This window comes from Chiloscyllium plagiosum, unplaced genomic scaffold (genome assembly GCF_037043375.1).
Source record: "Chiloscyllium plagiosum isolate Xiang-an unplaced genomic scaffold, Cpla_swu_hap1 HiC_scaffold_8, whole genome shotgun sequence".
Taxonomy (NCBI): domain Eukaryota; kingdom Metazoa; phylum Chordata; class Chondrichthyes; order Orectolobiformes; family Hemiscylliidae; genus Chiloscyllium; species Chiloscyllium plagiosum.
In genome coordinates this window covers 69499210-69787567 of record NW_028270146.1, presented here as the reverse complement: position 1 = coordinate 69787567, position 288358 = coordinate 69499210, and the positions used below count along the sequence as shown (strand labels likewise).

The 288358-nt window shown below is 42.3% G+C and overlaps 2 protein-coding genes and 1 long non-coding RNA gene across 8 annotated transcripts; all 3 read right to left on the bottom strand.

The window, feature by feature from the left end:
- Positions 1–78805: 78805 nt before the first annotated feature.
- LOC122553696 (uncharacterized) lies at positions 78806–196317 on the bottom strand. The gene is made up of 5 exons (XR_006312792.2): positions 195703–196317; positions 193998–194109; positions 122493–122651; positions 120179–120281; positions 78806–79057 (listed from the first exon to the last, which is right to left on the bottom strand). It is a non-coding gene; the product is annotated as an uncharacterized LOC122553696 (long non-coding RNA).
- A 4704-nt stretch (positions 196318–201021) lies between these two features.
- On the bottom strand, positions 201022–226403 carry sptssa (serine palmitoyltransferase, small subunit A). Of its 4 annotated transcripts, none has more exons than XM_043697877.2 (4): positions 226249–226393; positions 212837–212973; positions 205937–206076; positions 201022–201762 (listed from the first exon to the last, which is right to left on the bottom strand). In XM_043697877.2, the coding sequence occupies exons 3-4, from the start codon at positions 206037–206039 to the stop codon at positions 201659–201661; spliced, it is 207 nt and encodes a 68-aa protein (XP_043553812.1). In that variant the 5' UTR covers positions 206040–206076; positions 212837–212973; positions 226249–226393; the 3' UTR covers positions 201022–201658. The 4 variants fall into 4 exon arrangements, with proteins under 4 accessions (XP_043553812.1, XP_043553815.1, XP_043553811.1 ...); XM_043697880.2 differs by lacking the exon at positions 212837–212973 and adding an exon at positions 216202–216331 and having other exon boundaries at positions 226249–226265; XM_043697876.2 differs by lacking the exon at positions 212837–212973 and having other exon boundaries at positions 226249–226403.
- An 8750-nt stretch (positions 226404–235153) lies between these two features.
- Positions 235154–286777, bottom strand: snx6 (sorting nexin 6). 3 transcript variants are annotated; one of them, XM_043697873.2, is made up of 14 exons: positions 286751–286777; positions 286574–286624; positions 281576–281680; positions 278488–278598; positions 270124–270245; positions 269910–270033; positions 263905–264000; positions 260579–260684; positions 259917–259992; positions 251016–251055; positions 246917–247003; positions 241010–241169; positions 238462–238547; positions 235154–235760 (listed from the first exon to the last, which is right to left on the bottom strand). In XM_043697873.2, exons 1-14 carry the CDS (start codon positions 286754–286756, stop codon positions 235707–235709), a joined length of 1224 nt encoding a protein of 407 aa, XP_043553808.1. In that variant the 5' UTR covers positions 286757–286777; the 3' UTR covers positions 235154–235706. The 3 variants fall into 3 exon arrangements, with proteins under 3 accessions (XP_043553808.1, XP_043553809.1, XP_043553810.1); XM_043697874.2 differs by having other exon boundaries at positions 286574–286621; XM_043697875.2 differs by lacking the exons at positions 251016–251055; positions 259917–259992; positions 260579–260684.
- Positions 286778–288358: the final 1581 nt, after the last annotated feature.

Below are 288358 nucleotides of genomic sequence, written 5' to 3'. Positions count from 1 at the left end.
TAATTTATACTCGCCATTTCTGGTCATTATTTTCACCACTCACCGAGTCCGGTCGTTATTTTCACAACTCATTGATTCCGGTTGTTATTTTCACCACCCACCGATTCCGGTCATTATTTCCACCAGTCACCGATTCCAGTCATTATTTTCACCACTCACTGAATCCGGTCGTTATTCTCGCCACTCACTGATTCCAGTCATTATTCTTGCCACACACTGATTCCGGTCATTATTTTCACCACTCACCGATTCCGGTTTTTATTTTCACCACTCACCAATTCGGGTCATTATTCTCACTACTCACCATTTCCATTCATTATTTTCACTACTCTGCGATTCCGGTCGTTATTTTCTCCACTCACCGATTCCGGTCATTATTCTGGCCACACTGATTCCGGTCTATATTTTCTCCACTCACCGATTCCAGTCATTATTCTTGCCACTCACTGATTCTAGTCGTTATTTTCACCACTCTCCGATTCCGGTCATTATTCTCTCCACTCACCGATTCCGGTCGTTATTTTCACAACTCACTGAATCCGGTCGCTATTTTCGCCACTCAGCAATTCGGCTCATTATTTTCACCACTCACTGATTCCTGTCGTTATTCTCGCCACTCACTGATTCCGGTCATTATAATTACCACTCACCATTTCCGGTTGTTATTTTCACCACTCATCGATTCCTGTCGTTATTTTCACCACTCACCGATTCCGGTTATTGTAATTTATACTCGACATTTCTGGTCATTATTTTCACCACTCACTGATTCCGTTGTTATTTTCACAACTCACTGATTCCGGTCGTTATTTTCACCACTCACCGATTCCGGTCATTATTTCCACCAGTCACCGATTCCATTCATTATTTTCACCACTCACTGATTCCGGTCGTTATTCTCGCCACTCACTGATTCCAGTCATTATTCTTGCCACACACTGATTCCGGTCATTATTTTCACCACTCACCGATTCCGGTCGTTGTTTTCACCACTCACTGATTCCGTTCGATATTTTCACTACTCACTGATTCCGGTCGTTATTCTCGCCACTCACTGATTCCACTCATTATTCTTGCCACTCACAAATTCCGGTCATTATTTTCACCACTTACCGATTCCGGTCATTATTTTCACCACTCACCAATTCCAGTCATTATTCTCGCTACTCACCATTTCCGTTCATTATTTTCACTACTCAGCGATTCCGGTCGTTATTTTCGCCACTCACCGATTCCGGTCTTTATTTTCACCACTCACTGATTCCATTAATTATTTGCACCACTCACCGATTCCAGTCATTATTTTCATCACTCACCGATGCTAATCGTTATTTTCATCACTCACCTATTCCAGTCGTTATTTTCACCACTCACCGATTCCGATCATTATTTTTACCACTCACCATTTCCAGTCATTATTCTCGTCACTCACCGATTACGTTCATTATTTTCACCACTCACTGATTCTGGTCATTATTCTCGCCACACACTGATTCCGGTCATTATAATTGCCACTCACTGATTACGGTCGTTATTCTCGCCACTCACTGATTCCAGTCATTATATTTGCCACTCACCATTTCCGGTTGTTATTTTCACCACTCACCGATTCCAGTCGTTATTTTCACCACTCACCGATTCTGGTTATTGTAATTTATTCTCGCCATTTCTGGTCATTATTTTCACCACTCACCAAGTCTGGTCGTTCTTTTCACAACTCACTGATTCCGGTCGTTATTTTCACCACTCACCGATTCCGGTCATTATTTCCACCAGTCACCAATTCCATTCATTATTTTCACCACTCACTGATTCCGGTCGTTATTCTCGCCACTCACTGATTCCAGTCATTATTCTTGCCACACACTTATCCGGTCATTATTTTCACCACTCACCGATTCCGGTCGTTGATTTCACCACTCACTGATTCCGTTCGTTATTTTCACTACTCACTGACTCCAGTCATTATTCTTGCCACTCACCGATTCCGGTCATTATTTTCACCACTCACCGATTCCGGTCATTATTTTCACCACTCACCGATTCCGGTCATTATTTCCACCAGTCACCGATTCCATTCATTATTTTCACCACTCACTGATTCCGGTCGTTATTCTCGCCACTCACTGATTCCAGTCATTATTCTTGCCACACACTGATTCCGGTCATTATTTTCACCACTCACCGATTCCGGTCGTTGTTTTCACCACTCACTGATTCCGTTCGATATTTTCACTACTCACTGATTCCGGTCGTTATTCTCGCCACTCACTGATTCCACTCATTATTCTTGCCACACACAAATTCCGGTCATTATTTTCACCACTTACCGATTCCGGTCATTATTTTCACCACTCACCAATTCCGGTCATTATTCTCGCTACTCACCATTTCCGTTCATTATTTTCACTACTCAGCGATTCCGGTCGTTATTTTCGCCACTCACTGATTCCGGTCTTTATTTTCACCACTCACTGATTCCATTAATTATTTGCACCACTCACCGATTCCAGTCATTATTTTCATCACTCACCGATGCTAATCGTTATTTTCATCACTCACCTATTCCAGTCGTTATTTTCACCACTCACCGATTCCGATCATTATTTTTACCACTCACCATTTCCAGTCATTATTCTCGTCACTCACCGATTACGTTCATTATTTTCACCACTCACTGATTCTGGTCATTATTCTCGCCACACACTGATTCCGGTCATTATAATTGCCACTCACTGATTCCGGTCGTTATTCTCGCCACTCACTGATTCCGGTCATTATATTTGCCACTCACCATTTCCGGTTGTTATTTTCACCACTCACCGATTCCAGTCGTTATTTTCACCACTCACCGATTCTGGTTATTGTAATTTATACTCGCCATTTCTGGTCATTATTTTCACCACTCACCAAGTCTGGTCGTTCTTTTCACAACTCACTGATTCCGGTCGTTATTTTCACCACTCACCGATTCTGGTCATTATTTCCACCAGTCACCAATTCCATTCATTATTTTCACCACTCACTGATTCCGGTCGTTATTCTCGCCACTCACTGATTCCAGTCATTATTCTTGCCACACACTGATTCCGGTCATTATTTTCACCACTCACCGATTCCGGTCGTTGATTTCACCACTCACTGATTCCGTTCGTTATTTTCACTACTCACTGACTCCAGTCATTATTCTTGCCACTCACCGATTCCGGTCATTATTTTCACCACTCACCAATTCCGGTCATTATTCTCGCTACTCACCATTTCCATTCATTATTTTCACTACTCAGCGATTCCGGTCTTTATTTTCACCACTCACTGATTCCAGTAATTATTTGCACCACTCACCGATTCCGGTCATTATTTTCATCACTCACCAATGCTAGTCGTTATTTTCATCACTCACCTATTACAGTCGTTATTTTTACCACTCACCGATTCCGATCATTATTTTTACCACTCACCATTTCCAGTCATTATTCTCGTCAGTCACCGATTCCGTTCATTATTTTTACCACTCACTGACTCTGGTCATTATTCTCGCCACACACTGATTCCGGTCGCTATTCTCACCACTCCTCGATTCCGGTCATTATTCTCGCCACTCACCAATTCCAGTCGTTATTATCACTACTCACCGATTCCGGTCGTTATTTTCGCCACTCACCAATTCCGGTCATTATTTTCACCACTCACCGATTCCGGTCGTTATTCTCGCCACTCACCGATTCCGGTCATTATTTTCGCTACTCACCGATTCCAGTCGTTATTATCACCACTTACCGATTCCGGTCGTTATTTTCCCAACTCACTGATTCTGGTCATTATTTTCGCCACTCGCAGATTCCAGTCGGTATTATCACCACTCACCAATTCCGGTCATTATTTTCACCACTCACCGATTCCGGTCGTTATTCTCGCCACTCACCGATTCCGGTCATTATTTTCGCTACTCACCAATTCCGGTCGTTATTCTCGCCACTCACCGATTCCAGTCGTTATTATCACCACTCACTGATTCTGGTCATTATTTTCACCACTCACTGATTCCGGTCATTATATTTCCCACTCACCAATTCCTGTCATTATTCTCGCCACTCACTGAGTCTTGTCGTTACTTTCATCACTCACCAATTCTGGTCGTTATTTTCACCACTCACTGATTCCGGTCATTATATTTACCACTCATCAATTCCTGTCATTATTCTCATCACTCACCGATTCCAGTCATTATTGTCGCCACACACTGATTCCGGTCATTATTCTCCCCACTCACCGATTCCGGTCATTATTTTCACCACTCACCGATTCCGGTCATTATTCTCACCACTCACTGATTCTGGTTATTATTTTCACCACTCACTGATTCCGGTCATTATTCTCACCACTCACTGATTTTGGTCATTATTTTCACCACTCACCAATTCTGGTCATTATTCTCGCCACTCACTGATTCTGATCGTTATTTTCACCTCTCAACGATTCCGGTAATTATTTTCACTACTCACCAATGTCGATCGTTATTTTTACCACTCACTGATTTTGGTCATTATTTTTGCCACTCACCGATTCTGGTCATTATTCTCGCCATTTACCGAATCCGGTCGCTATTCTCGCCACTCACTGATTCCGGTCGTTACGCTCGCCACTCACTGATTCCTGTCATTATTTTCACCACCTACCAATTCCGGTCATTATTTTCACCACTCACTGATTCCGGTCATTATTCTTGCCACGCACTGATTTCAGTCGTTATTTTCACCACTCACCGATTCTGGTCAATAATCTCGCCACTCACCGATCCCGGTCATTATTTTCACCACTCACTGATTCCGGTTGTTATTCTCGCCACTCACCGATTCCTGTCATTATTTTCACCACCTACCGATTCCGGTCATTATTTTCACCACTCACTGATTCCGGTCCTTATTCTTGCCACGTACTGATTCCAGTCGTTATTTTCACCACTCACCGATTCTGGTCAATAAGCTCGCCACTCACCGATTCCAGTCATTATTTTACCACTCACTGATTACGGTCATTATTCTGACCACACACTGATTCCGGTCATTATTTTCACCACTCACCGATTCCGGTCATTATTCTCTCCACTCACCGATTCGGGTCATTATTTTCACCACTCACTGATTCCGGTCATTATTCTCGCCGCTCACTGAGTCTGGTGGTTATTTTCGCCACTCACTAATTCCACTCATTATTTTCACCACTCACTGATTCCGGTCATTACTCTCGCCACTCACTGATTCCGGTCATTATTTTCACCACTCACTGATTCCGGTCATTATTCTCGCCACACATTGATTCCGGTCATTATTTTCACCACTCACTGATTCCGGTCATTATTCTCACCACTCACCAATTCTGGTCATTATTCTCACCACTCACTGATTCCTGTCATTATTCTGGCCACACACTGATTCTGGTTATTTTCACCACTCACCGATTCCAGTCATTATTCTTGCCACTCACTGATTCTAGTCGTTATTTTCACCACTCACCGTTTCTGGTCATTAATCTCACCACTCACCGATTCAGGTCATTATTCTCGCCACTTACCGATTCTGGTCATTATTTTCACCACTCACCGATTCTGGTCATTATTCTCACCACTCACCGATCTGGTCATTATTTTCACCACTCACCGATTCCAGTTGTTATTCTCACCACTCACTGATTCTGATCGTTATTTTCGCCACTCACTGATTCTGGGCATTATTTTCACCACTCACCGATTCCGGTTGTTATTCTTGCCACTCACTGATTCCAGTTGTCATTTTCACCACTCACCGATTCTGGTCATTAATCTCACCACTCACCGATTCTGGTCATTATTTTCTCCACTCACTGATTCCTGTCATTATTTTGGCCACACACTGATTCCGGTCATTATTTTCACCACTCACCGATTCCAGTCATTATTGTTGCCACTCACTGATTCCTGTCATTATTTTCATCACTCACTGATTCTGGTCATTATTTTCACCACTCACTGATTCCAGTCATTATTTTCACCACTCACTGATTCCGGTCGTTATTCTCGTCACTCACTGATTCCAATAATTATTTTCGCCACTCACCGATTCCGGTCCTTATTTTCACCACTCACTGATTCCGGTCGTTATTCTCGTCACTCACTGATTCCAATAATTATTTTCGCCACTCACCGATTCCGGTCCTTATTTTCACCACTCACCGATTCCGGTCATTGTTTTCACCACTCACCGATTCCGGTCATTATTTTCACCACTCACCGATTCCTGTTGTTATTTTCACCACTCACCGATTCCGATCATTCTTTTCAGCACTCACCATTTCCAGTCATTATTTTTGCCACTCGCCGATTCCGGTCATTATTCTCGCCACTCACTGATTCCGGTCATTATTTTTGCCACTCACCGATTCCGGTCGTTATTCTCGCCACTCACCATTTCCGGTTGTTATTTTCACCACTCACCGATTCCAGTCGTTATTTTCACCACTCACCAATTCCGGTCATTGTAATTGCCACTCGCTGCTTCTGGTCATTATTTTCACTACTCACCAATTCCAGTCCTTATTCTTGCCACACACCGATTCCGTTCATTATTTTCACCACACACTGATTCCGGTCATTATTCTTGCCACTCTCCGATTCCGGTCGTTATTTTCACCACTCACTGATTCCAGTCATTGTTTTCACCACTCACTGATTTTGTTTGTTATTTTCACCACTCACTGATTCCGGTTGTTATTTTCCCCACTCACTGATTCCGGTCATTATTCTTGCCACACACTGATTCCAGTCGTTATTTTCACCACTCACCGATTCTGGTCAATAATCTCGCCACTCACCGATTCCGGTCATTATTTTCGCGACTCACTGATTCCGGTCGTTATTCTCGCCACTCACCGATTCCGGTCGTTATTCTCCCCTCTCACCATTACTGGTCGTTATTTTCACCACTCACAGATTCTGCTCATTATTCTCGCCACACATTGATTCCGGTCATTATTTTCACAACTCACTGATTCCGGTCATTATTCTTGCCACTCACCAATTCCATTCATTATTTTCACCACTCACCGATTCCGGTCACTATAATCCCCACTCACTGTTTCTGGTCATTATTTTCACCACTCACTGTTTCCGGTCGTTATTCTCGTCACTCACTGATTCCAATCATTATTTTCACCACTCACCGATTCCAGTCATTATTTTCACCACTCACCATTTCTGGTCATTATTTTCACTACTCACTGATTCCGGTCATTATTTTCACCACTCACCGATTCCGGTCATTGTTTTCACCACTCACCGATTCCGGTAATTGTTTTCAGCACTCACCGTTTCCGGTCGTTATTTTCACCACTCACTGATTCTGGTCATTATTCTCGCCACACACTGATTCCGGTCATTATAATTGCCACTCACTGATTACGGTCGTTATTCTCGCCACTCACTGATTCCAGTCATTATATTTGCCACTCACCATTTCCGGTTGTTATTTTCACCACTCACCGATTCCAGTCGTTATTTTCACCACTCACCGATTCTGGTTATTGTAATTTATTCTCGCCATTTCTGGTCATTATTTTCACCACTCACCAAGTCTGGTCGTTCTTTTCACAACTCACTGATTCCGGTCGTTATTTTCACCACTCACCGATTCCGGTCATTATTTCCACCAGTCACCAATTCCATTCATTATTTTCACCACTCACTGATTCCGGTCGTTATTCTCGCCACTCACTGATTCCAGTCATTATTCTTGCCACACACTGATTCCGGTCATTATTTTCACCACTCACCGATTCCGGTCGTTGATTTCACCACTCACTGATTCCGTTCGTTATTTTCACTACTCACTGACTCCAGTCATTATTCTTGCCACTCACCGATTCCGGTCATTATTTTCACCACTCACCGATTCCGGTCATTATTTTCACCACTCACCGATTCCGGTCATTATTTCCACCAGTCACCGATTCCATTCATTATTTTCACCACTCACTGATTCCGGTCGTTATTCTCGCCACTCACTGATTCCAGTCATTATTCTTGCCACACACTGATTCCGGTCATTATTTTCACCACTCACCGATTCCGGTCGTTGTTTTCACCACTCACTGATTCCGTTCGATATTTTCACTACTCACTGATTCCGGTCGTTATTCTCGCCACTCACTGATTCCACTCATTATTCTTGCCACACACAAATTCCGGTCATTATTTTCACCACTTACCGATTCCGGTCATTATTTTCACCACTCACCAATTCCGGTCATTATTCTCGCTACTCACCATTTCCGTTCATTATTTTCACTACTCAGCGATTCCGGTCGTTATTTTCGCCACTCACTGATTCCGGTCTTTATTTTCACCACTCACTGATTCCATTAATTATTTGCACCACTCACCGATTCCAGTCATTATTTTCATCACTCACCGATGCTAATCGTTATTTTCATCACTCACCTATTCCAGTCGTTATTTTCACCACTCACCGATTCCGATCATTATTTTTACCACTCACCATTTCCAGTCATTATTCTCGTCACTCACCGATTACGTTCATTATTTTCACCACTCACTGATTCTGGTCATTATTCTCGCCACACACTGATTCCGGTCATTATAATTGCCACTCACTGATTCCGGTCGTTATTCTCGCCACTCACTGATTCCGGTCATTATATTTGCCACTCACCATTTCCGGTTGTTATTTTCACCACTCACCGATTCCAGTCGTTATTTTCACCACTCACCGATTCTGGTTATTGTAATTTATACTCGCCATTTCTGGTCATTATTTTCACCACTCACCAAGTCTGGTCGTTCTTTTCACAACTCACTGATTCCGGTCGTTATTTTCACCACTCACCGATTCTGGTCATTATTTCCACCAGTCACCAATTCCATTCATTATTTTCACCACTCACTGATTCCGGTCGTTATTCTCGCCACTCACTGATTCCAGTCATTATTCTTGCCACACACTGATTCCGGTCATTATTTTCACCACTCACCGATTCCGGTCGTTGATTTCACCACTCACTGATTCCGTTCGTTATTTTCACTACTCACTGACTCCAGTCATTATTCTTGCCACTCACCGATTCCGGTCATTATTTTCACCACTCACCAATTCCGGTCATTATTCTCGCTACTCACCATTTCCATTCATTATTTTCACTACTCAGCGATTCCGGTCTTTATTTTCACCACTCACTGATTCCAGTAATTATTTGCACCACTCACCGATTCCGGTCATTATTTTCATCACTCACCAATGCTAGTCGTTATTTTCATCACTCACCTATTACAGTCGTTATTTTTACCACTCACCGATTCCGATCATTATTTTTACCACTCACCATTTCCAGTCATTATTCTCGTCAGTCACCGATTCCGTTCATTATTTTTACCACTCACTGACTCTGGTCATTATTCTCGCCACACACTGATTCCGGTCGCTATTCTCACCACTCCTCGATTCCGGTCATTATTCTCGCCACTCACCAATTCCAGTCGTTATTATCACTACTCACCGATTCCGGTCGTTATTTTCGCCACTCACCAATTCCGGTCATTATTTTCACCACTCACCGATTCCGGTCGTTATTCTCGCCACTCACCGATTCCGGTCATTATTTTCGCTACTCACCGATTCCAGTCGTTATTATCACCACTTACCGATTCCGGTCGTTATTTTCCCAACTCACTGATTCTGGTCATTATTTTCGCCACTCGCAGATTCCAGTCGGTATTATCACCACTCACCAATTCCGGTCATTATTTTCACCACTCACCGATTCCGGTCGTTATTCTCGCCACTCACCGATTCCGGTCATTATTTTCGCTACTCACCAATTCCGGTCGTTATTCTCGCCACTCACCGATTCCAGTCGTTATTATCACCACTCACTGATTCTGGTCATTATTTTCACCACTCACTGATTCCGGTCATTATATTTCCCACTCACCAATTCCTGTCATTATTCTCGCCACTCACTGAGTCTTGTCGTTACTTTCATCACTCACCAATTCTGGTCGTTATTTTCACCACTCACTGATTCCGGTCATTATATTTACCACTCATCAATTCCTGTCATTATTCTCATCACTCACCGATTCCAGTCATTATTGTCGCCACACACTGATTCCGGTCATTATTCTCCCCACTCACCGATTCCGGTCATTATTTTCACCACTCACCGATTCCGGTCATTATTCTCACCACTCACTGATTCTGGTTATTATTTTCACCACTCACCGATTCCGGTCATTATTCTCACCACTCACTGATTTTGGTCATTATTTTCACCACTCACCAATTCTGGTCATTATTCTCGCCACTCACTGATTCTGATCGTTATTTTCACCTCTCAACGATTCCGGTAATTATTTTCACTACTCACCAATGTCGATCGTTATTTTTACCACTCACTGATTTTGGTCATTATTTTTGCCACTCACCGATTCTGGTCATTATTCTCGCCATTTACCGAATCCGGTCGCTATTCTCGCCACTCACTGATTCCGGTCGTTACGCTCGCCACTCACTGATTCCTGTCATTATTTTCACCACCTACCAATTCCGGTCATTATTTTCACCACTCACTGATTCCGGTCATTATTCTTGCCACGCACTGATTTCAGTCGTTATTTTCACCACTCACCGATTCTGGTCAATAATCTCGCCACTCACCGATCCCGGTCATTATTTTCACCACTCACTGATTCCGGTTGTTATTCTCGCCACTCACCGATTCCTGTCATTATTTTCACCACCTACCGATTCCGGTCATTATTTTCACCACTCACTGATTCCGGTCCTTATTCTTGCCACGTACTGATTCCAGTCGTTATTTTCACCACTCACCGATTCTGGTCAATAAGCTCGCCACTCACCGATTCCAGTCATTATTTTACCACTCACTGATTACGGTCATTATTCTGACCACACACTGATTCCGGTCATTATTTTCACCACTCACCGATTCCGGTCATTATTCTCTCCACTCACCGATTCGGGTCATTATTTTCACCACTCACTGATTCCGGTCATTATTCTCGCCGCTCACTGAGTCTGGTGGTTATTTTCGCCACTCACTAATTCCACTCATTATTTTCACCACTCACTGATTCCGGTCATTACTCTCGCCACTCACTGATTCCGGTCATTATTTTCACCACTCACTGATTCCGGTCATTATTCTCGCCACACATTGATTCCGGTCATTATTTTCACCACTCACTGATTCCGGTCATTATTCTCACCACTCACCAATTCTGGTCATTATTCTCACCACTCACTGATTCCTGTCATTATTCTGGCCACACACTGATTCTGGTTATTTTCACCACTCACCGATTCCAGTCATTATTCTTGCCACTCACTGATTCTAGTCGTTATTTTCACCACTCACCGTTTCTGGTCATTAATCTCACCACTCACCGATTCAGGTCATTATTCTCGCCACTTACCGATTCTGGTCATTATTTTCACCACTCACCGATTCTGGTCATTATTCTCACCACTCACCGATCTGGTCATTATTTTCACCACTCACCGATTCCAGTTGTTATTCTCACCACTCACTGATTCTGATCGTTATTTTCGCCACTCACTGATTCTGGGCATTATTTTCACCACTCACCGATTCCGGTTGTTATTCTTGCCACTCACTGATTCCAGTTGTCATTTTCACCACTCACCGATTCTGGTCATTAATCTCACCACTCACCGATTCTGGTCATTATTTTCTCCACTCACTGATTCCTGTCATTATTTTGGCCACACACTGATTCCGGTCATTATTTTCACCACTCACCGATTCCAGTCATTATTGTTGCCACTCACTGATTCCTGTCATTATTTTCATCACTCACTGATTCTGGTCATTATTTTCACCACTCACTGATTCCAGTCATTATTTTCACCACTCACTGATTCCGGTCGTTATTCTCGTCACTCACTGATTCCAATAATTATTTTCGCCACTCACCGATTCCGGTCCTTATTTTCACCACTCACTGATTCCGGTCGTTATTCTCGTCACTCACTGATTCCAATAATTATTTTCGCCACTCACCGATTCCGGTCCTTATTTTCACCACTCACCGATTCCGGTCATTGTTTTCACCACTCACCGATTCCGGTCATTATTTTCACCACTCACCGATTCCTGTTGTTATTTTCACCACTCACCGATTCCGATCATTCTTTTCAGCACTCACCATTTCCAGTCATTATTTTTGCCACTCGCCGATTCCGGTCATTATTCTCGCCACTCACTGATTCCGGTCATTATTTTTGCCACTCACCGATTCCGGTCGTTATTCTCGCCACTCACCATTTCCGGTTGTTATTTTCACCACTCACCGATTCCAGTCGTTATTTTCACCACTCACCAATTCCGGTCATTGTAATTGCCACTCGCTGCTTCTGGTCATTATTTTCACTACTCACCAATTCCAGTCCTTATTCTTGCCACACACCGATTCCGTTCATTATTTTCACCACACACTGATTCCGGTCATTATTCTTGCCACTCTCCGATTCCGGTCGTTATTTTCACCACTCACTGATTCCAGTCATTGTTTTCACCACTCACTGATTTTGTTTGTTATTTTCACCACTCACTGATTCCGGTTGTTATTTTCCCCACTCACTGATTCCGGTCATTATTCTTGCCACACACTGATTCCAGTCGTTATTTTCACCACTCACCGATTCTGGTCAATAATCTCGCCACTCACCGATTCCGGTCATTATTTTCGCGACTCACTGATTCCGGTCGTTATTCTCGCCACTCACCGATTCCGGTCGTTATTCTCCCCTCTCACCATTACTGGTCGTTATTTTCACCACTCACAGATTCTGCTCATTATTCTCGCCACACATTGATTCCGGTCATTATTTTCACAACTCACTGATTCCGGTCATTATTCTTGCCACTCACCAATTCCATTCATTATTTTCACCACTCACCGATTCCGGTCACTATAATCCCCACTCACTGTTTCTGGTCATTATTTTCACCACTCACTGTTTCCGGTCGTTATTCTCGTCACTCACTGATTCCAATCATTATTTTCACCACTCACCGATTCCAGTCATTATTTTCATCACTCACCGATGCTAATCGTTATTTTCATCACTCACCTATTCCAGTCGTTATTTTCACCACTCACCGATTCCGGTCATTGTTTTCACCACTCACCGATTCCGGTAATTGTTTTCAGCACTCACCGTTTCCGGTCGTTATTTTCACCACTCACTGATTCTGGTCATTATTCTCGCCACACACTGATTCCGGTCATTATAATTGCCACTCACTGATTACGGTCGTTATTCTCGCCACTCACTGATTCCAGTCATTATATTTGCCACTCACCATTTCCGGTTGTTATTTTCACCACTCACCGATTCCAGTCGTTATTTTCACCACTCACCGATTCTGGTTATTGTAATTTATTCTCGCCATTTCTGGTCATTATTTTCACCACTCACCAAGTCTGGTCGTTCTTTTCACAACTCACTGATTCCGGTCGTTATTTTCACCACTCACCGATTCCGGTCATTATTTCCACCAGTCACCAATTCCATTCATTATTTTCACCACTCACTGATTCCGGTCGTTATTCTCGCCACTCACTGATTCCAGTCATTATTCTTGCCACACACTGATTCCGGTCATTATTTTCACCACTCACCGATTCCGGTCGTTGATTTCACCACTCACTGATTCCGTTCGTTATTTTCACTACTCACTGACTCCAGTCATTATTCTTGCCACTCACCGATTCCGGTCATTATTTTCACCACTCACCGATTCCGGTCATTATTTTCACCACTCACCGATTCCGGTCATTATTTCCACCAGTCACCGATTCCATTCATTATTTTCACCACTCACTGATTCCGGTCGTTATTCTCGCCACTCACTGATTCCAGTCATTATTCTTGCCACACACTGATTCCGGTCATTATTTTCACCACTCACCGATTCCGGTCGTTGTTTTCACCACTCACTGATTCCGTTCGATATTTTCACTACTCACTGATTCCGGTCGTTATTCTCGCCACTCACTGATTCCACTCATTATTCTTGCCACACACAAATTCCGGTCATTATTTTCACCACTTACCGATTCCGGTCATTATTTTCACCACTCACCAATTCCGGTCATTATTCTCGCTACTCACCATTTCCGTTCATTATTTTCACTACTCAGCGATTCCGGTCGTTATTTTCGCCACTCACTGATTCCGGTCTTTATTTTCACCACTCACTGATTCCATTAATTATTTGCACCACTCACCGATTCCAGTCATTATTTTCATCACTCACCGATGCTAATCGTTATTTTCATCACTCACCTATTCCAGTCGTTATTTTCACCACTCACCGATTCCGATCATTATTTTTACCACTCACCATTTCCAGTCATTATTCTCGTCACTCACCGATTACGTTCATTATTTTCACCACTCACTGATTCTGGTCATTATTCTCGCCACACACTGATTCCGGTCATTATAATTGCCACTCACTGATTCCGGTCGTTATTCTCGCCACTCACTGATTCCGGTCATTATATTTGCCACTCACCATTTCCGGTTGTTATTTTCACCACTCACCGATTCCAGTCGTTATTTTCACCACTCACCGATTCTGGTTATTGTAATTTATACTCGCCATTTCTGGTCATTATTTTCACCACTCACCAAGTCTGGTCGTTCTTTTCACAACTCACTGATTCCGGTCGTTATTTTCACCACTCACCGATTCTGGTCATTATTTCCACCAGTCACCAATTCCATTCATTATTTTCACCACTCACTGATTCCGGTCGTTATTCTCGCCACTCACTGATTCCAGTCATTATTCTTGCCACACACTGATTCCGGTCATTATTTTCACCACTCACCGATTCCGGTCGTTGATTTCACCACTCACTGATTCCGTTCGTTATTTTCACTACTCACTGACTCCAGTCATTATTCTTGCCACTCACCGATTCCGGTCATTATTTTCACCACTCACCAATTCCGGTCATTATTCTCGCTACTCACCATTTCCATTCATTATTTTCACTACTCAGCGATTCCGGTCTTTATTTTCACCACTCACTGATTCCAGTAATTATTTGCACCACTCACCGATTCCGGTCATTATTTTCATCACTCACCAATGCTAGTCGTTATTTTCATCACTCACCTATTACAGTCGTTATTTTTACCACTCACCGATTCCGATCATTATTTTTACCACTCACCATTTCCAGTCATTATTCTCGTCAGTCACCGATTCCGTTCATTATTTTTACCACTCACTGACTCTGGTCATTATTCTCGCCACACACTGATTCCGGTCGCTATTCTCACCACTCCTCGATTCCGGTCATTATTCTCGCCACTCACCAATTCCAGTCGTTATTATCACTACTCACCGATTCCGGTCGTTATTTTCGCCACTCACCAATTCCGGTCATTATTTTCACCACTCACCGATTCCGGTCGTTATTCTCGCCACTCACCGATTCCGGTCATTATTTTCGCTACTCACCGATTCCAGTCGTTATTATCACCACTTACCGATTCCGGTCGTTATTTTCCCAACTCACTGATTCTGGTCATTATTTTCGCCACTCGCAGATTCCAGTCGGTATTATCACCACTCACCAATTCCGGTCATTATTTTCACCACTCACCGATTCCGGTCGTTATTCTCGCCACTCACCGATTCCGGTCATTATTTTCGCTACTCACCAATTCCGGTCGTTATTCTCGCCACTCACCGATTCCAGTCGTTATTATCACCACTCACTGATTCTGGTCATTATTTTCACCACTCACTGATTCCGGTCATTATATTTCCCACTCACCAATTCCTGTCATTATTCTCGCCACTCACTGAGTCTTGTCGTTACTTTCATCACTCACCAATTCTGGTCGTTATTTTCACCACTCACTGATTCCGGTCATTATATTTACCACTCATCAATTCCTGTCATTATTCTCATCACTCACCGATTCCAGTCATTATTGTCGCCACACACTGATTCCGGTCATTATTCTCCCCACTCACCGATTCCGGTCATTATTTTCACCACTCACCGATTCCGGTCATTATTCTCACCACTCACTGATTCTGGTTATTATTTTCACCACTCACCGATTCCGGTCATTATTCTCACCACTCACTGATTTTGGTCATTATTTTCACCACTCACCAATTCTGGTCATTATTCTCGCCACTCACTGATTCTGATCGTTATTTTCACCTCTCAACGATTCCGGTAATTATTTTCACTACTCACCAATGTCGATCGTTATTTTTACCACTCACTGATTTTGGTCATTATTTTTGCCACTCACCGATTCTGGTCATTATTCTCGCCATTTACCGAATCCGGTCGCTATTCTCGCCACTCACTGATTCCGGTCGTTACGCTCGCCACTCACTGATTCCTGTCATTATTTTCACCACCTACCAATTCCGGTCATTATTTTCACCACTCACTGATTCCGGTCATTATTCTTGCCACGCACTGATTTCAGTCGTTATTTTCACCACTCACCGATTCTGGTCAATAATCTCGCCACTCACCGATCCCGGTCATTATTTTCACCACTCACTGATTCCGGTTGTTATTCTCGCCACTCACCGATTCCTGTCATTATTTTCACCACCTACCGATTCCGGTCATTATTTTCATCACTCACCAATGCTAGTCGTTATTTTCATCACTCACCTATTACAGTCGTTATTTTTACCACTCACCGATTCCGTTCATTATTTTTACCACTCACTGACTCTGGTCATTATTCTCGCCACACACTGATTCCGGTCGCTATTCTCACCACTCCTCGATTCCGGTCATTATTCTCGCCACTCACCAATTCCAGTCGTTATTATCACTACTCACCGATTCCGGTCGTTATTTTCGCCACTCACCAATTCCGGTCATTATTTTCACCACTCACCGATTCCGGTCGTTATTCTCGCCACTCACCGATTCCGGTCATTATTTTCGCTACTCACCGATTCCAGTCGTTATTATCACCACTTACCGATTCCGGTCGTTATTTTCCCAACTCACTGATTCTGGTCATTATTTTCGCCACTCGCAGATTCCAGTCGGTATTATCACCACTCACCAATTCCGGTCATTATTTTCACCACTCACCGATTCCGGTCGTTATTCTCGCCACTCACCGATTCCGGTCATTATTTTCGCTACTCACCAATTCCGGTCGTTATTCTCGCCACTCACCGATTCCAGTCGTTATTATCACCACTCACTGATTCTGGTCATTATTTTCACCACTCACTGATTCCGGTCATTATATTTCCCACTCACCAATTCCTGTCATTATTCTCGCCACTCACTGAGTCTTGTCGTTACTTTCATCACTCACCAATTCTGGTCGTTATTTTCACCACTCACTGATTCCGGTCATTATATTTACCACTCATCAATTCCTGTCATTATTCTCATCACTCACCGATTCCAGTCATTATTGTCGCCACACACTGATTCCGGTCATTATTCTCCCCACTCACCGATTCCGGTCATTATTTTCACCACTCACCGATTCCGGTCATTATTCTCACCACTCACTGATTCTGGTTATTATTTTCACCACTCACCGATTCCGGTCATTATTCTCACCACTCACTGATTTTGGTCATTATTTTCACCACTCACCAATTCTGGTCATTATTCTCGCCACTCACTGATTCTGATCGTTATTTTCACCTCTCAACGATTCCGGTAATTATTTTCACTACTCACCAATGTCGATCGTTATTTTTACCACTCACTGATTTTGGTCATTATTTTTGCCACTCACCGATTCTGGTCATTATTCTCGCCATTTACCGAATCCGGTCGCTATTCTCGCCACTCACTGATTCCGGTCGTTACGCTCGCCACTCACTGATTCCTGTCATTATTTTCACCACCTACCAATTCCGGTCATTATTTTCACCACTCACTGATTCCGGTCATTATTCTTGCCACGCACTGATTTCAGTCGTTATTTTCACCACTCACCGATTCTGGTCAATAATCTCGCCACTCACCGATCCCGGTCATTATTTTCACCACTCACTGATTCCGGTTGTTATTCTCGCCACTCACCGATTCCTGTCATTATTTTCACCACCTACCGATTCCGGTCATTATTTTCACCACTCACTGATTCCGGTCCTTATTCTTGCCACGTACTGATTCCAGTCGTTATTTTCACCACTCACCGATTCTGGTCAATAAGCTCGCCACTCACCGATTCCAGTCATTATTTTACCACTCACTGATTACGGTCATTATTCTGACCACACACTGATTCCGGTCATTATTTTCACCACTCACCGATTCCGGTCATTATTCTCTCCACTCACCGATTCGGGTCATTATTTTCACCACTCACTGATTCCGGTCATTATTCTCGCCGCTCACTGAGTCTGGTGGTTATTTTCGCCACTCACTAATTCCACTCATTATTTTCACCACTCACTGATTCCGGTCATTACTCTCGCCACTCACTGATTCCGGTCATTATTTTCACCACTCACTGATTCCGGTCATTATTCTCGCCACACATTGATTCCGGTCATTATTTTCACCACTCACTGATTCCGGTCATTATTCTCACCACTCACCAATTCTGGTCATTATTCTCACCACTCACTGATTCCTGTCATTATTCTGGCCACACACTGATTCTGGTTATTTTCACCACTCACCGATTCCAGTCATTATTCTTGCCACTCACTGATTCTAGTCGTTATTTTCACCACTCACCGTTTCTGGTCATTAATCTCACCACTCACCGATTCAGGTCATTATTCTCGCCACTTACCGATTCTGGTCATTATTTTCACCACTCACCGATTCTGGTCATTATTCTCACCACTCACCGATCTGGTCATTATTTTCACCACTCACCGATTCCAGTTGTTATTCTCACCACTCACTGATTCTGATCGTTATTTTCGCCACTCACTGATTCTGGGCATTATTTTCACCACTCACCGATTCCGGTTGTTATTCTTGCCACTCACTGATTCCAGTTGTCATTTTCACCACTCACCGATTCTGGTCATTAATCTCACCACTCACCGATTCTGGTCATTATTTTCTCCACTCACTGATTCCTGTCATTATTTTGGCCACACACTGATTCCGGTCATTATTTTCACCACTCACCGATTCCAGTCATTATTGTTGCCACTCACTGATTCCTGTCATTATTTTCATCACTCACTGATTCTGGTCATTATTTTCACCACTCACTGATTCCAGTCATTATTTTCACCACTCACTGATTCCGGTCGTTATTCTCGTCACTCACTGATTCCAATAATTATTTTCGCCACTCACCGATTCCGGTCCTTATTTTCACCACTCACTGATTCCGGTCGTTATTCTCGTCACTCACTGATTCCAATAATTATTTTCGCCACTCACCGATTCCGGTCCTTATTTTCACCACTCACCGATTCCGGTCATTGTTTTCACCACTCACCGATTCCGGTCATTATTTTCACCACTCACCGATTCCTGTTGTTATTTTCACCACTCACCGATTCCGATCATTCTTTTCAGCACTCACCATTTCCAGTCATTATTTTTGCCACTCGCCGATTCCGGTCATTATTCTCGCCACTCACTGATTCCGGTCATTATTTTTGCCACTCACCGATTCCGGTCGTTATTCTCGCCACTCACCATTTCCGGTTGTTATTTTCACCACTCACCGATTCCAGTCGTTATTTTCACCACTCACCAATTCCGGTCATTGTAATTGCCACTCGCTGCTTCTGGTCATTATTTTCACTACTCACCAATTCCAGTCCTTATTCTTGCCACACACCGATTCCGTTCATTATTTTCACCACACACTGATTCCGGTCATTATTCTTGCCACTCTCCGATTCCGGTCGTTATTTTCACCACTCACTGATTCCAGTCATTGTTTTCACCACTCACTGATTTTGTTTGTTATTTTCACCACTCACTGATTCCGGTTGTTATTTTCCCCACTCACTGATTCCGGTCATTATTCTTGCCACACACTGATTCCAGTCGTTATTTTCACCACTCACCGATTCTGGTCAATAATCTCGCCACTCACCGATTCCGGTCATTATTTTCGCGACTCACTGATTCCGGTCGTTATTCTCGCCACTCACCGATTCCGGTCGTTATTCTCCCCTCTCACCATTACTGGTCGTTATTTTCACCACTCACAGATTCTGCTCATTATTCTCGCCACACATTGATTCCGGTCATTATTTTCACAACTCACTGATTCCGGTCATTATTCTTGCCACTCACCAATTCCATTCATTATTTTCACCACTCACCGATTCCGGTCACTATAATCCCCACTCACTGTTTCTGGTCATTATTTTCACCACTCACTGTTTCCGGTCGTTATTCTCGTCACTCACTGATTCCAATCATTATTTTCACCACTCACCGATTCCAGTCATTATTTTCACCACTCACCATTTCTGGTCATTATTTTCACTACTCACTGATTCCGGTCATTATTTTCACCACTCACCGATTCCGGTCATTGTTTTCACCACTCACCGATTCCGGTAATTGTTTTCAGCACTCACCGTTTCCGGTCGTTATTTTCACCACTCACTGATTCTGGTCATTATTCTCGCCACACACTGATTCCGGTCATTATAATTGCCACTCACTGATTACGGTCGTTATTCTCGCCACTCACTGATTCCAGTCATTATATTTGCCACTCACCATTTCCGGTTGTTATTTTCACCACTCACCGATTCCAGTCGTTATTTTCACCACTCACCGATTCTGGTTATTGTAATTTATTCTCGCCATTTCTGGTCATTATTTTCACCACTCACCAAGTCTGGTCGTTCTTTTCACAACTCACTGATTCCGGTCGTTATTTTCACCACTCACCGATTCCGGTCATTATTTCCACCAGTCACCAATTCCATTCATTATTTTCACCACTCACTGATTCCGGTCGTTATTCTCGCCACTCACTGATTCCAGTCATTATTCTTGCCACACACTGATTCCGGTCATTATTTTCACCACTCACCGATTCCGGTCGTTGATTTCACCACTCACTGATTCCGTTCGTTATTTTCACTACTCACTGACTCCAGTCATTATTCTTGCCACTCACCGATTCCGGTCATTATTTTCACCACTCACCGATTCCGGTCATTATTTTCACCACTCACCGATTCCGGTCATTATTTCCACCAGTCACCGATTCCATTCATTATTTTCACCACTCACTGATTCCGGTCGTTATTCTCGCCACTCACTGATTCCAGTCATTATTCTTGCCACACACTGATTCCGGTCATTATTTTCACCACTCACCGATTCCGGTCGTTGTTTTCACCACTCACTGATTCCGTTCGATATTTTCACTACTCACTGATTCCGGTCGTTATTCTCGCCACTCACTGATTCCACTCATTATTCTTGCCACACACAAATTCCGGTCATTATTTTCACCACTTACCGATTCCGGTCATTATTTTCACCACTCACCAATTCCGGTCATTATTCTCGCTACTCACCATTTCCGTTCATTATTTTCACTACTCAGCGATTCCGGTCGTTATTTTCGCCACTCACTGATTCCGGTCTTTATTTTCACCACTCACTGATTCCATTAATTATTTGCACCACTCACCGATTCCAGTCATTATTTTCATCACTCACCGATGCTAATCGTTATTTTCATCACTCACCTATTCCAGTCGTTATTTTCACCACTCACCGATTCCGATCATTATTTTTACCACTCACCATTTCCAGTCATTATTCTCGTCACTCACCGATTACGTTCATTATTTTCACCACTCACTGATTCTGGTCATTATTCTCGCCACACACTGATTCCGGTCATTATAATTGCCACTCACTGATTCCGGTCGTTATTCTCGCCACTCACTGATTCTGGTCATTATATTTGCCACTCACCATTTCCGGTTGTTATTTTCACCACTCACCGATTCCAGTCGTTATTTTCACCACTCACCGATTCTGGTTATTGTAATTTATACTCGCCATTTCTGGTCATTATTTTCACCACTCACCAAGTCTGGTCGTTCTTTTCACAACTCACTGATTCCGGTCGTTATTTTCACCACTCACCGATTCTGGTCATTATTTCCACCAGTCACCAATTCCATTCATTATTTTCACCACTCACTGATTCCGGTCGTTATTCTCGCCACTCACTGATTCCAGTCATTATTCTTGCCACACACTGATTCCGGTCATTATTTTCACCACTCACCGATTCCGGTCGTTGTTTTCACCACTCACTGATTCCGTTCGTTATTTTCACTACTCACTGACTCCAGTCATTATTCTTGCCACTCACCGATTCCGGTCATTATTTTCACCACTCACCAATTCCGGTCATTATTCTCGCTACTCACCATTTCCATTCATTATTTTCACTACTCAGCGATTCCGGTCTTTATTTTCACCACTCACTGATTCCAGTAATTATTTGCACCACTCACCGATTCCGGTCATTATTTTCATCACTCACCAATGCTAGTCGTTATTTTCATCACTCACCTATTACAGTCGTTATTTTTACCACTCACCGATTCCGATCATTATTTTTACCACTCACCATTTCCAGTCATTATTCTCGTCAGTCACCGATTCCGTTCATTATTTTTACCACTCACTGACTCTGGTCATTATTCTCGCCACACACTGATTCCGGTCGCTATTCTCACCACTCCTCGATTCCGGTCATTATTCTCGCCACTCACCAATTCCAGTCGTTATTATCACTACTCACCGATTCCGGTCGTTATTTTCGCCACTCACCAATTCCGGTCATTATTTTCACCACTCACCGATTCCGGTCGTTATTCTCGCCACTCACCGATTCCGGTCATTATTTTCGCTACTCACCGATTCCAGTCGTTATTATCACCACTTACCGATTCCGGTCGTTATTTTCCCAACTCACTGATTCTGGTCATTATTTTCGCCACTCGCAGATTCCAGTCGGTATTATCACCACTCACCAATTCCGGTCATTATTTTCACCACTCACCGATTCCGGTCGTTATTCTCGCCACTCACCGATTCCGGTCATTATTTTCGCTACTCACCAATTCCGGTCGTTATTCTCGCCACTCACCGATTCCAGTCGTTATTATCACCACTCACTGATTCTGGTCATTATTTTCACCACTCACTGATTCCGGTCATTATATTTCCCACTCACCAATTCCTGTCATTATTCTCGCCACTCACTGAGTCTTGTCGTTACTTTCATCACTCACCAATTCTGGTCGTTATTTTCACCACTCACTGATTCCGGTCATTATATTTACCACTCATCAATTCCTGTCATTATTCTCATCACTCACCGATTCCAGTCATTATTGTCGCCACACACTGATTCCGGTCATTATTCTCCCCACTCACCGATTCCGGTCATTATTTTCACCACTCACCGATTCCGGTCATTATTCTCACCACTCACTGATTCTGGTTATCATTTTCACCACTCACCGATTCCGGTCATTATTCTCACCACTCACTGATTTTGGTCATTATTTTCACCACTCACCAATTCTGGTCATTATTCTCGCCACTCACTGATTCTGATCGTTATTTTCACCTCTCAACGATTCCGGTAATTATTTTCACTACTCACCAATGTCGATCGTTATTTTTACCACTCACTGATTTTGGTCATTATTTTTGCCACTCACCGATTCTGGTCATTATTCTCGCCATTTACCGAATCCGGTCGCTATTCTCGCCACTCACTGATTCCGGTCGTTACGCTCGCCACTCACTGATTCCTGTCATTATTTTCACCACCTACCAATTCCGGTCATTATTTTCACCACTCACTGATTCCGGTCATTATTCTTGCCACGCACTGATTTCAGTCGTTATTTTCACCACTCACCGATTCTGGTCAATAATCTCGCCACTCACCGATCCCGGTCATTATTTTCACCACTCACTGATTCCGGTTGTTATTCTCGCCACTCACCGATTCCTGTCATTATTTTCACCACCTACCGATTCCGGTCATTATTTTCACCACTCACTGATTCCGGTCCTTATTCTTGCCACGTACTGATTCCAGTCGTTATTTTCACCACTCACCGATTCTGGTCAATAAGCTCGCCACTCACCGATTCCAGTCATTATTTTACCACTCACTGATTACGGTCATTATTCTGACCACACACTGATTCCGGTCATTATTTTCACCACTCACCGATTCCGGTCATTATTCTCTCCACTCACCGATTCGGGTCATTATTTTCACCACTCACTGATTCCGGTCATTATTCTCGCCGCTCACTGAGTCTGGTGGTTATTTTCGCCACTCACTAATTCCACTCATTATTTTCACCACTCACTGATTCCGGTCATTACTCTCGCCACTCACTGATTCCGGTCATTATTTTCACCACTCACTGATTCCGGTCATTATTCTCGCCACACATTGATTCCGGTCATTATTTTCACCACTCACTGATTCCGGTCATTATTCTCACCACTCACCAATTCTGGTCATTATTCTCACCACTCACTGATTCCTGTCATTATTCTGGCCACACACTGATTCTGGTTATTTTCACCACTCACCGATTCCAGTCATTATTCTTGCCACTCACTGATTCTAGTCGTTATTTTCACCACTCACCGTTTCTGGTCATTAATCTCACCACTCACCGATTCAGGTCATTATTCTCGCCACTTACCGATTCTGGTCATTATTTTCACCACTCACCGATTCTGGTCATTATTCTCACCACTCACCGATCTGGTCATTATTTTCACCACTCACCGATTCCAGTTGTTATTCTCACCACTCACTGATTCTGATCGTTATTTTCGCCACTCACTGATTCTGGGCATTATTTTCACCACTCACCGATTCCGGTTGTTATTCTTGCCACTCACTGATTCCAGTTGTCATTTTCACCACTCACCGATTCTGGTCATTAATCTCACCACTCACCGATTCTGGTCATTATTTTCTCCACTCACTGATTCCTGTCATTATTTTGGCCACACACTGATTCCGGTCATTATTTTCACCACTCACCGATTCCAGTCATTATTGTTGCCACTCACTGATTCCTGTCATTATTTTCATCACTCACTGATTCTGGTCATTATTTTCACCACTCACTGATTCCAGTCATTATTTTCACCACTCACTGATTCCGGTCGTTATTCTCGTCACTCACTGATTCCAATAATTATTTTCGCCACTCACCGATTCCGGTCCTTATTTTCACCACTCACTGATTCCGGTCGTTATTCTCGTCACTCACTGATTCCAATAATTATTTTCGCCACTCACCGATTCCGGTCCTTATTTTCACCACTCACCGATTCCGGTCATTGTTTTCACCACTCACCGATTCCGGTCATTATTTTCACCACTCACCGATTCCTGTTGTTATTTTCACCACTCACCGATTCCGATCATTCTTTTCAGCACTCACCATTTCCAGTCATTATTTTTGCCACTCGCCGATTCCGGTCATTATTCTCGCCACTCACTGATTCCGGTCATTATTTTTGCCACTCACCGATTCCGGTCGTTATTCTCGCCACTCACCATTTCCGGTTGTTATTTTCACCACTCACCGATTCCAGTCGTTATTTTCACCACTCACCAATTCCGGTCATTGTAATTGCCACTCGCTGCTTCTGGTCATTATTTTCACTACTCACCAATTCCAGTCCTTATTCTTGCCACACACCGATTCCGTTCATTATTTTCACCACACACTGATTCCGGTCATTATTCTTGCCACTCTCCGATTCCGGTCGTTATTTTCACCACTCACTGATTCCAGTCATTGTTTTCACCACTCACTGATTTTGTTTGTTATTTTCACCACTCACTGATTCCGGTTGTTATTTTCCCCACTCACTGATTCCGGTCATTATTCTTGCCACACACTGATTCCAGTCGTTATTTTCACCACTCACCGATTCTGGTCAATAATCTCGCCACTCACCGATTCCGGTCATTATTTTCGCGACTCACTGATTCCGGTCGTTATTCTCGCCACTCACCGATTCCGGTCGTTATTCTCCCCTCTCACCATTACTGGTCGTTATTTTCACCACTCACAGATTCTGCTCATTATTCTCGCCACACATTGATTCCGGTCATTATTTTCACAACTCACTGATTCCGGTCATTATTCTTGCCACTCACCAATTCCATTCATTATTTTCACCACTCACCGATTCCGGTCACTATAATCCCCACTCACTGTTTCTGGTCATTATTTTCACCACTCACTGTTTCCGGTCGTTATTCTCGTCACTCACTGATTCCAATCATTATTTTCACCACTCACCGATTCCAGTCATTATTTTCACCACTCACCATTTCTGGTCATTATTTTCACTACTCACTGATTCCGGTCATTATTTTCACCACTCACCGATTCCGGTCATTGTTTTCACCACTCACCGATTCCGGTAATTGTTTTCAGCACTCACCGTTTCCGGTCGTTATTTTCACCACTCACTGATTCTGGTCATTATTCTCGCCACACACTGATTCCGGTCATTATAATTGCCACTCACTGATTACGGTCGTTATTCTCGCCACTCACTGATTCCAGTCATTATATTTGCCACTCACCATTTCCGGTTGTTATTTTCACCACTCACCGATTCCAGTCGTTATTTTCACCACTCACCGATTCTGGTTATTGTAATTTATTCTCGCCATTTCTGGTCATTATTTTCACCACTCACCAAGTCTGGTCGTTCTTTTCACAACTCACTGATTCCGGTCGTTATTTTCACCACTCACCGATTCCGGTCATTATTTCCACCAGTCACCAATTCCATTCATTATTTTCACCACTCACTGATTCCGGTCGTTATTCTCGCCACTCACTGATTCCAGTCATTATTCTTGCCACACACTGATTCCGGTCATTATTTTCACCACTCACCGATTCCGGTCGTTGATTTCACCACTCACTGATTCCGTTCGTTATTTTCACTACTCACTGACTCCAGTCATTATTCTTGCCACTCACCGATTCCGGTCATTATTTTCACCACTCACCGATTCCGGTCATTATTTTCACCACTCACCGATTCCGGTCATTATTTCCACCAGTCACCGATTCCATTCATTATTTTCACCACTCACTGATTCCGGTCGTTATTCTCGCCACTCACTGATTCCAGTCATTATTCTTGCCACACACTGATTCCGGTCATTATTTTCACCACTCACCGATTCCGGTCGTTGTTTTCACCACTCACTGATTCCGTTCGATATTTTCACTACTCACTGATTCCGGTCGTTATTCTCGCCACTCACTGATTCCACTCATTATTCTTGCCACACACAAATTCCGGTCATTATTTTCACCACTTACCGATTCCGGTCATTATTTTCACCACTCACCAATTCCGGTCATTATTCTCGCTACTCACCATTTCCGTTCATTATTTTCACTACTCAGCGATTCCGGTCGTTATTTTCGCCACTCACTGATTCCGGTCTTTATTTTCACCACTCACTGATTCCATTAATTATTTGCACCACTCACCGATTCCAGTCATTATTTTCATCACTCACCGATGCTAATCGTTATTTTCATCACTCACCTATTCCAGTCGTTATTTTCACCACTCACCGATTCCGATCATTATTTTTACCACTCACCATTTCCAGTCATTATTCTCGTCACTCACCGATTACGTTCATTATTTTCACCACTCACTGATTCTGGTCATTATTCTCGCCACACACTGATTCCGGTCATTATAATTGCCACTCACTGATTCCGGTCGTTATTCTCGCCACTCACTGATTCCGGTCATTATATTTGCCACTCACCATTTCCGGTTGTTATTTTCACCACTCACCGATTCCAGTCGTTATTTTCACCACTCACCGATTCTGGTTATTGTAATTTATACTCGCCATTTCTGGTCATTATTTTCACCACTCACCAAGTCTGGTCGTTCTTTTCACAACTCACTGATTCCGGTCGTTATTTTCACCACTCACCGATTCTGGTCATTATTTCCACCAGTCACCAATTCCATTCATTATTTTCACCACTCACTGATTCCGGTCGTTATTCTCGCCACTCACTGATTCCAGTCATTATTCTTGCCACACACTGATTCCGGTCATTATTTTCACCACTCACCGATTCCGGTCGTTGATTTCACCACTCACTGATTCCGTTCGTTATTTTCACTACTCACTGACTCCAGTCATTATTCTTGCCACTCACCGATTCCGGTCATTATTTTCACCACTCACCAATTCCGGTCATTATTCTCGCTACTCACCATTTCCATTCATTATTTTCACTACTCAGCGATTCCGGTCTTTATTTTCACCACTCACTGATTCCAGTAATTATTTGCACCACTCACCGATTCCGGTCATTATTTTCATCACTCACCAATGCTAGTCGTTATTTTCATCACTCACCTATTACAGTCGTTATTTTTACCACTCACCGATTCCGATCATTATTTTTACCACTCACCATTTCCAGTCATTATTCTCGTCAGTCACCGATTCCGTTCATTATTTTTACCACTCACTGACTCTGGTCATTATTCTCGCCACACACTGATTCCGGTCGCTATTCTCACCACTCCTCGATTCCGGTCATTATTCTCGCCACTCACCAATTCCAGTCGTTATTATCACTACTCACCGATTCCGGTCGTTATTTTCGCCACTCACCAATTCCGGTCATTATTTTCACCACTCACCGATTCCGGTCGTTATTCTCGCCACTCACCGATTCCGGTCATTATTTTCGCTACTCACCGATTCCAGTCGTTATTATCACCACTTACCGATTCCGGTCGTTATTTTCCCAACTCACTGATTCTGGTCATTATTTTCGCCACTCGCAGATTCCAGTCGGTATTATCACCACTCACCAATTCCGGTCATTATTTTCACCACTCACCGATTCCGGTCGTTATTCTCGCCACTCACCGATTCCGGTCATTATTTTCGCTACTCACCAATTCCGGTCGTTATTCTCGCCACTCACCGATTCCAGTCGTTATTATCACCACTCACTGATTCTGGTCATTATTTTCACCACTCACTGATTCCGGTCATTATATTTCCCACTCACCAATTCCTGTCATTATTCTCGCCACTCACTGAGTCTTGTCGTTACTTTCATCACTCACCAATTCTGGTCGTTATTTTCACCACTCACTGATTCCGGTCATTATATTTACCACTCATCAATTCCTGTCATTATTCTCATCACTCACCGATTCCAGTCATTATTGTCGCCACACACTGATTCCGGTCATTATTCTCCCCACTCACCGATTCCGGTCATTATTTTCACCACTCACCGATTCCGGTCATTATTCTCACCACTCACTGATTCTGGTTATCATTTTCACCACTCACCGATTCCGGTCATTATTCTCACCACTCACTGATTTTGGTCATTATTTTCACCACTCACCAATTCTGGTCATTATTCTCGCCACTCACTGATTCTGATCGTTATTTTCACCTCTCAACGATTCCGGTAATTATTTTCACTACTCACCAATGTCGATCGTTATTTTTACCACTCACTGATTTTGGTCATTATTTTTGCCACTCACCGATTCTGGTCATTATTCTCGCCATTTACCGAATCCGGTCGCTATTCTCGCCACTCACTGATTCCGGTCGTTACGCTCGCCACTCACTGATTCCTGTCATTATTTTCACCACCTACCAATTCCGGTCATTATTTTCACCACTCACTGATTCCGGTCATTATTCTTGCCACGCACTGATTTCAGTCGTTATTTTCACCACTCACCGATTCTGGTCAATAATCTCGCCACTCACCGATCCCGGTCATTATTTTCACCACTCACTGATTCCGGTTGTTATTCTCGCCACTCACCGATTCCTGTCATTATTTTCACCACCTACCGATTCCGGTCATTATTTTCACCACTCACTGATTCCGGTCCTTATTCTTGCCACGTACTGATTCCAGTCGTTATTTTCACCACTCACCGATTCTGGTCAATAAGCTCGCCACTCACCGATTCCAGTCATTATTTTACCACTCACTGATTACGGTCATTATTCTGACCACACACTGATTCCGGTCATTATTTTCACCACTCACCGATTCCGGTCATTATTCTCTCCACTCACCGATTCGGGTCATTATTTTCACCACTCACTGATTCCGGTCATTATTCTCGCCGCTCACTGAGTCTGGTGGTTATTTTCGCCACTCACTAATTCCACTCATTATTTTCACCACTCACTGATTCCGGTCATTACTCTCGCCACTCACTGATTCCGGTCATTATTTTCACCACTCACTGATTCCGGTCATTATTCTCGCCACACATTGATTCCGGTCATTATTTTCACCACTCACTGATTCCGGTCATTATTCTCACCACTCACCAATTCTGGTCATTATTCTCACCACTCACTGATTCCTGTCATTATTCTGGCCACACACTGATTCTGGTTATTTTCACCACTCACCGATTCCAGTCATTATTCTTGCCACTCACTGATTCTAGTCGTTATTTTCACCACTCACCGTTTCTGGTCATTAATCTCACCACTCACCGATTCAGGTCATTATTCTCGCCACTTACCGATTCTGGTCATTATTTTCACCACTCACCGATTCTGGTCATTATTCTCACCACTCACCGATCTGGTCATTATTTTCACCACTCACCGATTCCAGTTGTTATTCTCACCACTCACTGATTCTGATCGTTATTTTCGCCACTCACTGATTCTGGGCATTATTTTCACCACTCACCGATTCCGGTTGTTATTCTTGCCACTCACTGATTCCAGTTGTCATTTTCACCACTCACCGATTCTGGTCATTAATCTCACCACTCACCGATTCTGGTCATTATTTTCTCCACTCACTGATTCCTGTCATTATTTTGGCCACACACTGATTCCGGTCATTATTTTCACCACTCACCGATTCCAGTCATTATTGTTGCCACTCACTGATTCCTGTCATTATTTTCATCACTCACTGATTCTGGTCATTATTTTCACCACTCACTGATTCCAGTCATTATTTTCACCACTCACTGATTCCGGTCGTTATTCTCGTCACTCACTGATTCCAATAATTATTTTCGCCACTCACCGATTCCGGTCCTTATTTTCACCACTCACTGATTCCGGTCGTTATTCTCGTCACTCACTGATTCCAATAATTATTTTCGCCACTCACCGATTCCGGTCCTTATTTTCACCACTCACCGATTCCGGTCATTGTTTTCACCACTCACCGATTCCGGTCATTATTTTCACCACTCACCGATTCCTGTTGTTATTTTCACCACTCACCGATTCCGATCATTCTTTTCAGCACTCACCATTTCCAGTCATTATTTTTGCCACTCGCCGATTCCGGTCATTATTCTCGCCACTCACTGATTCCGGTCATTATTTTTGCCACTCACCGATTCCGGTCGTTATTCTCGCCACTCACCATTTCCGGTTGTTATTTTCACCACTCACCGATTCCAGTCGTTATTTTCACCACTCACCAATTCCGGTCATTGTAATTGCCACTCGCTGCTTCTGGTCATTATTTTCACTACTCACCAATTCCAGTCCTTATTCTTGCCACACACCGATTCCGTTCATTATTTTCACCACACACTGATTCCGGTCATTATTCTTGCCACTCTCCGATTCCGGTCGTTATTTTCACCACTCACTGATTCCAGTCATTGTTTTCACCACTCACTGATTTTGTTTGTTATTTTCACCACTCACTGATTCCGGTTGTTATTTTCCCCACTCACTGATTCCGGTCATTATTCTTGCCACACACTGATTCCAGTCGTTATTTTCACCACTCACCGATTCTGGTCAATAATCTCGCCACTCACCGATTCCGGTCATTATTTTCGCGACTCACTGATTCCGGTCGTTATTCTCGCCACTCACCGATTCCGGTCGTTATTCTCCCCTCTCACCATTACTGGTCGTTATTTTCACCACTCACAGATTCTGCTCATTATTCTCGCCACACATTGATTCCGGTCATTATTTTCACAACTCACTGATTCCGGTCATTATTCTTGCCACTCACCAATTCCATTCATTATTTTCACCACTCACCGATTCCGGTCACTATAATCCCCACTCACTGTTTCTGGTCATTATTTTCACCACTCACTGTTTCCGGTCGTTATTCTCGTCACTCACTGATTCCAATCATTATTTTCACCACTCACCGATTCCAGTCATTATTTTCACCACTCACCATTTCTGGTCATTATTTTCACTACTCACTGATTCCGGTCATTATTTTCACCACTCACCGATTCCGGTCATTGTTTTCACCACTCACCGATTCCGGTAATTGTTTTCAGCACTCACCGTTTCCGGTCGTTATTTTCACCACTCACTGATTCTGGTCGTTATTCTCGCCACTCACAATTTCCGTTCATTATTTTCACTACTTACCGATTCCGGTCGTTATTTTTGCCACGCACCGATTCCGGTATTTATTTTCACCACTCACTGATTCCAGTCATTATTTGCACCACTCACCAATTCCAGGCATTATTTTTACAACTCACCATAACCGGTCATTATTCACATCACTCACCGATTCCGTTCATTATTTTCACCACTCACTGATTCTGGTCATTATTCTCGCCACACACTGATTCCGTTCGCTCTTCTCACCACTCACTGATTCTGGTCATTATTCTCGCCATACACTGATTCCGGTCATTATTTTCACCACTCACCGATTCCGTTCATTATTTTCACCACTCACTGATTCTGGTCATTATTCTCGCCACACACTGATTCTGGTCGCTCTTCTCACCACTCACTGATTCTGGTCATTATTCTCGCCACACACTGATTCAGGTCATTATATTCACCACTCACCGATTCCAGTCATTATTCTTGCCATTCAACGATTCCGGTCATTATTTTCACCACTCACCGATTCCAGTCGTTATTTTAACCACTCACTGATTCCGGTCGTTATTTTCACCACACACTGATTCCGGTCATTATTTTTACCACTCACCGATTCCGGTCATTATTCTCGCCACACACTGATTCAGGTCATTATATTCACCACTCACTGATTCCAGTCATTATTCTTGCCACTCACTGATTCCAGTCGTTATTTTCACCACTCACCAATTCTGGTAGTTATTTTCACCACTCACCGATTCCGGTCATTATTTTCACCACTCACCGATTCCGGTCATTATTCTCGTCACACACTGATTCAGGTCATTATATTCACCACTCACTGATTCCAGTCATTATTCTTGCCACTCACTGATTCCAGTCGTTATTTTCACCACTCACCGATTCTGGTCATTAATCTCACCACTCACCGATTCTGGTCGTTATTTTCACCACTCACTGATTCTGGTTGTTATTTTCACCACTCACCGATTCTGGTCATTAATCTCGCCACTCACCGATTCCGGTCATTATTTTCACCACTCACTGATTCCAGTCATTATTCTGGCCACTCACTGATTCCGGTCATTATTTTCACCACTCACCGATTCCGGTCATTAATCTCACCACTCACCAATTCTGGTCATTATTCTCACCACTCACTGATTCCTGTCATTATTCTGGCCACTCACTATTTCCGGTCGTTATTTTCACCACTTACCGATTCTGGTCATTATTCTTGCCACTCACAGATTCTAGTTATTTTCACCACTCACCGATTCTGGTCATTAATCTCACCACTCACCGATTCCGGTCATTATTCTTGCCACTCACTGATTCCTGTCGTTATTTTCATCACTCACTGATTCTGGTCATTATTTTCACCACTCACTGATTCTGGTCATTATTTTCACCACTCACTGATTCCGGTCATTATTCTCGCCGCTCACTGAGTCTGGTGGTTATTTTCGCCACTCACTAATTCCACTCATTATTCTCACCACTCACTGATTCCGGTCATTACTCTCGCCACTCACTGATTCCGGTCATTATTTTCACCACTCACTGATTCCGGTCATTATTCTCGCCACACATTGATTCCGGTCATTATTTTCACCACTCACTGATTCCGGTCATTATTCTCACCACTCACCAATTCTGGTCATTATTCTCACCACTCACTGATTCCTGTCATTATTTTGGCCACACACTGATTCCGGTTATTATTTTCACCACTCACCGAGTCCAGTCATTATTCTTGCCACTCACTGATTCTAGTCGTTATTTTCACCACTCACCGATTCTGGTCATTAATCTCACCACTCACCAATTCTGGTCATTATTCTCACCACTCACTGATTCCTGTCATTATTCTGGCCACTCACTATTTCCGGTCGTTATTTTCACCACTTACCGATTCTGGTCGTTATTCTTGCCACTCACAGATTCTAGTTATTTTCAACACTCACCGATTCTGGTCATTAATCTCACCACTCACCGATTCCGGTCATTATTCTTGCCACTCACTGATTCCTGTCGTTATTTTCATCACTCACTGATTCTGGTCATTATTTTCACCACTCACTGATTCTGGTCATTATTTTCACCACTCACTGATTCCGGTCATTATTCTCGCCGCTCACTGAGTCTGGTGGTTATTTTCGCCACTCACTAATTCCACTCATTATTTTCACCACTCACTGATTCCGGTCATTACTCTCGCCACTCACTGATTCCGGTCATTATTTTCACCACTCACTGATTCCGGTCATTATTCTCGCCACACATTGATTCCGGTCATTATTTTCACCACTCACTGATTCCGGTCATTATTCTCACCACTCACCAATTCTGGTCATTATTCTCACCACTCACTGATTCCTGTCATTATTTTGGCCACACACTGATTCCGGTTATTATTTTCACCACTCACCGAGTCCAGTCATTATTCTTGCCACTCACTGATTCTAGTCGTTATTTTCACCACTCACCGATTCTGGTCATTAATCTCACCACTCACCGATTCAGGTCATTATTCTCGCCACTTACCGATTCTGGTCATTATTTTCTCCACTCACCGATTCTGGTCATTATTCTCACCACTCACCGATTCTGGTCATTATTTTCACCACTCACCGATTCCAGTTGTTATTCTCACCACTCACTGATTCTGATCGTTATTTTCGCCACTCACTGATTCCGGTTGTTATTTTCACCACTCACCGATTCCGGTCGTTATTCTCGCAAATCACCAAATCCACTCATTACTTTCACCACTCACCGATTCCGATCACTATTCTCCCCACTCACCGTTTCCGGTCGTTATTTTCACCATTCACTGATTACGGTCATTATTTTCACCACTCACTGATTCCGGTCATTATTCTCGCCACACATTGATTCCGGTCATTATTTTCACCACTCACTGATTCCGGTCATTATTCTTGCCACTCACCAATTCCCCTCATTATTTTCACCACTCACCGATTCCGGTCACTATTTTCCCCACTCACCAATTCCGGTCGTTATTTTCACCACTCACCAATTCCAGTTGTTATATTCACCACTCACCGTTTCCGGTCATTATTTTCACCACTCACTGATTCCGGTCGTCATTCTCGTCACTCACTGATTCCAATCATTATTTTCACCACTCACCGATTCTGGTAGTTATTTTCACCACTTACCGATTCCAGTCATTATTTTCACCACTCACCATTTCTTATCATTATTTTCATCACTCACCAATTCTGGTCGTTTTGTTTACCACTCACCAATTCCTGTCATTATTCTCGTCACTCACCGATTCCAGTCATTATTCTCGCCACACACGGATTCCGGTCATTATTCTCACCACTCACTGATTCTGAACGTTATTTTCACCTCCCAACGATTCTGGTGATTATTTTCACTACTCACCGATGCCGATCGTTATTTTCACCACTCACTGATTTTGGTCATTATTCTCGCCACACATTGATTCCGGTCATTATTTTCACCACTCACTGATTCCGGTCATTATTCTCACCACTCACCAATTCTGGTCATTATTCTCACCACTCACTGATTCCTGTCATTATTTTGGCCACACACTGATTCCGGTTATTATTTTCACCACTCACCGAGTCCAGTCATTATTCTTGCCACTCACTGATTCTAGTCGTTATTTTCACCACTCACCGATTCTGGTCATTAATCTCACCACTCACCAATTCTGGTCATTATTCTCACCACTCACTGATTCCTGTCATTATTCTGGCCACTCACTATTTCCGGTCGTTATTTTCACCACTTACCGATTCTGGTCGTTATTCTTGCCACTCACTGATTCTAGTTATTTTCAACACTCACCGATTCTGGTCATTAATCTCACCACTCACCGATTCCGGTCATTATTCTTGCCACTCACTGATTCCTGTCGTAATTTTCATCACTCACTGATTCTGGTCATTATTTTCACCACTCACTGATTCTGGTCATTATTTTCACCACTCACTGATTCCGGTCATTATTCTCGCCGCTCACTGAGTCTGGTGGTTATTTTCGCCACTCACTAATTCCACTCATTATTTTCACCACTCACTGATTCCGGTCATTACTCTCGCCACTCACTGATTCCGGTCATTATTTTCACCACTCACTGATTCCGGTCATTATTCTCGCCACACATTGATTCCGGTCATTATTTTCACCACTCACTGATTCCGGTCATTATTCTCACCACTCACCAATTCTGGTCATTATTCTCACCACTCACTGATTCCTGTCATTATTTTGGCCACACACTGATTCCGGTTATTATTTTCACCACTCACCGAGTCCAGTCATTATTCTTGCCACTCACTGATTCTAGTCGTTATTTTCACCACTCACCGATTCTGGTCATTAATCTCACCACTCACCGATTCAGGTCATTATTCTCGCCACTTACCGATTCTGGTCATTATTTTCTCCACTCACCGATTCTGGTCATTATTCTCACCACTCACCGATTCTGGTCATTATTTTCACCACTCACCGATTCCAGTTGTTATTCTCACCACTCACTGATTCTGATCGTTATTTTCGCCACTCACTGATTCCGGTTGTTATTTTCACCACTCACCGATTCCGGTCGTTATTCTCGCAAATCACCAAATCCACTCATTACTTTCACCACTCACCGATTCCGATCACTATTCTCCCCACTCACCGTTTCCGGTCGTTATTTTCACCATTCACAGATTACGGTCATTATTTTCACCACTCACTGATTCCGGTCATTATTCTCGCCACACATTGATTCCGGTCATTATTTTCACCACTCACTGATTCCGGTCATTATTCTTGCCACTCACCAATTCCCCTCATTATTTTCACCACTCACCGATTCCGGTCACTATTTTCCCCACTCACCAATTCCGGTCGTTATTTTCACCACTCACCAATTCCAGTTGTTATATTCACCACTCACCGTTTCCGGTCATTATTTTCACCACTCACTGATTCCGGTCGTCATTCTCGTCACTCACTGATTCCAATCATTATTTTCACCACTCACCGATTCTGGTAGTTATTTTCACCACTTACCGATTCCAGTCATTATTTTCACCACTCACCATTTCTTATCATTATTTTCATCACTCACCAATTCTGGTCGTTATGTTTACCACTCACCAATTCCTGTCATTATTCTTGTCACTCACCGATTCCAGTCATTATTCTCGCCACACACGGATTCCGGTCATTATTCTCACCACTCACTGATTCTGAACGTTATTTTCACCTCCCAACGATTCTGGTGATTATTTTCACTACTCACCGATGCCGATCGTTATTTTCACCACTCACTGATTTTGGTCATTATTCTCGCCACACATTGATTCCGGTCATTATTTTCACCACTCACTGATTCCGGTCATTATTCTCACCACTCACCAATTCTGGTCATTATTCTCACCACTCACTGATTCCTGTCATTATTTTGGCCACACACTGATTCCGGTTATTATTTTCACCACTCACCGAGTCCAGTCATTATTCTTGCCACTCACTGATTCTAGTCGTTATTTTCACCACTCACCGATTCTGGTCATTAATCTCACCACTCACCAATTCTGGTCATTATTCTCACCACTCACTGATTCCTGTCATTATTCTGGCCACTCACTATTTCCGGTCGTTATTTTCACCACTTACCGATTCTGGTCGTTATTCTTGCCACTCACAGATTCTAGTTATTTTCAACACTCACCGATTCTGGTCATTAATCTCACCACTCACCGATTCCGGTCATTATTCTTGCCACTCACTGATTCCTGTCGTTATTTTCATCACTCACTGATTCTGGTCATTATTTTCACCACTCACTGATTCTGGTCATTATTTTCACCACTCACTGATTCCGGTCATTATTCTCGCCGCTCACTGAGTCTGGTGGTTATTTTCGCCACTCACTAATTCCACTCATTATTTTCACCACTCACTGATTCCGGTCATTACTCTCGCCACTCACTGATTCCGGTCATTATTTTCACCACTCACTGATTCCGGTCATTATTCTCGCCACACATTGATTCCGGTCATTATTTTCACCACTCACTGATTCCGGTCATTATTCTCACCACTCACCAATTCTGGTCATTATTCTCACCACTCACTGATTCCTGTCATTATTTTGGCCACACACTGATTCCGGTTATTATTTTCACCACTCACCGAGTCCAGTCATTATTCTTGCCACTCACTGATTCTAGTCGTTATTTTCACCACTCACCGATTCTGGTCATTAATCTCACCACTCACCGATTCAGGTCATTATTCTCGCAACTTACCGATTCTGGTCATTATTTTCTCCACTCACCGATTCTGGTCATTATTCTCACCACTCACCGATTCTGGTCATTATTTTCACCACTCACCGATTCCAGTTGTTATTCTCACCACTCACTGATTCTGATCGTTATTTTCGCCACTCACTGATTCCGGTTGTTATTTTCACCACTCACCGATTCCGGTCGTTATTCTCGCAAATCACCAAATCCACTCATTACTTTCACCACTCACCGATTCCGATCACTATTCTCCCCACTCACCGTTTCCGGTCGTTATTTTCACCATTCACTGATTACGGTCATTATTTTCACCACTCACTGATTCCGGTCATTATTCTCGCCACACATTGATTCCGGTCATTATTTTCACCACTCACTGATTCCGGTCATTATTCTTGCCACTCACCAATTCCCCTCATTATTTTCACCACTCACCGATTCCGGTCACTATTTTCCCCACTCACCAATTCCGGTCGTTATTTTCACCACTCACCAATTCCAGTTGTTATATTCACCACTCACCGTTTCCGGTCATTATTTTCACCACTCACTGATTCCGGTCGTCATTCTCGTCACTCACTGATTCCAATCATTATTTTCACCACTCACCGATCCTGGTAGTTATTTTCACCACTTACCGATTCCAGTCATTATTTTCACCACTCACCATTTCTTATCATTATTTTCATCACTCACCAATTCTGGTCGTTTTGTTTACCACTCACCAATTCCTGTCATTATTCTCGTCACTCACCGATTCCAGTCATTATTCTCGCCACACACGGATTCCGGTCATTATTCTCACCACTCACTGATTCTGAACGTTATTTTCACCTCCCAACGATTCTGGTGATTATTTTCACTACTCACCGATGCCGATCGTTATTTTCACCACTCACTGATTTTGGTCATTATTCTCGCCACACATTGATTCCGGTCATTATTTTCACCACTCACTGATTCCGGTCATTATTCTCACCACTCACCAATTCTGGTCATTATTCTCACCACTCACTGATTCCTGTCATTATTTTGGCCACACACTGATTCCGGTTATTATTTTCACCACTCACCGAGTCCAGTCATTATTCTTGCCACTCACTGATTCTAGTCGTTATTTTCACCACTCACCGATTCTGGTCATTAATCTCACCACTCACCGATTCCGGTCATTATTCTCGCCACTTACCGATTCTGGTCATTATTTTCTCCACTCACCGATTCTGGTCATTATTCTCACCACTCACCGATTCTGGTCATTATTTTCACCACTCACCGATTCCAGTTGTTATTCTCACCACTCACTGATTCTGATCTTTATTTTCGCCACTCACTGATTCCGGTTGTTATTTTCACCACTCACCGGTTCCGGTCGTTATTCTCGCAAATCACCAAATCCACTCATTACTTTCACCACTCACCGATTCCGATCACTATTCTCCCCACTCACCGTTTCCGGTCGTTATTTTCACCATTCACTGATTACGGTCATTATTTTCACCACTCACTGATTCCGGTCATTATTCTCGCCACACATTGATTCCGGTCATTATTTTCACCACTCACTGATTCCGGTCATTATTCTTGCCACTCACCAATTCCCCTCATTATTTTCACCACTCACCGATTCCGGTCACTATTTTCCCCACTCACCAATTCCGGTCGTTATTTTCACCACTCACCAATTCCAGTTGTTATATTCACCACTCACCGTTTCCGGTCATTATTTTCACCACTCACTGATTCCGGTCGTCATTCTCGTCACTCACTGATTCCAATCATTATTTTCACCACTCACCGATTCTGGTAGTTATTTTCACCACTTACCGATTCCAGTCATTATTTTCACCACTCACCAATTCTGGTCGTTATGTTTACCACTCACCAATTCCTGTCATTATTCTCGTCACTCACCGATTCCAGTCATTATTCTCGCCACACACGGATTCCGGTCATTATTCTCACCACTCACTGATTCTGAACGTTATTTTCACCTCCCAACGATTCTGGTGATTATTTTCACTACTCACCGATGCCGATCGTTATTTTCACCACTCACTGATTTTGGTCATTATTTTTGCCACTCACCGATTCTGGTCATTATTCTCGCCACTTACCGAATCCGGTTGCTATTCTCGCCACTCACTGATTCCGGTCATTATTCTCGCCACTTACTGAATCCGGTTGCTATTCTCGCCACTCACTGATTCCGGTCGTTATTCTCGCCACTCAGCAATTCGGCTCATTATTTTCACCACGCACTGATTCCAGTTGTTATTCTCGCCACTCACTAATTCCTATCATTATTTTCACCACCTACCGATTCCGGTCATTGTTTTCACCACTCACTGATTCCGGTCGTTATTTTCACCACTCACCGATTCTGGTCATTAATCTTGCCACTCACCAATTCTGGTCATTAATCTCGCCACTCACCGATTCCGGTCATTATTTTCACCACTCACCGATTCCGGTCATTATTCTCGCCACACACTGATTCAGGTCATTATATTCACCACTCACCGATTCCGGTCATTATTTTCACCACTCACCGATTCCGGTCGTTGTTTGCACCAGTCACCGATTCCGGTCGTTATTTTCGCCACTCATCAATTCTGGTCATTATTTTCACCACTCACTGATTCCGGTCGTTATTTTCACCACTCACCGATTCTGGTCATTAATCTTGCCACTCACTGATTCTGGTCATTAATCTCGCCACTCACCGATTCCGGTCATTATTTTCACCACTCACCAATTCCGGGAATTATTCTCGCCACACACTGATTCTGGTCGTTATTTTCACCACTCACCGATTCTGGTCATTAATCTCGCCACTCACCGATCCCGGTCATTATTTTCACCACTCACCGATTCCGGACATTATTTTCACCACTCACTGATTCCAGTCATTATTCTGGCCACTCACTGATTCCGGTCGTTATATTTCTGGTCATTATTCTCACCACTCACTGATTCCTGTCATTATTCTGGCCACTCACTGATTCCAGTCGTTATTTTCACCACTCACTGATTCTGTTTGTTATTTTCACCACTCACTGATTCCAGTTGTTATTTTCACCACTCACTGATTCCGGTCATTATTCTTGCCACACACTGATTCCATTCGTTATTTTCACCACTCACTGATTCTGTTTGTTATTTTCACCACTCACTGATTCCAGTTGTTATTTTCACCACTCACCGATTCCGGTCATTATTTTCATCACTCACCGATTCCAGTCGTTATTTTCACCACTCACCAATTCCAGGCATTATTTTTACCACTCACCATATCCGGTCATTATTCTCGTCACTCACCGATTCCATTCATTATTTTCACCACTCACTGATTCTGGTCATTATTCTTGCCACACACTGATTCCGGTCGCTCTTCTCACCACTCACTGATTCTGGTCATTATTCTCGCCACACACTGATTCCGGTCATTATTTTCACCACTCACTGATTCCGGTCATTATTCTCACCACACACTGATTCAGGTCATTACATTCACCACTCACCGATTCCAGTCATTATTCTCGCCATTCAACGATTCCGGTCATTATTTTCACCACTCACCGATTCCAGTCGTTGTTTGCACCACTCACCGATTCCGGTCGTTATTTTCGTCATTCATCAATTCTGGTCATTGTTTTTGTTGAAACTTTATTGCTGGAACAGCACAGCAGGTCAGGCAGCATCCAGGGAACAGGAGATTCGACGTTTCGGGCACAGGCCCTTCTTCAGGAAGAAGGGCCTGTGCCCGAAACGTCGAATCTCCTGTTCCCTGGATGCTGCCTGACCTGCTGTGCTGTTCCAGCAATAAAGTTTCAACTTTGATCTCCAGCATCTGCAGACCTCACTTTCTCCTTGGTCATTGTTTTCACCACTCACTGATTCCGGTCGTTATTTTCACCACTCACCGATTCTGGTCATTAATCTTGCTACTCACCGATTCTGGTCTTTATTTTCACCACTCACCGATTCCGGTCATTATTCTCGCCACTTACCGAATCCCGTCATTATTCTTGACTCTCACCGATTCTGGTCGTTGTTTTCACCACTCACCGATTCCAGTCATTATTTTAACCACTCACTGATTCCGGTCGTTATTTTCACCACACACTGATTCCGGTCATTATTTTCACCACTCACCGATTCCGGTCATTATTCTCGCCGCTTACCGATTCCGGTCGTTGTTTGCACCACTCACCGATTCCGGTCGTTATTTTCGCCACTCATCAATTCTGGTAATTGTTTTCACCACTCACTGATTCCGGTCGTTATTTTCACCACTCACCGATTCTGGTCATTAATCTTGCCACTCACCGATTCTGGTCATTAATCTCGCCACTCACCGATTCCGGTCATTATTTTCACCACTCACTGATTCCGGTCATTATTTTCACCACTCACCGATTCTGGTCATTAATCTCGCCACTCACCGATTCCGGTCATTATTTTCATCACTCACCAATTCCGGTCATTATTCTCGCCACACACTGATTCAGGTCATTATATTCACCACTCACTGATTCCAGTTATTATTCTTGCCGCTCACTGATTCCAGTCGTTATTTTCACCACTCACCGATTCTGGTCATTAATCTCACCACTCACCGATTCCGGACATTATTTTCACCACTCACTGATTCCAGTCATTATTCTCACCACTCACTGATTCCTGTCATTATTCTGGCCACTCACTGATTCTGGTCATTAATCTTGCCACTCACCTATTCTGGTCATTAATCTCGCCACTCACCGATTCCGGTCATTATTTTCACCACTCACCGATTCCGGTCATTATTCTCGCCACACACTGATTCAGGTCATTATTTTCACCACTCACCGATTCCGGTCATTATTCTCGCCACACACTGATTCAGGTCATTATTCTCACCACTCACTGATTCCTGTCATTATTCTGGCCACTCACTGATTCCGGTCGTTATTTTCACCACTCACCGATTCTGGTCGTTATTCTTGCCACTCACTGATTCTAGTTGTTATTTTCACCACTCACCGATTCCGGTCATTATTTTCTCCACTCACTGATTCCGGTCATTATTCTGGCCACACACTCATTCCGGTCATTATTTTCACCACTCACCGATTCCAGTCATTATTCTTGCCACTCACTGATTCCTGTCGTTATTTTCATCACTCACTGATTCTGGTCATTATTTTCACCACTCACTGATTCCGGTCATTATTTTCGCCGCTCACTGAGTCTGGTGGTTATTTTCGCCACTCACTGATTCCAGTCATTATTTTCACCACTCACTGATTCCGGTCATTACTCTCGCCACTCACTGATTCCGGTCATTATTTTCACCACCCACTGATTCCGGTCATTATTCTCGCCACACATTGATTCCGGTCATTATTTTCACCACTCACTGATTCCGGTCATTATTCGCACCACTCACCAATTCTGGTCATTATTCTCACCACACACCGATTCCAGTTGTTATTCTCACCACTCACTGATTCTGATCGTTATTTTTGCCACTCACTGATTCCGGTTGTTATTTTCACCACTCACCGATTCCGGTCGTTATTCTCGCAAATCACCAAATCCACTCATTACTTTCACCACTCACCGATTCCGATCACTATTCTCCCCACTCACCGTTTCCAGTCGTTATTTTCACCATTCACTGATTCCGGTCATTATTTTCACCACTCACTGATTCCGGTCATTATTCTCGCCACACATTGATTCCGGTCATTATTTCCACCACTCACCGATTCCGGTCGCTATTTTCCCCACTCACCGATTCCGGTCGTTATTTTCACCACTCACCAATTCCAGTTGTAATATTCACCACTCACCGTTTACGGTCATTATTTTCACCACTCATTGATTCCGGTCGTTATTTTCGCCACTCATCAATTCTGGTAATTGTTTTCACCACTCACTGATTCCGGTCGTTATTTTCACCACTCACCGATTCTGGTCATTAATCTTGCCACTCACCGATTCTGGTCATTAATCTCGCCACTCACCGATTCCGGTCATTATTTTCACCACTCACCGATTCCGGTCATTATTCTCGCCACACACTGATTCAGGTCATTATATTCACCACTCACCGATTCCGGTCATTATTTTCACCACTCACCGATTCCGGTCGTTGTTTGCACCACTCACCGATTCCGGTCGTTATTTTCGCCACTCATCAATTCTGGTCATTATTTTCACCACTCACTGATTCCGGTCATTATTTTCACCACTCACCGATTCTGGTCATTAATCTCGCCACTCACCGATTCCTGTTATTATTTTCATCACTCACCAATTCCGGTCATTATTCTCGCCACACACTGATTCAGGTCATTATATTCACCACTCACTGATTCCAGTCATTATTCTTGCCACTCACTGATTCCAGTCGTTATTCTCACCACTCACCGATTCTGGTCATTATTTTCACTACTCACCAATTCTAGTCCTTATTCTCGCCACTCACCGATTCCGTTCATTATTTTCCTCACACACTGATTCCGGTCGTTATTCTTGCCACTCTCCGATTCCGGTCGTTATTTTCACCACTCACTGATTCCAGTCGTTGTTTTCACCACTCACTGATTCTGTTTGTTATTTTCACCACTCACTGATTCCGGTTGTTATTTTCACCACTCACCGATTCTGGTCAATCATCTCGCCACTCACTGATTCCGGTCATTATTCTTGCCACACACTGATTCCAGTCGTTTTTTTCACCACTCACCGATTCTGGTCAATAATCTCGCCACTCACCGATTCCGGTCATTATTTTCACCACTCACTTATTCCGGTCATTATTCTCGCCACACATTGATTCCGGTCATTATTTTCACCACTCACTGATTCCGGTCATTATTCTTGCCACTCACCGATTCCCCTCATTATTTTCACCACTCACCGATTCCGGTCATTATATTTCCCACTCACCAATTCCTGTCATTATTCTCGCCACTCACTGAGTCTTGTCGTTATTTTCATCACTCACCAATTCTGGTCGTTATGTTTACCACTCACCAATTCCTGTCATTATTCTCGTCACTCACCGATTCCAGTCATTATTCTCACCACACACGGATTCCGGTCATTATTCTCCCCACTCACCGATTCCGGTCATTATTTTCACCACTCACCGATTCCGGTCATTATTCTCACCACTCACTGATTCTGATCGTTATTTTCACCTCTCAACGATTCTGGTAATTATTTTCACTACTCACCGATGCCGATCGTTATTTTCACCACTCACTGATTTTGGTCATTATTTTTGCCACTCACCGATTCTGGTCATTATTCTCGCCACTTACCGAATCCGGTTGCTATTCTCGCCACTCACTGATTCCGGTCGTTATTCTCGCCACTCAGCAATTCGGCTCATTATTTTCACCACGCACTGATTCCGGTTGTTATTCTCGCCACTCACTAATTCCTGTCATTATTTTCACCACCTACCGATTCCGGTCATTATTTTCACCACTCACTGTTTCCGGTCATTATTCTTGCCACACACTGATTCCAGTCATTATTTTCACCACTCACCAATTCCGGTCATTATTTTCACCACTTACCAATTCCAGTCATTATTTTCACCACTCACCATTTCTGGTCATTATTTTCACCACTCACCGATTCTGGTAGTTATTTTCACCACTCGCCGATTCCGGTCGTTGTTTTCACCACTCATCGATTCCGGTCATTGTTTTCACTACTCACCGATTCCGGTCATTATTTTCACCACTCACCGATTCCGGTAGTTATTTTCACCACACACCGATTCCGGTCGTTGTTTTCACCACTCACCGATTCCGGTCATTGTTTTCACCACTCACCGATTCTGGTAGTTATTTTCACCACTCGCCAATTCCGGTCGTTGTTTTCACCACTCATCGATTCCGGTCATTGTTTTCACTACTCACTGATTCCGGTCATTATTTTCACCACTCACCGATTCTGGTAGTTATTTTCACCACTCGCCGATTCCGGTCGTTGTTTTCACCACTCACCGATTCCGGTCATTGTTTTCAGCACTCACCATTTCCAGTCATTATTTTCGCTACTCGCTGATTCCGGTCGTTATTCTCGCCACTCGCCGATTCCGGTCGTTATTCTCGCCACTCACCGATTCCGGTCATTATTTTCGCCACTCACCGATTCCGGTCGTTATTCGCGCCACTCACCATTTCCGGTTGTTATTTTCACCACTCACCGATTCCAGTCGTTATTTTCACCACTCACCAATTCCGGTCATTGTAATTGCCACTCGCTGCTTCTGGTCATTATTTTCACTACTCACCAATTCCAGTCCTTATTCTCGCCACACACCGATTCCGTTCATTATTTTCGCCACACACTGATTCCGGTGGTTATTCTTGCCACTCTCCGATTCCGGTCGTTACTTTCACCACTCACTGATTCCAGTCGTTGTTTTCACCACTCACTGATTCTGTTTGTTATTTTCACCACTCACCAATTACGGTCATTGTAATTGCCACTCATTGTTTCTGGTCATTATTTTCACCACTCACCGATTCTGGTCATTATTCTCACCACTCACCGATTCTGGTCATTATTTTCACCACTCACCGATTCCAGTTGTTATTCCCACCACTCACTGATTCTGATCGTTATTTTCGCCACTCACTGATTCCGGTTGTTATTTTCACAACTCACCGATTCCGGTCGTTATTCTCGCAAATTACCAAATCCACTCATTACTTTCACCACTCACCGATTCCGATCACTATTCTCCCCACTCACCGTTTCCGGTCATTATTTTCACCATTCACTGATTCCGGTCATTATTTTCACCATTCACTGATTCCGGTCATTATTCTCGCCACACATTGATTCCGGTCATTATTTTCACCACTCACCGATTCCGGTCACTATTTTCCCCACTCACCGAATCCGGTCGTTATTTTCACCACTCACCAATTCCTGTTGTTATATTCACCACTCACCGTTTCCGGTCATTATTTTCACCACTCACTGATTCCGGTCGTCATTCTCGTCACTCACTGATTCCAATCATGATTTTCACCACTCACCGATTCTGGTAGTTATTTTCACCATTTACCGCTTCCAGTCATTATTTTCACCACTCACCATTTCTTATCACTATTTTCACCACTCACTGATTCCGGTCGTTGTTCTCGTCACTCACCGATTCCGGTCCTTATTTTCACCACTCACCGATTCCGGTCGTTGTTTTCACCACTCACCGATTCCGGTCATTATTTTCACCACTCACCGATTCTAGTAGTTATTTTCACCACTCGCCGATTCCGGTCATTGTTTTCAGCACTCACCATTTCCAGCCATTATTTTCGCTACTCGCCGATTTCGGTCGTTATTCTCGCCACTCACCGATTCCGGTCATTATTTTCGCCACTCACCGATTCCGGTCGTTATTCTCGCCACTCACCATTTCCGGTTGTTATTTTCACCACTCACCGATTCCAGTCATTATTTTCACCACTCACCGATTCCAGTCGTTATTTTCACCACTCACCGATTCCGGTCATTGTAATTGACACTCGCTGTTTCTGGTCATTATTTTCACTACTCACCAATTCCAGTCCTTATTCTCGCCACTCACCGATTCCGTTCATTATTTTCCTCACACACTGATTCCGGTCGTTATTCTTGCCACTCTCCGATTCTGGTCGTTGTTTTCACCACTCACTGCTTCTGTTTGTTATTTTCACCACTCACTGATTCCGGTTGTTATTTTCACCACTCACCGATTCTGGTCAATAATCTCGCCACTCACTGATTCCGGTCATTATTCTCGCCACACACTGATTCAGGTCATTATATTTACCACTCACCGATTCCGGTCATTATTTTCGCCACTCACCATTTCCGGTTGTTATTTTCACCACTCACCGATTCCAGTCATTATTTTCACCACTCACTGATTCCAGTCGTTATTTTCACCACTCACCGATTCCGGTCATTGTAATTGACACTCGCTGTTTCTGGTCATTATTTTCACTAATCACCAATTCCAGTCCTTATTCTCGCCACACACCGATTCCGTTCATTATTTTCACCACACACTGATTCCGGTCGTTATTCTTGCCACTCTCCGATTCCAGTCGTTATTTTCACCACTCACCGATTCCAGTCGTTGTTTTCACCACTCACTGATTCTGTTTGTTATTTTCACCACTCACCGATTCCGGTCATTGTAATTGCCACTCGCTGTTTCTGGTCATTATTTTCACCACTCACCGATTCTGGTCAATAATCTCGCCACTCACCGATTCCGTTCATTATTTTCACATAAACACTGATTCCGGTCGTTATTCTTTCCACTCTTCGATTCCGGTCATTATTTTCACCACTCACTGATTCCAGTCATTATTTTCACCACTCACTGATTCTGTTTGTTATTTTGACCACTCACTGATTCCAGTTGTTATTTTCACCACTCACTGATTCCGGTCATTATTCTTGCCACACACTGATTCCAGTCGTTATTTTCACCACTCACCGATTCTGGTCAATAATCTCGCCACTCACCGATTCCGGTCATTATTTTCACCACTCACCGATTCCGGTCATTATTCTCGCCACACACTGATTCAGGTCATTATATTCACCACTCACCGATTCCAGTCATTATTCTCGCCATTCAACGATTCCGGTCATTATTTTCACCACTCACCGATTCCAGTCGTTATTTTAACCACTCACTGATTCCGGTCGTTATTTTCACCACACACTGATTCCGATCATTATTTTCAACACTCACCGATTCCGGTCATTATTCTCGCCACACACTGATTCAGATCATTATATTCACCACTCACTGATTCCAGTCATTATTCTTGCCACTCACTGATTCCAGTCATTATTTTCACCATTCACCGATTCTGGTCGTTATTTTCACCACTCACTGATTCTGGTCGTTATTTTCACCACTCACCGATTCTGGTCATTAATCTCGCCACTCACCGATTCCGGTCATTATTTTCACCACTCACCGATTCCGGTCATTATTTTCACCACTCACTGATTCCAGTCATTATTCTGGCCACTCACTGATTCCGGTCGTTATATTTCTGGTCATTATTCTCACCACTCACTGATTCCTGTCGTTATTCTGGCCACTTACTGATTCTGGTCATTAATCTTGCCACTCACCGATTCTGGTCATTAATCTCACCACTCACCGATTCCGGTCATTATTTTCACCACTCACCAATTCCGGTCATTATTCTCGCCACACACTGATTCAGGTCATTATTTTCACCACTCACCGATTCCAGTCATTATTCTCACCACTCACCAATTCTGGTCATTATTCTCACCACTCACTGATTCCTGTCATTATTCTGGCCACTCACTGATTCCGGTCGTTATTTTCACCACTCACCGATTCTGGTCGTTATTCTTGCCACTCACTGATTCTAGTTGTTATTTTCACCACTCACCGATTCTGGTCATTAATCTCACCACTCACCGATTCCGGTCATTATTTTCTCCACTCACTGATTCCTGTCATTATTCTGGCCACACACTGATTCCGGTCATTATTTTCACCACTCACCGATTCCAGTCATTATTCTTGCCACTCACTGATTCCAGTCGTTATTTTCATCACTCACTGATTCCGGTCATTATTCTCGCCGCTCACTGACTCTGGTGGTTATTTTCGCCACTCACTGATTCCGGTCATTACTCTCGCCACTCACTGATTCCGGTCATTATTTTCACCACTCACTGATTCCGGTCATTATTCTCGCCACACATTGATTCCGGTCATTATTTTCACCACTCACTGATTCCGGTCATTATTCTCACCACTCACCAATTCTGGTCATTATTCTCACCACTCACTGATTCCTGTCATTATTCTGGCCACACACTGATTCCGGTTATTATTTTCACCACTCACCAATTCCAGTCATTATTCTTGCCACTCACTGATTCTAGTCGTTATTTTCACCACTCACCGATTCTGGTCATTAATCTCACCACTCACCGATTCAGGTCATTATTCTCACCACTTACTGATTCTGGTCATTATTTTCACCACTCACCGATTCTGGTCATTATTCTCACCACTCACCGATTCTGGTCATTATTTTCACCACTCACCGATTCCAGTTGTTATTCTCACCACTCACTGATTCTGATCGTTATTTTCGCCACTCACTGATTCCGGTTGTTATTTTCACCACTCACCGATTCCGGTCGTTATTCTCGCAAATCACCAAATCCACTCATTACTTTCACCACTCACCGATTCCGATCACTATTCTCCCCACTCACCGTTTCCAGTCGTTATTTTCACCATTCACTGATTCCGGTCATTATTTTCACCACTCACTGATTCCGGTCATTATTCTCGCCACACATTGATTCCGGTCATTATTTTCACCACTCACCGATTCCGGTCACTATTTTCCCCACTCACCGAATCCGGTCGTTATTTTCACCACTCACCAATTCCTGTTGTTATATTCACCACTCACCGTTTCCGGTCATTATTTTCACCACTCACTGATTCCGGTCGTCATTCTCGTCACTCACTGATTCCAATCATGATTTTCACCACTCACCGATTCTGGTAGTTATTTTCACCATTTACCGCTTCCAGTCATTATTTTCACCACTCACCATTTCTTATCACTATTTTCACCACTCACTGATTCCGGTCGTTGTTCTCGTCACTCACCGATTCCGGTCCTTATTTTCACCACTCACCGATTCCGGTCGTTGTTTTCACCACTCGCCGATTCCGGTCATTGTTTTCAGCACTCACCACTTCCAGCCATTATTTTCGCTACTCGCCGATTCCGGTCGTTATTCTCGCCACTCACCGATTCCGGTCATTATTTTCGCCACTCACCGATTCCGGTCGTTATTCTCGCCACTCACCATTTCCGGTTGTTATTTTCACCACTCACCGATTCCAGTCATTATTTTCACCACTCACCGATTCCAGTCGTTATTTTCACCACTCACCGATTCCGGTCATTGTAATTGACACTCGCTGTTTCTGGTCATTATTTTCACTACTCACCAATTCCAGTCCTTATTCTCGCCACTCACCGATTCCGTTCATTATTTTCCTCACACACTGATTCCGGTCGTTATTCTTGCCACTCTCCGATTCTGGTCGTTGTTTTCACCACTCACTGCTTCTGTTTGTTATTTTCACCACTCACTGATTCCGGTTGTTATTTTCACCACTCACCGATTCTGGTCAATAATCTCGCCACTCACTGATTCCGGTCATTATTCTCGCCACACACTGATTCAGGTCATTATATTTACCACTCACCGATTCCGGTCATTATTTTCGCCACTCACCATTTCCGGTTGTTATTTTCACCACTCACCGATTCCAGTCATTATTTTCACCACTCACTGATTCCAGTCGTTATTTTCACCACTCACCGATTCCGGTCATTGTAATTGACACTCGCTGTTTCTGGTCATTATTTTCACTAATCACCAATTCCAGTCCTTATTCTCGCCACACACCGATTCCGTTCATTATTTTCACCACACACTGATTCCGGTCGTTATTCTTGCCACTCTCCGATTCCGGTCGTTATTTTCACCACTCACCGATTCCAGTCGTTGTTTTCACCACTCACTGATTCTGTTTGTTATTTTCACCACTCACCGATTCCGGTCATTGTAATTGCCACTCGCTGTTTCTGGTCATTATTTTCACCACTCACCGATTCTGGTCAATAATCTCGCCACTCACCGATTCCGTTCATTATTTTCACATAAACACTGATTCCGGTCGTTATTCTTTCCACTCTTCGATTCCGGTCATTATTTTCACCACTCACTGATTCCAGTCGTTATTTTCACCACTCACTGATTCTGTTTGTTATTTTGACCACTCACTGATTCCAGTTGTTATTTTCACCACTCACTGATTCCGGTCATTATTCTTGCCACACACTGATTCCAGTCGTTATTTTCACCACTCACCGATTCTGGTCAATAATCTCGCCACTCACCGATTCCGGTCATTATTTTCACCACTCACCGATTCCGGTCATTATTCTCGCCACACACTGATTCAGGTCATTATATTCACCACTCACCGATTCCAGTCATTATTCTCGCCATTCAACGATTCCGGTCATTATTTTCACCACTCACCGATTCCAGTCGTTATTTTAACCACTCACTGATTCCGGTCGTTATTTTCACCACACACTGATTCCGATCATTATTTTCAACACTCACCGATTCCGGTCATTATTCTCGCCACACACTGATTCAGATCATTATATTCACCACTCACTGATTCCAGTCATTATTCTTGCCACTCACTGATTCCAGTCATTATTTTCACCACTCACCGATTCTGGTCGTTATTTTCACCACTCACTGATTCTGGTCGTTATTTTCACCACTCACCGATTCTGGTCATTAATCTCGCCACTCACCGATTCCGGTCATTATTTTCACCACTCACCGATTCCGGTCATTATTTTCACCACTCACTGATTCCAGTCATTATTCTGGCCACTCACTGATTCCGGTCGTTATATTTCTGGTCATTATTCTCACCACTCACTGATTCCTGTCATTATTCTGGCCACTTACTGATTCTGGTCATTAATCTTGCCACTCACCGATTCTGGTCATTAATCTCGCCACACACTGATTCAGGTCATTATTTTCACCACTCACCGATTCCAGTCATTATTCTCACCACTCACCAATTCTGGTCATTATTCTCACCACTCACTGATTCCTGTCATTATTCTGGCCACTCACTGATTCCGGTCGTTATTTTCACCACTCACCGATTCTGGTCGTTATTCTTGCCACTCACTGATTCTAGTTGTTATTTTCACCACTCACCGATTCTGGTCATTAATCTCACCACTCACCGATTCCGGTCATTATTTTCTCCACTCACTGATTCCTGTCATTATTCTGGCCACACACTGATTCCGGTCATTATTTTCACCACTCACCGATTCCAGTCATTATTCTTGCCACTCACTGATTCCAGTCGTTATTTTCATCACTCACTGATTCCGGTCATTATTCTCGCCGCTCACTGACTCTGGTGGTTATTTTCGCCACTCACTGATTACAGTCATTATTTTCACCACTCACTGATTCCGGTCATTACTCTCGCCACTCACTGATTCCGGTCATTATTTTCACCACTCACTGATTCCGGTCATTATTCTCGCCACACATTGATTCCGGTCATTATTTTCACCACTCACTGATTCCGGTCATTATTCTCACCACTCACCAATTCTGGTCATTATTCTCACCACTCACTGATTCCTGTCATTATTCTGGCCACACACTGATTCCGGTTATTATTTTCACCACTCACCAATTCCAGTCATTATTCTTGCCACTCACTGATTCTAGTCGTTATTTTCACCACTCACCGATTCTGGTCATTAATCTCACCACTCACCGATTCAGGTCATTATTCTCACCACTTACTGATTCTGGTCATTATTTTCACCACTCACCGATTCTGGTCATTATTCTCACCACTCACCGATTCTGGTCATTATTTTCACCACTCACCGATTCCAGTTGTTATTCTCACCACTCACTGATTCTGATCGTTATTTTCGCCACTCACTGATTCCGGTTGTTATTTTCACCACTCACCGATTCCGGTCGTTATTCTCGCAAATCACCAAATCCACTCATTACTTTCACCACTCACCGATTCCGATCACTATTCTCCCCACTCACCGTTTCCGGTCGTTATTCTCGCCACTCACTGATTCCGGTCATTATTCTCGCCACACATTGATTCCGGTCATTATTTTCACCACTCACTGATTCCGGTCATTATTCTTGCCACTCACCAATTCCCCTCATTATTTTCACCACTCACCGATTCCGGTCACTATTTTCCCCACTAACCGATTCCGGTCGTTATTTTCACCACTCACCAATTCCAGTTGTTATATTCACCACTCACCGTTTCCGGTCATTATTTTCACCACTCACTGATTCCGGTCGTCATTCTCGTCACTCACTGATTCCAATCATTATTTTCACCACTTACCGATTCCAGTCATTATTTTCACCACTCTCCATTTCTTATCATTATTTTCACCACTCACTGATTCCGGTCATTATATTTCCCAGTCACCAATTCCTGTCATTATTCTCGCCACTCACTGAGTCTTGTCGTTATTTTCATCACTCACCAATTCTGGTCGTTATGTTTACCACTCACCAATTCCTGTCATTATTCTCGTCACTCACCGATTCCAGTCATTATTCTCGCCACACACGGATTCCGGTCATTATTCTCCCCACTCACCGATTCCGGTCATTATTTTCACCACTCACCGATTCCGGTCATTATTCTCACCACTCACTGATTCTGATCGTTATTTTCACCTCTCAACGATTCTGGTAATTATTTTCACTACTCACCGATGCCGATCGTTATTTTCACCACTCACTGATTTTGGTCATTATTTTTGCCACTCACCGATTCTGGTCATTATTCTCGCCACTTACCGAATCCGGTTGCTATTCTCGCCACTCACAGATTCCGGTCGTTATTCTCGCCACTCAGCAATACGGCTCATTATTTTCACCACGCACTGATTCCGGTTGTTATTCTTGCCACTCACTAATTCTTGTCATTATTTTCACCACCTAACGATTCCGGTCATTATTTTCACCACTCACTGTTTCCGGTCATTATTCTTGCCACACACTGATTCCAGTCGTTATTTTCACCACTCACCGATTCTGGTCATTATTTTCACCACTCACCGATTCCGGTCATTATTTTCACCACTCACCGATTCCGGTCATTATTCTCGCCACACACTGATTCAGGTCATTATATTCACCACTCACCGATTCCAGTCATTATTCTCGCCATTCATCGATTCCGGTCGTTATTTTCACCACTCACCAATTCCAGTCATTATTCTTGCCACTCACTGATTCTAGTCGTTATTTTCACCACTCACCGTTTACGGTCATTATTTTCACCACTCACTGATTCCGGTCGTTATTCTCGTCACTCACTGATTCCAATCATTATTTTCACCACTCACCGATTCCGGTCATTATTTTCACCACTCACTGATTCCGGTCATTGTTTTCACCACTCACCGATTCCGGTCATTATTTTCACCACTCACCGATTCTGGTAGTTATTTTCACCACTCGCCGATTCCGGTCGTTGTTTTCACCATTCATCGATTCCGGTAGTTATTTTCACCACTCGCCGATTCCGGTAGTTATTTTCACCACTCGCCGATTCCGGTCGTTGTTTTCACCACTCACCGATTCCGGTCATTGTTTTCACCACTCTCCGATTCTGGTAGTTATTTTCACCACTCGCCGATTCCGGTCGTTGTTTTCACCACTCATCGAGTCCGGTCATTGTTTTCACTACTCACCGATTCCGGTCATTATTTTCACCACTCACCGATTCTGGTAGTTATTTTCACCACACGCCGATTCCGGTCGTTGTTTTCACCACTCACCGATTCCAGTCATTGTTTTCAGCATCACCATTTCCAGTCATTATTTTCGCCACTCGCCAATTACGGTCGTTATTCTCGCCACTCACCGATTCCGGTCGTTATTCTCGCCACTCACCGATTCCGGTCATTATTTTCGCCACTCACCGATTCCGGTCGTTATTCTCGCCACTCACCATTTCCGGTTGTTATTTTCACCACTCACCAATTTCAGTCATTATTTTCACCACTCACCGATTCCGGTCATTATTTTCACCACTTACCGATTCCAGTCATTATTTTCACCACTCACCATTTCTGGTCATTATTTTTACCACTCACTGATTCCGGTCATTGTTTTCACCACTCACCGATTCCGGTAGTTATTTTCACCAAACGCCGATTCCGGTCGTTGTTTTCACCACTCACCGATTCAGGTCACTGTTTTCACCACTCACCGATTCTGGTAGTTATTTTCACCACTCGCTGATTCCGGTCGTTGTTTTCACCACTCATCGATTCCGGTCATTGTTTTCACTACTCACCGATTCCAGTCATTATTTTCACCACTCACCGATTCTGGTAGTTATTTTCACCACTCGCCGATTCCGGTCGTTGTTTTCACCACTCACCGATTCCGCTCATTGTTTTCAGCACTCACCATTTCCAGTCATTATTTTCGCCACTCGCCGATTCCGGTCGTTATTCTCGCCACTCGCCGATTCCGGTCGTTATTCTCGCCACTCACCGATTCCGGTCATTATTTTCGCCACTCACCGATTCCGGTCGTTATTCTCGCCACACACCGATTCCGGTCATTATTTTCGCCACTCACCGATTCCGGTCGTTATTCTCGCCACTCACCATTTCCGGTTGTTATTTTCACCACTCACCGATTCCAGTCATTATTTTCACCACTCACCGATTCCAGTCGTTATTTTCACCACTCACCGATTCCGGTCATTGTAATTGACACTCGCTGTTTCTGGTCATTATTTTCACTACTCACCAATTCCAGTCCTTATTCTCGCCACTCTCCGATTCCGTTCATTATTTTCACATAAACACTGATTCCGGTCGTTATTCTTGCCACTCTTCGATTCCGGTCATTATTTTCACCACTCACTGATTCCAGTCGTTATTTTCACCACTCACTGATTCTGTTTGTTATTTTCACCACTCACTGATTCCAGTTGTTACTTTCACTACTCACTGATTCCGGTCATTATTCTTGCCACACACTGATTCCAGTCGTTATTTTCACCACTCACCGATTCTGGTCAATAATCTCGCCACTCACCGATTCCAGTCATTATTTTCACCACTCACTGATTCCAGTCATTATTTGCACCACTCACCGATTCCGGTCATTATTTTCACCACTCACCGATTCCGGTCGTTGTTTTCACCACTCACCGATTCCGGTCATTATTTTCACCACTCACCGATTCCGGTCGTTGTATGCACCACTCACCGATTCCGGTCGTTATTTTCGCCACTCATCAATTCTGGTCATTGTTTTCACCACTCACTGATTCCGGTCGTTATTTTCACCACTCACCGATCATGGTCATTAATCTCGCCACTCACCGATTCCGGTCATTATTTTCACCACTCACCAGTTCCGATCATTATTCTCGCCACACACTGATTCCGGTCATTATATTCACCACTCACCGATTCCGGTCATTATTTTCACCACTCACTGATTCCGGTCGTTGTTTACACGACTCACCGATTCCGGTCGTTATTTTCGCCACTCATCAATTCTGGTCATTGTTTTCACCACTCACTGATTCCGGTCGTTATTTTCACCACTCACTGATTCTGGTCATTAATCTTGCCACTCACTGATTCTGGTCATTAATCTCGCCACTCACCGATTCCGGTCATTATTTTCACCACTCACCGATTCCGGTCATTATTCTCGCCACACACTGATTCAGGTCATTATTTTCACCACTCACTGATTCCAGTCATTATTCTTGCCACTCACTGATTCCAGTCGTTATTTTCACCACTCAACGATTCCGGTCATTATTTTCACCACTCACCGATTCCGGTCATTATTTTCACCACTCACTGATTCCAGTCATTATTCTGGCCACTCACTGATTCCGGTCGTTATATTTCTGGTCATTATTCTCACCACTCACTGATTCCTGTCATTATTCTGGCCACTCACTGATTCTGGTCATTAATCTTGCCACTCACCGATTCTGGTCATTAATCTTGCCACTCACCGATTCCGGTCATTATTTTCACCACTCACCGATTCCGGTCATTATTCTCGCCACACACTGATTCAGGTCATTATTTTCACCACTCACCGATTCCGGGCATTATTCTCACCACTCACCGATTCCGGTCATTATTCTCGCCACACACTGATTCAGGTCATTATATTCACCTCTCACTGATTCCAGTCATTATTCTTGCCACTCACTGATTCCAGTCGTTATATTCACCACTCACCGATTCCAGTCATTATTTTCACCACTCACCATTTCTTATCATTATTTTCACCACTCACTGATTCCGGTCGTTATTCTCGTCACTCACCGATTCCGGTCCTTATTTTCACCACTCACCGTTTCCGGTCGTTGTTTTCACCACTCACCGATTCCGGTCATTATTTTCACCACTCACCGATTCTGGTAGTTATTTTCACCACTCGCCGATTCCGGTCGTTGTTTTCACCACTCACCGATTCCGGTCATTGTTTTCAGCACTCACCATTTCCAGTCATTATTTTCGCTACTCGCCGATTCCGGTCGTTATTCGCGCCACTCACCGATTCCGGTCATTATTTTCGCCACTCACCGATTCTGGTCGTTATTCTCGCCACTCACCATTTCCGGTTGTTATTTTCCCCACTCACCAATTCCAGTTGTTATATTCACCACTCACCGATTCCAGTCATTATTTTCACAACTCACCATTTCTTATCATTATTTTCACCACTCACTGATTCCGGTCGTTATTCTCGTCACTCACCGATTCCGGTCCTTATTTTCACCACTCACCGATTCCGGTCGTTGTTTTCACCACTCACCGATTCCGGTCATTATTTTCACCACTCACCGATTCTGGTAGTTATTTTCACCACTCGCCGATTCCGGTCATTGTTTTCACCACTCACCGATTCCAGTCATTATTTTCACCACTCACCGATTCCAGTCGTTATTTTCACCACTCACCGATTCCGGTCATTGTAATTGACACTCGCTGTTTCTGGTCACTATTTTCACTACTCACCAATTCCAGTCCTTATTCTCGCCACTCACCGATTCCGTTCATTATTTTCCTCACACACTGATTCCGGTCGTTATTCTTGCCACTCTCCGATTCCGGTTGTTATTTTCACGACTCCCTGTTCCAGTCGTTGTTTTCACCACTCACTGATTCTGTTTGTTATTTTGACCACTCACTGATTCCAGTTGTTATTTTCACCACTCACCGATTCTGGTCAATAATCTCGCCACTCACTGATTCCGGTCATTATTCTTGCCACACACTGATTCCAGTCGTTTTTTTCACCACTCACCGATTCTGGTCAATAATCTCGCCACTCACCGATTCCGGTCATTATTTACACCACTCACTGATTCCGGTCATTATTCTCGCCACACATTGATTCCGCTCATTATTTTCACCACTCACTGATTCCGGTCATTATTCTTGCCACTCACCGATTCCCCTCATTATTTTCACCACTCACCGATTCCGGTCATTATATTTCCCACTCACCAATTCCTGTCATTATTCTCGCCACTCACTGAGTCTTGTCGTTATTTTCATCACTCACCAATTCTGGTCGTTATGTTTACCACTCACCAATTCCTGTCATTATTCTCGTCACTCACCGATTCCAGTCATTATTCTCACCACACACGGATTCCGGTCATTATTCTCCCCACTCACCGATTCCGGTCATTATTTTCACCACTCACCGATTCCGGTCATTATTCTCACCACTCACTGATTCTGATCGTTATTTTCACCTCTCAACGATTCTGGTAATTATTTTCACTACTCACCGATGCCGATCGTTATTTTCTCCACTCACTGATTTTGGTCATTATTTTTGCCACTCACCGATTCTGGTCATTATTCTCGCCACTTACCGAATCCGGTTGCTATTCTCGCCACTCACTGATTCCGGTCGTTATTCTCGCCACTCAGCAATACGGCTCATTATTTTCACCACGCACTGATACCGGTTGTTATTCTCGCCACTCACTAATTCCTGTCATTATTTTCACCACTCACCGATTCCGGTCATTAATTTCACCACACACTGTTTCCGGTCATTATTCTTGCCACACACTGATTCCAGTCATTATTTTCACCACTCACCGATTCCGGTCATTATTTTCACCACTTACCGATTCCAGTCATTATTTTCACCACTCACCATTTCTGGTCATTATTTTCACCACTCACTGATTCCGGTCATTGTTTTCACCACTCACGGATTCCGGTCATTATTTTCACCACTCACCGATTCTGGTAGTTATTTTCACCACTCGCCGATTCCGGTCGTTGTTTTCACCACTCATCGATTCCGGTCATTGTTTTCAGCACTCACCATTTCCAGTCATTATTTTCGCCACTCGCCGATTCCAGTTGTTATTCTCGCCACTCGCCGATTCCGGTCGTTATTCTCGCCACTCACCGATTCCGGTCATTATTTTCGCCACTCACCGATTCCGGTCGTTATTCTCGCCACTCACCATTTCCGGTTGTTATTTTCACCACTCACCGATTCCAGTCATTATTTTCACCGCTCACCGATTCCAGTCGTTATTTTCACCACTCACCGATTCTGGTCATTAATCTTGCCACTCACCGATTCTGGTCATTAATCTCGCCACTCACCGATTCTAGTCATTATTTTCACCACTCACCGATTCCGGTCATTATTCTCGCCACACACTGATTCAGGACATTATATTCACCACTCACCAATTCCGGTCATTATTTTCACCACTCACTGATTCTGTTTGTTATTTTCACCACTCACCGATTCCAGTCATTATTTTCACCACTCACTGATTCCAGTCGTTATTTTCACCACTCACCGATTCCGGTCATTGTAATTGCCACTCGCTGTTTCTGGTCATTATTTTCACTACTCACCAATTCCAGTCCTTATTCTCGCCACTCACCGATTCCGTTCATTATTTTCACATAAACACTGATTCCGGTCATTATTCTTTCCACTCTTCGATTCCGGTCATTATTTTCACCACTCACTGATTCCAATCGTTATTTTCACCACTCACTGATTCTGTTTGTTATTTTGACCACTCACTGATTCCAGTTGTTATTTTCACCACTCACTGATTCTGGTCATTATTCTTGCCACACACTGATTCCAGTCGTTATTTTCACCACTCACCGATTCTGGTCAATAATCTCGCCACTCACCGATTCCGGTCATTATTTTCGCCACTCACCGATTCCGGTCTTTATTTTCACCACTCACTGATTCCAGTCATTATTTGCACCACTCACCGATTCCGGTCATTATTTTCATCACTCACCGATTCCAGTCGTTATTTTCACCACTCACCAATTCCAGGCATTATTTTTACCACTCACCATATCCGGTCATTATTCTCGTCACTCACCGATTCCATTCATTATTTTCACCACTCACTGAATCTGGTCATTATTCTCGCCACACACTGATTCCGGTCGCTCTTCTCACCACTCACTGATTCTGGTCATTATTTTCACCACTCACTGATTCCGGTCATTATTCTCGCCACGCACTGATTCAGGTCATTATATTCACCACTCACCGATTCCAGTCATTATTCTCGCCATTCAACGATTCCGGTCATTATTTTCACTATTCACCGATTCCGGTTGTTGTTTGCACCACTCACCGATTCCGGTCGTTATTTTCGCCACTCATCAATTCTGGTCATTGTTTTCACCACTCACTGATTCCGGTCATTATTTTCACCACTCACCGATTCTAGTCATTATTCTTGCCACTCACTGATTCCAGTCGTTATTTTCACCACTCACTGATTCTGGTCATTAATCTCACGACTCACTGATTCTGGTCGTTATTTTCACCACTCACTGATTTTGGTCATTATTCTCGCCATTCACCGATTCCGGTCGTTATTTTCACCACTCACTGATTCCGGTCATTATTTTCACCACTCACCGATTCCGGTCGTTATTTTCACACTCACTGATTCAGGTCATTATTTTCACCACTTTCCGATTCCAGTTGTTATTTTCACCATTCACTGATTCCGGTCATTATTTTCACCACTCACCGATTCCAGTTGTTATTTTCACCATTCACTGATTCCGGTTGTTATTTTCACCACTCACTGATTCCGGTCATTATTTTCACTACTCACCGATTCCGGTCATTATTCTCGCCAATCATCGATTCCGGTCGTTGTTTACACCATTCACCGATTCCGGTCATTATTTTCACCACTCACCAATTCCGGTCATTACTTTCAACACTCACCGATTCCGGTCGTTATTTTCGCCACTCACCGATTCTGTTTGTTGTTTTCACCACACACTGATTCCGGTCAATATTTTCACCACTCACCGATTCCAGTCATTATTCTTGCCACTCACTGATTCCAGTCGTTATTTTCACCACTCACCGATTCTGGTCATTAATCTCGCCACTCACCGGTTCCGGTCATTATTTTCACCACTCACTGATTCCAGTCATTAATCTCCCCATTCATCGATTCCGGTCATCATTTTCACCATTCACCGATTCCAGTCATTATTCTCGCCATTCTCCGATTCTGGGCATTATTTTCACCACTCACCGATTCTGATCATTATTCTTGACACTCACCGATTTTGGTCATTATTTTCACTACTCACTGATGCCAATCGTTATTTTCATCACTCACTGATTTTGGTCATTATTTTTGCCACTCACCGATTCTGGTCAATATTCTAGTCACTCACCGATTCCGGTCATTATTCTTGCCACACACTGTTTACAGTCTTATTTTTGCCACTCACGGATTCCGGTCATTGCTTTTACCACTCACCGATTCCGGTCGTTATTTTCACCACTCACTAATTTTGGTCAATATTTTTGCCACTCACCGATTCCAGTCGTTATTTTCACCACTCACTGAATCCGGTCATTAAAATCACCACACACCAATTCCGGTCGTTATTTTCACCACTCACCGATTCCGATCATTATTTTCACCACTCACCGATTCCAGTCGTTATTTTCACCACTCACCGATTCCAATCGTTATTTTAACCACTCTTGTCATTATTTTCACTACTTTCCACTGCCGATCGTTATTTTCTCCACTCACTGATTCCGATCATTATTCTCGCCACTCACCGATTCCACATGGCAAGTGACGGTGGGAAAATTTGTGCCTTTTCACTTTTCTTTTAATGAATGCAATTTTGATCCTTATTTTCAGAGAGGGATGGCTGAACTTATTGAAGGAACACAATGTTAATGTCCAGTCAATAAAAACATAAATTATGGAATAGAATCCCTACAGTGTGGAAGCAGGCCATTCAGCCTATTGTGTCCACAACAACCCTCTAATAGCACCCCACCCCCACTCCCCTATCCCTGTTAACCTGCATACACCATGACAAATCAACCTAACCTAAACATCCCTGGACACTATTTGCAATTTAGCATGTCCAAACCACCTAACCTACATATCTTTGGACTGTGGGAGGAAACACAGACAAGGGGAGAATGTGCAAACTCTGCTGACAGTCACCTTAGGGTGCCATCGAACTCAGGTCTCTGATGCTGTGAGACAGCAGTGTGAACCACTGAGCCACCATATCGCCCTAAATGGTATGGTGGTAGCTTTACTGCAAGGGGTTGGAATTTAAGAACAAAAAAATTGTTACATTTCCATTAGATTTTGATGCTATCATGTCTGGAGTACAATGCACAATTTTAGACACTTAATCCTAAGAAGAATTTACTTGCTTCAAAGGAACTACAGTAAAAGTTCAATAGATTGTTTCCTAAATTGTAAGGATGGATCATGTTGCAGCTGTACAGGACATCGGTTTGGCCACTTTTGGAATATTGTGTTCAATTCTGCTTTCCTTGCTATAGGAAAGATGTAGAGTTGAGGGATTTTAGCTTTAGGGAGAGGCTGAATAGGCTGGGACTATTTTCCCTGGAGCATCAGATGCTGAGGGGTGACCTTATAGAGGTTTATAAAATCTTGGATGGGATGAATAGTCAAGGTCTTGTTCCCCAGGGTGGGAAAGTTCAAAACTATAGAGGGCCTAGGTTTAAGATGAGAAGAAACATTTCAATATGACCTAATGAGCTGCCAGAGGAAGTGGTGGAGACTGATACAATCACAACATCTAACATGCATCTGGATGGGTATTTGAATAGGAAGGGTTTAGAGGGATATGAGCTAAAAATGCTAGTAAACTGGACTAGATTTATTTAGGATACCTCGTTGGAATGAACAAGCAGGATTGAAGGGTCTGTTTCTGTGCTGTACATCACTATGACTCAATGGCTTTATGATTGTCTTTAAATTGGGCAAATTGGGTCTTGACTCTCAGTAGTTTTGAAGAATGAGATATGATCTCAATAAGGCATACAGGATTCTGAAAGGGCTTGACAGGATAAACCCTGGGAATTGCTGGACCACAGTCTCCAGATAAGTGGTTGATTATTTAGCACTGAGATGAGGAGAATTTTTTTCACTTAGAGGGCTGTGAGTCTTTGCAATTGTCTCACCATTCTATCATTGAAAATATTCATGACTGACTGAAAAGATTTTTAATCTCTCATGGAAATAAGGGACATGAGGTGCACCAAGTATATGAAATTTGGGCAGAAGATCAACCTTAATTATACTGAATAGCAGAGCAGAGTCACCTTCTACTAATACTTGCATTCTTAGGCTTTTCTGTTCTTATTTGTTGTCAAGGTTTGATCAGAATTGAACATTTCCAGCTGGAGATATGGTGAAATACGTTGCCATAGAAATCAAAAAGGCTGCATGCACCATATCACCTTTGACAATAACATGTCTCATTCTAGCTGAATACGCCATAGTGCTTACAACACAAAGTCATAAAGAATTCTACAGTATGGATTGAAAAGATAACCCAGTCCACCTCATCCTTTGGGAGAAATAACTGCAAAATCATAAAGATACCAGTGCATTTAGAGAGGGAGCAAAATAGTTTTGTTAGTGTTCATTTTGAGTACATCACAGCACCATCTTCAGGTACTATCTTGCACATGCTTCAATGGCATTTGTTTTTTCATGATCCACGCAACGTGTTTTTTTGTATGAATAGATTGTTTTAACTTAACCAAATATACTAATGAAGAGCTGACCTTAGATAATGTGGAAAAGGTTGTTACATCGATTTCCTGTTTTGCAATAAATAAGCTATTTTTTTCATAATGTGTATTTTGAAAATATATTGTAAAATAGCCAAGTATTGTTAGAGAACAAAAAGCAGACTTGTTAAAGTCATGTTATTTTCTCATACCATTTGGACATGTAAAGGTTCATACAATTGTGATTTGAATCAAAGGTATACTTCTCATGGATGTTTTCTGACAGTCACATGTTTATGCTTCAAAGAAATTGTCAGGTTTACTAAGTGATATGCCATCATTGATAATTCAAACATTTACATAATAGGATCTAAATGCAATTGATGATCCAGCATTACTCAGTTAGAAATGTAAATATGTGAATTTTAACTGGTCGAGTGAACAGCTTGGGTGAAATTGCTTACTTCTGTGTTGAAGAAAGGCTGAACCATATATCATTGCAACTTCCACTGATGCAACGTGCAAGTCTGCAAAAGTATAATGCATGCTACTATTAAATTGTAGATAATGTACGGTGCTGCCAATGCAAAGACACTTCTTGAAAATGTATTATTGGTGAACTACCTCAACTTTCCAAACAATTGCCATGGAAGAGGCTATAATACGTGAAACCAAATCTTTCAAAATAACTTTCTGTTAGTCGACTCTTGACATATAGCTAAATAACCACAGCAAAAATATTTTATAGAGTCATACAGCATGGAAAGAGACCCTTCAGTCTAAATTGTCCATGCCGACCAAGTTTCCCAAATGAAATTAATTCCATTTGTCTATACTTGGCTCATATCCTTCTAAACCTTTCCTATTCATCTACCTTCCAAATGTCTCCTAAATGTTGCAGCTGTATCTGCATCTACCACTTCCTCTGGCAGTTAATTCCACAAACAAATATTTTAAATCTTTCTCTTCTCACCTTAAAATTGTGCCCTCTCATTTGAAATCCCAAAACCTAGGGAAAAAGACCTTTGCAGTTCACCTTAGAGAACATAGAACATTGGACAATACAGCGCTGTACAGGCCCTTTGGCCCTTGATGTTGCACTGCCCTGTGGAAACAATCTGAAGCCCATCTGATATACACTATTCCATTCTCATCCATATGTCTATCCAATGGTCATTTAAATGCCCTTAAAGTTAATGAGTCTACTACTGTTGCAGGCAGTGTGTTCCACTCCCCTACTACTCTCTGAATAAAGAAACTACCTTTGACATCAGTCCTATATCTATCACCCCTCAATGTAAAGCAATGTCTCCATGCGAAAAATGCTTTCACTATCCAACCTATCTAACCCTCAGATTATCTTATATGTCTCAATTAAGTCACCTCTCAACCTTCTTCTGTCTAACGAAAATAGCTTCAAGTCCCTCAGCCTTTCCTCGTAAGACCTTCCCTCCATATCAGGCAACATTCTAGTAAATCTTTTCTGAACCCTTTCCAAAGCTTCCACATCCTTCCTATAATATGGTGACCAGAACTGTCCGCAGTACTCCAAATGTGGCCGCATCAGAGTTTTGTACAGCTGCTGCATGATCTCATGGTTCCAAATCTCAATCCCTCTACCAATAAAAGCTAACATACCATATCCACATGCCTTCTTAACAACACTGGATAGGGGCTGCAGTCAGGGATGTCCTCTTTTGCCATTGCTATTTACGCTAATAATTGAGCCACTAGCAGAAGCTATTCGGGCTGACCCTAATATAACAGCCCCGAGGATTGGTACAGGGAAACATAAAATTACCCTGTATGCAGATGATGTTCTTCTATTCCTCAGTAATCCTCTGATGTCCATACCTCGCTTAATCCAAGTTATTAATACATTTAGTGCATTCTCAGGCTATAAAATTAATTTCTCAAAATCGGAGGCTATGCCAATGGGTGGCCTTGCTATAATACCCCACTTATTGGACGGATCACACTTTCCCTTTCGGCGGTCGCTGGAGGGTTTCTTATATTTAGGCATTTTTATTACCCCAGTATTTGGTCAGTTACACAAGGCTAACTTTGTGCATTTACTGGAAAGGATAAAGCAGGACCTCCAGCAATGGGGAGACCTTCCAATTTCCTGGCTAAGGTAGAATAGCACTAATTAAAATGAATGTCCTGCCCCGACTCCTATACCCTATGAGAATGCTTCCAGTGATGCTGCCGAAGCTGGCACTACATAAATTATATGGCTGGTTGGGTTCCTTTATCTGGAATCATAGACGGCCCCTCATTAAGCTGAAGAAGCTACAGCTTCCACAGGCAAGGGGAGGATTGGACTTCCCAGATTTTAGGAAATATCAGTTAAGTTCCCTATTAAGTTACATAGCCGATCAGGTCTTGTCTGACCCGCAATCAATCTGGCTGGACATCGAAGCTTCTCAAGTAAAATGTCCACTTATTAACCTTTTATTTTCAGACAAGAGGAAAATCATTATGGATCACTGTAAAAACCCTATAATACTAAACACAATTAAAGCTTGGAATATAATGCGGCAAAATGAGGGCAGCTCACATAAAACATCCCCCTATGCGCCGATAGTGGGAGCATGGGGATTTCAACCGGGGTTTACAGATGCCACCTTCAAACTCTGGAGATCCAGGGGTATCTCTTGTTTAGGGGATCTGTTTAAAGAAGGGGTCCTGATGTCTTTTGAACAGCTGCGTCAGAAATTCGGATTACTTAATGGAGACCTCTTTCGATACTTCCAAATTCAAGATTACATACAGAAGAAGACTATGTTATTAGATAGTCTTTATAAATCAGATAGAGAATGTAGAGTGCTATGGCCAATTGGGATATCTTCCGTCAGGGAGAAAGTGAGGACTGCAGATGCTGGAGATCAGAGCTGAAAATGTGTTACTGGAAAAGCGCAGCAGGTCAGGCAGCATCCAAGGAACAGGAGAATCGACGTTTCGGGCATAAGCCCTTCTTCCGTCAGCACTATTTATCATTTATTACATGATGAAGTATTGGGAGATATGGACAATCTGCTTAAAACATGGGATCAGGATTTGGGACTAGAAATCTCTATAGAAACGTGGAATGACATTTGGGAAAATGCCAGAAAAATCTCCATCTGCAACAGAACTCAGGCCATTCAGTTGAAGATACTCATAGGGCCCATATAGCACTGAATCGATTGGCAAAGTTTAAGGCAGGAGCATCTCCAATGTGTCCGAAATGTAAAATAGAGGTGGGCACTCTTATACATTGCCTATGGACCTGTCATAAGATCCGTAGATATTGGACTAAAGTAGCTAGTGCTCTGACAGAAATCTTAGGAACAGAAATTAGAGTGGACCCTGTATATCTCCTTTTGGGCTTTTCGAACTTTCCCTCCCTGGACATGCACGGGAAGAGACTATTTTCTATTCTCTCTTTCTGTGCAAAGAAACATATTTTGGTAAACTGGGTGGCTGAGGGCCCCCCTGGACTTTCAAATTGGCACAGATTAATCATGGAATGTATTCCTCTTGACTTCCTTACAAATAAGGTGCACCAAAAGACCGAATTATTCCATAAAATATGGCAGCCCTTCTTGAATTATATAAATACAGATATTTCGGCTCTCCTAACAAGGGCTTTTATTTAATTGAGATGGTGAATCTGGCTGGTCTGGGGGCCCTTGGGAGAGGAATCCCACACGAATACGGGTTTTGTTACGATTTGATGTTAATACATTCCGAGCATGTTATTTCACTACCCAATTTCTGTGTTATCCGTCAGTTCTTTTCTCTCTCTTATTTGAATAATGTAAGAGACTTAATTATACACTCTGGTTAGTTGTAGGTTAGATTAGTAGTTAGTTGAGTTTTTTTTCTCGGTATTTTTCTTTTGTTAAATTTTGGTTATTATTTATTTAAGATTTAATTGTATATCAATGTTTATACTTGGTTTTTTTTTTATTTTTTGTAAACTTGTAAAAATGTTAAATTTTCAATAAAAATATCTATAAAAAAAGATACAAAAACACCAAAACATCAGATGACAGAAAAAAACATGACTTCTCTTTAAGCCCTTGATGCTAGAACACATTGTTTCCAAATGTGGAATTGAAAAAAAACTATCACACATACAAAAAAAAAATGCCCATTTCATCACATCTATGCAAATTCTGTAAGGAAGTAAAACATTTCCAGAGAATGTGCAAATGTCAAAAGCATCCATTGACCACAGAACAAATAATGCCTAATTGCACAAGGAGGTAAAGACCTTGCAACAAGCATCATTGCAAGAAAACTGAGAATACCAAAATATACCTTCTTTTGACCACCCATATCATATGATGAAACACCATTTTTGGAAAGATGAAAATCAAACTTTTCCGGGGACTCATCTGAACTGAATACGACAGAGGTCACACAAGATAATGGTCATCTAATTAATTTTACATTGGTCTTTTAGTAAATGTTACTCTTTTATCTGTAAAATTCCCTTGCTTGAGGAGAATGAAATTACAACTGTCTGTCAGAGAACTGCATGGTGCTGGGGGTTCAATTAGCTCAGTTGGCTAGATGACTGGTTTGTGATGTAGAGTGATGCCAACAGCGTGGATTCAATTGCTGTCCTGTTATTGTTCAACCAATTGCTGCAGTTCCTTTCTCAAAATAACCACGTCTCAGATGCTGATTGTGTCTTCTTAAAACAGCAATGCTCTTAAAGTGGCAAATTTAACTTCAAAAAATGATTTATCCTTGTCCTGGGGAATTTTCCCCTCATAGTAGGGATCACTGTAAGGAATGTGAATCTGCACCACTGTTACCATGTGGTATTTCCCATAATTGCCCCTCTAAGCACCTTATGTTATCTTGCCAATTCTGTCAGTTTAGTGGCACAGGGTAAGGATTGGTTGAAGTAGTTTGATGCCACCAATCTTCCTTTGTGTATGCTGTATCTGGAGACTTGTAACTATCAATGGCAGACGATGGGTCACTCGAGTCTTTACAGAACAGATACCCATCCTAATTAACAAGATGGTTTATTGCATGACAATAATAAGTACAGTTTACATTATTAGTCAGGCCTAATTTCTAAGGATTATGTTTAGGATTAAGAATTATATCACTAAGGATTATATTAAGCATAATTACAAATGGCTCTCGGGAGCTACACAGAATATGTCCGCTCCTTTTGAAGTCTCGTGTTAAACTCTTGACTCCACCCAGATACTGCATGACATCATCATATTGGGTGAAGCTGATGCAATGTCAAGATTAGCTCTTTCAGAACAGTACTTTGTATAGCACTAACTAGCTTGCATTTTTGAACTCTAAATCTAAATGATAGCCAGACAAAAAAAAAGAGAAATCGCAGCGAAATGCTCTCATTTAGAAGATGTGCCTTGTTTAAAGCTCCTCATCATCTGCACTCTGAGCTCCTACCCTACTTTGCCACAATTAGCAGCACTAGCGTTTCCCAGCTCAGTGCTGATGCCTCTGAATACTGCCATAGAAACCATCTGCTTTGGTGAATCTTGGACCTTATGGAGACAGTGACTCTTCCTCATACAGCATGATCACTGTTACAGAGAACTACAAAGTCAAAGAGTACAAAAGCAATGAGTGAAAAAGAGAAAATGAAGATTAAAAATAAAGGGGTGAAAGTTATGACCCCCTTGGCTAATGTATTGGAAGGTGGGGGATGGGTGGTCACATAAAGTAAAGCATCAGTCTACTCACACCACATTTGTCCCCCATATCACAGGGGACAGTAAAGCATCAAGCACCATCTACCCTTGGGCCTACTGAGATGTTTAAGTCAGCAATTCATTGTTACTAAATGCTCTCATTCTGCCTCCTTCGAAATGTTTCAGTATGAAACCAAGGTGGGAACATGGTGACAGCCCAGGAGTTTTCACTGCAGGGCTGCTGGCAGTGCAAAAAAAGAGGGGTATTTCTCTCAGGGATAAATCTAGTGTACTGTCTCTAAGTTGGTACCATGCTTCTGTCACACGCCTCTCTAACTCAGCCCTTCAGCCCAACTCCCCATCACTGAAATTACACAATCCTGCCTAACCCCTACCCCAAATTTCCTGGACTTTCTTGTAGTCTGGTAGAAATCTTCACTCTATCTGTGAAGTTGGTTGTGTCCCAGCAACAGCCATTACTACCTTCTGACTCTGGCTGATAGTCCTAGCAATCAGATTGGCCTGCTCTCCAGGGTAGGACTTCCTATCCCTGCCGTGGTGGTGGTTGTGGGTTTGTTTGGGTGGGGCATTGCGGATTTCCCGTCTGATCCAATTAATGTCACTTTTAGCATATTAACATTGCAATACAGTCAGAGGTGTGTGTGTGATAGTGAGTGAGAGAGAGAAAGAGAGAGAGAGTTTATCCATCTCCCCATAAATTCCATCCTGAAGACTCCATTCAAGAATTAAAACTTGTCTTTTGTGTGTGCACAGACTGACAGGTGTGAAAGTGGGTACAGAAGCAAGAAGGAACTGCCAAGAAAGTATCAAATATAAATAGCAGGCAATTACAACTTCACATGCTGTGGAAACATATGGTAAAGTAATAGGACAGTGCTGAGGTACAAATGAGCAGGGTGTGAGATGAATACTACACATATGGCAGGCTTATCTGAAGTTGCAGACATGACATTGGAAAAATAAAAATCAAAAAAAGATCATTCAGCCTATCATTGACTTTCCCTCTGAAAACTTAACTCCTGTCATGACACCAAACTGAACTTTAAATGCCAGGGAAGATTGAATTTAATGTTATAAAAATACATTATATATTGCAACTTTGTCAGCAAATTTTATTTATTCTATTTTATTGCATTTTGTTCACCTTCCATAAACATTGTTTTTTTGATGTAGTAGAAAATATTGCTAAAGTGGAATTAATTAAAATAAGATAATCAACCATACTGCTAATTCATTACCTTTGGATTCATCCCAATAACATTTAATCTTATGACATATGGAATTACTCACAATTACCCTCCAACTTTAATAAATAAATAAATAATGTGTATGTTTGAGTCATATAAGATTCCAGTGATGTCAATAACAATCTTAAGGAAAAGCCACAGCACTGTAGACCAGTGAGCCTGACATCTGTTGTGGGCAATTTGTTGGAAGGAATCCTGAGGGACAGGATGTACATGTATTTGGAAAGGCAAGGACTGATTGGGGTAGTCAGTATGGCTTTGCGCGTGGGAAATCATGTCTCACAAACTTGATTGAGATTTTTGAAGAAGTAACAAAGAGAATTGATGAGGACAGAACGGTAGATGCGATTTGTATGGGCATCAGTAAGGCATTCAACAAGGTTCCTCATGGGAGACTGGTTAACAAGGTTAGATCTCATGGAATACAAGGAGAACTAGACATTTGGATACACAACTGACTCAAAGGTAAAAGACAGACGGCGGTGGTGGAGGGTTGTTTTTCAGACCGGAGACCTGTGACCAATGGAGTGGTACAAGGATCGGTGCTGGGTCCACCACTTTTCATCATTTACATAAATGATTTGGATATGAATATAGAAGGTACAGTTAGTAAGTTTGCAGATGACACCAAAATTGGATGCGTAGTGGACAGTGAAGAGGGTTACCTCAGATTACAATGGGATCTGGACCAGATGGACCAATGGGCTGAGGACTGGCAGATGGAGTTTAATTCAGATAAATGTGAGGTGCTGCATTTTGGAAATGCAAATTAAAGCAGGATTTATACACTTAATGGTAAGGTCCTAGGGAGTATTGCTGAACAAAGAGATCTTGGAGTGCAGGTTCATAGTTCCTTGAAAGTAGAGTCGCAGGTAGATAGGAGAGTGAAGAATGCATTTGGTATGCTTTCCTTTACTGGTCAGAGCATTTAGTATAGGAGTTGGGAGGTCATGTTGCAGCTGTACGGGACATTGGTTAGGCTGCTTTTGGAATATTGCGGACAATTCTGGTCTCCTTCCTATCAAAAGGATGTTGTGAAACTTGAAAGGGTTCAGAAAAGATTTACAAGGATGTTGCTAGGGTTGGAGGATTTGAGCTATAGGGAGAGACTGAATAGTCTGAGGGTGTTTTCCCTGGAGCGTCAGAGGCTGAGGGGTGACCTTATAGAGGTTTATAAAATCATGAGGGGTGTGGATAGGATAAAGTGAGGACTGCAGATGCTGGAGATGAGAGCTGAACAATCTGTTGCTGGAAAAGCACAGCAGGTCAGGCAGCATCCAAGGAGCAGGAGAATTGACGTTTTGGGCATAAGCCCTTCTTCAGGAATGAGGAGGGTGTGCCAAGCAGGCTAAGATAAAAGGTAGGGAGGAGGGACTTGGGGGAGGGACGTTGGGAATGCAATAGGTGGAAGGAGGTTAAGGTGAGGGTGATAAGCCGGAGAGGGGGTGGGGGCAGAGAGGTCAGGAAGAAGATTGCAGGTCAAGAAGGCGATGCTGAGTCCGAGGGTTGGGACTGAGAAAAGGTGGGGGGAAAGGAAATGAGGAAGCTGGAGAAATCTGCATTCATCCCTTGTGGTTGGAAGGTTCCTAGGCGGAAGATGAGGTGCTCTTCCTCCAGGCGTCGTGTTGCCATGCTCTGGCGATGGAGGAGGCCAAGGACCTGCATGTCCTTGGTGGAGTGGGAGGGGGAGTTAAAGTGTTCAGCCACGGGGCGGTTGGGTTGGTTGGTGTGGGTGTCCCAGAGGTGTTCTCTGAAACGTTCCGCAAGTAGGCGGCCTGTCTCTCCAATGTATAGAAGGCCACATCGGGTGCAGCGGATGCAGTAAATGATGTGTGTGGAGGTGCAGGTGAATTTGTGACGGATATGGAAGGATCCCTTGGGGCCTTGGAGGGAAGTGAGGGGGGAGGTGTGGGCGCAAGTCTTGCATTTCTTGCGGTTGCAGGGGAAGGTGCCAGGAGTGGAGGTTGGGTTGGTGGGGGGTGTGGACCTGACAAGGGAGTCGCGGAGGGAGTGGTCTTTCCGGAACGCTGATAGGGGAGGGTAGGGAAATATATCCTTGGTGGTGGGGTCTGTTTGGAGGTGGCGGAAATAAACAAAACCTTTTCCCGGGGTGGGTAAGTCCCGAACTAGAGGGCATAGGTTTAGGGTGAAGGGGGAAAGATTTAAAAGGGACCTCTTCGTGCAGAGGTTGGTAAATGAATGGAATGAGCTGCCAGAGGAAATGGTGGAGGCAGGTACAATTACAATATTTAGAAGGCATCTGGATGAGTGTATGAATAGAAAGAGTTTGGAGGGATTGCGCCGGTTGCCGGCAGGTGGAACTAGATTGGATTTAGATATCTGGTTGGCATGGACTAGTTGGACCGAAAGGTCTGTTTCCGTGCTGTACTTCTCTATGACTCTATGATTCTATATGTGTCAGTGGAGAAAGAATAGGTGCAGAAATAAAAAGAAAACATAGGAGAACAACCACAGACATGGAAGAGAATGACAGAAGGCAACCAATATTTCTCATGCATATGTTGACTCCACAGATTACACATCTACCCAGAATGTTAATGCAGCCAAATGATTACTCACAAAAAGAATCAGGAGACTGCTACTTTGTAGTTTTGCAAACCAGTCTGCGCTTACTGCCCTGCATGGAAACTTGTAACACAAACTCATGCTCCACGTATTGCTACAGTTCAAATGTTCAACTTTAATTGGAAGATTGTACGTGTTGTTTTAATAATACAATGATTTTTAAAGTCTACCTAAAGAAGTTGCAGCTTAGATGCTCTTTGTCTGTGGCTAATTTTGTTTTTTTTCTAAGTGCCTAAATGATGAGGAGCCTGTACTAGCAACATTAAAAAAAACTTTTTTAATTGGTAACTATTTCACAAATTAAAGTTGCCTGCCTTATAATTATTGACATAAAAAGTCTTCTGAAAGTAAAATGTGCCTCTGCTGCATTATGTTTGAAATCAGAACTGGTGATGAACAATTTAATTAAAGGAGGAACAAAAGCAGTACTGGAAAGATTCAGCAGAAATGGGTGGCATGGTGGCTCAGTGGTTAGCACTGCTGCCTCACAGCACCAGGGACCTCTTCGTGCAGAGGTTGGTAAATGAATGGAATGAGCTGCCAGAGGAAGTGGTGGAGGCAGGTACAATTACAATATTTAGAAGGCATCTGGATGAGTGTATGAATAGAAAGAGTTTGGAGGGATTGCGCCGGTTCAATTCCTGCCTTGGGCAATTGTCTGTGTGGAGTTTGCACATTTCCCCCACGTCTGCATGGGTTTCCTCTGGTTTCCTCCCACAATCCAAAGATGTGCAGAATATGTGAATTGGCCATGCTAAATTTCCTGTAGGTGCAGGGCTAAATGTAGGGGAATGGGTCTGGGTGGGTTGCTGTTCCGAGGGTCGGTGTGGACTTGTTGGGCCGAAGGGCCTGTTTCCACACTGTAGGAAATCTAATCTAATCTGGCAGCACCTGTGGAGAGAAACCAGAATTAACTGAGTTCTGAAGAAGGGTTACTGGACCTTAAACATTAATCCTGCTTTTTCTTCACAGATGCTGCCAGATCTGTTGAGATTTTCCAACAATTTTTGTTTGTATTTCCAGTATCTGCAGTTATTTGGTATTAAGGTGGTTGAAAAAGTGATTTAAAAAACACAAATATAGATTAAAAACCTCACTTGAAGTTCAGCAGCAAGTTGGTCATAAGCAGGGGAAAAAAACAATTTTGAGCTTGCAAACAGGCTGGTAAAGAGATCATATCAATGAGGAAATTACAATAAAGCTAAAGATGAAAAATCTGGGAAACAGAAGGAGACAGGGGACAACAGATGGAGAAGGACACCATTGCAAACTAGTTGCTATTCTACTATTGTAAAAAAGTTATAACGTTAGATTTACAGGATGCTGGACAAACTCAACAGATCTGGCAACATCCAAGAAGATGGAAACAGAATTAACATTTTGAGATTAATGCCCTTTTTTGGAAGTCTGACTCTTCTGAAGAGTTATATCAGACTTGAAACGCCAACTGCATTTCTCTTTCCAAATGCTACCAGGCCAGCTGAGTTTCTGCAGCACATTGTATTTTATTTCAAACCTTCAACATCTATGATATTTAGCTTTTATATATTGGTATCTTGTACATGTTGCCTCATGTTATTAATATATTGCACATTGCAAGTACATTTCCTTCAATGTGCCTGAGGTATACTGAGTGTTAAACATTACAATAGGTAAATGGGACAGAAAGGAAAATAAAAAATTTGCATTTATATAATATTGCTCACGACCTCAGAATATCCCAAAGTGCTTTAAGACTAACTAGGTACTTTTAAAAATGTATGTAATTATTGGAAATTAAGAAATAACGCTGCCAATTTGTCCACAACAAACTCTAGCAAGCAACAATGAGTAGATCGTCTGTTTATGGGATATTAGTTGAAGGGTAAATGTTGGCCAGGAAACGGGGTGGATGCTCCTTTTTTCTCCAAGAAGCATAACAGAATCTTTTATCTAAGATTGGGAAGCATGACATCTCCCAGTGGTGGGCACCCTATTCGCAATGCTGCATTCCCTCAGTACTTGAACGGCATTAACAGCTGAGAATATAAAGCTTGTCTCTGAAGTCAGACTCAAATTCATAACTGACATTCTCAAAGGCAAGTACACCAACCCTGAGCCAAAGCTAATATCTAGACACTCATTTTATCAATACTGTCCCTCATTGAGCTAGTTAGGGGATTTCTTGGACTTTAGAAAGTTGGTGTTAGTGGTCTTGTCCTTCACTTGTCATAAGTAGATGATAAATACGAGGGTAATAATATGTCAGAGATGGGAGCTCTCAGCTCTTCATTTTCTTCTCAATGCATCTAGAGAGCGCCTAAAACTGGGAGGAAGATTTGCACAGGAACTGGAGCGCAAAGTTGGCATAAGGTATCTTTATTTCCTTCAGTGATTTTGCACAAACAGTGTTTTTTGTTCCAGAAGCTTGGTGGTTGCCACCAGGAATGTAGCAAAATATTTTGTAGGCCTGCAGCTACGCACCTGTTTCCATGCCCCAATCCTCGTACATGGCTATGTCAGGAGGTAGCCCATGTGGGCTCCCAAGGCAGAAACCTGAATGGATTTATCCACTCACAGATGTAGACAATGCTGCCTGCTACTGCACAGCAGTTGTGACGCTCCCAGTGGCAATCACTTCCCAGATAAAGCTCACACATTATACACGCTGTGAATTGTGAAAGCATAAGTCTGACATTGTCTTGTGATCAAACCATGAGTTGGCATGTTTGCCAATGCCTGACTGGGCATGCCAGCAGAAAATGGCTATGTTCCTTCAAAACTATTTAAAATAGCTGTAGTATGTCCCTTTTCTAAATGCAATGCTCAAAACATTTTGTGGCACTTTTAAAACATTGCTGAAAAAATTAGCAATTCTCATGCTGACATGAGAAAATTAAAACAGTCAGACCCACTTGGCACTATTTCTTCTTGCAGCTGGGAAACAATATATAGATCTAAGCAGAAGAAGGCTTAACAAATTCACCAATTTCAAGAAATCCTATCATTGTATACGTCCATCATTTTTAGAAATTTATTAAGGGTATATTTTAAACCAAGACATTTAATCTTTGATGAAATTACATAAAATTGCAAATGATGTTCCTTAAGTTAACAGACTCCAAATTAACTACAATGCCATATAACCATTATATAATCAAATATTTAGAAGATTGTGAATAGTTATTTCAGGTAGTGCATTTGATGATGTATCACTGAATCTTACTTGGAATAAAACATTGTTTACACTTTTCACCCGACTCCACTCTCAGCCTCCTCACTCCCTACTCCTTTTCTCCTCCGGTAACCCTGGTCGGGAGCTGTTGAACAATCAATAGATCTGCACTTGGAATGTTACGTATTAATGCAAAAACTTTCCTAACAGGATGTTTCATTTAGCTACTTCATTGTTTTATGCAGGTGCTTAATCTAAATGCCTAAGTGCACTTAGAAATAATTTGTTTAGCGGAACATGGGGTGAGGTCATATTTGGCTATTCACATGTCCACCACACAAAAATCACATGGTATTGTTTACTATTTTGGTGTTAAAATTCCAGTGAATGCTCTAGACTAACGGATTCCTGGAAATAACATTGAAACCTTTTCATATGACGAGGATATTGCAAGATAGAAGAAATAACTATACTTCAATAAATTGCCTCATAGAACTTTCTGTTTCTTTAATAACACTTGGCTTCAAAAGCTCACAGAGACTCAAAACGATTTGCACACACTTGTTCTTTTTTATGAAGGGTTTTAAAACAAGTTTCTGCTTTGGTGGGATTGATTGCTCAGTGCATAAGCCGATTGAATTTGGATTTGAGCCAGATTCTTCCCCAGCACAGGCTGTTTCACGGGTCACTTGGTGTGAGCTGGTTTCTTACTCGTTGTGAAATGTGAGAAGAATAGAGCAAATACCACCTGTGAATACAAAATGCACAATACTAATTAAAAGCTAAATGGTAAAAGCACTTCATTAGACAATAGGACTAGTTGGCGAAAATAATTTGGAGCATGCATCATCTCATAATAATTTGGTTAACTGTTTAGAGCCTGGATTTGATTTCATGTCATTAATTGATCTCATCAGCTATCTAATGTTCATATACCACTGATTTTATATTTTCTGCCTTTCACAACTGATGACTGTGGACAAATCATTGGGTGCCAGTATTGATGCTGAGTGGTCAATGGGAATGTCAATGAGCAGTGTGCCTAAAATCTCAGCACACCCAATCATTTCCCTTAATCATGCTGATTGTTCTCTGATTTTCCATCCAGGTACAAGTCTTAATTCAAGGATTAGTTAAAATTTAAAAGACTGCAAATAAAAGAGAGAGAAGTTATCTAACGGGACAGTTAGTTGGGGTTGTACCTGTGAATAGTGAGCACGGCAAACTGTTTGAGTGGTCAACCAAAAGAATGTTGTTAGTTATATTTCCTTTGAGAAACTGGATGGTTTTGATGGAAACTTGTGTTGTTGTGCGTTACTTTGATGCATTAACTTGTCTATTCCCTGCCTAAACTATTGAGTGTTTCCAGAATTTTCTGCTTTCACTTTAGAGCTCTGTCAACTGCATATTGAAAATAATATTTTTATGATTACTCAGGCTGATTGTGCAGTTTACCCACCAAACACCAAACACCAATTCATCAAACCTTTTTTCTGATAGTGGACAGCTGAATTTCACAGGTTGTTCGAGCAGCATAGTCTTAGGCATTATCTGGGCTGGTATATCTCTTTGCTAGGACATTAACCCTTTGAAGAATTTTAGCAGCATTTATCCCCATATAGCTTAAGACTAAACAACCATACATATAATCGTCAACATCCATAACGTTTGTCATATAGCTTGCTTCATTTTTGTAAATTATCTGTTCCAGAATTATCTGCCATTAAAAATCTTCTCTAATGATTTTTGTTTTCTATTTGTCCAGCATTCATAAATAATTTTAAGTCATTCTTTAACAGTTTTCCTGATCTTGATACAGTATCATAAATCTGATATGGTCCTTACAGCAGTATACACCTGTATTGGGCTAATAGCTATATGCTAATATCTAGACTGCTTCATCATTAATGTCAGATGACATCAGATGACATGGACCCAGGGGCTAATCGAAGAAGTTTCCAGTGAAATCCTGCTGAATGATACCTCCATCCATAGTGTAAATTGTTACATGCAAATTTATGAATTAAGGGCAGGTTTTAGCCAAATCAACACCAAACCTGTTCCACCACCAATAAGATCATGCTGATCTGATTGTAGCTTCAATTCTACTTTCCTGTACTCCCAACCTTTCAGTTAGTTAGTAAAGATTCATTCATTTACACTACTATGCTGTTCAGTCGTCAGCTACCTAACGCTCTCAGAACCACATTGTAGTATATATACACAACAAAGAAAATTAGGAGGAGAACATGAGAATTTGAGTCAATTGTCTTTCTCTTAATGAGGAGAAAGTGAGGTCTGCAGATGCTGGAGATCAGAGCTGAAAATGTGTTGCTGGAGAAGCGCAGCAGGTCAGGCAGCATCCAGGGAACAGGAGAATCGACGTTTCGGGCATGAGCCCTTCTTCAGGAATGAGGAAAGTTTGTCCAGCAGGCTAAGATAAAAGGTAGGGAGGAGGGACTTGGGGGAGGGGCGTCGGAAATGTGATAGGTGGAAAGAGGTCAAGGTGACTGCCCCGGCCAACCCATTGTCTCCGCCTGCTCCTGCCCCACCGAACTCATCTCCGCATACCTTGACACCGTCCTGTCCCCCTTAGTCCAAGAACTCCCCACCTACGTTCGGGACACCACCCATGCCCTCCACTTGCTCTATGATTTTCGCTTCACCGGTCCCCAACGCCTTATTTTCACCATGGACATCCAGTCCCTGTACACCTCCATCCCCCATCACGAAGGACTCAAAGTCCTCCGCTTCTTCCTTTCCCACCGTACCGACCAGTACCCTTCCACTGACAACCTCCTTCGACTGACTGAACTAGTCCTCACCCTGAACAACTTCTCTTTCCAATTCTCCCACTTCCTCCAAACGAAAGGAGTAGCCATGGGCACCCGCATGGGCCCCAGCTATGCCTGCCTCTTCGTAGGATATGTGGAACAGTCCATCTTGCGCAACTACACTGGCCGCACCCCCCACCTTTTCCTCCGCTACATCGATGACTGTATCGGCGCCGCCTCATGCTCCCACGAGGAGGTTGAACAGTTCATCCACTTCACCAACACCTTCCACCCCGACCTCAAATTCACCTGGACAGTCTCAGATTCCTCCCTCCCCTTCCTCGACCTCTCTATTTCTATCTCAGTCAACCGAATCAACACAGACATCTACTACAAACCGACCGACTCCCACAGCTACCTGGACTACACCTCCTCCCACCCTGCCCCCTGTAAAAACGCCATCCCATTGTCCCAATTCCTTCGACTCTGCCGCATCTGCTCCCAGGAGGACCAGTTCCAAAAACGTACAACCCAGATGGCCTCCTTCTTCAAGGACCGCAATTTCCCCCCCGACGTGGTCGACGATGCCCTCCACCGCATCTCCTCCACTTCACGCTCCTCCGCCCTTGAGCCCCGCCCCTCCAACCGCCACCAGGACAGAACCCCACTGGTCCTCACCTACCACCCCACCAATCTCCATGTACAGCGCATCATCCGCCGTCATTTCCGCCACCTCCAAACGGACACCACCACCAAGGATATATTTCCCTCCCCTCACCTATCAGCATTCTGTAAAGACCACTCCCTCCGTGACTCCCTCGTCAGATCCACACACCCCCACCAACCCAACCTCCACTCCCGGCACCTTCCCCTACAACCGCAGGAGGTGCAAGACTTGCGCCCACACCTCCCCCCTCACCTCCCTCCAAGGCCTCAAAGGAAATTTCCATATCCGCCACAGATTCACCTGCACCTCCACACACATCATCTATTGCATCCTCTGCACCCGATGTGGCCTCCTCTATATTGGGGAGACAGGCCGCCTACTTGCGGAGCATTTCAGAGAACACCTCTGGGGCACCCGGACCAACCAACCCAACCACCCTGTGGCTCAACACTTCAACTCCCCCTCCCACTCCACCAAGGATATGCAGGTCTTTGGACTCCTCCATCGCCAGGCCACAACAACACGACGGTTGGAGGAAGAGCGCCTCATCTTCCGCCTAGGAACCCTCCAACCACAAGGGATGAACTCGGATTTCACCAGTTTCCTCATTTCCCCTCCCCCCACCTTGTCTCAGTCAAATCCATCGAATTCAGCACCGCCTTCCTAACCTGCAATCTTCTTCCTGACCTCTCCGCCCCCACCCCAGTCTGACCTATCACCCTCACCTTGACCTCTTTCCACCTATCACATTTCCGACGCCCCTCCCCCAAGTCCCTCCTCCCTACCTTTTATCTTAGCCTGCTGGACAAACTTTCCTCATTCCTGAAGAAGGGCTTATACCCAAAACGTCGATTCTCCTGTTCCCTGGATGCTGCCTGACCTGCTGCGCTTCTCCAGCTCTTTCTCTTAATGAGGTCTTGGTGGTTCACGTCCTCAAAATTGGACTCCACAATCGATCCTTCTTTAGACAGTTTTTGATGATTTTTTGTTTAGTTCATCTTCAGTGTCACAGCCAGATACCAACTATTATGAGAAGGTGACATTCAACTTTGCAAACATGTTTGCCTTCCAAGGAGAAGATAATGCTGCATATGCACCTCTCACTTCTTCAAACCAACCAGAGAACACCCTTGGAAATTGATATATTTGGCAGAATAGACTTGTTGGGGGGGGGGGGGGTGTAGGGTGTAGCAGAATGAGGACGCAAATCCAGTTAGATTATGATGTAAACTGTTTATGAACAGACAAAAGTTTGGGTGAGGGGTTTTGTGGAATATGTAGGGTTAATAGCTATATCCCAGTTGCTACACTCTATCGTTCGTGATGTCAGATCACATAGGAATGTGTGAAGAATTGCTGAACTTTGCCTCTGAACATTGTGTAAATTAATAAACATTCATCAGATTTCATTATTGTAGTGTCCAATCCTTGACATCCCATAGTTCTGACAACCTGTTCCTGATAGTTATATAGTTGAATTGCCAACAGTGTGGGGGACATACAATTTTAGTAAGCACTAATCTTCAGTCAAAACAATGGAGTGGTGATTTTGGCTGCTACCATTTTGTAAGCAAGCACTATCATTATAATGGTAGTGATTTGTTTTATTCTTTAATATTGTGAAATAACTGAATTCTGAAGTTCTCAACTGAATCAAGACATCATACTTAATCTCTGATTTTTGTAAAGCATTTTCCATAGAAATTTCTTTGCCAAAGATCAAAAAAACAATTTCTTTCAAAATAATCTGTTAAATAGACTTCAAAACTATTGAAATATGTGCAAAATGAGTCAAACATAAATGTGTTACATTTTACCCAAAATGTCGATTTGACCTACCACCACGACTGTGTAGACAGGCCTAGGCTATTGTAGCTGTTTCGCCTTCTAACAGGTTTAAGAAATGCTTTTTGAGCACTATTCGCTTTTACAATTCCAGTTTGACTATGCAAACTTTAATTATGAGTATTTCAGACACTTTTTCAAAATAAGCTTCGATTTTAAGAATGTATGTTATAAATTAATTGTGTTTAATTGTGTGCAGGTGATAGGAATTAATTGGGGTTTCATTTGACCCCGATAAATAAATACTGCATAAAATTGCAGCTGTTGGGTTAGGAGCTGTTTATCTGCAATACATATCTCTTTAAATAATATAGAAATGTATAAAGGCAGCTTCCATTTCCATCTTTCTCCAACTGATTTTCTGGAATAGAACAACAGAATAGCTTGAAAGTGCAAACTGATGGTAATTAAATGATCAACGTACACAAGGAAATGTTTTCCACTTTAAAAATTGGAGAAATTTATAGAGAGGAGCAATTAACAGCAGTTAACTAGGCAACACGTATGTTTCTGTTTTGAAATTGCATTGTAAGTTTATTAAACCATCTTTCTTGCATTGCTGGCTAAATTCAGGGGAAATCCTTGCTTATAATATTTTCTTCTTTTTACCTACGAGTGTGCTTCATCTGCTACCCCCATGTAGTAAGTGCACAGATTATAACAAAAGAAGCAAAGAAGATGAAAAACTACCTCTTTAATAAACTACAAGACTCCAACAAGAAATTTTAAAATTATAAAATATTAATTTGGTCAAGGAATTGTATTTATATGGTTTAGGTAACTTTTAATCTTTCCAAACAAAGTTTTAAAACTTAAAGTTGGAGTCAATGTTTCTTTCACTTCACCAGTTTTCATGATTGCGTGCACCATTTGCTGATGCACAAGGTCTTTGGTTGTTTGAAATGTGTTTGTTAATTTCTTCTTAGATAAATTGTGATTGACATGGATGTATAAAACACAACAGTCTATCATTGGGGAAAATTTGATAGCCCAGTAGCCAGGATCAAGTAAATACCTGCCAGAGAGCTAGTGGTCTCCACATCCAGCGATGAGGCCGTCTACCAATGGTGAACAGTTAGAACATCTCAGAAATGTCCCTAATTTGGTTCTTTATGAAGCGAATTGACTTTTCAATTCCTTGCAGAAGATAGAAAATCTTACTCTGGGCAAGTTCCCGAGTGGTGCGAATGCATCAGAAACCATTCAAAACTCCTTCCCCATTTTTTTTCTAGGGTTTCTCTCTCTCTTGTTTCCAAGTCAGCCACAATAGGACTGGGAAAATTCAACCCATTCATACTATGGAAATTCTATGTTTCTATTGATCGAATCTGATTTAGTGCATTACTATAAGACTGGGTATTGTTTCCATTTGTAATTGCCCATATACAATGAGATCCCATTGTTCACTAGCAATGTAAATGTCACCACAAAGAGATTGAACATGTAGTTCTTTAACCGAGATCAGACTTCTGCACGTACTAGCATTTGATGATAATCTTTGGATTCAGGATACACAAAGGGGGAGCAGCAGGAAATGGAGGTCAGGCTAAAAGCTGTTGTGATTCCACTTCCTGTGATTTCCCACCAGCTGCATTTTGTGTGCTGGAATTCATAAATTTACGAGGACCAATCTAGCATCTGTTTCCTGCTCACTAATTCTAAGCATGTCTGTGGCAGGTGGAGTGGAATTCCAGACTGAATGTCTTTGTATTTCTGTCTGTGGCCCTTGTCAATTTTGGAATTTTCTGTCAGAAGTGTCAGTTGGCATGAACTATCTACCCTAATGGTATTTTCAAATTCTGTGCTAACGAATGGAAAACATGAAACATGCATACAATCATCATTTACGCTAAAGCAGAAATGGAAACCATAATTATGCCACTGACCATATATTTCAGCCTTGACATATAACTCTGCCAAAGACTAATGTTAACTATCTTCACAGGATGGAAGTCAGAAGGAAATTTATCGCTGTTCTTTGTCATGTTCTCTAGGACACCTGCAGCCAAGCTGCAACGTAAGTGCGGCACTGTCAATAGCAATCCACATTTTTTCTATTCTTTCATTGGTAAGGATAGTGTTCATAGCTCTTTCAACTGCAACAACCCATGTGTCTTGTCAAATGATGGCTCTGTGGTTAGCACTGCTGCCCCACAACACCAGGGTCCTGGGCTTGATTCCAACCCTGGGTGACTGTCTGGGTGGGGTTTGTGCATTCTCCCTGTGTCTGCAGGGTTTCCTCCCACAATCCAAAGATGTGCAGGTTAGGTGAATTGGTTGTGCTTAATTGTCCAGGCTAGATGGATTAGTTACGAAGGTTGCAGGGATAGGAATGAGGCGGGGAGTGGGAAGGCCGTTTGGGGGGATGTTGTGGGCTGAATGGCTTGCATCCACACTATAGTGATTCTATTCTATGATTCAAAGATTAATGTGCATGCAGCCAGACCATTCTGCTCTTGCACCACCTTTAGAATTGCACCCTTTATTTTATATTGCTCTTCCAATTGAAACAAGCCATTTCACACTTCCCTGTATTAATTTCATCTGCCACTGGTCTGCCACCAGTATGTCGATGTCCTTTTGAAGTTCAATACTTCATAGTTCATAATATTTCCAAGCGTTGAATCATCTGAAAATTTTGGACTTGTGCCAAGTACCTCAAGCCCTATGTCACTAATGTACATCAGGAATGGCAAACTTGCAACTGCTTGGGCATTCTACCACAATACTCATCCACAGAATTATAGAGTCATAGATATATACAGCACCCTTATTATTCATACACCCATCTAGATGCCTTTTAAATGTTGTAATTGTATCAGCCTCCACCATTTCCTCTGGCAGTTCATTCCATACACATACCAACCTCTGTGTGAAAAAGTTCCCCCTTAGGTTCTCTTTAAATTTTTCCCCTCACCTTTAACCCTTACCCTCTAGTTTTAGACTCCTGCACTCCAGGAAAAAGATCTTGTCTGCTTATCCTATCCATGCCCCCATCATTTTATAAATCTTTATAAGGCCATCCCTCTGGTTCGAAAGTCCCATAAACCACAACTCTCTATTTCCTGTCACTCGGTTCATTTTATATTTATGATGCTACTGTCCCTTTTACTCCACATATTATAACTTTGCTTGCAAGTCTGCATGCAGCATTTTCTCAAATGTCATATTGGAAGTCCTTGTATACCACAACAACAGCGCTAGCTTTGTCAAACTTGTCAGCAAACTTGTCAAGAAAACATTGACAAGTTAGTTACACCAATTTGCCCTTGACAAATCCATGCTGATTTTCCTTCATTAATCCACATTCACCCAAGTGATTATTCATTTTGTCCTGATGACTTAGTTCTGTAATATACAAATCAATGCAGCCAATTTTCACACAGCAAGCTGTCAAAAACAGCAATTTGATAATGCCCAGAGATTTATGTTTATGATAAGTATTGACTGTTTAGCCAGAAGTACATCCCCTACTCTTGAATTAGTGCCAATGAAGGCTATGACACCTAGCACAGCAAGCAGATACAGCTCCAATTTAATATTTCATCTGAAAGATGACACTCTGATGACTGGGACTTGAACCTAGATTCATGTGATTCAGAGAACAGAATGCTACCAACTAAGCCAAGAATGACACGTAGCAAACTGGTGACTGCAATGCTTGGAAGTTTCTTGCCTGATGAATTGGAAAGTATATGTACTATGTTGGGAATGTTTTACATCAGACTGGTTGTTCACATCACTTCATTGCAGTATCAACAAGAATCTGACCAGCCAATTAATTTTTGTACTTCACATAATATCAAGACAGAGAGCACAGTGACTGGATTCATTATAGGAATAGATTCCACTTCAAATAATTCCAGTAATTTTTAATTGACGGCAATTACTTTATAGTCCATTAAAAGTCTTGCACTTACAAAATTGGAAACATCCATTAGGTATCTTGAATATTTGTCAGCAATGAAATGCAAGCTTATGGTTGGTAACTAAATTCCAGGTACATAGCGATCCTAACATTACAAATATATTAACTCACAGGCTTTTTAAAAATGGTGCCAATGCCAGGAATCCCAAGATGGAGTGAGCTTTCCGTCTAAGGCAAGTAGGAGAATTGAGCCAGCATTCCAGTAAAGGGGCTCCCAAAGGGCATTGTAAATGAGGCACATTTATGACGATGGTGCAAGAAAACTCACTAGGGCACACAGAGAGAAACTTTCCATGAAATGCAATAAAAATGATATTTAGCCAATTTCTGTTAAGATTTAGCCAGGGTTCATTGGAGAGGTAACAGTACTGGGGCACTTAAATGCTGCACTACAATGTTCAGAGAAACAATGGTCCAAATTTTCTAAATTTAATGTGAAAACATGATGCTTCTCAAAAAGTACTAATTCCTCAGTGACTTGTAGAAAACATATGGAACTATTAAGCTTCAATCAATGCAATGGTTGGATTGGCCATACATTTTCCCTCATATTCTTCTCTCATTCAAGTGATGATTCATATGGAATAGAATTCTCATGGATTTGGCAATCTATAGTATTTTATCCAAAAATGTCCTGCATTTGTGAACCTGGACACTCAATACTGGTAGACTTAGGCATTGGTCCTAGTGGAATTCCTGAAGAAGGGCTTATGCCCGAAACGTCGATTCTCCTGCTCCTCGGATGCTACCTGGCCTGCTGTGTTTTTCCAGCACCACATTTTTCAACCCTACTTGAATTCAGCCTTATATTCCTCAATATCAAATACTTAACCCACTGGAGCATTTGAACACAATTCAACAAACAAAACACAATAAAGTAAAATAAGCATATGTTAGCTCGCTGAGCTTGAAGCTTTGTTTTCAGATGTTTTGTCACCATACTAGTTCACATCAACAGTGAGAGTCTACAAACAAGCAATCAAAATGCAACCGAAGACTATAGCCATGTTATCTTACATCAAAGGCATATTCAGAAATGACTTCCAGACCTACTCAGATCCCTTGGCATCATGGTAGCCGAAAAAAAACCTACCAACACATTTAGATACTACCAGCAAAACTAATGTCATTTACAAGATACCATGCAAGAACTGTTAAAAACAACACTACATTGGACAAACTAGCACGAAACTTGCCATCAGGATACATGAACACTAACTGGCCACCAAAAGACATGGCCCACTATCACTAGTTTCTATACATACAGACAAAGAAGAACACCACTTTGACTGGCTCAACACACATGAACTAGGACAGGTGAAACAAAGACATGCACGAGAATCCTTAGAGAGGCATGGCATTCTAACCAGAACTCCATCAATAAACACATTGATTTAGATCCTGTCTACCTTCCCTTGAAAAAAGGAACTGGAAATGACATCACCCACCTTAAGAAACCAAAACCTATAAATAGAGATGCAGGGCATACCACCAGCTCTCCCCAGAGACTCCCACTGATGGTGTTACCTAGGATGGTGATGAAACATCTGAAAACAAATCTTCCAGCTCAGTGAGCTAACTTATGCACTTATCATCAACCTAAGCTACAAATCTTCTCAAAAATCGCTAATAAAGTAAAATCTCAACTTTCCAGTAAACAGGTTCTAGTTTTAATAAGGCAAGAAAAATATGATTATAATGATGTGAAAGAATGCAGTTTGACTTCTTGGAAGAAGCCATTTCAGGAAACTGTGCAACATAAATGCCCTGGAACAGAGACAAAATACTTCATTATACACACGCAAATCATAGCAAATGGAAAGGAAACAACGATATGGGAAGTTAACAGGATTGTAAATGACAAATTAAAGTTACAAGACCTAAGTAAGCCATGTGAAAAACTTTTAATGTGACGATAGCAAACTACTGAGGATCTGTTAAAAACAAAGTGGAAAAAAAAATGAAGGAATAGAACTACAAACTGGATAGTGTTGGTAATCTGCACAGACGCTCAGAGTGTGAGAGCTCCAGTGTTCCTGTTATTGTTCTTACTGAACCCTTCACATTCTGGACCTTTTTAAAAATTCTTTTGAGAAGTACATGTCTCTTCATCTCATCTGAAAAGGGGAAAACGAGCCCATCATGGATTATTTAGCAGTTATGCGTTCTGTTCATCTTGTTCTCCTAGAAACCAATGGAAACAGACAATGCCAATGCTGTAGTGCAAAAGCAATCACAATGGAATCAGTGCTTGGCTGGAGACTTCCACACTTCACACTGTCCCCTTGGGAGCATATGGAAAAGCTGGTACTAGAAAGCAGACAGATTTATACCAGCATGTACCGCATCTGCTTCGCAGGATCAGACAGCTAGAGGCTCATTAATGACTGGCCCAAGCAAAGACTGCTGTTGTAGAATATTCAGCAAAATGGAGTCATCCGTGGGGGACTGCTTTGTATCTGGACCCATAACCATGAATTCTACTTTAATTTTTAAACTTTTATCTGGGTGAGGCACATCTAATTGGAACTGAAGCCGCAGATGTGGTTCTACCATCTTTCCTGGAGCAACAGCTATGTTACAATACACCACAGCCTCCATATAAGATTCTCTTCAGCATTTCTCCCAAACAATGTTTTCAGAAATTGTGCAGCCTTAATAATCTTGCACAGGCCCTTGGAGAATCTCACTACAGATGCAACTTGAATTTGATTTCTTCTGCCAATGTTTTACTTCTGTGCTGAGCTGCATGAATTTCAGAAAAAGTCTGAAATGTTTAATCCATGAACAGAAGGTACAATTTGTAAACTACGTTATACAATAAAAAAAATAACAAATTTAACTTTCTGATGCAGGGTTGTCCAGTAGAAGTTTTGGCTATGAGAATGAACAATAGGATTAAAGTGTTGCTGCTTTTGTCAAAATTTGAAGCTCAATTTCAATACATGTCAGTTCTCATGTTTTGAGATGGGTTATTAGATTCTGTATTAACTCAAACCATTATCCTCATTGGATGTGTCTTACTAGCTCTTGACTTGGCTCCCCTTTATTGGAAAGAACTACATATTTCCATAGGAGGAAGATCAACAGGAAGCTCTTTCTCTCCCAACAAAGCCGTCTTAAATCCTGGTGCCAACACCGACCTCACAATGACTGCAGCTGGGGGAAGTAAAGGCCATTTACTTTACGTAATAATTTTCTCAAATGGTCAGAATTCCTGAATCTCATTTCAGATTAGTTTGCTGTTTTATTTTTTCACTCCTTTATTATATTCTGACTTTTGTTTTCACATTAATTTGCTCTTTAGATTTGGATGTCTATTTTTTCCTTCCCTTGAACCTTGTTTCATTTTATTCTCTCTGAGGTATGAAAGCTTGTCGCTTTATTTTCTGAATTAATAATGAGGAAAAATTTCCTCTGATTGAGATGTTGTAAACATGACAGATGTGTTCACTAGTTTGAATATAATCACAAGCTTATTCTATTGGAAAAATTCTAGGAGTTTATTAGGAATAGTAAACATAGGAAATACTTCCTGCTATATTTGCAACATGAGTAAAACATGGAGGATGTGGCTCTGCTAAAAAACGTATAAGTGATCTTACACTAGCTCACTTCTTCTTGGGTTTTCTACTCCTGCTATTTATATATTGTTTGTGTTCCTCGTGCACTCAGTACAAGGCACAAGGATTGGAGAAGTCTGAAGAAGAGTTGCCAGAATTTTTTATGCACAAGCTTGAATGTGCATCATAGTTGAGAGGTGGTGGTGCATGCCATACCGCTAAATTAGCAATTTTCTGGGGACATAATTTCAAATCTTGCCATGGCAAAAACTGAAATTTGATTTGAAAAACTGATCTAATCATATACCTATTGTTGGTTGGTTCACCAATGTCTTTGAGGGAATCATAGAATCCCTACAGTGTGGACACAGGCCCTTCGGCCCAACAAGTCCACAGCAACCCTCCGAAGCGTATCCCATCCCTGAACACTATGGGGCAACTTAGTATGGCCAATTCACCTAATCTGGAAATCTTTGGATCGTGGGAGGAAACCAGAGCACCCGGAGAAAACTCACGCAGACTCGGGGAGAATGTGCAAACTGCGCACAGACAGTCACCCGAGGCTGGAAATGAGCCACTGTGCCACTGTGCTGCCCTGAAAGCAAGGAAATCTGCTGTTTTCACATGACTCCATGCCCAGAGCAATGTGGTTGTCTCTTAACTCCTGTTGGACAATAAAAGATGGGTAATAAGTGCTGGCCCAGCCAGTGATCCCAGCATCCCATGAACAAATAATTCCCAAATTATAAGAGCCTGTGTCCATCATCTATAAGGTACAAGGCAAAGTCAGGAATATGGTGGAATACACCTCACTTAACAGAATAAGTGAGGCTCCAAGAACACTCAAGGTGCTTTACACCATCCAGGACAAAGCAACCTGATTGGAACAACATCGATAAATATCCATTCCCTCTACTACAGTTGCTCAGTGGCAACAGTGTTTACCTTCTACAAGATGCACTGTGGAAGTTCACCAAGCCTCCATAGACAGCACTTTTTAAATGCACGACCATCCAGTGGGACAAGGACAGTAAGTACATAGGAACAGCATCACTTGCAAGTTGCTTCCAAGGGTCTCACTATGTAGAATTGGAAATATATGATGAGTAGTCACGTGAAACGTTAACCCTAAGGGAAAGCCGGTGTTTCTCATGCATAACAGAATAATACCAGTAGGTTTGCCATGGACTCTGATTGATAGCTTCTGTTGCCATGGAAAATGCACCAATTAATGATGATTAGCAGTTAACTGCCACGCCTAGTTTAAGTTTAAACCAGGTAGATTGACTTTGCTCAGGATATTGCCCTGAGAAATCAACTAGAAAATTGCTGTCACCTACTTTGATTAATTGAAACAGGCATAGTTCATGTATATGTTCTTTCTGTCTACAAAGAACAGAGCCCTGTGTATTTACCTGTGTAGCTTCCAGTATATCGGAGAAAGTGAGATTGCAGATGCTGGAGATAAGTGTCAAAAGGTGTGATGCTGAAATGCACAACTGGTCAGGCAGCAACCGAGGAGCCAGAGAGTTGACATTTCGAGCATTAGCTCTCCATCAGGTATCCTGATGAAGGACTTATGCTCAAAACATCAACTCTCCCTCTCCTCAGATGCTGCCTCACTGGCTGTGCTTTTCTAGCTCCAGATTCCAGTATATGCAAGCATACCAATATTGTGAGTCTGACTAACAATCCTAACTTGGTTGTCTGTGTAATTCTTTGCAAACTCAGTGTTACCAGCAAATTTTGTTTAATTACAGGACCACATCTGATGCTAGATAATCTCTTGCAAGTTTTACAAGCATATGCTGGATTTGGTGAGTACATTGCTTGTTGTGAACAAATGAACGGCCATGCTGTTTGATACGGTCCATAAATCTTGGGAATGAACAGCCTCCAGACCTGACATCAGAATGGCACTGAAATTCACATACCATATAACTCATTTGTGTGATAGGAAAAATGTCTTTTTGACTTCATGGCAGCATCCTATAAGATGTGAACTCCAGTCATGTTGCAACTGCACAGTAGCACCATGAAACAGCTATCTTCGTCAGTTGTATGGGATTGCAATCTACTAATACTCGACTGAATGGTTCTTCAAAATACTGGTAAGAGTATCAAAGGTTGCAGGTTTAACTACATATTGAGGTTTTCCTGCTACCTATCATACATAACACATTTTACAGTACTACGCTGTGACTACGTGAAGTCCTAGTGATATTAAATACTTGCTTATTGGTGCTTGCATTTTCCATGTTCCAAATGTCCTGCCTTTGACCACTGACAGTATCTCCTTTCAGCAACTGGACAGTTCAACTATTTGAGAAACAACTGTTCATTCTTCTATCGTAGGTCTATTAGGATGTTTCCACTTCCCTGTCAGAATTCCATTTTTAATATAATAGCACTCTGGAATCCTTTCAGCCTCAGCTTCACAGTGAGCTGTCTGTGCTAACATATTTAACTCTGGTTCTATTTCCTAAGTCCCAATTAGTACAGACATGCCAAACACTTCTTCTGAAAAAAGTCCACATTCTTTAAAGGATTTTCAGCTATCCTAAAATCTGCTTGTGGTATTATTGTGAGCTCTGGTGATGGATTTTGTTTGGGCATTGCTTTAGTCACTATACACAATGGAAAACCACCTGGAATCTGCTCTTGCAACCATTTCATCTCTTGGACTTGAACTTGCCATATTTATGGATCGGACAAAAAACCTGCAAATACTGGAATCCAAAGTAGACATCAGAAGGCTTGAAGAACACAACAAGTCAGGCAGCAAAGGGAGTTGGAGAAGCTTTTCTATTATTCTTCTGACCCCACCCAACCCAATGTAGCTCCCCCTACCCCCACATCCAGTCCTGAAGAAGGGTTATACCCAAAATGTTGACTTCTCCACTTCATGATGATGATAGGTGAAGCTGTAACATTCAATCCTGCCAAATTATTCCCCAGGACTAAATCCACTCTGTCCATCGTTACTTTATAACTAGCCTGACTCCTGCTCGTGCTGATACCAAATAACACTTCAAGTGGGCTTTGTATAATGAAACCAGAATTACTATTCCATTTACCAACACTTTGGCTTTCATTGAACTCTCTGGTGGGGAAACTAAATCCTTCTGCAACAAAAGAGTTTGAGTCACCTCTGCATCCCTTAGTCTCATTATGTGCTTAGCTGCATCATTTGAAGACAAAGGGAATGCTTTCCCTTTAGACAAAAACCCTTTATATCTGTCATCTACCCTATGTAATACAGCAGGGTTTACCTCTATTCATCTACTTGCATTTACCGCTATTATTCATTCCATGATATGAAAAATCCCATGTTTCATCCGTTTTTGATTGTTGGAAAAACCATCTGGCTCACTAATGTCCTTTAGGGAAGGAAACTGCCATCCTTACTTGGTCTGGCCTACATGTGACTCTAGACCAACAGCAATGTGGTTGACTCCTAACTGCCCTCTGGGCAATTAGGGATAGACAATAAATGCTGGCCTAGCCAGCAACACCCTCATCCTGTGAATTAATAAAAAGACAGCTGGAGTTGACTGTGCACTTTTCAGGACTAAAGGTGTTGGCCTTAAGCCCATTTATCCTTTTGTATGATATACAGTGAGAAAATACCTAATCAAGTCAGCTACTATTCTGTAGTAGCAACATGAATCCTACAAATGGCAATAATTTATCATCTGTTTTATATATTAGTTCAGGACTATTTTGGCCAGTGCACCCAGGAACCCTGGCTGCTCAGTTTCAAATAATGTACTGGTACTTTTAGCATCAACCTGAAAAGGCTGATAGAATCTCAGACTAACATTGCACCTAGAAAATGCTACTTGCAGCAGTGCAGTGCACCGTCAGAACTGGTTTCCCAGCCTAGGTTATATGTTCAAGTATCTGGAGCTAGGACTTGATCCCCATTGCTGTTTCCCCAACACCGCTATTGCAGGCACCCATTCTAACATCACCTCTGCCTTGGTGATTTCCAGGGTCAGTGATATTTGAGACAGAGCACAGGCAAATTGGCTAGTTTTTCTGGCTCCATTTTCATTTAAGTGCACTGAAAAAGTCAAGGCTTTGGCTGTTAGGTTGGGAGTCTGCTAGCAGGTTCTCCCATTCTATTTAAATTTCCTTTTCTCCTGCGAATATATAATATTGTGGAAAAAAATAGATGGAGGGATGGGGAATTTACTAGATGGATACAAGCCAAAAATTAGACCCAAAGATGCTGCACCCATTTGCTAAGGTTATGCTGACATTTCCTGTCAATCTTATTAGAGTGTGCAGAAATGTTAAATTTACACTAATCAATGTAAATAATCTGGATTTAAGGAAGTATTTGACTCTTAGTATAAAGTTCAGATGTGATTGCAATCATCTTTCATACACTTTAGGCATAACATAGATAAGAAACTGCAATTGGGGAAGCTTTATATTTATACCATTAAAATGCATTAAGGAAAAAAAGAAAATACTTCGTAGATCTCAGTAAGGTAGCTTTTTATTTGAAATGCTCAAAACATGAAGATAAATCATTTTGTTTCCTGCTGAACCTGAAAATCTGGCTGTAATTTGAAGACAGGTTCTGAGCAAACACAATAGCAGGAACCACGCATTTGAGGTTTGCAACTTGGGGGCAGGACCAGTTTAATAAGTGAAGATGTGTACTGGAGGAGAGATTGACAGAATCCACAACCAAATAGGGAGATTTGTGCGTACAGTAAAATTTCACCATGGTAGGCAATGCATTCCTAGCAAACATGGCAAATGGCAAAATCAGGAACAGCAAACACAATTTCTAGTTGGAATGAATTGGATAGGTTCCAGCCATAAACACCTATCCCCTTGGATTTTGCAGGTGCACGTTTGTAGAATTTGTAATTACTGAAGGCAGTAACAACCATTGTGATTTAGTGAGTAAAGCAAAATAATTCAGAGAATAGATTTTACCATCTATTTGAAATAATATTTCAAATATCTGTTGTTCTGTTTGCCGAGCTGGAAATGTATGTTGCAGACGTTTCGTCCCCTGTCTAGGTGACATCCTCAGTGCTTGGGAGCCTCCTGTGAAGCGCTTCTGTGATGTTTCCTCCGGTATTTATAGTGGTTTGTCTCTGCCGCTTCCAGTTGTCAGTTCCAGCTATCCATTACAGTGGCCGGTATATTGGGTCCAGGTCGATGTGCTTATTGATTGAATCTGTGGATGAGTGCCATGCCTCTAGGAATTCCCTGGCTGTTCTCTGTTTGGCTTGTCCTATAATAGTAGTGTTGTCCCAGTCACCAGAACAAAGGACCTGATACCCAGCATGAGCAAAACCAATGTAGTGTACAAAATCCCATGCAAGGACTCCACAAAACACTACATAGGACAAACAGGAAGACAGCTAACGATCCGCATCCATGAACACCAACTAGCCACGAAACGACACGACCAGCTATCCTTAGTAGCCACACACGCAGCTGACAAACAACATGAGTTCGACTGGGACAACACTACTATTATAGGACAAGCCAAACAGAGAACAGCTAGGGAATTCCTAGAGGCATAGCACTCATCCACAGATTCAATCAATAAGCACATCGACCTGGACCCAATATACTGGCCACTGCAACGGACAGCTGGAACTGACAACCGGAAGCAGCAGAGACAAACCACTATAAATGCCGGAGGAAACATCACAGAGGCGCTTCACAGGAGGCTCCCAAGCACTGAGGATGTCACCTAGACAGGGGATGAAACGTCTGCAACACAAATTCCCAGCTCGGCGAACAGAATCACAACAACGAGCACCTGAGCTACAAATCTTCTCACAAATTTCAAATACCTCTCCACATACTTTTTAAAGTCTGCGAGTTTCCCTCCCAGGCAATGCATTCCAGATTCCCAGCATTCCCCAGGTGAAATGTTTTCTTTCTTCAAATCCTCTCTAACCTTCTGCCCTTCGACCTAAAATGATGCCTTCTCATTATAAACCCTTCAACCAAGGAGAACAGCTGCTTCCTATCATCCTGCCCATGTCCCTCGATCAGATCCCTTTCAGCCTTCTCTGCTTTAAATAAAACAGCCTTCTCTTCATAGTATCAGGTGCCCAATGTTATTGCTGCTCATACTCTATGATAGCACTAAATTTGTACATCTGTAAATGAACTAGTTCAGGGTAGTACATTGCAGCATATTGAAGATCCAACTTGACAGGCAATTTATTTTCTAACTACCAGAAGTGCATCTATAGTCGTACTACTTCCATCTTAAGTTTGCAAAAGCAATGTTTGAAAGTATGAGCAGCCAAATACTGCTTTATGGTAGGCATCAACTGTGGAGTTAGAGCACTGTAAACAGCCCTGACAATGGCTGTAGTGCTACTCAAATTAACACACCCTCACACATACCTTTATTGTATGTACATCTATTGTACACATATCTATCAGTGGTAATGATATTATGTTAGTCATGCCATCTGAGGCATCTTGCTGTTTTTAAACTAGGAATGGAATGCCAAGTTGGAGGTTTTATTGTTATGGATAATTTGCCATCACATTCCATCACCTAAATCTCCCATCAGTGGTAGGGAAACTATTGTAGAAAATTCTGAAGGAGTTAATGAATCTCCACTTGGAGAGACAAGGTTTAACCAGGGATAGTCAGCAGGGAGGTCAGGCCTGACAAATCATATTGGACTTTTCAAGAAGGGGACCAGATGTGTCGATGAGGGTAGTGCAGTTGATGTAGTTTATGTGAATCTCAGCAAAGCCTTTGGCAAGGTTCCACATGGGAGACTGAGAGAGAAGGTAAAAACACACAAGATTCAGGGTCATTTGGCTGGGTGAATCCAATATTGGCTTAGTGGTAGGACACAGAGTGTGGTTGTAGAAGACTGGTTGTGTGACTGGAGGCTCGAGTCTAGTGGCATGCCACAGGGATCAGTGCTATATCCCTTATTGTTTGTGACATATATATATATATATATATATACGTGATAAAAGGAGGCATTGGTGATGATAAGTAAACTTGTGGATGACAGGGAGATTGACTGGGTGGTTACTAATGAGGAAAAAGGTCTTTGGTTAAAGAAAGTTATAGATGGGTTCGTCAAATGGGTAGATCAGTGACAGGTACAATTTAACTCTAAAAGGTGTGCGGTGATGCACTTTGGAAGAAGTAAGAGAATACTCAATGAATGGCAGGACACTAGGAAGCTTAAAGAAACAGAGTGCTTGGGATGCTTGTCTACAGATCCCTGACGGCAGCAGGACAAGATGAGTATATGAATAGGAAGGGTTTGGAGGAATATGGGCCGGGTGCTGGTAGGTGGGACTAGATTGGGTTGGGATATCTGGTCGGCATGGATGGGTTGGACTGAAGGGTCTGTTTCCATGCTGTACATCTCTCTGACTCTATGACTCTTTGACAAGTTAATAGGGAAGTTAAGAAGACGTACAGGACACTTGCCTTTATCAGTTGTGGCAAAGATGGTAAGGACAGAGAAGTTACAGTGGAGTTATACAAAACTTTGGTTAGTCCATAACTGCAGTACTAAGAGGAATTCTGGTTGCCACACTATTGAAGAGATTCACCAGGATCTTTTCAAGGATGGAGCACTTTAGCTGTGAAGAGAAGCTTATTTAAAGCAGAGAAGGCTGTGGGGAATGTGGTTGAGGGACATGGGCAGTTTGGATAAGAAACAGCTGTTCTCCTTAGTTGAAGGGTTTACAATGACGAGGCATCATTTTAAGTCGAAGGGCAGAAGGTTTAGAGAGGATTTGAAGAAAAAATATTTCACCTAGGGAATGCTGGGAATCCGGAATGCATGTCCTAGGAGGGAAACCTGCAGACTTTAAAAACGTATGTGGTTAAGTACTTGAAATATTATAACGTTCAAGGTTATGGGCTAAGCGATGGAAAATAGGATTAATGTAGATAGATCAGCACAGAACTAGTGGGCCAAAGGCCCTTTTCTGTGCATTTGACTATATAACATCTTTGGCTCCCAGAACAATAAATAAGCAGACATTGATGTTGCCATGAATGATATGGTGTATGAAATGTAAGCACACTTGTAAAATTGTGAAAGCTGGAGTTACTATATTGTAATTATGTTAAAGATTTTGCAATCTTTGTAACCATGCACTTGATTTGTGGCTGCGTTGCATGTCTCTAACTGCAAATACCAGAGGACAGACAAAGAAATGTAAGGTGAGGCATGAGGACAGAAGGATAGGGAGGAGCAATGTCACTCTTTTACAGACTGAGCAAGAGCAGAGGGACCTGGGGGTACACAGGCAACAATCCTTCAGGGCAACAGGACATACTGAGAAAGTCATTAGTGAAGCATTGGGCTTTATAAATAGTAACATCAAGTACAAATGCAGCAAAGCTATGCTGAACCTTTTGAAAGTTGTAGTCACATCCCTACTAGAGTATTGTACCAAGTGCTGGTCACCAGACTTTAAGAAAGAGAATGCAGAAGAGATTTATCAGAATGTCCAGGGATGGAGGAGGGATTTCAATTACAAGGTGAGATGGAAAGGCTGGGGTCACTTTGCTGGGAACAAAATAGATTGAGGAGCGATTTGATAGACGTGCTTATGATTTTATTTATTATTCATTCACAGGATGAGGGTGTTGCTGGCTAGGCCAGCATTTATTGCCCATGCCTAATTGCCCTGAGGGCAGTGAGGAGTCAACCACATTGCTGTGGGTCTGGAGTCACATGTAGGCCAGACCAGGTAAGGATGGCAATTCCTTCCCTAAAGGACATCGGTGAACCAGATGGGTTTTTCCTGACAATTGATTCATGGTCATCATCAGATTCTTAATTCCAGATTTTTGTTGAATTCAATTTCCACCATCTGCTAAAGCAAGATTCAAACCTGTGTCCGGGAACATTACCTGGGTCTCTGGATTAATAGTCCAGTGATAATACCACTAAGCCATTGCCTCCCATAATAAGTGTGGATGAGGTAGACAAGATAAAATTCTTCTCATTGGCTGATTGTGCAAGGACTACAGGTCATGGTTCAAAGTCTGGGCATGAGTATGAGGAGGAATGTGAGGGAACCATGGTTTATTTTTATACAGATAATGGTCATGATTGGAACTTGTTATTCACAAGGGTGGTGGAAGGAGAAGCAACAAATGCTTTTACAAGGAAATTAACTTGAAGGAAAATAACTTGCAGGATTGGGGGGAAGCAGGATGAGAGGGAAGCAGGAATCACTGGATGGTTCTGAGACAAGAACAGTTACATTCCTCAGTTTTCAGAGAGTTACTTACATCCGCCACCAGCTATGCCAGGATAAATCTCTCAGGATCTGTAGAGACTGCAGGATACATCTTTTCAGCTCATGACTGTGTTCCTCCTGCATTTGGTTGTGATTATTTCAAAAGCCAGCCAACCTTTTCCTCTTAGCTGGCCACTCAAAGTCTCTGCTGTCTGTCTGATATTCACTGATCCTGACACTTATCCCTGAAAATGGCTTCCGGTACCCTTTCTGTCCAATGCAAAATGAAATTCACTAACCTTGTATCTAGGCAGCAATTCTAATTTAACTCATTATTGGCCTCAACTACCTTTAGATATAGAAATAAATTGATCATTTTCAATACAACTTATTATTACCCAATACCTGTAATAACATATCAGCACCACAGAAATGCCATTGCGATAATGGCCATAGTGCATGCATAGTTTACATAACTCAATCGCACATATGCAATTGTTAGAATGCCAGTATCTGTGTGCACATTCATGTGTGACATCGCCAACATCAGCACACTGTAAAACACAATAACGTCATCATGCACTAACATAAAGCTGACTGTAACACTGCACCTGAGCACAAATGAAAATTCACTATTCAAATCAAAATATGTCATGCATAGTGGTGGCTGTAAATGTGGTCTACCTACTGCACATTTCTGGGATCTTGGTAAACTCGATGACAGTTGCTGTATTCTCCAAGTACAAGTCGCTTGCTCCTTCTTAGTAAAACAAATCATATCTTTCTTTGATTTATAAACGTAAAAGCACCCAGGTTTACTATCTGGCAGACTGCAGAACAGGACACATGAACCTTTAATTTGCCCTGAATTTAGTATCAAAATGTAATCATCATATAAGCCTCTTAATTATATTGCTATTCACATAACTGAAGACCCTTCATAGGAAGAAAGAAAGCTGGCATTTATATTGTGATCTTCACAATCACCAGACGCCTCAGAATGCTTTATAGTCAATAAGGTACTTACTGAAATGTAGTCACTATTCTAACATGAGATATGAGATAACTAAATTATACTGAAGCAGACATATTGTGATCTGATCTGATTTATGATGTTGATTAAGGGCTAGATATTGTCCAGGTCATTGGAGATAAATCCATTGCTCTTGTTCAAAATGGTACCATGAAATCTTTACATCCACCAATCAGGCAGTGGCTCTAGTGAAACATCTCATCTCCAAGACAGAACCTCCAACAATGTCACAATCTTTCTACACTGGAGTGTCTACCTGTTGTTCACAAACCTTTGCTAACCAGAAGCTTGTGATTCAAAGGCAAGTGTGCTACCAGTTACATCACAACTGAAATCCCTGGATCTATTCTCTGCACTCAATGCTTCTACTCCTCTTCCTTAAGTGTGGTACTCATAATTAGACACAATATTCCAATGGGTGTTTTGTAAAGTTCATCATACTTTCCTTGCCTTCAAACCCTATACCTCAGTGATATATTGTATTATGATTCTCTTTACTAACTCACTCATAAGCATACCATGTTTCCATTCATTCATTCATAAAACCAAGTTTTGTCATACATTTTACTCTTACAAGATAAACTAAATTAAGCATCCCTTCCTAGGCTGCCAACTCATTACTGCTTCTTTACACCTTTCAATTTTTATAGGCCCCATGCTGCAAACAGTGTATAGAGCTGTTTCTGTATCCAAGGCTACCCCTGAATAAGTGTTAATACCGTAACCTACTCAGAGCAATGCCATCCCCTTCATTTTGTTTCAGTAACTCACTCAAAACTATGGAAAGATTATAATATTAATTCACCCTTAGTAACCATCTCTTGGGACCTGAATGGGCTACAGGACACTTTCCTCCACCAGCATGTCTCTACAGTCTATTGCTTTTTTATCTCTGAAATTCCCTTATATGCTACTTATTTCTATAACACTACTACCTATTTTAACTTTTATTTAGGATTACTATCTTGTACTAGCATATGGATTTATAGTTTTTAAATACATATTAAATAGGGCTGCTATTCCCTTTAAGAAACTTACTATCAAAACAGTGCTTCCGTGAAACTGCTTGAATGAATGTGTAGCAATTGTCAAAAAAAAGGCAATAGAAAATGAAACTACTTGGCCCAGCTGTAAGAGATCAGTTTAATTTCCTCTATACTTTTATTTTTCACTTATTTACATCATTTAGGTCTGGTAATTTTATTAACATTACTAACTTCAAAGACAAAAGGACTAACACCTCTTAATTATGCAAGCTTAGACCAGACAGACATTCTAATCCCATCAGGAGTAACAGCCAGCATTTAACAAGTGATTAAACTATCTCCTGCATCCCCAAGACAGATGTCACACAAACTTGTGTTCAATAGATACAACTATGTGATGCCATCGTGCTAAAGTTTTAATGTATATAAAAACTGTGTATAAAAGAGGCTACTGTAAAACTGTACTTTAGATTCCACCATTACCTCGAACTGTGCGACTGCGATGGCCCAATAAAGAGGTTATTTGTGCCACTCACTGAACTCGGTCATTATTGAACATAATCACACACATCGAATAAAAACAGGATCATTTCTGCCTTCTTAACCACATTCTCAGCCTGCCTTCAATGAATTACACTTCAAAGAGACTTACACCTCTAAGTCTCTTGTTCCATACTTTGCAATTATTTTCTTTAAGTTATAATATCTCATCTCATCTTTCCTACCAAAAGAAATCACATCACACTTCTCTGCATTAAACTTCACCTGTCATAGGTTTACCCATTCCATTAGCCTGTCTATGTCCTCTTGATGTCTATCAATATCCTTCTCAGTTCATAATACTTCCAGGTGTTGTGTCGTCTGAAAGTATTGAGATTGTGCCTTAAGGGATCCTGTTATTAATATAGATCGAGAGACATGGTGTTCCGAGCACTGATTTCTGATGACACTCACTGCATACCTTCCTTCAGTCTAAATGCCAGCAATTCAAACAAAAAAGCTGGTTCCCATCATTCAGCCAACACTGCATATATGGAATGCACTGCCTGGAAATGTGGTGGAGATAGGTTCAATTGAGACATTCAGGAGGGCAGTGGATGTTATTTTGATAGAAATGACTTGCAGGAATATGGTGAAAAGATTGGCATTAGTTAATAGAACTGGGGCAGGCATGATGGGTCAAATAGCCTCCTTCTTCACTGTAACAATTCTGTGATTCTGCAGTTCGATTCAGCCACTCAGTTTTATTCCATGATCTCTGCTGGCAAACTTAATATGTAGCACCTTAAAAATGCTTTTTGAAAATCCATGTATATCATATGGACTACATTATCCTTATCAGAGCTCTCTGCAATCTCATCGAAAAATCTCAAATCAAGTAATTTTAAGAAGATTCACTTTAACAAATCTGTGTTGGCTTTCCTTAATTAATCCGCATTGTCCAAATAACGGTTAAAGTTTGTTCTGTTCTACAATCACTGAAATTGAACTGACAAGTCTGTTGTTGTGTTGATATTGACACACTTTTTTGAACAAAGGGTAACAAACGTAGTTTTCCGGCACAATCCGTCCAAATGAGGAGGATTCCAAGATTATGGGCTATACTTTGAAATTTCTTCTTTCTATTCCCTTGCTAGCATTCCATCTGTCCTGTTCGCTTATTAACATTAAGTACAGTTAGAGTTTCCACTGCCACATCTACATCAGCTTTTAGACCATTCAGTACTTTAATTGCAACCCCTTTAATTATGACTTTGTCATGATTTTCTCCCTTCAGAAAAGCAAAGTATTATTTTAGCACCTCAACGTGAGTTCTGCCTTCATGTATAAATGCCCCTTTCGATCCCTAATTAGCCCAACACTCTTCTTTCTATCTTCGTGGCTATTTATATCTGTAGAAGACTTTTATATTCTCTTTTATGTTAGTTGACAGTTTCTTCATTCTTTGCCTTTTATTTCCATTTTCACTTCTTTGCTGAACTCTTTATATTCAACCTGGTTCTGATTTGTATTATCAACTTGATATCTATGAGATGCATCTTTTTTCTATTTTATATTACTCTCAGACTCTATCACCATCCAAGGAGCTCTGGATAAGCTTGGCCCTAACTGACCACCAATCCCTTCCTCAACCCGTGCCGTGGAAATTTACCTTGGCTCTACTCAAACAATCACTTCTTTAAAAGCAACCCATTTTTCTGTTATAGTTTTCACTGTTTATCCTTGATTCTAATTTCCTCAGGCCAAATCAGTTCTCAATCTATGGAAATTGGCCTCCTCTAATTAATATTTTACTTTCAATTGTTCCTGTTCTTTCTTTACCTAAACCTTACCATCCAACAATCACTGTTCCCTGAAGATATCATGACTGACACTTCTATCATCTTTCCTGATGAAGAGTTTTTGCTCAAAACATTGATTTTCCTGCTCCTCAGATGCTGCCTGACCTGCTGTGCTTTTCCAGCATCACACTCTCGACTCTAATCTCCAGCATCTGCAGTCCTCACTTCCACCCACTTCTATAATCTTGACTAATCTCATTCTCCAGAACCAGGGTCAGTAATGCCTCCTTCCTCATTTGATTGGAAACTTACTCAGCAGCAAAATGCTTCACCTGAACACATACCACATGTATGCCTCTTGTCTGTATCAGCAAGCCATTTCATATTGGATAATTAAAGTCTTATTATCACTACTCTATAATAATTGCTCCTTGATGTAATTTCACAGTAAATTTGTTTCTTCATATCATTCAAAGCATTCAGTGGCCAATAGAATGCATCTACTGAGATTCCGCTCCTGTTTCTAAACTCTAACCAAATATTCTGTTCCCGAGTCCTCTCTCTCTCTTTCTCCAGTATTGTAATATTATCCTTTATATTGCCACCATCCTTCTTTCTTTCCTTCTCTACCTTTCTGGGCCACCTAGTAGCCAGGACTGCTTAGTGCCCAGCCCTCTTGTAAGCCACATCTCCTTTATTGCCGCAACATCATTGTCCAATATGATTGACACAATTCATATTGATCAAGCTTTGTAAACTTATATGAACGCAAAAGAAGTAAGATTGCATTCCCTCTTATTTTGACTCTAACCCCTACCACATATGTTGGTTTCTCAATGCTATGTGCACCTTGTTTCTTCTTTCTACCACTGTATCTTGATTCCCACAGCAGAATAACCTCTGGTCCATTATCATCAGCAGAGATGCATATGCCTTAAATTGTCTGACCAAGCATAAATCAGTTTAACAGATTCTCCATTGACGAGAAAGTGTTTTCTCCAAAATACTCAAGGCATGATATGGTAATAATAAATAATAAATTAAAGAAAAATCTGAACACTATGCACTTAAACAGAGTCTTCTTAATTCTTCTCTGATCAGTGAATATTGTGGGTTCCCTTCCTGGCTGGTAGACAGTGGTTGAAATGCTTAGGAGCTGATAGCTGCCCATTGTTTCCATTAATCGTCTGCCAACTTCCTGCGGGAATACAAAGTATGAGAGGAAAAATGTCCATCACAACAGGAAAGCACCACTGCAATCACACAATGTTGACAGATTTGTACTTCTATTTATGTTTTTACTAATATTCCCATGAAAAACAAAAATAAATCAGAAAAAAATTATTTGTGAATTATGTTGAGGAGTTGCAGGAGTTGTGAGCATGGGTATTCAGCAAGGGCTGAATTGAACTGACAAGTCTATTGTTGTGTTGATATTTACACACTTTGATCAAAGGATAAAAAATGTAGTTTTCCCATGCTCTGGCACAATCCGTCCAAATAAGGAGGATTCCAAAATTATGGTCTGTACCTTGGATTTGGACAATTCAAACATGGGCTGTGAGGATGGAGAGTTAGTGCAGGGGTTTTGAGGAGGTGGAGAGACAGGGCGGTTAGAACTGTCTGATGATAAAAAAAAAGACAAATGGGATGATGAACATAACACTCAAATGGATGATATGACAGTTTGGGCTTCAGTGCAAAGTAATCTGTTTCCATATCAAACAGTCGTGAAAATTACTGGTACCAGATTTCTGACCAACAGAATGACCAGTATTGTGGTCACCTCCCATGCAACTCCCAATCCGAACAGATTGAATCCAATGTACACCAATGGACCTGGATCTGGTTTCATATAGAAATAGACAAAAGGAACTTATTGCCGAGGCAACAAAAGGTTCAGCCACCAATAGTGGGCTCTTAGTATCAGGGATTGAAAGGAGAACTAAATTAGACAATTAAAGACGCTTTGCAAGTTTGAGGTGCTGGAGAAGATCGCAGAGCTAAGGAGGAGAGAGACCAGGGAGGGAATTGAAAACAAATGTAATAATTTTAAAATCAGAGTTACTTGGCCAGGGGCCAATGTTTAGCAAAGAGCCCTGCGAGGATACCAGAGGGGTACGTGTTTTGCGTTAAGACACAGGCAGCAGAATTTTGAGTGACTTCAAATTTACAGAGAATAGGATGTGGGAAATGAGTCAGAAGTGTGTTAAAATAATTGAGTGTAGAGGTTAAAAAAGGCATGCAGGAAGGCTTCAGCATGAGCTGAGACAGGGGTGATGTTACTGAAGAGCAAAAAGATAGTTTTAGTGATGACATGTGTCTGTTGTGGTTACTCTCCTTACACAAACCACAGGAGGACTCAGGTATGCAGGTTAACTTTGTGTTTATTCAAACAACCTCCGCCTTAGACTGTCTAAGCAGAAATCTGTTGGATGTTTGGTCTTACATCTGTCTAATGCAAAGAGAAAAACATCAATATGTATACATTGTTGAAATGTCATTATTGTGCAATAAACAGAAATCTTCCATTCTATGTCTTTCTCTTATCCTGTCTCCATTTACCTGTTTATCCTCTCTAGTCTGCCCCAAAGGTGATACAGACCTTAGGATATACAAGGTTTCTCTCCAGTCATTTCCACTGATCTGGATTCTTATGTTATTGAAGGTTCACACTGCTAAATTGTCCCTTAAAGTACGAGCTTGTCTTATTCTATTGTAACTTCTTCTTATAAAATTTTGTTTAACTCCCACTATACATCTAAGTTTGGAAACTCCTCCCAGGATTAAATATGCTGCCTAGGTTGTGAAGTGACTGGAAATTTCAGTTTGTTATCTGGGAGAGGGATGGAGTCACTAGATAGGGACAAACATTAAATGCTGACTAGCCAGCAATGCCCACAGCCCACAGGTGTATAGATAAAAAAAAGATAGGAAATGTAGTTGGAGCAGGAACTGAAAGCAGTGGGTTCCCATATTTAATCAGGAAGAATTTCTGTTTATCCAATCCTGGGTGACTGTGTGGAGTTTGCACATTCTCCCCGTGTCTGCGTGGGTTTCCTCTGGGTGCACCGGTTTCCTCCCACAATCCAAAGATGTGCAGGTCAGGTGAATTGGCCATGCTAAATTGCCCGTAGTGTTAGGTGCGTTAGTCAGGGGTAAATATAAGGTAGGGGAATGGGTTTGGGTGGGTTTCTCTTCGGAGGGGCGGTGTGGACTTGTTGGGCCGAAGGGCGTGTTTCCAAACTGTAGAGAACCTAATCTAAAATTTTGCAATAGTGAAGGAATCAAGAATGATTGTGGAAAGGTGAGGATGGTATTGTCAACTTACATGCCCTTCATTCTGAATTTAGAGAGTTTGGTGTGCAGTTAACAAGCAGGACCTCAAAAGTATTAATCTTTGAATTATTGCAGGCAAGTGAGTGTAGAAATAAGAGGGTAAAGCAGATGAATATGTGATTGAAAAGATGGTGTTGGGGTTGTATGGTGGGTTTTAGATTCTTGGGTCATTGGGATCAACTCTGGGGAAATTGTATTGTACAGATTGCACAGACTGTACAGGTTTGGAAACTTGAACCAACACTGTACTTTTGGAAGAAACTGCTGAGGAAAATCATGCTAATGACAAATAGGAGGGGCCAAGGATATATCTCAAGGGGAGGCCAGAGGTCATGGTGCAGGAGCAGGAAAGGAGGAGATTACAAATGATTCTCTGGTTACAATTAGACAGATAAGAATAGAATCAGGTAAGAGAAACTCACCTTGCTGGACAAGAACAAAAAGGGAAATTTTATCTTTATGACAACTGATGTAATTTGTGACTTTGATAAGAGCTATTTGGTAGAGTGGTAAGGACATAAACCTGATTAAATAAGGGACAATTTGCTTTTCCTTTGCAAGGTCAAACTGGATTTGAAACAGTTTCAAATTTAGTGGGCGGCACGGTGGCACAGTGGTTAGCACTGCTACCTCACAGCGCCAGAGACGCCAATTCCCGCCTCAGGCGACTCTCTGTGTGGAGTTTGCACATTCTCCCCGTGTCCGCGTGGGTTTCCTCCGGGTGCTCCGGTTTCCTCCCACAATCCAAAAATGTGCAGGTTAGGTGAATTGACCATGCTAAATTGCCCATAGTGTTAGGTGAAGGGGTAAATGTAGGAGAATGGGTCTGGGTGGGTTGCGGGTCAGTGTGGACTTGTTGGGTCGAAGGGCCTGTTTCCGCACGGAAAATAATCTAATCTAATGTGGTTTCAAATTCCTTGGCATTTCTTAAACCTTCTCACTCTTCAACAGAGCAATCAGATGTTTCTCTTTTTTAATGTGAATTATTGCAATTTCAGTAATCCAATGTGATCTGAACATTTTCAAGTGATGAATGATAGTGCTACCCTTTAGACTGCACATTAGCTTGCATTCTATACATCTTGATGTTTCTCTATTCTAACTCCTGATCCCAACACACCTGACAGCTTAATGTAAACTCTCCCCCAGTAAAATTAGTACATCATCCACAAGGTAATTGGTTCAAGTTTCCAAACCTGTACAGGTCTGTGCAATCTGTACAATACAATCTCCCCAGAGCTGATCCCAATGACCCAAGAATCTAATACAACCCCAACACCATCTTTTCAATCACATATTCATCTGCTTTACCCTCTTATTTCTACACTCACTTGCCTGCAATAATTCAAAGATTAATACTTTGAGGTCCTGCTTGTTAACTGCACACCAAGCTCTCTAAATTCAGAATGAAGGAACACAATCCTCTTTGTCTGTGTCAGTGCTACTAATGTTGGCCATGACCACTGATCATTCACCCTTCCCCATGGAGTGATTTGTAGCACTTCAGTGACACTGGATCAAACTCTTGGAAATCTCTTCCAAACCACATGCTGGAATGACCTACACATCATAGATTTCCGAAGTTCAAGAAGATCATTAGCAGGTTCTCAAGTGCATTTGGGAATGGGAAATGAAGGCTGGCCTTAATAGCAATGCTCACATCCTGTGAAAAAATATATTTTTCTGCAGAGAAGCAGATGATTTGAGAAGCAGTATTCCTATGCCAGTGCTTATGCCACACACAAACAGAGAACTTAATACTTCGAAGAACAATATTGACCATGAGATCTCTTGCATTCCTCCTAACAGAACAGATGGACTTCTGTACAATATTGAATCTAAGAGATGGCAAAACTGATAGTTGGCTTTGAACAAAATTTATAGAAATCACACTGAGCCTCCGGTTTGGATGTTCTGCTACAGCTGTACAGGACATTGGTAAAGCCACTTTTAGAATACTACCTACAATTGTGTTTATCCTTCAGTCTAATTTGTCCACGTCATCCAGATATCCTAAATTAATTTAGGTCCATTTGCCAGCATTTGGCCTATATCCCTCCAAACCCTTCCTATTCATATACCCATCCAGACATCTTTTAAATGTTGTTATTGTACCAGCCTCCACCACCTTCTCTGGCAGCTCATTCCATGCTCATACCATCCTCTGCGTGAAAAAGTTGCCCTTTAGGTTCCTTTTAAATACTTGGACTCCCCACCCTAGAGAAAAGAGCTTGGCTATTCAACCTTTCCATGTCCCTCTTGATTGTATAAACCTCAATAAGGTCACCCCTCAGCTTCTAATGCTGCAGACAAAATAGCCTTAGCATATTCAACCTTTCCCAATATCCCAAACCCTTCAACCCTGGCAGAATGTAGTAACCAATATCCTGAATAGCTGCAACATCACCTCCCAACTCCTTTACTCAAAGCAAGCATACCAAACGCCTTCTTCACTATCCTATCCACCTGCGACTCTACTTTCAAGGAGCTACAAAGCTGCACTCCAAGGCGTCTTTGTTCAGCAACACACCCCAGGACCTGACCATTAACTTATAAGTCCTGCCCTGATTTGCTTTCCCAAAATGCAGCACCTCACTTTTATCTAAATTAAACTCCATCTGACATTCCTCAGCCCATTGGCTCATCTGATCAAGATCCCATTGTACACTGAGAGAACTTGCTTTGCTGTCCACTACACCTCCAATTTTGGTATCATTTGCAAACTTACTAATCGTACTTCCTATGTTCACATCCAAATCACTTATATAAATGAAAAAAAGCAGTGGACCGAGCATCGATTCTTGTGGCACTCCACTGGTCACAGACCCCCAGTCTTTAAAACAACCCTCCAACATCACCCTCTGTTTTCTACCTTGGAGCCAGTTCTGTATCCAAATGGCTAGTTCTCCCTGTATTCCATGAGATCTAACCTTGCTAATCAGTTTCTCATAGGGAAACTTGTCAAACGCCTTACTGAAGTCCATACAGATCATGACCACCGCTCTGCCCTCATCAATCCTCTTTATTACTTCTTTAAAAAACTCAGTCAAGTTAGTGAGATATGATTTCCCACACAAAAAGTCATGCTGACTATCCCTAATCAGACCTTACCCTTCCAAATACATGTACATCCTGTCACTCAGGATTCCCTCCAACAACGTGCCCACTACCGATGTCAGGCTCACTGGTCTATAGTTCCCTGACTTTTCCTTACCACCTTTCTTAAGTAGTGACACCACATTAGCCAACTTCCAGTCTTCCCAGCACCTCACCTATGGTTATCAATGATGCAAATATCTCAGCAAGGGGCCCAACAATCACTTCCTTAGCTTCCCATACAGTTCAAGAGTACACCATCAGATCCCAAGGATTTATCTACCTTTATGCATTTTAAGATGTTCAGAACCTCCTCCTCTGTAATATGGACAGTTTTTAAGATGCTGCTATTAATTTTCCCACATTCTAGATCTTCCATATCCTTTTTCACAATAAACATTGATGCAAAATACTCATTTAGTATCTCCCCCAAATCTTGCGGTTCCTCACATTGGTGGCCTTGCTGATCTTTGAGGGGCCCTATACTCCTCCTAGTTATCCTTTGTCCTGGAAAGTTAAATTTCCCTAACATTACCATCCTATTATTCTTTCAGATAACTGAGATCTCCTTACAAATTTGTTTCTCAATTTCCCACAGACTATTAGGGGGTCTATAGTACAATCTCAATAAGGTGATCATCCTTTTCTTATTCCTCAGTTCTACCCAAATAACCTCCTTGGATATATTCCCAGGAATATCCTCCCTAAGTACAGCTATAATGTTATCCCTTATCAAAAACACCACTTGCTTTCCTCTCCTACCTCCCTTCCTATCTTTCTTATAGCATCTATATCCTGGAACATTAAGCTGCAAGTCCTGACCATCTCTGAGCCACGTCGGTGAAATTGCTATGATATCCCAGTCCCATGTTCCCAACCATACCCTGAGTTCATCTGCCTCACCTGTTGGGCCGCTTGCATTGAAATAAATGCAGTTTAATTTATCAGTCCTACCTCATTCTCTAGGAGAAAGTGATAACTGCAGATGCTGGAGATCAGACTCAAACAACGTGGTGCTGGAAAAGCACAGCAGGTCAGATGGCAACCAAGAAGCAGAAGAGTCGATGTTTTGAGCATAAGCTCTTCATCAGGAATAGGGGACGGCCCAAGATGGCTGAGAAATAAATGGGCTGGGGGTGGGGGAGGGGTTGGGGGGGATGCAGATGCAGCTGGGGGAAGGTGGCTGGGAATGTGATAGGTAGATGGATGTGGAGAGTGATGGTGTGGAGTCAGAGGGTGGAGGTCGGAGTGGAGGGTGGAGTGAATAGGTGGGAAGGAAGATGGACAGGTAGGACAGTTCAAGAGGACGGTGCCGAGTTGGAAGTTTGGATCTGGGATAGTGATAGAAGAGGAAATGAGGAAACTGGTGAAATTCTGTGTGGTTGGAGAGTCTCAAGGCAGAAGATGAGGCGTTCTTCCTCCAGGTGTCGGTGGCTAGGATTGGCAGTGGAGGAGGCTTTGGACTTACATATCCTTGGCAGAGTGGGAGAGGGAGTTATAGTGTTCGGCCACAGGGCGGTGGGGTTGTTTAGTGCATGTGTCCCGGAGATCTTCTCTGAAATGTTCTGCAAGTTCTCTGCTTTGTCCCTGCCTGCCCTGACTGTTTGAGTTGCTCCTTTTCCCAACTGTACCAGGCTCAGATTGATCTCTTTCCTCACTATCTCTGCAGGTCCCACTGCCCCACAACCCACACACCACCCCCACCCCCCACCCACCTTAATCACTTAAATTCTCCCAAACAGCTCTATCAAATCTCCCTGCAAGTATATTAGTCCCGTTTCAATTCAGGTGCAATCCATCCTTCGTATACAGATCATTTCTAAACCAAAGGAGATCTCAATGATCCAAAAATGTGAATCCTTCTCCCATACACCAGCTTCTCAGCCATGCATTCATCTGCTCTATCCTCCTATTCCTGCACTCACTAGCTCATAGCACTGGGAATAATCCCAGTATTACTACCCTCAAGGGCCTACTTTTTAAATTTCTGCCTAACTTCCTATATGCTCTCCTCAGAATTCCATCCCTTTCTCTTCCTATGTCATTGGTTCCAATGTGTACAATGACCTCCTGCTGGTCCCTCACCCCTTTGAGAACATTTTGCACCCTCTCTGAGACATCCTTGATCCTGGCACCAGAGAAGCAACACACCATTTTGATGTCTCACTGTCAGCTGCAGAAACGCCTTTCTGTACCTCTGACTAGAGAGTCTCCTATCACAATCGATCATTTGGAACCCGATGTACTCCACGTTACAGTAGAGCCACTCTTGGCACCAGAAACCTGGCTGTCAGTACTACATTCCCATGAGAGTCCATCACCCACTATATTTTCCAAAACATCATACTTGTTTGAGATGGGGATAGCCAACAGAGACTCCTGAATTACCTGCCTACCTCTTCTACCTTTCCTGGAGTTAACCCATCCACATGACTCTAACTTTGGTTTATCTCCCTTCCTCAAACTGCCATACATCACACCCCCTAGCTCCTGTAAATTCCTCATTGCCTCTAATCACAGCTCCAAACAATGCATATGATCCGATAGGATTTGTAATCAAGCACACTTCCTGTAGACATAATCAGTATCATGGAAACTCTCCCTAAACTTCCACATCCAACAGGAAGAGCACATCACTTTACTAAAGGCCATCTTTGCTCCTTAACAATCTACAGACCCAGAATATAGCATAGTCATACTGCTCTAAGAAACACTAACTTAGTACCTATGTTTTATATTTTTAAAGTTTAATCAAAAGACAGCTCTCAATAAAAACACTCTTCTCATTATTATTGATTTACAAAAAAAAGTAAGGTTACACTTAAAAACTATCCGTCAGCTGCTCTAAGTGCTGTGAGCTCCGCGACACAGGTTTCTCCAAGATCAGTTATGAGTTTCACCAAGTGGTCCTGGATACACAATTTTCCATCGCTTCCCCAAATTTTGATAGGAACCACAAAGTTGTAGGGGCAGCTGACGGATGATGATAAAAATGAGTGAACAAGGTGGACAGTTTTCAAGGAATCCACCAAAATACTGGAGCAAAATTCACTAGAAATAAAGGTGTGTTTTGAGAATGAATGATTCCTATTTTACCATATGGTTATTCATGTGAAATGAATTTTTGTTTAGTTTATTGTCCCCACAGAAAAAAAATTCTAATACAGTGTCAGACATTGATAGGAAAAGTAAGTACAGTTTTAATTAATATGCCAGTCAGGTTGACTATACTTTAGGGAATATGACTTTAAATTCCTTTGCTTTGTTACAGGAAAAGACACATAGTTCAAACAGCCTGGCTACAATATTCCTTTTGATATCGAGATGCAGCATGGAACAAAGTATTTTTTCAGCAGGAATGCTCTGGGGGTTTGCTCTGATCCAGCCTTAGCTTGATGTGCTGTCACACAAGGGCATCACTGTATCCATCCAAATGGAGCACCATTGAATGGACAAATAAATCACTGGTTAACAAAAGAAAATTCAAAATATAGTAAAAAATACACAATAGCTCTGAAGATGAAATTGTACAAACCCAGAATTTCCCTCCAGTATCAAATTATGGATTTTACTTTAATTTAGCAGCAAAATGTTCATTTTTATTCAGTTTAACAACACAATGGCATCCTCCAACCAGAACTTGAAGTATTTTCTTTCTCACTATTTAAATGGAAATTTTCAGGTGAAGTTGTTAAACATTCAACTGTTCCATTAAATGGTTGTTTTATTACAGTGTGCCCAAACTGTTACTCATTAATGGGTTCACAAAACAGGACCTTCTGGTTCAGCTGTGACTAAAGAGTTCCATTCAATTTTGTAGCACTTGATTTACAGCACACACAGTAAAGAAAGTTGAAATTTTAATTGTAAAATCACCAGGGTGATTTTTGAGATTCTTTCCAAACAGCTTAGGTAGCAGCAACAACATTTCAGGGCTATATTCTGACCTCACAGTAGGACATCACTTGAACACTGACAAGCTGGGAAGATATTCCATTAACAGAGAGCATTTAATAAGTTAATTTACAAATATGTTTGATCCTAATAGAAACCTAAGAGATTGTTGGTTACAATGCCCAGAGTTACATACTTAAAATATTCAATTTGATTTCATTTCATTTGATTTATTTATTCTTGTCACACATGCCTAGGTACAGAAAAAGTTTTGTTTTGCCTGCAGTACAGGCATATCATACCATACGAAGTGCATTAAGGTAATAGAACAGAGTGAGAAATACAATGTTGCCTCTGCAGAGAAGGTGCACAAAGACCGAGATCAGCATTAAGTTCGAAATTTAAGAAGTCCATTCAGAAGTCCAATAACAGCGAGGAAGAAGCTGTCTTTGAATCTGTTGGTACGTGTATTTAATCTTTTGTATCTTTTGCCTGACAAAAGCAGTTGGAAGAGATTATAGCCAGGATGGGCGGGGTCTCTCAATATGTTGGCTGTCTTTCTGAGGCAGTGAGAAGTACAGATGGAGTCAGTGGATGGGAGCTTGGCTAACGTGATAGACTGGGCTGTTCACAACTCTCTGTATTACCTTACTGTCCCGGGCAGAGCAGTTGCCATACCAAGCCACGATGCATCAAGATAGAATGTTTTCTATGGTGCATCTATATAAATTGGTAAGAGGACAAGCCAAATTTCCTTAGCATTCTTAAGAAAGTAGAGGGGTTGTTGTATTTTCTTGATTGTCACATCAGCATGGGTGGACCAGGACTGATTATTGGTGATTGTTACTCCTAGGAACTTGACGCTATCAATCATCTCCACCTTATCTCCATTAATGTAGACACGAACATGCTTTCTACCTTATTTCCTGAAGTCAATGACCAGCTCTTGCATTTTGCTGACATTGAGGGAGAGATTGTTATATTTACACCACACCACCAAGCACTCTATCTCTTTTCTGTATTCAATCTTGTCATTGATTGAGATCTGTTCTACAATGGTAGTGTCATCAGCAAACTTGTAGATGGATTTAGGATGAAATTTGGCCACACAGTCATGACTATGTAGGAGAAGGCTGAGTACGCAAGCTTGTGGGGCACCAGTGTTGAGGATTATTGTGGAGGAGGTGCTCTTGCTTATACACACTGATGGCGATCTGTGGGTCAGGAGGTTGAGGATCCAATTGCAGAGGATGCAGCAGAGACCTAGATCCTGGAGTTTGGAGATTAGTTTGGTTGGAATTCGAGTTTTGAAGGTTGAACTGTAGTCAGGGTAAGAGCCTGACATAGGTATCCTTGTTATCCAGATGTTTCAGGGATGAGTGTAGGGCCAAGATGTGTGCTGCAGACAACTAGGTGAATTGCAAAGGATGAAGGCAGGCTGGGAGGCTGGAGCAGATATGAGCCATCACTAACGTCTTGAAGCACTTCATAATTATGGAGGTCAGAGCCACAGGGCAGTAGTCATTGAGGCAAGCTGTATGATTTTTCTTTGGTATTGGGATGATGGTGGTCTTCTTGAAGCAGGAGGAGAATTCAGATAATTGTAGGAGAGGTTAAAGATGTCAGTGAATACTCCCGCCAGCTGGTCCACACAGGATGTGAGTGCATGGCCAGTGACTCCATCTGTGCCAGTCACTTTCTGTGGGTAGACTGGAGAGTCTAAAATAGGCTGTATATCACCACTTGGGATTTGAAGATAGTAAGATCACCCACCCAAAGCCAGCCAAGTCCTTAAGCTTATCACCATCCAGTGATACCATTGCTGTTTCAACTCAGCTCTGAGCAAGGTGGCTGCTGCAACCTTACCATCAGCTAGCCAGCCTTCGGACAGAAGAGAATCAGAAAAGACTGAGGCTGGATTATGATGTCCTGTCCTTCTTGGGGCAGAATGCTACTTCAGGCTTCACAGGGAAAGCTTAGCTCTGTTCTTTCTTGCCATCCCTCCCCACACACACCATGCACAGAATCACAGAAGTAGTAAGGAGACCATTTGGCCTAATATACCTGCACTGACTCTTCAAATGAACACATTACCTATTGCTAACCTTCTGCTTTTTCCCCAGATACTAGTTACTTTTTATGCAAATAATAGTCTCATGTCATCTTGAATGCTTCAATGAATCTGCCTTCACCACACTTCCATACTCCAACTACTCACTGAATGTAGACGTGTTTTTTTTCTCATATCATTCCTGCTGCTTTTGCAAATACCCTCTTGTTCTTGTTCTTGTTCCTTTTCCAAGTGGGAACAGTTTTTCCTTATGTACTCCACTCGTTCACTCATGGTTTTGAAAACTTCTAATAAATTTTCTCTCAGCTTGCTTTTCTCCAAATACAGCAGTCCCAATTTATTCAATCTTCCCTCAAAACTTAAGTTTATCATTCTTGGAACCAAATCTTTCCTATAACTGTACACATTACACCAGCTGATGTTTAACAAGTGTTTTAACAAGTTCACCATCACCTCCTTGCTCTTGTATGTCATGTATCTACTAATGAAGCTGAGGATGTTGCCTGTTTTACTGCTCTCCTCACCAATCTTCCACCTTCAATGACCTTGGCACATATACTTCCAGATCTTTCTGCTCTTAGGAATATAGGAACGGGGGTAGGACATTCAGCCTATCAAGCCCGTCCTGTCATTCAGCACAATCATGGCTGATTGACCACTTCAATGACTTTAACTCACCACATTCCTGTAACCCAATATAAAAATGGTAATCAGAAATCTATCAATCTCTATGCCCTAAACATACTCAAAGACTGAGCCGCCAAGCCCTCTGAAGTGGAGAGTTACAAAGTTGCACAACCCTTTGAGTAAAATCATTTCTCCTCATCTCAGACCTAAGTAGCAGCCCCTTTATTTTCAAATTTTGCTCACTAGTTTAAATTCCCTCAACTGGGGTAACACCTTACCTTTATCTACCCTGTCTATCTCTTCAAGTACGTTGCAAGTTTCAACTAGATCACCTTTCATCCTTCAAATCTCCAGAGAATAAGGCCCTGTTTGTCCCATTTCTCTTCATAATCAGACCTGTCATCTAGAGAATAAGTCTAGTGAACCTTTGTTCCATTCTTTATGGCAATAATATCTTTCCTGAGATAAAGAGAACTTCACACAGTAGTCTAGGTGTGGTCTTACCAAGTTCCTTTACAATTGAAGCAAGACTTCACTACTCTTATACTTAAAATATAGACAGCAGAACTCTAGACCATGTGAGTTCCTACTGCCTCATAGAAAAGGCAGGAAGCTAGCCGAAAAGATTTAAATGTGGCCCAGCCATTAAAATTAACTGCCTCATTCTGACACAACAGGATAGGGAATTATCTCACATGGTTTCCTGCCAGAGGCCCTGTGACAGTTAAAACCCTGGGCCATTTATTCCTGTTCTGTCAACCATAAATTATGAATAGCAGCAATAACATGGCATTTGTCTTACGTTACATTCTCCTTCTCTTCATTCTCCTCAGAGCTGCCAAAAGGGAAAGTTCAATAGGTGGAAATGTTAAATGTTTGATTGCTACCAAGAAGACTTTCCATTCTGAATTGATTAAATTACTAATATACAATAAAAATAATTCAGAAATATCATGTTAAATTACTGTGAAATAAAAATTACATTTCAATCTGATATTGATCACAATAAGAATGTCTACAAAGAGGCTAAGTCACTGAACCAAGAAGGCAAATCCTATCCTTATAAATCAAACCCCAAATTCTCTCTCTATGTCTCAATTATTTTTGCTCCAGAAACACATTGTCTCTTGAAAATATTTATATTGCTTGCATCAATTACCTCACATTGTCTGAAAGCATTGTGAGTGGAAATGGATTTAAATGGGCAAGATTTTAGATTAGATTTTATATCAGTGCCCTTATGAGATCCAGTCATTCACAAAATAGCCGTGCTTTGTAAAGTCTGATTGCATGTGCCAGCTCATCACCTCTGAGTTTTCATGCTTGAAGATGACTCAGAATCTCCACTCACCACTGACGACAAAGTCGAATATACTGCCTATTACAGTTTTGATTCCATGTGATGATATGATGATACACATGCTATTAAAAATTATTTCTACAGGTAACATGAGAAGAAGCAGTGAAATATAGGCTATACATTGTGCTAAACATTCCATTGATATGTTAAATATATACTCAATCTTCTTTGCTTTACTAGCGAACGATCAGCCTGTACTGCGGGTTCTGCACCCAGTTGCCGAAACCAATATCACTATCAATAAGGAGATTTAAGAAGGAAAAACAGCTCTCTGTGGCGGATCACATGCCAAATCTGAATCTGTTAGTTCTGTTCATAGTGACGCAAATAGAATGAGAGGCGTGTTCCTTGACACCAATATGTCAGCCAATGAGTTGGACGAGCAGGTCTGAGAGTAAACTGTCCACTTTACAATAAATAAACTTTATTTACAAACCAAATAGCAATGCAAATAAAGTCAATTCACAGTCTATTCAAAAGCAGCATACGTGATTGAAATTACAGCAACTCATTCTAGTAAAAGCAGTGACGCCACTGTTACATTTTAGAATTCTCAAAAAGTTCTGACACACACACACACACACATACACGCGCACACACACACGTTCAATAGTTCTCTGGTATGTCTAAACAGAGAATGAACAGATTTGTATCTTCTGGACCTTCCCTGAAAATGACACTAACATTGGGCCTATTGCATGATACCAGGTTCAAGCTTTTACCTGCCCCAGAGGTGTGTCATAATATGTTGATTAAAATAATTTATTACCCTTGTATTGTCCCTTTGTTAATTTTTAGCATAGGTCAGTGATTAACAGTATTATCACTAACCTGAAAACTAACCAATTAAAATTTCAAAATACATTCCAATCACATATTGCGATATATTTTCCAGGCACGATTAGTAAAGGAATTACCTAAACATCTCCATTCAGGTGGGAATTGTGTTGTCACTACCTACAATCTAGAGGTCAAGGGGAAGTGTTGGCATAGTGGTAATATCACTGGACTAGTAGTCCAGAACCCCAAACTCTAAAATTCTACAAATGTAAATTCAAATCCTATCACAGGTAACTAAAATTCAAATCCAAAGACATCTGGAATTACAATCAATTATTGTTTAAAATCCATCCGGTTCATTAATGTTCTTTAGGGAAGGAAATCGGCTGTTCTTACCTGGTGGTCTATATGTGATTCCAGACCCATGGTAATGTGGTCAACTCTTATGAAACAGCCTAGTAAGCAGCTCAGTGACCTAGCCAGGAGAGACATCCATAGCCTATAAATGAATAAAAAAAAGACACAATGTGCTTGAAAAGAATTAAGCAAAGTTCAGAAAGCAGAATAAGAATGTACAAAGGTGCTCACATCCTTTATTTAATACTTGTTAACAGCTCAACTCCCCTCATTAATAATCAGTTTCCTATCTTACCATACTCATCAAATAAGCAAGTCAACAAGAAATTTCAAGATGGAAGTTTGTTTGAGAAACTAGTAAATTCAACTCGCTGTTTGTTACAAAGGACTTCTATGTTGCTTAGCACCATCTCAGGGCATGATCCACATGCACCAATCACACACATACCCCTCATCCACAATGACATTCAACATTTGGCAACCCCTCAAGACTGCCATGCCACTTTCCTGATGCCCTTCGAGACCACTCAGGAAACACAGACTAGCACTGATGGCAACTAGCTTTGAGAGACTGCAGCAGGAACACTGAGTGCACAGGGACAGGCTTCTAGCTCACAGACTGGACCACATTGCATCTCAAGGCTGCACACATGTTCTCTTAAGTGCTCAGTCACTTAATGCCGATCTCCATACTCCAGTATCCATGCTGTGCATTTCTGTGCTATGCCTATTACCTTTGGCTTCTGGTTGGAGCTGCCATGTTGATGTGCTCTTCAGTTCCGTCACACTGACAGCTGCTTGTCATGCATTTCAGTAGAGATCTGACTGGGGGCCAGGGGATCACTTGCTGTACCACACTCCAGGACTTCAATCTAACACCTACAGTATGTGCCAGCTGCCTGTACAGCAAACACAGTGCCTGTTCATTGGGGATTGCTAGTCACCCGCTCGGATCACGGTCAGATGATATATCCAATTACAGACTGGGGAGAGTGACCATCAGCTGGAAGATGCAGATTGAGTGGTTAGGGAACTAGACACTCATGTCTAGGAGCAGCTTATCAAAGTCAGTCAGAGGTCTGGGCAAATAATGGGGTCCTCTGACTATCAATCATTAAAGAGAGTGCAAGAGAGCCCTTTTGAGGCAGTTGGGGGGGGGGGGGGTGGGGGGGGGGTGGTCACTAATTAAAGAGATAAACATGTCAAGGCTGGGGTATTAAGACTGGTATTTACAGGGGTGGGGGCCAACTACAGTGATGGAGGAGAATCTCCAGGTTTATGGGGGTTATGCAGAATCCGAGGGACTGGTAAGCTAGGGAGGGTGTTAGTGGCAGTGAACAATACCCACCACAGAGGAGCAAAGAGGAGCAGAACAGGCTTTGTTAAGTTGTAATGATGGGATTCTGGGAGCAGGGAGGACAACTGGGGAAGTTCAATATGATTGATGTCCACATGGTAGGGTGGATTGTTGGGATAGTGCAAGATAAAAAGGGATACAGTGGCTCTGGGGGGATCTTGGCAATGCGGGGTATAGATGGTGTCCACTATGAGGGGAAAGATATAAAAGAGACCTAAGGGGCAAATTTTTCACACAGAGGGTGGCACGTGTGTGGAATAAGCTGCCAGAGGAAGTGGTGGAGGCAACATTTAACATGCATTTGGATGGGTATATGAATAGGAAGGGTTTGGAGGGATATGGGCCGGGTGCTGGCAGGTGGGACTAGATTGGGTTGGGATATCTGGTCGGCATGGACGGGTTGAACCGAGGGGTCTGTTTCCATGCTGTACATCTCTATGACTCTATGACTTTGGGTGCCTTGGCTAATGCACAGTTCTTGACCACTCCCACCACTAAGAACAGATTACAGTCATCTGGTCATTTATCTTGCTGTTTAGAGACAAATTGACTGTCACTTTTCCTCACATTACAATTGTGTCAACACTTTAAAACTACTGTACTTCATTTGCTGTGAAATGCCTGAAGCTATGCCTGAAATATATTATATAAATGCAAGTTGTTTCATTTTTATTAATCTTTTGTGGAGTGGCAAATATCTGAAAAATATGGGTACTTGAGCTTAAACATGCTTACATGAGAAACATCACCACGGTGAATCCAAAGCATCCTGCTTTTACAATGTTATTCAATATGGATGATTGATGTAGGTTTGCTCTTCTATAACATAGTGAGGACATATACATACAACATGTAAAAGATGCATCTATAAATGTCACATGTATTTGCCACATCTGCCAGACATTGTCAATATTATCATAACTGAAAACTCAAAAAATGGATCACTTTGTATGTGCTTTATTGATCCTTGTTTTCACTTGTTCATGACTAAATCACCTATCATTCTTGTATCATTCTTCAGTAATGGGGTTCACACTTCAGTGAGCACGGTCCACACACACAGAAGAAGGTTAGAAATGTCCTTAACAGGCAGATCACTGTAGTATTCATTGCTGGGTACTTTTGGATAGTACACTTCCATGTGATACTCAGTTGCTAGAAGGCAAACAGAAATAATCAGGACGTTAAGATTGCACTGGCATTAAAGTTAGAAACATGAATAATGACGGTCATTTTTTGCAGCTTCTTCTGTCATTAATCCCCATGCTGAAAACCCCAAACGCCTTTGATCCTATTGATCCCTGGTCAAACACAGGATGAGCATTTTCATTCTCATCTATAAGTTAATCGCAAAATGAATTGAATACCATGAAAGCCTGATACATGAGAAGGATAAGGAAATTCAAAGGGATATTGAAAACATTATTTCTTCACATTATAAGAAGAAACATTCACTGAAAGCAATATCTTAAATATTCTTGCTTTAAAAAAGGAAAATTTGCACAATACATTCAAAGAAAACATCTTCTGGTATATGTCAAATCTCAAATGGCTATTAATGACAGGAATGATGGCAACGATTATTTTGGAAATCTCTTGTGTTTCAGATATTCTCCTTCATAATCTACAAAATGTAGCAAACACAAACAAATATTTTGCCCTGAACTTTAAGACTGGCTTATATGATATTTCATAGTGAAGTTGTGAACACAAACAAGTTGTATTTATGTAGCACCTTTAGTGTAATGAAAAGTTAAAAGTACTTCACAGAAACATTATGAAGCAATGAATAATATAGAATGACAATAAGGGCAAAATCTATAGGGGTTTGAGTGAGCTGAGCTATGCCGCAATTTGTGGAAGAATTGAATGAGAAATCCAGCGTGACCTATCTTGAAGTCAGGAGCATTTCGCTCTATCATTTATCCTTTTACAAGCATCAGAGTGAGATTCTCACTAGGCAGCAGCAAGATGCCAAATGAATCATTACGGATTGTTAAACACTGTATTCACACCATCTCTCACCTCATTAATAGTCAGGATCCCATCTTACCAAACGAGCCAAACAAGCTTGACGTTGGAAAAACTCAACAGTGAAATCAGAGCATGTACCCTGCTGGTCCTCACTTTCCACCCCACTAGCATCCACATCCCAAAGGATTACAATTTCTCCACCTCCAGTGGGTTGCAACCACCACACGCATATTCCCCTCCCTTGTCAATATTTTTCAAGGACAGTTCCCTCTGGGACACCCTCCTTCATTCCCAACACTTCTCCACAGCACCTCCTCATGCTCTCGCAGAAAATATAACATCTGCCTGTTTACTATCCAAGGCCCCAGACACACCTTCTGCATGAAGCACTGATTTACCCGCACTGCACACAATCTGGTCAACTGTATTCACTGCTCTCAATGTAGTGCCCTCTAAGTTGGGGAGAGCAAACTCAGGCTTGGCGATCGCTTTGCAGAACACCTGCCTTCTGTCTGCAAAAGTGACCCTGAACTTCCTGTTGTCTGCCATTTTAACACACCAGAGCTCCCTCCATCTCAGGCTTGTAGAAAAATAACATTTCATTTTCCACTTGGGAACTCTGCAGCCTTCGGGGACTCAGTATCAAATTCAATAATTTTAGAGCCTGAACACCTCCTCTTTGCCCTTTACCCACTCCTACATCTCAGGCCCTGTCATGACATGGGCTGTTTTCATCACAGCCAACCCATTTTCACTCACTAATGGTCCCCAGAAACAGTTTTTCTTTCTCTCTGGTTTATCATTATCTATGCTTTTGTGTGTGCAACTGTCTTTCTTTCTTCCTGGCCTCCACTTTTACCTATCTGCTCACTCTTTCATCCATCTGCTGCCTTCAACATAATATCACCCTTTCCTAGCTACAATCCTTTCTGAAGATATGTCACTGGACCTGAAAAGTTGGCTCTGCTTTCTCTCCACAGATGTTGTCAGACTATCTGAGTTTCACCTGCACCTCCACCCACATTATCTACTGCATCCGCTGCAGCCGGTGTGGCCTCCTCTATATTGGGGAGACAGGCCGCCTACTTGCGGAGCGATTCAGAGAGCACCTCTGGGCCACCCGGACGAACCAACCCAATCACCCTGTAGCACAGCATTTCAACTCCCCCTCCCACTCCACCGAGGATATGCAGGTCATTGGACTCATCCACCGCCAAACCACAACAACGCGACGGTCGGAGGAGGAGCGTCTTATCTTCCGACTGGGAACCCTCCAACCACAGGGGATGAACTTGGACTTCACCAGTTTCTTCATCCCCCCTCCCCCCACCTTGTCTCAGCCGAATCCCTCCAGCCCGGCACCGCCTTCCTGACCTGCAGTCTTCTTCTTGACCTCTCCGCCTCCACCCTACTCCGACCTATCACCCTCACCTTGACCTCTTTCCACCTATCACATTTCCAACGCCCCTCCTCCAAGTCCCTCCTCCCTACCTTTTATCTTCTCCTGCTGAACACTCTCTGCTCATTCCTGAAGAAGGGCATGTGCCCGAAACGTCGAATCTTCTGTTCCCTAGATGCTGCCTGACCTGCTGTGCTGTTCCAGCAATAAAGTTTCAGCAGTATCTGAGTTTCTCCAGCAATTTCGGTTTTTGTTTCACATACTTGCTGAGTTTAGCTCACCACTTGTTCCAGTGATCTCCAAGTGGACACCAGGCAAAAACATCTCAGAGCACAATCCATGGTTAAGAGCTGAGTATCAAATGTGTTCCTCCTCAATGGACATTGGCATCCAAATCCAGCTAATCCATCACAACCATACTGACACTTTTACTACTCACTGCCAGTGGGGTCAGGAAGCACAGAGTTACATTGTAGGGGCACCAGCAACCACCATTGAAATGCTACAGCAGGTCCACCCAACTTTCAGATTGAACCAGGTTGCATCTAAGGATGTTTGCTTGCTGTCATAGTGCGCGTTCACTTAGCGTCTACCTGCATGCTCGTAGTATCTCTGCCTTGCCTTGCCTTGACGTGCCAAGTAAGTACAGTCACACAACCAGGGAGTTTGCCTTGCTGCTAAGCAGTCCTCAGTCAAGGGAATGTGGATTTTGCTATACAGTGTGTTCCATCAATCTCACACCCACACCATTTGCCAGCAGCCTAGGCATGTAAGAATAAGCCATTTCTCAAAGTCTTTAGGGGATCAGACTGCACCAAAGTCCATGAAGGCATCTGAAAGTCAGTAGGTTAACTCACATTGGTTATGATTAGGCTTTAGTCGGTGGGGGGGCTCAGTCAGAGGGCCCATGACTCTTCAGTCCAGGGAGCAGGCCACAGCCACTCTGTTGGCTTCATAGCACCAAATCCAAGAATAGGGTTAGAGAGGAAAATATGTCGGCCCCAGTCAGGAGGCAAGACACATCTTGTGCAGGGCTGTCCACTAATGTTGGTTGAGGGATAGGCCACAGTCAGTCCATCAGTTCCATCCACAGATGAAGAGGCAGTAGTCAAGTTTGGTTGTCACATGGCTATGAGCCGCAGCAGTTTTGTCATCGAGTCTAAGGGCTGCAGACTCTGGGAAAGGATGCAGTACAGTTGTGGAGACAGGCAGAAGGACTTACATTGCAATAATACCATAAAACATTGCTGAGAAGGGCATAATGCAGGAGGTGAGAGTGTTCATGGACAGGAGTATCCTGACTTCAAGGTATTAACAGTGAATGGTCACTTCATATAGCTCAGTCTCGATGGGAAAGTGTAGATGGATTATGGGGGCACTTATGCAAGTGGGAAACCTGTAAGTTGTATGGATTGGGCTACTTTGAAGAGGCTGTGGATGTCAAGGAGCTCACTGACACATTTAGGATGAGGCTGGAAGCCACTGGCTGAGGACACTCTCTGTCAACCTCAGGGGGGGAATGGGGATGAGACTGGCTATGAGTACACTCAGACAGGGTAGGGTAAGTGACCTGACCTGCCAGCAAGGGCAATGCTGCAATCATCGGTCACAGGGCTGTTGAAAGAAAACATTGGTTACAAGGTAATGCAATGTCCAACCTGGCCACCCTGAAACACTCTCTGTATGTTGCACCTCTCTGGCAGAGCCCCTGCCAGACCAATCTTGAACATCTGTGCTTTTTACACAGAGAAGGAACCACACATTCGGGATGTTGAATGAGGAGGTGCAAAGTTTTCACCAAGACCAAATGCCATGTGTATATCTTGGTCCCCCTGTTTCCAGATAGTGTAAACACACATTTACACATGAGAGGCTCTCAGCCACATGATAGAAAGTTAACATCATGAATATTTATGGATAACCTACTGTTTACAGAAAAGCCTTCTTCCCATGTGGCCTCAATAGGTTTTCTTCCTTCTCTCCCAGTGTGTCTCAGTTGAGTCCCAGGTTCCACAGCTGGGATGGAGGAAGCCTGCTGTGTTGTGGTGCTCATTGACCCTGTAGGCAAATGGGCCAAAGATGTGGTGAATCTTCTTGCCTAAATGTCAAGGCAACAGAGGAAAGGAAAGGCTGCGGAAAAGCTGGACAGTACCAGCTGGGAGTGTGTTGGCAGAGTCAGGTCCAATGTTCTCGCTAAGCTGCGATATGGTGATCAGCATGAGATACCATTCACAGCACTGACTTCCCATTGCACAAGTCACTGCTGCACACGGATTTTGAGTACCATGCAGAAAGAAATTAGCAGGAACACAGATCCGGAAGTGACAGAGGCATGAATGAGAGATTCAGCAGCAGAGCTGAGCAGAGATGGAGCACAGGTAGAAATAGGAGGTTTTAATGATGGCATAAATATAAGGGATGGAGTTGTAGCTGTGAAATGGAGTTTCCATCTAATTGTGTGTCAGAATTGTAATATAAGAATGCAGTTGCCCAAAATAATAGATAGTAGTGGAGAACTCATCCGCACCTCCATTTTGATTTAGTCCCATCCCGCTCTCCCTCATCTTTGATGGTCTGCATTGCCCTTAATCACCTTTGCATGTAAATTAATGACGGGTGATTCACTGGTGTTGGTTCATAGATGACAAAAAATATGCAGTGTAATTTGATGAAGGGAAAAAGAAGCATTTAGTTCTGTATAAGAGCACTGCTGGTTAAAAGAAGAGAGAACTCGCAGGCTACTCAAAGAAAGCACATTAGATAGCTCTATTTGGAAACAGAATTTGAGTATGCAATGGAGTGGATTCAGGTGGAAATCTTTACACATGGTTACAGATCCAAAGGTTGTGAATGTGTCATCCAAATATCAGAAATATGCATGGAGCTGGACATTCATTCATTTTGCACAATGTATTGCATAAACAAGCCAAAGGCCATCACATTCAGATCTGAGAAGTGTCCCATCTCCCTGAAATTATCCTGTAAAGGCAAAATATCTCAAAAATTAATGGCTATGAAGATCATTTCACACTGCCACTCAGCAGTGGCTACACGAGCAGAATTGCCCCCAGTAAGATCCTATCATCAGTCCAAAAGGTGCCCTGCCTGTTTCTACAATTAAGCAATATTGTGCACAAATTTCAGTGTAATGCCAGTTATGTAGACCATATATTCAACCAGCAAGCACTTGCAAAAGCCAACATAAAAGGCCTACTGTTAAATATAATTTGTATGGGTAGCACTTGTTGACTGTGCTAATAACTATACTAACAACCAAGTTAAGATAATCAGTCAAGCTCATAATGTTGCTCATTTTATGCTTATTAGAATTATAAATTCAGAAGCATTCTTTGCAAAGAAACTGAATATGTTCAAGACTTGTGTTTTTTCAAATAACTGGGAGCTTGAGAAGGCTAAGTTCATTTTTTTACATTTCCATGGCAACTCCTCAGCCAATCAAAATGAACTTGCCAACCAACAATAATCATTTTCTGTTGCATTATAAATTGTTTTGACTAATTGGATTTTGATATTAACCAGCAATTGATATATACCAGTGACATAAATACTATGGCTACAACAATGGGCCAGAGGCTTAGAATTCCAAGATGAATGCCTCACCCCCTGAATCTCCAAAGCCTATCTAACATTCACAAGACACAAGTCACAATATAATGAAATACCCTCCACTTGCCTCGATGAGTGCAACTTCAACAATAGTCAAAACCTTAATACCATTTAAGACAAAGCAGACCACATGATCAGCAATCCATCATATCATCTTAAATATCCACTCCCTCCAACACACATACAAAAAGGCAGCAGTGCATAATATTGGAAAGGTGCACTGTTGTAACTCACAAAGCCTCCCTTATCAGGCTCATCATACCATAACTGCATTATCTAGAGTGGCAAGGGGAGCAGGTGAATTTGGGAACAACATCGCCTTACACAGCAATAACCTGCTAGGTTACTGTTCCAAGAAGGTAATTTAGCTCCTGACCTCAAATCCATTTACATCCAAATATGGTTAAAAAAGCTGAACTCAGATGTTGAACTGAGGCTGACAGCCTTTGAGATCAAGGCAGCACTTCACAAAGGCTGCATCAAGGAGCTCAAATAAAACTGCAGTTAATGGGAATCAAGAGAAAGGTCGTACCAAGCACAAAAGGAGTCGTACCAAGCACAAAAGGAAGACAGATATGGTTTTTGGAGGCCAATCATCTCAGCTGTAGGAAATTGCTACATAAATTCCTTAGGATAGTGTCCCAGCCAAGCATTTTCAAATGCTTCACCAATGACTTTCTTTCCATTGTAAGAACAGAGTAGGGATGATCGCTGATGATTGCACAATGTTCAGCACCACTCATAATATGTCAGATACTGAAGTAGTTCATGTCTGAATGCAGCAAGACCTTTGAATCAGTTGATCTTGGGCTGATGAGCAGCAAGTAAGATTTTCATCACACAAGTACCAAGCAATGGTTATCTCCAGTAAGAGAGAATGTAACCAAATGGCATTGCCATCAATGTTTCCTCCACCATCAACATCGTAGGTGGTATCATTGACCAAATGAACAAAACTTCTTTGATAGGCTTCCTAACCCACAACTTCCATTATCTGGAATGATAAGGGCAATACATACATAGGAACACAACTAATTGCAACAAATTACAATTCTGACTTTGAATTGTAACACCATTCCTTCAATATTGCTGAGTTTAAATCCTAAAACTTTGTTCATAATACTCCTGTAGCTCTGCCATCAGCAGGAAGACTGCAGCAGTTTAAAAGATGGTTTACCATCACCTTCTCATTGGAAATTCAGGATAAGCAAACATTTTTAATATGAGGTGTATATGATTGTTATGTTTTAGGCTAAAATTGATGGGCACAGGTGCCTGTTCCCACAATAGCATCACAACTGGCCTGAGTAACATGGCTGTTATAGATGGAGGCCCAGGATGATTCAAAGGAAGGGAGGTCTAAGGTGTTTATACTTGGAGATAATGGCAACAGCACCTGTGTTCATAGTAGGTGGAGAAATAGTTTCCAAATTCCCAGAAAGCTATTGAGAATATCAAGAATATCAAGCACAAGGTTATTTCTATGGTAGAAGAGAAATGGAATCTAAAGTATAGCTAATACCTACATATTAGGCTCATGTGGTTCATGTTGCTGTGGAGATGGTTTTTGGGAGGAGGGCAAGTTCTTATTATGCCATTGTAAGACAGTGTTACAGGTTTTCCCAGAGAATACTTCTGAATCTCCCAGAGAAGAGACAGCCAGGATCTACAGGAGAGGAAGAAAGCAGAGGCTGAAACACTCTACTATCCATTGCTCAGAAGTTTGGGTTGCAGCAGGTACCAAGACAAAAAGACAAAATTCATGAGGATTTCAAACAAAGCTGGATAATTTGCCTAGCTTCCACCAGAGAAACAGTCACCAGGAAATACCATCATTGTGAAAACCAGTTCTAGGTTTCAAAATTACCAAGCTGGGAATGAAAAGGAGCTGATGTAAATCCGCAAAAACTAAAAATCACTTTGAAAGGATCCGGGAGAGTTGAATGTCTACTTAAGAGACAGTGCAAAGTTCATCTGGGAAGTGGGTTTTTCAGTTGAGTTAAAGGCAAAAGGGACAAGTTATTTTCTGTGGCTTAAATTATTACTGGCACACACCAAAAATGTTTACTCATTAGTACTTTTAGTTTATTACAGTAAAAATTTTAAAATGTGAAATCCTGTCATTTCCTCCTTTGACCCATTAACTAGAAATTCAAAATTTACTTTTTAAAATGTTTTGGTCCCCCTGGGGATCATAAGTCTGGCCTTGTATCAATACACATATTCCCATGAAATAAGAAGATGATACACCAGCAATTTTTCTCATTGGTTTTTAATAGAATTACATTCAGTACTGAAAAGTCACTTGGGCCGAATGATGTATCATGATGTATATGACTCCTTGTAGCTTACTTAATCTTACCTTATTACCTTATCCTTCTATTTCTATCACTTTGGTGTACTTACTCAGTTTCTTCTTTCAGTAGTTGTATGAAGTACAGTAAGACTTCGAGCTGCAGAGATAGAACTGTTTATGTAGCTTGTCTTTTTAAAGACATTGCTCAGTTACTGCATGTGGGGTGTGATCTAAGTAAAAGGTTATTTATCTCAGTAAAAAGTAAACTTGTTTGAACTGAATAAAGTTTTCTTAAATTGACAACTGCTTCTAAATTCATGGTTCTTCCCCTTGAACAGTGGCTAGTGATTAAAAAGATCAATAAAAATAATTTCCTTTACTTCTCTTTGTTTTTTTGCAAAAAATGCCAAGTTGGAATCTCCTCTCATACAAATTTGAAAAGTCATTGAAGTAAAATTAAACTTATAAGTGGTTCTCAAAAATGACAGCAATGATAGGGTGACCAAGGAAATGCATTTATCCTGTGAGGTGGTGTTGACAGGAGGTAGGAGCAGGAGTGAGGGTTCAATGATGGTGGCTACTCAAACTTTTAATTATCACAAAGGGAGTGAGGAGAGAAGCTCAAAAAACATCTTGGACGTTGGAAAATTTGGCCACATGGCATTGTTAAAGCAAATGATCATTGACATAAACTGAAAGAACTGTTGATGCTGGAAATCAGAAACAAAAATAGAAATTGCTGGAAAAACTCAGCAGTTCCAGCAGCATCTGTGGAGAGAAATTATTCTACCACAGAATGATGGCAGATCTGCTGAGCTTTCCCAGCAATTTTTACTGTTTTTGTTTATAAATGATTATCGGGGGACATAGTTAAAAGAATAGTTTGAAACAAGGAAGGTACAGACTTATGAAGAGATAGGAGAAAGTGAGGACTGCAGATACTGGAGATCAGAGCTGAAAATGTGTTGCGGGAAAAGCGCAGCAGGTCAGGCAGCATCCAATGAGCAGGAGAATCGACGTTTCGGGCATGAGCCCTTCTTCAGGAGATGAGGAGATACCAAAGTAGTGGGATTAATTTTGGATTGCTTTCATAACGTCTCATGTCAAATGCAATCTTCCTTCAGTGCTGTAAACATGAATGTTTTTGTGGCTCCTTACCTACCTAGGATTGGTTTACAATTGACAGGCAGTGCCCTGTATTCTTGTGGCAAAATTGAATATGACTCAGCTGCCACAATGAGCTTGGATTTGCTAATAATGGAACAAATAAAAAGTATTTACCTGTGAGATTCTCCTCAGAATAACAGTTTGGAAATTAACCGGTACCATTAGTTTGTACTGAGCAGAACAAGCTAACAGCAGAAATATAATTTAAGATATGATCTAGCTTTAGAAATGAATACTTGCTTCATATAAAGATATGATCAATAAACATAGATTCTTCTGTAAAAATCTTGGAGCAATAATTAGACCCATTACAGATTACAGCTTCACTATAGATTTGTGTAACAAAATTTCAGTAGAAGTATAGTTATACAGGGTATATACATAAATACTGTTGTGTTCAGCTTAGAGTTTATTATGTTAGTTTTAATATCTTTAATAATCATAATCAATCCCATTCATATCAGATTACATTGTAATATATATTGTCAACTACAAATCCCTTTGAATACATATTTGAAACCTCTTGGTGGTGTGTTAAGAGTTAATAAAATTTATAATGCATGATTTGGGGAATAGAGAGGGGCGCTTATAAGACAAAGTTAAATCTCGCTTTTGTCCAGCATTTCCAGATACAGGTTTTGGATTCTCTGTAGGTCTATTAATAATAGAAAAAAGAGATATTAGTCATTATTCTTTTCCATAATTTACTTAAAAGCTGACAGGGACACATGCAGCTTTGTGGCATATCTACTTTATCATGGCCAATATAATAGTCATTTATACCATGACTGCTGAGAGTGTCTAGTAATCATTAGTTTCAGCTCTTAGATGCTGGAGTTCCTGATTGTGGTTGTAAAGGTCAGTACACCTGTCCAATTATTTGATAAAGGACGTATTCTCGAAGTGCAATGTGGAAATACATAGCAAGTCTGCAAAACGGAATCAATACCTTCAGCAATGTAAAGTGACATATGCTTTGAATTTATCATTCAGTTTCATTGGACTTATGTGTTCTAATATATAGTAACATCAGTAGTAGTAAGCTTACTTGTTTTATTAGCTGTATTGCTCAAACCGCTTGGTTAGTTATGTAATTCAGTTTGTTAAATCATAGTTCCCAGATGTGCTATTATAGCCGACCAGTTAAATGATTCAAGTGCAATTGTTTATGGTGGAGGGCTTCCCTATAACCAAATACTCATTAAAATTGTATTTATTTATTGGGTACACATAATACCCTTTGATTGCATGTTTTATTAAATGTAGCATGCGCAAAGCTAATATTCATTGCCATCTTTGGATATTCAGGTTTGTACGGTAATGGTATTGTTACAAGTTTTGAAATTGAAGAAATTCACAGCATTTACTTTATAAACCTTGCATTTCTCAACTGACAGTTCCTTTAAGGGACCCCTAACTTGGTAAAAGAAGAACCCACAATTAGACTCAGATGATGGATGATACTATTTCGTTAGAGTATTACAGTACTTTGCTCAGTAATGGGCCGGAGCATAACTCAGTGCTTCTGGCGTGAGTGGGACAGATGTGTTGTTAAAATTGAGAGTTTAGAATCACATCGCATTCGTCAATTTAATAAAATTTAGGCCTGGGAGAGCTGTCTGCCCCAGGCAGAGAAGGGCTTACTTTATATTCAAAAGTTGCAGCCTGATAGCATCAACACCCCATTGCAACTTTAACTCAGTCTGCACAGATCCTAACCCAGCAGCAAAACCTGGTGTGAATTAACAGAGAAGTCCAAAGAATTCAGAGTAAATATATTTATTAACATTCCTTATGGGGCAAATGAAAACTGAATATATCCCTGGGCCCCACATGATGTTTATGGAAGTCCTAAGCCTTGCTTAGCTTTTCCTTCCTGATGATACACATTTCCTCTCAACCTCCACTATGCTTCACTTCCACTCAACAACTCCCCAACTACCACTACCCGACCCAGCCCCCATCATCTCCCAACTCCAGCAATATTTGTGCACCATCCTCTTTAATTCCCAGTGATAATGGCTGCCTCCACAGTTCATTCTCCAGCTCACAATCCCTGACATCTGCCCATCAGACTGTGTTGCACCAATTAAATTTTACCTGCCAATGAATAGCTGCTTCCAGTGGTACTGGGATAATACTCAACACTGGTGAGTTGAGAGTGACAGCTCTTGATAACAAGAAATCTTTTGACTGAGTCTGGCATCAAAGAGAGCTAGGAATCTGAAATCAATGGGAATCGTGGGGGCAAACTCTCCTCAGGTTGGAGGCATACCTGGCATTTGAAAAATGGTAGTGGTTGTTGGAGGTCACAGCTCCAGGACATCTCTGCAGGAGTTCCTCAGGGTAGTGTCCTAGGCACAGCCATCTTTATAAGTTTCATCAATGACCTTCCCTCCATCATAAGGTCAGAAGTGGGGATACTTGCTGATGATTGCAATATGTTCAGCACCATTCGCAACACATCAGGTACTGCAATTCTCCATTGTCAAATGTAACAAGACTTGGACATTATTCAGGCTTGTGCAGACAAGTGGCAAGTAACATTTGCACCACGCAAATGCCAGGCAATAATCATCTCCAATGAGAGACATGCTAACCATCACCCTTTGACTTTTATTGACGTTACCATCACCACAGCCCTCAAGATCAACAGCCAGGGGATTACCATTGACCATAAACTCAGCTAGACTAGCCACAGAGACTACAACAGCAGATCAGAAACTAGGAATACTATGTGAGTAACTCACCTCCTGATTGGACAAAGCTTGTCTTCCATCTACAAGTCAGGAGTGTGATGGAATACTCCCCACTTTCCTGGATGGATGCAGCTCCATCAACATCAAGGGCAATGCAGCCCGCTTGACTAGCATCATATCCTCAAACATCCACTCCCTCCACTACTGATACTGCAGAAATTCAAAGATCCTTAGATAGTATTTTCAAATGCCCAACCACTTCCATCTAGAAGGACAAAAGCAGATGATACATGGGAACTCCACCACCTGCAAGTTCCCTCCAAGCCACTCACCAACCTGATTTGGAAATACATCATCATTCCTTAAGTATCACTGGAATAAAATCCTGGAATTCCATCCCTAAGAGCATCATGAGTCAACCCACAGCACATAGTCTACAAAAGTTCAAGAAGGCAACCTTTTCAAGTGCAACTAGGGGCAGGCAGTAAATGTTGGCCATCAAGTGAATTAAAAAAAAAAGGTCTCAGACTCAGTTCTGAGACAGGATAAGTAGATGCAGGAATTCACCTTTTGGGGACTAACTGTGACTGCCCTACAAATGAGCAAAAAAAAATTGTGAAACAAATCTGTACAGAACACATCTTGCTATAATGGGATGATAAAAGACCACACTGAGAATTATGATTGTTCCAGAAATCAAAAGCTTGACATATTGTTAAAGGAAGACACATTTTTTTTTGTTGAGAACATTGTGACTTTATTATGTCAGACAAAAAGTTTTAAAATAACATGTCACACAGCATATTGTGCTTCCTTCCCAAGGGTAGAAACTGTGTTGATATACTCAACCTGCCAAGTTTTTGAAAAAGACAACTCATTCCATATTCAAGCAGCAAGAACAGCTGTTTCTGAACAGGAAGTGTCCGCTGTAACTTATTTCTTCCCCCATGCATATATTACCATTGTTGTAAAAAAACAATTTAATAAACCAGCCGAAAGCATAAATAGTAGCATATGATGAAAAAAGATAAATAAAAATATTTTCCAAGATAAGCAAAACATTTATTTATGAATTAATCATTACAAATAGGGACACAGAAGTAAAATATATGAAATTGTTGAATACAATGTCCATTCTATGAGTGGGAGACTACAAATTAGGAATGACAAATGTTTTAGAGAGTAGTACAGGAGTCCTCCAGGAATGAACGACGTCAAAAAGGGCTTCTATATTTATGATTACCAGCCCAGCTCTAACATCCTATTTCAGTCTAAAGTTCTGAAATATGTTATCTCCTCTCACCTTGATTAGTATCCCAAACCTCCCTGATAAAATCTTTCCAATCTGGTCATAACACTGACACCTCCCTAAACTAGGCCTCAGTTACTCTCCTCTGAGATCACAGTGTGTTGTGGTTGTGATAGCGATGAGTTATTCCACCTTGTGGTCTGCAATGTTGACCATCCCTCTAAGTTAGTCTTCTTTTATTGTCCCACTCCATCGGTACAAAAACAATTAGGAATAATAGTCATTCACTGAGGGCTCAGGATCTATAAACTTTGCCATTGCCGAAAAAACAAGACAGCAGTGAAGCAATCAGGATTCAGGTTTCCATAAGAACCATGACCAGGAGGAGGCAATTCAGCCCTTGAGCTTCCTCCGCCATTCAATATGATTATGGCCGATCTCATTTCAGCCTCAACTCCACTTTCCTATCCACTCTCCTGAACGTTTCAACCCATTACTTATTAAACATCTGTCTATCTCTCTCAGCATCCACCACACTCGAGGGTACTGATTTCCACAGATTCATGACCTTTTGAGAGAAGCAATTTTTCCTCGTCTCTGTTTAATCAGCAAGCCCTTATCCTAAAACTATGGTTTCTCTTTTTAGATTGCCCCACAGGAGGAAACATCCTTTTTACATCTACTTTATCAAATTCTAATACCTTAATGACTCGAAGAACTTTAAACTTCATCTGCCTTTGATTTCCTGTCTGTATGGACACTCCCCTGCCCCTAATTCTTTTTAAGCTTATTATCTGTCTGTGTCTCTAGGTATGTCTGTGTTTGTATGCCACATCTTTATTATTGTTCAGAGGTGGCAGATATAAAAAATGCATCCGTCTTTCACTAAAGAAAATGTATTTTGGCTTCTTCATTTTGATCTAGTTAAGCACATTTTTATCGATGTGTTACAGCAGTGTGTGAACAAAGAAGTAAAAATATTTGCTGTGACTGACTGAGAGTGGTTAAAAAGAATGGAGCCAATACCACCTCCTCACCTTGTCATAACAGCATCAGTATATTGTGATTAGCTCAGCCACGAATCTTGTTAACTGCTCATAATTTAACCCTTTAAACCATGCTATAATTCTAATGATTCTACCATTCCCAATGACAGCGGTTCTTCGAAGTCCAATTTACAAAGCTGAACACAGAACTCCAGATGGGATCTAACCATGATTTTGTAAGTCTTAAACGTGACATCTTTATTTTTGCCAAACTTGACATAAAAGCCAATTTATGTAATTTTGATGACTTTTTGTCGTAAGTTTTTTTTAAATGATTTGTACATGAATATCTAAATCCTTTGCTCAACTTCATCTATTAGTTTCTCACCATTACAAAGCTATTCTGACCTGTCATTATTTTACATGGTAAAGAATTAAGGCCCCAATATTGATTTTTGAATATGGAGTTATATCCAGCCAATCAGAAGCTGAGTTGTTCATCTCTTGTGTCTCAAATATTATAAGCAATTACTAACCCATATGTTAAAAGTTACCTCCACCTCCATATAGCCTCCGGCTTCACTAATACTGTCTGTTCAACCTATAACTTAATAGAATCTATCTATGCTCTTCTGGAAGGCCATATTGTTCATATTCATAGACACTTTACAATCCACCATTATCCACTTTACTATCTACAGTGGAATTTAAACTCCCTGTAGATTTATCTATTCACAGTTTAGTTCAAATTACTGACATCAAATTATGTCTCTACTCTTTGAATCTACTTTCCTGAAACTCAATACCATGGTTGTAACTCTCCATTTTCCCCCTCAAACCAAGTATCAAATTCAATACGACATCTATTTTTTTCAACCTGACCATACTGCCAGAAAGTTGTTGTCTCAATTGTGCAATTATGAACTGGCTATTTTCAGGAAAAAAAAGCTGCTAAAGACTACTGATATTTGTGATAAAAAGCTAATCTGAACAATTACAAACATGGCTTTTACAAGTCAACTGACTATACCACTGTGGTTCTACATGGTTTACAAACAGACATACCTAGACATATAAAACCTCTCATCCAGGAGTTCTAGACAACTCATTGTGAGAATGTAAATTGGGCACTGGTCAGAGAAAAAGCTAAGGGTGACAGATGGCAGTTAAGCTGTCTCCAAAATGCCAATGCCTCATGTGGAACATGATCTGGTGTTTGCATTGTCCATCCAGTAACAGCAGCCATCTTAACCTATTTGTCAAAAATGATTAACAAGGTAGGCTGTTTAGTCATCAATTCCATTGTGAATCATCCAGAAGACTACGCATCTCCTGACAGACAAAGAGAGAGAGAGAGAGAGAGAACACAAAAGAAACATCTTGAAACAGCTGCAAAGTAACTGGATAGCTAAAAGTGTAATGTCTGAAGGTTCAGAAGCCCAGAATCCACTCTCTATTGCGCTTTCTGAAAATTTGATTGTTCACTTGTGAAAGAAAACAACAACTATTCAACTACAGACTTTTTGGAACTATTGAATCTGATGTCAAGCGTTAGTTTCTTCACTTCAGCAACAACAAAACATAAGCAATGGGCCTCAATGTAAACCTTGGAGACTTACTGGGACTGTCTTCTTACAATTATCTATTCTTGATACCTGGAATTCTCTGATGTAATACAAGTTTATAATATGTTATCATTTGAGAATTTTGATTTTAAAGTAGAGTTAAAATAGATTTGTAGTTTCAGTTCTGTGAAAGTAACTTTTTTTTAAGAGATCATTTAGAAACAGAACTAACTACCTCACTTCCAAGAAAACGTGATTTAAGTTAAATGCCTCATCAGATACCTGTGTAGTTAGCTGATGAAGTATTTATAAATTTATGTTTAATGGCATACAGATAAACAGAGCAGCAGCCACTAGTAGTTCAGTTCAACAGAATCAGAGTTGCCATTTCAGAAGAGCAGTTTAGTTTCAAAAGAAGAATAATCGTTAGTTGTATAGAAATCTTTAGATCTTTTAAAATTCATTCATGAGGAGAGGGCATCACTGGCTCAGCCAACATTCATTAGCCATCCCTAATTACCCAGAGTTAGCCACATTCCTGTGGGTCTGGAATCGCATGTAGGCCATAAGGCTGGCAGTTTCCTTCCCTAAAGGACATGAATGAGTCAGGTGGATTTTTCTGACAACCAACAATGGATTAATGGTCATCATTAGACTCTTAATCCCAGATTTGTATTGAATTCAAATTCAACCATTTGCCATAAAGGAATTTGAACCTGGGCCACCAGAACATTATCTGGGTCTCTGGATTAACAGTCCAGTGATAATACTGTCACTTCTTATAAATTGGTCGAGATTAGATTGTATAGTCTCCAAGCTGTGAGAGATTCTATAGAGATTTTCAAACTATCAGAGGCTATGTGGCAGTGCAGTCACAGTGGTGATGTCACTGGGTTAGTAACCCAGAACCAAAAGATAGTGTTCTGAGGACGTGAGCTTGCATCCCACCATGGCAGATGGGAAATAAGAATTCAGCAGAAATCTGGAATATAAAGCACATAACAATTGTCAATTATCATAAAAACCTAGCTGGTTCACAGGAAATCTGCCTGCCTTTCCTGGTCTGGCCTATATGTGACTCTAGATCTACATTATGTTAACTCATATGGTCCATAAATGCTGGTTTAACCAACGATGTCTACATCTCGTGAATGATGGTTTTTAAACCGACAGCTTTTTTTGTTTTTGTGTAATTAACTCATATTCTTCTGTTAAAGAACATTGGCAGCCTCTTGCAAATATGTTCAGTGACTAGCCCCCACAGGAACAAACTTCACAAATTAAATTCATGATTATCAAGCCAGGTTTCATTCAGGAATCTGATGTTTCCAGTATTACTATCGTTGTTAATAACTTTCATTCTTTATCCCAAAGAAGCCTCAAGTAATAACTTCCAATAAACTAAACCCAAAGTTAATTAAACCAAAAACTTGACTGCTAGTCTGTTTTAATTTGAATCATTATAAATTTAAAAGGGAGCTATATAAACTGCATTAATCTACAGTTCCAAGATCATGTGGTGACATAGCTGGTTGTCATGCCTATTGTCTAAGTCTACTTTTTTAACATTTAACATCATTAAATTTTGTATGGCCTGATGCCTTTGTGCTTCTAAGGCAAATTGTTCAAGTAAACTGTCACAAATGTATTTTATAAATTCATTGCTTTTGTTACTTAAGCTATTCTGCTTCACCCATTACAATCACTTTGTTTCTGCTCCATATTTCCCCAACCTTTACATTTTTGAATCCCCCAATTTCATCACTAATATCAAGTGAGCCGTAAACATTGCTTTCCAGTGTCTTGTATCTTTTGTTGTTGTTTGATTCTCTTCATGAAATCTCAACTGTAGTAATTATATCTTGTATCAATATTACTACCCTTTCCCTTCTTCCAATTTCACTGTACATTCTATGTATCCCATTGCCCAGGATATTTTGCTTCCAATTATAGGTTTTTGCTAGTTCTCTATGATAACTACTGCATCCCACAATTTAACGTGAATGAGTGTTTATTAACTTGTTATATTAGGCAATGTGCATTCTCTCTGAAATCTTGACTGTAGTAATTATATCTTGTATCAATATCACTGCCCTTTCTCTTCTTCTAATTTCTCTGTACATTCTAAGTATCCAATTGCCTCGGATATTTTGCTTCCCATCATAGGTTTTTGCAAGCTCTCTGGAATGATTTCTGCATCACACAATTTAAGCTGAATGAGTGTTTTATTAACTTGTTATATTAGGCAACGTGCATTCATGTACAGAATTCTTATCTGGGCAATTGTTCCCTCTGTAACCATGTGTCCTGCTGGTCTTTTCTCACACTTATTGAATTTCAGCATGGATTGTTCCCTCCTATATGCTCCCTCTTATGTTATTAGCCACAGGCATTACTTAACTGAAGCTTAACAGGTAGTGAAATAAAAAGACAAATTGTACGTTAATAGCTTTGTATTTGCTCAGATGCTGGTAATGCATCAATGTATCAAAGTGGTCATGCCTAGGCACAATATCGACGGGTAATAGAGCTGTGAAAATTAGCTTGTAACCAGAGTACAATCTTGCTTTGTTTTTAAGTGTCTAGGAAAACCAGTCAGTTTCCATGGCTGACAGCACCATCTGCAGCTGAGTAAATAGGCTGCACACAAGCTGAGAAGCTGTTGTCACAAGAGTTTCTATTTGTGTTTCGAATATGGCTGGTTACTGACCTAGTCATGTAGTGTTGGTGCTGATTCACTTTATAGGGGTTCAAGTCATGCAGCTCTGAGTCAGGCTGCATCTTCCAAGTACATTTTTTTTTTAAACAGTGCCTCAGTCACAAACAGAAAATCATTGCCACCCCCAGGCAGTCGGCAGTCTGTGACGACTTTGCTCAGGGTAATGATTATACAGTCCTCTGCCTCTAATCTGATGGAAAAGGCCACCAAATCTTCAACATGACTCCCCTTTTCCAGCTGCTAGTCTTCAGCTTCCCTTGAAAATGTGGAAGTAATAAAGAGCATAAGAAATTAATAATTTAGAAAGGAAGAAAAAAAGCAAAAGAAATGTATTGTCATTTTCCTTGGAAATGCACTAAAGCTGACATTTTGTATATTTTCTCATTGACAACAGATCTAACCTTCCAAAAATAATTTTTAGAAGAAATTCTGACAATTTGGAAGAGTACAAAGCATAGGTGATTTATTCAAATGAAATGATGAATGTGTAATCTGTCCCTGATCAGCAGGAAGAATCTTAGAGTACATTGTTCATTTATTTTATATTATATTAATAGACACCATGCCACTCCAAACATCCATCTTAAAACGTTCATCTCTTTATGTTTTCTGACCTTCAAAATCAAGATTATCTTGATAAATAAATTCAGTAATGTTATAATTGTGCAAAAACATTTTTTACATGACTGCCACTGAGACTCATAAAATGCAATAATTTATTTGAAACACATTGTTCTTCCCTCACCCACATCCTTTTATAGATCACCATCACATAGATTTCTCCTCCTCGGGTAGTGCACCTACTTACCTTGAACCCTTATCTGAGAGGAGCAAAATGTCATTCCTCTTTAGTTAAAAAAAACCCACCTATTAGCATGGCTGAGGACTGGCAACATTTATCAGTTTCTTCCCAACTACCATATGAAGGAACCAAATGTTCCGTAATGATTTCAGTGCCTTGAAGTGTTCATTCATCACAGACATAAATATATATCAAGGAGCATAAAAGCAAAACACAATGGCTACCGGAAACCTGAAACAAACTCAGAGAATACTGCAGCATCTGTGGAGAGAGAAACAGATTTAACTTTTCAAGTCCAATTGTCTCTTCTTCATAAGTACATTAATGAGGGCCTCTTGATCAATTCTTTTACAATAATCAGAAGTTCATCTGTCTCTGTAACAGGAACACAGAGACCAAAGCATTTTTCCACTTACATTTGTTTGGTTAGGCACTTGCACCTTTCAGAGTTTGCTGGAAGTCAGTCTTCTGTATTTTCTTTTACAGGAGACAATCCAATAAGGGACCCCAATGCAAATAATCTTCCTTTTCTAAAATATTATACATCTCTAACACACAAAGTATCATTCTTCATTAAGATTTGAAATATACACCAGATTCAACAATCCATAGTCTGGAACAACTGCAGCTTTAGTCTCACTGAAATCAATTTTTGCCAAAACAGAGATCTTAATGTTTATTGTCAGAGATTGTCTCTGTATTGCCGACTCAAATTGATAAGAAATACTAACCCTGAATTAAGGTAGCATCTGCAAATGTTTATCTTATCCCACTAAAACACTCAGTTGTAACCATGGGCTTTCTTTACTTGTCGGTTTAATTCAGAACTTCAAAACAAATAACAAGCCAAAATATAATGGAACTGATCGCCTAAGTTAAAGTGCCTGCCTTAGTGCAGCTGATAGCTGGTGAGATCAGAGAGCTTGTCACACTTCAGCAGTTTGGAATTTTAAAGCTGCGATGCTGTCAACACAATCCTCCCATTATGTGTCAGATAGCAGCTTCAACGTTCTGTTATTTACACAGTTTTGAAACAATCACCACCTGTAAGTTGAAGAGCAGAGAGGCTTATACAAAAGATTCAATTAGCTGAAAGAAGTGATTGCACTTTACTGCAGTGAGCTGTTCCATATTTACCAGGCTCAAGCTCTGTGATATATAGAATGCTGCCTAGTTCCGTTCAGACCCTTACTGTAAATCACCTCATTTGACGCTTTCATATTGCCATTGTTGCTGTATCCTTGACCACACATCTCTCCATGTAATACTGAGTTCTTGTGACAGATCTGATCTGAATAGTATTAATTTTGAAGGATCCCATGAAGTGACCTTTGATCTTCACATATGATTCAATGTTAAAACTTCTAGTGTAGCTGGGTTTTTTTGTTCCTGTCAACATATATCTTAACATTAAGGGGTTAACTGTAGCAATACTCTAATAATAGTCACTAATCATGTATATAAGTAGCTATGCTTTGATAATGTAAGATCGCATGGGACTGAAGGCTGACCAAAGAAGACACCAGTGAAGCAAGAAACATTATCAGCCTATGTTAACCTGTGTTCAACGGTCAGTTTTCTCGAGTTCGTAATGATCCCACCACATTGGGAAGTGTAGTTAAGTATTACTGTCTAGTATTTTACGTTCTGGACTTTTGCCATCGTCCTTTCAACTACTGGATTAATTCATCTATTTATCCATCAGCTTTTGTGTCACAGACCTGTACATTTTATCAATGCCAGTCAAACACTGTTATCATCTCTATTAAACTGAGAAAATTCTCATTTAGTTGGCAAATAGAATTAGACCCCACTCCCACTGCCAGAACCTGACCTATCCGACCTCCCAAACACCCAAACTACACCCCAGCACCCAGCCATCAATGAACATTCAATCCAGTTCCTCACCACTAACTGAGCCTGCCTCTGACAATGTGCATCTCACAGCCAGGCCACTCTGATCAGCAACTGCCCCTCAAGCAATATCTCAGCATTACTGGGCCCTCAAAGGCCCCGATGATTCCCCAATTCCCAGCCAACACCCAATCCCCCAACTGTCAACACATCCTATCCTCTCACCAACTTACCCCTGTACCCCCACATATATCTGCCACCCTACTGCAGCACCCAACTACCTGCCACCCTCCCCCTTACTGATTCCCCTCCATTTGGCCCCCTCACCTACTCACCTGCCATCTTACAATGGAATCAAGGGGCTGGGGAGGGGGCAGACAAGAACATGGAGTTGAGGCACAACCGGAATAGCCACATACCATTGAATGGTGCAGACGCTGAAAAGGTTAAATGGCCTAACCTGGCTAAATCCCAGATTTCTATGCACTCTTTAATCACCTGACATCCCACTCCTCACCCATCCTCCCACTTGCCAACCTTATCCCTCCCCCATTTACTTACCACCTTTCCCACACATTCACTTACCTGTCCTAACCCTCCTCCTTACTCTACCAACCTTCACCCTTACCAACCTACCTACCTTCCATCTTACTCACCTGCCATACTGCCTGCTTATTGACTTGACAATCCATTCCCCAACTCAGCTGCCACTCTACCCCCTCATACCCACTATCTCTCACCCACATTCTACCCCCTCGCACCCACTATCTCTCACCCACAGCATCCAATTTCCTCAACCACAACAACCAATACGCCATCCCCTCATACACTTGCCAGTCTAACTGCTCACCTACCTAATGCCCTAACCCCTTACCCATTTACATGACACCCCATTCCCTACCCCTCACCTCAATAAACCACTTATCCGGCAGGCTACACATTCACATGCCACCCTACTGCCTCACCCCACATATTATTTCTCTAATCGGAACCCCTTATTTCTCACAATTGAATATCTTCCTAACTTCTTGTGCTCTGAGCAATGATAAGAGCTTAATTGCAAGTCAGCCTGCTTGAATGCAACTGTTGCACACTGCAATCTCCTTTTATGCCAAATAATATCAAAAGCATTTGTCACATTTTAAAGAAAGTCATGAGCTGTTTCTTCAGTTAAGATAGATATCACCCTCCAATTCTGTTGAAGGAGACTCTTTATAAAATATTTATAAATATTTTATCATCTCTCATCAGCACACCTATTAGTTAAGATGACTTTCCAATATACCGTGATAAACTAAGAAATGACTGTTAGATATAAAACTGTTCTGCTTCAGCAGGTTCTACCTATATTATGCATTGCTTATTTCCATTAAACCTTTGTAAAATCTCATTTCTGGTCAAAAAAAGGCAAAAATGTCTCTGGCCAGGCAATCATGCTTCTTACATGAATACAAGTGTTTATTCTAGCAACAAACATGCTTTAGTGTTTGGGTTACCATAAGAATGTATATCCCAACCTCACAGCATTAAGGATGAATCTCTAATACTGCATCTTTGGAGAAGCAGTTCAGCTTTTGAAGGGATCCAAATTTTGAAAGTTAGACAGGTTATTCCTAATGGATTTGAATTGGATGAAGAAAGCTAACAAATAGGGGCTAACGAATCCAGGAGGTTTAATGCCAAGAACAAATCAGTCCCAGCATAGGATTTCATATTGAGCCACACGATGAAAACTGAAAAGAAAATACTCGTCATTTTGCTGTGAACTGGAGACTGGAAATCACATAGTGACTGTTCAGCTCAAGCCGACTTACCTAAATTGGAAGATTAAGGAAGCTGGAGTGATTCCTCTGGGACATGAAATGCTTATACCTTTGAAAGTCTATTAGCTGAACACTTGTACACTGTGCACAGACTGAAAAGATGGTTGGTACCTGTTCCTGAAGGACTGCTGTATTTATTCCCAGTGCAGTGAACAAACCAGCTTGCACATTTCTTCTCATGTAACCCTGTATTACTTCACTTCAAAAATCAGCTGAATATTACTGTTTGGATCTACTGGTGAGATGGAGGGAGTAAATTGCTCAAGTCATTAACGGACCATTTGGAACCAGCAAATGGATGAACTCACTTATCACTGACTGTGGAGCACATATTAGATTGAAAATATAGGTCAGTATTAACAGCTTTCCACTAACTAAATGGCAGCTCATGTTAAAGATGTTGCAATTCTCAAATAAAGTCACTATCACTAATTGACAAGGCTGCTTTTGTTAGAAGACTTTCACGTCCAGATTATACCCCCATTCCTGCATCTTTAAAAGTAAAGAAATTGTTCAAGAATCCTTAATGACAGTAATAAAACTTTTCTCAACATATTTTCATCAGTCCTCTCCACTCACCACCCCACCCAACCACCAGAATCCCTATCACATCCTGTCCTGCCCACCAGCTTCACTGACACCCGCCCCCCAAAAAAGAAAATCACTAATTTTGTTCCTTCCAAGGACTAGGTCCTCAAGAGTTTTCTGGTAATTTTCCACATGAAAATTGTCAGTTAGTACTTCCAAACTATTCAATCACAACTAAACTTTCATGTTCTCTCATGGGAGGAGTCACAGGTCCCAAAAGAATGGAAACCCAACCATTATTCCCTGCTGTAGTTCTGAGATACTAAGGGCTATTTCCTTAGTATCGCTTTTTCCTTAGGTGAAATATATTAGCAAAATAGGAAATGTGAATCAAGTACATAGGTTTCTTATATGACACCAGAGGCAATGGCATAGTGGTATTACTGCTCGTAATCTGGAGACCCAGGTAATGTTCTAGGGACTGGGTTAGACCCCTCCACAGTAGATGGTGGAATTTGAATTCAATCAAAATCTGGTATTAAAAGTCTCATGATGACCATAAAGCCATTGTCAATTGTTGGGGAAAAACCCATCTGGTTCCTCCAGAGAAGGAAACTGCCATCCTTACCTGGTCTGGCCTACATGTGCCTCCAGAACTACAGCAATGTTGTTTGACTCTCAACTGCTCCTGGGCAATTAGGGATGGGCAGCGAATGTTGGCCAGAGACACACACATTCTGTGAATGATTTTTTTTAAATTACAACATGCATTTACCAATTTACCCATTACTACTCAAACTTTCACACAAGATGCATACTCATCCTCAACAACTGTGGCTTATATAATCAGAACATATGTCTGATGAATCTAAAATGCAAATTGGAATTATGGACTGAAGTAAATTTTAGGATTTTCCTAAATGTTAGTGTTGTTAGCAATAACATCTAAGTGAAACATGGAAAGTGGAAAATTTACAGCACATAATCAAATCATTTAAATAAGCCTCATATTATGCTTCTGTTATTCTTCCTGTTATTACACATTTCAGTTTCTGGCATTATTTTACCTTCCCCCATCCTACAACAATCTCAACCACAAGCCAGTGAGTAGCGTCTTCGCAAAACAATGTTGGCCGTGCGCAAATTTTTTTTATTTTGGCCAAACAAGATCCTGGTGACTAATTCTCCTCAGTTTTTCTTTCATGTCTATGAATGAAGACTGTTATTCTCTCTGCAGGATCTAAGATTTATCACATACAATTCCCTTTAAAATTCTGTTCAGCAGAGTGAGTCCTGAATGATGCCTTTCTATAATTAGGCTTGCAACACTTGCGAAGCTGCTCCTGAAATTAATGCCTACTTGTTTACTGTAATAATGCAAATCCTAATTTACTCATTCCACTTGACCAGCCATGCACACACTATTCCGATTTCTCATTAAGTCCACCAGTTGGAAAGCTTTGAGATATAAATGAGAAGATGCATTTTTACTATTTTACGGTTACAAATACCCTCCCCCATATTAAGTATTTGATGATAATACTATATGTCCAACATAAATCTTAATTTCTTTTAAATTACAAATGTATTAACAATCTTTGATGGGTTTCCAGCTGGTAGTTACGTTTATTAATTAAACCCAAACAAGCGCAAGTTAAAAAAAACTAAAAAAAAACTTTCATATCCAGTTGCATGTTATACAAATCATGAACTCTAGTTTAATACAAGATACTGGAGGAAATATTGAGTCACAGTTGCAGCCATATTGATCTAGTAATTATGAGCAATTGTCAGGCATAAAGTTTTATTGCAGATAACAGACCTCGATCGAACTCTTCAGATTTTAAATGACTTGAAATCGGTTTAAAATAAATTTTGTACTTAAATGTTCCATTAAAGACATAGGCTCTGGCACAAATCGTTACAATCTGTACTATAATGTGCTAAAGCAGTCGAGCTTTTTGATTCTACTTGAACAGCATAAAATAACTCTTACAGTGCAGAACGCATTGTTCCAAAACACTTGTAAACTTAGCATCAAATAAGAGCCTACAAACCAGCTCAGGGACAGATATTCCTGTAAATGCACAGTGAATAGTCGGATAAATTATTTGGCTACATGGGCATTTTGCACTTGTCAAAGGGATTTCCAAAGGTTCTGCACAGAAGGAACAAGAGACTTGTGTTTCTTGGCGTAAGCCTCATTTTTACAATTATTTGGGGAAATGTTGCTAATGTGTCTTGCTGATTTGGAAATTCCAATATATTGCCCCATTGGCAGGAAGTCACCATGGTATACTGTGAAATATTACAGTAAATGCACTTCTGAAGGTATAAAATTCATTTTTTAAAAAGTGATCAATTGATGAAAGAACTATTTTGCTGTTTTCGGTTTCCTCCTACAGGAGCAATGATTATTTTTCCTATTATGGATTTCTATTTCTCCTCTTCAATTTGGTTTCAACTTTACTGATTCATCCCTCTATTCGAAACATTTTTGCCTGGTATCTGCTGTTGTCCTTACCACTTAGATATTAATAGTGATTTGTTTCATACCAACATAATTTTAAACTTTGCAAGGGTAAGTAGACGACAGGCTTTGAGAAGCAGCACCAGTGAGTTTAGTTCCTGCCCAGGGAACATATCAATTCTGCATTCTTAGCACATGCTGCAAATCTGACTCAGAATAGAACCCAGGACATCGGGGTGCACCAGAGCCCCCACTAACCAGGGCCAGAGGCCTTAAGTGCCTGCTGTGCTCTGCCAGGGGTTGGATTGCAGACCAGGAGCAGTATGTTTTCTGTCCCTGCCTCTGACTGAGAACACAGTAGATGACAACTTGGGATAGTTCCCTTGATGCAACAGCATTAAAAAATGGCAGTGACTACATTGGCAAAGATGTTGCTCTGAAATTACTGCAAGAAATAAATTCAAATAAAATTTTGTGTCCTTGGATCTCAAAGCTTATGGTTGAGGAACTGACTCTGACATCGACCAATCTCTTTCAATAGTAAATTAACACCAGCTACTTCCCAGGCCAATGAAGTCAAGCTAGCATCGTGAGAAACAGGTATTTGAAAGGGAGATAAATTTCATGTAGAAAACTACAGTGATGTATTTTTCATGAGCATAATTTGCTAAAAAGTTACAAACGGGGTGTAACTATTTGTATATAACTGCAGGCTCCACACACCATGGAACATTCATGAGGTTATCAGTTATTTGTGAGAGATTCTTCTAGTATTGTCAAAATGGTGGGACCAATGGGAGATGGCATGTAAAGTCAAACCCTTCGGTCATATACATCACCAACAAAGAGGAGCCACCAACAGATAGCTTTAAATTCCATAATTTAATTTTCCAACACGCACATAATCAATCATACCTGAAGTTTATCTTACAAACAAACAATCTTTAATGGGGATTCCACATTCAGCAAATAACATCAAAAGCAATTGAGGTTTTTGGATTTCCAAATAAATTATCTTTAATATTTCAACAAAAGTAGCAGAATTACAGCTTACCAAATACTGCTCGTCCAAACCTGAACAGTGTAAATTGTGTATGAGATCCCTATATAATGATGGATATAAATAAGATTGAAAAAATCCAAATATAGACTGCATGATTCTTCACAAATCAGCACAGAAAATACACTAGTGACACATGTTTGATCAAAGATTTGAAATTGGATTCACAACAGCAAAACAGGAGAGAGAAAAAACAAGTTGTTCATGTGTATCCAATAAAATATGGAATGGACTGGTGAGAATTGACAGAAACAAGTACACAATGCCCTCCAGCAATGATAAACACAAGGCAGCTAGCCACATAAACTACAAAGACTAGTCTTCAAGACAGTGTATTAACAATTTCTCTTCCCAAGGACAATCACACAGTGGAAGGAGCTGCAAAAGGAAATTAGGAATCACAGCTCCATCACTTGAAATCTTCAAGAATCATCTTTTGATCATTTCCATTTTTGAACTTTTTCTTATTGTGACTACCATGCCAGCAAATTATGCATGATACAGCTAGCACTAAACATATTCATAATTGGACAGGGAAACTTCCCAACATTCATCATCAATTAAAACAGGAAATGAGTGGATTTGGGTCAGAAACTGATTTTCTCTCACTTTACAATCCCTGTCCAACCACACCAACTTGTTTTTTGTCAGTTAAAATTCAGCCCTCTTAATCGTTTTACTAAAACTCAGTTTAGGATGTCTGGTTGGTATGGACAGGTTGAACGGAAGAGTCTGTTTCTGTGCCAGTATAACTTTATACATAAAGATTAACATAAAAATGGGAATTCCACTGCTGGAAAAATTATTCAAACTCCTTTCAACAGCCACACAGGTTCTTGACATTCTACCATGATCCCTTAAAAACATTATTTTAAAAATAGCAAATAGAATAACAGCAATTATTTTCAGAAATCCATTTTAATTTCAATGTTAAGAGTCCATCAATGCCACTTTACACATGTTTTCAGTGCTCTTATACATATTTCTGCCCCACATTACTTCACATATGTTTCTTCCAAACACTTCCACATAGCTCCATGCACAGGATGGTTGATGGAGGAAAAGGCAAATTATTAGCTATAGGCGGATAAATGCTGAGAGAACAGAATCACACTTCAAATGTAAACATGCACAAAGTCATTAAAGATAAACTACCAAGTGACAATAGTTGCAAGAATAGAAAAAAGAAGAATTTAAAAGGACAACTGAAGCAAGTGAAGGAAGAGGCAGTGTGAAAATAACAAGAAACAAAGGGAAGTGTAGATAAAGGAAGGGGTATTTCAAAGTGGATTGGCTTTCTGTAAGGTAACAGAGTTTTCTCACAGAAAACAGAACTAATTGAGGGGGAGGGATGTGAGAGTGACAATATTACAGCAACAGCATGTGTTAATACAACACCTCAAATGGGAGAAACTGGTCCAGAATGCTTCACACATAAAGAGTTATAATGATGAATGACCATTAGTCTCTATAAGGAAGGGATAGAGGTTAGAGAGAAGAGGTTTAGGAAACAAGTCTCAAGATCTTCACTCAGCAGCTGAACTTATTAACACCGACGATGAATTGAAAGTGACAATTTGGAGGAGTGCAGAGATGTCAGAGAGTTGTAGGACTGGAGGAGATTGCAAGGATAGGAAGTGGAGAGGTTGTGACAGGATTTGAAAAAACAATGGCAATGCCAGACCTGGATCCAACAGAGGTAAGCAAACATGGGTGTCATTATGAACAGAATAAGTTATTAACAGCTTTGGATGACCTCCGATTTATGCAGGAGAAAAGCATGCATGGAGGGGGGACCATAGGAAGCCAATCTGAGAACATTGAAGCAGCCAGGTATGTAGACAACAAAGGCATGGATGAGGATTTCAGCTGCAACTAAGGCAATAGTGGAGTCAGGCAACACTGTAGGCACTCTTGGTGATAGCACAGATAAATGCTCAGGAGCTTATCTCATGATTAAATATAACACAAAGTTTGCAAATAGACTGACTGAGCCTGACACAGTTGCCAGGGATAGCAATAGGAACAGAGTTTGTGGCAGGAACCAAAGACAATGGGCAACATTTAACAGGTTTTTTAATTCACTCATGGGACACAGGATGGAATATCCCAAACAAAATTGGGTGGGGAATTCACTTTCACTTCTAATGGCTGCCCTGCATCCATTTAATACTCCAACGAACAGGAATATAGGCCTCTCACCATGAAATGGGCATGAGGTCTACCATCAGAGTGCTGCTGGTGAACCACAGCATGTCTGTTCATTGTGACCATGACAGGAACTACTACACTCAGTCCCAGTGAAAAACCACCAGAACCAGTTGGAAGGCCAGTCTGGGAATCCAGTTCTCACTGGGGACCATAACCAATACTGGGGCAGGTGAAGTTAAAGTTAAGGGTTAAGTTGTATACGTTAGGTAGTCTAAATAAAACAACTGATAACATTCTAAGTGTTAATTCGCTCATTTTTTGCTCGTGGATAAATTACTTAAAATATTTCAACAGCAGAATCTGAATCTCCACTAGAAGCTCATCATTTCTAACTTGAACTTTACCTTCTCAGGTTTTGCTGAAATTGTCCATTGTTTTTAAGAGATGGATTGCTTACAGATGAACAGACTAACAAATGAGAAAACATTACCCTCCTCATTTTCAGTAGCACGGGTAATAATACGTTGTGGTCCTGCCCAAAAACTCCAGAGCCTTGGGTAGATTCACTGCCATCAATCCTTCTTATTGGTGTTAGTCTAAGTCACTGATAGCAAGTGGGAAAGGATGTCCATACAAAGTCTTTGCCAGAAAACAGGTTTGGTCATTTGAATAGAATAGGTTTATTATGGAGTACTTGTTAGCCAGTTAGATTACATCCGAAATACCCAATGGCCTCTTGTAAGCCTTCAAGCTGAATTTAAGGCTAACATTACTGTTTAGCTACATTGAACCTAGAACTGGATTCACAAAACTGGTTAGCTCCTCCTGAGAACAGCCCTACATATGCTGATAGGCAGGGCTTATCTCATTACATCAGTTAACCTCTTCAAGTAATAACTACCTTATACAACATCCTGTAGGGAAATTAGCATTGCAAACAAATCAGACAATGCTTCAAGTATTAAGTATTAAGTATTAAGCTGCTTATTCTGTCATCCATATTAATCATTCTATGAATTTCTAACTATTACAGAAAATGCATTCAAACCCCAACTACCTTTGAGCACAGTCAAGGAGAGATCTGTTTCTGTATTAAATTTTGTGTAAGGAAAGGAGATCTAGGAATAGGATACAGGCTGGTACCAATATTGAGGCAGGTCCCACAATGATGAAGGTCTCAGCAAGCCTAATGCTCAGTGGAACCTACCATGTTAACTTTGACATGTTCAAGATGAACAGAAATTAATCCACAAGCAACCATCATTTCACTGGCAAGTTAACATTTTTTTAAACCAGATTCTATTCTCATACCACAGGTAAAACCATTATAGTTTAATCTATGATTTAAAACAAACTTATTGCATTGAAAACAATCTGCATCCAGTACCTTGTGTGTCAGGCTATTTATGTAAATAGTTTTTGTAATACAACCATAATTGTTCGGAATTGTGACTATATTAGATCTAAAGGTTAACATTGCCATCTACTGTTAGTAAATGGTAATTAATGAAGAAATACAGTAATTTTAAGGCTTGTTTTATAAGTTAATGTTAATTGCAAGTTATAGAATCCTTTTTGAGCATTGCCTTGATAGTATCTGTAAATTTTAATTCCTACTAACAACTTCCATGTGTTACTCTCCATTTGTATCCTGCTTCTACTCCAAATCCCACCTCTTTCTGTCTCAGTCCTGAGAAAAAAAACAATCTTCCAATTCACTTCGAACTGCATTCTCATAAAAGAAAAATAATGTGGAAGCTGAAAATCTAAAATAAAAACAGAAAATATTAGAGAAACTCAGCAGGTCTGGTCGCATCTGTGGAGAAAGAAACAGATTTAACGTTGACTTTGAGTCACGGGACTAGCAACATTAACTCTGTTTTCTCTCCATGGATATTGCCAGACCTGCTTAGTCTCTCCAACACTTTCTGTTCGAATTTCAGATTCCCAATTGTCTAGTTTTTGGCTCTCCATCCAAAACGAGATTGTAAATAATGACCTGCTCAAATATAAACTCTTCTCCATCTTTGATGCCCTCATCCCAGTAAAACCATTGCTTTCTCTCGCACCCTTGCCATTTTACTTGGCACAGTCCTCATCTTCACATTCGTAAATCCAAGGAATGCAAACTTGAACATGTATGGCAGAAAACAGGTTTAGCCATCCACTACCCGTTTTGGCTGGGCCACATAAAGTCATCTGGTAAAACTGTTTCAGTATCACTCTGGAATGCAAAGCTAACTGATGGCTCCTTAAATCCCAAATGCCTGTCTCCTCCACCCTCACTTCCAATGACATGCAGGAAAGTTCATTTATTTATAGATCAGCCATTCAGCTATCTTTGCCACCTCTCCTATCCCATGGGGTAAACTTTTGCCATGGGGTAAGCCCTCCCTGCCCACGATTTGACCTATATATGTTGTATGAGGGTGTAAGGGTCTGAAAGGGTTAATGCTGATGAGTTCCTTACATACCAGCCACAATGAAGATGCGACATGGATTTGCAACAAGAACTGCTCAAGATTCAATTGGGTAAGATTTATCATCTGGGTCTTCCTCATTGTCTCTGTAACAATGCCTTATGTGTTAATGTAACTTGCACTGAGTTGTTGTCATGAAATTATCTACATCTTGTTTTAGACAAGAGCTCTTCTAAATAGATTAATGAGTAGTTTGCTCTCTATCACACGATAACAAATAGGCCCTGTAGACCAGAAGAAAGTTTGTGCTAACGAACTGGGGTGGTACAGTGGTTAGCACTGCTGCCTCATAGTGCCAGAGACCTAGGTTCAATTCCTCCCTATGTCTGCGTGGGTTTCCTCCCACAGTCCAAAAATGTGCAGGTTAGGTGAATTGGCCATGCTAAATTGCCCGTAGTGTTAGGTGTAGGGAAATGGGTCTGGGTCGGTGTGTACTTGTTGGGCCACTGTAAGTAATCTAATCTAAAAAGTCGGCCACATTGCAAATACAACATGATGATGATTCATTTTACAATAAAATCTTTTTCCTGTATCCTTTGTATATCCCTTCATGCCTCCTCTAGGTTCATCCTGCCTGTAAGAATCTGATATCTCCAGCCAGGGAATCAAAGTCACAGTACATTAAACTACTGAGGTGGTAGAGAAAGGAATTCTGGTGTGAGAAATGTTCCCTCTGCATTGCCACTCAGATGCTCTGTGCACACCAATCAGTGTGCACCCTCATCAACTTCCTATTCCAGAAATTCCAGGACATACGACCGCTGAAGTCTGCACAGTGGTTGAAAAACTTATAGAGTATGTAAGGTGTGAGTACGGTACAAGGATTGCTGCTAGGTACTACGTAAGTGATGAGTCCTTTGTTTTTGAAAAGTGTAGTTTTGGGATTATTGGGATTATATTGTTTGAAACTCTTTGAATTTGTGTTATAAGTAAACAGATTGGTTGATTCTATTTTATCTTTCTTTCTTTTGCTTTAATAAATTTCTGTTTCACTGTTAAATCCAGACCTGTGGCACTGTGTACTTGTGTTTCAGTGAGAGACCACGTCGTCAAAACCAAAATACGATCCATCAACCAGATTTCAGTCTGGAATCTGACATGTCCAATGGGATTAGATAACCAGATCTTGCTTCCTATACCACATCCCTTCCTTCAGCACACCTCTTAACCCTCTGATTTCCTGCTTTCAGACACTCAAAACCCACACCTGGCCAGCCACAGCAACCCCAGGAGGAAATCAAAGAGAGAGAAAAGGAGAGAGGGAGACTACAGCACAGCAGAGATAAAATGGACCTATCACTTGATCTGAAACCTTGAGCCATCAACTCAGATTTTGAAGGGTAGTAAAGAGACAGATCAGATAATTTGTCATCTAATTAAAAATGGGTGGCAGCGAGACCAGAATAAAAAATGCTTAGTTTGCCAGAGATCAGAGTCGCAAATAAGGACTGCTGCAGGAGACTCAGAGTGAAACTTTGTTGGAATGGCATGCATTCTGAGATATTCAGGTATATTTGTTGCTCTGTCAGATAGCAATGGCAACAATTTGTATTTCTATAGCAGCTTTCACACACAGGAAATGTTAAGACAAGGACCAAAAGTGTGGTCCAGGTTTAAGCAGCATCAAAGGAATGGCATGAGATAGAAAGCCAGAGTGGTTTAGAGATGGAATTGCAGAGTCACCAATATGGAACAATTAAGCTCAGGAATACACATAAGGCTCGATTTAGAAGAGTTCAGATGCCTTAGATGTTTGCAGGGTCACAGGGGGATGACATAGATAGGGAGATGGAGGGATTTGAAAAGCAAGATGAGAATTCTAAAATCCTGGCATTGCTTAATCAAGAAATACCGTAGACCAGTGAACACAGAGGAGCTGGCTGAACGGTGTTAAAACTGAGTTAGGGCACAAGCAGCAGAATTCTGGATGACTGCAAATGTATGGATGGTCGAACAGGAAAGTCAGGTAGGAGTAAGTCTGAAGGAAACACTCTGCCAACTTCTGCACCTCCTAATACTGCCTGGCTTGCTGTGTTCTTCTAGCCTCCTGCCCGAGTACTACTAAAGAATGGTTTCAGCAGAAGAGCTGAGGCAGGGACGGAGATGGGCCGTATGTTAGATGGTTTTGGTGAAGATACCAATACATTTGAAAGCTCATCTAAATGACACTATGTACAGCTTCATGAACATCAAGAGGACATCGTGCCAGTTTTGTGTCAGGGCCAGAAAACAGATCAAAGGAACTTTGGGGGGGGGGGGGGGGGTGATTATTTGACCTGAGACATTAACTTTGAATTCTCTTCACAGATGCTGGCAGACATGCTGAGCTGTTCCAGCAATTTCTGTTTTGTTTTGGATTTTATTTTAATATTCATTCACAGGATGTGGGCATCGTTGGATGTGCCAGCATTTATTGCCCATTCCTAATTCCATAGAAGGATGTGACAATATTCTTCTGTAAATGTACCAAAATACCTCAGAAAAATATACCCGAGTACTTTCAGACACTTTATAGTGGAAGAGGTTCTAATAACGTATCATTTGCAGGCATAGTCATGACATGTTATGGTCAATGTTGGTATCTTGGTATCATATCAGCTGGTTTAGCTGAATGACTTGAGGATAGTGTCTTTTCTGTGTGCATTGGCATACATTGGGCCACAGCTTGCTCTCACAGATCAAGGAGAGGCTCTGGGCTGTGCAGGTAGCTGCCTGCGATGCTGCCTGGCCCTGAAGAACACAGATAAGTCAGCATCGTGCAACTGGAAGCAGCTCTTACACAATTTAATTTCTCGCCCATAGAATCACATGAGGCCAGTCAGCCCATTGTGCCTCTGATGGCTCTTTGAAAGAGCTATCTAATCAGTTCCTCTCTCTTGTCCTTTCCTTATAATACAGCAAATATTTCCTTTGCCTAGTCCTAATAAAAATAAATCAGTCCGAAAGCATCATTGATGGCTGCAGAACCAAAGACATTGATTGGTTTATGTGGCCATTTTTTAAAATTAAGTTTATCTACACACAACATCTTTTTCTAAATAAGCTCCTCATCAATTTTAAGCCGCATTAATATATTAAGAATCAGCCAACCAGCAGATTCTATGCATGCTAATTGATTTCAAAGTGAAAACCTCAGTGAACATGTTACAGCTGTAAAATGTTAATAATTTCTGAAAAAAATGTCAAAATAGAAGCATTTTTCAAAGAAAGGCAACTCACCTGTCGTTTAACCATTTGAGGGTGATAGCTGGATTGGTCTGATGTAATGACAAACTATTCAGTTTAGCTTGTCGGGAAGTAAGATTGTAGTTATTATGTAGCGGGTATGAATTTTATCTTTGATCTATCCTTTCCCACAAAAGAGGGATACAGAGGAGCAACATCATTGCTGTGGGTCCAGTTCAACTTCTGAGTATAAGTGAAGTGGACTATTCACAGAATCATACAATCCCTACAGTGCATAAACAGGATATTCAACCCATCCAGCCTGCACTGACACTCCAACCAGCATCCCACCCAGACCTAGCCCCCCACCCCATTCCTGTACTCCTGCATTATCCATGGCTAATCCACCTAACCCGCAAATCTTTGAACCAGAACACCCAGAGGTAACCCACAGCTACGGGGAGAATATGCAAATTCCACAGACAGAGAGACACCTGAGGATGGAATCAAACCTGGGTCCCTGGTACTGTGAGGTAGGAAAGGAACAGCTGAGTAAAGTGGAGAAGTGGGAAGCTGGTGGAAGAAGGATATTGTGCAAATAACACATGCATTGGATCAGCTGAGTGAAAGAATATTCAGTTCATGAGGGATCTCAGAATTCAACAATATTAGCAGATTTCTGCCAATCTGGGGCAAGGTATCCTATACTCTACAAGCATATTTTCCTGTGAATTCTGTACTTGCATTTTTTCTGTCTTAAGTTGCTTACTAGAACTTCTTTTTCCATTGTTGTGTTCTAATGCTGTAAATTAACTATTGTGATTGTGCAATTTTCCTTCAGGTAGCTGACACCATTTCTCAGAACTTTAGAGAATGAGGCAAGATTTTAAGGGGGCCCTCGCTACATGGAGTTGGGAAATTATGCAGATGTTTCAGAACATCAACTGAAGCAGAGGACTGAGGGGTGGTGTGGGATGTGTTTACTATAGTATTGTGACAGAGATCTAGATTTCAAAGTCAATGTATTATTTCACATGAGAATGAAAGAATGCCAAATAATTAGAAAACATTTTTTGTCCCTCTTGTCTGGTAATGCTTCCAGTTGGCTTGTTACCTAAGCTTCAGGATGAGGCTCCATAATGCTCGAGAAATACTGCATACAACATGTAACACAGCAGAAATTCATTTGAGTCATTAGCTGTGACTAATCTCCACCTATTTCAGTTGACTTTCAAATGGGTGGAAGTTCATTAACACACACACAATCTGATGCAGGATGACCTGCAAACAATTTCAATGTGGTGACCTGCCAAATGTATCCAGCAAGCCAGATATTCAGGTTTGCCAGGAGCTGAGACATAAACAAGGATTGATTTGAAAGATACAGTGATGTAAATACAAGCAGTTTAAGGCCGCGTACATCAGACCAGTTTCTTTTATTTCCTCACCATATTACTGAAGCTCATATGGAGATTCATGTGTGAGTTGCTCCATTGATTTTCTACTCTTCACTGCCTCCCATTCAATCTTAATGGCACTGTGGGGTTTCTCAAAAGGAACACTTTGAGTTGATGTGTTTGCAAGGAGACAAGTTGAAAGGAAGCCAGGGACCTCAGGCTGCACAACAGGTCTCTTTTGTCTACATGCTGTCGTATGCACAACAATGTTGATAGCCAGAGATGGCATCTCACTTGGGCACAATGGCACCAGTGGAAGCTATGCTTCTTAAAATAGCTTATGTAGCAGCGTTCCACCAATCCCCGAGAGTAACAGAATCACCCACACATTGGATGGCTCCCAATAGAGATGATCATGTTTTCAGTGGCATTGCTAGAAGAAAAGAACAGCAAGAATCAGTGTTGTTAAAATGGGCCCACCTTTAAGATTTCACAAATCACGTCTGCACATTCTGGCAGAATTACCCGACAGGATCTGGATTAGCGGGGAGAAGCTGATTTTGCATCTGCTGCAAAATAGTAGCAATTATCGTGCAGCACAGTATTGTCACAGACTGTGAAAGTGATGCTCCCACCTAGGGTTTCCTTTCCTACGACAGAGCACGGTTGCTCAATGGTTAAGCACTGCTGCCTCACAGCACCAGGGACCCGGGTTTGATTCCAGCCTCGGGCGACTGTCTGTGTGGAGTTTGCACATTTTCCCCATATCTGCGTGGGTTTCCTCCAGGTACTGCGGTTTCCTCCCACAATCAAAAGATGTGCGGGTTAGGTGAATTGGCCATGCCGAATTGCCCATAGTGTTCAGGGGTGTGTAGGTTTGGTGCATTGGTCAGGGGCAAATAGGGGAATAGAAGTGGGTTACTCTTCAGCGGGTCGGTGTGGACTTGTTGGGCCAAAGGGTCTGTTTCCACACTGTAGGGATTCTATTCTATTTCTCATTACTACTTAAGCCAATGCCTTTCAGGCATTGTGTATTGTGTTCAGATGTCTTTTGAGGCTACCTAAAGATATTCAGAATTTTTGTTTCAATGTTTTGACATGTCCTTATCAATTACTGATTCCTCTTGGAATATGTGATTTTCCACTTCTTTCAGTAGTCTGATCCCTTAGACCTGTCCAGTTTTACCCTTAGCTTTCTGAGTAGTGTAATTATCAAAACAATCTTAAGGTAGACAATCAACTGTTGTTAGCAGTCTCAAATTGCAGATGCAATTGCAGTCTCAAATTGTACCTTGAAATATTATTTTATGAAATAAACCTACTTAATTTGCTTTCAATTGAGTCCATGTTATTGATTCCGTCATCTCACTTGTTAGCCTGTTCCATAAGTTCACCACTTAATTCTCAAAATAAATTTTCCACAGATTACGTATGAACTTATCCCCGTTACAGGGAGGATTCTGCGGTTCTACATTTTTGGGCATGGTTAAAAAGCTCATTGCGGCACACTTGTTCTTTTAGAATCTTAAGAAAATCTTTTAAAAAGACAAAAAAGCTGTAAAGGTACATGATGAAGAATAAAACTGAAGTACAGAATAATTAGAAGTGGATGAACAAATAAATACACCATTGATATGTTAACTTCAAGATATATTGGACAAGACTGCGTTGAAGGGATCTGGCTTCCAAATATCATGCTCTAATTTTTGCATTTCACCTTCAAGGATCAATTTTTTTTATTTATTATTCTGTGGGATGTGGATGTCACTGGCTAGCCAGCATTTATTGCCCGTCCCGAGTAGTCCTTGAGAAGGTAGTGGTGAGCTGCTCTCGTGAACTGCTACAGTACACCTGTTGTGGGTTGACCCACAATGCCATTAGAGAGAATTCCAGGATTTTCACCCAGCCACAGTGGAGGAACAATTATATATTTCCAAATCAGGATAGTGAGGGGCTTGTAGGGGAACTTGGAAGTGATGGTGTTCCAGTATATATGCTGCCCTTGTCCTTCTAGATGGAAGAGTTTGTGGGTTTGGAAGGTCTGAGGATCTTTGATGAATTTCTGCAATGTGGTACACACGGTTGCAACTGAGTGTTAGTGGTGTATGTAGTGTCAATCAAGCGGGCTGCTTTGTCCTGAATGGTGTCAAGGTTCTTGAGCACTCATCCAGGCAATTGGGGAGTTTTCCATCACACTTCTGACTTGTGTTTTGTAGATGGTGGACAGGCTTTGTGAAGTCAGGATGTGAGTTACTCGCTGTAGCATTACTATATTTCAAATACATTTCAAACAGCTTTAAGTCTTTGCTTTCAGTGGCTTTTAACCCTCCTCAAAATGTACACCAATTAAAGAAAATACACAACAACTCAGGTGCACATCTTCCAGTCTTTGGTTCACCAGAGAACCATGGTAAGTACCATGAGAGATACAGATAGTGACCTCACCAAGGAGGGGAGAACCTACCCTTTGAAACTAGTGCAAGCTAGTAAGCTCAACAAAGCCTGGCTACCATAGACAGAATAAGGTCTAGAAGAGTAATTTATATTGAGACTGCAGTATTAAAAACAGTTTATGAATGTTGATAAAAAGGTAACTTCCAATGATTTGAAGAAAGATTTCAGAGAAGTAAGTTAAAAAGAATTTTAAGACAGGCTCACAACATTTTACTATTTACAGCATCTGCCATCTTTTCAGTTTTATTTATGTAATAGACTCACTAAGATACACTCAGTTAAATGAAAAAAATAAAGCATGGTCAAAACTTCTTAAGCAAAAGCACTGACTTTTAAACAGCATTACTAAATTGCTGATCCACCCCGCTCTAGCATGGCTTATTGTCATCAGAATTGCAGATGGAGCAAAACTGATGATTCAACACCCTATTCTATAAAATAAATTGACTCATAGCAACTATAAATAGGTTGGTAAAAAATGATCAGCCTATTGTGACCAGCAGGGTATGCACTATAACATCACTCTGCGTGTCAGCAGTCCCAACTCGGGCCCAGGTCAAGGAATCTCAATAGGAATAGAATGATAGTTCACAAGTCTACAAACAAGCAATAGTCATGTATTCTTTGTACAATTGAGGAAGAATTGTAGAAATCTTGTCTCATTGTCAAATAGTTTGACACTAATGCTTGATTGGGATGAACCCAATGAGGAACATCGTGACAGTAATATTTACAACCAACCACAGTCAAGATCAGAATCAAGATTAAGACTTAAGAATTAAGATTGAGCAATCTTCAAGATCCAAAAAGAATGCTTTTCAGAAGAATTGCAAAACATCCATCCCATCTAAATTTGTGAAGTTCAAGACATAGAGGGAGATGGAGTAGAGCTAAATATAAAAGTTGATATATACATGAATGCATAACTGGAAACAATGATGAAAAAGAGAAGTTGTTGCACCAGAAAATCATGGAATCTTAGAATGCCTAAAGTGGAGATAGATGCCATGTGGCCCAGTGACTCAGAAGAGCATCCAACCCCACCATCTTATTCCATAATGCCGCCTTTCCCAAGGTTAATCCATCTAACCTGCACAGCTTTAGATTGTGGAAGGAAACCGGAGCACCTGGAGGAAACCCACGCAGACATGGGAAGAATGTGCAAACTCCACCCAAGGCTGGAATCAAACCTGGGTCTGGGAAGCAGCATGGTGCACTGAGCCACCACACTGAAAATGGCTATCAAAAAATTAAAGCTGAGGTTGTATTGGCTGCACGCAATCTTTTGATGTTACAGGTGGAGAAAATTATTTTTGCACAAGGCATCGTTGGAAGCAGGTATGATATACCCAACGCCTGACAGTTATAATTATACCTAACTAATTAATGGTAATTTATTTTTAATTCATTTATGGGATGTGGACATCACTGGCTGGACCAGCGCTTATTGCCCAGCCCTAATTGTCCAGATGGCAGTTAAGAACCAGACACATTGTTGTAAGTCTGGAGTTTCACACAGACCAGACCAAGTCAAGGTGGAAGATTTCCTTCCCTAAGGGACATTAGTGAACCAGATGGGTTTTTCCAACAATCAGTTTCATGGTATTCATCAGACTCTTCATTCCAAATTATTAGACTTCAAATTCCACCATCTGCCATGGCATGATTTGATACAAAACCAGGCCCCAGAACATTATCTGGGCCTCTGGATTAATAGCCTTGCAACAATACTAATATTAGTACTTTGCAATGAACTGTAGCTTGTTATACAAGACAAGTGACTCATTTTTAAGACTATCTAATAGTCTATCTTCTATCACTGATGATTACATAGACTTTTAGACTCCACGTAGAAAGGAGGATTGTTGGCAGAGTGCCACCTGAAGCTGCCAGTGGTTAGTACCCACTACACAATATGACACGTCATTGAGATGCAAATCAAAAAGTACAGTGAGAATGGTGGATGTGGAAGTTTGTAAAATGGATATTGAACCGTTATGTGACTCAAATGCAACAATTCTCAGCTCAGTTCCTATAGAATGTCTCTGATTCAGGACTACATTGACAATCTCTTTTGGGAATATCAGAAGATAACAAATGCAAGAAATGCAAAATATCCCATTTGCCGAGGTTGTGGCTGTGATCTTTATTTGTATTTATTTTTATCCAGCCTGGCATGCAATTACTTGCCTGCCTGAAATGCTGACTATTGCATTCATTTCTCAATTCAGAGGTGTACCTTAGGTGAATGCTCTACTTTCTCAAATTATTTGACTGAAATAATGAATGTCACAAGTAAGATGCCTTGTGCAAAAGCTTCTGGATCGCAGCTCAAATTCTTTTACCAGAGTAAAAGTTATATTAGTGATTGCATAATGGGAAAAATAAACACAAAGCATTTGTGGGAGAGCATTTCAGTGATAGTGATCAGAGTGCCACCTGAAGCTGCCAGTGGTTAGTACCCACTACACAATATGACACGTCATTGAGATGCAAATCAAAAAGTACAGTGAGAATGGTGGATGTGGAAGACTGTAAAATGGATATTGAACCGTTATGTGACTCAAGTTCAACAATTCTCAGCTCAGTTCCTATAGAATAAGTCCTGACCTTTACTGTATTCCCTGACCTTTACTGTACTCACGGAGATGGATAAGAGCAGCCAGTATGGGACAGAATTTAATTGGAGAGGGGGAATTACAATGTTATTAGGCAAGAACTGGGGCACCTACATTGGACAGATGTTCTCAGGGAAATGCACACCAGAAATGTAGATGTTGTTTAGTACGCACCTGCTGATGGTGCTGAACAGGTTTGTCCCACTGAGATAAGGAAGGGATAGTAGGTTGAAAGAGCCTTGGGTGACAAGGGATGTGGAACATCTAGTCAAGTGGAAGAAGGAAGCTTACTTAAGGCTGAGGAGGCAAGGATCAGACAGTACTCTACAGGGTTACCAGGTAGCCAGGAAGGATCTGAAGAATGGAATTAGGCAAGCTAGAAGGGGCCATGAGAAAGCTTTAGCAGGTAGGATTAAGGAAAACGCTAAGGCATTCTATACTTATGTGAAGAATAAGAGGATTGTCAGAGTGAGAGTAGGACCGATCAGGGATAGTAGAGGGAACTAGCACCTGAAGATGTAGGAAGTAGGGGAGATCTTTAATTAATACTTTGCTTCAGTATTCACTACTGAGAGGGACCTTGATGTTCCTGAGGACAACGTGAAACAGACTGAAATGCTCAAACAGGTTACTGTTAGGAAGGAGGATGTGCTGAAAATTTTGAAAACCTTAAGGATAGTTAAGTGCTCTGGGCCAGTTGGGATATACCCAAGTTACTACAGGAAGTGAGGAAAAAGATTGCTGTGGCTTAAGCGATGATCTATGCGTCCTCACTGTCCACTGGAGTAGTGCCTGTTGATTGGAGGGTGGCAAATGTTATTCCCTTGTTCAAAAAAAGGGAATAAGAATAATCTTGGGAATTACAGACCAGTCAGTCCTACATCTGTGGTGTGCAAAGTATAGGAGAGGATTCTGAGACACAGAGTTTATGATTACTTGGAAAACCATAGTTTGATTAGAGATAGTCAGCATGGCTTTGTGAGCGGCAGGTCGTGCCTCCCAAACCTTATTGAATTCTTTGAGCATGTAACAAAAAACATTGATGAAGGTAGAGCAGTGGATGTGGCGTATATAGGTTTTAGCAAAGCGTTGATAAGGTTCCCCATGGTAGGCTCATTCAGAAAGTAAGGAGGCATAGGATACCAGGAAACCTCTTTGTCTGGATACAGAATTGGCTGGCCCTAGAAGACAGAGGGTGATGATAGATATAAAGTACTTAGCCTGGAGCTCTGTGACCAGCGGTGTTGGGCAGGGATTGGTTCCGAGACCTCTGCTCTTTGTGATTTTTGCAGGATGCGGAACTGGGCTGATAAGTGGCAGAATGAGTTCAACCTGGAAGAATGTGAAGTCACTCACTTTGGAAGGTCAAATTTGAATGCAGAATACAGGTTACTGCTTCTTGGCAGTGTGGAGGAACAGACAGATCTTGGGATCCATGTCCATAGATCCCTCAAAGTTGCCACCCAGGTTAAGTCCCTTTTAAGTCACTCCCCTCTCACCCTAAACCTATGAAAACAAATAAGTAAAGCAACAGCTAGGTCTTAGCATGCAAAAGATTGAGTAACATTGCAGGTGTGATATTTTGACAGATTAAAAAACTAGAACAGACAAAGAATGTTTTTCGTGACATATCAGTAAAGTGTTGCATCTGACCATACATTAAACACATCGGTGAATACGAAAGCTGCAAGATTATATTTGGATCATTAGAATTTTACTAAAAACAGTCACAACTAACAACTAGGTGACATAGCTTAAACCGTGATCAATAGACTTCTGTGGAAAACACAGAACAATATGCAAAAGGCATATCATAGCAAGCAATGTGCGGCAGTGCTTATTGAATTTCAGAGTTAATTATCAGACCATAAATAATTTGTATTTTATTGGCAACTGCAATAATCAGTGTGAACTAGGTCCTATTTCTGCTTAATTTCACTTTGACAATCGTTTTATTTTAATTGAAGACCCCAAGCTATTACCAGCATTTGCCACACCTCATTTTTGTGGAATTAGAAGAAATCCCTTCCTGGTATAATTGAGCCTGGGGCTACATTCTACAGCTGCATTGCAATGAAACTTTTCACCATCTTTCACAAATCTTTAATTTCAAGACTAACAGGGCATTACTGAGACATAGGGTAGTTTCCAGGCCTGCTAGCTTTCTGTAATACACGGAAGTAAGTCAAGGTCCAATTTGTTTCCTTATGAATCATATTCACAAAGCAGCAGATGTGTCTTATGCAGCACATTTATATCCACATGTTAACACTTCTCATTTACATAATAGTAAGTCACATTGCTTTTCATTTCCTCAACAAGAGCAATCATTCCAGAATGTGGTTTTCGTGCCAGCAATATTTGATAACTTGCTCATCATTGCAATTTTTAAAATATGGTTGGCAATGTAATATTACCTAATTTCAGGGGATATTGTAGCAAATATAATTCCATCCTCACCTTAATACTGCACATGATTATATTAAATGATTGTGAGTAGTCAGTGATCAGGAACAGGAAGTCGGTCTGATTTTTCCTTCTCATTTCTCAGGGACAAGGACTAACTATAACTTCAATGCCACAATATCAGGTGAAATAGTCAATCCGAGTACAATTTTAAAAAGACCTGCTTGTCTTGAAGAACTCAATTCATGACATGCAAGAACCACTGAATCATCATTGTGAGTAATTTTACATCTTAAACACCTAGGAATGCAAACCTTTTGAGACTTGACCTGATTTTCATCTCATTTTGAAATCAAATTGAAAATCTTCATCCTCAAACTTCTCAACAACTTCATTCGCTCTGCAATCTCTTCCAAATTTAATTCTGCTTCAAAGCCCTCCACCCCAGCCTCACTTTTAGCTTACACTTACTGCCAAGTATTTTTTAGATGTGTTGCTTCCAAACTTGGCAATTCTAATGCACTCCTTGCAAATGTTCCCAGTATTTGGCTGGGTAGTACAGAATGAGGATTTTAAATGAGCAGAGAGGGCTGGATTGAGATGACATGTTTAATGCAGGACAAAGTTACAATGCAGTTAGGGGACAGATCGAGCGATTTGGCTATGAGCCACACCACCAACAATACAATGAGTGAGTGACCAGACCATTTCAGAGAACAGTAAAGAATCAAGCACATGCTATAGATCTGAAGTCACAGTATGGGTCAGATCAGACATTGACAATATACATGACATCTCTTTATGCCTTGCCCCATCATATCTATCATCATTTAAGCTCTCCTGTCTTCTATCCTCATTCAGAGTTCCCCTTTGGCTCATTTTTCACCAACCTCCCCACCACTGCCCCTTCTTTACTACTTGTTTAAAACATGTAACACCTATAACTTGCCCCAGTTTCAAATAAGGTCATTAACTTTAAATTTGAATTGTTTTTCAGTCCACAGACACTGGTTAGCTCCAACATTTTGTGTTTAATCCAGAATCAGGGTCACAGGATATGGGGAGAATCTATTTATGACTGAGATTAAGGGAAATGTCTTGAACCGGAGAATGGTGAATCTATGGAATTCTCTGCTACAGAAAGCAGTTGAAGCCAAAGCATTGAATGTTTTCAAGAAGGCGTGTGAGATAGGGTAGTGAGTTGGAGGATCAGCCATGATTATATTGAATGGTGCAGCAGGCTCAATGGCCTACTCCAGTTCCTATTTTCACTGTCTATCTCTATGTCTAATCCATCTATGCAAGTTTACTAATGATACAGAAACAGACAGCATGGTAAATGGTGTAGATGGAAGCCTAAAATTACAAATTGTAGTTTATGAGTGGGCAAAAATATAACAGATGCATTTCAATTCAGGTGCATGTTTGGTCACCCATTTTGGACCAGAAAAGATTGATTAGAGCATTTCTTTCACATGGTTAAAAAGCTAGGAATGGAGGTCCAAAGAGACTTAGGAGTCCATATACACAGATTACTGGTAGCCAGATACAATAAAAGAATCAGAAAAGGCTAATAAATGACCTGGATGAGGGCATAGAGGGATGGGTTAATAAATTTGCGAATGACACAAAGATCGGTAGAGTTGTGGATAGTGACGAAGGATGTTGTAGGTTACAGAGAGACATAGATAAGTTGCAGAGCTGGGCGGAGAGGTGGCAAATGCTGTTTAATGCAGAAAAGTGAGAGGTGATTCACTTTGGAAGGAGTATCAGAAATGCAGAGTACTGGGCTAATGGTAGGATTCTTGGTAGTGTAGATGAGCAGAAAGATCTTGGTGTCCAGATACATAGATCCTTAAAAGTTGCCACCCAGGTTGATAGGTTTGTTAAGAAGTGTGTTAGCTTTTATTGGTAGAGGGATTGAGTTTTGGAACCATGAAATAATGCAGCAGCTGTACAAAACTCTGGTGCGGCCACATTTGGAGTACTGCAGACAGTTCTGGTCACAACATTGTAGGAAGACTGTGGAAGCTTTAGAAAAGGCTTAGAGGAGATTTACTAGGATGTTGCCTGGTATGGAGGGAAGGTCTTACAAGGAAAAGCTGAGGAACTTGAGGATGTTTCGTTAGGGAGAAGAAGGTTAAGAGGTGACTTAATTGAGACATATAAGATAATCAGAGGGTTAGATAGGTTGGACAGTCAGAGCCTTTTTCCTCGGATGATGATGGTTAGCATGAGGGGACATAGCTTTAAATTGAGGGGTTACAGATATAGGACAGACGTCAGAGATAGTTTCTTTACTCAAAGAGTGGTAGGGGGGTGGAATGCAATGCCTGCAACAGTAGTAGACTCGCCAACTTTAAGGGTATTTAAATGGTCATTGGATAAACGTATGGACAAGAATGGAATAGTGTAGGTTAGATGGGCTTCAGATTGGTTCCACAGGTCTGCACAACATCGAGGGCCAAAGGGCCTGTATTGTGCTGTAATGTTCTAATAGAATGCTGGCATTTTTAGCTAAAGACCAAGGTCTCATTACAATTATTATCAAGAAACACCAAACAATAGAGGAGTTGAATAAATATATTGCACCATTCTTTATGGTGACTGCATGATTATGTATTTCTAAATGCTCTGCTGTTACATCATTTGTAATAAATTCCTCAGAACTTCCCTGATGACAGATGTGAAGGTAAGTGGATATATTTACACGTTTTGTGTTTTCCTTCTTTTTTTGAATAATGGTGTTGCCAGTTAGCTTAACATTATTCACCAGGCAAGGAGGCGAAAGTGAGGACTGCAGATCCTGGAGATTAAAGTCAAGATTAGAGTGGTGCTGGAAAAGCACAGCAGGTCAGGCAGCATCTGAGGAGCAGGATCCCTTCATCAGGAATCTTCACCAGGAGAGTATTTTGGTCTATTTTAAGGGACTTGACAGCAAGACATTTAGAAATACATGATATGATCAGGCAAAGTCAGTATGGCTTCAAGAAAGGAAAATCATAACTGACAAAGTTATTAGAATTTGTTGAGGAGATAGCAAGCAGAATATATAAGGGAAACCAGTAGATTTGGATTTCCGAAAAGCATTTAATAAGGTACAGCACATTAGGTTACTTAAGATATGAGCTTGTCAGGGTAGTATATTAGTTTGAATAGAGATTGGCCAACTAATAAAAAAAAGAAGATAAGGGGCATTTTCAGAAATGCAACCTGTAACTAGTGGAGTGCCATGGATATCAATGCTGGATCGTAATTATCTACAAGATATTTATAAATTACTTTGATAAGGATAGTGAATGTACCAACTTTTCAGAATAATGATAGGGGTGGGGCAAATGGTGGAGAGAAGAGAAATGCTGAGGAAGACACAAAGAGTCGACAGTGGCATGTCGACAAGTTAAGCGAGTAGGACTATATGTAGAAAAATGTGAGCTTATGCAATTTTAAGGAAGAATAGAGGATCAGAGTATTATTTAAATGGAGAAAGACTGCAGAAAGCTGCAGCACAGAGGGATTTGTGTAACAGTTCAAATCACAAAAAATTAGTGAACAAGTTCATCAGGTAATAGGGAAGGCAAATGGAATGTTGCCTTTATTTCAAATGGAATGGAATATAAATACAGGGAAGTCTTCCTAAAACTATACAAGGCACTAGCTTGATCACATTTAGAAACTGAACAGTTTGGTCTTAACTAAGATATACTGGGAAGGTTCATGGCTGGTGCTGGGCACAGAGGGACCTTCTGAAGAAGAGAGCTTCTGTACCCTGGGTCTATTTCGAGGAATGAGAGACAACCTTATTGAAACATATAAAATTCTTGTGGGACTTGAATGGATTTATGCTGAGAGGTTATTTTATCCTGTGGAAAAGTCCAAAACCAGAGGACATAATCTCAGATGAAGAGGTCACCCATATAAGAGTGATGAAGAGGAAATTCTTCTCTCAGAGGTTAGCAAATCTTGAAACGTTTAAGAGGGCTATCGAGGCTGGGTCATTAAGTATATTCAAGACTGATATTGACAGATTTTTGATTAGTAAAGGGAATAATGGGTTATGCGGAAAAGGTAGGAAAGTGGAACTGAGGATTATCATATCAGTCATGACAACCACCTGATGAAGAAGCGGCGCTCCGAAAGCTAGTCTGCTTCCAATTAAGAGAAAGTGAGGACTGCAGATGCTGGAGATCAGAGCTGAAAATGTGTCGCTGGAAAAGCGCAGCAGGTCAGGCAGCATCCAAGGAGCAGGAGAATCGACGTTTCGGGCATATGCCCTTCTTCAAGAATGAGGAAGGTGTGCCAAGCAGGCTAAGATAAAAGGTAGGGAGGAGGGTCTTGGGGGAGGGGCGTTGGGAATGCGATAGGTGGAGGTTAAGGTGAGGGTGATAGGCTGGAGAGGGTGGCCTCCTCTACATTGGAGAGACAGGCCGCCTACTTGCGGAACGTTTCAGAGAACACCTCTGGGACACCCGCACCAACCAACCCAACCGCCCTGTGGCTGAACACTTCATCTCCCTCTCCCACTCTGCCAAGGACATGCAGGTCCTTGGCCTCCTCCATCGCCAGACCATGCAACACGACGCCTGGAGGAAGAGCACATCATCTCCCGCCTAAGAACCCTCCAACCACAAGGAATGAATGCAGATTTCTCCAGCTTCTTCATTTCCCCTCCCCCCACCTTATCTAAGTCCCAACCCTCGGACTCAGCACCACCTTCTTGACCTGCAATCTTCTTCCCGGCCTCTCCGCCCCCACCCCCTCTCCGGCCTATCACCCTCACCTTAACCTCCTTCCACCGATCGCATTCCCAACGCCACTCCCCCAAGTCCCTCCTCCCTACCTTTTATCTTAGCCTGCTTGGCATCCTTCCTTATTCCTGAAGAAGGGCTTATGTCTGAAATGTCGATTCTCCTGCTCCTTGGATGCTACCTGACCTGCTGCGCTTTTCCAGCAACACATCTTTCAGCTGCTTCCAATTAAACCTGTTGGACGATAACTTGGTGTTGTGTGATTTTTAACTTTGTACATCCCAGTCCAACACCGGCATCTCCAAATCATATCAGTCATGATCTCATTGAACGGCAGAGCAGACTTAATGGGTCAAATGCCCTACATCTTATGGTTTTATTATTATATAGTAATCATATAAAGCCCTAATTGGACCACAGTAGTAAGTAATAGGTTACAGTTTTGAGGTACCACACTTTTGAAAGAATTCAGCTGCCTTGAAAGGAGTGCAGCTTAGATTCACCAGAATTGACAGTTCTCCAAGGTTCGAATCATCTAAATTGCCCTTGTGGCAAGTTCTAACTGATTGCATTTCATATCAACGTACTTCCCACCATGCAATGGGTCATGGGACACCTTTCTGAAAGTGCTGTAAACTTGGCGTCTCTATTTAGGCATCTTGTTCTTTTTTGCTGCAGACAGTGTCTTTTTAAAGTAAATGCATTCTTTCCACAAAAACCTTCAAGATGTATATGTCCAGTCCATCATATTATAAATTAATATTTTAGATAACACATTGACATGAATGAATACATACTTTTCCCAAATTGTTAATAATTTTACATAGCCAAAGGATGTTGCAAGGCATTTTATAACCAATAAAGTTCCACTTGAAGTGTCCATGTTATCATAATCTAGGAAACACAGCAACTAACCTACACCCAACGAACTCCCACTGCAATGGGACAGGGAGCAAACAATCTGCTTTTGTGATATAGTTTAGAAGATAAATATTGGCCAAGACATTAGAAGGAACTACCAACTGTACTTTGCCATAGGATATTTTATGTCCTTTTTAAGACCTTGGTTTAACATTTCAGCTGAAAGAAGGCACCTCAAATAATGCAGCTTTCCCTCGGTAGTGCACTGGAGTATCAGCTCAATTGTATGTTCAATTGTTGGAGCATTGGCTTGGACCCAGAAACAAGAGCACTATCAACTGAGACATGGTCATTGGAATATAGAAGTGTAAGAGATCATTTGCTCGAAGTTATTAGGACATTGAATGAAATTGATAAAGTAAAACTCTCCCTCTACAGGTGAGGGTGTCCAGAACAAGGTTACATAAAAGTCAGAGTCAGGTCTTTAAGACAAAAAGTTAGGAAACATTTCACCCAAAGGGTGGTAGACATGCAGAACTCTGCCTCACAACAACATTGTGAAGCTAGCCCATTTCATAACAATAAATCTGAGTGACATTTTTGCTGGTAAACAGAATTAAAGGATCTGAAGCCAAAATGGTTAGGATACAGATTCGTGCTCAAAATACACAGAACGATTGACCACAGAGAGGCTTTCAATCACTCAGGAAAATTCAATTACATGGCTAACCAATGGAAAACAAGTCACACTGACTCAGCTCCAGTAAGTCACCTCCATCCTGGCTCACTTCCCAATCATCCCATTGGTGGAGTTCAGGAAGCCCACTCACTCCTTGTTCATGTCGCTCGGGTATGAAGCTGAGGATAGGGAGACATCTATCCATTAAATGATCAACCCCTATAACAGTAACAAGACAGATCCACTAGAGGTGAGTTCCACTAGAGGGACAGTGACACATTCTCCTCGGAAACAGTTGCCCTGCTGATTTGTTATTTATTTTATAATTTTGTGGGATGGGGACATCACTGATTGGCCAGCATTTATTGCCTGTCCCTAGTTGCCCTTAAGCTTTACAACCAATCACCCTTGGTTGAGATGAACACCAGCAAAGGAATCTGGAAAACTGTCATGTCTTAATGTCAATGCAGTGGAGGCAGCTTTCTGTCTCATAAGAATGCTTTAGGCTGTGGGGATCAACTTAAGCACCGTGGGCGGCACGGTGGCACAGTGGTTAGCACTGCTGCCTCACAGCGCCATGAGACCCGGGTTCAATTCCCGACTCAGGCGACTGACTGTGTGGAGTTTGCACATTCTCCCCGTGTCTGCGTGGGTTTCCTCCGGGTGCTCCGGTTTCCTCCCACAGTCCAAAGATGTGCAGGTCAGGTGAATTGGCCATGCTAAATTGCCAGTAGTGTTAGGTAAGGGGTAAATGTCGGGGTATGGGTGGGTTTCGCTTCGGCGGGTCGGTGTGGACTTGTTGGGCCGAAGGGCCTGTTTCCACACTGTAAGTAATCTAATCTAAAAAAAAGGTGGTGGTGAGCTGCCCTCTTGAACTACTACAGTCCACCTGCTATGAGTGGACCCACAATGCCATTAGGGAAGGAATTCCAGGATTTAGACCCACCGACAGTGAAAGAACAACAATATATTTCCAAGTCAAGATGATGAGTGGCTTGGAGGGGAACTTGAAGGTGGTAGTATTCCCATACAACTACTGCCCTTGTCCTTCTGGATGGAAGTGGTTGTGGGTTTGGAAGGTGCTGTCTGAGGATCTTTGATGAATTTCTGCTTTGCATCTTGTAGATAGTACTTGTAGATACACTGCAGCTACTGAGCATCAGTGGCAAAGGGAGTGGATGTTTGTGGAGGTGAAGCTCATCAAGTGGGCTGCTTTGACCTGGATGGTGTCAAGCTTCTTGAGTGTTGTTAGAGCTGCTGTCACCCAGTCAAGTGCAGAATATTCCATCACATTCCTGACCTGTGACTTGTAGATTATGGACAGGCAAAAAATTGGCCAATCTACCCAGTAACAGAATTTAAATAGAAAATGTAAATCAAAGTTGTATAATATATTATTCAGGAGATTCAGATAGTGTTTAAATAATTAGGTGAAACTAATGCTTTACAACCAATCACCCTTGGTTGAGATGAACACCAGCAAAGGAATCTGGAAAACTGTCATGTCTTAATGTCAATGCAGTGGAGGCAGCTTTCTGTCTCATAAGAATGCTTTAGGCTGTGGGGATCAACTTTGACATGACAGTCTCTGCTGTATTTGCAGGAGCAGACAACAGTGGGCAGATAAGATATACAATTAGATGGCCTCTGCTTGTTCTGTGCCCCATTTGCAGCCACTTGAAGTTTTCATTTCTGTTCACCTTCTCCGATGTCCTTTCAGTCCATGTCCAGAGGTCTTCACTGTCAGTGCCCATCCCCCATTTGGCACTGTCAACATGTGCCATCTCCACAACTTGCTTGCTAGTGTCTTTGCTGTCACTGTTAACGTCTCAATTAATTCACACTATGCCTTTAAGAAACATGTCCACAATATCATCACTGTATCACAGCATGATCCCAGAAGTTATTATGGTCTTAAACTCAATCTTAACTGGGACCATACACGCATCATAAACCAGTTTAATAAGGAAAAGTAAAGGTAACATTGTTATCATTGTCAATTGCTGTCTCATTAGACATGATTTGGAGATGCCGGTGTTTGAGTGGGGTGTACAAAGTTAAAAATCACATAACACCAGGTTATAGTCCAACACGTTTAATTGGAAGCACACTAGCTTTCGGAGCGACGCTCCTTCATCAGGTGATAGTGGAGGGCTCAATGTTAAGATTGAGCCTCCACTACCACCTGATGAAGGACCGTCGCTCCGAAAGCTAGTGTGCTTCCAATTAAACCTGTTGGACTATAACCTGGTGTTGTGTGATTTTTAACTTTGTCTCATTAGACAAAGAGAGAAAGAAAGACAACTGGTGGTGGTGTACCCTAAGGCACCTCAGATTAGGTTGATAAGGGGCGTCTGTCATGTTGCACTTCAAAGCAGCTTGAAAATTAATAGCACCAATTTCTATTTCAATTGATCCCACCATTTTGTCTCTCCAGTTCAAGGTCAATGCAGAGGAAAACCCTGTGATGTCAGCACTCCTTATTTGGAGCAGACTCCATCTAGTGGCAGAATCCTGTTATTACTGCAGGTATTTCTTAAACAATCAAATGTAATTAAAGGAAAACAACAAGAAAAATAAAAGTGAAATGATTTGATTTAATTGTCATGTGCACTCAAGTACAAAAGTACAGGAGTACAGTGAAATGTGTATAATGTCACCATCAAGGTGCCATCTTCGGTACAAGTACCTAGGTTAAAAAATATTAAGGAGGAGAAAGTGAGGTCTGCAGATGCTGGAGATCAAAGTTGAAACTTTATTGCTGGAACAGCACAGCAGGTCATTCCTGAAGAAGGGCCTGTGCCCGAAACGTCGAATCTCCTGTTCCCTGGATGCTGCCTGACCTGCTGTGCTGTTCCAGCAATAAAGTTTCAACAATAAAAAATATTAAGAACAAAGTAGAAAGAAAGAACAAAGTTAAAAGTTGTAGTAATTATAGTATAGCATAAAATATATGAGATAAGGTTAAAAGGTGCTCATTGCAACCCTCCTAGTACTATGTAGAAAATAAAGAAATAAAGCTGCAAGTTCAAACATTACAGTCTTTCTTAAGTGGTTCGCCACGTGGGACGACACTTCAAAGAACCACCGCAAGGCCAAAAGTCTACACTGAGGCGACGCTGTGACGAGAGATTGTCATGTATCACCGAAAGACCACACACCGGGCCGAGAGACTGCCACATCGTGGCAAAAGGCGGCCACACCTGGCCAAGGGACTGCCACACTGGGCCAAGGGACTGCAACACCTGGCCAAGAGACAGCCACACCGGGCCATGGGACTGCCACACCGGGCCAAGGGACTGCCACACCGGGCCAAGGGACTGCGACACCGGGCCAAGGGACTGCCACACTGGGCCAAGGGACTGCCACACTGGGCCAAGGGACTGCCACACCGGGCCAAGAGATAGCCACACCGGGCCATGGGACTGCCACACCTGACCAAGAGACTGCTACACCGGGCCATGGGACTGCCACACCGGGCCAAGGGACTGCCACACCTGGCCAAGAGACTGCCACACCGGGCCAAGGGACTGCCACACCTGGCCAAGAGACTGCCACACCGGGCCAAGGGACTGCCACACCTGGCCAAGAGACTGCCACACTGGGCCAAGAGACTGCCACACCTGGCCATGGGACTGCCACACCGGGCCAAGGGACTGCAACACCTGACCAAGAGACTGCCACACTGGGCCATGGGACTGCCACACCGGGCCATGGGACTGCCACACCGGGCCAAGGGACTGCCACACCGGGCCAAGGGACTGCCACACCTGGCCAAGGGACTGCCACACCGGGCCAAGGGACTGCCACACCGGGCCAAGGGACTGCCACACCTGGCCAAGGGACTGCCACACCGGGCCATGGGACTGCCGCACCGGGCCAAGGGACGGCCGCACTGGGCCAAGGGACTGCCGCACTGGGCCAAGGGACTGCCGCACTGGGCCAAGGGTCTGCCGCACTGAGCCAAGGGTCTGCCGCACCTGGCCAAGGGACTGCCACACTGGGCCAAGAGACTGCCACACCTGGCAAAGGTGCTGCCACACCAGGCCAAGGCACTGCCACACCAGGCCAAGGCACTGCCACACTAGGCCAAGGGACTGCCGCATTGGGCCAAGGAACTGCTGCACCTGGCCAAGGGACTGCCACACTGGGCCAAGAGACTGCCACACCGAGCCAAGAGACTGCCACACCGAGCCAAGGGACTGCCACACTGGGCCAAGAGACTGCCACACTGGGCCAAGAGACTGCCACACCGAGCCAAGAGACTGCCACACCTGGCCAAGGGACTGCCACACCTGGCCAAGAGACAGCCACACCGGGCCATGGGACTGCCACACTGGGCCAAGGGACTGCCACACCGCCAAGGGACTGCCACACCTGGCCAAGGGACTGCCACACCTGGCCAAGGGACTGCCACACTGGGCCAAGGGACTGCCATACCTGGCCAAGGGACTGCCACACCGGGCCAAGGGACTGCCACACCGGGCCAAGGGACTGCCACACCTGGCCAAGGGACTGTCACACTGGGCCAAGGGACTGCCTCAACCAGCCAAGAGACTGCCACACTGGGCCAAGGGACTGCCGCACCGGTCCAAGGGACTGCCACACTTGGCCAAGAGACTGCCACACTGGGCCAAGGGACTGCCACACCTGGCCAAGTGACTGCCACACCTGGCCAAGGGACTGCCATACCTGGACAAGGGAATGCCACACCGGGCCAAGGGACTGCCACAACCAGCCAAGAGACTGCCACACTGGGCCAAGAGACTGCCACACTGGGCCAAGGGACTGCCACACTAGGCCAAGGGACTGCCACACTGGGCCAAGGGACTGCCACACCTGGCCAAGGGACTGCCACACCGGGCCAAGGGACTGCCATACCTGGCCAAGGGACTGCCACACCGGGCCAAGGGACTGCCACACCGGGCCAAGGGACTGCCACACCTGGCCAAGGGACTGCCACACCGGGCCAAGGGACTGCCACACCGGGCCAAGGGACTGCCACACCGGGCCAAGGGACTGCCACACTGGGCCAAGGGACTGCCACACCGGGCCAAGGGACTGCCATACCTGGCCAAGGGACTGCCACACCGGGCCAAGGGACTGCCACACTGGGCCAAGGGACTGCCACACTGGGCCAAGGGACTGCCATACTGGGCCAAGGGACTGCCATACCTGGCCAAGGGACTGCCACACCGGGCCAAGGGACTGCCACACCGGGCCAAGGGACTGCCACACCTGGCCAAGGGACTGTCACACTGGGCCAAGGGACTGCCTCAACCAGCCAAGAGACTGCCACACTGGGCCAAGGGACTGCCGCACCTGTCCAAGGGACTGCCACACTTGGCCAAGAGACTGCCACACTGGGCCAAGGGACTGCCACACCTGGCCAAGTGACTACCACACCTGGCCAAGGGACTGCCATACCTGGACAAGGGAATGCCACACCGGGCCAAGGGACTGCCACAACCAGCCAAGAGACTGCCACACTGGGCCAAGAGACTGCCACACTGGGCCAAGGGACTGCCACACTGGGCCAAGGGACTGCCACACTGGGCCAAGGGACTGCCATACCGGGCCAAGAGACTGCCACACCTGGCCAAGGGACTGCCACACTGCCACACTGGGCCAAGGGACTGCCACAACCAGCCAAGAGACTGCCACACCAGACCAAGGGACTGCCACAACCAGCCAAGAGACTGCCACACCTGGCCAAGGGACTGCCACACTTGGCCGAGAGACTGCCACACTGGGCCAAGGGACTGCCACACCTGGCCGAGAGACTGCCACACCGGGCCGAGAGACTGCCACACCGGGCCGAGAGACTGCCACACCGGGCCGAGAGACTGACACATCATAAGATCATAAGACCATAACACATAGGAGTGGAAGTAAGGCCATTCGGCCCATCGAGTCCACTCCGCCATTCAATTGTGGTTGATGGACAATTCAACTCCACTTACCCGCATTCTTCCCATAGCCCTTAATTCCTTGCAAGATCAAGAATTTCTTAATCTCTTCCTTGAAGAAATTTAACGTCCCGGCCTCCACTGTGCTCTGTGGCAATGAATTCCATAGGCCCACCACTCTCTGGCTGAAGAAATGTCTCATTTCCATTCTAAATTGACCCGCTCTAATTCTAAGGCTGTTCCCTCGGGTTCAGGTATCCCCGCCTAACGGAAACAAATTCCCAGTGTCCACTCTTTCTAAGCGATGCATTATCTTGTAAGTTTCTATTAGATCTCCCCTCAACCTTCGAAACTCTAATGAATATAATCCCAGGATCCTCAACCATTCATCGTATGTTAGGCCTACCATTCCAGGGATCATCCGTGTGAATCTCCGCTGGACACGCTCCAGTGCCAGGGTGGAGGTATGTCCTTCCTGAGGTGTGGGGCCTGAAGTGGACACAGTATTCTAAGTAGGGCCTAACTTGAGCTTTGTACAGTCTCAGTACCACATCACTGCTTTTATATTCCAACCCTCTTGAGATAAATGACCACATTACATTTGCTTTCTTAACCACAGACTCAACTTGCAAGTCAACCTTTAGAGGATCCTGGACTAGCACTTCCAGAATCCTTTGTACTTTGGCTTTATGAATTTTCTCATCATTTAGAAAACAGTCCATGCCTGTATTCTTTTTTCCCAAAGTGCAAGACCTCGCATTTGCTCACATTGAATTTCATCAGCCATTTCCTGGACCACTCTCCTAAACTGTCTAAATCTTTCTGCAGGTCAGACAGGATCTGAGAAGTAGGAAAATCGACATTTCCGTCTCAGGTCCTGCCCAAAACATCGATTTTCCTGCTCCCTGGATGCTGCCTGACCTGCTGTGCTTTTCTGTCTCTGTGAAGCCTACCACATCAGAATCATTGGCGATGATTTGTGCTGTTAATTCATCTACTTTGTTACGAATACTACGAGCAGTCAGGTAAAGCACCTTAATGCTAATTTTCTTATCCTCATAATTTCCATCACCTCTATCTAAGTTATCTTTCCTTTTTGTTTCATTCCTAACCTGGCTCGACTTAAATCCTGCATACATGCTAACCTGCTGCTTATCTTTCTACTTGATTCCATACTTCCTGTTGCTTTCCTTTTTCCTTCTTCCCGACTCAAAAGTTTAAAGTCCTAGTGACCATCCTATTTATCCTTTTGCCAGAACACTGATTCCAGATCGGTTCAGGTGGAGACCATCCCATTGGTACAGATCGCCCCAGTTCTAAAACTGATGCCAATGTCCCATGAAATGAAATCCCTCTTTCCCACACCAATCTCTTAGCCATGTGTTTACTTCCCTAATTTTCATATCCCTCTGCCAATTAGCATGTGGCTCGGGCAGTAATCCAGAGATTATGACCCTCGAGGACCTGTTTTTCAATTTCCTTCCTAGTGCTTGATACTCCTCAAACAGGTCCTCCTTCCTAGCCTTGCCTATGTTGTCAGTGTCAATGTGGACCACAACAACTGGATCCTTCCCCCTCCCGCTTCAATATCCCTTCAAACCGATCAGAGATGTCCTGCACCCTTGCACCGGGCAGGCGACACACCATGCAAGACTCCTGGACCGGCTCACAATGGATACCATCTGTCCCCCGAATTATAGAATCCCCTATAACAACTACTTGTCTTTTTGCTCCCCCTCTTGAATGGCCTTCTGCACCATGGTGCCGTGGTCAGCTGGCTCATCCTGTCCAGAGCCCTTTCTCTTATCCATACAGGGAGCAACAATCTCCTATCTCTTGGACAAGGTCAAGGCCTGAGGCTCCTCCTCTCCAGAACTCAGAATCCCCCTGCCTGCCTCACTTACAGTCCCACCCTGTTGTCCCTGATCACTAACCGTATTTGAACTAATTTAATCTACTGGGTGTGTCTGCCTCCTGAAAAAAAAAGCGTCCAGGTAACTCTCCCCCTCCCGGATGTGCCGCAGTGTTTGAAGCTCAGATTCCAGATCATCAACTCTGATCCGGAGTTCTTCCAGCAACCAACACTTGCTGCAGATGTGGTCACTGCTGTTCACAATGGGATCAGCCAGCACCTACATTATACAGCTACAGCACATCACCTGTCCAGCCGTCTCTACTTATTTATTAATTTATACAAATTTATGAGTTAAATAATTTCTAGTACTTCTCTGTGGTCTTATTAAACTAACCAACTAATACTAAACTTTTAATCAAACATACGATACACAATTGAAACCTTAGCAACACACAAGAGTCCTTTTTTTTGGTTTGAGGAAGAGGGCGGGTGGGAGACCCTACACGTGTAGTGTCTCGAGATTCATTCGCTGCCCAAATATATACCCAACAGTCCTCTGTGCTTTGCTGTGGCCTCTCCCTCTGCTGTTCCTTTAAAAGCCTCAATTACCCAGCACTCCTGTGTTCGTTCCTGCTCAGTGTTCGCTCTGCCAAGGTAAGTTTTTGTAGTTTAAAATTACCTTCCAGTCGGGCCTCTCGTCCTTGCTGTCACTCCTCCCACTTCAACTGCCGCCGAAAACAGGCCGAGACACTGCCACACCGGGCCGAGACACTGCCACACCGGGCCGAGACACAGCCACACCGGGCCGAGACACTGCCACATCGGGCCGAGACACTGCCACACCGGGCCGAGACACTGCCACACCGGGCCGAGACACTGCCACACCTGACCGAGACACTGCCACACCTGACCGAGACACTGCCACATCGGGCCGAGACACTGCCACACCGGGCTGAGACACTGCCACACCAGACCGAGACACTGCCACACCTGGCCGAGACACTGCCACACCGGGCCGAGACACTGCCACACCTGACCGAGACACTGCCACATCGGGCCGAGACACTGCCACACCTGACCGAGACACTGCCACACCTGACCGAGACACTGCCACATCGGGCCGAGACACTGCCACACCTGACCGAGACACTGCCACATCGGGCCGAGACACTGCCACATCGGGCCGAGACACTGCCACATCGGGCCGAGACACTGCCACACCTGACCGAGACACTGCCACATCGGGCCGAGACACTGCCACACCGGGCCGAGACACTGCCACACCGGGCCGAGACACTGCCACACCTGACCGAGACACTGCCACATCGGGCCGAGACACTGCCACACCTGACCGAGACACTGCCACATCGGGCCGAGACACTGCCACACCGGGCCGAGACACTGCCACACCTGACCGAGACACTGCCACATCGGGCCGAGACACTGCCACACCTGACCGAGACACTGCCACATCGGGCCGAGACACTGCCACATCGGGCCGAGACACTGCCACACCTGACCGAGACACTGCCACACCTGACCGAGACACTGCCACATCGGGCCGAGACACTGCCACACCGGGCCGAGACACTGCCACATCGGGCCGAGACACTGCCACATCGGGCCGAGACACTGCCACACCTGACCGAGACACTGCCACACCTGACCGAGACACTGCCACATCGGGCCGAGACACTGCCACACCGGGCCGAGACACTGCCACACCGGGCCGAGACACTGCCACATCGGGCCGAGACACTGCCACACCGGGCCGAGACACTGCCACACCGGGCCGAGACACTGCCACACCGGGCCGAGACACTGCCACACCGGGCCGAGACACTGCCACACCGGGCCGAGACACTGCCACACATGACCGAGACACTGCCACACCGGGCCGAGACACTGCCACACCGGGCCGAGACACTGCCACACCGGGCCGAGACACTGCCACACCGGGCCGAGACACTGCCACACCGGGCCGAGACACTGCCACACCGGGCCGAGACACTATCATACCTGACCGAGACACTGCCACACCGGGCAGAGACACTGCCACACCGGGCCGAGACACTGCCATACCGGGCCGAGACACTGCCACACCGGGCCAAACCACTGCCACACACCGGGCCGAGACACTGCCACACCGGGCCGAGACACTGCCACATCGGGCCGAGACACTGCCACACCGGGCCGAGACACTGCCACACCTGACCGAGACACTGTCACACCGGGCCGAGACACTGCCACACCGGGCCGAGACACTGCCACACCGGGCCGAGACACTGCCACACCGGGCCAAACCACTGCCACACACCGGGCCGAGACACTGCCACACCGGGCCGAGACACTGCCACATCGGGCCGAGACACTGCCACACCGGGCCGAGACACTGCCACACCAGACCGAGACACTGTCACACCGGGCCGAGACACTGCCACACCGGGCCGAGACACTGCCACATCGGGCCGAGACACTGTCACACCGGGCCGAGACACTGCCACACCTGACCGAGACACTGCCACACCGGGCCGAGACACTGCCACACCTGACCGAGACACTGTCACACCGGGCCGAGACACTGCCACACCGGGCCGAGACACTGCCACACCTGACCGAGACACTGCCACACCGGGCCGAGACACTGCCACACCGGGCCGAGACACTGCCACACCGGGCCGAGACACTGCCACACCGGGCCGAGACACTGCCACACCGGGCCGAGAGACTGCCACACCGGGCCGAGACACTGCCACACCGGGCCGAGACACTGCCACATCGGGCCGAGACACTGCCACACCGGGCCGAGACACTGCCATACCTGACCGAGACACTGCCACACCGGGCCGAGACACTGCCACACCGGGCCGAGACGCTGCCACACCGGGCCGAGACACTGCCACACCGGGCCGAGACACTGCCATACCTGACCGAGACACTGCCACACCGGGCCGAGACACTGCCACACCGGGCCGAGACACTGCCATACCTGACCGAGACACTGCCACACCAGGCCGAGACACTGCCACACCGGGCCGAGACACTGCCACACCGGGCCGAGACACTGCCACACCGGGCCGAGACACTGCCACACCGGGCCGAGACACTGCCACACCGGGCCGAGACACTGCCACACATGACGGAGACACTGCCACACCGGGCCGAGACACTGCCACACCGGGCCGAGACACTGCCACACCGGGCCGAGACACTGCCACACCGGGCCGAGACACTGCCACACCGGGCCGAGACACTGCCACACCGGGCCGAGACACTGCCACACCGGGGCAGAGACACTGCCACACCGGGCCGAGACACTGCCACACCGGGCCGAGACACTGCCACACCGGGCCGAGACACTGCCACACCGGGCCGAGACACTGCCACACCGGGCCGAGACACTGCCACACCGGGCCGAGACACTGCCACACCGGGCCGAGACACTGCCATACCGGGCCGAGACACTGTCACACCTGACCGAGACACTGCCACACCGGGCAGAGACACTGCCACACCGGGCCGAGACACTGCCATACCGGGCCGAGACACTGCCACACCGGGCCAAACCACTGCCACACACCGGGCCGAGACACTGCCATACCGGGCCGAGACACTGCCACACCGGGCCAAACCACTGCCACACACCGGGCCGAGACACTGCCACACCGGGCCGAGACACTGCCACATCGGGCCGAGACACTGCCACACCGGGCCGAGACACTGCCACACCAGACCGAGACACTGTCACACCGGGCCGAGACACTGCCACACCGGGCCGAGACACTGCCACATCGGGCCGAGACACTGTCACACCGGGCCGAGACACTGCCACACCGGGCCGAGACACTGCCACACCTGACCGAGACACTGCCACACCGGGCCGAGACACTGCCACACCGGGCCGAGACACTGCCACACCGGGCCGAGACGCTGCCACACCGGGCCGAGAGACTGCCACACCGGGCCGAGACACTGCCACACCGGGCCGAGACACTGCCACACCGGGCCGAGACACTGCCACACCGGGCCGAGACGCTGCCACACCGGGCCGAGACGCTGCCACACCGGGCCGAGACACTGCCACACCGGGCCGAGACACTGCCACACCGGGCCGAGAGACTGCCACACCGGGCCGAGACACTGCCACACCGGGCCGAGACACTGCCACACCGGGCCGAGACACTGCCACACCGGGCCGAGACACTGCCACACCGGGCCGAGACGCTGCCACACCGGGCCGAGACGCTGCCACACCGGGCCGAGACACTGCCACACCGGGCCGAGACACTGCCACACCGGGCCGAGAGACTGCCACACCGGGCCGAGACACTGCCACACCGGGCCGAGACACTGCCACATCGGGCCGAGACACTGCCACACCGGGCCGAGACACTGCCATACCTGACCGAGACACTGTCACACCGGGCCGAGACACTGCCACACCGGGCCGAGACGCTGCCACACCGGGCCGAGACACTGCCACACCGGGCCGAGACACTGCCATACCTGACCGAGACACTGCCACACCGGGCCGAGACGCTGCCACACCGGGCCGAGACACTGCCACACCGGGCCGAGACACTGCCATACCTGACCGAGACGCTGCCACATCGGGCCGAGACACTGCCACACCGGGCCGAGACACTGCCATACCTGACCGAGACACTGCCACACCAGGCCGAGACACTGCCACATCGGGCCGAGACACTGCCACACCGGGCCGAGACTGCCACACCGGGCCGAGACACTGCCACACCGGGCCGAGACTGCCACACCGGTCCGAGACACTGCCACACCGGGCCGAGACACTGCCACACCGGGCCAAACCACTGCCACACACCGGGCCGAGACACTGCCAAATCAGGCCAAGATATTGCCACACCCGGCCAAGACACTGCAACACCGGGCCGAGACACTGCCACATCAGGCCGAGACACTGACTCACCTGACCGAGATACTGCCACATCAGGCCAGATACTGCCACACCAGACCGAGATACTGCCACTTCAGATCGAGATACTGCCACACCAGACCGAGACACTGCCACACCAGACCGAGATACTGCCACACCGGGCCAAGACACTGCCACACCGGGCCAGATACTGCCACACCAGACCGAGATACTGCCACACCAGGACGAGATACTGCCACACCAGACCGAGACACTGCCACACCAGACCGAGATACTGCCACACCGGGCCAAGACACTGCCACACCGGGCCAGATACTGCCACACCGGGCCAAGACACTGCCACTTCGGGCCGAGACACTGCCACACCAGACCGAGACTGCCACACCAGACCGAGACACTGCCACACCAGACCGAGACACTGCCACACCGGGCTGAGACACTGCCACACCTGACCGAGACACTGCCACACCGGGCCGAGACACTGCCACACCGGGCCGAGACACTGCCACACCGGGCCGAGACACTGCCTCACCGGGCCGAGACACTGCCTCACCGGGCCGAGACACTGCCACACCGGGCCGAGACACTGCCACATCGGGCCGAGACACTGCCACACCGGGCCGAGACACTGCCACACCTGGCCGAGACACTGCCACACAGGGCCGAGACACTGCCACACATGACCGAGACACTGCCACATCGGGTCGATACACTGCCACATCGGGCCGAGACACTGACACACCGGGCCGAGACACTGCCACACCTGACCGAGACACTGCCACACCGGGACCGAGACACTGCCACACCGGGCCGAGACACTGCCACACCTGACCGAGACACTGCCACACCGGGCCGAGACTGCCACACCGGGCTGAGGCACTGACACACCAGGCCAAATCACTGCCACATCAGGCCGAGACACTGCCACACCAGGCCAAGATATTGCTACACCCGGCCAAGACACTGCAACACCGGGCCGAGACACTGCCACATCAGGCCGAGACTGCCACACCAGACCGAGACTGCCACATCAGGCCGAGACACTGCAACACCAGGCCGAGACTGCCACACCTGACCGAGATACTGCCACATCAGGCCAAGACACTGCCACACCGGGCCAAGACACTGCCACACCAGACCGAGACTGCCACACCAGACCGAGACTGCCACACTAGACCGAGATACTGCCACATCAGGCCAAGACACTGCCACACCAGACCGAGATACTGCCACTTCAGATCGAGATACTGCCACACCAGACCAAGACTGCCACACCAGACCGAGACACTGCCACACCAGACCGAGATACTGCCACACCGGGCCAAGATACTGCCACACCAGGCCAGATACTGCCACACCAGACCGAGACACTGCCACACCAGGCCGAGATACTGCCACACCGGGCCAAGACACTGCCACACCGGACCGAGACACTGCCACACCAGACCGAGACACTGCCACACTGGGCCAACGGAAATCAATTTCTGTAAGCAGCTGCTTTTAAGTCACAGGTCAAAGACTTTATAAATTATGAATCTGCCGCTCTGTGCATTCTGCAAGTAAGGGACGCTACCTGGAGAAGAAAGATTGAGGAGCAGGAAGTCTGGCTTGCAAAAGCATCATCTCAGTGAACTCCTTGGACAGGGGCCTTTGAACTGGCTTCCTAATCTTACCCTCCATCATTTTTGTGTGTATGTATGTGTAAGGGGAGTTTTATAAGGAGGTCAGAGCTTTAACAAGCAAAGCAATATGTCAATAGTTCAAACTTGTTCATCTGTAGCTATACTCTACATATTTGTAAAGTACAAAAACCTAGTCCACGCTTTCTATCAACCTGGGTCTAAAAAGACAAGTAAATTGGGGAACCTTGCATAGTTTGATCAAAATCTTCAACTTTTGTAATGACTCTGGGAATTTTGGGGCTTGATTTCCAGCACAGTTACCCCAGTGAGGCCTGATATTATGCATGCGATGCTCAATTCTGAGCATTAGCAGAATCACATGGCAGTCCCAGTACAGAGGAATCTCGATTATCTGAACATGAGGGGCGGGTGCTATTTCGTTCGGATAATCGATTATTCGGTTAATTGATTAAATGCCTTTCCTCTGGGGCTCGGAGTTTTTAAAGTCTGCTCTTCATTCAGGAGACTGCAGCAGGACACAGCGTGCGAGGCCCCGCCCTCGACCCCATGCAACACCATCCCCCCACCCCCGACACCGCCCACCTGCCCCGATCCTGTGCCACACCACCCCCGCGCTCCGTGCAACACTGCCCCCCCCGCCCCCAACACCATCCCCGCCCCGTGCAACACTACCCCGCTCCCCAACACCACCCCCCTGACCCCAACCCTATCCAACACTGCCTCCCACCACAACCCCCCCATATACACCCGCCCCCTTTCCTGCCTTTGTGGGGTAAGTCTCCAAATAGCACACACACACGCACAGCCACAGCCACCCACACAATTTTTTACTGCAACTTTTTTGACAGGTTTCACATTTGCCCTGTACAGGACAATGTTCGAAAGATTATCTGGGGAAGGAGCGTTTAGGGTACACCCCTCTGTAGAACTCCGGGGAAATGTGGGGAGAGAGAGAGAACAAAGAACAAAGAAAATTTACAGCCCAGGAACAGGCCCTTCGGCCCTCCAAGCCTGAGCTGATCCAAATGTACTGTCTAAACCTGTCGGTCAATTCCTAAGCATCTGTAACACTCTGCTCCCCACCTACTCATGCATTTGCCCAGACAAATCCTAAACGAATCTACCGTGCCTGCCTCTACAACCTCTGCTGGCAACGCGTTCCAAACGCCCACCACCCTCTGTGTGAAGTACTTACCGCATGCATCCCCCTTAAACTTTCCACCTCTCACCTTGCAAGCATGACCTCTCATTATTGAATCCTTCACCCTGGGAAAAAGCTTGTCTCTATCCACCCTGTTTATACCCTAAATGATTTTGTAAACCTCAATCATTTCCCCCCTCAATATCCTTTTTTCTAATGAAAATATACCTAACCTACTCAACCTCTCTTCATAGCTAGCACCTTCCATACCAGGCAACATCCTCGTAAACCTTCTCTTCACCCTCTCCAAAGCGTCCACATCCTTTTGGTAATGTGGCGACCAGAACTGTACGCAGTATTCTAAATGCGGCTGAACGAATGTCTTGTACAATTTTAACATGACTTGCCAGTTCTTATACTCAATACCCCGTCCAATGAAGGCAAGCATACTATATGCCTTCTTGACCACTCTATCCACCTGTGCAGCAACCTTCAGGGTACAATGGACCTGCACTCCCAGATCTCTCTGCCCATTAACTTTTCCCAAGGCTCTTCCGTTCATTACATAATTCGCTCTAGAATTAGTCTTGCCTAAATGCATCACCTCATATTTTTCTGGATTGAAAACCATCTGCCCCGTTTCCACCCAACTCTCCAGTCTATCTATATCCTCCTGTATTCTCTGACAGTCCCTTATGCTTTCTGTAGGGCAGTCAGTCATTTGGAGACAGTGCCTGTTTAATCACTGTAAACAAAAGACGCGATCACTGTTGGAAACACATCTTTGATGCAATGTTTCCATCGGGACCTGGAGATCTCCTTCGGATAATCCGATTTTCGGATAATTGGTATTCGGATAATCGAGGCTCCTCTCTACACAAGCTTATTGTGGTTTCCTGAAATTTTCCACCTGGTGGATGCCAATAGTCCAACAATGGCAGGACTACCTGTATGCAGATTTCAGTAGTCAAAATGCATTAGATTCAAACCATATCCACAGTGATAAGAACAGATCATGCACAATACAATCAAATCAGTTGAAGTGGAAGATATTCTTAAGGTTGATCTGATAGCCTTTACCCAGAGCTAGTCAGAGCATTGTTTTATCCAATACATCTAAAATCAGACAAATATTTTTCAAGCTGCTTGAACTTGCAAATACATTTTTATCCTTAATAATTTCACTAGATCTTGTGAAAACATTTGTAGGCAGCAGATTTTCTACATTAAGGTCAATATTAAGGGGCAATTTAGACACAGAAACAGTAACAGTCACAGTTTGAATTCATGCTACACAGTGAAACAGCTCAACAATTTCCCTGTACCTGTACTAATACACATTTATTTAACAAACACTCTGGAGAAAAATTCAAGTCTTTCACGAACATCAGGGTTTGAGCCTGCCACTTGTCTCAACGATTAACTAACAATCTTTTAGGCTAATTTATCAGACAAAAATTGAGTTACTTCATAAAACATAGAACGTTACAGCACAGTACAGGACCTTTGGCCCTCGAATTTGCGCCAACCTGTGAAATTAATCTTATGCCCATCTAACCAACACCGTTCCATTATTATCCATATATATGTCCAATGCCCATTTAAATGCCCTTAACGTCGGCGAGTCTACTACCGTTGCAGGCAGGCCATTCCACGCCCCACTACTCTCTGAGTAAAGAAACTACCCCGATATCTGTCTTAAATCCACCCCTCAATTTAAAGCTATGTCCCCATGTGTTAGCCTTCACCATCCGACGAAAAAGGCTCAAAATCTACCCCCATCTAACCCTCTGACTATCTTATACATCTCTATTAAGTCACCTCTCAACCTTTTGCTCTCCAACGAAAACAGCTTCAGTTCCCTCAGCCTTTCCTCGTAAAACCTTCCATCCATACGAGGCAACATCCTAGTAAATCTCCTCTGAATCCTTTTCTACATCCTTCCTATAATGCGGTGACCAGAACTGTACGCAATACTCCAGATGTGGCCTTACCAGTGTCTTGTACAGTTGAAGCATGACCTTGTGGCTCTGAAACTCAATCCCCACACCAATAAATGCCAGCACACCATATGCCTTCTTAACAACCCTATCAACCTGGGTGGCAACTTTCAGGGAATTATGCACCTGGACACCGAGATCTCTCTGTTCATCTACACTGCCAAGAATTTTACCATTAGCCCAGTACTCTGCAATCCTGTTACTTCTTCTGAAGTGAACTGCCTCACACTTTTCCGCATTAAACTCCGTGTGCCATTTCTCAGCCCAGCTCTGCATCTTATCTATGTCTTTAACCCATAACATCCTTCAGCACTGTCCACAAATCCGCCTACTTTAGTTTCATCCACAAATTTATCAACCTATCCTTCTATGCCCACCTCCAGATTATTTATGAAAATGACAAACTGCCCTGGCCCCAAAACAGATCCTTGCAGCACACCACTGGTATCTGAGCACAAGGATGAACATTTCTCATCAAGCACCACCCTCTGTCTTCTTTCACCTAGCCAATTTCTGATCCAAACCGCTAAATCACCTTCAATTCCGAAACTCCATATTTTGTGCAATAGCCTACCATGTGCAACCTTATCAAATGCCTTACTGAAGTCCATATATACCACATGTGCAACCTTATCAAATGCCTTACTGAAGTCCATATATACCACATGTGCAACCTTATCAAATGCCTTACTGAAGTCCATATATACCACATGTGCAACCTTATCAAATGCCTTACTGAAGTCCATATATACCACATGTGCAACCTTATCAAATGCCTTACTGAAGTCCATATATACCACATGTGCAACCTTATCAAATGCCTTACTGAAGTCCATATATACCACATGTGCAACCTTATCAAATGCCTTACTGAAGTCCATATATACCACATGTGCAACCTTATCAAATGCCTTACTGAAGTCCATATATACCACATCAACCGCTTTACCTTTATTCACATGTTTTGTCACCTTCTCGAAGAACTCCATAAGGTTAGTGTGGCACAACCTTCACAAAACCATGTTGACAATCCGTAATCAAATTATTCCTTTCCCCCAGATGATTATAAATCCTATCTCTTATAAACTTTTCCAACACCTTACGCATAACCGAAGTAAGGCTCACTGGCCTATAATTACCAGGTTATCCCAAATGCCCTTCTTAAACAAGGGAACAACATTTGCTAATCTTCAGTCTTCTGGCACTACTCCTGTCGACAATGGTGACATCAAGATCGAAGCCAAAGGCTCTACAATCTCCTCCCTGGCTTCCCAGAGAATCCAAGGATAAATCCCATCTGGCCCTGGGGTCTTATCTATTTTCAGATTTTGTAAATTGCTAAAACTTCATCTTTGTCAACCTCAATCTCATCTAATCTTGTAGCCTGTATCTCCATATTCTCACGAACATTGCCCTTTTTCAATGTGAATACTGACAAAAAGTATTCATTAAGCACTTCCCCTATGTCCTCAGATTCTACATACAACTTTCCACTACTACCTTTGATTGGCCCTAATTTACCCTAGTCATTCTTTTATTCCTGATAAACCTATAGAAGGCCTTAGTTTTCTTTGATTCTACCATCAACAACTTCTCATGTCCCCTCCTGGCTCTTCTTTGCCCTCTCTTTAGATCTTTTCTGGCTAACTTATAACTCTGAAGCCCCTTAACTGAGCCTTCATGCCTCCATCCTCATATTAGCCTTCTTCTTCCTCTTGAAAAAGCTTCAACTTCTTTAGTAAACCATAGCTCCCTCTCTTGACAACTACCTCCCTGCCTGATATACTTGTCAAGGACCTGCAGTAGCTGTTCCTTCAATAAGCTGCACATTTCAAGAGAGTCCGTCCCCTGCAGTTTCCTTCCCCATCCTTTGCATCCTAAATCTTGCCTAATTGCATGATAATTGCCTTTCCCCAGTTATACCTCTTTCCCTATCCCTGCCCATTACTATTATAAACATAACTGAATTATGGTCACTATCGCCAAAGTGCTTATCTACCTCCAAATCTAACATCTGGCCGGGTTCATTCCCTAATACCAAATCCAATATGGCATCTCCCCTTGTTGGCCTTTCTACATACTGTGTTAGAAAACCCTCCTTCACATATTAAACAAAAACGGACCCATCTAAACTACTCGAACTATTGTATTCCCAGTCAATATGGGGAAGTTATAAGTCCCCCTTAACAACTACGCTGTTACTCTCGCTCCTATCAAGAGTCATCTTTGCTATCCTTTCCTCTACATCCTTGGAACCATTCGGAGGCCTATAGAAAATTCCCAACAGGGTGACCTCTCCTTTCCTGTTTCTAATCTCAGCCCAAACTACCTCAGTGGATGAGTCCTCAAATGCTCTCTTAACTGCTGTAATACTACCCTTGTCTAACAATGCCACACCTCTGCCTCTTTTACCACATTCTCTGTTCTTGCTGAAACATCTAAATCCTGGAATCTGCAACAACCGTTCCTGTCCCTCCTCCAGCCATGTCTCTGAAATGGCCACAACATCGAAATCCCAGGTACCAACCCATGCTGCAAGTTCACCCACCTTATTCCGGACGCTCCTGGCATTGAAGTACACACATTTCAAACCAACATCCTGATTGCCAGTACCCTCTTGCCACCTTGTAAACCTATCCCTGACCTCACTACTCCTGTACACTGGAATTACAATTCAGGTTCCCATTCCCCTGCTGCATTAGTTTAAACCTTCCCCCCACCCACCCTTAAGAGCATTAGCAAATTTCCCTCCCAGGATATTGGTACCCCTCTGGTTCAGATGAAGACCATCCTCTTTATAGAGGTCCCACCTTCCCCAGAAAGAGGTCCAAATATCCAAGAATCCAAAACTCTCTCCTGCACCATCCCTGCAGCCACGTGTTCAGCTCTGCTCTCTCCCTGTTCCTCATTTCACTAACACGTGGCATGGGCAACAAACCAGAGATAACAACTCTGTTTGTTCTAGCTCTACGCTTCCATCCTAGCTCCCTGAATTTCTGCCTTAGATTCCACCCTTTCTTCCTACCTACCTATGTCATTGGTGCCTATGTGGACCACGACTTGGGGCTACGTCCCCTCCCCCTTAAGGATCCCGAAAACATGATCAGAGACATCACAAACCCTGTCACCTGGGAGGCAGCACACCAATCGTGAGTCTCGTTTGTTCCCACAAAACCTCCTATTTGTCCCCCTAACTATGGAGTCCTCAATGACTAAAGCTCTACTCCTCTTCCTCCTTCCCCTCTGAGCAACAGGGACAGACCCTGCATCAGAGACCTGTGCCCCATTGGTATCCAAAATAGTAGCCTTGTTGTTGAGTGGAACCACCACATGAGACCGCTGCACTGCTTGCCGGTTCCCTTTCCTACCCCTAACAGCAACCCATCTACCTTCTTCACATGGCTGTGGAGTAACTACCTTCCTGTAACTCCTCTCCATAACCCTCTCCGTCTCCCAAATGATCTGAAGTTCATCCAGCTCCAGCTCCAGTTCCCTAACATGGTTCTCAAGCAGCTGGAGTTGGCTGCACTTCCCACAGATGCAGTCAGCAGGGACACTAGTGATGACCCTCACCTCCAATATACTGCAGGAAGAACATTCAACTGCCCTAACCTCAATTCCCATTATTCCAAATTCCCAAATAGACTTCCAGGAAAAAAAAGAAACACGAAAGAAAGCAATTGTCACCTTATCAACCGATGCACACAACGTTTTTTTTGGTTAGAGGAGGATGTTTGGGAGACACTAGCCGAGTAGTGTTTTGGGTAAAGCAACCGCTCAAATATGTGACCTCGTGACCTCTCCGACTACATCCAGGAACTGAAGAAAAACCGGAACTAAAAGAAATTTAAACCGTATACTCACATATCCTGACAGGCTCCGCTGCTCCCTGGTGACTTCTCCAACTGCGTCCAGGAACTGATGCAATCCTCCAATATAGAACTTCCATAATCTTCTATGTCCTTATTTACACTCACTGTAAACAAATTAAATGGTATTTATTTGTTACAATCTTACTGGTGCAATATTTTCTGGAATAATATTAGCCATTCCTACAAAAGCTTTTGTCTGAGTTTTCAATCTGCAGTCTGCCTTTAGGTATTTTGTACAAACTGGGAGCAGAAGTTGGCCATTTGGCCATTCAAACTGCTATGCCATTCAACAAGATCATAGTTGAACTGTTCATGTTCCAACTTCTACATTCCCATCTAACCCCCGATAACCTTTGATTGCTTTGTCCAAAAAGAATTTATCTACCCCTACTTTTAAAATATTCAGTGAACCTACCTCCGCCAACTTTTAAGGTAAAGAATTCCAAAGTTATAAAACATTCAGAAAAAGATTTCTCCTCATCTCTCTCCTAACAGAGTGTTCCTCAAGTTTAAGATAGATCCTTCAGTTCTGGATTCACCCAACACTAAACTCGTTTCCATATCCACCTTGTCAAGATCTTTCAGAACCTTATGAATTTCAATCAAATCCCATTCACTCTTCTGGACTCCAGTGAAAATAAGCCCAGTCTATCCAACATATCTTCATAACACAACCAAATCATTCCCCTGAATTGCCTCCAATACATTTACATCCTTACTTTCATATTTAATTCCTTTTGTAATAAAGGATAGCATTCCATGAACGCTCTTAATCATTTACTACACCTGTATTCTAACCTCTTGTGACTCATGGACTAGAACATGTTGATCTCTCTGCACATCATACTTCTGCAAATATTCACCATTTAAATAATCATCTGCTTTTAGACTTCCTGCTAAAATGAAAAACTTCACATCTTCCCACTTTATGCTTCATGTATGAGAATATCGCCCACTCACTTAACTTAGATATATTAGTCTACATCCTTCTTATATCATCTTCACAACATACTTTTCTGTGTGTATGTCTGTGTCTTCTGCAAATGTAGCTACTATGCCTTTGATCCCTACCTCTAAATAATTGAAATGAATTGTAAAACATTGAGGCCTAAGTACAGACACATATTGACTCTATTTGCCACCACCTGCCAATCTGACACAGACTCATTTGCACAACCAGAAAAAATTCCAAATATGCTACAATGTAATTCCATTTATCACGAGGTCTTATTTGCACAATAGATTTTCATGTGGAACCTTATTAAATATATTTTGGGAATTGAAATACAGCATTCACTTTATCCAGACCACTTATTGTTTCAACGAATTCCAATGAGTTGGTTAAAAACAATTTCTCTTTCACAAAACCATGCTGACTGCTCCCTATTTCCTGGAGGGTTTCCAGGTGCCTATTAATCTTCTTATTGATTCTAACACCTTCCACTTGACAGAATCAAGCTAACTGAATTAGGCTTTTTTAGATTTTAGATTTTTTTTAGATTCTACATTTTATTGTCACATGTACTCAAGTACAGGGGTTCAGTGAAAAGTGTATCATGCCATCACACATGGCGCCATCTTAGGTACCAAGGTTCAAAACAAAGCTTAGGTAAAAAGTAGTATTAGAAACGAAAATGAAAAATGTAAGCGTTACTTTATAGAATAGTAGCAAAATAAAGAATTAGTTAATAATTTACATTAAAGTCTTTCATAGTTTAAACTCGGAACAAAACGGAATAAGTTCAACAGTCTTCGATGAGTCCTCAGCTTATCTTGCTCTGCTATCTGTTCTCAGGGCCACTCCCACAGATACTGTTGCTGCTGCTGAAACCGCCAGCTCTCCGATCTCCTCATTGCCCCTGGGGAACATGCCCAGGCATGGTCCACTTGCACGCTGCCGAGACACTGCCATGAGCAGCTGAGAGACCAGGCCGGGACCCACCACACCACCGAGAGACCAGCCAAATACTGCTGAGAGACCAGGTTGCGAGCCGCTGGGACCCGTCACAAGTTGCAGAGAGACCAGGTCAGGACCTGCTGAAAGAGCAAAGGGGGAGAAAAGAGAAATAAATGAAAAAAAAGAGAAGGAAACCAAAGAAGTGAAGGTGCTCTGTTTGGAGCACCCTGCTTCCTGTTTGCTATATCCCTCCTTTTCTTGATAGTGGGGTTTTATTTGCTACTTTCCAGTTTAATGAAACTTCTTCAGAATGTAACAAATTTTGGAAAATGCATTTACTACTTTATTAGCCACATCTTTAAGACCTTGGGGTGAAATCTGCCCATCAGGACCTGGAAACTTATCAACCCATGGTTTCATCAGTTTGCTTGGCAATATTTCCCTGGCAACTGTAATTATATCAATTTCATCTTTTCCTTCAAACTCCTTATTTATAGGTAATACTGGGTATTTATTTATATTTTCCTCTATAATGAAGACATATGCTAAATATTCATTACATTTGCAATTTCTTTATTATCTATTAACCCTCCATTCTCACCTTCTGATTCACATTCACTTAACTTAATCTTTTCCTTTTTAGATATTTATAAAAATGCTTGCTACTTGTTTTTACATTTCCAGTTAGCTTCATCGCATGCTATTATTAATTAATCTTTTAGTCATTCACTGCCATTTGTATTTTGATTAGTCTTCTTCTTGGCCACTCATCTTAGCATAATTATAAGATTTACTTCAAGTTTGATGCTTTCCTTAAGTTCTTTAGTTAACCACATGTGGAGGGTCATCCCCTTAGAATTCTCCTTTATAATAGAAATATACATATTCTGAGTATTTTGAAATAGCTCTTTCAGTATCTACCATTGCCTCTCTACTGATCTATTTCCAAGCTTAATATCTCAAATCCATTCAGCTAACTGTTTTCATATCCACAGTTACCCTCGTCTAAGGCCAAATTACTACTCTTAGATACAATATTTGCCCTATCAAACTAGATGCAAAATTCAATCATAATATGGTTGCTGTTACCTAGGTACCACTTTTACTGAGGTCATTAATTAATCCTGTCACATTACACATTTTATGAGCTCTTCTTTGAGACTCTGTTTACCAATCTGTTTTTTCCAGTTTATATACGTGGCATTGTGGGTTACCCTACAGCAAGTGGACTGCAATGGTTCAAGAAGGCAACTCATCATCACCTTCTCAAGGCAGCTCAGAACAGACAATAAATGTTGGACAGCCAGCATCAGCCACATGTCATATACTGTCAATACTCAGAACCGAATCCATACCATTTTGCAGCTACATCTCTGGAATGGTTACCACATCATATTTGCTCACATCAATGTACGATATGAATTCACTTACATTGTTGTGAATGCACATTCAGATAGAGACATTTTTATTATCCATGGAGTATTTCATCTTGACTGCTGGTATATTCTTAGGGTTTTTTTTTCTCTTTGATCCTTCCTACCATTCTCTGAGCTTCATTTTTCATATTACTACATTGTTCCCCTGCCTCAACTCCATACCTTGGTTTGGTATATTTACTCATGCTTGATCCCTCACGCACTTCTCCATTTCCCTAGTTAAGCAGCTTGCAAGAACACCACGGCCTACACCATTCAGGTAAAGACAATCTTATCAGTACAGATCTTACTTTTCCCAATACCTGTGTCAGTACCTCACAAACTAGAACCCACTTTCTCACACCTATCTTCAAACTACACATTCACTTCTGTAATCTTATTCAACCCTTGCCAATGTGCACATCGCTTGGGTAGTGATCCAGAACTTTGAGGTTCTATTTTTTTAAATTTAGCACTTAACTTCTCATACTCCCTCAGCAGAAACTCCTTCTCAGTTTGACCTATCCTGTTGGTCATTGCACTATCACTAGATCCTTCTCTTCTCTTCTTAAGTTCTTCTCTAGTCCAAAACAAATATCTCAAACACCAGCACTGGGCAGACAACACAGGTATCTGTGGACCCTCAATGTTTGCTGTATAGAGTCAATCTCCTCACTATATTGCCTCCAGAACTTCCAAATAGCTTGTTTTTTCAAATTCATCAATGGAATGTAGTCATCACTGGCTGGGGCAGCATTTATTTCTAGTTTTCCTCAAGCAGATAGGAAGATGGTGTCAAACTGCCTTCTTGAACCACTGAAGTCCATTTGGCACAGGTTGACGCACAATGTTGTTCAGGAGAGAGTTCAAGATTTTGATGCAGCACCACTGAAGGGAGATATATTTTCCAAGTGTATGGTGGTCATACCATTTAACTGCTTTCGTTGTCCTTCTAGATGGAAGTAATCATGAGTTTAGACGACAGAATGAAGGAACCTTGGTGAATTTCTGCAGGGCATTTTGTAAATTGTGCACACTACTACAAATCGGCCTCAGTGACAGAGGGAGTGAATGCTGTGGTCGTAGTGCCAAATAGGCTGCTTTGCCCTAAATGGTGTCAAGCTTTCAGAGTATTGTTGGAACTGCACTCATCCAGCCAAACGTGGAATGTCCCACCACATTCCTGACTTATGCCTAACAGATATTGGACAGGCCTTTGAGAAATCAAGAGGTAGGTTACTTATTGCAAGATTCCTAATCTCTGACCCGCATTTGCAGCCACAGTATTTATATAGTTAGTCCATTTCTGTTTTTAGTCAATGTTAATCCTTATGATATTGATAGTGAGAGATTCAACAATTGCTGAACGGAGAGACCTTGGAGTGCAAGTTCATAGCTCCTTGAAAGTAGAGTCGCAGGTAGATAGGATAGTGAAGGCGGCGTTTGGTTTGCTTTCCTTTATTGGTCAGAGTATTGAGTACAGGAGTTGGGAGGTCATGTTGCGGCTGTACAGGACATTGATTAGGCCACTGTTGGAATATTGTGTGCTATTCTGGTCTCCTTCCTATCGGAAAGATGCTGTGAAACTTGAAAGAGTTCAGAAAAGATTTACAAGGATGTTGCCAGGGTTGGAAGATTTGAGCTATAGGGAGAGACTGAACAGACTGGGACTATTTTCCCTGGAGCGTCAGAGGCTGAGGGATGACCTTATAGAGGTTTACAAAATTATGAGGGGCATGGATAGGGTAAATAGGCAAAGTGTTTTACCTGGGGTCAGAGAGTCCAGAACTAGAGGGCATAGTTTTAGGGTGAGAGGGGAAAGATATCAAAGAGACCTAGGGAGCAACTTTCTCACGCAGAGGGTGGTATGTGTATGGAATGAGATGCCAGAGGAAGTGGTGGAGGCTGGTACAATTGCAACATTTAAGAGGCATTTGGATGGGTATATGAATAGGAAGGATTTGGAGGGATATGGGCCAGGTGTTGGCAGGTGGGACTAGATTGGGTTGGGATATCTGGTTGGCATGGATGGGTTGGACTGAAGGGTCTGTTTCTGTGCCGTACATCTCTATGACTATGCCTGTAATGCAATTGAATGGCAAAGGGCAACACTTAGAATCTCTATTGTTAGAGATGGCAATTACCAGGATATTGTGCAGGTCTTGCTGTATTTTTTATGTTTATCTTGAATGGCTTCCTGTACCACAGTGCCATGAGCAGTCAACCAGCATGGCCCTCACTTCATCCAGAAAAGACGAGGATCTTGCACTGCTGCAGTTTGGATTCCCTTACCTGCCTCACTTGATATCGCTCTCATCTGTCCCTGATCACTCAAGTCACGGGACTTTAAAAGGGATGTGATCGCCTCTTGGACTAAAGTGTCCAGTAACAGCACCCCTCCCTGCTGCACTGCAGCTCAGCTTCTATTCTAATATCTCTGAGCCCAAAGTTCCTGCAGCTGCAAGCACACTGCACATGCAGTTGTTCTCCATCATCCTTGCATCCAGTAACTCCTACATTCTGCAATCACAACACATCCCTTTTCCTGTCATCTCTAATATCTCAATGAATCAGCAATTGCTCATTATTAGTTTACAATGAATACTCTATTGGGTTCCTATAAAGTGTAAAGTTCTAAGTACAGAGGTTAACTATCAAGTTTGCATGAACAGTGTGAAGAACTAATATCAAATCTGGTGCCAACGTGATCTATTGAAAAGTAGAGTTGTTCAAAATGTATATTATATAAGTAAAGATTATTGCTCAATTCAAATGGATGATCTGGCAGTGTTTTCTGAAATGTTCCAACCCAATCTGAATGACCCATTTAATAAACTTAATTGTCTGCAGGTCCTCAAAACCACTTCTCAGCAGATGAGACAGTCTGTCCAAACTCAGACAATAGGAAATCTCCTAGACATTACATTTAGATAGTTGATTCAACACTTCCCAGGACAAAAAGATCAGGACACCAACAAAGAACTGCAAATGTTAGAAATCTGAAAGAAAAACAAAGTGCTGGAGAAACTTAGCAGGTCTGGCAGCAACTGTAAAGAGAAAACCAGGGTTAATGTTTAGTCCAGTAACACAGTTGACAAAAGGTTACTTGAGTCAAACCATCAATTCTCTACAGATGCAGCCAGATGTGTTACATTTCTCTAGCACTTCCTGATTTTGTTTTAAAAGATCAGGAGCCTTCTTAAAATAATTAAGGAAGCCCATTAAGCAACTTCACCTGTTTGGTAACTTCCAGTAATTTGTGAAATTGCAAGGATAACAGAACATAACATTTTATACCTAAGTGGCTGGCAAGAAATAGGGACACCCAATAATATGAATCATTTGATTCTACAGATGAAACAATAATCAGGGCATTTGTCAAGATCTTATAATGGTCAACAACTAATTTAACTGCAAATTCAGATACTGATTAGTTATTGTTCGCTAAGTTTTGCTTCTTCTTTACTAAGAAGCCCAAACAGAATTGTACAGCATGAGGAACAGTCTGGATGGAATTTTGTGTTTAAAACCAGCAGTGGACATCAGAAGGCGAGTTATATTGTATTTCATCTCATGTGAGAGAAGAATACTGAGACCAGTAACACTGATTGAAAACAGACATGCAGTCCTATTTGGGGACTGAGCAGCTGCATAAACTAGCGAGCTTCAAAATGTAAGAAAACAAAACACAATGGAAAGTCATCACAAGTATTTTATATTTATTATGAATTTTAGGACACCAAAAATATGACATCATTTAGAATTCTATACAAGTCTTACAGGTGGGCAATATCACTTTTCAAATGGTATTAAAAATGAAACATACTTCAAAATATGCATCTTGTGAAAATTCCAATTAGATCCCCAATTGCCAAAAAACTCAGAAAAGTTAAAAATTAGTTTTCTTTATAGCTTAACACATACCAAATATTTAATCAATCTTAGGTCCAAGTTATACTTGAATTACTTATATATGTATATGGAATGCCTCACACCAATTGACATTTTTGTTTAAAAATGTACAACTAACGCATTCACATCGCAACATACACACTATCAAAGGCAATTAAAGTACTCACATTAGTAAATATAATAACTAGATTAACAAACAAGGGCACCTCATTATATTGCAAGAAGGCATATTAAAACAATAAATACAAAACCATGAAATACACTCCACACTATTTTGATTTGCCACTCTGTAAGCTTCTAAATCCTTTATAATGAAATAGGGTTGTTCTTCAACAGCATTCTTGCCAGTTATTGAGAAGTAACCATCCATTGAAGAGGAACCTTCTTCCTTCCTTGTGTATTTCTGGTCTTCATTCTGGCTTAAGGCAGTCATTGGACAATCTCAAAGTAGTGCAATATTGCCATAATATGCTGAGGCATAAACACGTAACCAGTGTATACAGCCATCCCAACAATAGATATTAATAGGGAGTCTAAAAAGTCAGGTTAAGGAATAGATTTTGATAGAAGTATTACCTGGATGAAGACAGTGATTATTGAACATAATACAATTCCTCTGGCACAATTTACATAAGAGGGAAGATATATTTTGCGCAGGGCAGAGCAGTAGACAGGATCCATACAGACTTCAGGAAGGCGTTCAACAAGGTTTCCCATGGGAGACTGGTTAGCAAGCTTAGATCTCATGGAATACAGGGAGAACTAGCCATTTGGATACAGAACTGGCTCAAAGATAGAGGGTGGTGGTGCAGGGTTGTTTTTCAGACTGAAGACCTGTGACCAGTGGAGTGCCACAAGGATCGGTGCTGGGTCCTCTACTTTTTGTCATTTACATAAATAATTTGGATGTGAGCATAAGAGGTACAGTTAGTAAGTTTGCAGATGACACCAAAATTGGAGGTGTAGTGGACAGCAAAGAAGGTTACCTCGGATTACAATGGGATCTTAAACAAATGGGCCAATGGGCTGAGCAGCAGCAGATGGAATTTAATTCCGATAAATGCAACGTGCTGCATTTTGGGAAAGCAAATCAGAACAGGACTTATACATTTAATGGTAAGGTCCTGGGGACCTTACCTATAAGTGTATAAGAGACCTTGGAGTGCAGACTCATAGCTCCTTGAAGGTGGAGTCGCAGGTAGATAGGATAGTAAAGGTTGTGCTTTCCTTTATCAGTCAGAGTATTGAGTACAAGAGTTGGGAGATCATTTGTGGCTGTACAGGATATTGGTTAGGCCACTTTTGGAATATTGCGGGCAATTCTGGCCTCCTTCCTATCAAAAGGATGTTGTGAAACTTGGAAGGGTTCAGAAAAGATTTACAAGGATGTTGCCAGGGTTAGAGGATTTGAACTATAGGGAGAGGTTGAATGAACTGGGGTTATTTTCTCTGGAGCGTTGGAGGCCGAGGGGTGACCTTATAGACCTTTATAAAATCATGAGGAGCATGGATAGGATAAATAGACAAAGTCTTTTCCCTGGGGTCGGGGAGTCCGGAACTAGAGATCATAGGTTTACGGTGAGGGGGCAAAGATAAAAGAGACACTTAAGGGGCAACTTTTTCATGCAAAGAATGGTACGTGTATGGAATGAGCTGCCAGAGGGTGGAGGAGGCTGGTACAATTGCAACATTTAAAAGGCATCTGGATGGGTATATAAATAGGAAGGGTTTGGGGGGATATGCACCAGGTGCTGGCAAGTGCAAATAGATTAGGTTGGGATATCTGGTCAGCATGGAAGAGTTGGACCGAAGGGTCTGTTTCCATGCTGTACATCTCTTAGACTCTATTACCCTTAATATTTTAAACCCACCTCAATTGATCTCTATACATATAAATTCTACTGTGAAGTTAGTGAATAGCAAAGGGGAACATTAATTTTGGTTTCAGCCGGAGAACTTAGCTTCTCGATTTGCAAGGTTTAATTTAATTAATCTGATGAGCCTATTTTAAGAATAAAACATACAAATGTATTTCAAAACTGTTCATATACCACCTTAGGTTTTAACTGATGCACTAAATAGACTATGAAATACTGATCTCTGACAACTAAATCTTAGACAGGAAAAGGAGAAATTACAAACATTAACCAATAATGAGTGCCACAATCAATATCACCACTGTTAGGATGTGAGAATAATTTTAATTATAAAGGGCTACTGTGAACATGTTGTAAATCATCAAAGTATTGATTTGCTCCAGATGGAAGCAAAAAGCTTTCGAACAAACTTCAAATGAATTTAACAAATGGATCACAAGCAAAGTCATTCACTGGTACTGTTAATAAATACTCAAAATTGAGTTTCTGCCAGTTTTAACTGGCTTTGGCTAGTTTTAAAGTCAAAAATGTTATGTATGCATTAGCGTTTTAGAATTCAATGCTTGCAGCTTTGACTTAGAAAATGTTATATTATAATTGTACAAATGTGCAGATGCAACCATGTTATTCACCAGAATGAGTGAAGCACAAGGAAGATGGGATTCAACGGGATTAAAGTAAATCCCCAAATCAAAAGCTCACTTCAAATTAAACAAATTAGACATTAGAACATAACAGAAGCCTTTTTAACAGCAGAATAGGTTGCGCTTAAAATCGGAAATAAAAAAAGTGAAACAAAACTAGTGACGAAAAACTCAGCCGGTAGAGCTAGAGTTAGAGCTATGAAGAGAGAAACAGTTCACATTGAGTCAAGTATAACTTTTTTCATATGTGGAGGGAGAGATGGGAAAGTGATGGGATTTATACTGTACAAAGAAGTGGGAGGAAGCAGTTGAACAGAAGGGAACGTCTGGGCTAAGTTAGGGGTTGAATGAGATCAAAGATTCCAGGTGTCACCAAATAAAGACAAAAGAAGTGGAATATTTGTAGAGATTTAGTTCAAGAGTAGATGTAAATTGTAGAATATGTCAATTCTACTGAAAGCAATACCAAGAAAACTAGACACTTCAAGGTGAGGAAGAGGAAGCAGCAGGAGATACAAAATGAGGACAGAATTCATGATGTGAACATGTTGAACTCAGCAGTGAATTCAGAAGGCTGCTAAATGACTAAAAAGATAATGGAAATACAGTTCCTCCAGCACCTAGGCCAGCATTTATAACCTATCTCTAAATGCCCAGTGGGCAGTTAAATGTGAACAGTTATTTAAGTAAAGAAACTGCCATCCTTACCTGGTCTGCAATCACATGTAGGCCAGACCTGGTTCAGATAACATCTTCCTTCTCTGAAGCACCGTAGGGAACCATTGCTCTATTGACAATCGATAACAGGTTTCATGAACATCACTGGACTCCTAATTTAAAATCCATTGCCATGTGGGATTCAAACTAAGGCCTCCAGAACATTACCTGGGTCTCTGCTTTAAAAACCAGTAATTAGGCTAACATCTCCCCAAAATTGATGCATGGCATTTTTCACCAACACCCTAAATGTAACGATACAATGATTACTATCCCTGAAATATTTCCCCACTATCATTTGCTCTACTTGACCCACCTCATTCCCAAAAATCATATCCAGTAGTGCTTATTTTCTTGTTGGACTGGCCAGAATGCTGTAAGAAATTCTCCTGAACACAGTCATTTTTTGCTGCCCTTACACTACCACTATCCCAGTCAACTTAAAATCAACATCATCTCTAATTTCACTTACTAAGATGTAGGCCTCTGAGGTACGTGTGCAGCAGTAGCTTCTGGATTAGCACGCATAGTATTTCTGAATAACTGCACTGCTAAAAGGGAACATTGCTTAAAATCCTCCCTTACATCGATTCAAAGATGTCTACATTTCTATAATTATCTTGCAGATATACTGCACTATATCCTTCCCACAAACTTGTGGCCTACACATTACACCTAGTTGTATAACTATATCCCTTTCATTCTTTAGCTCTAGCCAAATCAATTCTGTCCTTGAGCTTTTTGAAACACCCTCTTTTCATAGTACCACAATACTATCATTAATGAAAAACATCAACATTGTCCTTTCCAATCTTTTCTGAACATCTTGTAACTAGAAATATTTAACACCAAAACTGCCTTTCTTTAAATTAAGACTCAGTTATCAACACACCATAACCCCATAAGGCCTGCAATCCCCAATCTTATTTACTAGATTCTATGAATTCACAAAACGTACCTAGATTTGGACTATTACTTTAGCAGTTACTCCAGCTCCATGTAATAATCTACTATTCTCTATTTTAGTACTATTTGCATCTCCCAGTATTTCGCATTCGCTATCAAATTTATTTTCCCATCATTAGAGTCATGTATTCAATGGTTGTAATTTTTGTTTAAGATATTCTATAACCTGATTTTGTTAGCCAATTTTTTTATAACAGCGTTTTCTTACAACACAAAAGTCTGAATTTTTTAAAAAATTCATTCATGGGATAAGCACGTCACTGATTATGCCAGCATTTATTGCCCATCCAGAGTTGCCCTTGAAAAGGTGATGGTGAACTGCCTTCTTGAAGTGCCGCAGTCCACGTGCTATAAGTAGCCCTGACAATGCCAACAGGGAGGGAATTTCAGGAAGGTGGTGACAGTGGAGGAATGACAATACATTGCGAGGTCAGGATGGTTAACTTGGACAATCATGCTCTCAAATTACAAAACAAAAAGACATTCACACTTTAAAAGGATACTGAATATGGTCCTTTCCCAGGGTTCTAACATGTAGAGTGCTGTAACCAACAGATACTGGTAGTAAAGCCAAGACATCTGCTTCCATGCCGTTCCCAGTGCCATGGTCACTGGTTTGATTTCCTCCAAATACTGTAACGAGCTGGCAAGAACACAGACATTTCATTAGTCACTATCTTACTCTTATTTCCTGGAAAAACAATATTTCTCTTTAATCCAAAATGCAAGGTACAGGGTGGGATATTCTTTGCTTGATGCAAAACCAAAAGACAAGACAGCTTGAGGCAGCCATTCCCAGAGTGGGGGTTAGGTGCCCAAGTCAGATCACGAGTTGACATTTTGGCATCATGAGCTGCGAGACAGCAATGGCTGCGAGGAGAACAGCAACAGCACAGCGACCAAAGGAGGCCTTTGGTCACGGAGGTGTCAGGACAGTTTTCAAGTCTCAATAGGGTTGCCATGGGAAAACGTTTGAGAAGCAATGGCTTAAGCTATCCATACTTCAATGTCACTGCCTGAAATTATTATTTTGGTGAAAATTCATGAATTAATTACAGTACAAATGTCCAACAATGAAATAGTTTTTTAAAAAAGCCACACATTGTAAGTGACCAATTGAACACATTTTCGTGCTATATTTTTCCCTGTTCCAAATGTTCATGCAGTTGAGTTGTGGTTTATAACCAAATCAAACCTTGCTTAAGTCCTGTTGTTGTTATTGCATTTCTCCTTTGAGCATCTCATCTTATTCCATTCCCCTCACTCTCAAATGTCCAAAGTATTGTATTGATTTTCTCACCATGTTATCTTCATTATTTTCTTCCTTCAGCTTCACATTCAAACCATCCAATCATTTCTCTCCCTTACCCTAGTACGCCGGGCCAAAGTTCTTTCTTCCAAGGCCAAACTTTCTCTCGTTTCCCTTCTCAATACCCTCATATTCTCTCCAAACACATCTTGCCGATGAGACCCATTTTGACCCAATCCCCACTTAGCTGCTGACCACACAACTTCACTTCCTGCTGGCTCCCCTGTTAGCTGATATTGCTAATAGTTCTAGTCCCTCAGATAGCTCAAAAAACAAACCTTTGACCTCTGTTCTTGTAAATGATAAAAACAATGTTTGCTCTCTCCAAGATTTTTGCAATATTATCACGTCATATCTTCCCAAGAACTCATGTTTGAATTAATCCAAGTCAGGGCTCCACTCATGTTACAGTGAGAAAAATGGCTCTCAGTCAAACAGCGTCTTTCCCATCACCATCCACCTGGGTTAAACTGCATGTGCCTGGTGCCAATTCTTATCCATCTAATCATATCCAGAGCATCACTTGCAGTGCCTTTTCTTCTCTGGATCATCTTCCTGCTTGGCAATCTCTCATCTACATGTACCCTAGGCAATACCATCCAACAACATAGCATCAGTCGATACTGGCAACACCTAGTTCTACCTCAAAACCACCTCTTTTGACACTCTACTGTCTCCAGACCATCAGATTGTTAATGCAAAATCCAACTCTGGATGAGTAGAAACTTCTTCAGAGTAAATACTGACAAGCCATTGGCTTTGGTCCCTTTAACTCTCTCACACCACCAGTCTATCCTCCGCCTAACAATTCTCTTAGGTTGAACCAGAGTTTTCAAAGGTTACTGTCATTTAATTCACAGCTGAATTTATGATCACATATCCAGCAATGAAACCGCTATTTCCTGTGTAATATTGTCTGACTCCAGCCCAGTCTTAGTTGCTGAAACCATCAACCTCAAGCCTCAACTATTGCAAAGCACATTGTGATAACTTCCCATGTGTCTGTGAATGTGTCAGACAAAGCACTGCTGTCAGTGGCCTAGCTTAGACTAGATGCCATTCACCCATCATTCTGATCTCACCAAGCCATATTGGCTTCAGGTAAAACATCTCAATTTCAGAATTCTCAAGCTTGCTGTCAAGTTTCTCTACTGCCTCACTTCTCCATACACATGTAACCTTCTCCAGTGCTGCAACTGATAACAACCTGTATTTATATAGTCCCTTTACAAAACAAGATGACATGGAGTCACGTAAGGAGATATTGGGTCAGATGATCAAAGAGAAACGTTTTGAAGAGTGAAAGGGCAAAAAACAAGACAGAGAGGCAGAGAGGAGGGGATGGTAGAATTGTAAGAGATAGCTGTATTCACCTAATTTCAGCCTCTTAAACACTCAACTTGACTTTTGGTGACCTTCAACTACCTGGGTCCCAAGTCCAGAGATTCCTCCCCCTCCCATCATCCAACTCCACAAAAGCAAAAACCTCTCCACTTGCTGATTTTCCTTTAAAACTTAGTAAAGCTTACCCCTCTATTAAAGCTTTTAGCCATTTTTCCCAACATTCCATGTTAATTGTTGTCCTATTGTGGTTTATCATGCTTCTGCTAGGTGCCATGGAATATTTTATTTTGAAAACACTATATTAATATAAATCAAGCATAATGTGGAAAAATGTGAGGTTAGTTACTTTGGCAGGGTAACAGAAAAGCAGTTTATTATTAATAAAACTAGGAGGAACTACAGAACGCAATAATAGTGGGAATTTGATGTGACTGCCCATGAAGCACAAAATATTTGCCGGTAGGTTAAATTACACAATTAAGGCAAATTGGATGTTGAGCTTTATTAGAGAGAGGATGGAATATAAAAATAAGGAAATATCGCTACAACTGTACAGGGTACAGCTTCTGGTCTCCTGACTTGGGCAGAGACATATTCTCATTGAAGGCAGTTCAGCTGATTCCTGGGATGGAGGAGCTGTGTTATGACTAAAGACAGAGAATATGGGTCTATAATTCATTGGAGCCTGAGGAGACTGACAGGTAGTCTTATTGTAACACAATAGATTCTGAAGGAGCATGACAGAATTCATGGTGAGAAGTTGTTTCCCTTTGTGGGGATATCTTGAACTAGACGGTACAATTTCAAAATAAGGGGTGTTCCATTTAAGGCAGATATTATAAGGATTGTTTTCTCTGAAGGTAATTAATTGTTAGAATTCTGTCCCCAAGTGAGCAGTGAACTCTAGGTTGGTGACTGCATTCACGATGGAGTTAGATAGATTTCGATTGATAAGAGTGTTAAGACTTATGCAGGAAAGGTAGCAAAGTAAAGCTAAAACCATAAAGTTAGCGATGCTCTTATCCTTTGGTGTAGTAGGCTTGAGGATTCAAATAGCCTGCTCCTGGTTATAGTTTTCGCATTTTTATAATGTGTTAATTAAAATAAGTTGCTGTTTTTGAAGTAACATCAACTGCAAATCTTTAATACACTGGGGGAAACTGAGTGACTCGGACTCGTTTGTTAAAACAAACATTTTACACAAAGTGACTTTCCATTCAGATTTATTATCAACTCCTGAACTTGATACGCAGAGCTGTGTTTGGTAGCATCTGCAACCCATTAGTTCATACATTGACCTTGTGCCTGTGTTTCCAGAATTTACATGAATGTTCAAACAGCTGATACAATAGTACATGTCTTGCAAGGTTAAGTAATGCCTGTATCTAAGAAATTGTAGCAGAGGTTGCTATCAACACTATATCGGGGTGGGGAATAGGCATTGCAATGAACACCATAAACAGTATAAGCTTTCATGGATTGGGCTCAAGCAAAGGGGGAGACAGCTGGATAGTTAGGAGTTTAATAGGATGGTAGTTAGTGAGCCAGAGGTGCACTTCATGTGAGTGACAAGGTGAACTCAATCAGGTGCAGTGGTAGCATCCCTGCATCTGAGCCAAGAGACTTGGGTTCGAGTCCTATCTGCTCAAGAGTTGAAACTTATGGCACTGGAAAAGCTAAGCAGGCCAGGCAGCATCAGGAATGAAGGGCTTATGCCCAAAATATCTACTCTCCTGCTCTTGGGATGCTGCCTGACCTGCTGTGCTTTTCCAGTGCCACCCTTGCCAACTCTGATTCTCCAGCATCTGCAGTCCTCACTTTCTCCCACCTGCTCCAGAGGTGTGTATTAACATATCTAAATAGGTTGATTAGAAAAATAGGTTAAATTTAAAAAAATAGGAGATACTGAAAACTTGCTAGGACCGAAGGGAATCTTTGATCCGATGGGCTCAGGAAGGGAGGGAAAACAACAGAGGCAACTGATTGAGACTATTCAATCTGAGTGACACAAAAATCAATGAGCATCTTCTGGCCATTGTAGGTTAGAATGGAGAACATACAGAAGTGTTTAAGAACATATTTGCAGTGAATGAGGAAAATCAGGGCATAACTTTACAATTAAGGATGACCATGGAGAGTGTGCAATTTCAGCAGAAGAGGACACAACCCTAGAGCATCAAATATGTAGTTCAGTCATAATGGCGAAAGGCTAAATTAGTCATCTGTGGTTTTTGGACTTTAGGAAATGGAGTTAAGCACCATACCAATGGATGGCCAAAGGCAATACTTTTAATGGCACCAAAGGTAGAGGAAAGGATGTAATGTGCTGAAGTAATGTCATCAATGAACAGCCAGTGCCTACAGAGTTGGGAATTTGTTAGTGCTACTATAATTGATTCGTGGAAACAGATGTTTTCCCCAAGACAAGCACAGAAGAATGTATTTCAGAAGGGAAAAGGGAGGGGACATTAATGGTAAGGCACACACAGATAGAATAGCTTAAGTGGTGCGCACATAAGAGAAAGATTATAGTCCAACAGGTTCACTTTGAAGCACTAGCTGTCAGAGCACTGCTCCTTCATCAGGTAGCTTTGGAAGAGGATCATAAGACACAATTCAAAGCAAAGGTTTACAGTGTCATGCAATTGAAATGATGTATTGAACAAACCTAGTTTGCTGTTAGATCATTCATCTTTTAGAATGAGTTGCAGGTTTCGGTTCATTAACATATAAATCCCAGAACTATTTTTAAGTGACATCCTTAAGATAAATTAAGGTTTTATAAAAAAAAGTGACATCTCAGCTCAGAAAATGCATTAAAGATGTTAGGTGAGAGTCTGTATGTATCCCAATCTTGAGTCCGACTGATTCTATTTCCAAAGTAGGAATTTATAATACGCAGATAGACAACTCTTTATTCAAAATCTGAAAAGTTAGGTTTTTATCACATTAACAAGGTTGTTTGACTTGAAAAAGTGTTAACCTAACTCCACACCCCCTTGATGCATGCCACTCAGGTGCGACGTTGCGGGGGGGGGCAAGAGAGAAATGTGGCCCAACACTGACAGGACTCAATTCTGTCTCAGGGCCCGTTACTCAGTGAGTCTGCTGTTCGGTAAGACTTTTAGAAATTTCACCGTTGAACTGTCACTTATCCCCGAAATTCAAAAAGTTCCGAATTCCAAAAACTAGCTGGTCCCAAGCAGTTCAGATAAAGAATTGTGTACCTGTATCACATAGATTGACTGCCTGCAGATTGTGCGCTTTTTCAGCAAAATAGTATGTATCTGCAAATATAATTCTGCAACTGCAAATTGACCCCATCAACTTATATGTGTGCGCGTGCATGAGACAGAGCCAGTGCGCACGTGAGTGTGCACGCATGAGTGAAAGTGCACGCGACAGTGTTTATGTGCGTGCATCTTTGGTAAAGTGAGAGTGAGTGTGGAGTATAAGCCTATGAGACTGAGTGCAAGAGCAAGCAGATGCTACGACAACGGATGAATGGGCACCGTACAACAATCGCCAGACAGGGTTGATCCCTCCCAGTCGGGGAACACTTCAGCGGTCAGGGACACTTGGCATCGGAACTTCGGCTGACCATCGTCCAAGGTGGACTTTGGGATACACAACAACAGTGGCCGAGCAGAGATTGATAGCCAAGTTTGGAACCCATGAGGATGGCCTCAACCAGGACTTTGGGTTCATGTCACACTACAGGGGACTCCATTACACACTATACACTTTCTCACACACACAAACACACACAGATCCTACACACACAATCCCCCCCCACACCCTCTCACAGGCTTATACTCCATCACACTCTCACACTTGACCAAGCATGCACAGATACAAACAAGCTCTCAGGCGCGCGCACACATTCTCCCTCTCTCTCATGCACATACACACGAGTCTAAGGGGTAAATTTGCATTTGCAGAATTATATTTGCAGATACATACTATTTTGTTTAAAAAGTGCACAATCTACAGGCAGTCAATCGATGTAACATTTTATAAATTCCTACTTTGGAAATAGAAACAGTCTGACTCAAGATTGGGATACATACAGGCTATAAACCATACCTTCAATGCATTGTCTGAGCTGAGATGTCACTTTTTTTTTATATATAAAACTTTACGTTATCTTGAGAATGTGACTTGAAAGTAGTTCTGGCATCTACATACTGATGCACTGAAACCTGCAACCCATTCTGAAAGATGAAAGACCTAACAGCAATCTAGGTTTGTTCATTATAGCATTTCAGTTGCATGACACTCTAATCTTTTGCTATAAATTCTGTGCCTCATGATCCTTCTCCACAGCTACTTGATGAAGGAGCAGCGCTTGGAAAGCTCATGCTTCCAAGTAAACCTGATCGACTATAATCTGGTGCTGTCTGATTGTTTACTTTGTTCACACCAGTGCAACACTGGCACCTCCACATCATAAGAAAAGTAGAAAGTGAGAGAGATGAAAGATGAGAGATAAGTCAAGCAACATATTGTTGTGGAGAATATCAGTCCTGATAAAAGTTCAACTTGGTTCAAAATGTTAACTCTGATTCTTGCCACGCATGCTGTCTGACCTGCAGAGAATTTTCAGAAATTTGTGTTTTTGTTTTGACTTGAAGTTTCTTGTTTCCATACTATTTTGCAAGTCATTACAATACAAAGTCATTACAACTAATTATTGGCCCAGAATTTACAAATTAACAAATGAATGGTGCTCCTCATTCATGACACTTACATTTTCTGTGGATATTTTCACCAGAACTTAGGGTAATTTGAGAGCCAAAACAGCATAGCCAGCATCCAGTGCAGGGACATGTGTAAACAAGGTAAGGAACGTTGTGTCTCCTCAACCAAATCTGATTGATGAATCTTCTGAGGCATGCAGAGTGAACCAGGAAGTGCAAGGTGGAACAGTTCATGCAAAATTAGGTGCAGAAATGAAATATAAAGAAAGATAGATGAATTGAGACAGACTAAAGAAAACAAATTAAATCTCCAACAACAATTACAATCTGAAGGAATGATATTTATAACAGTAAATTTTCACTGCCGGCGATGTTTTTCTCATGGTAATTAAAACTTGCAATTTCTTTACACATTCACTTCTGCTTCAATGGATAAGGTCTTCTTTGAGTCTCAAGTAGTTTGCAATTCAGCCTGTAAAATGTATACTTGTGCAAAATTTCAGAGCAATGAATTTTCTTCACAATTCTATGGGCTATATTACTTAGAAATAGATATTAAGACACTTCATTGCTTTATCTGCTATAATTTGAAAATTATTTATTTTTTGCACGCAAAGGTAGTTGTACTTTTTCCACAGATAATAATATCAAGTCAATAGGCCAGATTTATCACTCCCAATCTTTTTTTTGGCAGAATAGTGACAAACCAAGTAGGAAAGCACAGTAGTGCACTCCCACTTCCCTATATGTTGAATCAAGTCAGTTCTCACAGAAGAAACTGTTTTTAATTCATTCATAAGATGTGGATGCCACTGACTATGTCAACATTCATTATATATCACGAACTGCCCTGGAGAAAAGTGGTGGAGTTGCAGTCTTTAGTGCTAAGGAATGCCTAAATGCTGTTAGGAAAAAAAGTTCCAGAATTTTGACCTAGTGACAGTCAAGGAACAGTGATATAGTTCTAAGTCAGAACGGCGAGCAGAGAAATTTGCAGGCGAGGGCACTTCGACATAACTGCTATCCTTGATCATCTAGGTGGTAGTGATCATAAATTTAAAAAACATTGTTGGAGGCACCTTGGTAAATAATACAGTGCATCTTGTAAAAGGTGGACACTGCTACCACATAGGTGATGGCGACAGCAAATGCTAAAAGATGTGGAGAGGGTCTTCTTTGGGTTGCTTTTTTTCTGGATATTGCAAAGCTTGACTGTTGTTGAAGCTGCAACATCCAGGCCAGTCTTTTATATATTTATTTATGGTTAGATGACAGTATATATAAATATATGGTTGGTCCAGTTCAGTTTCTAGTCAATGGTAAACCTCAAGATATTTAAGTGAAGGCTTCAGCTATGGTAATTTAATCAAACATTGTGATGAGTAGACTTTTACTCCTGCTGGAGATAGTAATTGCCTGTCAGAATGTGGGCAATAGCATAGTAAAAAATCTTTAATAGAAGGGACCACAGCAATAATTTCATGCTTTCTATCCATCTGCACAGCAAAGTCACTGTATACAGAGGTAGGCCAAAGAGTCTAAATGACAATAAAGATCAGTGATAAACCTGGAAGAGATTGTGCAAATATTTCCAGAACACGGTGCTAAATACATGGGCTTTCACTGTTAAATGCATTTGTCATTTCCAGGCAACACATTTTTTACTACAGCTGCAAGTTTCCATCCAAATGGCGAGGTTTCTTTGAAGAGTACATTGCAACATTTCATACGTACTTACCCTGAGCCAGACACAGTTGGGATCATCCAATAGCTCTGCAATGTGCTTCCTTGCTTTATTCTAACAACCAAAGGGGAGCTTAAGCTATTGTCATGACTGTGTACTTTGTATGATATTTTGTAAAGGTGACTAATCTGTAAAAATGTACACAGAATCCTACAAAGAGGCTCCCATTAGCCACATCACTGTCCTTATTGATTAACTGCAGCCAAAAAAAACACAGGCAGAGTGCTATTGCAGTATCAATGAACACGGACATTTAAAATCTAATTACCCCCTGGGGAACAATAGGTCCTTCTAAGGATGAGGGAATTAAATGCATCTGAGAGAACAGGAAATTACAGCATAATTGACTGCTTTGTGGAACAACTATTCAAAGTTAACAAGGTAGCCATCTTAGGTTTTGATCTGTATAAAACATGCTATGAGACATCATTTTGACAGAACTCCAAGTGCAGCTGAGAGTCACCAGAGGTAGAAGGAGAAAGGTAACAGCTAGAGAATGGAACAGAATAGAAACAGGCCATTTGACCCACAGAGTCCACAAAGATCCTCTGAAGAGAATCCACCCAGACCCACCCTGCATTTCCCATGACTAACCCACCTAACCTGCAGATCCCTGGACACTACAGCACAATTGAGCATAGCAAATCCACCTAACGTGCACATAGAGACAGAGATGAACAGCATGGAAACAGACCCTTCGGTCCAACCTGTCCATGCCAACCAGATATACCAACCCAATCTAGTCCCACCTGCCAGCACCCAACCCGTATCCCTTCAAACCCTTCCTATTCATATACCCATCCAAATGCCTCTTCAATGTTGCAATTGTACCAGCCTCCACCGCTTCCTCTGACAGCTTATTCCATACACGTACCATCCTCTGTGAAAAAGTTGTTCCTTAGATCTCTTTTACATCTTTCCCCTCCCACCCTAAACCTACACAGAGGGGAAACGGGGGCACCCAGAGGAAACACGCAAAGACAAGGAGAAATGCAAACTCCACACAGACAGTCCCCCAAGGGTGGAATCAAACCCGGGTCCCTGGCATTTTGAGACAGCAGTGATAACCACTGAGTCTGACATAGTGAATAAGGGATATAAAGAATTGCTGTATTGAAGCGGACTCTCAAAGGTTACAAATTCTATACTGTAAAAGCAAAGTAAAGGAGTTTCACCATCTCTCAGAATCTGTTCTGTTCTGCTCAGTTCACCTGTAGAAGAAACCTCCAACTACTTGACTGAAAAAACACCATTGCAGCTGCTGAATTCTGACTTCAAACTTGCAACCCTGTCACTTCGGAAAGAAAAATCTTCAAGCAAGTAAAAACCCTGCAACGAAAACAGACTTATCTTACTTTCACCTTTATCCACACTGTTAAGCTTTATACTTGTGTTTTTGATAACTGACACTGCTTAATAACTTTCGGCAATAGTTGCATCTGCTAATTATTACCTGTTTAAGACTACAGCTTTGCTTTTAGCTTTAAATTGAAACAAAAAAAAAGTTCACATTTCATCAACCACTTTGTGGACATGCTTTCAGTGGTTGTGACATTATAAAGTCTAATTTATATTCATTTACATTCCAGCCACATTATTCAAGATTCTCACATCTAGGAAATTAATAATTAATATCCTCCCAGGTTGAGAAATGCGAAAAACAAAACATACCACAAAATGAAATGAATAGAAGCACTGGTAGAGTTCACTGCAGAAGGCTCTTATTCAGGATATCCCCTTTGGTTCAGATGAAGATGGCTTTAAATGGACATTATGTTTCAAAAATAATTCTGTGGAGAAACTATTTTAAAGGAAACAAATTCAAACTAAGTTTTTTGTATAGGTAGTTTACACTTATGCCAGTAGTGCATTGTATAGCCAGGCAAAAACTATTTTAGAAAAATTTGTCAAGCAATAGGCCAAGTTTAGAATGGTTATGCAAAAGGACAAGGGAAGAAAAAGCACAAAAACATTTAACTGGTGGACCTAAATCATTGAGTTGAGAAAGGATCCAGGTCAGTTTAATTGGGATCAAAATAGTAATTAAACAATGGGAGGACTGAGGAAATGTTTCAAATCCAAAGAGACAATGGACATAGGTTATGACTGATGAGCCTGATTGAATTTTTTGGAAAGATAACTGAAGTAGTGGACATGGAAATATGGAATGGCTGCATATTATTTATATAGACTGTCAGATAACATTTAAAAAGTCCCATATAAAATAGTTTAGAAAAGTTAGGATTTTTCACCTTGGAACAAAGGTTTAATAGATATGTACAAGACTCTGGCAGACGTGCATAATGCAAACTAGGAAATAATGTTCTCCTTAGCTGATCGTATAAGGACTAAGGGACACACTTAATATTCCTCTTATATCTCTTCCCTCAAATAAGAACTCAGAACTTACTACATCTGATGGTGCAGAAATATTGATCAATTTCTAAAGGAAATTGAACAGGCATTTGTCTGGAATCAACATGCATGGCTATGGGGAAAAGCACAGTGAAACTAATTAGATTGTCCCATGGAGAGCCATGATGGACCAAATGGCCTCCTCCTGTGCTGTAATTGATACTGACACTTTTAGCTAAAATTGAAGCTTGTGGAATTGAGGAGAAATTATTGACTTGATTTGGAAATTGGCTAGGAGCATGATGCACAGAACTGCTCAAGGTCCTGCAGGCACACTCAACCAGGGCTTTTGTACTGTGGTAGCATGACTTCCAACAGCATGTAAAAAAATCCTCTAGACAGAAAATCCAGTAACCATTAGCATATTTTAGTATTTTCTTCTGTATTAACTCACAAACCAAGTCTCCATAGACACTGTTTCTAGATTTTCACTGCTTAAACTAATTGACTTATTCTTTCCTATCCAAAATACACTTCGACTTGCCAATAATTTAAAGGAACATTCACAAATTATAATAATCCCATAATTTTATGACTCCATATATATTGCTTACAATGTCACCCATCTCAGTGCCATCAGCAAATTTGGATTTATGACTTTATATCCAGTTTTCTAATCCATTAATAAATAGTGTGGATAGTTACGCCCCAACTTGGATTCTTGCATATGCACAGTCACATTCTGCAAACTTTTCCTACTCTAATGCTGCACAGCAGGAAAAGGAAGGGCATTGAAAGCTGGAACTCCCTGGATGGTCACAGGCAAGAAATTAAAATGAAACTTGAAAGAGACTTTTAACAAAAGTAAGCTTCATACAAACATTTAAAATAGGCAACAAAATTGAATATGGAAAGCACATTAACCAAAAAAATACAAATAAGAGAATACAAAGAGAAAACGAGAGTTGTTTAATGTTAATCTAACAAGGAACCCAAACATATAATTAGTAAAAGAAGCAGCAATAAAAAAGGATGACATGGATTTGGAGCTAAAAAGGTGATTTGGTGGAAGCACAAGCTTGTTCAGTCATTGAACACTTTGTATCTATTTTCATTAAAGAGAACACTACCAATGTCGCAATAAATTACGTGGTACAGGTCAGGAATTCTTTATCTGAAAAACTCATGCCCAACTGGTTTTCAGTTAAAGGGTTTTTTCCCCTGGTTTTCGGGTTCACAAAAGTTCATTTGGATCTGTTGAGGCCTTTGAGGAAAAAAAATCTGCTGAATCTGAATGGACCAAAAAGCAAAGCTGCTTTTCCAAAGTTTTCAAATGGACCTGTAAACATGCTGAGTTTGGCCTTGTGGGAAACAACAAAACTTTGCTAAAGGCCCAAACTCTGTGTCGCAGGTCCAATCCTAAAAAGACTTTCATTTTTTAGTTCTTTCCAGTTTTTGGAGATATTGATAATAGATATCTAAGCTCCAGTGACAAATGCAGATTAGGATAAAGTGATAATGGATATCATTGAAATAGAAGCAGGAAAAGGTCATAAGATTCCTCAAGCCTACGCTGCCATTCACCATTCTTGGCTAATCTGATGTGGTCTTAATGGCAGTGCGGTGACTCTCAACTGTCCTCTGAAATGGTCAGACAAATCACTCAGTTGTATCATTCATGACAAAGTCTCAAACAAAACTGGACAGACCACCTGGCATCAACTTAGGCACAAGAACAACAACCCTGTCAAAGTCTTTCTTACTACCATCTGGAAGCTACTGCCAAAATTGAGAGCACTGTCTCACAGACTAAGGCAAGCAACAAGTCTGACAGTCATACTCACAGAATTACACCTTACAGACAATGTCCCAGATACCATCTTCACCAATGTTCTATCCCAAGAGCAGGACAGATCCAGTAAGGCAGTGCCAAAGGAGTATATAGTCAGGGAGAGGGTGTCCTAGGAGTCAGCATGGGAGTCCTCAACATTGACTCCAGACCCCTCGAAGTCTCAGGGCATCAGCTGAACATTGGCAAGGAAACCTCCTGCTGATTACTATGGACCATCCTCTCTCAACCGGTGAATCGGTATTTCTCCATGCTGAATAACACTCTGAGGAAGCACTGAGGATGGCAACAGTGCAGAATGTACTCTGGGTGGGGAAGGCAGTTCTTCCTTCTTGCATTCCAATCCCCATACAAATAAAGGCTAACGTACCGTCAGTTTCCTAATTGTTTGTTGTGTCTGTATAAAATTTGGTGTTGCACTGAACAAGTGCATCTTGAGACCTGTGAATATCAACATTTACAAGGTTTGTGCCTTTTACAACAAAAAATCAGCTTTGTATTCTTTGGACCAAAGTGAGTAATTCCCCAAATTATATGGCATGAACCATCTTGTTCCCCCATTAACATAACCTCTCCATATCATCGCAGCCTCTGTGTCCTCCTCAGCTTACATTTGCATCAGTTTTGCATCATTAGCAAATCTGAACCTGTCTGTGTAAATCATGAATGTAGATTGTAAGTGGGTGAAGGCCCAGCACCGATCCTAGCACCACTTGACTAGTCACAGCATATCAACTTGAAAATGCCCCATTTATCCTTACTCCCTGTTTTTTATCCATTGAGCAATCCTTTAACAATGCCAAGATGTTACTCTGAACATTATAAACCTTTATCTTGCACATTTACCTTTTGCATGACACTTCATTCCGCACAACTAGATCTAAAATAACTTTATCCCTATTAAGTTTCACTTTTTTTTGTTCCATGCAACTGTCATGAAAGTATTCTAGAAATTCATTTCCAGTCTACTTCTGTCAATTTTATCCCATTCTACAGAATTATTATCTTGCCTTCATTATAGGCTCCAAATCATTTCTTGTCCAAGGTTCTAAACAAGATACAACAATTAGGGACCCTAAAATAATTTTCCACAAATGCTTTATGACCCTTGATTTAACTAATCCACATCCATACTGATTTTACTTCCTGGCCATTTGAGCAAGCACTCTTCCTACTGTGTTTCTGGCATTCATCAGAATGACTTCTCCTCCTTTTCAATTTTGTCTTTTCAAAACTCATTCATGCGATGTGGTCATCACTGACTGAGCCAGCATTTATAGTCCATCCCTGATTGTCCTTGAGAATGGGGTAGTGAGCTTCCTCCTTGAACTACAGTCCATTTGGTGCAGGAAGACACAAAATGCCATTAGGAAGGAAGCACCAGGACTTTGATTAAGTGACATTGAAGAAACAGTGACATATTTCCAAGTCAGGATGGTACCAGACTTGGAGGAGAACTTGCAAGTGGTGGTCTTTCCACGCATTTACGGCCTTTGTCCTTCAGACGGAAGTAGTCGGGTTTAGAAAGAGCTATCTAAGGAACCTTGATGAATTCCTACAGCACATCTTATAAATGGTATATGCTGCTGTTACTGTAGGTCAGTGGTGGAAAAAGTGAATGTTTGTGGATAGGTATGTCAATCAAGCACCCTATTTTATTCTGTATGGGGTCAAGCTTCTTTAGCACTGTTGCAACTGCACTTATCCAGGCAAATGGGGAGTATTCCATTACACTTCTGACTTGTAACTTGTAGATGGTGGCAGGCGTTGGGGAGTCAGATGAGTTAAATGTCATAATATACCTAGCCTCTGTCCTGCTCTTATAGCCACACTTTACATGGCTAGTTCAGGTCATTTTCTGGTCAATGGTAGCCCCTGGGGACGCTGATATTGAGAGATTCAAAATAATGCCACTGAATGTCAAGGTGCAATGGTTAGATTCTTTCTTGATGGACATGGTTATTGTCTGACACTTGTGATGTGAATATCACTTAATTTATCAACTAAACTATTTTCCAACCTTGGTTATTTTGTAACTATACCTCTATAATGGTGAATACATCTAAGCATTGATCTCGGATTGTGCTACTAGCTCATCCATATAATAAATACTTTGTGTGTTCAGATCAATAGCCTTTAATTTTTTTGTAAACTATTATTTGCATTGACCTCATTTGCGGTCAAGTTTTCTGTCCCTTCCTGTTCCACTTGCTACATAGAGTCATAGAATCATACAGCACAGAAACAGACCCTTCACTCCAACCAGTTCATGCCGAACATAATCCCAAACTAAACTCATCCCACCTGCCTGCTCCTGGCCCATATCCCTGCAAACCTTTCCTGTTCATGCACTTATCTAAATCTCTTAAAACATTGTGACTGTACCCACACTATTTCTCTTTAACTGTCTAAAGGGCCATTTATCTGAACTCTCCCAACATGATTCGTTTAAATTCTATTCATCAAAGCATTATTGGGCAAGACCATTCAGCCCATGTATCTTCACTGGCTATCCAAGGAGCATTATAACTTTGTTATTCACATGTCTTTTCTCTACAGCCTTCCACATCGGTTCTATTCAAATAAGCATCCAGGGTTTTCTGGAAAGCTCTAAGTCACTCTGCTCCAGACACAACAATCCAAATGCAAACCATTGAGAGAGAAAGTTTTTTTCTCACATCACATTTGTTAAGTCTGTAATCACTTTAAAATCTGTGCTCTCTCGTTTGCAATCCTTTTACAAGTGGGAATAGTTCTCCCTATCTACTTTATCCAGACATCTCATGATTTTGAAAACTACTATCCAGATTTTCACTTAGCTGTATTCTCTCAAGAGAACAGTTGCAACCTCTCCAACCTAGCGTCATAACTAAAGTTTCTCATCCCTGGAACCATTCTTGATATCACCCTCTCCTAGGTGTTCACATTCTTCTTATAATGTGGTGCCAGAACTCTATACAGTATAGAACTCTAGCTGAGGTCTAACCAATGTCTTGAATAAGTTCAGTATAACCTCATTGCTCATGTACTTTATGCCCCCATTAATAAAGCCCAGGATGCAGAATGCATTATTTCCTGTCTTTGGTAATCTAGGAGTATATATATCTGGGTACCTCTGCTCCCTCTACACCCTCTTAAGTATTGTATCCTATATTGTCTGTCTATATTCCTCCTACTAACAAGGTATCATTTCAGTTCTAATGTCTTAGGTGTAGACAATGCAAAAAAAAAGAAAACAATTGCGAACAGTTGTTTTTTCAAACTGGATTTAAGTATACAGTGGTGTTACCGAAGGGTCAGTGTTCAAACCTCTGCTCTGTTTGACATGAATTAACTATCTGGACTTGAATATGCAGGTAATAATTTTAAAGTCTGCGATGGCATAAAATTCAAAAGTGCAGTAAACAACAAGGATGACTTGGAAACGTATTGCCATTCCTTCACTGTCACTGTGTCAAAATCCTGGAGGTCACTCCCCAAGGGCATTGTGGGTCAATCTACAGCATATGGACTATAGTGGTTTAAGAAAACAGCTCACCAACACCTTCACTGGTCACCCAACAGTGCCCAAGTCCGACAAGCAAATAAAATATAAACAGGCTTGAGACAGCAGACAGATGAAGTGAGTGATCACAAAGTGATTAAATTTAAAAGAGACATGGAAGAAAAATGAGGAGCAATGTCAAAATAAATATCACAACTTTACGTGGGGGTGGCACAGGACCAGTGGCGTTACGTGCACAAACCCTTTGAAGGTGAGAAGGCTGTTGTTAAAAAAAACACAATAGAACTTATGGCTTTATTACTGAGGCATAGAGTTCGAAGTTATTCTAAACATCCAAAAGTCACAGGTGAAGCCCGACCTAGAGAACAATGCCCAATTTTAGGTATCAGTCTTTAACAAGGGTATCAAGGAGGTTCACTGGAATGCCTACCACTGAGTCAGGATATTTGGGTTTAAGTCGCCCCTTGACCCAGACATGCGTCATAACATGGACAGGTTGATTAAAAAAAATCTAGGATAGGTAGTGGCCTCATGGTAACGTCTCTGGAGTGATACTCTAACTCAAGTTAATGCTCTGTGGACAAATCCTACGAAGGCAGCAGATCAAATTTAAATTCAACAAATAAAATCTAGAATTTAAAACTGGCCCAAGTGATGTTGACCATGAAACTATTGGTTCAATAAAACATAGCTGTTATGGGACAGTAGTATGCTCCTGGATCAATGCCCATCTGCCCCAGAGGTGTGTTATAACATGCCTGGACAGAGTGCCTAAAAATATCTCAAATTTCAGCTCTGGGGACAGAATTCAATCAAAAAAAAAGATTTAATAGAATTATTTGCATCGTAAATCACACACACCATTGTTATTTAACATTTTCTACCTATGAGAGCTCCATTAGTAATTTTGTATTTATTAGATTCCCTACAGTGTGGAAACAGGCCCTTCGGCCCAACAAGTCCACACCGACCCTCCAAAGAGTAACTCACCCAAACCCATTTCCCTCTGACTAGCGCACCTAACCTATAGGCAATTTAGAATGGCCAATTCACCTGACCTGTACATCTTTGGAGAGTGGGAGGAAACCCACACAGACACGGGGAGAATGTGCAAACTCCACAGAGTGTGGTCGCCCAAGGCTGGAATCGAACCTGGGACCCTGATGCTGTGAGGCAGCAGCGCTAACCACTGTGCCACCGGGCCGGCCAGAGCTAGTTACTCTTGTCTCATTATAATTTCCTGCACTTAGAGTCACAGCCATACAGCGTAGAAACAGACCTTTTGGTGCAACCCATTATGCCAACCAAACTAAACTAGCCCCACTTGTCTGCGTTTTGCCCATATCCCTCCAATTTCCTATTTAATTATTTAATGAATGCACAAAAACATCATAGCTGTTGGAACACTATGCAAAATGCAGCATTGCTACATATCTAAAATCTCCATAAAAGGTACTAGCTTATTTTTCATATATACATAATAAAATTTATTGGAATATTTTTGTTAGAGCTGTTGCAATATAATTAAAGGTTGCTCAGTTAGCACAAAATCAGATCACAAAGGGACTCTTGTGGAATAGTGCACCAGAAGATCTGGATTTAAATCCCACTGTGTCATAATTTACCTGTAAAACACAAAAGTTATTTTTTTTAAATAAGATCCTACATCAATATCTAAAATACCATTGAAACTATGATTTTAGACATTAATCTAACTAATTACAGCAACAGCTTTACATATTTGCACTCATTTTTAAAGTGTTTAATCTGATTGCTTTATTACCTTGCTCCCTTCGTCCTGCATTTACACCAGCTAGTCAACGCAGAAGTGCTCATACGACTGGGATCTGACTTCCGAACAGTGAAATCAAGAACTGCTAAACATGTCTACTAGACTGTTTCTCAACATTCCAGGTTTACACTTGTTCAGTACAAGACCAGCAAGTTTACGAAGTTTTCGATTCATTTAAACACCTGAACATTTTATAAATGTGGCCGTCATTTTGTTTGCAAAATCAAAGACAGCTACAATGCTAATCAAACTTAAGCAGCCACTGCCCTCCCTCAGTCAATTTTTTTAAAAAATCAAGTAGGATCATCAGAAATATTGCTCCGATCTGCTGGCTACAAATTACAATCCATAGTTTCTAAAATATAATAGTCAGCTATTTGATAACCACTTCTTCCCCTTTATAACTTATTCAGATACATATGCAAATTATTATTGTGACTCACAATTACTTGAAAAAGAATCTCCACTTGAAAAAGCCCACGTCTAACAATGATCACATTTACACAGTTTTCCATTATTTGGCTGCTCTGGACACAAGCAAAAATTAAAGTACTCGCACAACTGTATGAAGATTGAGTTCATATTCTTAAATCAGATGGATGCCAAAGTTTCAGAAACATGAAGTGACGGGGGGGGGGGGCGGGGGAAGGGGGGGGGGGGGGGGGGCGGGGGACGGGGGGGGGGGGGGGGGAGGGGGAGGAGGGGACGGGGAGGGGGAGGAGGGGACGGGGAGGGGGAGGAGGGGACGGGGAGGGGGAGGAGGGGACAGGGAGGGGGGGGAGGGGGAGACAGGGAGGGGGGGGAGGGGGAGGAGGGGACGGGGAGGGGGAGGAGGGGACGGGGAGGGGGAGGAGGGGACGGGGAGGGGGGGGAGGGGACGGGGAGGGGGGGGAGGGGACGGGGAGGGGGGGGAGGGGACGGGGAGGGGGGGGAGGGGACGGGGAGGGGGGGGGAGGGGGGGGGGAGGGGGGGGGGAGGGGACGGGGAGAGGGGGGAGGGGACGGGGAGGGGGGGGGAGGGGGGGGACGGGGGAGGGGGGAGACGGGGGAAACGGGGGGGCATGGGGACAGGGGAGGGGGGGACGGGGCGGGGGGGGAGGGCGGGGGGGAGGGGGGGTGGGGGGGGGGGAGGGGGGGGGGAGGGGGGGGGGAGGGGGGTGGGGGGGGAGGGGGGTGGGGGGGTGGGGGGGGTGGGGGGGTGGGGGGGGAGGGGGGGTGGGAGGGGGAGGGGGGGAGGGAGGGGGGGAGGGAGGGGGAGGGGGGGAGGGAGGGGGAGGGGGGGAGGGGGGAGGGGAGGGGGGAGGGGAGGGGGGAGGGGAGGGGGGAGGGGGGAGGGGAGGGGGGAGGGGGGAGGGGAGGGAGGACGGTGGGGGTGGGGGGGAGGGAGGACGGTGGGGGTGGGGGGGAGGGGGGGACGGTGGGGGAACGGGGGGAGGGGGGGACGGGGGGAGGGGGGGACGGTGGGGGGGACGGGCGGGGGGGGACGGTGGGGGGGACGGGCGGGGGGGGACGGAGGGGGGGACGGGGGGGGGGACGGGGGGGGGGACGACGGCGGGGGGAACGGGTGGGGAACGGGGGGGGAACGGGGTGGGGGTGGGGGGGAGGGGGGGGACGGGGGGGAACGGGGGGGGGGGGGGGGGACGGGGGGGAACGGGGGGAGGGGGGGACGGGGGGAGGGGGGGAATGAACGGGGGGGGAGAACGGGGGGGGAGACGGGGGGGGAGACGGGGGGGGGACGGGGGGGACGGGGGGGACGGGGGGGACAGGGGGAGGGGGGGACAGGGGGAGGGGGGGACAGGGGGAGGACAGGGGGGACAGGGGGAGGGGGAGACGGGGGGGACAGGGGGAGGGGGGGACAGGGGGAGGGGGGAACAGGGGGAGGGGGGACAGGGGGAGGACAGGGGTGACAGGGGGGACGGGGGGGAGGGGGGGCGGAGGAGGGGGGAGGGGGTAGGAACAGAGGAGTGGGGGGGATGTGGGGGTGTAGGAACGGAGTGGGGTCAGAGTCTGCAGTAGAAGGGAGTCTGTCGGAGAGGGGTAATGGGGTGTTAACTATCCCCGGCGGGGTGTGGCATAATCTCCCACATCGGGCCCAGTCAAGGATCAGGGTTTCGGGGAAGGAGCACGGCCCGGAACCGCCGCATTCACCTCACCCGGAACCCGCTGTAAAGTCACTCCCAACAGCTAAACTCTCGCCGCCGAGCAGGAGCCAACATACCAGACATTAATGAGCTCCGTCCAGTCCTGTCACCCGAACCCTTCTGGTCGACAGCGGCAGAGCGGGAGCTGAAGCTGCAGCTGGAGCCGCCCTGGACAGCCGCTCACAGCGCCACCTCCGCTCCGGAGGAACAGCCGCTCACAGCGCCACCTCCGCTCCGGAGGAACAGCCGCTCACAGCGCCACCTCCGCTCCGGAGGGACAGCCGCTCACAGCGCCGCCTCCGCTCCGGAGGGACAGCCGCTCACAGCGCCACCTCCGCTCCGGAGGAACAGCCGCTCACAGCGCCGCCTCCGCTCCGGAGGAACAGCCGCTCACAGCGCCACCTCCGCTCCGGAGGGACAGCCGCTCACAGCGCCGCCTCCGCTCCGGAGGAACAGCCGCTCACAGCGCCACCTCCGCTCCGGAGGGACAGCCGCTCACAGCGCCACCTCCGCTCCGGAGGGACAGCCGCTCACAGCGCCACCTCCGCTCCGGAGGAACAGCCGCTCACAGCGCCGCCTCCGCTCCGGAGGAACAGCCGCTCACAGCGCCGCCTCCGCTCCGGAGGAACAGCCGCTCACAGCGCCACCTCCGCTCCGGAGGAACAGCCGCTCACAGCGCCACCTCCGCTCCGGAGGAACAGCCGCTCACAGCGCCACCTCCGCTCCGGAGGAACAGCCGCTCACAGCGCCGCCTCCGCTCCGGAGGAACAGCCGCTCACAGCGCCGCTTCCGCTCCGGAGGGACAGCCGCTCACAGCGCCACCTCCGCTCCGGAGGAACAGCCGCTCACAGCGCCACCTCCGCTCCGGAGGAACAGCCGCTCACAGCGCCACCTCCGCTCCGGAGGAACAGCCGCTCACAGCGCCGCCTCCGCTCCGGAGGAACAGCCGCTCACAGCGCCGCTTCCGCTCCGGAGGGACAGCCCTCACAGCGCCGCTTCCGCTCCGGAGGAACAGCCGCTCACAGCGCCACCTCCGCTCCGGAGGAACAGCCGCTCACAGCGCCGCTTCCGCTCCGGAGGAACAGCCGCTCACAGCGCCGCTTCCGCTCCGGAGGAACAGCCGCTCACAGCGCCGCTTCCGCTCCGGAGGAACAGCCGCTCACAGCGCCGCCTCCGCTCCGGAGGAACAGCCGCTCACAGCGCCGCCTCCGCTCCGGAGGAACAACCGCTCACAGCGCCGCCTCCGCTCCGGAGGAACAGCCGCTCACAGCGCCGCCTCCGCTCAGGATGAACAGCGCCGCCTCCGCTCCGGAGGAACAGTCGCTGTCCGAGTGACGGTCAGGGCCAGTGCATGTGAGGGCGATCTATCTGTCCCCATGGGCCTGGAGTTTTATTTGGTTTTGATTGAAAGTTGAAGAGGGCTCCCCTGGGCTGGAGAAAACCTTCCCCAGTCTCTGCAACACCCCCGCCGCCAGACCCTGAGTCACAGCAAACCCCCTGAATCGATAGCAATATTCTCGGCCAGAATGCTTGTTTCATTCAAGTTGCTAAGAATGTTTCAATGTCCTTCCCAGAAATCATTCTATCCAAACATCCTGAATGTTTGCATTCCAAGAATAATTTTAAAAGGTCAACTTTGATATTAATATCTAATGTGAAGATGAGTCAGGTCTCGGGGACGGGGGATATAACGATGACATTTTAAGCTGTCTTCGTTCTTATAAATTAAGCATTTTTTTCATTTCTGTAATCAAAATACCATTTATAGTGACTAATGTTCTTTTACTTGTAATGAAATAACACCTATAAACTAGGATCGTTTTATTTTTCTATTCATTCATAGGTTGTGGGAGCCGTTTGCGAGGTCAGCATTTATTGCCCTGTTTTTGGGTACAGGACATAACTGAGCAATTTCCATATTGTCGGATAGATATGAGTGTTGTTGCTGTACTAGAACAGCTTGACTTATGGTTCAGCAGATTGTGGAGCACAAGTCTTCAATACTATTTTCAGAAAGTATTAAGGGGCAAATATCTTTGCAGAATCCAGCCATCTCTTGATATCACATGGAGTGAATTGTATTGGCTGAAAACTGGCATCTGTGACGTTGGAATCTCTGAATGAGACCAAGATGGACTGTTTATTGCACACTTCAGGCTGACAATTGTTGAACATATTTTGGCCTTATATTTTGCATTAATATGCTGGTCTGTTCACCTTATGGAGATAAAAGCAAATTACTGCGGATGCTGGAATCTGAAACCAAACGAGAAAATGCTGGAAAATCTCAGCAGGTCTGGCAGCATCTGTGAGGAGAGAAAAGAGCTGACTTTTCGAGTCTAAGTGACCCTTTGTCAAAGCTTTGACAAAGGGTCACTTAGACTCGAAACGTCAGCTCTTTTCTCTCCTTACAGATGCTGCCAGACCTGCTGACACATTATGGAGATGTTTGTGAAGCGTACCCATCCAGTGAGTTGTTTGATTGTCCACTACCATTCACAACTCAATCCAAATCGGCAGAGCTGAATCTATCAGATGTGGAATCGCTTAGTTCAAGTGTATCACTTTCTGTTGATGCTGTTTGACACACAAGTAGTTGACACCTATTTTTAGGTGTGCCTGGTGCTACTCCTGACATCACCTCCTGCACTCTTTATTGAAACAGGTTTAATCCCTTGGCTTTATGGTATTTGTGCAGTAGGGGATATGCTGGACCATGAGGTGCAGTTCATGATCCATGAGATGCAAATTAATGGAATAGAATTCTACAATGCCTCACAGCCACACAGCCTTGAATTGCCAGATCATTTTGAAATCTATCCCATTTAGCACAATGATTGTGCTAGACAACATGATGGAGGGCATCATCAATATGAACATAGGACTTTCTTTCCACAAGGACTATGTAGAGGTTACTCATCTGCAGCTGGCAAATTGGTAGGGATAAAGTCAAGTATGGTTATCCCTCTTGTTGGATCCCTCACCACTTCCCACAGATCCAGTCTAGCAACTGTCATTTAAGACAATTTGGTCAGTTGTGGTGCTGCTGAGCTATTCTTGGTGATGAACATTGAAGTCACCCATCCAGTGTACATTCTGCACCCTTGCCATCCTCAATGTTCCTTCCTAGTGTCATTCAACATGAAAGAGTACTGATTCATTAGCTCAAGGAAGATGGTCCATGGTAATCAGCAGGAGGTTTTCATGTTCATGTATGATCTGATGCCATAAGGCTTCTTAGTGGCCACAGTTAATATTGACTCTCAGGTCAATACCCTTGACAAATACCACTGTGCCACCATCTTTCCTCAGTTTATCCTACCAGTGGGACAGGACATACCCAAGAATGCACTGGTGTTGTTTTGGATATTGTATGTAAAGTATAACTCCTTGAGTATGACTATGTCAGACTGTTGTTTAACTGTTCTGTGAAACAGGAGATAGTCAGGCCTGCAGATGTTGAAGAAGTCAGAGTTGATAAATTGTGGTGCTGGAAAAAGCCCAACAGGTCAGGCAGCATCTGAGGAGGATGAGTCGACGTTTCAGGCTTCATCACTTCTGTGAGCTCGGTCTCCCAATGTTTGCACTAGTGCACAAATATTGGTGGGGAGGAGTTTGCAGAGTCAATAGGGCTGAGTTTGCCATTGTCTTTTTCAGCACCTTAGTCAATGGCATTTGGTCCATCCAGTTTCTTTTTTTGAGACCTTTCAGTAATTGATACAACTAAGTCACTTGCAAAGTCATTTTAGAGGGCAGTTAAGAGTTAAACCACACATAGGCCAAACCAGGTATGACTGTCAGTTTTCCTTTATTACAAAATCAGATGTGTTTTTACAAAATGAACAATGGTTTTAATTCATCACTGGACTTTCTTTTTCCAGACACTGTTGAATTCAAATTCCACCTCTGCTATGGTAGAATTTAAGCCCAGATTCTCAAAACATTAACTGGGTTTCTGGATTACAAATCCAACAGCAATATCACTATGCTAACATCTCCCCTTTCATTATAGATTTGTGTTTGTGTCTCTTATTACTGCAATTGTGTTCTGATCGAGTGGTTTGAGTGCATATTCAGTTTTTAATTTCTCAACATTAATGCATTAGACATCTTCATTCTCTATACATTGAATAATATTTTAAGGAGAAAATGACAATGTTTGCTACATACTAAATTTACCAATGTATGCTGTTACCATTTTACCCTTCACCCTAAATGTCTGCTGCCTACATTCCTCATTTTAATTGCTGTGATAGTCAGCACAGGCTAATTAGCTACTCCTGCTCAATACATACACACCATCAATGACACAGAAGCCTCCTCATGCTGCGTCTGTGGCTTCTTGCTGTATTTATCCAGTGTGCTCACTTCATCTTCCATAAATCCAGCCGTGTGACCAAAGTAATCTGTTCCCTCTTTAGTGATTCTTCTGGATGACCCAACAACTATCACTGTCCCACCCTGTACTGATTTTAGGGTGAGCAACATAAGCTTCATCAGCCTATCTCTACAGCTCGAACTAAAAATACACAATTCCATTTAATTTAAGAAAAAAAAATCTGCACATTTGAATCTAAATGATACAGATCTCCATGCTCAAACGAATTGAAAAATTGCTCACTTGAGTTCCATTTCCAGTCCCACTGTTTGTTTCCAAGTAACAACCCCAGCTAGATTTTAATCACTATTCATATGCTCTTTATATTTAATAGAAAAAAAACAAAATTTAAACATTACCCAAGAAAAAAAAACCTTTGTCAAATCTTTTTCTCAATTCTTAGAATGATTTTCCTTTTTCATCCAATTATCTGTCGGCAACACTCTGGAACCCTAAGGTCAGATCTTGGATCAGCTTCCACAAACCTCACCAGCAAAGGAGATGTCCTATTGAAGGAGCAAATTACTGTATTGTTAAAATACTATTGATCCCATAGTTTTACAAAGCCTCTGGAGGCTCCTAGTGGCAGGAATAATCTTTAGCCCATCAGTAAATATTGAGAATGGAAACAAAGTCACGAGTGGAAGGAACTAGTGCTGTAATCATGGAGTGCTGGAGAAATTCAGCAGGTTTGGCAGCATTTGTGGAGAAATAGTTTAATATTGAGTCCAGTAGCAATTCTAAACAGTTATACTGGTCTACAAACATTAACAGGGTAAAACTTTCTCCCACCTCTATCAGACTTGCTGAGTTACTCCAATAGTTTTGTTTTTATTTCAGATTTTCAGCATCCATAGCATTTTACTTTTATGAGAAGGTACCAGGACTACCAGCACCAGACGATTTAGAGGCAAATCAAAAGGGAACAGAGCCCTCTAATCTATGCTAAGTAGACAACTCACTTTTATAAAATTCATGACAGACCTTTATTATAAAGTAGATGCTAGCCTACGTTTTGCTCATAACTCAGACTCTCCATAGGCATCATCATCATCCATCCCCCACATTTTCCTATAATGCTGTAACCCACACTGAAATTTATCTGTGTCATGTTGCATGATGCTTCAAGATCTGGGGAGTCCCGAACACAGCTGAACATTGTGCAATCACTAACATCCCTACTTAGACTTGTTAATGAAAGACGGGTCATTGATTCAGCTGATGAAGATGGTTGAGCAGGAGACAGCAGTTCTGGGGCTCATAGAAGGGTCAGCAAGTTTTGAGAAGATTTGTGGCTCAGGTTGAGGTTCTGAATTTAGGTTTGCTCACTGAGTTGGAAGGTTCATTTTCAGACATTTCGTCACCTTACTAGGTAACATCTTCAGTGAGCCTCCGGACAAAGCTTTGTCTGGAGGCTTACTGAAGATGTTAACGAGTAGGGTGATGAAACATCTGAAAATGAACCTTCCAGCTCAGTGAGCAAACCTACATCTTGGGTTCAAATTCTTATCTGTTTCAGAGGTGTTTAATAACATCACTGAGCAGGTTGGTTAGAAAATATGTTTGGAAAAAGCAGACAAGGATACATGCTCCAAGTGGAATTAATCTCAAGAGCAATGAGTAACAAATAACACTACAACATTAAAAAGTCATCAAAATTTGTAGTTATAGTCAGAGTCTTAAAGATGTACAGCATAGAAACAGACCCTTTGGTCCAACTCATCCATGCTGACTAGATATCCTAAATTAATCTAGTCCCATTTGCCAGCATTTGGCCCATATCACTCTAAACCCTTCCTATTCATATATCCATCCATTTGCCTTTTAAATGTAATTGTACCAGCCTCCGCCATTTCCTCTGGCAGCTTATTCCATACATGCATCACCCACTGCATGAAAATGTTGCCCCCAGGTCCCTTTTAAATCTTTCCCCTCACTCTACATCTATGCCCTCTAGTTCTGAACTCCCCCACCTCAGGAAAAAGTCCTTGTCTATTTACCCATCCATGCCCCTCATGATTTTATAAACCTCTATAAGGTCATCCCTCACCCTTTTCTGGGACTCTTGTGGTGCAGTGGTAATATTACCCCTCTGAACCAGGAGGTCTTAGTTTACATACAACCTGCTCCAGAGGTGTATCATAATACATCTGAACAGGTTGATTATAACTGTCTATAATGGAATAGTAATATAATTAAGGATGGAACAAAGACTATATGCATGTCTGAGATGCCAAATCAGTGTACGTTGTCAGTTGTTAATAAACGTCCAGATACTTGACTCAGTAAGAACCCAAATCTCTCTCATTTTTGTTATGTGGGCTAACAAAGAAAACTATATCACCTACAAAGGACTACACAGTTCAGCAGCAAACCAAATGGGCTCTTGTGATACAGTGGTAGTGTCCCTACCTATCGATCAGGAGGCCAGGGTTCAAGTTCCACCTGCTCGAGATTGTAATAACATTCCTGAATAGGTTGATTACAAATATCTAGTTCTGCAGAAAGCCAAGGGGCTCTTTTGGTGCAATGGAAGTGTTCCTATCTTTAAACTAGAAGGCCCAGATTCAAGTCCCACGTGCTCCAGAGCTGTGCAGATTAACTAGGAAAATACCTATGTCTGCAGCAATGTCCTGGGGTTAGAATATTAGCCTTCTACAACTACAATCTTCATGCTAGAAACAGCTCCAAACAGTGGAGCATTTTCTCATGATTCCCATTAACTTAACATTGAGAAACACTCAACATTTCAAAAAAATACATTGGATACACAAAGTGTCATTATATACAAGGCTAGAGACCAGGAGATAAAGTGAGATAAGCTAGATGACTTCATGTCAAAACAATAGCTCTTTTTGTGCTGCAAATTCCTGTGATTCTTATGTGATGCAATACACTTCTACTTGTCTACAACTGCAGCTCCAATAATACTCTCAAGTAGCTCAAGACCATTTAGGACAAAGCAGCCTTGATTTATATTCCTTTCATCATTTGAAACATTCACCCCATTCCCTCCACCACATAAACAGTACCGGTCATCTGTACAATCTAGATGATGCGCTGTAGTAACTCACCAAGGTTTCCAGGACAGCACCTTCCAAAACCTGGGACCTCAAGATCAAGGGTTACAGATACCTGGGAACACCAACTGCAAGTTCTCCTACAAGCCACATACCATCCTGAAGTGGAGCTACATCACCATTCGTTCACTGTTGCTTGGCCACAAATCTGGAACTCACATTTTGAAAGGACTCAGAGTGTCCATTCATCGCAAGGACTATTGCAGTTCACAATAAAGAAAATAGCACATTACCACCTTCTCAAGGGTATTCAGCGATGGGCAATGAGTATTGGCCTTGCCCTCAAAGCTCACATTCTATGTAGGCACAAGCTTTTGGATTCATTTTGCTACATTATATTTAGAAGGTGCAAGCAACCATTAAGGGAAGCCAATAATTTTAAACAATTGTTCTGAATTATAGAACTAAATAAAATTAAATTTCCAAGGAAAATTCAAAATTTTATTTCTCACTGCACAATAAACTATACAAAATACCTGTGCCCAAATTGCCATATTTATTGTTAACAGGTTAAAAATATTTTAATTTGACTATTGGCCCTGATATAGTAATTTATAAATGTTTGACTGTTTATTTCTGCCCTTTATGGACCTTTGTATGACCTTTAACCAACTTCAATATGATTCTGAAGTTATTCCAATTCTGTATTCAACATTTATAATTATTAGCTATAATATTTTAGCAAGCAAGCAGAGAGAGAAAGCACTGTCTGGGCAGTGCACCCTTAAGTATTACAGCATTATTAGATGCTTACTCAGACATTTTCACATGTTGCCTTCAATATGTCCACCGGAATTGTAAAAAATATCCAGCAATACAAACAAACTATTGCTTTTGTTACTTCTAAATTTGAATTATATCTTGTGAAATTTTGTTGAACCCTGAAGAGTGCAGAGGTTTATGGTAATAAATGGTGATAGAAACCACAAATATATTGGCACATTAAAATACACGTAAGTACAGTCCAGTGTGAAAAATTCTAATTGAAATCCCTAATGTGAAGAAATTTTTAAAAAGTGTACATTTGGCAGGTTTTTGGAGTCATTCTTCGATTATTCCCAATTAAAGTACATCATTCCTTTAAAAAGTGGGAACAATTAGAATTACCTTATAGTCAACGTGGCAAACAATGACCAAAGTTTTGCAGTAAAATTAAATTATTTATTTATTAGCTACTTTAGCACTAGAAATTTAGCTTTAGGATTCTGGTTTGGCAGACCACATTTGGGAGAATGAGTAACTGTTTGCACTCTTAACTGAGTTGTCAAACGGCAGATCTTAGTGAAAATGCAAAGATGGGGTTGATGGAAGAACTAGATTTATATAACAATTAAAATTAAATCATTTTCATTATGGAAAAGTGCACAAGCTGATCTTTCAGTTGAAATCATTCTACCAGGCTTTCTCAGATTGAGTTCTCTTTTACGAATTGTTGCATAATCAGTATAGAGTAACAAGAAATCATTACTCTGTTTACCTGTATGGATAGTAAGTAAATTAATAAAGCAAAGTATGAAAACATCCTCTCATTTAACACTTTATTTTACAATGGTTAAGAATCATTCTACAAGTTTAAGGCAGTTACACTTTAAATTTGATTTAGAAATTATACTTATAACATAAATCTTAGTTGAGGAGTCAAGTGTTATTAATATAAAAAAAACTAAATGCCACATTAAGATGTTGGAATAGCACTAAATGTCAAACAATGCATTATGTGACAGTATTGAGTACATCTAATGATACATTTTCTTTTAAAAAATTGTAATTCAGCCAATGATTATTTTAAAAATGAATTAAGTTGGCAACCAAATATACAATAGTCTCCAAAATACAGCAACTGGAGAAAATATTTTGGCTTCTGGAGAAACAAATACGAATGACGTGCTATATGGCATCACAGAATTGGATTTTCTGCACTGAAGTTTCTCTTTTCTGGTCAGATGTAGTGGTGGTGTTTCCTTCTGAAATACATGAATCTTCCTAGCTGTACCTCTTCTTTAAGAAGCCACAGAAGCTTTTTTTCCTTTTAGACCTGGTGCATACAGCCCTTGTTAATCCAACAATCATAAAGCAGCTAGTTGTCACCTTTAAGTGCAACAAGACAGCTCTGCAGCAACTGCAAGTGTCCCTGTGGGTACAAAATAGAAATGCAATCACTTTGCTAAGATTTTGAGGAAAAGTTAAACACATCTGATTCAACTCAATGTTTTCTGAATTGAAACTTGATCAATTGCACCAAAGTTCATAAGTACAGTTTATGCAGCTGAAAATACTTGAGACATTTAAGGTTTTTTGATAGCAAGGATATGAGATACATACAGATGTCTAGAAACGTGCAAGCACGATTAAAATTTCATGTCAATAAGTATTCGAATCACACTTAACAGTTAACCAGTTCCCCATAATACTATCACCCCAACATGCATATATAAGAACAATATTTACAAAATTAAAATACATACATATAAAAAGAGCTCTCTGATCCTAATTCTCAGAAAAATGTTGAAACACTTGCTTTCAACAAAATAATTTCTGTTCCATACAAGAACTTCTGTCATTTCAAATATTGCAATATTCACAGAGCTACATTATTCAGGAAAACCTTTTTTAATTAGTGGCAATCCTTACAACAAAATTGAAACACTATTTTTGAGAGTTAGGACTTGGCTCATTTGTCATCTCCACGTGTTTGGGGTATAACAGATAACAGATGCAAGGTTTGAAAGTAATTGTTGCTTTCGTTACAAGTTAGTAAAGAGCTTTTAACTATTGTCTATCACTACAAATAATTCAACAACTTCTATCAAAGGGTGATCAACTTGAAATGTTAACTCAAAGTTTCTGCACACAAATATTGCCTGTCTTGCCATTTTATTTCAAAATTCCAGTCTTTTGCTTTTGTCAAATACAGTGATGTTAACATTCACAATGTTTAATTGGAGAACATTTCTGTTTAACCAGTACTAGATTTGGGAATAGCTGGCTGACAACACAGGCAATTGACAAATCAATAGAATTCACGGTGAGGTACAGCATGAAAAACTGATATTGGGACTTCACGTGATGTTGACAAGGGAAAAACATGTCGACAATAATAAGTGGGAGAGTCAATGTCTGATCATTGGAAGACTCCAGTAGTAATGATTCACGAATAAAAAAATTCCAGTGCAAGTAAGTGGAATGAGAAGAGGCAGTTAGCTGAGCTGGGTAATGGAAAAGTGTTACTGCACAAATATAAGGTTTTGTTAAGCAAAAATGGTGAGGCAGAGTACTCAATTCTAGAATGTTGGTAAGTAAAGGAGTTTGTGCTGTCTGGTCTTTTACAAAAAAAAAACGCGGACTGACAGATGGAATAAAAACAAAGTCTTGAAGAAACTCAGCAGGTCTGTGAGCATCTAAACATTTCAAGTCCAATATGACACTCTTTTGGATGGATGAAGCCTAGAGTCATTGATTAGGTTAGCAGCTAGTTGATCAGGAAGGTTCATTTCTTTTACCTCTCTAAATTGAGACAATAGTTTAAATGGTTCTATGGTGATAGAAAAGAAGCATTGTACTAAATTAATAGCTCAACTATTTCAGCTCCATACGTACTAAAGAAAATCATTGAGTAAAATTTCTTAACTGGGAACCTAGTATATTTAATAAAACACTGTAAAGGTGATAGAGTAGGTGATGTGCAATACTGCAGGGTAGTAAAACAGGTAACAACAACAAGTGTACAACAGGAAGGAAAAAGACAAAGTGAAAGGGTTCTTTATCTGAATGTGTGCAGTATCCATAACAAAATGGAATGATAATACAAATGAAAAAAAATGAAATAAGTGTTCCAAAGAAGGGTCACTGGACTCAAAACATTAACTCTGCTTTCTCTCCACAGATGCTGCCAGACATGCTGAGTTTCTCAGCAATTTCTGTTTTTGTTTCAGATCTTCAGCAATCGCAGTTCTTTTGTTTTATTATAGAAATAAGTGAGCATTATTTTAACCATTACAGGCATGGCTGCAAAGTGACTTATTTAAGAGTATTTAACATTTTGAAAAGACAGGAAGAAATGTAAGGAGGTAGGATCACACTAGCAATCTATGATGTCAATACAGTAGTTGAAAAAGACGTTGACTTGGAGAATCAAATGGAAAATCAGTTTGGACAGCGATTAGAAATAGCAAAGAGAAGTTGTCAAGGTAGGCTAATTTATAGACCCCTGATAGCAAAAAGAGACTGTACACCAATCAAGAAATAATGAGGACTTGTAAGAAAGTTATTACAATAATCTTGGTAGATTGTTACCTTCATGTAGATTGGACAAATCAAATTGAAGCAGCTAACCTGGACTATGCATTACAAAGTATATTTGTGGCATTTTTAATGTATTCTGAAATCAGCCATAGCATCTAAGTTGACATCAACTGCATTCCCTTTTCTGATACTGTCTGCTTGCTCTTTAAATAAAGGAGGTTTATAATTTATAGGTGAGGTCATATAGCAAGCAAAAGGTGTAGACTAAAGGGCCTTATTACAGCAGCTTATTATTTAGTTTTGATTAATACGTCAGAGACAAAAATTTTCCAGAAGGAAAAAGAGCATCAGATGGAATATCCACAGCATTGTTGAAAAAGTGGCATCTAGAAACAAGCACAGGACAATTTAGAGTATATTGGTTGAACAACCCAAAAGTTCTGAGATATGAAAGCAAATGTAGGTTTAGTGGAACATGAAGTTTTGTTCCTTTTCTTCAAATTTAAAAACCTTAAAACATCAATGCCTATTAATGCAAGCTATAAGCCAGGAAAGATTTCAAACGGATATAACATGTAAAAAGATATTACCTTAGAATGCTTTAGTTCCAGTTCTGCCAATTCTACAAGATTTTTTCGAAAAGCTGCAACTCTCCGAGTTTTAAAGTCTATAAGCTCTAGAAACAAAGTTTAATTATCAAAATACATAATTTTAAATAAGTTGATACACCTTTAAACATCAAGACAACAAATGATAGATGTTCAAATGTATTTTCCTATTCTTATTTCCTATTTAATTAGAAGATTAGTCCACTTACTCAGGAGTTATACTATGTATTTAATAGTTTAACTTTTACTAATTAACTACTCACTTAACTTCATCAGAATCCTCCAAAGTCTCCAATTTAAATGGAATTTTTTGGAGAGTTTCCCAGCAGGAAACTCAATTTCCTGGGCATTTTGTTTTTCCACAGATTACGTTACTGTGAAGATTCTGGAAGATGCCCAGGCACAAGCCCCTACAGTGTCATAACAATGATCTAGTCAGCAGAAAATTTAGACCAAGGTACTGTTGCTGGATTTTACCAATCTACTGTGGACGGCTGGAAGGCAAAGGGGTTGCTGTAAAATGGAGAGGAGTAGGAAGAATGCAGCAAGTGGAACGTCCATCATCTTCTGGTTGTCATGCATTTTAACAGTGTGGAGGGATTGGGGGGGGGGGGGGGGGTGGAAGGAGAATAGTCTTCACACTTTCAGGCCAAATGAGCCACTAAAATTGCCAATGAACATTTCCATCCAGAATCTTACTTGCAATTAGGGCCTCCATCGCCTAAGATGACGACTTGGTGAACCTCTCTGCAGGTTTGGGAAGCGCCTGTCTTCTTTTCAGGCATTGTAACCTATAGCATGGTGCCTTGGGCAGCAGTAGTCACTCCTAACAGTGCTCACCAACAACCATCCTGATCCTCCCTAACTGGTGCCCTCATTTACCTGTTTGCTGTTGTGCTTCTACAGCATCCTCCTCTTTGAGGTGCAGTCCCAGTTACTGGGCCACTGCTTCCAGTGATGTCACAGACGCTGAGCTGACAACAGTCCTATTGGTTGGCAGTTCGCTGAGACGGGGATATTCTTTTAAAAGGACAAGATGCATCAACAGCTACTCCGGAGAGAAAGCAGCTTGGCAATCATGGAACATCCCTTCTTCCAGTCCCATTTGGGCCCTTCCCCACAAATCATTTTCTGTATATTGATGATATCATCAGTGCTGCTTCCCTATCTTGTCCTGAATTTTTTAAAAAAATCAATTTTGCTTACAGTTTTCACCTTGCTCCCACCTTCACCTGGTACATTTCTGAATCCTCCTTTCCCCTCCTTGACATCTGCAGATAGGACGGCCACCAACACACCAAATCCCACAGTTATCTGCAATATACATCCTTATCCTGCTTCCTGTAAGGTCTCCATTTCACAATTTTTCCATTGTATCTGTTCTAACAATGCCATCTGTTGCAGGGGGGCCTCAGAAACATCCATCTTTTACCTCAAACGAAGATTCCCCGCTACTGTGATTGACAGTATCATTAACCATACCTGACCCATCTCTTGCAATTCAGCCCTCACCCATTCTCTTCCCCCTCAACAGTGATAAGGCTTCCCTAACCCTGATTTACCATCCTACCAGCCTCCAAAGTATCATTAGCTGGCATTTCCATTACCTCCAGTGGGATGCCACCTTCAGATACATATTCCCATCTTCTCGTTTGTCAGAATTCCTCAGGGACTGTTGCCTCCAGAACACCCTGATCCATTTCTCCTTCATTTCTAACACCCCCACAGCACCTTCCCATGCAATCACAGAAGTTGTAGCAACTGCCCATTTACCTTTCCCCTCCTCCTTCCCAAGCCCCAGAAACATCACCAGGTGAAGCAGCGATTTACTTGTACTTTACTCAACATAGTCTACTGTATTCACTATTCAGAGTATGGTCTCTTCGCTACAGGATAAATGAAATGAATCAGACTACATGACCGCTTTGCAGAATACCTGCTGAGCTTCCAGTTACCTTTAGTACACCACTGCATTCCTCTGCAAAATATATATTGCTGGCTTGCTGTATTGTACCAGCCCTCTTCCCAGCCATCTTCAGCATAAATGCAACTTTTTCCTAGCTGACATCACTTCTGATGAAAGTCAATGGGTTCAAAACATTAAGTCTGCTTTCTACCCACAGATGCTGCCAGACCTGCTGAGTCTTGGCAGCAAATTCTGTTTTCATACCTGACAGCTACTAATCAGCTGTCTGATCCATGTGGAAGGCAGCAAGGAATTTATAAGGCTTCCCTTAAGCCTTTCTGCCTCTAGTTGGGACCCCCACTGCAATGACAAGACTTTATGAAGTTACTTCTAATTTACAAAGAAAAATTTACAGCTATTTTCCTTATTCATCTTGCAAAAAAGAAATAGGCACATTAATCATTTCTATTTCCTTGCGTTGCTACTCAATTGAAAGGCCAGAGAAGCAGACTGAGAACCAAATCTCCTGAAAAGTATCTCTACAGCCACTAGCAAAATACTCATTTGTGTGGAGGACGATGTTAGTTACAAATAGTAATCCTAAGTTATAATAATTGTATTTACCTTGTTTTGCTGACTCTGAAAGTTTCTCGTATTTCTGACAACATAACTGCTGGTTGGTCTCAGCTTGAAGCACATCTTTGTTTTTAGCTCTTGATCTATCCAGTAGCTTGTTTGCATTTTCATAATCCACTAGTGACCGTGCTCGTCTATAAAGGAGATCCTATACCCAAAAGTCAGGCAGCATGAATAACTACTTTAAATTAGAATAAACAAAGTTCATAAACTTATTCAAGATTATCAAACTGAACTTCAGCATATGACTCAGTTTTGAATGAATCCACTGCAACTGCTATTGCATTAAGCCAAAAGTAAATGGAAAACAAGCATTATGAAAGGTTCTATTCACCCTTTCCGACTTTAAGCATTCTTTCTTTGTTGATGTGTATCGCATAGTTAACTGGAATTCTCCTCCGAATACTTTGCAGGTAGCAGTGGTCCACAAAGTACACAATTTATCTATATCGCCACAGGGAAACACTATGTAGTGTTTGCTGAAAAAGAGGCTATGTATAAACTGGAGAGGTTTATATAGTTTTACACACTGATACACAAACCAGAAGCAAGAGCTGAAGGCAAGAGGTAACAAGCAGAGAAATTACTATGTGCCACCCTTTACACTAACACATTTGATGCATCAAATTAACCAGAGACCTCAAGTTAACTGTGACTCAAATTGATGCGTGGAAATCCTCACTATTGAGCAGAGTGCCTGCAGACAAACAGTCTGGAAGGGGAAAAAGCAGAGGGCAAAAGAAATGACCAGACAATAGAGGAAACCAATAACAAGCTTGCCTGAAGGGAGAAGAAAAAAAATCAGAGAACCTCAGGCCAATATTGTTCATCTGCGCCAGCTGTAAAAAGAGTCTGTCACTTGCAAATCTGCCACTGCAGCCACAACAGTCAATGATAAATCCAAAACTGACATATACTCCAGGCACACACTGTCTCCTAAAATGGACAGAAGTCATCTATCTAGAAATATCTGATATCTTACCTAAATAACCATCATTCTAGTATGATTATTAATAGTGATATCTAACCCTTTTATTGAGGTTAAAAATGGTTTTTAAAACTTTGGGAATATCAATGGAGGAAAACATCCCCAATGGGTGCAAACCAAAATGCCAGCCATACTAAATGCAAATGGCAGAAGGCAGAATTTGCAGGCTTAGAACATAGAACAATACAGCGCAGAACAGGCCCTTCGGCCCTCGATGTTGCGCAGACCTGTGAACTAATCTAGGCCCATGCCCCTACACTATCTCAACGTCACCAATGTCCTTATCCAAGGATTGTTTAAATGTCCCTAACGTGGCTGAGTTAGCAATATTGGCAGGGAGGGCATTCCATTCCCTTACCACTTGCTGCATAAAGAACCTGCCTCTGACATCTGTCTTAAATCTATCACCTCTCAACTTGTAGCTATGCCCCTTTGTACAAGCTGACGTCATCATCTGAGGAAAAAGTCTTTCACTTTCTACCCTATCTAATCCACTGATCATCTTGTATGTCTCTATCAAATTCCCTCTTAGCCTTCTTCTTTCCAATGAGAACAGACCCAAATCTCTCAGCTTTTCCTCATAAGACCTTCCCTCCAGATCAGACAACATCCTGGTAAATATCCTCTGCACCTTTTCCAATGCTTCCACATCCTTCCTGTGATGGGGCAAACAGGACTGTACACAATATTCCAAGTGCGGCAGCACTAGCTTTTCATATAGTTGCAGCATGACTTTACGGCTCCGGAACTCAATCCCTCTACCCATAAAACCTAACACACCGTATGCCTTCTTAACAGCACTATCAACCTGGGTGGCAACTTTCTGGAATCTACGTACATGGACTCCAAGATCCCACTGCACATCAACACAACCAAGAATCTTTCCATTGACCCAGTATTCTGCCTTCCTGTTATTCTTCCCAAAGTGAATCACCTCACATTTATCTGCATTGAACTCGATTTGCCACCTTACAGCCCAATTCTGCAGTTTATCCAAGTCCCCCTGCAACCTGCAATATTCTTCTACATTGTCCACTACTTCACCAACTTTAGTGTCATCTGCAAACTTACTAACCCATCCAATTATGCCTGCGCCCAAGTCATTTTAAAAAATGACAAACAGCAGTGGTCCCAAAAACAGATCCTTGTGGTACACCACTAGTTACCGGACTTCAGGCTGAATGTTTTCCATCAACCACTACTCGCTGCTTTCTTATAGAAAGCCAGCTTCTAATCCAAACTGCTAAATCATCCTCAATCCCATGCCTCTGCATTTTCTCCAACAGCCCACCATGTGGAACCTTATCAAAGGCTTTACTGAAGTCCATGTAAACCAGGTCAACTGCCCTACCCTCATCCACATGCTTGGTCACCTTCTCAAAAAAACTCAGAGGTTTGTAAGACATGACCTGCCCTTGACAAAACCATGCTGACTATCTGCAATCAAATTGTTGCTTCCTAGATGATTATAAATCCTGTATCTTATAATCCTTTCCAAAACTTTTCCTACAACAGACGCAAGGCACACTGATCTATAATTACCTGAGTCATCTCTACTGTCCTTCTTGAACAACGGCACAACATTTGCAATCCTCCAGTCCTCTGGTACTAAACCTGTAGACAATGAGGACTCAAAGATCAAGGCCAAAGGCTCCAACATCTCCTTCCTAGCTTCCCAGAGAATTCTTGGATAAATCCCATCGGGCCCAGGGGAGTTGTCTACTTTCATTCCTTCTAGAATTGGTAGCACCTCCTCCTTACTAACCTGAATCTTTTCTAGTTTAATATCCCGTATCTCATTCTTCTCCTCTACAATATTCTCCTTTTCCTGAGTGAAAACATATGAGAAATATTCACTCAGCACCTCTCCAATCTCCACAGGGTCCACAGAAAACCTCCCATTTCTGACTTTGACTGGACCTATTCTTACCCTAGTCATCCTTTTAGTCCTCACATACCGATAGAAAGCTTTAGGGTTCTCCTTTATTCTACCTTCTAAAGACAGCTCATGTCCTCTCCTTGCCCTTCTTAACTCTCTCTTTCAATCCTTCATAGCTAATCTGTAACTCACCATCGCCTCATCGCAACCATCTCGTCTCAACGTCACATAAGCCTCCTTCTTCTGCTTAACAAGAGATGCAATTTCTTTAGTAAACCATGGTTCCCTTACCTTATCACTTCGTCCCTGCCTGACAGGGACATACCTGTCAAGGACATTTAATATCTGTTCCTTAAACCAGCTCCACATTTCGATTGTCGCCATCCCTTGCATTTTGCTACCCCATTCTATGCATCCTAAGTCTTGCCTATTCGCATTATAATTGCCCTTCCCGCATTTATAACTCTTGCCCATGGCACGTATCTATCCCTTTCCATCACTAAACGGAACCGAATTACGGTCACTCTCTCTAAAGTGCTCACCTTCCACTAACTCAAACACCTGACCTGGTTCATTACCAAGTACCAGATCCACTGTGGCCTCCCCTCGTCGGCCCTTTGACATTCTGTGTTAGGAAACCCTCCTGCATACATTGGACAAAAACTGATCCATCCGACGTACTAGAGTTTCCAATCAATGTTGGGAAAGTTAAAGTTCCCCATAATGACCACCCTGTTCCTTTCACTCCTACCCAGAATCGTTTTGCTGACCCTCTCCTCCACATCCCTGGAACTCTGCGGAGACTAATAAAAAACTTCCAGCGGTGTGACCTCTCCCCCCGTTTCTAACCTCAGCCCATATCACCTCAGTATCGAGTCCTCATCAAAAGTTCTTTCAGCCATCGTTATACTGTCCTTGACTAACAAGGCCACACCTCCCCCTCTTTTAACGCCTTCCCTGTTCTTAATGAAAAATCTAAATCCTGGAACCTGCAACATCCATTCCTGACCCTGCTCTATCCAGGTCTCCGAAACGGCCACAGCATTGAAGTCCCAGGTACCTATCCATGCTGCAACCTCACCTACCTTATTTCGGATACTTGTGGCATTGAAGTAGACACACTTCAAACCAGCTTGCTGCCTGCCAGCACATTCCAGTAACCATGAAATCCTGTCCATGCCCTCCCTACTCTCATCCTCCTATGCACTGGAACTACACCTCAGGTTCCCATCCCCCTGCTGAGCTTAACCTACCCGAATAGCACCAGCAAATTTCCCACCTAGGATATTAGGTACCCCTCTGGTTCAAGTGAAGACTGTCCTGTTTGTAGAGGTCCCACCTTCCCCAGAATGGGCCTAAATATCCACATATGTGAAACCCTCCCTCCTACACCATCCCTGAAGTCAAGTGTTCAGCTGATATCTCTCTCTATTCCTTGCCTCGCTATCACGTGGCATGGTTAACAAACCAGAGATAACAACTATGTTTGTTCTAGTTCTCAGCTTCCATCCTAGCTCCCTGAAATCCTGCCTTACATCCCTATCTCCTTTTCTGCATATGTCATTGGTACCTACATGGACCATAACTTGGGGCTGGTCACCGTCACCCTTCAAGACCCCAAAGATCCGAGACATCACAGACGCTGACAACTGGGAGGCAACACACCAACCGTGAGTCTCGTTCGTTCCCAACAAACCTTCCATTTGACCCTCTAACTATCGAGTCCCCAATGACTAACACTTTCCTCCTTTCCCTCCTTCCTTTCTGTGCAACAGGGACAGACTCTGTGCCAGAGACCTGCACCCAACTGCATGCCAATGGTAAGTTGTCCCCTCCAACAGTATCCAAAATGGTATACTAGTTTTTCAGGGGAACCACCCAGGGGATCCCTGCACTGGCTGTTTCTCCTCTCTTTGAACAGTCACCTAGCTTTCTTCATGCCTAGGAGTAACTACGTCCCTGTAACTCTTATCTATTGCAGCCTCTGCCTACTGAATGATCCGAAGTTCATCTAGCTCCCGCTCCTGTTCCCTAACGTAGTCTTGGAGGAGCGAGAGTTGGGTGCACTTCTTGCAGATGTACTTGGATGGGAGACGAATAGCGTCACTCACCTCAAATATCATGCAGCAGGAACTTTCCTCTCCCTGCACTGCCATCCCTGCTAGTCCCCTTATCAGAATGTAAAAAAAGTACAGAAGCTTACCTGATGTGTCCCTGATGTTTAAGGTTAGAGGAGGTGGATGGGTGGGAGGCCCTACAAAGGTAGGGTTTCAGGTTTAGGGTTTACAAAACACTCACTTATATTGCATGGAAACAGACCCTTCGGTCCAAAGCATCCATGCTGAACAGATATCCTAAGGGTTTGAGCCATTTCATTTCACGGGACATCGAAAAAAAAAAGGCACAGGGGCTCGGAAGATATTTTCCTAAATTACTTCTAAGTTATAGCAGAAAGGAGCCTCTGCTATTCTTCATTTCAATCAGTTCCTTGTAACAAAGAACTCAGGCAGGCACATTTTGGTGAAGGAATGAATCGTGGACCCAGGAAATAATACAGTTTGCCTTGGGATATTCTACTATAAAAGGAGGAAAAGAAAAAGCAGAACTAAAACAGACCAAGCAAATCAGGTACCGCAGTCATTGACAGTCACAGAGCCATACAGCATGGATACAGACCCTTTGATCCAATTCATCCATGCCACCAGATATCCAAAGTTAGTCTAGTGCCATGTGCCTGCATTTGGCCCATACTCCTCTAAACCATTCCCATTCATTTACCCATCCGAGTGCCTTTTAAATATTGTAAATGTCAGAAGCTGTGCGGGGTCACTGCTTCTTTTTCACCTCCCACGTGCTATCTGCTTCCTCCTTTTTTAAAATGCCATTGTTTTGATCTTTTATTTTTACAAAGTTTCAAAACAATACTACTTATAAAACAGTAATTACTGCGAATATCAAGGAACATCCTAAGAATATAATCAGAAATACACAAGTTACGTAATACAGCAACTGATTAAAACATATTTACCTTACCAGCTTGTGATTCCCTTAGATAATACCTCAAAAGATCAGAAAGTTTTAGATCTTCATCTGCTGACACCCGTGCTTCTATTTTCTGTAAAATAAATGCAAGAAATCAAGTAGAAAATGATAGTAAGCTCTACTGTTGGCTCTGGAGAAGCAAGTCATCTAATGTCAAAATCAGTCTATGTTTTCTCAAAAATTCATGCATAATAGTTAAACTAAATTGAATGATTAAAACCTGTCCATACATAAAGATCAAATAGGCAGTTGTAATTTTTTTGCACCTATTTCTGATAATTGTAATAACTACACAAATGTTTAAAATGACCCTTTGCATACAGATAATTTAGAAAATACCCTGAAACCTATAAATACTGCCAGTTAAAAAAAAATACTTTAAATGCATTTTTCTAAGTTTTTTAATCCACCACATTCTCCAAAAATGATTAACTTGATATCAGATTATAATTTTAACTCAGACTATTACTTATTTGAATGATCAAACAGTATGAATACAAAGTAAACTCTTTCTTGCAATAGTTAAAGTAAAAAAAATAGTATAAGCACAAATAGCAGCAATGGAGCAGATGCAACTCAAAACAGTTTTTTTTAAAAACCAATATGCTACTTTAAAGTCAGAAATTTTCAGCGAGGATAAAAAAGGGAATTTATCGAGATTACAACACAGAAGGAGACCACCGCACATTTTCCTGCGACTTACCCCTCTAAGTGCGTCAGTCTACCATGTTCGGATCGTTATTCCCAAGGCTTTGTAATCAGGACTTATTTAACATAAAAAGTTTACTACAAACTATACTGAAATAAATTTAATGACTGCTAACATCCAGAGATCACATCAGCTCATTTTGACATACTGCTCTGGATACTGTTATGATGTACATTGGCACCTGTAACTTCCAATACAACAAGGTCTCTGACCCAACAGGGAAGTCAATGGGAAGATTATCCAGTTCTGTGTTCCCAGCACACACTGGGACCACGTACTGGAAAGTTGTGGATTCCCAGAACATGATTTTCTACCTATTAAATGTCCTAACGAGAAAAAGTATTCTACATTTTGGGATTTCTGTCTCTTCTTCTGGTATTTTCTCTCTCTTTGAACATCTCATCGGTTCAAACTGTGGTTTAAAATACTCATCAACTTCCATCCACCTTAAAGTTTTTCATCAAGTTATCCTTCCTTTTTTGTTCTTTCACCATTTGCACTACTAACTTATCCTAACTGATTTCAATCTCCTTCTCAATTCACTCTTGTAAATTCACTCATCTCGTTCTCCCCAAATCTCTTCTTCTATATACACTCCAAATTATATCCAAAGTAACAACTTCAATCTAGTCATCCCCGTTAACTCTATCCTCATGGTCAAAAATACCAACAAGGCCATCTTACATAACCGCCAACCACAAGTATCCAATCACTTCAAACACCTTGCAATAAAAAAGCCCAAGTTATTTTCAACTGTACTTCTCAAACTCCCAAGTGCTTAATTAATTTTTGTTGTTTGATTCAATTCAATACTTTTGCAGCTCTTCATTTGTTCAGCTTCTATCTCACCTCCATCTTTGATGGCCTTATCTCCATAAAACTTTTTCTTGCAAATTTTCTCCATCTGAGAATTCCCACTGATGCAGAATCAGCATTATTCCCTCAACTTAAGGAATGTAGACTTCAATGTATCCACCAAAACACAACTAGTTAGCTATTCGTCAACAAATCTGGCTGGAGCGCATCATGTGTTGTTGGGACACTTTCTCCATCACCAAAACCTACCATGCAACTGTTGGATAATTTGGGAGAGTAAAAAACATTCATCTTTTTTCCACTACTATCTATCTGCTTAAACCTTCCCTCTTCCCCTCCCCCACACATCTCTTAACAAATATGAAAAGTCTATGGAAAGTTTTCTCAATGTCCCTCCGCCCCATCCCAAACACCCCTAGCCTCCTCCCAGACCTAGCCTGTCTTTTTCCTATCCTCAAGTGCCCTCACTGAGCTCTCCCAAAGACACTCTTCCACTTTCCTGGACATCATTCCTCTTAAATTTCTGATCAATTTCATACCCTAATCTTTATGTTTATTAAGGTTGCCATTACAGCCCTTCTGAAATAGTTCTCCCTTGATCCAGCCGATCCTCCCAAATTCTGAATTATCACAAGGAATAATTGCTGCAACTCTTGAGATCATCCTCCTCCAAGATTATCCCCCATTGCTTCAAATCAGGGGAACTTCCCTCATTTTAAGATAATCTTACTTATTCAGTCAAGTAAATGGATGTCCTTTTCTTTCTATCCTTACACTAATATATTTTAAAGATCTAACCCAACTCCTCTGTCTCAGCTGCACATTGTTTTTGGATATAATTTCCAAGAAGTAAAGCTTTTACATATAGAGTCACAGAGGTATACAGCTCGCAAACAAGCCCTTTGGCCCAACTTATCCAAATATACTGACAGCATCCAGCTTTAGCTCTCCACCACCTTCCTCAATTGTAAAGTCTGTGCTGTCAAATGTTTTGTCTGACATCCAAGTTTAGACAACCTTTAGACTTTTCCAATTAAACATTGGGATCACCTTTGAAACTGATCATAAACTCAATATTCTTGCCAATTCCATCACACTCTCCACTTTGCAAACTCGGTTACAGAGACAAAAAAAACTGCAGATGCTGGAATCCAAAGTAGATAGGCAGGAGGCAGGAAGAACACAGCAAGCCAGATAGCATCAGGAAGTAGAGAAATCGACAGTTTGAGTTTAACCCTTCTTCAGGGACTGGAGGTAGGTGGAGAGGGAGCTGCAGATAAAGGGGTTGGCGAGGACAGGGTAGTGAAGTGGGGATAGGTGAAGACTGGTAGAGGGTAGGACCTGGTTGGTCAATGGAAGGAATGAGTCCGGTTGGTGGCAGGGAGGGGGAGGGGCTGGGAAGGGAGTCAGGGATGGAAAGGGGGGTTATCTTCCACCTGGGCAGCCTACAGCCTGGAGGACTCAACATTGAGTTCTCCAATTTCAAATAACCTCCGTTCCCATCCCCTGACTCCCTTCCCAGCCCCTTCCCCTTACTGATACTGTGCCCTGCCACCAGCCGGATTCATTCCTCCCATTAACTAACCTTCTACCTGTGTTCACCCATTTCCACTTCACCACCCTGCCCCCGCCACCCCTTTATTTGCAGCTCCCCCTACACCCACTCCCCGTCCTGAAGAAGGGTTACACTGAAATGTCAATTTCTCTACCTCCTCATGCTGCCTCCTTCCTGTCTATTTTGCAAACTCAGCATCCTGAGAGAGCTGGAGCCAAATATCTGATCCCATACCCTCCTTTACTTGCACATCTGTAACTTTGTTGACCTCCTCCAATCTAACAAGAACTCAACTACTGCCATTTTCACTTCCACTCAACTACTTCAATGCTCTCCCTTCCTTAATGCTCCAAATTCTTCAACTCATCCAAACCCCACGTAGAAACATATCACCCCAACCACACTGACCCACGTATTCTCAGAATCGCCTACTATTTGCAAATTAATACTTTCAATCTTATGTTAGGTCCCTTGATGACCTGATCTGACCCTAGTTTTAGAACTCCTCCCCAGCCCTGTATCCAAATATACTGACAGCATCCAGCTTTAGCTCTCCACCACCTTCCTCAATTGTAAAGTCTGTGCTGTCAAATGAAAACCACCAAATTCTTCATTCCTGACTTTGGCTTTTTGTACATTTCCTTCTTTCTCCATCTCAACATTTATAATTGCGCCTTCAACTACCCAAGTCCCAAACTTTGGAGATCCCTCCAGAATCCTCCTTCCTTCATACCTCCTCCTCCAAGATTCTCCTAAAAATAAATTCATGTCCTTCACCCAAGGTTTTGGTTTGTGTTTCTAACACCCATATAAAACACCTCAAGAATTTTTTTCTCTCTATGTTAAAATGTGCTACATGTATGGAGGAGTTGTAAATCTATAACAATGCTGAATAAAATGACAATAGGCTTATGGCATACAAAAAAAAATCCTATGAAGGAAAGTTCAGCTAAATTTCAAAATTTGGAAAGTTAGTGAAACTATATGCATGCAAAAGTGACATACCCTTGTTTTTTCAAATAATTCTGATACCTTCAAGAAAAATCTGAAACAAAATTATGAACACATTACCAAGCTGTAAAGTAGTTTTCCAAAACTAATATGGCAAATAATGAGCAATGGGAATTTATCAAACTGATCATTCCAACAAATGTATCTTATATGTTACCATTCAAAACTAAAGGGAAATCATGCAATTCACTTGGTGTCTCAACAATTCCTAGGCCTGCGTTTAAAAAATGAATCTATTCTTAAATGATAACCTCAAGATATCTTAAGTGAAACAAGTTTAATTAGTCTTTAATGGGCATATCACAAAACTGTAACATGCTGTTGGACAGTGGGGATGCTACTAAGTTTGAACCATTGCTCGAAACTTGACAAATTATCAAATGATCTCATCTGTGCCAGTAACGGATTCAGAAATTTGATGCAGACATTAGAAGAAGTGATTTCTGGATAGAAGGGCATTTTACTCCTAAAACATTATATTCAAAATTAGTAAATACAGAATAATACATTTTTAGTATTAACAAAACAATTTGATTGAAAAACCAATTTATGGTCATATTTTTGCCAATGTTAATTTTTGGTTGGCTATATCTGCAAGAGAAAATAATTCATTTAAAAATGAATTATTGCTCAGTGGGAATGCTAAGATTTAAAATGCGAATGTAACAGTCTAGTTTTCACTGAGTATCACATCAGAATAGTAATACTTAAGAGCCTGGTCCACACAGTCTTTTCTTCCCAAAATGTACTGATTAACTACATTTAACAATTTTGGCTGGACCTGCATATCCAACTAAACCCACAAAGGTTAATTCTTCCTAATATTTACTGACACTTATGTCTTTGGTATATGAATACATTAAAAAAAGATTTATATTGGTGCTTTTTATGCATATTTCAACATTGCACAATGCAAAACCAGACATAAAACAATTAACTTTCCCTTTAGAACCATACATTTTTTTACTATCACACTTCTGTGAACCATGTAGTACACTGATCTGTAACGATCAAGCTGTAATGGGTCTCTCAGGAAAGGATTGTTTGTGTGTGTTATGTAATAGTCATACATTTATCTAGATCATATCTATTATTTAACTTCATACAATGCAAAGGAAATTGTGCCCTTTGGCTTTCAAATATGTAGTTCGATTGACTGAGGTTATGATTGTTAAAACAGATAAGAGCATAATTAAATTTGTGGGTTCAGGAGATGAGCTATGAACGGTTTGAGCTTAACCATCATTATAACCTATGATATGAATAGTCAATGTGCAAATTCATACGCATTATAAAGCAGATTGCAAAGAAATTTACAAGAAATAGTTAGTATGTCGAGTATGCAAAAATGCAAGTTATAATTAATTTGGTCTCCCTTTTCTATGTCAAATATTTAACATTATTTTTGTATTGAGAATTACAATACTGTTAAACATAGTCTGTATGGTCAGGAATGACCTGCGAACGATCATATTTTATAAATCATAGATGAAAAGTTTGAACATTTTCTTTAGCTTAATAATTCTGGTACGGTGGAAAACGCCACAATACGAAGAGTACATTACACATGCTTGAACTCATCATCAGTATGAAAAATAAATAAAACTAAGCTGTTGAATTCATCATGTCTGTAACCTAATTGAAAGGTTATTTCTCCAGGATAAATCACCAAAAACGAAGATTAACCTAATACAAATTTCAATAATTTAATTTTGTGAAATAGTACAGGAAAATATTTGTGCTTCATAGCTATATTTAAATGTAGATAAATTTACATTAGCAAAAGATAAATGTTTCCACACGAAGAATGTAAAAATAGCATTAAAAATATCGGACAGTTGCAAACCTTAACTCACCAATGTTAAACATCAGAGGGCAATCAAGGACTGCATAAGTTCTTAAAAGACTTGGTACAGTTCATATGAAAGTAACACTGTCCAACGAATAGGACAGATTTTTGCATCAGATACAAGGAAAGATTAGAGATATTGGGCTTATTTTCTTTGGAGCAGATGTGGTTAGGAAGTGACTTTATTGAAATGTTCAAATTATGAACAATTTTGACAGGATAAAGGAGAATTTTCTGTTTCCATTAGTTGGTGTGCCAGGAACTAGGGATCACAATTTCAAGATTGCCAGCAAGAGAGCGAGGCGTGAGATGAGAAACTTCTTTACTCAGTTGTTAGGATTTGGAATATGTTGCTTGGGAAAGCGGTGGAGGCTGATTCCGCAAGACATTTCAAAACAAAAAAGCTGGATATATTTTTGAAAGTGATGAATTTAGAGGGCTGTGGAGATAGGCCTAGAGAATGGAACTGCCTGGGTAGTTCTTTCTGACACAGTGGGTCGAATAATCTCCTTCTGTACTGTAAAATTCTATGTTTCTAACCACAACTGTTTTAGACAAGTCTAATTTACTAAAGATCGGTTGCTTTAATTTCTCAAAGTTGCTCAAGGCAATGGGAAAGCCCATAACTCAGACTATGCAAGAGATATTAAGCAAAAGAGCTCACGTGAGGTGAATGTTATATAATGCAGACAAATGCAGTGACTGTCAGAAGCTCAGTCACTCCTGGCATATTCTCTCAATGCAGGACGCTATGAAATGTAATAGTTTGTTAATATGCACAAACAGTAGAGACAACATTATAGACTGCACTGCCAAGGTCAATTGCCACTTAGGCAACATAGGCTTTGGCAGGTTCCAATTTATAGAACTATGTCCAGCTTTTGTTGCTGAAAAGAGTGGAAAAAAAAAACTATGGAAAGATAGCAGAGGAAGTCAATCTTAGACCCAGCCCTAACCATTACTATTTCAACTTGCAGGTTTTGAACAATTCAGTACCACAGATCATTCATAAGCTGTACAATTATAAAGAGCGTTAAAGAATAGCATGATCTGGGGACCGTGACATGACCAGCTACTACAAGATTAAATGAGCTAGCCTATACATTTTCCACTTCAAGGGCACTGAAAAACAATCTTAAGAGGCATAACCTCAAACACAGAAATATAGAAAATAGGAAGGAGGAGGCAGCCATTTGGTCCAATGAACTCACTCTGCCATTCAACATGATCAACAGCTCATCCCTTATGCCAGTCTCCTGTTCTCCTCCCATATGCTTTGACACCTTCAGCCTCTAGAAATATACTTCTTTCTTCAACATGTTCAATGATTCTACATTATTCTGTGGTACACCAAACTCTTGAATGAAGAAATTTCTCCCACCTCAGTCCAAAATAGCCTACTGTATAACCTGAAATCACAACCTCTTATTCTGGACCATCCTTGGTCAAGGGGAATCATCATCCTTGCATTCAGTCTACTCAGCCCTGTCAGAGTTTTATATACTTCAACAGCATTTTCTTTCATTCTTCCAAACTCAGTGAATTCAGTCCTAGCAGACTCGATCTCTCATCCTACAACAAAGCTGCCATTCTAGAAATCAGTCTGGTAAAACATTGTTGCATTCCCACTATAGCAAGTGTGTATTTTCTTAGGTAAGGAGACCAAAACTGTGCACAAACTCCAAGTGTGGTCTCACCCTGTACAGCTGAAGTAAAGCTTCCTTGTTCCTGTACTCAAACCCTATTGCAATGAAGGCTAAATTAGCATTTGACTTAATCGATTACTGTACTTGCATGTTTAATTTCAGTGACCAGTGGAGGATGATACAAAGATCTCATTCTACATCAACATTTCAGAAGTTATCGCCAATTATGTAATATTCTGCCATTATAGTTTTCATACTGAAGTGGACAACTTCACACTTAACTACATTATATTGCATCTGCCATTTTGTTGTGTATTCATTCAGCCTGTCTAAATTGCCTTGAATGCTCTTTACATCCTCCTTACCACACTCAATTCCACTTTTGCATTGTCAATAAGCTTGAAAATAATACATTTGATTACCACTAGCTTCCACTCTGCAAAAGATCCCTTTATTCTGACTTTGTTTCTTGCCTGATTACCAATTCACAATGCATGCCAGTATATTACAACCAATATGACATGCTTTGTTTTTATTGTGGGATTTTATCAAAACTTCTCTGAAAATCCAAATACACCACATCCACATATTTTCCTCATCTATTCAACTAATTCAGTTGTCAAGAAACTCCAGTAGTTTTGTCAAATGTAATTGACTTTCATAAATCCATGCTGCTTTTGTGTAATGCTATTGGTGTTTTCTAAGTGACTGTTATCACATAGTTTACAATAGAATCCAGAATACCTTACAACACAAGATCATAAAATGTAGGAACAGAAGTAAATCAGTTTGCTCATCAGGTTTATCCCACCATTCAATAAGAACATAGTTGATCTTATAATCCTCAACTCCAATTTCCAGCCATATCCCCATAAACTTGAATTCCATCAGACCATAAGACATAGGAGCAGAAATTAGGCCATTCGCCCATCAAGCCTGCTCCAGCATTTCAACCCCATTTTCCTGCTTTCTCCTTGTAATCTTTGATGCCCTTGGCAATCAAGAACTTATCTATCTCTGTTTTAAATATACCCAATGACCTGGCCTCCACAACCTTCTGTGGCAATGAATTCCACAGATTCACCACTCTCTGGCTAAAGAAGTTTCTCCTTATCTCCGTTCTAAAAGGTATTCCCTTCTTCAATCCAAGGCTATGCCCCTTGGGTCCTCATCTCTCCTGCCAATGGACACATCTTCCCAACGTCCATTCTGTCCAGACGGTTCAGTATTCTGGAATTTCAATCAAATACCCCCTCATCTTTCTAAGCTCCATCGAGTATAGTCCAAGAGTCCTCAAACATTCCTCATATGTTAAGCTTTTTAATCCTGGGATCATCTTCATGAACCTCCTCTGGACCTACCCCAGAGCCAATACATCCTTCCTAAGGTATGGGGCCCAAAATTGCTCACAATAGTCTAAACGTAGTCTGACCACACACCCACCCCACCCCCTCAAGAGTCTTATAAAGCCTTATAATTCCCTTTATTGATTAGAAATCTATCATTCTCAGCTTTGAACATACTGAATAACCTAACCTCAACAGCAATCTGTGGTAAAGAATTCCACAGATTTACTACAGCAGAAAAATATTTTCATCTATCTTAAATAGATGATCTTTTACTGTGAGATTATGCCCTATAGTCAGAGACACGCACACAGGGGAATAAGCTCTCTGTATCCAGCCTGACAAGCTCCTATGAATCTTATCAAAACAGACCAGGTTTCCTTTCATTCTTCTAAATTCCAACGTGTACGACCCCAACCTACTCAACCTCTCGAAAACAGTCTTTCTCATCGCGTGAATCTTTTGAGACCAAGTGGTCTGACTGGCGCCTTGTAATTTTAGCAAGACATCCCTATTCTTATACTCCATTCCTTTTAGAATAAAGATCAACACTTCATTTGCCTCCCTAAAACCTGAAGTTAGATGCTAGCTTCCCCCCCCACCCCCATTAATGCATAAGAACCCTCTAACCCCTTAGTTTTGCAGCTTTCTGCAGTCTTCCCCCATTTAAACAATAATCAGCCCTTCTATTCTTTCGACCATCGTGCATAACCTCATTTTTCCACATTATATTCCATCTGCCAAGTTTTTGCCCACTCACTTAATCTGTTAATTAGCCTCTGTGAACTCCATGTCATTCGCAAACTTGGTGATAGTACCTTTACATCCATCATCCAAATCATTAATATATATTATAAATAATTGTGGGCCCAGTTAGATTAAATTTTTAGATTACATTACAGTGTGGAAACAGGCCCTTCGGCCCAACAAGTCCACACCGACCCGCCGAAGCGCAACCCACCCATACCCCTACATTTACCCTTTACCTAACACTACGGGCAATTTAGCATGACCAATTCACCTTACCTGCACATTTTTGGACTGTGGGAGGAAACCGGAGCACCCGGAGGAAATCCACGCAGACACGGGGAGAATGTGCAAACTCCACACAGTCAGTCGCCTGAGGCGGGAAATGAACCCGGGTCTCTGGCGCTGTGAGGCAACAGTGCTAACCACTGTGCCGCCCATAAAATTTGAGTAATTCGTACTAATCTCACCCAGTGTAGGAGTTGAACCCCACACAATTAGGCATCACTCTGCTTTGCAAACTAGACACCCAGCCAACTGAGCTAATTGACCTCCTCCCTGTGGAGTTACTGATCCCTGTGGCACTCTAATGGCCTTCTGATGTTAGACTTAGTGTTTATCCCCCCTCATTTTTCTCCCTCTCTCATCTTTAAATAGTGGTTTATATTTCTCATCCTCCGATGTATAGAATTTCAAAACATGGCAATTAATGTATTTGTGATTTTGATTGCCAATTTGTTTAAGTGACCTGGGATGTTAATTATCAGACCCTGGGGATTTGTCAGCTTTCAGTCCCATTTCTTTCTCTACCACTTTTTAAAAAATTAATACTAGTCTCTTTCCATTCCTCTTTTCCAAAAGATATTTGCTTCCCGAGCCCTTCTAGGATTTTTTTGTCTTTTTCTGTGAAGTCAGATCTAAACCAGTTGTTCAACTGCTCTGCCACTTCCTTGTTCTCCATTATCAATTTTCCCATTTCAGACTGCAAGAGGCTTATATTTGTGTTCACTAATTTTTTTTTACAAATTTATAGAGGCTCTTACAGTCTACTTTTATGTACTTGCAAGTTTACTCTCACTATTTTTCTTTTCTAATCAACCTCTTAGTCCTCCTTCACTGATTTCCAAACCACTCCAAGTTCTCAGGTTTGGTACTTTCTCTAGCAATTTTATCTGACTCCTCTTTGGGTGTAAATCTATTCTTAATTTGTTTTGTTCGCCATAATTGGGCCATTTTTCCTGATGTAATCCTTTGCCCAAGAAGAAAGTAGAATGGTGACAATGCATGCATTCATTCTTTAAATAGTAACCACTGCCTACTCACTATCATGTTTTTAGTGAGATTACCCAGTCTATCGCAGCCAACTCACCTTTCAATTTTTCTTTCATTTAGGATTAAAGCATAGTTTTGGATTGGACTACTTCATTTTCAATCCCAGTGATGAATACAATCATGTTATCCTATTTTTCCTGAAGTACTTCACACAAAAAGATTATTAACTCCATTTCATTACACAAAACCAAATCTAAGATAACATGCTTTCTAGTGGGTTCCTCAGCATACTGGTTAAAAATGCCTTCCTGTATAGAATTTCAGAAGATGGTGATCAATGCACTTACAATTGCCAACTTCTTTAGTGACCTGGAATGTTGACTTAAACACTGCACCACAGGAATTAATTTGCCGTAATTCCCCTCCAAGCCACTCACCACTCTGACTTAGAAATATATTGCTATTCCTTCTGGGTCATTGGGTCAAAATGCTGGAACTCCCTTCCCAACAGCACCAGGGATCTACCTACAGCACACATCTACAGGAGTTCAAGAAGCTAGCACAAGGGCAAGTAGGGATGGGCAATAAACACTGGCTTTGAAAGCAAATAAACTGTCTAGCTGATTGTTATTTAAAATGTACACAGAAGGTAGGAATAGAGGCTCTCTCCATAAAATCAAAATGCAGATTTAGAATAAATGGCAATCATCAGCCTCCAGGACAATCTACTGACACATTCTGAGCCTCGAGTGATTAATAGAAAAGAACTTGACAGTCATACAAGGAAATGCTGCACTTCCAAATAGGTTGCAACTTTTCTTGGTTGTCTTTCCAATCACAAGCGATCATCCTAGAACTGGCTGCAGTTTCTGCCCCCTCTCCTATGGCAATAGGATTTAGAGGTTGGTGAATAATGCGTAAGGTTGCACCTCTAAAGGAATAAGATACAGTTGATCAGGTTTTCTCATTGTTTTTTTTGTTCAATTATGCACAATCCCCTCCCTTCATTCAGTATTGCATGAGAATTTGCCTACAACAATGAACATATTATGTAATTATTGCATGTTAATCCTCAATATCATGCAAGTCTATCAGTAAAACATACAGTTCCAAATCATTATGGATGGGGTGAAAATAAAGACACTGTTTTAATAAGAATTGCTGTAAAACTAGACTAGACAAAATAATCACACTGTTGACTGAATTTTAATTGCACTACTCATTTCAGTTATAAAGAAACACTCTAATCTTAATTTCTACCCCGTTCTCTCTTAAATCCATCTCCACAGACACCAGTAGTACCCCGTCACCTCACTCAGGTGATCTTTCTTCATGTGTGGCAATGACTTATCAATTGACTATTTCATCATAACCAAAGCAGATTCTATTCTGATCACATGATGTTTCTAACGAGTCAGTACAAAAACAACAATGGGCATCAATAACAGGCTGGTATTTTTCTCCCCACTATACAGAGACAGCAAAGCCAATAATTCAACTGTTGCATCAACTGAAGCCACACAGCACCAGATTATAGTCCAACAGGTTTATCTGAAATCACGAGCTTTTGGACCGCTGCCTCTTTGTTAGGTGAAGAGAAGAGAGCACCCAGGCACAGGACTTTATAATTATGAGAGATGAAAAGATCATACAAACCACTCATACCACTGTATGGTTTTTCTAATCTCTCTGATTATAAAGTCTGTCCTGGATACACTCTTCACTTCACGTGATGAAGGAGCAGTCCTCCAAAAGCTTGTGATTTCAAATAAATCTGCTGGACTATAACCTGGTGTCGTGTGACTTTTGACCTTGTCCACCGCAGCCCAACACCAGCATCTCCACATCATGGTCTCAACTGAAGTGAGCATAATACTGAAGTGAACAAAATACAGAAATCAAAGATAACACTTTCCAAATTTAAGACTTAATATTCCATCAAGACCAACAAACCATCATGAAATCTCCTATTTCATAATTCAAGTGACACTAAAAGTAAAATGAAATATCTAGAAAAAAATATTGTAAATCTTACTTGCACAGATCTGTTGAGTCTTGAGTTCCTAGTGTATGCAATGTTGAACTAATTCTACTATTGTCATCTGCCACATCTGAAAAGCAAAAGCATGTAGTGTACTACAGTAAGATATTTTACATAAAAGTAGAAGAAATGGTTTCTCAGTAACTGTTCAAAATGCCTGCTTGTGTATTGTGTGTAGCCTTTCCCTTCAACCCCAGTTATTACATCAAAGTCACCCGAGTCTTAGTTCCTCTTTCTATCTTCCCTTTTGACTTTCAATTCCTTTCCCAATCTTGAACTTTCTTTTTCACTTTCAACTAAACCTTCCCACCACAATACTGATTTATGCTTCAGTATCTCTGTGCTAGTCAACAATACCATCATAACTACTTCTATGGGTTGATCAGCTATTCATTTTTTTAAAAAAAGGATTAATGTGTTCCATCATTCTGAACTGAATAAATGACTATTTAAAATTGCAATTATTATTATTTGAGTAACTAGACAAACTAAATTATTTTTCCAAAAAATACTCAGTCTCTACATTTTTCTATTGATTTATGTACTAGCCCCACAGAAACAAATAAAATACTACAAAAAAATTTTGTTTCACATATTTTAAATGTATCAATAGTATTGCTTCACATTCAAAGCTTTAGAACAAAAAAAAGACTTACTCTTGTGTGATTTTGTCAATTTGTCAGCCTTGACTGCTGCATCCTTTATTCTGTTATTATATTCAAGAAGAAAAGTTTTCTCGTGTTCGAAGAAATCATCAACATCCTAAAAATATTTTGCAGCTAGTTTAAAAACAACTTAATGCATAATTCAAAAACTTGGTTTGCTTAAACAGCAAGTCAATTCTTATGTACTTGCTAGAGTACTTCTATGGTCTCAGATCTAAATCAAAATAATAGCTAATCTTAGTCAGCTAATCAATGGTTGCCATATTGTCATTTCTGGTTAGATGTATCCTAACAAATTTTCCTTTATGCAACTGCAAATGGATAATCAGCAGATTTGTTTTTTGTTAAAAATTGATAATGATGTGACATTTATAGGTTTCAATTTTCTCATTATGTAGATAGGTAAGATCAATCTGGAAATCCTTCACACCAAAGAAGCTGGAAAGTCAAATGAAAATAATTGGAAAGTGATCAAAATTTTTGACTAAGTAGTGGATTCTGAGCCAACTGAGAAAGGGATAATAGCAAAATACAGAGATTTACTAGATTCAGAGAAATGGGAAACAGGAACCAAGAAATAAGCCAGGTACAAGGTGGTGGAAGGATTGCTAAAGTTATTACAATTTTAAATGGAATATTCTGGGGAATACAGAGTTAACATAAATTAGCAAGGACAGAACATAGTGAAGAAGAAATTATTTGGAGTTTGAAAACATCGGGGTGATGTTGAGGTAGAGGTGAAAATGCTTTCCAATTGCAGTTAAAAATTTAGAAAACGTAAAAAGTCTACTAAGCAAATATCAAGTTTATGTAGCAACAACACTAATGCAGAATGTAGTTTAATTAACTAGTTACATGATTTCATTTGATGATATGGTAAACTCAGACATTTATATCTATTCAATTTCCATATGAATTTGAATTTATAATTTAGACCTTTTAGTCAAACCTTAAAATGTAGCTAAATTCTCTTTCTTGCTTTTTTTCCTAGTCTATTGTAGTATATCTTCATTATATGCAGCAGCTACCTCACAGATAAATATCTTCAAAAGGCCTGGAGTAATATTTCCACTAAAAAAAAAGACAACAGACCTAAAGCAATCTTCTGGCAAGAAACAAGCTTGGATATATTGATAAGCGTGAATAAAGTACAACCTCGATTACCTGAACATCAATTATCCACATTTCGATTATCCGAACAAGATCTCAAGGTCCCTTAAAAATGGCATTAGGCAACTCAGCATTCAGTTATCAGTTATGGCATGCATTGCCGGATAATCGAGAAATGTTCGGATAACTGGCACTCATAAATTACCACTTGTTTACGATCAGAGCGATTATCCGAACAATTATCTGAACAAAATACTGTTATGAACTAGGCCAGACCACTCAAAACATTCTTAAGCAGGCAGCTCAGGCCGTAACTTTGCAATTTGTTTTGGTAAGTGTACAGTGAAAATTACCCAGAGTACGTTAGCTAGGTTGACTACCAGGTTTTAAAACAAGACAAAAATTTATTCACAAAATTACGGAATGAAACACAAAGAATAGAATAAAGAATACCCTCAGAACTCAGTCTATCCAACCTAGACTTAATTATGCTGTCCCGAATATGCACAACAGTCCCAATAAACAAACTCCTTAAAAACAGTAAAAATGAAACAGAGGCTTACAGGTCAAAGTTAGAAGGGCAGAAGGAGGGAGTGTCTAGCAGCCTGTTTCCACACAGCCCACTGCTGAACTGACTCAAACAAGACTTCAGCTTTCAGGACTGACCACTCCCCCTTTCATTATACAGGTTACTTCTAATATATGAAAGCTGTGGCCTAAAGTCTCACTTGCTTACGTATAAACAAAAAGGGCCTCCCAATATCCTTTTCATCTTTGTACCAACCCAGCTGATCCAGAGCTGGACTGCTTTACGACCCTTCAAGAAAAAAATCAAGGACACAGTATTCTTGAGAAAAGGAACAGCTTTGAGAAAAAAGGTCCAGCTTTGTGACAATACTCCCCGTCCATCTTGTTCGGATAATCGAGGCTCTCCTGTACACATATGTGTTCAATGTTTAAAATTAAAAATATTAATTCACAAACTGTAATTCTGTTTATGCTCAGATAGTTAAAATTCCCCCAAAAAACATGTATTTGTAAAGGATCAGTAATGCAGCTAATTTTTTTAAAAAATTAGGTTAGTAGCTATCCAACAAACATTTTTTTTGGATAATTTTGCAAACATCCATGTTGGCATCCTGCCAGGAGACTCGCAACTGAGTAAAGCAGATGTTTCCATATATTTTAAAATTGACCACATTAGAATTTTCTTAAACCACATTAACAACTCAATTAGGAAAATATATTTTGAAAATCCACCACGGCATTTACTGGAAATGATGCAAACAAAATACATGAAATTTACACTCCCTTTTCCAAGCAACCTACAGCTTGGTAAACTCAATAAGTTTAGCACCCTAATTCTATATTGGTATATGGTACTTAAAACAAAAACTAACTGATTTTGTGACTCTGAATAGATTTACATGGATTTTGCTCTCATTTTTTCTCTCAGGATGCTGGTGATAACAATTAGGACATCAAGGTGGTGGTTTAGTTACAGCCAACTTACTCCCTCTCCTATATGTATTACTTATTTAAGAAAATTTCCTGCTTTCTTGTCTGATTCTAGTTTTATTTCAGAAGTGCTTTACTCCTCATCTCTGCTGTGCTTTCTAGAAATTCCTCTCACAGGCATTAAAGAAACATTAATCAAGAAACAGTTAGATAAATGGGAATTCTGATACATTTTGCTTTGGGTGGGTTTCTACGCTCATTATGTAGGTTAAGCAAATATTAGATGTAATAAATGGAAAGAGTTCCCAAACCGCAGGTTACAATCCAGTTTCAAGGCCCACCAACGCAAAATGGTGGCTGTGGAGCAGAACAGCTGAAAAGGTTCATAGCCCCATGAAATGTACAGACAGATTTTATTTACTTCCTGTGCCTTAGAGGGCATATCTTAAAGAACTGATCTCCAAGACTTGATCAATGCCACCAATTCTGTTCCTTGATTCTACTACTCTCAATTTACCTTGCCCGCCCCCACCCACCCACCCTCCACGCTCAATTTGGAGTTGCACAAACTTTCAAGCAGCTACACAGTGTCACAGTGGGAAATAAGTCTGCAAAGCACTGATATATGGTATCACATGTACAACAACAGTACATACTCACTACAACACAGCATGACAATAATACAGATTAATCTTTTTATAACAGTTTTATCAATTTTCTTGGTCTTTAAATAAAGAAAATTAACACACCTTAACACCTCCAACAAGAACTTCATCAGCTGTCTTTACCATGTTCTTAAAGAAATCTTCCAATTTCTCCTTTTTATTTTTCCCACGAATACTCAGCTTACATGCAAAAGAAAAACATTACCTTAGTTGGTACAATATGTACTGAAGCATTTTCCCAAAAAATAATACAAATTAACATCTTGGTTTTAAACAAACATTTACAATCTATTATTTTCCCAACTGAAACCATACAAAGGGCAGTTTACAAAATAAGGATTGACAGGGGGTCAAGTTTTGCTCTCCTTGTTCCCAATATCTTGCAGCCCCAGTATAATTGAAAATAAGAGTGCAATCCAGCACAACATATTAATATCAGCACAGGTATTAATTTCATGTCATTTTGATCAATTTGTCATTGATTTACCATAAATGAATTAGAAATGAAAGCAGCTCAACTATTCTCTATAGCCAAGAGAATTACAAAAAACCATAAGGGTGAAAATACATATTATTTTTTCCAAATTACATTTTTAAATAATGACAGTAAATTATAGTGAATGATCAAAACACAATGCTACAGCTATCAGAGGATTATTTAATTTGTTCATGATGAGTTCTATATCCTCTCCACTATACTGGATATCAGCAAGCAGAAATTGGACATGTTGCAAAAGAAACAATAAATTTTATAACAGGTTATCTCAAGTCCCTAAAAGCTGAGTCAAGAGGTGCTGGAAAAGCACAGCAGGTCAGGCAGCATCCAAGGAGCAGGATAATCAATGTTTCAGGCATAAGCCCTTCATCAGGGATGGAGGCTTGTGGGCCAGGGGGCTGAGAATGCAATAGGTGGATGAAGCTGGGAGAGAAGGTGATAGATCAGAGAGGAGGATAGAGCAGATAGATGGAAAAGACAATGGACAGGTCAAGAGGGCAGTTCAGAGTTGGAGGCTTGGGACTGGGATAAGGTAGGGGGAGGGGAAATGAGGAAACTGGTGAAATCCACATTAACCGTGTGTGGTTGCAGGGTTCCAAGGCGGAAGGTGAGGCATTCTTCTTTCAGGCTTCGAGTGGTTAGAGTTTGGCGACAGAGGTGGCCCAGGGCTTGCGTATCCTTAGAGGAGTGGGAGGGGAGTTAAAGTGTTCAGTCACAGGGTGGAGGATTTGGTTGGATGTCCCACAAATGTTCTATGAAATGATCCGCAAGTTGGCGTCCTATCTCTCCGATGCAGAGGAGGCCATATTGGGTGCAACGGATACAGTAGATGACAGTTATGGAAGTATAGGTAAATTTCTGTCGGAAGTGGAAGGATCCTTTGGGGTCTTGGACAGAGGTGAGGGGGAAGGTGTGGGCACAGGTTTTGCACTTCTTGCAGAGGCAGGGAAAGGTGCCAGGAGTGGGGTATGGGTTGGGGGGGCATGGATCTGACAAGGAAATCACGGAGGGAATGGCCTCTCTAAAAAGCTGACTGGGTGGAGAGGGAAACATATCCCCAAGGGGTTTTCTTCCCTAAAAGTTGAGCAAACCCACCATCAGACCCTCAGTTTCTGACCATTTCAATGTTCGGCCAGCTTTGTGCGATGTAGTTAAGAAGCTCACATCTCTTTTAACATTACCCTGAATATATAATAACCATTGTGTCTGGAGTAGAAAATGAGAAATCTTGCGACTTTAGTTTTATCAGACATAATTCTACAATTTGACAAGATTTGTAGCTCAGGTTGAGGTTCAGGTTGTAAGTTTACTGCTGAAATGGTAGGTTTGTTCTCAGATGTTTTGTCACCATCCTAGATATCATCAGTGAGCCTCCAGTGAAGCAATGATGTTCTGTTCCACTTTCTATTTGTGTGTCTTGGCCTGTTAAGGTGGGTGATATCATTTCCAGTTCTTCTTCTTAGAGGTTAGTAAGTGGGGACCAAATCGATGTGTTTATTGATGGAGTTCCAGTTTGAATGACAGGCCAGGAATTTCCCAGGCTAAATTCCTGCTTAGCCTGTCCGAGGAAGGATGTGTTGTCCCAGACAAAGTGGTGTCATTCTTCGTCTATGTGCAATGATACTAGTGATAGCTGATCATGTCTTTTGTTGGCTGGCTGGTGTTTGTGTATCCTGGTGGCTAGATTCCTGCCTGTCTGTCCGACGTAGTGTTTGTTGCAGTCCTTGAAGTGTACTTTGGAAATGACGTTTGTTTTGCTGATGGTTGGTCCTTTAGGTTCATCAGTAGCTGTTTCAGTGTGTTGGTAGGTTTATGACCTACCATGATGTCAAGGTGTCAAAGTAGTCTGATAGTGTGACTACAGTCTCTGGGCGTGTTGTGATTTCTTGTTTGGGTTTGTTGCTTTATAATCGGCAGACTGTGTATATTGGGTACCCATTGTTCTTAACTACGCTGCGTGGGTATTTCTCTTCTGCTGCTTGTAGTTCCTGGTTGTATTGCAGTGTATTGTGGTTCATTTAAATAATATCCTGATGCAGCCCCATTAGTGGATGTTGAGACGATTGCTCCTGTAGTTGAGTATCTGGTCTGTGTGCGTTGCTTTCCTGTAGACGCTGGTCTACATTCTCCATTGCCTATTCATTCCACTGTGACATTTAGGAAGTGGGGGGGAGGGGTCTGTTGTTGTTCTCTTCCTCTTTGGTGAAATATACGCCAGTAAGGTTGTTGTTAATGACATTGTAGGATTCCTCTTATTTGTTCCATTTCGTGATGACAAAGGTGTCATCCACATGGTGGACCCAAAACTTGGGTTGGATCGTGGGGAGAGCTGTTTGTTTGAATCTCTGTATCACTGCTTCTGGTAAGAATCCTGATATTGGTGATCCCATGGGTGTTCCGTTGATTTGTTTATCTGTCTTGTCATTGAAGGTGAAGTGGGTAATGAGATAGACCTACTAGCTTGAGGATTCTGTCCTTGGTGATGGAGTTGATGCTATCTGGTGTTCGTCTCCTTGGTTCATCGAGTAGTGCGGTCAGTGTTTCTTTGGCAAGGCTGACGTTAATTGATATGAATAGGGCTGTTATGTTGAAGGAGACCATGACTTCATCCTCTTCTATCTTGGTGTCTTTGGTGATGTTCAGGAATTCCTAGGTGGAGTGGATGGAGTGGCATGAGTCTTCTAAATATTTCAGTTTACGGTGAAGTTCCTTTGTTGTCTGTATATCGGTGTGCTGGGAAGTAAGACTATGGGTCTGAGGGGGGCTCCAGGTTTGTGCACCTTCAGCATTCTGTAGAAGTGGGATGTGTCGGATCCATCAGGTTTCTTTCTTTGAAAGTCTATCATTAATTTAATCTAATTTGTGAAGTTTCTTCAGTGAATACTGTGATAAGGCTTTCTAGCTGTGGAGTGGACTCCATCGCCACCCATTGGTGGATGTCAGTATCTGAGAGCACCTTTGCAATGAACTGTGTTGTGTTTTAGATGACAGTCATGCGCCCTTTGTCTGCAAGTAGGATTACAATATCTCTGAGTCCTTCTAGGGCTTTCCTTTTCTGTGTATTGAGGGTGCTCCCTTCTTTCTTCCTGCTTAGCATTGATGCTACTGTCTGTCTGATGGTCTTCTGGGTTTCTTATGTACGTCCTTTGTCTTTTAGGGTTGAGCCTAATGCTGCTTGGAAGTCCTTTTGTCGGTGTCTCTGTAGTTGTAGTTCATTGCTCTTACTAAGACAGCTTTTTCCAAACTTTTTGTGGTCAGTCTGACGGGTTCTTAATCCAAGCTTCTGAATTGCCTGTGTTGTTCTTTTGCGCAAGCTTGTCCACTTTTTCTTGTGGGGATAGTTTTTCTCTTTGTCTTGGTTTGTTGTTATTTGATGCTGATGGCTCGTTCTAATGCGCTTTTCCATTCCTGTCAGTTGCATTGGTGTACAAAGTTTTCTGGTGTGAAATTACCCATTTGTATTTGTGGAGTTGGTTCTAGGCATTATTAATCATTTCTCGCAACATTCTACAATCATTCTGTTCTGCTATTCTTTTGGCTTGTGGGGTGTTGAGGGGTAGTTTGTACTTGACACATTTTGGTAATACCTGCTTTCTGAGACATTCATGTGGGAAGTACAGTTGTTGGTGGGTGGTGCTCAGTCAGATGGTGTTGGTTTCCCATCTTTGGGCTAGATTGAGCATATTGCGCCCACAGGAGTTTGCGATTTTTGAGATTTGTAGCTCAAGAGAACTACAGACCAGTGTCTACAGGAAAGCAACACACACAGACCAGATACACAACTACAGGCGCAATCATCTCAACACCCACAAACAGAGCTGCATCAGGACAGCATTTAAACGGACCACTAAACACTGCAGCACCCAGGAACTACTAGCAGCAGAAGAATAATACCTACACAGCATATTCAAGAACGAATACCTGATAAACACAGTCCGCCGATTCTTAAACAACAAACCCAAACAATAAGACACAACACAGCCAGAGACTGTAGCCACACTACCATACAAAGACATCTCAGATGACTATCAGACTACTTTGACACCTTGACATCATGGTAGCTCATAAACCTACCAACACACTGAAACAGCTACTGATGAACCTAAAGGACCAACCAACAGCAAAACAAATGTCATTTCCAAAATACTCTACAATGACTGCAACAAACACTAAATCAGACAGAGGGGCAGGAAACTAGCCACCAGGATACACGAGCACCAACTAGCCACCAAAAGACATAACCAACTCTCACAGTATCCTTACACACAGACGAAGAAGGACACCACTTCGACTAGAACAATACATCCATTCTAGGACAGGCTAAGCAGAAATTTAGCCAGGGGAATTCCTGGAGGCCTGAATTCAGACCAGAACTCCATCAGCAAACACATCGATTTGGATCCCATTTACCTCTGAGAAAAAGAACCACAAATGATATCACCTACCACAACAGTCCAAGACACAAATAGAAAGCAGGACAGAACATCAGCGTTTCATCAGAGGCTCAATGATGGTGTTACCTAGCATGGTGACAAAATGTCTGAGAACAAACCTACCAGCTCAGCGAACAAACTTACAACCATAATTCTACAAACTAATATTTTCAGTAAATTAACAGGAATAGACTACATTTGAAAATTTATAAATAGCTCAGTCTGCAATGCTAAGCTTGATTGTGATCAGAACAAGAGGTTTTGCAACTATATTTGTTCAATTTTAACAAAAGATTATTAATTCAACAGCACAATTCTTTAATAAAGAGAGGTAATTTAGCTCAAGAAGAAAGTTATCCATTCTGAACTTAGGTAAAGCTGTCAAGTCCTGTGAAATGTTTATACTTGGGGATCAGATTCAGATCGCTAGAGATTGCTGCCCATTAAAAAGAAGTCCTTATTCATATCAAGTTCTGACACCAAAACTATTTGCCCAAAATAGCCAACAAAATAAAACATAAACTTTCGATATATTTCAATATTTGGGGTGACATGGCTCAATGGTTAGCACTGCTGCCTCACAGCACCCGGGTTCAATTTCTGCCTCGGGCGACTGTCTGTGTGGAGTTTGCACATTCTCCCAGTGTCTGCATTGGTTTCCTCCAGGTGCTCCAGTTTCCTCTCAAAATCCATGATGTGCAGGTCAGGTGAGAATTGGCCATGCTAAATTGCTTATAGTGTGAGGTGCAAATAAAGGGTAGGGGAATAGGTCTGGGTGGGTTACACTTCGGAGTGTCAGTGTGGACTTGTTGCGCCAAAGGGCCTGATTCCATACTGTCTAATCTAATCCAAACTAAACAACATTCATGCAGTGTAAATTGTACTAAAGCTCAAACCTTTTAAAACACTGATAAATGCCTCATTTGTTTCCATTACTGAACAACGTGCACTGAAGGTGCATTCCAAGCAAACCAAATACTTAAAATGCAGAGAATAAAGAAAGCAATTGAGCACACAGTATATATGAGCACTGTCAAAATACAGACGAAGTAGAAGGCATTTTTCCATTAACTGCTAATTTGATAGTTTGTAAATAAAACTAATCTCATCAATGTACATATTACATTTAGAAAGACCTTATAAAAATAAACTCAACTGACATCTTGATTATATTCCAAGAAGATATGGAAGTTTAAGTCATTTCGAAGAACTGGATGTGCAGCAACACGACACAAAAAGACCTCATGCATGGCAACAGTTTTCTTAAATATAGCCAAGTATTCTCTGTAACAAGAAAATCGTTTAAAGTCACCATTAAGAACTGCAAGACAATGTGCAGGTTGCGTTATACAGCACAATAAGTAGAATGCTCACGCTTCAAGTTCTTGCTTCATCTTTGTGAACTCTTCCTTGGTCATTGATCCTTCTCCTTCGCCTAGTTTCTGCAATTTATCTCTTGAAGCATCAAAGTCAGGCTTCGGAGGTGCTGGTGGGATCTGTTGAGATGATATTTAGTTCAGTTTATATAAGTTTAGTTACTGTGTTCATTTAGTGTTATCTCGCTTTTGCATTTCAAGTATGATGTCCACATGTAGGAGCCATGAAAAACACATTGTCAGAAACAAAAGTAAATTCAAAATGGAAACCAAACTGTAAAATCAAGTTTATTGACCACTCAAAAATGTTTCCCTGAAAATAAAGGCCTCTTTACATATTTAATTCCATTAATTTAATTCTTCCTATTACATTTTGAAAATCTAAGTTACATTCCTTTAACCCAATATTCTCCAAAATACAAACTAAACAGACAAAGAGCATCATTTAGTTTTGGAACATTTTCACACGGAGGGGGCCACATTTCAATTTTTTTTACCACTTGTGGGGTTAGTGAGAAAATTTAGAAAGATAAGATTTAACAACTGTAAACTTCAAAGTAAAGTTCAGGAAAAAAAATTTAATGCATTATGTCAAGAACTCAAATAAGTGACTAAATAACAAAAACAAAAGAATGCCAAAAAACAAAACGAACTAATAAAATCTTTTTCACATTTCTGAAGCAGCTAGGTTTGGAAGACCCAATCAAAAATGTGAAAGAGTGGCAGAAGCAGGAGTGGACTGAGAACTAGACAATGACTGTCACTCTTTGGAAGAATTGGGTGAACTTTCCATTATATGGACTGAAAGTGCTGTTTCATGAATAGGTTTGCATTTGTGATTGTGAAATTACATTTTACAGGAAGCTTGAACTATAGCCTAAACACAATTTAGGCATCATTTTCTAATTGAAACCAAAATAGATGAACTAAATCTATGAGTTTTATTTGGTGGAACAGTAACCATTTTCTTCGATCTTGCAAAGAAAATATTTTGAAATTCAGCTTCCTAGAGTGATACTATGCATCATGAGTGTTGTGTTTAAGATGATAAATATTTTATTCAAATAACAATGATGTCTCAAATTATCCATCAGGTAAATTCTAGAATCAGAGATAGCAAGGTTATACAAAATGCACTTCAGTACTCGCTACAATGAACTGAAATTTCATCAGTGTTAAGCTGAAAGAACCAAACTGCTTTTTCTCATCCTTACTATTATCTTGCATTTCTGAAGCAGATCCAGCAACCTGACCCCTCACGTTTTCAGCAATATCAGATTCTAGCATTATGTAGTCAAACCAAACTTACCAAAATCCTTGATTGCCCTTGTAATATTGCTGTGAAATTAATGGCACAGCATAGAGAAAGTTGAAGAGAGGAAAGCTGACCTGGCTAGCCAAGACATTCTAGACCAAAAGAAAATTATAAACTCTAGAATACACAGCTCAACAAAAAGAAAACAGAAACCCAGTTTTATGGTCACAACTATCAAGGACCATAAAAATATAACCAGCACGGTGGCTCAATGGTTAGCACTGTTGCCTCACAGTGCCAGGGACCCAGATTCAACTCCACCCTCTGACAACTGTTTGTGTGGACTTTACACATTCTCCCAGTGTCTGCATGGGTTTCCTCCAGGTGATGTGCAGGTTAGGTGAACTGGCCAGGCTCAATTATCCCTAGCGCCAGGGATGTGTAGACTAGATGGAGTAACCATTGGAAATACAGGGTTGCAGAGATTTGTTTTGGGTGGCCGGCGGGGGGGGGGGGGGGGGGGAGCGTAGTTTGGTTAGGATATTCTCTAGGGGTTCATATGGACTCAATTGGCTGAATAGCCTGCTACCACACTAAAAGGATTCTATGATATTCCATTATACTGCGATTCTCTGTACCAGGAAACATTTTCAATATAATTGTGCTTGACCACACAATTTCTCAATACAGGTATTTCTTACCAGAAAGAAATAAGTCAACATTTGATCCAAGTATATAATATCCAGAAATTTAAAGATTTCCACAACTCAGTGCACTTGCTTACCGTTAAATTAGGCCAGAGCTTATAAAGCCTTCACTGGAGTTAAATTATTGCCTTCACATATCCACATGCTTACTTAGCTTTATCTAATCCAACTTTAATATACAACCTCAGTCCACTCAAACGTCAAAACCAGCTCTACACCTAATTAAGTCTACTGAAATTGATAGCTATGTATTTTCAGAATCTTTAAGATTATATTTAAAGCAGGCATAAATTCCAGCTGATTTTGGCATACTAAAGACAGTATAGAATTTAACTTCATTTTTCATCATTAACTCAAAAATATATGACAGAGGAAGTCTGTTGGTCCAATGTGTCAAGGTGAGCCAACGATGGAACCACAGGAAAGGTATGGGGCAACATAGACAGCCATTCAGTCCAGTATATTCGCACTAACTGAAAAAAAAGTAATCAAAAAAATGAACTGTTCATTGTAATCTCACTTTACAGGACCTGGTCTGTAGCCTTGCCCAAATTATAGCACTTCAGGTGTTGCTGGCTCCACTGCCAAAGCAGGCAGACACCTAACATCAAGTTTAATCTCTTTTTTTTTAAGATCTCAGTCCATAACCTTGTGGGGTTTAAAGTGTGTGTCTCAGTACTTTCTAAATGTTGAGGGTTTTCCCCTCTATCATCAAATCAAGCAGTGAAGCATTCACACTTTGGATGGAAAGTTCCTCTGGAATCCCTTCTAAACTTCATGATGTGGAGGTGCTGGTGTTGGACTGGGGTGTACAAAGTTAAAAACCACACAACACCAGGTTATAGTCCAACAGGTTTATTTGGAAGCACTAGCTTTCGGAGTGCTGTTCCTTCATCAGGGGGCTGTGGAGTATTAGATCATAGAACACAACTTATAGCAAAGGTTTACAGTGTGATGAAACTGAAACTAAAAAAAGACCTGGATTGTTTGTGAAGTCTCTCATGTTTTAGAATGGGAATGTTGGTTTCAGTTCCTTCATATGCAAATTCCAGAACTTTCTAAAAGTTACATTCTCAAGTGAACTTTATCAATAGGTGCCATGCTAGCCCAGATAATGCGACAAAGGTGTGAGGTGCCCTGTGTGAGGCTGTCTGTGCCCCAATGTTCAGACAGATTCTAACCTAAAAAACTGATTTACACAATCTTCCATGGATTCAAGCAGTTTTTGAGAAAAATAAAATGTAATTCTGCAAGTACAAATTCACTGCAAAAACTTGCATGCGTGCCTGTCTGAGCGTGCATGTCTGTCCGTGCACGTGTCCATGCTTGCCTGCCTGAGCGCGAGTGTGCGTGACTGCCTGCCTGTGCACCCACGCGTCTGTCTGCCAGAGCGTGTCTGTCTGTCAGAGCACATGTCTAAGCGGTGTGTGTGTCTGCCTGTCTGTCTGAGCGTGCGTGTCTGCCTGCCTGCCTGTCTGGGCGCATGCGCACCCGTCTGCCTGCTGGCCTTCCCGAGCGCGGGCGCGGACCTGTCTGCCTGTCTGCCGGCCTGCCCGAGCGCGGGCGCGCACCTGCCTGCCCGAGCACACGCACGTACCTGTCCGCCTGCCTGCCCGAGCGCGCGCACGTACCTGTCCGCCTGCCTGCCCGAGCGCGCACCTGTCTGCCTGACGGCCCAAGCGCGTGGACCTGTCTGCCTGCCGGCCCGAGCTCGCAACTGTCCGGCTGCCTGCCCGCCCACACGCGCCTGTCCGCCTGCCCGAGCGCGCGCGCCTGTCTGCCCCAGCGGGCACACCTGTCTGTCCGTCCACCCGCCTGCCCGAGCGCACGCGCCTGTCCGCCTGCGCGCATCTGCCCACCTGCCTGCCCCAGCGCACTCACCTGTCCGTCCGCCCACCTGCCTGCCTGCCCGAGCGCACGCACCTGCCCGCCTGCCAGTCTGAGCGCGCACACACCTGTCCGCCTGCCTGCTCGCCTGACCGAGCACGCGCACCAGTCCGCCTGCCCCAGCGCTCGAACCTGTCCGCCCGCCTGCCTGCCCAAACATGCGCACACCTGATCGCCTGCCCAAGCGCGCTCACCTGTCCGCCCGCCTGATAAAGCGCGCGCACCTGTCCGCCCGGCGGCCCGCATGCCCGAGTGCGCACACCTGTCCGCCTGCCTACTCACCTAACCGAGCGCGCGCGCACCTGTCCGCCTGCCTGCGCACCTGTCCGCCCGCCTGGCCGAGCGCGCGCGCACCTGTCCGCCCGCCTGGCCGAGCGCGTGCGCACACCTGTCCGCCTGCCTACTCACCTAACCGAGCGCGCGCACCTGTCCGCCCGCCTGGCCGAGCGCGCGCGCACCTGTCCGCCCGCCTGGCCGAGCGCGCGCGCACCTGTCCGCCCGCCTGGCCGAGCGCGCGCGCACCTGTCCGCCCGCCTGGCCGAGCGCGCGCGCACCTGTCCGCCCGCCTGGCCGAGCGCGCGCGCACCTGTCCGCCCGCCTGGCCGAGCGCGCGCGCACCTGTCCGCCCGCCTGGCCGAGCGCGCGCGCACCTGTCCGCCCGCCTGGCCGAGCGCGCGCGCACCTGTCCGCCCGCCTGGCCGAGCGCGCGCGCACCTGTCCGCCCGCCTGGCCGAGCGCGCGCGCACCTGTCCGCCCGCCTGGCCGAGCGCGCGCGCACCTGTCCGCCCGCCTGGCCGAGCGCGCGCACCTGTCCGCCCGTCTGCTTGCCCCAGCGCGCGCACACCTGCCCGCCCGAGCGCGCTCACACCTGTCCGCCCGCCTGCCCCAGCGCGGGCCCGCCTGCCCCAGCGCGGGCACACCTGCCCGTCCAAGCACGCACACACCTGTCCGCCCGCCTGCCCGCACACCTGTCTACCTGCCCGCCTGAGCGCGCGCACCTGCCTGCCCGCGCGCACCTGCCTGCCCGAGCATGCACACCTGTCCGCCCAACTGCCCACCTGCCTGCTCACCTGACCGAGCACGTGCACCTGCCCGCCTGAGCGCGTGCACACCTGTCCACCCGCCTGCCCCAGCGCGCGCACCTGCCCGCCCGCCTGCCCGAGCGCGCGCACCTGTCCGTCTGCCTGATTGCCCCAGCGCGCGCATCTGTCCGCCTGCCTGCCAGAGCGCGCTCACCTGTCCGCCTGTTAAAGGTGAAAACGTTGCGATCAAGGATGAAGCAGATAAGTTGTAGGACGGTGCTCGGAGATTGGCAGTTGTTGGTATTGAATACTGAGGCTGTTGCGGCGATGTCATCATTGTGGGGGATGCTGGTGTAGAGTGCTGAAACATCCATTGTGACAAGGAAGGGTCCTGGTTCGACTGGTCCGTGGGTGCGGAGTTTCGGTAAGAAATCTGTAGTGTCGCAACAGAAGCTGGGGGACCCCTGTACAATGGGTTTCAAGATGCCTTCAATGTAGCCAGAGAGATTCTCATACAGGTCCCAATGCCTGATACGGTGGGACCTCCTGGTGTGTTGATTGTGCATTTTTGGAAGGCGGTAGAAGTCGCCTACGTGAAAAATCCGAGGGCGTGTCAGGAACTCTGAAGGACTGGAAAAGTCCAGATCAACGTGTTTAGTTCACAGGAGTGCTCTTTGGTCAGATTAGCCGGCAGTTGCCTGTAGTGTTCCTGGGTGGAGGAGGAGCCATAGTCATTCAGAATAGAACAGTTTCCTATTCAGCAGTTATGTTTGAGCCAGGGTGTCTCTGAAGAAGGAGCACGCGGTGTCCACCAACACCCTCAAGCTGTTCAGGGAGAGGTGGGCACCACTGGGAGTGGAGTGTATTATTTCCCTCCCCAACTCTATTTTGATTTAATCCCTGCCCTGTCCTTCACTGTTTGATCATGGAACATTGCCCTCTAAGAAAGACACTGCTTGTCACTGGCTACTTGGGTGTTTCTTTATTTTTCCTGGTGGTGGAAATTGAATAAAGATTTATACACCTGTATCTTTCACTGTGTCTCACACCTGCACACAGACACAACATGGTGCTGGGGAAAAATAAGCACTACCGCAGTTAGGCGGTAGTGTGGGGGTAAAGCAAAAAATATTACCAAGAAATTTTAGAGTCTCTTCAGTTTGGAGCACTGACTCTGTGCTGGCTGATGCTCCAGTCAGTGTGTTACTGCTGGAACTGAGGAGGAGAAGAGTTTTCTTTGTCTTTTTTCCCCCTTTTCTTTCAAAAAAAAATAAACAGGAGAATACAAGCACTACTGCTGTTGGGCGGTAGTGTGGGGAAAAAAAATTAAAATAGAACAGATTACTGCAAGGAAGTGTACCGACAACTAAATAACCAGGAACGCTACAGGGAACTACCGACTGAGCACACCCGTGAACTAAACACATTGATCAGAACTTTGGATCCAGTCCTTCAGAGTTCCCTATGCGCCCTCGAACTTCTCGCGTAGGCGATTTCTACTGCTTTCCAAAGGTACGCAAAGCCAACACACCATGACATCCCTACATATCAGGCAATGGGACCTTGCGTGAGAACCGCTCTGGCTATGTTGAAGGTATCTTGAAACCGATTGTACAGGGGACCCCCAGCTTCTGTCGCGACACTACAGATTTCTTATAGAAACTCAGTACCCACAGACCAGTTGAACCAGGAATATCCCTAGTCACAATGGATGTTTCTACACCAGCGTCTCCCACAATGATGGCATCATGGCAACAGCCTCAGTACTCCGAACCAACAAGTGCCAATCTCTGAACACTGTCCTACAACTCACCCCCTTTTCCTCAACCACCACATTTTCACCTTTGACAACCAGTTCTTCATACAGACACATGGAACAGCCATGGGGACCAAATTTGCACCTCAATATGCCAGCATTTTCATGCACAGGTTCAAACAAGACTTCTCTACACAGGACCTCCAGCCAACACTATACACCAGTTACACTGAGGACATTTACTTCCTCTGGACCCATGGCGAGGAGTCACTGAAACAACTACAGTGATATCAACGAGTTTCATCCTATCATCAAGCTCACCATGGACTAATCTCTACTATGTCTCATTCTTGGACACATGCATCTCCATCTAGGATGGGTACCTCAGTACCTCTCTACTGCAAACCAACAGATAACCTCACGATGCTATACTACTCCAGCTCCCACCCGAAACATATTAGAACAGCCATCCCCTCTGGGCAAGCCCTTCGCAAATACAGGATCTGTTCAAATGAGGAGGAACGTGACAGGCACCTGGAAGTACTCAAGGATGCCCTCATAAGGATGGGGTACGATGCTCAACTCATCGACCGCCAGTTCCCATGTGCCACAGCAACAAACCGTAATGACCTCCTGGGGAGACAGACACGAGCTGCAACCACAGGGTACCCTTTGTCATGCAGTACTTCCCAGGAGCCAAAAGACTATGCCATGTTCTTTGCAGCCTGCAACACATTATCAAGGAGGATGAGCAACTCACCAAGACCTTTCCCACACGTCCACTTCTCGCCTTTAAACCACCACCAAACCTCAAATAGATCACTGTTCATAGCAAACTGCCCGGCTTTCAGGACAACGCCATACAACCTTGTCACAGTGGACGCTGCGAGACGTATCAGAATTTTGACACAGATACCACCATTATGCGTGGGGACACCTCCCACCATGTACATGGCAGATACTCATGCGACACAGCCAATGTTGTCTATTTCAAACGCTACAGGCAAGGATGCCCTGAGGCATGGTACAATGGCATGACCAAGCAGAGGCTACAGTAACGGATGAATGGACACCGCACAACAATCAACAGAGCATTCCCTCCCAGTCAGAGAGCACTTCAGTGGTTTAGGATATTCGACCTTGGCCCTTCAGCTGACTGTCCTCCAAGGTGGACTTCGGGACAGGCAACAACGAAAAGTTGCCGAGCAGATAGCCAAGTTCAATACCAATGGGAACACCCGTGCATCATAGGAAAGAGATTAATATTCAAACAAGTATAAGTTTATAATCTGCAGCAGCACAGAGCTTAGCTTCTGTCACATCAGTAGGCTTCCCCCTTTAAGATTTTCCTGCACTCTAACATTTATTCTTGTGCTTTATCTTGTTTGCACAAACTGTATGTAAAGTAGCTTGGCAAATGTGCTTAAGTACTGAGTACTAGTGGTTTGCTTATCTCCAGTAACTGTTGACAAAAAATGGTCAATAAGTAAATTGCAAGCTATTAGATTTCACTATCAATACCAGCACTTAAACAAAAACTTGACAATTAAAGGGGAGATTACTGTTTGGAAGAGGAAGAACACAACATTACATATCCCAATGCAACATTTTCTTTATTAATTTTTATTTATTGCAAGAAAATCTTAAATTATTTATAACTCCAATTTCTGTCAGGACCCTTGATTGAATAAAACAAAATTTGTACTCAAAACTATTTGAATGCTATCATACTCACAACATAACCAGCATACTCTTCATTTTCAACAAAAGCATCGTGAAGCCAGACAAATTCTTCATGTTGACGGACAACAGAAAATTCATCCTGTTTAAAATTAGGTAGGGTGCTCTGCAGGAAAACAAACATGTTTTTTTTTAAAAAACAGCATCCATAAATTCATTTCTTTTAAAAGAAAAATGTGGTAGATACAATTAACACTAAAAAAAATTTTTTATAAATTTAGGAAAAAGTTCTTAACCAGAGTAAAATAGGTGATGTCATGGTCAGTGAAGAAGATTATCTAAGATTACAAAGGGACCTTGATCAGATGGGCAAATAAGCAGCAGATGGAGTTTACCATAGATAAACGTGTTGCATTTCGGTACCAGTGCAGGATTCATATGGTTAAAGGTAGGGCTCTGGGGAATGTTGCTGAACAAAAGAGACCCTGGGGTGCAGGTGCATTGTTCCTTGAATGTACAGTCGCAGGTAGACAGCGTGATGAAGTCAGCATTTCGCACGTTGCCTTCATTGATCAGAATATTGAATATGGGAGTTGGGACATCATGTTCCAGCTATACATGACATTGTGAGTCGACTTTTAAGAGGACTGCGTACAATTCCTGTCGCCTTTCTAAAGGAAGGATATTATTAAACTTGACAGGCTGCAGAAAATATTTACAAGCATGTTGCTGGGACTGAAGGGTCTGAGTTATATGGAGATGCTGAATGGGCTGGGGTTTTTTCCTCGCTGGAGCATTGGAGGCTGGGGAGTGACCTTATAGAGGTTTATAAAATTATGAAGGAAGTCGATAGGGTAAATAGCCAAGGTCTTTTCCGAGGGCGAGGAGTCCAAATCTAGAAGGCATAGATTTAAAGTGAGAGAAGATAGATTTAAAAAGGGCCTGAAGTGTAACCTTTTTATGCAGACAGTGGTGTGTGTATGGGACAAGCTGCCAAGTCAGAGAAGATGAATAATGAAGAATTACATTTCAAAATTGAATAAAATAGTTCAAAAGGGCCAGATGACAATGATTGGGGTATAGTCTAAAGAAGTTTTTACATTGCTTGAATATTGCTTTGGCATTAGACAAGGTGACATCTCAAAATTGCTTTCTGTTTGAGAAATCAGTGCTGACACAACATAAACAGTAACTTAAATAAACCAGAACAAAAAAAAAATTGACCTGAAACATTAACTCTTATTTCACGCTTCACTGATGCTGCCAGACCTGCGTATTTCCAGCGTTTTCCGTTTTTAAATAGATTTTTGAACTTGTCCAAAATTTTAATTTCTGCTACTAAAACAAAACTTTGAAAATTATTTTCTTACTAATAGCTTTGTAACTAAGACTATATATCTACTTGGCATCTTATAATTAACCATGGTGGTATGTAAAAAAAATATCATTTTTTAAAAGATTGTTCACGAGATGTGAGCCTTCCTAGCTTGTCGAGCATTTTATCACCCATCCCTAATTGCCTAGAGGGCACAGAAGGGTCAAACACATTTCTGTGGGTCTTGAGTCACATGTAGGCCAGACCAGATAAAGATGGCAGATTTTGTTTCCTATAGAGAACTGGTTAACGAGATGGGTTTTTGTTTAAAACAACAATAGTGATTACATGGTTGACATTAAAATTAGTGTTTAAACTCCAGGTTTTTTTTAATATATTGAAGTAAAATTTTACCATCTAACAGGACAAAATTTGAGCCCATGTCCCCAGAACATTTGCCTGAGATTATGGATTCCTAGTCTAGTGACTGACCCCACTCACACACAATATAATTAATCAGTGTGTTATTTCACCACATAATGCAGAGCACAAAAATGACTAGAAACTAAGTTCAGAATTTACCTTCCATTTTAAAGGATGTTGATTTTAACATGAAGAGATTGCCCTAACTACATACAAACTGTTAAGAAATTTGATTTGAAGAAGCTTTACAATTTGTATAGCGTGTAGTATTAAATAACAAAGAACTGAGCAAAAGATTCAAGGTAACTTTGACAACATACAACTATGAATCTAGGAAGCAAATCCATTTGTGGTTTCCACAATCATTGAAATTACAAACATATAAGGAAAGCCGATGCAGTCGTTTCCATTTTCTTGAAACAATACAATCATAATGAAGCTTAATTTGAAGTAACCACATTTGATTCAATTACAAATACAAACAAAATTCTAGATTCTTTTCAACAATGATTGATATTTCAATACAGAATTAGAATTGGTATGTAAACACTACTTTCTGTACATTCTAAAATACACCACATCATTGCACCAGAGTTCTCCCCAAATAAGTTCCCAATCTTTATAAGCACCATCATAGTGCACAAGAGGCCATCTCACCAGCAATCAATTTTGCCACTTAACTGGGCAATATTAATTATCATTTGTATATATTTTCATCTCTGGCACTTGTAAGAACCAAAGATGCCAAGCAATAGAAACATCAAGTGTTTTGATTAGATTCCCTACAGTGTAGAAACAGGCCCTTCAGCCCAACAAGTCCACACCAATCCTCCAAAGAATAACCCATCCAGACCCATTTCCCTCTGACTGATGCACCTCTCGCTATGGGCACTTTAGCATGGCCAATTCACCTAACCTGCACATCTTTGGATTGTGGGAGGAAACCGGAGCACCCGGAGGAAACCCACACAGACACGGGGAGAATGTGCAAACTCCACACAGACAGTCGCCCGCACTAGAATCGAACCTGGGTCCCGGGTGCTGTGAGGCAGCAATGCTAACCACTGAGCCACCATGCTGCCCCAATTTTGTGAAGGTGTGCATTATTTTAACAGAAATGTACCAAAACTTTGTCTCAACTCAACTGGAAGGGGTCACTCATGCCAGCATGTCAAAACACTCTTGACAAACGTACTTGAAAATTCAGACAGGACCTAAAACAATTCAGGCAAGAGATTCAAACTCTTCTTAAAGGTATGCTTAACAGAAATGATGTGATAAAAGCTACATTGTTCTCTTACTTAAAGCTGAAGATAAATATTTTAAAAAAATAAAATTTGCTGTAAATTTACAGCACAATGTTTCACTGTTTACAACATACGAGAAAGAATTTAAATCTCTTTACCTTTGTATGAACTGTAAATTTCACTTTATCTCTCTCACTAAGAGCATCTGAAATGTCAACCTGAAGAATGGCATCTGTTTGGAGATCTACAATCACAGGTCTCGGCTGAAATGTAAAAATAAATAAAAATAAGCCTTAACATGTACATTACCTCAAAAATACAGTTGAATCTGAAGTTTAATGTAGAAAATATGAATAAATACACGTTGATACTAAGAAGAGGGATTAAAAACAAATGCTAAATGGCAAGATTTTAGAAAAAGCAGCAAAAATAACTTGGGAGTAGGTATGTGAGTCACAAAAGGTAGCAGTACAATTGTCAAAATAATGCCTCTAACCACAGAATACAAAACAAATAGATGATTTTCAACTTCTACAGGAGTCTAAACAGTCAGCTGCATTGTTCATGGTTTTCCCATTATAAGAAAGGTTGAAAGGTGACATAAAAAGTGCATTCACTTGGAAATTGCCAGACAGGCAAGGTTATATTTCTGAAGGCAATTGCAAAGTTGAAGATTTTAGACTGGAGCCAAAATGGTTAAAGGCTGATCTACCATAATCTTCAAAGTGATGAAAGAGAATTGAAAAATTCTCACTACTTTGCGAACACTAACAATTTTTTACTAATCACAAATAGAACCAATGGGGATGTATTAATAAAAGAACCTTTGCGTAGCTAGTGTTCAGAGTAGAAACCCCCTCCCTCACAGTATTGTTAAAGCAGGGTACACAAATTCTGACAGAAGAATTAACAGCTGCCTGAACAGAACAAAAAGGAAAATCTTCATGTATTAAGAATAAAGACAGCATATTTGGATAGACCATGTGGCACAAAATATGGCAGGTGTAATGGGTCTGCAATTCTAATTGTGCTCGAAGAATGGTTAGACTTACATGAAGGTAATCTCATTAAATCTAAGAATGCCCAACTGCAAGCACAAATAGATATAAAGTCAATGTCACTGAAAATCTGAAAACAATGATCATTTTTATTCTGACAGAATTTTCTTTCTGGTAAAGTAATATTACAAGCATTGGATCCACAATTCAATTGGTACAAAATAAGACTTTTCACATTAATCAACTTATTTGAAGCAAGTTGAACATATGTTTATTATCTACCATTATTCTTTTACCTAATAAATCTGAACATTAGCCCTACAAACAGAGGTGATTTGAGATAAAATCAGAAATTTTCGAGAAACTCAGTAGGTCTGACAGCATCTGTGGAGAGAGAAACAAGAGTTGAAATTGAGTCCAATATGACACATCCTTGGAACACTTCCCCCTGCAAAGTCCTCCTTACTAACATCTGAAAGTTTGTACCAAAATTGGGAGGGCTGTTCACAGACTAGTCAAGTATCAGGCTTACATACTCATATTCACAGAATTCTAATTCATCATGTCCCAGAAACCAGTATTGTCATCTCTGGATATGTCCTGTTCTCCTGACAGCATAAAGCATCAAATGGTGTGGTATAGTGATGTACAATCAGGAATGACTTGCCTCCAACATTTTGGATCTCATGAAGGAAACTTTGTGCTGATTATCAATTACTCTTCCCCTATCACACACCTGGTTCTGGATTAGTGGTGCTGGAAGAGCACAGCAGTTCAGGCAGCATCAAAGGAGCTTCAAAATCGACGTTTCGGGCAAAAGCCCTTCATCAGGAATAATGGCAGTGAGCCTGGAGCATGGAGAGATAAGCTAGAGGAGGGTGGGGGTGGGGAGAAAGTAGCATAGAGTACAATAGGTGAGTGGGGGAGGGGATGAAGGTGATAGGTCAGGGAGGAGAGGGTGGCGTGGATAGGAGGAAAAGGAGATAGGCAGGTAGGACAAGTCATGGGGACAGTGCTGAGCTGGAAGTTTAGAACTAGGGTGAGGTGGGGGAAGGAGAAATGAGGAAACTGTTGAAGTCCACATTGATGCCCTGGGGTTGAAGTGTTCCGAGGCGGAAGATGAGGCGTTCTTCCTCCAGGCGTCTGGTGGTGAGGGAGCGGCGGTGAAGGAGGCCCAGGACCTCCATGTCCTCAGCAGAGTGGGAGGGGGAGTTGAAATGTTGGGCCACGGGGCGGTGTGGTTGATTGGTGCAGGTGTCCTGGAGATGTTCCCTAAAGCGCTCTGCTAGGAGGCGTCCAGTCTCCCCAATGTAGAGGAGACCTCATCGGGAGCAACGGATACAATAAATGATATTAGTGGATGTGCAAGTAAAACTTTGATGGATGTGGAAGGCATCTGCAGTCATCGTTTTTACCCCTACCACCCCCACAACATGTTTGATAAATCAGCACTCCTTTATGTTGAGCAACAATTGGGACGAACACAGCTAGGGCACAGAATTAACTCTGGGTGAGGAACTTTAATGACTAACACTAAGAATGGTTCAGTAGCACCATTACTGACTGTTGGCTGCTGGTATGCTATGGCCAGGAGACAAACCAAACAAAAACTTACTTTAGCTTTGTCCTCATCAATCTGCCCAAAGCAGACACATATGTCAAACAGCACGGAAACAAACCCATTGGTCCAACTTAATCATGTAAACCAGATATCCTAAATTAATCTAGTCTCATTTGCCAGCGTTTGGCCCATATCACTCTAAACCTTTCCTACTCATACACCCATCCAGATGTGTTTTAAATGTTGTAATTGTACCAGCCTCTGCAGCTCATTCCATACATGCACCACCTTCTGCATGAAAAAGTTGCCCCCCAGGTCCCTTTTAAATATTTCCGCTCTCACCTTAAACCTACGCCCTCTATTTTTGGACTTCCCCAATCCAGGGAAAGACCTTGGCATACAAAAATAAAGCACAGATAAGGAAGGCTATTTTATTCTTGTAGAAACTTAGTATCCCTCCAACACAAACTACATTTTGAATGATTCCAGCTTTTACTTTCACTAAGCTAAGCATTAATCACTCTGAAGTGCCACCTGAATCCTTAACTTTTCCCTGACCAGTATCTAACAATTTCTCTTTACACAACAGTTAAAAGTTTAGTTTAAAGTAGTGCCCTAAATTAACAACTTTTAATCTACTTTGGTAACTTATGTCAATATGGGAAAGCCAACTTTTCCGCTCACGATTTATTCCTCAAATACTGCTTATTTGTGAAATTGGGCTGTGCTTAGACTGGCTGCAGGCCTGATTTTAACCTATTCAAAACTCATCCATTTGCACAGAAATATAAATCAGGTTTCAGGAATCTGCCCTGCAGTTCTTCTTTGTATTGATTCCAAGCTTGGTTTTCTGGTTAAGCTTTAGTAACTGATACCAAATGTACTACATAAGTTAAAATTTAACCAGAACACAAAATAACTTTTGTACCATGTTTTCAAACTTACGCTCTACACTAATTTCACAACAAAGCATTCTGTTTGTTCTGTTAAAATATTTTCAGTAATGCCAAGTAGCAATTAACTGTGTAACGTTTCATTCTCTTCAGCCTCCCCCTTAGCCAGTTCAACAACATTCAGTAAATTGTGAGATAAAATATAAACTTTGGTGTTTATTCAACAACTTTGAAGTGGTTCAGAGCTAAACTGAAAAACGATCAGGAAACACCAGGTCAGGTTGATTGAATTGGAAATAAACCTGGTCAACTATTTTTTTCTTCACATGCAAATTAAACTGTACATGGTCTTGACACAAACAGCCACTTATAACCTAGTAGTGTGACCAATAATTTCTACAATTGTGTCCTTCATCACATTTGATCAACACCTCTAACTTCAAAACCACTGGACTTAAAGCACTGAGGATTTTCTTCTTCTTAAGGGCTGACAAGAGATTTATACTGAGGAAACCAATATGCAAATTATTAACAAACACCACCTCTCAGTTAAATATCATTTATTAAGTTGCAAATGATGTATGTTGGAAAAGGTATTTTGATGACTTAGGGAGGTGATTTTAATACTGGCTTTAAATATTGTGCTCGATCAGTACCTTGGAGTATTACTTGACATGCAAATAAACTTGTATATTAATCTATCCTTTTAGACAAAAACATCGGCATTATTAGATCACCATTAACAAAACTTCTGCACTTTCACACAAAAATTCAAAATACTTTTGATCCAATTTATCTATTCACATCTTATGGAGGGGTGAATTCACAATTTCATTCAGCACTATGCAACACCCTTGCAACATGCTTCCAGGCATGCTATTCCTGTACATAATTTGGCAAATTGATTTAGCCACTACTTTTGCAAGAGGGCAATCTCAAAAATATATCACAAAATGATCAAGATAACTGTTCCCACTGATATAAAGCAGGACATGGGAAAGAGAACACAATAATAACATTATAATCTTAGGAGATAATTTGTGGCAGTATCAATAACTTGCTTTAAAAAAAAGTAGTCTGATTTCACAATGCTCCAGATCTTTTATGAAGGCAGGACAGCAAACAGATTTCTAGTTTATTCTGTTTGTTTACAGTTCAAACAGCTGAATTTCGGACTGAAGTGGGAATGGAGCTGCAAAGATCACAGCCACTGGAGACCCTTGATCTCTGCCTATCTATTCCCAGAGAAAAAAAATAAGCTGCCTGAGGAATGAAAAGTTACAATTGTCGAAAAACCTTCCTAAACTGCAATATTCATACGCGCTTCTTTAACCAACATACACAAATGACATGAATATCCTGTTGCAGCTAAACTTCTTAAAAGCTGATTTAATAACTGGTAATCAAAACCTGTAATAGCAAATAGGAATGTTAATTAATGTTAAGACTTAAGACTCTACGTCGATGTGAGAAAATAAAGAATTTGGGGACATACGAAAGCTGCTACAGATACACATTTGATAAAAGGCGTCTTAAGTGCAATAAATTACGAAAACAGGACAGGCTGGCGGATGAAATGGTGAGCGATCCACGAAAAGGAAGGGCTGAAGCCCTCAGGTGACTGAATTTCCCTGATTTCCCAGGTAAGGCCCAACTGAGGGCCCAAGACTGGAGACACAGAAACTGGGAACAGCAAAAACTTACTCCTCGGTCCTCCTCTGACAGGAAGTCGGGGCCGTCGTCCAACCCTTCCTGCTGATTGAACAGAACGAAACATTGTCACTGCACAACAGCAATATTAATATCCGCGCCTTACATTGTGCTCCGTTACAAAAAAAAACAAGAAAAATCCAGGAATGAACTCCAATCGAGTAGACCCACCATCATGGCTGCAGCGGCGAGAGAGGCACCCGGGCTCACGTGACAATCAGGGAACTCCGTGACGCAATAAACGGGGAGGTGGATCCTCCATTCAGGCAGCAGGGGGCAGATGGTGATCACCCAGTGTACCACTGTCCCCACCATTGGGGGCAGATGGTGATCACCCAGTGTACCACTGTCCCCACCATTGGGGGCAGATGGTGATCACCCAGTGTACCACTGTCCCCACCATTGGGGGCACAGGGAGGTCACCCAGTGTACCACTGTCCCCACCATTGGGGGCACAGGGAGGTCACCGAGTGTACCACTGTCCCCACCATTGGGGGCACAGGGAGGTCACCCAGTGTACCACTGTCCCCACCACTGGGGGCAGATGGTGATCACCCAGTGTACCACTGTCCCCACCACTGGGGGCACAGGGAGGTCACCCAGTGTACCACTGTCCCCACCACTGGAGGAAAAGGGTGATCACCCAGTGTACCACTGTCCCACCACTGGGGGAAGAGGGAGATCACCCAATGTACCACTGTCCCCACCTCTGGGGGCAGAGGGAGATCACCCAGTGTACCACTGTCCCCACCACTGGGGGCAAAGTGAGATCACCCAGTGTACCACTGTCCCACCACTGGGGGAAGAGGCAGATCACCCATTGTACCACTATCCCCACCATTGAGGGCAGAGGGAGACTGCCCAGTGTACCACTGTCCCACCACTGGGGGAAGAGGGAGATCACCCAATGTACCACTGTCCCCACCTCTGGGGGCAGAGGGAGATCACCCAGTGTACCACTGTCCCCACCACTGGGAGCAGAGGGAGGTCCCCCAGTGTACCACTGGCCACACCACTGGGGGCAGAGGGAGGTCACCCAGTGTACCACTGTCCCCACCACTGGGGGCAGATGATCACCGAGAGTACCACTGTCCCCACCACTGGGGGCAGAGGGAGGTCACCAAGTGTACCACTGTCCCCACCATTGGGGGCACAGGGAGGTCACCCACTGTCCCCACCACTGGGGGCAGATGGTGATCACCCAGTGTACCACTGCCCCCATCACTGGGGGCAGAGGGAGGTCACCAAGTGTACCACTGTCCCCACCACTGGGGGCAGAGGAAGGTCACCCAGTGTACCATTGTCCCCACCACTGGGGGCAGATGGTGATCACCCAGTAAACCACTGTCCCCACACTGGGGGCAGAGGGAGGTCACCTAGTGTACCACTTTCCCCACCATTGGGGGCACAGGGAGGTCACCCAGTGTACCACTGTCCCCACCACTGGGGGCAGATGGTGATCACCCAGTGTACCACTGTCCCCACCAATGAGGGCAGAGGGAGGTCACCCAGTTTACCACTGTCCCCACCACTGGGGGCAGATGGTGATCACCCAGTGTACCACTGTCCCCACCACTGGGGGCAGATGGTGATCACCCAGTGTACCACTGTCCCCACAACTGGGGACAGAGGGAGGTCGCCCAGTGTACCACTGTCCCCACCACTGGGGGCAGATGGTGATCACTCAGTGTACCACTGTCCCCATCACTGGTGGCAGAGGGAGGTCACCCAGTGTACCACTGTCCCCACCATTGGGGGCGGAATGAGATCACCAAGTGT

Coding starts and splice junctions, on each gene's coding strand:
- snx6 (XM_043697873.2), bottom strand. Junction 278,599..281,575: donor AATTTACAGTTCATACAAAG/GTAAAGAGATTT, acceptor GTTTTCCTGCAG/AGCACCCTACCTAATTTTAA. Junction 238,548..241,009: donor TTCAGAGTCAGCAAAACAAG/GTAAATACAATT, acceptor CTTTGTTTCTAG/AGCTTATAGACTTTAAAACT.
- sptssa (XM_043697876.2), bottom strand. CDS start 206,039: ATGGCACTGGGAACGGCATGGAAGCAGATGTCTTGGCTTTACTACCAG. Junction 201,763..205,936: donor CTGGGAAAGGACCATATTCA/GTATCCTTTTAA, acceptor CTGACTTTTTAG/ACTCCCTATTAATATCTATT.